This window comes from Pleurodeles waltl, chromosome 11 (genome assembly GCF_031143425.1).
Source record: "Pleurodeles waltl isolate 20211129_DDA chromosome 11, aPleWal1.hap1.20221129, whole genome shotgun sequence".
Lineage (NCBI taxonomy): Eukaryota > Metazoa > Chordata > Amphibia > Caudata > Salamandridae > Pleurodeles > Pleurodeles waltl.
In genome coordinates this window covers 617,017,799-617,306,156 of record NC_090450.1, presented here as the reverse complement: position 1 = coordinate 617,306,156, position 288,358 = coordinate 617,017,799, and the positions used below count along the sequence as shown (strand labels likewise).

At 45.8% G+C, this 288,358-nt stretch overlaps 1 protein-coding gene across 1 annotated transcript; it reads left to right on the top strand.

Moving 5' to 3' along the window:
- Positions 1 to 105,349: 105,349 nt before the first annotated feature.
- On the top strand, positions 105,350 to 254,706 carry LOC138265930 (guanylate-binding protein 1-like). Its single transcript, XM_069214126.1, has 11 exons — positions 105,350 to 105,468; positions 144,964 to 145,223; positions 158,120 to 158,247; positions 158,552 to 158,661; positions 172,018 to 172,223; positions 181,739 to 181,981; positions 195,867 to 196,147; positions 196,399 to 196,611; positions 234,401 to 234,503; positions 235,747 to 235,940; positions 253,925 to 254,706. The coding sequence occupies exons 2-11, from the start codon at positions 145,031 to 145,033 to the stop codon at positions 254,048 to 254,050; spliced, it is 1,797 nt and encodes a 598-aa protein (XP_069070227.1). The 5' UTR covers positions 105,350 to 105,468; positions 144,964 to 145,030; the 3' UTR covers positions 254,051 to 254,706.
- The last annotated feature ends 33,652 nt before the right edge of the window (positions 254,707 to 288,358 follow it).

Sequence of the window (288,358 nt, the reverse complement as noted above, 5' to 3'; positions counted from 1 at the left end):
GCCAGATATCTACCAATCCTAAATCTAACATAGCCTGCTTCACCTGTGACTGGGTTTTAGGCGAGTTAACAGTACCCGAGGGGTAGATTTATTTAGAACAGGATACAACAATATATTGAAATCGCCTCCTAACACCACCGGATGCCTAGCTAAATGTAGAATATTATATAATTCTTGAAACGGTGTCGGATCATCTAAATTAGGACCATAATATCCTGCCACTGTGATCCAGTACCCATACAGACACACTTCCACCACTACCCATCTACCCCTGGAATCTACTTGCACATTGCCCACCTTAATCCTTATAGACTTTTTAAACAGAATTGCCACTCCTTTAACTACACAAGATTGAGTAGAGCACGCACTATATACCACCCATTTCATTCGCTTAAGCCAGTTCTCCCACTCTTCTTGTTGCAAATGCGTTTCCTGCAGTATAATTATCTCCTCCTCAGCCAATCTTAAATACTCAAAAATCTTCCTCCTTCTTTGCATCACCCTTAAACCATTAACATTCCATGAGAGAATCTTCAACTGTGACCTTCTGTACTTAGCCATTTTCAAAAAAGAAAGTCTGAGCATTACCTTCCTCCCTCCTACCTAAACAAATTGTGAGGACCCTCTTATTTTTATCTTTTTGTACCCACATACCCCCACACCCAGTGCAAAACCCCCCGTTCACTCAACAATCAACCACCCAACCAAACCCCCACCCAAGGGGAACCCTCCCTACTTCTTTTAGGATAACCATCATGTTACCCCTATTTGAGCTCTCCGTCGGGCATAACTTCCCATTTCTTACTGAGACGCCTTAATCTGCTCTATAAAAAGTCCAAACCTCCCCCGGATCTCTCATATTGTACATTTTATTTCTCCACATAATACGTAAAGCAGCCGGAAACCTTAACTGTACTGTGGCCCCAAGAGATCGATGCTCTTGCATGAAGTTCCCCAGTTCCGACTGCCTATCCAACGTTGCTCTAGACACATCCGATCTTATACGAAGAGACCAGTCTCCTCTAGAGAAAGTTCCGACTTTAAGGGCTTCAGACATGATTTTCTCCTTGATTGTACATGTAGCAAAGTTTATCAAAATCCTCCTGGGGTTTTTACCTTCCGGGGTTCTTCCTAAATGGATCCCGATGAACTCTTTGGATATCCTCCTCCAAGTTCAAAAAAGCTAAACTCGGAATAGCCTCCCTGATCAGCTAAATCACATACCCTTTAATATCTTCCCCCTCCAAGCCCTCAGGAACTCCCAGCAGCCTAATATTGTTCCTCCTCATATTGTTCTCCAACAACTTCAATTTATCCTGCAACATTTTCTCTCCAAGTTTTAGCTGTGAGATATCCTTAGTATGCACCGACAGCCGCTCCTCCTGGTCCTCCACCCACAGCTTCCAGCTTGCCCAGCGTATCAGTCAACAAGTTAATTTTACTCTCCAATACTTCGCAAGCTTCCCGAATTTTGGCTTGATTATTTTCTGAGATCTCAAACTTCTCCCTAATCTCTTTAGTGAGAGAGATTAGCAATTCCTGCACACCTAGGCTATGAGTCGTAGGGACGACTAAAGGGGTAAACTCCGCTTCCGCCAAAGTTGGTATGGCAGAAGAGGCCTCCATTTGTCCTACAGAGTCCTCAATTGACTGGTCTAGCATATTACTATCAGGACCCGCTAGTTGTTGTGTTAACCCCAGACCACCTAAAGAAGATCGAATGTCAGTTGTGCCCTGCGGGGGAAGGGTCATATTCTGGAAGTATCTAGTAATCGGAAGCTCACTAATGCTTTTCCCCGCAGGACCAGCCCGACCCTCCTTTGAGGGAAATTGAGAAACCTCCAGGGGTAATTCTTTAGGTTCAGCCCTCCTCTCCTCACCTTTGCTACAAATCCCCACACCACTTTCTCCCCTGTTCTTATTTGTAGCCGTTGCTGGTAAAAAAGGAATAATGTTTGACCCCAGGGGGCCAGGCTTACCTCTCCTTATGCTCTCTATCTCACCAACCTCAGCCCGGGCACCCCTGGGGCGACACTTAACCGGCGACATGCACTGTGAGGCAGTTGTGCAGCCACCAACTCCTCTCCTGCAACTTCCACTTAACTTCTTCCTGAGAGGAAGCCCAGGACTTTCCAGTAGTGCTCCACGAAGAGAGCAGCGAGAGGTAAAGCGTCTCCCACACCCCTCACAGCCTCTGCCCATACACTGGAGTCTGACGCGCACTTCCAGCACCGCTCCTCAGCTGCCTTCACCGGAGCGCGCGTCTTCCCCAGCTCGTCCTTTTCACCGCTGTTATTTTTAATCGGCCCGTCCAGGGCCGAAAGATACGCGGCTTGGAACTCTGATGCCTCTGATCCGGGACGCTGACTTCCGACGCCGGCGCCTCAGCGTTACAACGCCTCACCTCGCGCCCGTTGGAGAGCTCACGTACCAGCTCTCTAACTGGCCGCCATGTTCGCCCCGATCATCAGAGCCTTCCCCCGTGATCACTTCTTTGGTGTAACTTTAAGAATGGAATGTCCTATGTAATGACATTCCGAGGATATAGTGTTGTGCATGGATGTTCCACCCACCAGCAGTTACTCGCTGACTGATGGCTGAAGCACCATGCTTGAGAGTTTGACTTGAAGTAATCTCTGGACCACATCATAAAGATCTTTTGGTGGCTTCTTTACAACATAATTTTGGTGACGAGCTGCCAGCTCAGCGAGGGGATTTGCTGGTTTTATTCTCAACATGTGGATACAGTGAACCTACTTATTCATGGAGTGAAGGACTGCAGTTAAGTAAAGGAAGAATTTTAGCCTGTGCTCGGGGGTGTGGCTAGTGTTGCTAGTGCTTCCAGGCTAGAGACACTATAGTTTATAGCTCAGTAGATGTGTGAATGTTGCTGCCATGCTCAGACACCTGTTGCACTGCCTTGGGACTCTAGGCCTGCTTTCCTGCTTTGGAACGTTACCTTGGGCTTCTCAGCGTGCAGGCTGTGGAATTCTAAGGAGCTAGTCAATTTATTAGGGCAGGACCTGCATGCTCCAGCAGCTGTTTCTGCAAGCTCCGATTGTTTTTTCTGTGTGCCACTAAAGGATGTGCTGCTAACTGTTGGGACTTGCACAGCATGAACATAATTTGCGTCATCTACTTTAGGAAAGAGCAAGTGGCATGAATTGACCAACTGGTTATATTAAACATGCCTCTTCACAAGGGTTAGAGGAAAGTTCCTCATGCTGTCTGTTGAATTCCAAGCTCTTGGACACACTCCATCATGAGAGTTAAAGAAAAAGTCCTTATGCTAATAAATTCCAAGTCCTTGTGTCCTGAAAAGCAGCACTTTCATTAACCGTATGCAACTAGAAATTAAAGTGTCTTCTATAACACCCACCACTCTAAACAGGCAATTCTTTTAAGTATTTGCCTCCAGCTGAGAAACATGAGGGACAACCAATAGAAGATGTGTAGTATGAAGCAAGACTAGAGCTAATATTTGCCAAAGGTTCGAATGGAGTTGAGGAGATTCTACACACAGTGACAGAAAACAGGTGAATCTGTGGATTACTTTGTTACAAGATAGCAGGAATTGTCAGTCTAATGTAAATTTGGTGCAATGTCAGATGCAATGATAAGAGATCAACTCATTTTTTAATGTAGAAGCAAAAATGCAAGAGAGATTGTGGGCCGCTAAAGATCTATCATTGAAAGCTACTATTGAAGTGGCTAAAGTAGTGGAAGAGTTGGAATACTGCATGCAGGAGATGTAACGAAGGGATTCTGAGAGGAGCAACAACATGCTGGCTGTGGATATATTAGAAGAGGAGGTGGCAACACCCTCTAAGTGGGGTACAAAAGTAGGGAAGGGGGTTTATAACAACAAATCCTCTAGTATGCAACAGATGTGGAAGTAGTTATCATACGTCAAATGCTAAGATTTTTTTGCTGTTGGAAAGGAAAGTGGGGGTTTAAGGGACACATTGCTAGAATGTGCCGGGACAATAGGATAGGCAAGGTGGCAGTATTATTGGAGGATGTACCTTTTCTGGCTGGGGGGTGCAAGGTCAGATAGAGTTTTATGAGGAGGGAGAGGTGAAGGATGTGTGGGAAGAATGAACAGATTGAAAGAGGAATTTATCATTAATAACAAGAAGGTGGTATTAATGGATGACTGTGGCTAATTTTATGCTTCTCTACCTAAGACTATGCTTTGGGTTGAATGGCCCCACGTACGATTACTGCCAAAGAACATCAACCCTAGTGGGCCTCAAGAAGAACAAATAGACATTATAGGTTACATATAGACTGATATCAAGTTTAGAGATAGACATAAAATGTAAGGTGTATGTAGCTGAGTCGGGACCACCTATTTTGGGTTGGTTTCACCAGTATGATCTTCACATTATCATCAATCCACGTGCCCCAAAGGAGAAGGGTGAGTTGAAAGGGTACGTAGATGAGATCAAATTGAAACAGGGAGCTATTCTACTACAGCATAAGATTAAAAAGATGCCTATTTTGGTGGGAGAAGAAGTTAAAAAATTGTCGGATGACATGTTGAAGAATTGGGTGATGGAGCCCACTGAAGCATCGAGTTGGATTTCTCAGGTAGTCATAACAGAGAAGGCTGATGGGAAATTTAGGGTCTATGTGGACCTGAGGAGCCTCGATCAGAACATAGTTACTGACAATTTTCCTCTGCTGAACATGGAGAGCTCATTTTTTGCTGAGGGGAGGAAAAATATTTTTGAAATTATATCTCAAGCATGCTATCATCAGATTTGTCTTCACAAGTGTTCCAAGTCCTTGTCAGCATTCATAACAATCAAAGGCACTTGCCAGAGAAACAGAAATGTGTATTTATGGAAAGTGAGGTTGAGTATTTGGGACACACTTTGTAAGCTCAGGGTATCAAACCAAAGAAGGATTTGCCTGCTGCTGTAAATTTGGCAGCCATAACCCAAGATAATGATCAACTGCAATCTTTTCTTGGGCTGATTGAGTACTGTTCTAAATGTGTCAGGAACTTTGCAAGCAATACTGAATGCTTAAAATTGTTAATGAGACAGGGTGCACATTTTTTGTGGGATGAGGACTAAGACAAATGTTTTAAAGATATTAAAAAGGAGATGTTGGGATCTTCGTTCCAAATGACTCTTAAAGGAAGACGATTGATACCGTTGAGGCAAGTGCCACTGGAATGGGGTACTGTTATCACAAATGTATGGTCACTCAGAGATACCTGTTGCTTTTGCCTCACGCTCTCTGACTATGACGATGCGTCATTATTCTGTAATTGGCAGGCAGGCACTTGCTGCAGCATGGAGATTGATATATTTAAGGACGTATTTAGGGGATGTCAAATTGTTCTCTGCAGCAATTACAAGCCCCTGATGAAAATCTTATCTCCAGCTGAAGCTGAGGAGGGTTCAGCAGGACTGGCCAGGTTGGCCTTCAGTTTACAAGAATACAATTACACTGTTAATTATATACCAGGGTGGCGAAATGTTAAAGCAGATTTCTTGTCTCATATGCCATTGGATTGGAAGTGTGTGGATGACGAAGGTGTGGTTTGGAGTGAAATTAAGGAATAGTGGTTATTGTGGGGGATGTCGTTTACTGGAAACATGGAACTGTTAGTGACTCAGAGTGGACACGTGCAATGAGTAATGATGAAATGTTGAGAGCAGTTTCGGAAATGATCAGGAAAGATTGGAGAGTAAGTTACGCAACACATGGAGGCCTTATGATAACGCTTCAGATGAATTATGTGTATTGGCTGGGAAGGTGATAATGAGTGGTGATAACATTCTACTGCTCAGCAATGTGCAGAAGAGATTGTTTGAAATAGGACATGAAGAGCATTTGGGGCAAACTGTTACTAAGAAAAGGCTGAGAATGGACTTTTGGTGGCTGGGACCTGGAATGAACGCTGATGTCATATCTTGGGTGCAACGTTGTGATGTGTGCAAGGAGAGTTGGTTCTCGGGCAGATTTAGCTGAGATTCATGACCAGGGCATGTTTGGCATAGTCTTGTATCGATTTTATTGGCCCTATGTCAGGCATTGATCGTGGAAGGAGATTTGCTATTGTTATAGTGGATGTCCATTCAAGGTGATTGGTAGTAAATTTTCTCTCTGAGATTTGTACATGAACTACCATAAATGCATTATGAGAGGTCTTTCAGCAGGATGGTTTCCCAGTTGTCCTCATAACTGATAATGGTACTCCAAGGACTTCCCAGGATATGAAGGAATTTCTGTTACTTGTGGTAGTAAACATTCATGTACATCATTGTATAATCCACAGCACAACGATATTGTTGAGAGAACAAATCACACGTTTAGGGGTGCCTTACAGTTGGTGATGGCCAATAGAATGGATGCTGAGAAAGTGTTTTCTGATTTTGCTTGGGCACATTGTACTAATGAGAATTCAGTCATGAGTTGTATCCCTTTTTGTGCAGAAGGAAACCCATTACCAAACTCATCCTTCTTGGATGAGAGATCTGATTGAATGGAGGAGAGTGTTGATTGATAATGAGCAACTGAGGAGCTATTCTCAGCTATCAGAGTGAGCTAGTGATTGGGTAAAGGTATGTGCTGGGTGTGTGATAAAGGAGTTGAGCAAGTTCTGTAGGCCTTTTGAGGTGAAGAAGTACATCATCACCGCTGAGCCATCCGTGACCACTGACCAACTAACATACCTCAATGATATCACTCTCCCCTACGTGACCAAGGACCAAAATGAGACTCTTGGTATCCATTCAGGGACCATGATGTCCAGGCTGCCATTTCCACCCTTAAACTTCATAAATCACCCAAACTGGATGGCTTCACAACCCCATTTTATAAGCCCTTCAGTTCTGAGTTGAATACACTGTTTAACCATATAGCCACCTCTCACAGGGCTACACATTCAATGAGTGAAGCTCTAATCTCTGTCTTGCCAAAGCCACCAGGGAAAGACCTGCCCTATTGTGCTTCCTATAGGCTCCTTTCTTTACTAAACTTGGGTGTTAAATTATACACTAACATTTTAACATCAAGACTTGAGGACATTATGTCAGATTTGATTTGATTTTGCTGCTAAAAAACATATTCCAGGAGTTTTACTGTCACTAGATCCTGAAAAAGCTTTCAACCAATTGGACTGGCTCTTCCTTTTTCACACTCTCCACAAATCCAGGCTAATTATGCAAATCCAATTTTGTGAGTATTGGTAAATTGGATGGGGTCTGACCTCTTCTAATTAGAGCTAGAAACTCGGGAAGGATGCCCCCTCCCTCAGCTATAATTCACCCTCAGCATAGAGCCCCTTGCTGCCAAGGTGAGAAAATAAAAAGGGATCGAGGGCCTATCCTTTGGATCCATCAACCATAAAATGTCACTATTTTCAGGAAATGTGATGCTGTCCCTGACTTCAGCTGCTACCTCCTTGGTGGCCTTACAAGAAGAATTAACACTTTTCAAGAAAGTAGCAGGCTACCGTATAAACCTTCATAAATCTTCCTCTTGAACTTGACTCTCCCTCCATCTGAGATGTAGATGCTAGCGAACAATACCCTCTTCCATTGTGTCAAAAAGGAGCTTACATACTTGGGGATTAAAATCACTCTTAAAATATCTGACCTCTATAAGCCAACTACACCCTACTTCTTCAGCAACTTATAACAGACCTTAAATGGTGGGCTCCCAAGTACCTATCCTGTCTTAGTCTATCCAAGCACTCAAAAAGACCATCTTACTGCATTTGCATACCTTTGCCAAGGCCTTCCAGTTGAAGTAGACTGAGGATTCTTCACAAAACTTTACTCTCTGGTGATTAATTTTGTTTTGCAAGGTCGTAGAGCCTGACTCCCATATCAACTGTTGTGCTTATCTAAGGAGAGGGGCAGACTGGCTCTACTGGACTTCCCCTCCTATTATAAGGTAACTCAACTGAGAGCGATCTCTGATTGATCCCAGAGGGAATCAGATAAATACTGGCTCCATATGGACCGGGCAATAGTGGGCCGCTATGTCTGGGACCTGCTATGGAAATCAAATTCAGACTGACTCCCTCATGCATACATTAGCACACCTACAAAATGTACCCTTAAAGCCAAGGAAGATGTGAACTGCTCCACAGCTTGGACCACATTTCCTTCCTCGTTTACCCCGTTTATTTTAATCCATCCTTTCCCTGGCACTTAAGCCAGGCCCTTTCGATCTTTGGAGGGAAGGAGGGTATCTCACCAATTCAGATTTGTTCCAAGGATGAGATATTCTTACCTTTGAAAACTGTCAAAGTGATTTTAACCTGCTAAGTTCAGAGAGGTATCATTACACACAAATGAAACACTGTGTGACATACCCAAATGTATAGGAGGCAGTCACAAGAGAACTCTCCTCAGTTGAAACAATTGTACGACAAGCGAAGGGAGCCAAGGGTACCATCTCCTTTCTCTATTCCCTTTTAATAGATACACCCCTAAAATTAGACCATGACACATGGACTTCTGGGCTACTGCCCTAGGGGACTTTATACCTGAAGAACAATGGCAGAAACTATGGTACAACATATCTATTTTCAACCACTCAATGGGGATGAGAGTTCAACTATAAATTGTTATATGATTGGTACTTGTACCTTACTAAACTCCAAAAAATCTTTTCAAACACAAAGGAATTTGCTGGAGAGGGTGCAGGCTCCTAGGAGATTTCTGACATATTTGTTGGGACTGTCCTATAAATACCTACATTCTGGTCTGAAATCCTAGCACAAATTAAAGACATACTGGGATATCTGATCCTTTCCACACCAGAATGTGCCTTATTGGGACTTTTAAATTAAATTCTTAAATACCAAACCTTAGGTGACAGCTTAATCCTATGGATTTGTCTGGCAGCCAACAAAGCACTATCAGCCTCGTGGAAACAAGCAGCATCTCCCTCAGCTACTCAGTGGCATGACCAATTGTGACAAGCCTTGCCGATGGAGCAAATGGCTTATATACTCCTGAACAACTTTAAGAATTTTGAATAAACCTGGGGTCCTTTGGTGTCCTTGTCCACTGGCTTCCCACTCACGCCCTGTCCCACTTAAACACGCTCCTTCCTCTTTTCCAACTCTAATATCATAAATGGACTGATGGAGACCCTGAGATTAACTGGTGCCCTGGGGAATGCCCCTGGGACCTGGCTCACCTACTCCCACTTCACAAGCCATGCCTTTGATAATCTCACTCATGGTTTTATAGTTTATAATGGGTTTGCTGGGGGGAGAGGGGATCATTGTTGGGGAAGACTTTTTTTCTGGAACAGACTAATCACAGTGTTATCGTTGGAGCTCTTAGCTATTGTTATGTGATGCTAGTACATATGGGAACCTGCTTGTCTCAGTAGCATACTATTGTACATTACTGATGATTCTGTTGTTGATTGCTGACACTGTCCACTGATCTGCCTTATGAAAACTCCATAAAGAAAATATGACTAAGAAGTACATCAGTAGCATGTAGTTTTGGTCAATGGTGAGTGGTGAAACCTGTGTAGGGTTGCAAAGTATGGCATGTTTGGGTGTGTGGAAGGAAGAAGATGTGTGGAAGGAAGATGTAGCATTGATGAAGGGTGTAGTGCTTTTATGTTGATGAAGAATGAAGTGGTAGTAAATGGAACAGGGCAGAGTATCAACCTACACAATACTGGTCCAGGTGGTGCAGTGCACGTGCGAATGGAAACCGGAGAAAGCGTGTGGAGATTGAGAATGGTGGTGGTGCTAATAGAGTGGAAAGAGCTCGTAGAGTAAAGAGACCTCCAGGTTATCAGCAATAGTTTGTAAGATGAGTTTCATTAACCTTTTTTCTTGTGTTCTTTTAAATTTGTTTTTATTGTTCATTGTTTTATTGTATAGGTTTCCCATTATTATTATTTGCAGCTTGTATTGATTCCTATTTAATGACATTCCAAGTTTATCGTGTTGAGCAAACCAGTCCTTCTTCTGAGACTTCCTGAGGTCCAGGAGTGTACTGAAGAGTTGAGTCTGAGGGTTCACTATTTGTCCTTCATGCCAGCTTTTCAAGTCTTATTCTCTGAGAGCAATACACAAAGACCAACTGACAGCTACACCTGGTACTGTGACCCAGGAAAAAACCTGCCGGCACCAAATGGTTGGGACGAGAAAATGCTAACTTTCTAAAAGTGGCCATTTTGGAATTGTGACTTAAAACTCAACTTTTCCATTGACAAGGGTTTTAAATTATAATTCTTTAGTTACCAAACTCTACATTCCTATTTTCTCCCAATTGAAAGTTAGCACTTATTAAATGTAATAAGGTAACCTCATGTTCTCCTGTGGCAGAGGTAGGCCTAGCAGTATTGCAAAACACATTTTTCACTACTAGGACATGTAAAACATAAAAGTACATGTCCAACTTTTTATATACCCTGCACTCTACCCTCTAAGGTGAATTATGTGTATTAAGAAGGAAGGTTTCTGCCTGGCAAAAATCTTATTTTTCCAGGCAGAAAGGGCAGTTTAAACTGCACACAGGCTGCAACGGCAGGCCTGACACATGTTTAGAGGACTGCTTAATAAGTACTGCAGGCCCACTAGTAGAATTTAATTTACAGGCCCTGGGTACTTGTAGTACCCCTTTACTAGGAACGTGCAAGTAAATTAAATGTGCCAATTGAGTGGAAGGCAGTTTTACCATCTTTTAGGGAGAGAGAATAAGCACTTTAGCACTGGTCAGCATTGATAAAGTGTACAGAGTCCTAAGGCCAGTAAAAATGAAGTAAAACAAAACAGGAGGATTGAAGGCAAAACATTGGGCTAAATCAACACCAAGGATGTCAGGCATTGAGTGAAACTCTTGTCAGCAAAGTGACACAATGCTTATAAACAGCACAGTGAAAAATGGGCATCTCAAATGGACTGGCAGTGCACCCGAAGAAAAACTTAAGACAGGCTGCAGAAAATATACAGGGTATGGCTTATCTGAGAATCTCAAATGAACTATGCCCCAAAACTAAAGAATACACAGCTGAACTAAACTTCATAGATCAATGTCATATTGACTCCAAATAACGGGAGTCACATCCCGATCATGTCTTAAGACTCAAAAGGAAACTATTGTTACGGAGAAAATAAAAAATGTCAGGTGCCTCTGCCTTCCATGCTGAGTTAGGTTCCTGCAGAGTGTTAGTGGTCAAACAAAAAACAGCCAGAGAGTCTGTCACCAGCAGGTGATATATATATATATTTATATACATATAGACCTGTCCCATGCTCTGAATCCAGAACACATTCAAACTAGTTGGTAGTTTACACTATTTAACTATTTACTGTACACTATTGGTTGGGACATCATGTGGTCTAGAATGAGTGTAATATATACACATCAGTACTTATTGCATAAAATGGGGCAAAAGTTAGTAGCCCCAATTATATGTCATCAGACATTACTTAACATATAACTAACAGCTTTATAGCATAGGGGTATTAGTCTCAAGAAATATGCCTTCAGGCGTCATATGGTTAGATAAAGCTTCCATGTCTACCTTATTGTGCTTTCAGTCCTGAAGTCGAAACTCAATGTTCCAGTGAGAGACCATAACTTGTCTGTGCCTTTATGCATTTGAGGAAGGGCAATGAAATGCACTCAATGACATATATAATAATGTGTGCTCAAATATATTCATGTAAACAAGGAGACCTGAAAAATCATAAACTGAAGTGCACTTAGAAGTAGAAATGTAGAATAACCATGTGCAAATCACATGTATTCAGTATTATTCAAATGTACTGCTATTATATTTTAGCTAAATTATATCATCATAGTTATATTTTTATTATAATTATAATTTATTGTACTTATGAGAAATGCATGTATAATCATGCATTTGAATGTGCATAGAATTCTATGTTATCTTGGCTAGAGTTAAATCCTGATATGTTCCTCTCTATTTAACCTTCAATGTGGAAGTTTGAGCTTACTGCATATTTCTTTATTTGCAGGTGGGTCTGTTCACACCTCTAGTAAATTAAAAGCGGGGAGTGTTAACGAGGAGTTTTGAAGAAGAATTCCCCTCCAGATTCCTGGATATGAGAGTGATCCAAGGTCGCCCTTATGGTGATGAGTGACTACTTAAGCTTCTGCAGAGATAATTGTGTTTTAATCAGTTAGAGATTCAGATTCCTTTTGTCCTTTGAGTAGAGAAGACTCTTAGAGACTTAGGGCCAGATATATCAAAGCTTTTTGCATTCGCAAACGGTGCAAATGCCCGTTTGCAAATGCAAAAAGCCCTTTCAGAATGTATCAAAGGCATTCTGAATGCAATTTTAAAGAATCTCTAAAATAGCGATTCCTTAAAATTGTGACCCTGTTTAGAGTGTTGCGACTCTCTAAATAAGAAACCGCAAATAAGGAATCCTTATTTGCGATTTCTAAAGCACATGTATGAAGCAATTCCTTAATGCGAATTGGGATTAAGGAATCGCTATTACCACCAAGTTGAACTTGGTGGTAACCATGTGCAAATTTTAAAAATTCATTTAAAATGCATTTTAAACATTTACATGTAAAGCACACATGGCCTTTTGGCATGTGTGCACCTTACATGTTGTTAAAAAATGTTTTGGGGTGCAGCAGAGGGGGCCTTAGGCCCCCAGCACCCTGGTCTTTGCATTTCCCAAAATTGAGAATTCCAGTTAGGAATTCGCAATTTGGGACATGCAAAATATTTGCAAATATGGGCCGACAGGCCCATAGATGCGAATGGGGGCCGGTATCGCAATTTGCGATTCGGTAATAGCATTTGCGATTTTTACGAAATCGCTATTACCGAATCGCAAATATGATACATTGCATTTTGCGAATCAGAAATAGCGATTTCTTAAAAATTGCTATTTCCGATTCGCAAAAGGCTTTTTTCATACATCTGGCCCTTAAAGAGGTGTAGACCTCTGTTACATTTGTTTTGGCTGATTTAGCTTCATGGTACACACATCTCTGTCTAAGAAAATTCTACTCAGGTTCTGTAGTGCTGACACTTCTGATTCTCAATTTTGTTAAAAAAAATTGTATTCTTGGTGTTTCCTAAAGCTTATTAGAGTAGTTAGACTTCTATAGATTCAGTGGTTAGGCAGGGAAATCAAAGCTTGGGACTCTGAGCATCAAATACAGTTTCTCATGTTTTGCATTGCTGCTACTTAGATTTTAGTATGTCTCATTTTAGTGTGCTTCAATTTGATTTGACGCTTTAACTCGCCTTTGGTAATTATGTACTTATCTAATATGTTTTTGAGGCTCATTTATATGTCTGGCTTTGAACTTGTAATAAACTTTTTAAACTTTGATTATGTCTCCGCAAGTCAATGTGTGGCCAAATGGGTTGCACTGTAAATTGATTAGATTTATTTGATGTGTCTCTCCTTACCCCTTGGGACTCTTAAAAGATTACTAAGATTTAGAATACTAGTCAGTGGGACAGATGCTAGATCATCAGCATCCCTTCAGCAACAAGTCCTTATGCCTAATCCCACCCCTACACCAGTAACTTATAAACCTTTATTGTACACGATGCTCAAGGACCGAGGATGGGGCAGTTCATGTCTGGCTCCTGTTTTTTACACAGGATAGTGAACAATACTTTTTATTCGAAATGCACGAGATGTACAGAACTTTAATGCAACTTTTCCCTACTCCCATCAATGTGGAGTTAAGCAAGATCCTCTCTCCCTGTAGCTATACTCCAGGTGACGGGTTGGAGATTTTCTTTCTCCTGCAATTCCACCAACACACTTTGTTATATACAGGACTTTAACATGAGATAGCATTCTTTCTAGGGTCTGTACGTTGACACACACACTTCTTGTATTAAATGCACCAGCAGTAGTCCTGACAATATTAGTTTACAACGAGACCTGTATTGAATGTGGCATTAAATGTACACATAGACTCGTTGCTACATGTCACCCGTCTCGTACGCAGATTGCCATAGTTGACAATCATTTACCTGTGTCATGTATTCATATTAGTACCTAAACAATATAATTTCGTCTCTTTCTAAATTACATATATATAGAAAATCCCTTTAGCTAGATTTTGGGGGTCATTACGATCTCAGTGGGGAAACCCGCTGAGATCGGCACTGGTGGTCAACAGAAGACCGCCAGTGCACAGAACCCTACGCCGGCCACATAATGTACATCCAGCTGGGCCGGCGGGCGAAAACAGTGTTTTTGCCCGCCACGGCAGCAATCAACAACAGCCAGGCGGAAGACAAAGTACCACCCACCATATTTTGACCCTGCAATCCACTAGGATTTCCGGGGCGGTACCAACACCATCAAAAGCCTGGAGGAAACACATCACAGAAGAGCAAATTCTCACCATCGGAGACACAGGGAAGAACAACGCCGCCATGGGACCGGAACTGCAAGTCTTCCCGATGCTCATCAACATCATGCTCCACCTGGAATGCCGACGGTGAGTATAGCTGCAGACAAAAAACAATGGCACATGAAACACAGCAGAATAATGCAAGGACAACAAGAACGCAGTAATGAGAATGTACTGATATAAACACCTACCAAATGAACCAATTGTATGAAAAACAGATATGTACAAATGTACACAAAGGGCCAATGCCCAGTCCAATGTACTAAAGGCCCACATGGCTACAGGGCACAGTCCGAGGTCAAACTCGAATCCTGACTTCATCCAGATAGAACTCTGCAGGGGCATCAGTTTGCAAGTGGGCAGGCACCTTGGGGAAATGAGGGGTGAGGGGCACCTCAGCCAAATACGGGAACAAGCCCACTGGTTCTGGAGGGGGCTCCATGCCCAATTCTCTCTGCTTGGGAGTGCAAGGACACAGTCTCTCAGGTGGGGAACATGCCCACTGGTTCTGGAGGGGGCTCCATGCCCAATTCTCTCTGCTTGGGAGTGCAAGGCCACAGTCTCTGGAGTGGGTGACTTTCCTACTGGCTCTGGAGGCGGCAGCCTCTGCTGGAGGTGAAGGATGCAGTTCCTCAGCTGGCGGTGAGGGCCCCATGACCACTGGTGGTGACGGTGGTGGTGTCACCCTGACAGCCTCTGCTGGATGTGAGGGCTGAACTGTGTTGGCAGGTGGAGGTGACTCCTGGGCAACCTCTGCTGGAGGTGAGGGATGCACCGTGTTGGCAGGTGGAGGTGCCTCCTGGGCAGCCTCTGCTGGAGGTGAGGGATGCACTGTGTTGGCAGGTGGAGGTGCCTCCTGGGCAGCCTCTGCTGGAGGAGAGGGATGCACTTCTCAGCGGTGAGGGCCCTGTGAACACTGGTGGTGTTGATGGTGATGTCACTCTGACAGCCTCCGTGGAGTCGAGGGCTTCTTCCCCTTCATGACAGGAGGCGTTGGTTCCTTACCCTTCCTGGCAGGGGTTGAGGGCTTCTTCCCCTTCATGGCAGGATGTGCGGGCTCCTTACACTTCCTGGCAGGAGTCAAGGGCTTCTTCTCCTTCATGACAGGAGGGGAGGGCTCCTTCCCCTTCATGGCAGGAGGTGTGGGATCTTTAACCTTCCTGGCTGGTGGAGTGGGATCCTTCACTGACTTGCCACCATGACTAGGTGGTGTCACCACTGTCTGCGTGGACTGTTTGGCTGAGGTGCTGGGCTGGGTCGTTGGGACCCTGCTCTTACGGGCAGGACGGGGGGAGGGAAGAGGTCAAGTTGGGCAAGGAAAAGTTTCTTAGGGACAGTGGGGCGGAATGAGGGAGGAGGAATGGGAGTGGAGTTTGAAGGAGTGGTTGTTGGAGGTGTATGTCTGCTGGACTTGGGTGCAGGTGCATGGGGAGTGTGCTGATGTGAGGTGGATGGCTGTTCGGTATGTGAGTGCTTGCGTTTGTGTCCTTTAGGAGGGGGGACAGACAGGGTGGGGGAGGACACAAGGGATGCGTACATGGATGTTGTGGAGGTGCCTGCTAGTGAGGTGTGTGTGCGGCTTGGTGTGGTGATGCTAGTGGTGGATGTTGATGCAGTGCATGCAGGTGTGAGTGTGGACGAGACTGTGAGGGAGGTGGAGGAGGAGGAGGGAGAGACAGTGGAACCAGGGTATGTGGTTATGTCTGCAACTGTCTGGTGTTTGCGTGAGTGCTTGTGGGATGAAGTGTGGTGCCTGTGCTTGACTGTGCCACTCTTGTGTGTTGTCTTGTGTGCATGCTCGTCTGTATGTGTGCATGAGATGGTTTGGGGTTGAGGAGACTGGGACTGAGAAGTGGTAGTTGGAGGCGGGACGGTAGGAACAGGGACAATGGCTGCCATCAGTGAGGAGGCCAGAGACTGAATCGATCTCTGTTGGGCCGCCAATCCACTGTGGATGCCCTCCAGGAATGCATTGCACTGCTGTATCTGGGATGCCTGCCCCTGGATGGCATTCACAATGGTTGACTGTCCTAAAGAGATGGATCTCAGGAGGTCCCTAGCCTCCTCATTCAGGACAGCCGGGCTCACTGGGGCAGGGCTTGAGGTGCCTGGGGCGAAGGAGATGCCCACCCTCCTGGGTGAGTGGGCACGGGCAACTCGCTGAGGGGCTACTGGGAGGGTGGTGCTGGCACAGTGGTGGCGACTGTACCTGCAGCTGGGGTGGTCACAGAGGTATCCCTACTAGGGAGCTTCCATTGGAGGAGGTATCTGAGTCTGAGTTGTGGCCTCCTGTCTCCACTGGTGTGCTCCCCTCGCCCTCTGTCCCACTGGTTCCCTCAGCGTCGGTGGACTCTGCCTCCAGCGTCCTGTGGGATGCAGCTCCCTCTGTTGCCGGTGCCCCTGCTCCTCTGCCAGATGATGCTAATGCACACATGGACAGGATGACAGAAGAAAAAAGGGGGGAGAGAGAGAATTGATACTGAGTCAGTTACTGCACCCACACCACAGTTGGCATACACAGCATCGTCACACACAGGGATCAGGCTTGAGCACGATTAATTGCACAGCCAGTGATTTGGCTAGATGCCACGGCAAGATGAGGGCCACAAACTGCCAACTGCACCACTCGTGGGACCCATAAAGCCATGACTGACATGGAATGCTAACAAGCTAGGTTACCTGCATTTGTCATACAACCATTACCCTTGAGCTGGATCAAGCTGCAATGTATGGCCTAGTCTTAGGGGAGCCCACTAACTCACACCCACCACCAGGATCCCATGCCACCTGCCAATAATTGTAGTAATGCCCCCTGTACTCACCCCCTTGTGTCTGCAGTGATGCCCTCAAGCACCATCCAGTTCTGGGTAGGCCACCAGCAGTATGCAGGCCATCAGGGGGGTCAGGTTTCAATGGCCCCCCTTCCTCGTTGGGAGACCATCCCCTGCTGGGCCTCTGTGATCTTCCGTGCCCAGCATTTCAGGTCCTCCCACAGTTTCTGACAGTGGGTGCTCCTCCTGCCATAGACTCCCAGGGTCCGCACGTCCTTGGCGATGGCACACCATAATCCCTTCTTTTGATGGGCGCTGCCCTGCAGAGGTAAAACAGACAGGAGGACAACATTACACATACAAACCAGCCTGTCACACATATGGCCCACCAATCCCGTTTCCGTCACCATTGGCACACACATCGGCTGGTGCACACCATGTACACCAACACAAGGCATTCCCCACCCCCGTTGACACGATGCTTGCACACACATCTCCATGCATCCTTCCCACATGCATCGTGCCCAGCAGTCCATAGTGGGGTAGGGCCCCATCCACCAAATGCTCCAACTCCTCTGAAGTTAAGGCAAGGCCCTTTTCCCCAGTCACACAGGCCATAGTGGGTTCCAGACACAGGTCACAGCAGCACACGCAGTGTAGGTGGTCTCCTGTTGAAGGTCAGGAAACAAGTGTGGAATCAGATAGAACATGGCGGTCACGTCCGCAGTGGTGTACACCGTCACTGCCGGCACAGATCCCCATTGACCACTGTACTCTATAGAGCGTCATATGATCCAATGAGGAATTGCACGGCGGTGCAAGACTGCCTTCTGCCACGATGCCCAAAGTCGGCGGAGTTACCTCACTTCCACCTGTCCCTACATACAGGACAGGGAGTCGACAGTTCATAGTGGCGGACAACGGTCAAATCAACCTTAACTGTGTCACAGCCTAGATTAACACATACCTCGCCATTCCCACTGTCCAATCACATAAATGCACTATGTACACTGAGGTTGGGGTTCCATTGTTCAAATTGTGACAGCCTACTCACTCTTGTGTCCCTTAGATACCTACTTCTATGAATAAATAGGAGGAGGAGACATACCCCTGTGTACAGACCCCTTGTGGACTTGGCTACACTGGGGGACAGGCACATTATACTCACCTATAGACTGGATGGGGCCACAATCACAGAGCTGTGTGCCCAATTGGAGCCTGACATAATATCTGTCATCAGACTGGGATCCCTCCTCTTGTGCAAATGCTATCAGTGCTCCATTTCCTGGCAACTGGTTCTTTTCAAGTGACAGAGGGCTTGGCCGCAGGAATGTCACAGCCAATGTTCTCAATCATGCTGGCAAGAGTTTTGTCTGCCCTGGTGAAACACATGTGCAGTAACATAGCTTTCCCCCAGGTTGAAGATCTGCCACTTTGAAGGCTGGATTCTATGCAATGGGACATATACCCAATGTTGTTGAGGCCGCTGACGGGACACATAGGCCCTCATTCTGACCTTGGCGGGCGGCGGAGGCCGCCCGCCAAAGTCCCGCCGTCAGGTTACCGTTCCGCGGTCGAAAGACCGCGGCGGTAATTCTGACTTTCCCGCTGGGCTGGCGGGCGGTCGCCTTCAGACCGCCAGCCAGCCCAGCGGGAAAGAGGCTTCCACGATGAAGCCGGCTCGGAATCGAGCCGGCGGAGTGGAAGCTGTGCGACGGGTGCAGTTGCACCCATCGCGTATTTCACTGTCTGCGCAGCAGACAGTGAAATACATGTAGGGGCCCTCTTACGGGGGCCCCTGCAATGCCCATGCCAGTGGCATGGGCACTGCAGGGGCCCCCAGGGGCCCCGCGACCCCCCTACCGCCATCCGGATCTCGGTGGTCCGACCGCCGGGATCTGGATGGCGGTAGGGGGGGTCGGAATCCCCGCGGCGGTGCAGCAAGCTGCGCCGCCGCGGAGGATTCAATGGGGCCGCAGTACACTGGTGGGACCCCGCCAGTGGTGCCGGTCCGACCGCGGCTTTACCGCCGCGGTCGGAATCCCCATTGGAGCACCGCCGGCCTGTCGGCGGTGCTCCCGCGGTCCTCCGCCCTGGCGGTCAAAGACCGCCAGGGTCAGAATGACCACCATATTGTGTTACTCACCCCCGCCAGAATGAAGAGGTGTTCCGGAATCTGAAGAGTTTACACTCACTGAATGTGCAAATGGTGTGCCTGGCGGACCAGTACATCTCCCAAGTCAATGCTAAGTATCCAGGGTCGTTGTGTGACACCTTTGTTCTGAGGAATAGCAGCATCCCAAACGTCATGGCCCAATTACAGAGGCACAGGGTGTGGCTAATAGGTGAGCCATGCTCCCCACCCACTGTATGTTAGTGTATGCCTTCAGGTGTCATCCCCAAATCATTGTGTGAGGCTAAATGTTGTCCCTCAATACTTGCAGGTGACTCTGGCTACCCAAACCTATTGTGGCTGTTGACCCCTGTGAGGAATGTCAGGACAGGGGCTGAGGAACATTATAATGAGGCACATGGATGAACAAGAAGGATCATCAAGAGGACCTTCGGGCCAGGTTTAGATGCCTCCATCTGACAGGTGGATCCCTGTGCTACTCACCTGGGAAAGTCTGCCAGATAGTAGTGGCATGCTGCATGTTACACAACCTGGCCCTCAGATGCCATGTACCTTTTCTGCAGGAGGAGGAGACTGGAGATACCCCTGTGGCAGCAGTGGACCCTGAGGACAGTGAGGATGAGGAGGCAGAGGAAGAGAATGAGGACAACAGAACATCAGTTATATGTCAATACTTCCAATGACACACAGGTGAGACAGTGCAACTGACCATTTCTCTGACTATTGATGTTTTCTGTGAGGCTGTAGCAAAATGGCATTACCTTCCATCGCATCTCAACTTACTGTCACCTATGGCTTGTCATTTTACAGATGTTGGTGAGATCACAACTGTGTACTGATGTGATGAGTACAGACAGCTACAGGTATTATTTGTATGCTTTCACAGTGTTCAGATCATTTTCACTAGATGTGACTGTTTCCATAAATGCACATTTCCAGCACATAAAATACTAGTAGTCAAGTTGTGTTCAAGGGTGTTTATTGAGTGCTATGAAATTGAGGGAAAAGTGCAATAGAATGTGGTGATGATGAAAGAAAGTCCAGGGTATTGTTCCAGTCTGTTTGTAGCACAGGTGCAATGTCGAAGGGGCCATAGGAAGGGGAGCAAAGGCAGTTCAAAGTGGACAAGGTGACATGTGGGACACAAGGGGGACAATCAGGAGAGTTTCATTTCCTTGCGGTGGTCTTGGCAAGTGTCTCTGGCTTCTGTCTGGGTTGCAGGGAACATTTGTGGGGTAGTTCACCTTCTGTAGGGGTATGGGTGCTGGTGGCCTGTGGGTCCAGTGGCGGGGCCTCCTGCCCACTAGCGGCAGCGGAAGTGGAGGACTGGTCAATGGACTGGCTAGTGGTAGGGGCCCGCTGCTGAACTGTTGCTTCCCTCATGATTTTGGCCATGTCTGCCAGCATCCCTGCTATGGAGATAATGGTGGTGTTGATGGCCTGTAAGTCCTCCCTGATCCCCTGATACTGTTCCTCCTACAGCCGCCTGTTCTCCTGCACGTTGTCTAGGATCTAGACCATCGTGTCCTGGGAATGTTGGTAGGCACCCAGGATCTCGGGGAGTGCCTCCTGGAGAGTCGGTTCCCTGGGCCTGTCCTCCCACTGGCACACAGCAGTCCTCCCAGTGTCCTTATTGGCCTGTGTCTCTGTCCCCTGAACGGTGTGCCCACTGCCACTGACCCCAGGTCCCTTATTATCTTGGGGGCGAGGTGTGGCTCGGGGTCCCTGTACAGGTGGGCACACTACTGACTGATGTGTCCTGGGGACAGAGGTGTGTGTATGCTGGGTAGGTGCTGAGGTGTTGGATACTGATGGGTGAGGCTCTGTGGTGGAACGTGAGTGGGCTTGGGTGACCGACTGTCCAGTGGTCCCTGATGGGCCAGGTTGTTGGTCCAGATCCTGAAGTCCAGAGTTACTGTCATCACTGGGGGCATCTTCTGTTGGAGGACTGGATAGTCATGGCACCTCCTCTCCACTGACATTGGCTGGGGCACCTGTGGGGATGTAAGTGATTTATTATGCTTCATGTCTGTGACATATTGTACATTCCTGGCTTCCCCTCTATCGTTGCTGTTGCCCTGCCACCTTTGTTTATGTATGGTGGTGTATTGTATGATTGTTAGTTTCCCTATGCTGTGCATGCTTTAGTGATTGGTGTCCATGCAGGGTTGGGAGGGCTGTCCACGCATTGGTATAGCGGGCAGGGCTAAGCATTGGGGTTAGTCATATGTGTAGGTGCAGTGTGTGGGATGGCATGCAGATATGGGAGATGATAAGTGGTAAATGTTGACTTACCAGTGTCCAGTCCTCCGGCTACTCCAGCGAGTCCCTCAGGATGCAGTAATGCCAAGACTTGATCCTCCCATGCTGTGAGCTGTGAGGGAGGAGGTGGGGGTCCACCGCCAGCCCTCTGGATGGCGAGCTGGTGCCTTGCTGCCATGGGACGTACCTTCCCCCGTAGGTCATTTCACCTCTTCCTGATGTCATCCTTTGTTCTTGGATGTTGTCCCACGGCGTTGACCCTGTCCATGATTCTCCACCATAGTTCCATCTTTGTGGCAATGGATATTTGCTGTACCTGTGCTCCAAACAGCTGTGGATCTACCATGACAATTTCCTCCACCATGACCCTTAACTCCTCATCAGTGAAACAGGGGTGCCTTTGTGGGGACATGGGTGTTGTGTGGTGTGTGTTGGTGAGAGTGTGTTGAGTAATGTGGTGGGGTGAGTGATGTGGGGCGCGTGAGGGATGTATGATTGTATGTGGTGTGTGTGTCTAGTTGTCTCTGTGCTGTTTGTGTCAATCTCCTGGCAGTAATTGTTGTTTGCAAATGGTTGTGGGTAATGTGGGTGTGTGTTTTATAGTGCTGTCGGTGGGTAGGTATGGTGTGTGTATGAGTGTCAGGTGTGTGTTTTTAGTATTGGCCAATGTAGTGTTGTTTTTTATGTGGGTGTCCATTCTGAGCGCAGCGGTATGTACCACCAATGGTTTACCGCCATTGAATATCCACTGTGGTGATTCATGGGTCATAATGTGGCGGGCGTTGTTCTGTTGGCTCAACGGTATGGGTGTTGGTACCACCACTTTGGCACTGACCTTTGGGCTGGCAGATTTGTGTATGTGGCTGTATTCTGTTGGATTGGTGTGTGTGTATGTCATAATACGGGGAACGGATATTCACCACCGCAGCGGTATCTTGGTGGCCGTCACCGTAGGGGTAAGCGGGATTTACCGCCAATGTCATAATGAGGGCCTATGTATTAACAGTCCGCAACACAGCTATCTTTCCTATCACTTGCTGACTTTATGCTTGACTTTCACTCTGTACAGCACTTGCCTACATACGTACATAAATACATACATACATACATGCATACATACATATGTATAAACATACATCAGTCTACGGCAGTGGAGACTGCCTTGTTAGAGCATTCTCATTCGGATTTTGCTTATACTCTATTATCTCAATGGCTACCACTTGTTGATCTGTGCCTGGAACAGGTTGCTGTTCATGTGGAGGGTGTTCTTAATCTGTACCGCAGCCTGCAGTGTCCCTAACACCAGCACTGGGACACATGGTAGGGCTTCACTTTCTCTTCTTTTTCTTTGCAGGTAATGGTGGTAAAGTTACCATTCTTGTCCCTTCATTTGCTGTTATGACTGGTGCAAGCTATCTGCAGTCAGGAGCAAATTATTTCTCTCCCAGCTTTTCAGCCACAAGTTTTCTGACCTTGGCTATTCACCCAATATCAGCAGACATTGGAGCTGCAGATGCTTTCAATTCACTCAAGCTTTACCAGTGAGCTGAAAATCCTGTATCAGATGAAGATGTGATTGTTCATGAGGATTCTCCCTTCTCAGTAGATCGGCATATACTTCTTTATGCTGAACAGTATTTCATAAGGTGTGCGGTTCAACAGTATTTTCTTGGCATTTTATTCAAAGATTTGAATGTGCTATGTTGGATACATAGCCAAGGTGCACCATTACTTAAGACTCTCACAGACAAGGTTTGTATAAGCTTACTGTTGGCTGTCTCTACCACCTTATTTGCAATTGGTCTATAGGGATGTGAGAATTGAAGGGACACTTCCACCTCAGGGTGTGCTTGCTAATATTTTAGAAGTGAAATCTGCCTCTTGATTTCAGTGATAGGTAAACACTCAACCCACAGCTATTAAGTACATTTTGCGACTGCACGAGCTATGTTCTGGCTCTGTAACCACACCCACATAAAGTGACCAGAGGAATATGTTATCAATATGTGTTTATGCTTGTGTAACAGACCAATGTGATCATGGTAAATAATTTGGAAGTGTTGCGTTGCTTTTTTTTGAGAGCCTTGTCAGATTTTGCATTGTGGTACATCCTGCTGCTTAGGTTTACATTAACAGTGACTAATACCATTCTTATATTATATATTCAGACAAAATAAGGCGTGCTCAGCCAACCCCTTTATGCTCTTATGTGATTAATGGACACATAATCGATGTATTAAGTATTTCTGGATCACCTACTGGGATTGTGCCTTTAGGGAACACACCTTGCACCCGGAAGTAGTTGTAAGTAATTAGAAAGTCTGAAGATGGTGATGTTTTCTTATGTGCTAAGCATATTGCTGAGTATATATACAGGTCAGTTCTAGTTTGCGGTCGGGTGATTGATGCTACTGCTACTGCAGCGTGATCAGTGGCAACATTGCCATTTGAGTGAATGCCGTCAGCTGGGCACGTAATCCAACAATTAAGTCAGCACTATCCTTGCCCAGAGCTACTTTGGTCTTATCGTATTCCCTTGTTAGTCCTTGATATAATTGGTTTCCCATGTTTTAATTCTTTAATACTTAGGCAATGAAGACAAAGAAAGACCCCTTCAAGATAGAAAAAAAAGATGTCACATATCTAGTACTATGTGTTACACCTGACATCCTCAGTATGGCATTCTCCTAAACTTTTTGCCTTCACTTTGCCTGTTTGCTGAATTTGTTTTTGTTGGCTTCAGGACTGTACACACTTTACCACTGCTAACTAGTGCTAAAGAGCTTGTCTCTTTCCCTAAAATATGGTAACATTGACTTAGACCTAATTGGCAAATTTAAATTCCTTGTAAATCTCTAGTAAACAGTGCTATATGTACCCAGGGCATGTAAATTAAATGCTGCTAGTGAGTCTGCAACACTCATTGTGCCACCCACTGCAGTATCCTTGTAAAACATGTGTTAGGCCTGCTACTGCGGCCTGTAGTGCTGTTTTCAACTGCCATTTTGACCTGGCAAAATACATTTTTTTGGCAGGCCTAAACCTTCCTTTTTCATACATATGTCACCCCTAAGGTAGCCCCTAAAGGCACATAGGGCAGGGTGCATTGTATTTAAAAGGCAGGACAGTTTTGTATGTCCTGCTAGTGAAAAACTCCTAAAGTCATTTTCACTACTGTATGGCCTGTCTCTCTCATTGACTAACATGGAGTTACCTTATTATATTTATTAGGTACTAACTTTTGATTGGGAGCAGATAGAGATATGTTGTGAAGACTCAAATACGTTTTAATTTAAAATCCTCTTTAATGGTAAAGTTGGATTTTAAATCACAATTCTGAAAATTCCCCTTTTATAAATTTGGCATTTTCTTATCCTAGCCATTTGTGCTTTTGCCAATATTCTGGGACACATGACTGTTAATGGCTCTGCTGTAGGGGTTTGTATTCCTGCCAGAGAGTGAGACAAAGTGGACTGGCTGGAGGCAGGATGGGCCATCCTGCCTGGATGGCTGGGGTGGAGCTGCACCCAGCCCTACTCCCCTTTCAAAGGGATTTGCCTCCGGCCCACACAAAGGAACTTGACACTAGTCTTTTGTCACCCCAGACTTCTTGGAGCCTTGAGAGGGGAAGGGAAGAACTTTGCAAAACCATATGTGTGGGTACTATAGGGAATACACCCACTTCAAAGTCTGGCACAAGGAATGAGTATAGGACCTCCAGAGCCACTCATCACTACACCCGTGGACCTGCGGACTTTAGAAGAGGAAGGACTGCCTTGTTCCCCAGAAGACTGCCCTGCTGCTTCAGGACTGCCTTGTTCCGTAATGGACTGCCCTGCCGCTTGAGGCCTGCTTTGTTCTTCAGTGGCCTGCCTTGCTTCTACCAGAGGACTGCCCTGCTGCTTGAGGCCTGTCTTGTTCTTTGAGAAGGAAGACTGGAACTGCCCCATTTACCCCAGGCTACCTGAGTGGCTCCAAGGGTCAGTTGGCTGAACTCTTGTTGTAAGCTACAGGGACACAACAAGCTCCAGAGTCCTCCCTGCAACTGCCTAGCTGACCTACTGCACCTGGATCTGAGTGATTCCCAGAACCCCAAGAGATGCCTCCCCAACTCCTGGACCCTTAGCTCCTATCCAAGTGCACTCCTCTTCAAGAAAGGGAGAAATCCTAAAGTTATGGGCTCTTTGCAATCGTGAATGGCCACATTTGCACCAAGACTCTGCATCAACTACGCCCAGTAACGTGAGATCTGCACTACAGCTATTACAGTCCACGGTGACCGCCAATGCAAAGATCTATCAATGGGCACTTATGATGCCTGAGTGGATCATTGCGCTACAGCGATGATGACCGCAATGCCAGGCTTGCTTTTTGAGCTGTAGTGATGACCAGCCGCAAAACTCTCCCTGTGGCTTCCTTCACGACCATTCACAAACGTAAATGACTTTGAGAAGGTGATTTTTTCAGCAGGACTAATCTGATCCATTTATCTGGTCTGCTGTTGGCCTGAATTTGTCACTTTCCCCTGGTCTAGCATGACTGTGAGTGGTGCTTTTTGCTTTTAGGCACTACATCTACCTAAAACTTTGAAATTGAATATCTCTGATTCTAGTGATTGTAGCTTTGTTGTTCTGGTATCACTTTATTTTTTTAAATTGACACCATTCTTCTAAATTGTTTTTTTGGGGGGATTTTGAGTTTTACTTTATTACTGTTTGTGTGCTGTAATAATTCTTTACAGTTTGCCTTTAAGTTTAGCCTGACTGCTTTGTACCAAGCTACCAGAGGGTTAAGCACAGGTTAATTTAGTAACTTTTGTTGTTCATCCTGAGAAGGATTGTGGTTGTTGCCTGAGTGGGGCGTTCCCCCCACTCAACCAATTACCTGATTTTTTACACAATGCATTATCACACTGTGGCAAATCAGGATCGAGGTCCCCTGCTCACCTCACGAATGTACCAGCAACTGCTGTGCCAAGCACCATTCTGTCCAAAACACCTGCAAAAACAGTGGAGAAAGAGTAAAACCAGGAGAGTTTTCCTGAACACCCACACTAAAAAAGGACCACCGTATTTTTGAAAAGGGAGTCAATCATAGGAGCCCGAAGGAGGCGAAAAGGATGCTGTCACCAGATGGAAGGGAGGCAAGGTAGATACATAGTCCGGAAAAAGGAGTAATCAGATATCCTGAAGGAGAATTACCCAACACAGCCGACACTGTTGAGGACGCCATGGACAAAGAGTGAACTCCAGAGACCTGGAGTGAGGAGTGGTGGACGCCCCTGGAGGAAGCTGTTGAGCCGCCATAATTCAAAAGAGTTTTGGTGTGGCGGGTGAGTACTGAGGGCAGGGAGAGGGAGGAGATTTGTTTTGTGAAGGGGAGGGAGCAGCAAGGGTAAGGGTGTTTTGATTACTGTGAAACTACGCATGGGCATATATGTGACAGTGCGATTGACCATGCGCTCGTACTGCCTAAAACACCACATGCATTCAAGCGTTTCTCCCTGTTAAGCTGTGGGATGATAGCCAAAAGCCATATACCATAAAACCACCATAAAAATAAAGGACACTGATTTGACTTTTAACCTCTCTGGTAGCCCCTCACAGTACACTGTAATAGTCACTGGTGATACCCAACTTCTGACCCTTAAAGAGTGCTCAAAGCATGGGCAAAGTCCCAGTGTAGATACTGGGTGCATTTTTCACTCACTCTAGGAAAGAAGACCTGCACAAAGAAAAGTGCACACCAGGATAAGGTGACCGTATACCGAAATGAACTATTCATCCATATACTTACTGCTATTTCTTTTTCTGTGATTCAGGGCCGGCATAATCACAGAGAAGATATCTGTAGAAAGGGTACAGAAGAAACACCTAGCAGATTGTGCCAGACCATGGACACACATCCCCAAATAAAATCAACATTGAGAAGAAAACCCAGCCTCCTCGTCTGTGTATCCGCCTGTCCCTCCTACACACACTTTGACCACTATAACTGTACCAAGAGTGTTTAATGGCTGAAAGGGACCTCTGCAAATGTGCAATAGGTATATATCTTGGATGAGGAGAATTGTTGCCCTTTAGATGAATGTACTGCCCAAGCTGCTCTATGTGTTTGAGCCCTTGTCCATAGACAGAGAAATGTAAGTCGTCAAGGTACTTCAGAGACAAATGATGGATCTTGGTGAACAAGGAAGGCACCCAAAATTATCACTGAAACATCTGAGAGGAGCAAAAGAAAGGGGAACATGGGTTTCCCAGACATATATAAACATTGTAGGACCATACATGTTTGCTTTTTGGTGAATGGTTACAAAGACAATGTAGAAGCACTGACTCCATATGGACAAAGCAGGTAGTGCCCTTTGGGAAATATTCTGCGTGCTAAAAGCTAACACACCCGTCTGGATGTACTACAGAGAAATTTGGGTGATAACAAAAGGACTTACAATGTACTATTTGCCATACAAAATTATACTCTTAAATCTTGCCTTTTCCCCAGAAAAAGAAGGTGATCTTACGTTAGGTTGATAACAGGAACGTGAGGCAGTATTGGGCTCACGTCACAAGAAGGGATCATAAGAACACTGGTGGGGGAACGCAGACAGTGACGATGAAGACACAAGGCAGGCTACGATCAGAGACACACATGCAGATTACTAGCGATGGTAGGCTGGAAGTGGTGGAGGACAGGGCAATGGAAGTTTGGAGTAAGAACTAGACCACTAACCAGCTTGTGTACTTCCAGTTTAGGTCAACCACTTCGAGATCCGTCTAGGCATCTGGAGTATTTAAGAGATTGCAATCAGGACCCAACATAAGATGACAGGAAACAGGAATATATTGCACTGAGGGTTTGGAACATACATGTGACACTTGGTCACCTAGCCTGCCACCTGCCCGTGGCTTCCAGTTCCTGCTTGTTTCAGACTGATCCAGTGACACCACAGCTGCCTCCGTTTTCCTGCTGGGGTTTTCCCGACTGGGTTTTCCCACTCACCATTCTTCCCACCCACAGAAGCCCTGCCCACCCTAAGACCTTCTTAATGGAGGCCTCAGTGCGACCAGGCAGCGGACACACCTCTGATGTGCTGCTGGCATGCCAACTGCAAGCCCCTCTGCATCCATCTGTGCCTGGACTGCACCCAGCACTATGACTTCTGTTCTTCCCCCCCTCTGAAGATTCACCATCGCCGAGCTCTATACCCTCACCTCCGGACTCCGCAACAAAAACTGCTACCACGCCAACCGACGCTCCACATTACAAGCTTTCACCTGCACCAACTGCCACTTCACCTGCCACATCACACACACCAGCCCACCGACCAGCCCCAACCTGAACACACCAAAGACACCACCTGAACAAAAACACCAAATCTCATAGACATAAGACAGATAATAGATCCCATATGCATGCAAGTGCACAGATAAACATTTAAAAAAATAAACATACATACATGGACACACCACTGCCACGTCTGAAGCAAACAAGACCATTACTTGTCTCTACTTTCAGTCCAGCCTCCACTGTTCTTTGCTATAGGACTGCTAACGCATGGTTATCACATACTTCCATTCTATCTCAGACTTTCTCATTTTCTACAGACTCCACTCTGGCTACTACTGCCTCTTCTTTTCTGGCCCACTTTTCAAAGCTACTGAATGATCATTAGAGTGGGGCTTTCAAAGTGGCCAATCTCCATTTTACTTTGCTAAACTGAGAATGGAGACAGGTCATCATGCTGCAGGTATCGCAGGCTGTGACAATGTATGTTTATGTGCAAGTGTGGGGCCATGGCATTAGTTTGGCTGGCAGTCACTGCAAGATATGTAGTGCAGCCCATTTTCAAACTGGCTAGATCCTCTGAATTGCATAATATACAGGGCTGCATTTCAGGGGCCTACTTCCACTTTACAGGCCAGCTACCAGCAGCTCCCACGCTGCTCATTGGAGGACCCTGGTATAGATAAATCATGTTAATTTGCCTTTTGTGAACAATTTATATTCGAACTGTGAAAGCATATTTAAACAAAGCTACATTCGAGCCACAGAAAATACACACAAATGGCCTTCTAACAGAAGTTAAGAAAGCACTGCCACAGTGTTAGAAGTTGGGTCTCAAGTTGGCAGAGGTGTACACCCTTGTCCAAGTAGGGACCACAGTCCTAGTGAGGGTAAGTCACAACACAATCCAAATTATCCTGTGCTCACAATGTGGTAGCTTGGCACACAGCAGGCAGACTTAACTTAGAAGGCAATGTATAAAGTATTTGTGCAATAACTCATACAGTAACATAGTGAAAAGACCGCAAAAATGCACCACACAGTTTAGAAAAATAGATAATATTGATCTGAATAAAATCAGATTAAAACAACAAAAATCCAATATGTACAAGTTGAGATATCACTTCTTAAAGGTTTAAAAGTCTCAATCCTTAAGAATCAGCATTTGTATCTTTGTAACTCACAGTACCTGGGATGCGTAAAAAATAACGACGCTCTGTGGCCGCAGTGGAGGAGATGCGTTTGATTTTCCAGCGCAGACAATGCGTTGTTTCTTCCCACCCTGCAAGGTGATGCTTCGATTTCCAGGAGCACAGCCTTGGTTCCTCACTGCGGTGTGGGGATATTTTGACGCCCAGGGTTGATGAGTTAAAAATCCTGGATGCAAGGATAGAAAGGAGCATGTGCTGTGTCAATCTATAAGGCATTGCAGTGATTTTTCAGCCGCGAGGCGAGCGCTGTACCAGATTTCCAGGTGTCGGTCAGGCTCTGCATTGTTCAGGTTGGCAGTGCAGCGATTTTCCAGCCACAATGCAGGTGCTGTACAAATTTCAGCAGGCATTGCATTGATTTTCCAATGCACAAGGATTTTCTGAAGGGGTGAAATCGTTGTTGGCCCTGAAACTTCAGTAACAAGAGGCAAGCTCAATCCACGCCTTGTAGGGCACTTTAGGAGGAAGGCAGAGACCTTCCAGCAGAGTCAGGAGCACCAAGCAGCAGGGCAACAAGCAGGAAAGCAGTCCTTCAGCAAAGCAGTCCAGATGAGTCCTGGGGGCAGCCAGGCAGTCTCTGACATTCTAGGTATAGGTCCGTGTAGCCGGGTGGCAAAAATCCCGGCTACATACTGTGCAAATTCACGGCCGGAGAAGTGCCCGGGGGGTCCCACAGGGAAGGACGCAGAGGAAGCCGGGAACCCGGATATACGGGTTCCCGAAAGCCTGAAAAGAAAAGACGGACAACGCGCGCGGCACGCACAGACAAGGGAAGACGTGGAAAAGAAAGACGCTGAGAGACCAGAGGAAAGCGAAAACGAGGAGGACGCAAACGAGACCAAGACAGACACCGAGGAGAGAGAACCAGTTAACCGAGGTCCATTGACCTCCAGAGACAACCCCACGGAGGGACAAGAAGGTCCCAGAAGGCAGGAACTCCGCCACGTCCCTGGAGGGGCGTGGCTACAGCAGGTACGGTCCTGCCTAAGGGATAGAATAAGGTCTGTAGTGGGAAGGGAGGAGGGTGGAGGAGGCGAGTAGAGGGAGGTTGGGAGGGGAGTTTGGGAAGGGAAAAAGTACCAGCACAAGGGGAAGCACTAACCACTGAACACAGAGCAAGAGTGGTTGTATTGTTGGAAAGAGGGTTTTGGAAATCCACGGAGGTGAAGGAACGGGACCCTATAACTCATACCAATCCTTTTCTATTTTTCTTTCCCTTTCCCTTGGATTGGAGTCTTACACCAAATCACCGCCACTCACTCCATCCATCTCTCTCTCTCTCTCTCTCTCTCTCTCTCTCTCTTTCTCGCTCTCTACCCCCTCTCCTCACATTAAATCATACAAACCAGTCACCCAGACATGCCACTTACCTACCTTTCGTTCCTTTTTTTCCGGTCTACCTGACGACACCACCGCTGGGGAACCACCATCAGCTACCGGGAACCCTGAGAAAGAAGAGAACAAAGGAGATCACCAAAACATAACAAGAAAAGACAGTGACTGTTACAAAGACATCAGTAATTTACAATAAAACCACTTATATTCAACCACCCACCTGAGTGTCTCATTGCTCCCTATCGCTATACCCATTGCCACAGTCCGGAAGTGTCTTTTTTGGTGGGGTCAGAGGCCAGTATATATACACCCAAAAGTGCCTTTGAAGTGGGGGAAACTTCAAAGAGTGGTTTTGAAGTGCACAAGTTCCTCTTTCAGTCCAGTCCTGTCTGCCAGTATCGCTTTTGGGGGTTATCAGTCTTTTGTGTGATGGCAGGCCTCTGGCCTTTGAAGTGTAAGAGAGAGACCCTCCACCCTTCCTGCCCAGGAAGACCCATTCAGTATGCAGATGAATGCAGGTGGGACTGATTGTCCTCGGTTTATGGCTGTCTGGGTGAATGCACAAGGGGAGCTGTCAACCAGCACAGAGCAGACGTCGATTGGAGACAGGCTGTAAGGTATAGATGGCAGTAAGTGCAGAGAAATGCCCATGTTCTAAAAGTTGCATTTCGAAAACTAATATTAAATCCAACTTCACCAGTAAGCAGGATTTTCTATTACCATTCTGCCCATACTAAACATGACAGGGCTGCTGTTTCCAGATCAGAATCTACCACTTCAAAGTAATGCTAGTCTATGAGAGGTACATGCCTCACAGTAGTGGAAAACAAATTTGTGAGTTTTTCACTACCAGGGCATTTACAATTTTAAACACATAAGTACATGTCCTGCCTTTTACTTACATAACACCCTACACTATGGGTTACCTAGGGCCTACCTTAGGAGTGACTTATATGTAGAAAAAGGGGAGTTTAAGGCTTGGCACATAGTTTTAAAAACCAAGTCGAAGTGGCAGTGAAACTGCACACAGAGGCCTGGTAATGTCAGGTATGATACATGGTTAAGGGGCTACTTATGTGGGTGGCACAATCAGTGCTACAGGCCCACTAGCAGCATTTCATTTACAGGCCCTGGGCACCTGTTGTGCACTTTACTAGGGACTTACAAGTAAATTAAATATGCCAATTGGGTATGAGCCCAATGTGACCATGTTTTAGGGAGAGAGCACATGCACTTTAGCACTGGTTAGCAGTGGTAAAGTGCCCAGAGTCCTAAAGCCAACAAAAATGAGGTCAGAAAAAGAGGAGGAGGAAGGCAAAAAGTTTGCAGTGACCCTTCAGAGAGGGCCATTTTCCAACACACATCTATTCCAAATATCTCTAGTACACTGCTTTAAGCATATCCTCAAGGAGTTACTTAAATGATTGTAGTCTTTGCTGCCCAATCACTTCCCACAAATCAGGGGTCAAAACCCTAACATGTGCAAAACAATGCCAAATGTTAGCTTTCTTTAAAAAAAACGACTCAAATGAATATTGCAAAGCCCAGGCAAGACAATCAAACTCTTTTGAGATACTCATGCAGGTTGAAGATTAGAATGATAATAAGTGAGACCATGGAATTTGGACAATTAATTAACCCTTTCATACATAATTCTGGGTATAAGTTTGGCCTCAACTTTTCCAACACATTCTGACTGTAAAGGACCTGAGACTGGAACTCCAATCCCGAGACAGCCACTTGCTGGTTCAGAAATAGGTTATGATTAAAAGAAGGTCCCCTAGAGCCCAGCTCTGCGCATAGTACAGATGGCTGCAGAATATGTCTGACATGGAGCTAGGTCCTTTACTTGTATACTCTGTGATCAAGAAAAGATTTTCAGTACTAATAGGGGCAAAACAGTTGATGTTTATTATATACAGCCCATTAAGGTCACCACCATTCACTCTACCCTCAACCTATGCAAGATTTTAGAGGCCAATTGCAAACAGGAAAGAACTTAGGGTTCAACCTCTCAGTTTCACAAAGCTCAGAACACCAGCAAAGTGTGCAAGCTACACACAAACCCTGATGGAGATCATCCCACACATTCTCCACCTGAATATTAGGATCCTGAGGCACATGCCAACAACACAGAGGACACAAAATGTGCCACCTGGAGATGTGGACCCAGCGATGACTCAAAAGCAATGCAGCAGTATCAGATCCAAGGGAATCTTTTAGAAAATTGCGGAGAAGCTTGTGTTGACCAGAGGTTACATACATTTTATGCCTTGATTTCAATTATGCTGGCTTTTGGTGCAGAGCTACGGATGGGGCTGGAGATGCTGATGGTCAGGGCAGGGTGTCATCTCTGTGGGGGAGCATTGTGTGCTCCCTCCATGGTGCTGCGGGTGGATCTTGCAGGGGCTTGTCTGTGTCTACAATCGGCAGCCTCTGCAGTAGTTAGATGATGTCTGGTTTCTCATACAGCAGTTAAGTGATGTCCAGTTTCTCACATTCAGGAATTATTGGGTCCTGTGGGCCTGATGATCCACAGTTATAACTGAGGTTGTTGGAATTCCAACTGGAGTTATTGTTCCATTGAAATGCTTTCACTTGTAATCAGGGCATTAACATGGTGCTGACATTTACTAGTACAACATGCAGCGATGGGATCATACAACAAGCACTGAAAACCCCCACGACAGGTAGTATATTAATAACTGTATGTGCTACCACAGACAGCACCCCTGCTGCAAAGAGGTGTGTTAATGGGAAATGCCCAAGAGCAAAACCACACAGAATATGATAAGCAAAGGTCCGGAGCACAAGACAATCACATTTGAGATAATTCAAATTTTACATTTACAAATCATACATTTCTTAACAAATGTCCTTATTTATTTATGAATTAACAATGTCAAAAATAAGGTACATTGTCCTTCTAAAAACTCAAGGTTAGGATTATTGTCTCCATGTGTTCCATAAATGATCAATATAATGTATGAGCAGCCGTGGGAATTACAGATTGTAATTGTTGTCTCTATATGTAAACGATTGATACGAAGTACAAACAGCCAACACGTTTTTCGCCTTGAAAAAAGACATCTACAGGGCTTAAACATCATATCGGAACAAATCAGTGTATAGTCATTGCCCAACAAAGATTTAAAAAAAAGAAAATTGGAACCAGCTTTGACTTGAAAAGGAAATCGCCTTGATTAATATTAAGGAAGTCCTACCAATTTAGGTTCTAGGCTACTGCTTTGTAGTGGCACTACCTCCGAATCATTTCAGATTGCTTTCTTTTGGTCTCCATTAAGCCATGGCAGACTTCACCATTTCACGTGAATTGAGAAAAAAAAGCAATACCAGAGCAGGCAGCCACGGGTTACCTTCAGAATGGGACTCTGGAAAGTGAAACTAGGAGTGTCTTGAGAAATTAAATGGGTATAAAGGTGGTCCACTTAGCTGCAGCCCAACCCAGCCTAATTGTTTCCCTGTAACATATGTAGAACAAGCTGTGGCAAAGCCAATAGGTCTCGCCTTTGGGACCTATTGGCTTTGACAATGGTTTTGAGTGATGCTATACACCATGGACACTCGCAAATATTTTTCTAGGGGTGGAAAAGTATGATCTGATGTGTGACCAAGGGCCACATTGAAGCTAGCAGGGTGGGGGTCAGGAGAGAGATGGATGTGAAATTAATGTAGGTGGAACAAAGCATGTACTTGGTATGGACTGAGTCACTGAGTTATTTCAAAGGTTTCATTCCATACTGTCCTCTAAATTATGCCACTAGTCTCTAGAAGAGAAACTGATATGAAAGCACTGTGTGGTGCTGTATCCTTCTACCATATCCTTAGGTAAAAGCATATTTTCTCCTTGCTAATGCTAGCTGTGGCGAGCCAAGCATATAGCAGTAGTAACTTGATTATTTAATTGTAACAAAATACAATCTTAGGCCTCACAATCACCTTATGTCTTTGGTCTCTTATCTGTAAACATTAAGAAAGCTTAAAAACAGGCTCTTTTAAGGTAGCAACTGCTTTAAAAATCTACGACACAGACGCTTGCTTTGTGGTCACTTTGTCCAGCCTTGCACTATAAACAGGTCCACTTTAATTATGCAGCCCTGAACAAAAGTTCAAGAAGTGTAAGGATAAATTACAAAATCAAATTTTTATTTTCGGTTTTTAAAGAGATTTGCTGTTCCTCCGGATAAGTCTTTGAGCATGGCAAACATTAGCCACTGCCTCTTTGCGATGTAACCGCCTGTACTGCGATGGCAATGTTTTAACTAACATTTACACCTAACTATGACCTTTGTTTTTTTCAGTGAATTTCTCAGGCCTTTTTTTTTAATGAAAAGCATTCCCAAACTCCTTCCAGCAAAAACAGTAAAGTCTTGTGTGGCTCAGTATTTCATCTATGACAGGAACTGACCAAACCAGGGACCCTGCGGAGACAACTGACTTCATATGGTCAATTGATATCCCTTTCTGGCGCAGGATTATTGGAGGCTTTCTAGCTATTACCTTTTCTTATTTTAATGAGGTGGAAGGCAAACACAACTTTAATGATAATACAAGTCCGCCATCATAATACCAGAGAATCATGGATGTTTTTTATGTAAGGACCTCTAAAACTAGGGCTTCTTGATCCCCCAAACACCTCAATAACATCCATGCTAACAAATGCAAGGTCTTATAATACAGCAAATGCAAAGATACAGAAGGGGTTCAAAGACTGACTTCTGAAGAGTATGTCGCATTATTGGAACAGTCGATGTCAATACACACAACAATACATTCATATGCAAGAACAAAATTGCATCACCACTATTAAATTCACCCCTCATGAACTCTCCATGAACCCAAAACAAAAGTATGTGGTGAGACTCTAAACGTTGTGGCGGGTTCGTCCTTAGGCATCGGGTTGGTCAGGCTTCATTTTCCTTTGAGGGGTGCATGGTGGAGTTCATGGTGATCTGCAGAACAAACACGTAAGCAGCAATCTCTTAGCCCTGGGTAACACACTTAAGGCATTTCCGCTAAATAGGAGTAAAAATTACTTATCTGATGGATTACTTGATGAGAATACATGAACTGTTGTTGCATGACGTAGGAAGTATATTGAACTTTGGAAAGACTTGTGGGTACAATTGTTTAAGGTTTAAGGATTATCAGAAAGAGAAAGACACACAATTATAGATACAATGTTATGATGAACTTATGAACATTGTTAACACAAGGAATTTATTATTGGCAGAAAATATATGAATATTATTTGGAACTGAGCCATGAACTATTTGTTAATTCTTATGCATTCCAGAAGGAACTGTTTTGCTTGAATTAGTATATAGAATTCACAGAACGCCAGATCATTACACCATATAGGTAGGTGCTACGAAGATTAAGACTATTTAGTCACATATATTACAATGTATATGTATTCTTCATTGAGGGTCCATAAGAATTAACAATTCTAAGTTTTGTCTTATAGCTCTAGTGAATACCAGACAAATGAAACCTCTCATTCAACTAAGGAGGAAGGGATGTTAAGTAATGTGGGAAGTGGTCAAATTATACTACTATTTCACTTTTAGAGATGTTCATCCCGGTGGTTCAGGCTTGACCATTTCTTTGTGATCTGCTTGACTTGTAGGGAAGTAGGGAACTACGTCATGCCCATTTCAGGTAGGACGCGCAGAAAGGGCGCTAAGGAGGAGGACACTGTTTGGCCCCAAGACGTTCCAGAAAAGAGATTCTTGATGGTAGCAAAACCACCAATGTACGAACATGTCCTCTCCTACTTCCATCTGTGGTCCCAGGGTGGCCCTTAGTGTATTTGGGGCTGTCTTTGTTAACAGCAAGTGCACCCTAGACATGGAGTTTCAGTGTAGGGCCATTCAGCTCGATGATGCAAAGAGGAATAAGTCTTGTAGGGGAAGGATGAATGACAGCATAGATATCCCATGTCAGGAAATCTGGGATACTGAGATAGGGAGGTATACATGGATAGAAGGGAAAGGGCAACCCCTAATTGTACAGAAACTCACACTGTATCCCTTATGTTTCAGAGGCAAAGGAACCATTCTACTGGGTATGAATGAAAACTGTAGCACAATTCTGCACATTCTGGACATGTAATGGTGCACCTCCATTCTGATGAAACTTACTGGCAATGCGGCGAGTTTGCCTACACTCAGCTCGACCCCGGGTGACTTGGCCTCTGCTACCTCATCACCATACACACCCTGACCCTGGCCATTGCCGGAGAAGATGTGTTCGAACTGTACCAACACCTGCTAAGGAAGAAGAAGGCACTGTTCCATCAGGCTCAAAAGAAAGTGCTGATTATTTTGGCTGGGCTCAGTACAAGTACATTCCAGAAGAATTCAGACTGTTCTCTGATGCAAAAATATCAGTAAGAGGGGGGTCCATACCCTTCTTCACTGGGCAGACAAAAATACATGCCCGCTAGTTACAAATAACCAGGTGAAAAATGCTCAAAATGATGAACAGCACTGAGTTGAGCCTTAATACGATGAAGGAAGTACTGGGAGCCATCCGCCTCATGGTGATGCAACATCGATATGTGTTGGACTTGATGACTGCAACGGAGGTGGGGTGTGTACAAAGAGTGGTGCATCTTGCTGTATGTTTATACCAGCAAGACATGGACAGTGGGACTCTGACTCGTGCCATCCAAGCATTGCATCAGCTACAAAAAGACAAGCGTGTTGAGGGAAGTGCCCCTGAGCATCAGTGGTTCATGGACTGGTTCACCAGGCTTCCCCGGTGGCTGACCAGTCTGTGTACATTATTGTTGCCCATTTTCATAATATTATTGTTTTTGTGTGGTTTACTGCAAGTGGGGGTTTCCTGATATAAAAATGCAGTCCTCAAATTTGGTAAAATGCAGGTAGCTAGGGAAGTAATAATAGAGACATAACAAGAAGCCCCCAATAATGTGACCGTCATGAAGTATGGGTCAGATGGTGCCATTGAAAATTCAACTAGAGCGGGGAATCTTAATAATGAAATAGTCGATGTCAATACACACAATACATTCATATGCAAGAACAAAATCGCATCACCACTGTCAAATTCACCCCACATGAACTCTCTATCAACCCCAGCACAAAAGTATGTGGTCAGGCAGGCACCTGAGACATAGGCTAGAGTTTACAGATGGACAGGTCAGAGGTGGGGTAGTATGTACCTGGCAGACAAATGCATGTACAGGAATCTTAGATCAATCCCACAGATAGGTGCAGGGACACCACAATGATCCGAGAAAACTGGCCCAAATAAAACACACATGACCACAGGGACACACACATTCCAAACACTCCATAAAATCAGATTCCACATGAAGTTAGGAACACTTAGCCAATCAGAACATAGCACGCAGAGCAACACACAGTGATCATGTGCCCCTCAGGCCAGAAATCTGGACATGTACTCGCTGGCCCACAATGTGTCCATGCAAAGTCGAGGCCCACCTGCATTTGTTATCAGGACCTTTTTTATGGCTCGAAGACAACTGCTCGCATTCTTTACCCAAAAAGGAATGTTGTAATTGTTTTATGGTACCCAGAGAAATGTATAAAACACTGCTCAGAACCATTGTACTTTGAGACAGTCCTCAGACCATGGTTCTGTAACTGTTCTCCCGGCCGTAATGCTTTATTAAACAAACTGTTCCTGTTTTGCCAAATGCTTCTTGTCTTTTGCTTTTTAAGGTAAATACACATTCGAGCAGCATATGCAAAATGAAGGTCACAGGAGAAAATCAAAGGATTACTACCAGACTAACCACAATGAACCCTTTCACCAGGCAGGAAAAAAGATGCGTTCTCTGCAAACCATCCCAACCAAGCAGAATATGCTCGTAGATGCCCACTACAAGTGGACCATAACTATTGGCAATCTTTTTAAAAATTCTTCCAACAAGTGGCACAGTATCATAAGGGAGTCATCACAGGACAATGGATGTAGGGCCCTATTTCAGTGCCATAATTGTTGTAAAAAAATGGCTGGTACTCTAGACATACTTACCTTTTGCAGAACCTAAACATTTAACCTCTAGGCCAGGAGTAGTCGGGAGACTCAAGTGGACTTGAGAATATATGAAGGATCCACTCGTCTCTGGTCACCATGTCTGCTTTGAATGGGAAGCATGTCTTCTAGACCCCGAATAGTCCCACCAAAAATACATCCATGCATCCCAACTAACTTCAACAGCACATTGTGAATCAAGGAAGAGGGAGACAATGTATAAATAATGTCCTTCAGCAATGAAACTGATAGGAAATCCACCCATCAATATCTGCAAATTTAGATATTTCCAGCAAAATTGTGGAAGGTGCGCAAATCCTATTAGTCTCGTCAAGAAAAATCACCTTCAAAATACATGTTTTTGGAGGATGAAAAACTTAGCCGAGTTGAACTTTTGCCATTTTCTCCATTATCCAAAAATAAATTGCTTTGAAGGATAAAAGGTTATTTTCTGTCCAACAGAGTTCACTAGCCAAAGACAACTTGTACTTGTATCCACCTTGCCAGAATGGGGGGGGGAGGGTTGTTCTTTCTCCCATTTGGTAGACCATCACCAGGATACTCTTCCACAGGTCCTTTGCCTAGCCTCAGGATTTGCTGCTTTCAAGAAACTACTAAAAATTGGTTGTTTTAATCCTGTTCTGCTCCTTCTGGGCCACTTCACTTTGCTCTATCACTGTTTTGCTTTTGGCCTGATCTACACAAGGATAGCCCTCTGGGAAGGAATAAGTGCACTGTAAACTCATATAACATAACATAACATAAAATACCATAACATAACAACATAACATAACTTAGCATTACATAACGTAACATAATCTACACCCTACTCACAACTGGTGTGTGCCTTTGCCAACCTATTGTCTGTGTGTAGGAGAACAACCTGACCCTACAGCCTGTGGTTAAATGGCAAAAGTGCATGTATTATCACCAGTTACATCCTATTTAAGGACTGGATTCGATCCATGGAGGACCAATTTCCATGGCAAGATAAAACAGCTGATGTCACTCCATACCCATGGCACTTATACCTTTTGTCACAACCTGTTTAGTTGGTGGGCCAGGGCATATGCCCTTCCAGGTTGGCTGAGGAAAGCTGCCGCTGATGCTGAGTTGAAACGGAAATCGCCTTGATTAATATTAAGGAAGTCCTACCAATTTAGGTTCTAGGCTACTGCTTTGTAGTGGCCAGAGTTCCTCTCAGATAAATGTATTTTTTTTCATCATATGTTATGTTTTGTCTGTATGGGCATTAAGTGGGATTTTTTTTACAATTCACTATCCAAGTCAGGCACTACAGGACTGCACAAACACAGTCTGTGTGTTACTTTGTCAGTGGTGTTGAGTGACACACTGAAAAGCATCAAATTATGGATGGATACAAAACACTTCTACATGAAAAAGACCCACCACAGGGGACAAGATCTTTGTGAACACCTTAAGAGGGGAACAAAGTATGTTCAACAGGAAAATGTCACCTGACACTGAACTGGAGAAGCCGTAGGCAATGTCGAAGTTGTGGTACAGTGAGTCAGGCCTCCTGCAGAGCCAAGTTTGTCAAGAAGACTTTTGATTGAATTGACTGGATTATTGCCTTCAGTGACCATCGTGAACCTGATATGTTTAACATATAGCATTGTCAGAAGCATACTGATGCTTTTTTTATCCATCAAAAAGAGTAGAATCATATCTATATTCAGGATAATAAGATCTATACTACACACCCAAAGTTTTTTCGTCTTGTAACAGTACAGTTTAAAAGACATGAGTGTCTTTTAAGAAGATGCCACTCATGGCACTGGACTACTGCACATGGGGTAGGTCACCATATTCATCTGTCAATTAATGCAGATGTGAAATAATCTTCCCATTGGGCATCTCTCCCACTCATTACTTCTAAACATAGGGTAACAAAGTGTTCTGTGCCCCTGGAAAGGATCCTTCTCTAGCTGAGAAGAAAGCTTGAATTTGGGACAACTGTTCTACAGCCCTACACATTCTGCTGGCTGCAAGCATCTCTATGGTGGCTGGCAAGTGGTCCCATATCAGGTGTAACACTTTCGGGAGTCATGGCTTTTTAGTCAACAGCATATTGCTTTCCTGGTCTTTAGTTTCACTTTCAACACTAAGGATGGAAGTAAAAATCCAGGGAAGGTATCATTAAGGCATGTGGCCATTTGCTCTTGATCTCCCAAATACAGCTGTTGTGGAAAAAAAACAATTTTGACATGTCGAGTTAATGTGTTGACAGATGGAGAACATCAGTGACCAGACTCCTCCTAACTCACCCAATATTTAGACAAACCGTGACAGTCAGAGGTCTTAGGGTTCCCTGTAAAATTAGGCCTGTACAAATACTGTTTTTTTTAGCTTTACAGATAAGCAACATAATTTAAGCAAGGCTTCCTGCAATTAGAACAGTTCCAGATCCCCAAGATAAATGCAAAGTAAAAGCAAGTAAAAAACCTTAATAGTTAAGCCTTGTACAGTGACTATGTAGACAATGTGCGGGCACAGCAAATGACTCAAAGCTAAAGCAGCTAGTTTACATTCTTTCAGGTATAACAGAGAATGAAAAGTGACCTGCACAGACATCTTTGGTGTTGCAGAAGCACTGGTCAGGAGATCATATGACACTAGTGTAGCTCTTCACACACAATTTGTTCCTATTTTGTTTCTCATCATGAGTACTGTTGTGTTTTTCATTTATCTTCCACACAGGAACTAGGTCCACTAGTCAATATGCTGAGTGCAAACATCAGTACAAAAACCAACCACATTGTCTTGTTTCTGAATCCTCTACACTATCCAATCATACCAGTATGAAAGAGCCTTGATATGGTTTTGCTCACCAAAACTTCAAATCTTACTCATCCCTAGTGAGACTCAAACACTTAGAAGTGGGTTTGACTTCCACTTGGCTGAATCTAACACCTAATGAGAATGGCTAAAGCCAAAATTCCAGATATGACTGTTCAGACATCTGTTATACACAAAACAGCTCTTGGCAAATTAAGATACTTCAATAAGCAGTCGCGCCACAGGGAGAAGTCACCTACTGCTCCTTGAGCTGAGAGGAGGGGTCATTCAGCACAGAGCTGGCCAATGCTCCACAATTTTGTGAAAATATAGATTACAAATTTTATCTGCACACCTGGTAATACTGTATGTTTCGTATAATATTAATTTGAGTGTCTATTTTATTGAATGTGTCATAATTTTATTGATGTCACTTTCTGTGATGTACTTAATGCCAAAGATGTTGTGACATCACAGCATTAACATTACACTTTGGCCCTCATTATGACATTGGCGGTAAATGCCGCTTACCGCCATGCTGACGGCCGCGGTGGCGGATACCCGTTCTCCATATTATGACACACACACCAATCCGACAGAATACTGCCACACACACAAATCCGCCAGCCCAAAGGTCAGTGGTAAAGTGTTGGTACCAACACCCATACCGTTACGCCAAACAAAACAACACACACAACATTATGACACACAAATCACCACAGCGGACATTCAATGGTGCTCATTATTGGCGGTACATACCGCAGCGCTCAGAATGGATACCCACATACAAAACAATACTACATTGGCCAATACTAAAAACACACACCTGACATTCATACACACACCACACCCACACACCCAACCCACTATAAAACACACACCCACATTACCCACAACCCTTTGCCAACACCAAAAGACTGCAAGAGCTAGCCATCAACATCACAGAGACAACTACACACACACCACTTACACCCATACATCCCTCATGCACCCCACATCACACACTCCACCACATTACTCAAAACACTCTCACCAACACACAACATACAACACCCATGGCCCCACAAAGGCACCCCCATTTCAATGAGGAGTTAAGGGTCATGGTGGAGGAAATTGTCAGGGTAGAGCCACAGCTGTTTGGAGCACAGGTACAGCAGATTTCCATTGCCCGGAAGATCGAGCTATGGCGGAGAATCGTGGACAGGGTGAAGGCCGTGGGACAGGACCCAAGAACAAGGGATGACATCAGGAAGAGGTGGAACGACCTACGGGGGAAGGTATGTTCCATAGCATAAAGGCACCAGCTCGCCACACAGAGGAATGGCGGTGGACCCCCATCTCCTCCCCCACAGCTCACAGCATGGGAGGAGCAAGTATTGGCATTACTGCATCCTGTAGGACTCACTGGAGTAGCCAGAGGACTGGACACTGGTAAGTCGACATTTACTACCTATCACCCCCCATACCTGCAGGCCATCTCACACCCTCACCTTCACTCCCATCACTCCACTCCATCCCACACACTGCACCTACACATATGACTAACCCCAATGCCAACCCCTGCATCCTATACCAATGCATGGACAGTCCTCCCCGCCCTGCATGGACACCCATCACCAAAGCATGCACTGCATAGGGAAACTAACAATCCCACAATACATCACCATACACAAACAAAAGGTGGTAGGGCAACAGCAACCATAGAGGGGAAGCCAGGGATATACAATATGTCATATACATGAAGCATAACACACCACTTACATCCCCACTGGTACCCCAGCCATTGTCAGTGGAGAGGAGGTGCCAAGACTATCCAGTCCCCCAACAGAAGTTGCCCCCAGTGATGACAGTAACTCTGGACGTCTGGATCTGGATGACCTACTTGGCCCATCAGGGGTCACTGGACAGCCTGTCACCCAAGCCCACTCATAGACCACCATGGAGCCTCCCCCATCAGGATCCAACACCACAGCACCCACCCAGCGTCCCCACACCTCTGTCCCCAGGACATGTCAATCAGCAGTGTGCCCACCTGTACAGGACCCACAGGCCACCAGCACCCCTCCCCCTACAGAAGGTGAACCACCCTGCAAACATTCCCTGCGACTCAGACCGAAGCCAGAGACACTTGCCAAGACCACCGCCAGGAAATGAGACTCTCCTGATTGTCCCCCTGGTGTCCCACACTGTCACCTTTTCCACTTTGAACTGCAGTTGCTCCCCTTCTTAAGGCCCCTTAGACACTGGACCTGTGCTACAAACAGACTGGAACAATACTCTGGATTTCCTCCATCATCACCCCATTCCATTGCACTTTCCCATCAATTTTTCTTAGCACTACAATACATATCCTTGGACACAACTCAACTACTTGTATGTCATGTGTTGAAAATGTGTATTCATGGAAACAGTTTTATCCATTGCAAATGTACTGTATATTGTGAGGCATAGAAATAATGACCTATAGCTGTCTGTAGTCAGCACATCAGTACACAGTAGTTATATCACCAACATCTGCACAATGATAAACCACAGGTGACAGTAGGTAGAGGTAAAAGGAAGTGAATCCCATCATGCCACAGCCACACAGAATACACCAATAGTCATAGAGATTTTAAGTTGCACTGTCTCACCTGTGTGTCATTGGAAGTACTGACGGATAACTGATGTTCTATTGTCCTCATCCTCAGCCTCTTCATCCTCACTGTTATCAGTGTCTGCATCTCCAGTCTCCTCCTCCTGCAGAAATGGTGCATGCCATCTGAGGGCCAGGTTGTGCAACATGCAGCATGCCACTACTATCTGGCAGACCTTCTCGGGGGAGCAGCACAGGGATCCACCTGTCATATGGAGGCACCTGAACCTGGCCTTCAGGAGGCCGAAGGTCCTCTCGATGATCCGTATGTTTCGCCCATGTGCCTCATTATAACGTTCTTCTGCCCTTGGCCTGGAGTTCCTCACAGGGGACAGCAGCCACACTAGGTTTGGGTAGCCAGAGTCACCTGCAAGTATTGGGGGACAACATTTAGCCACACACAATTCTATGGGGTTGACACTAAAGGCATACACTAACATACAGTGGGTAGGGACCAAGGCTCACCTATTAGCCACACCCTGTGCCTCTGTAGTTGCCCCATCACATTTGGGATGCTTCTATTTCTCAGAACAAAGGCATCATGCACCGACCCAGGATACTAGCATTGAGGTGGGAGATGTACTGGTCTGCTAGGCACACCATCTGCACATTCATTGAGTGGAAACTCTTACGATTCCTGTACACCTGTTCATTCTGGCGGGGGGGGGGGACAAACGCAGTATGTGTACCACCAATCGCCCCAATAATATTGGGGATATGTCCCATTACAAAGAATCTGGCCTTCACAGTGGCCAAATCTTCCACCTGGGAGAAAGCTATGTAGCTGCACATGTGTTTTACCAGGGCAGACAAAACTCTTGCCAGCACAATTGAACACATTGGCTGTGACATTCCTGCTGCCAAGCCCACTGTTACTTGGAAAGAACCAGTTGCCAGGAAACGGGGCACTGATAGCAATTGCACAAGAGGGGGGATCTGAGTCAGATGACGGATAACTGATATCAGATCAGGCTCCAACTTACGCACACAGCTCTGTGATTGTGGCCCTGTCCGGTCTATAGGTGAGTATTATGTGCCTGTCCTCCAGTGTAGCCAAGTCCACCAGAGGTCTGTACACCGGGCTATGTCTCCACCTCCTATTCATCCGCAGTGGTAGGTATCTAAGGGACACAAGAGTGAGTAGTGTGTTACACTGAAACAACAAAACCACAACTGCAGTCCACATCGTGCACTTATGTATTGGGACAGTGTAAATGGCAAAGTATGTGACAATCTAATCTATGACGCAGTAATTGTCGATAGGCCTGTCCCCCCCCTGAAATGGGGACCGCCTGTCCTGTGTGTAGGGACAGGTGGAAGTGAGGTTATTCTGCTGTCGTTGGCCGTCGTGGCAGAAGTCGGTCTTGCACCGCTATGCAATTCCTCATTGTATAATATGGGGCTCTATGGAGTACAGTGGCCAATGGGGATCTACGCCGGCGGTGACGGTGCACACCGCCGCAGACGTGGCCGCCATTTTCTATCTGATTCCTCACTTGTTTCCTGACCTTCAACAGGAGAACACCTACAGTGCTTGTGCTGCTGTGACCTGTGTCTGGAACCTACCATGGCCCGTGTGACTGGGTAAAGGGCCCCAGCCTTCACTTTGGAGGAGTTGGAGCGACTGGTGGATGGGTCCTACCCCAGTACAGACAGGTGTAAGGGCCTCCAGACCAACAGGTGAGTACATTGGGTTCCATGGCGGTGTTGTTCTTCCCTGTGTCTCCGATAGTGAGTCCATTCTCTTCTGTGCTCTGTTTCCGCCAGGCTTTTGATGGCTTTGTTAAAGGTGGCGGATTTGTGTGTCATGATATGGTGGGCGGTACTTTGTCTTCCGCCTGGCTGTTGATGGCTACCGCCGTGGTGAGTGTTATTTTTGCCCTGGCAGTTGGCGTGGTACATTAGCTGTCTATGGGAGTTATCACCGCCATGGTCATAATTTGGCGGTACTTATCGCCCGCCTGATCACTTTATCACTCACCACCAAGGTCGTAATGAGGGCCTTAGTTTTCACTCCTAAGGGTTTGGAACAATTGAGATTCTGGCCCTCATTATGACATTGGCGGTAAACCCCACTTACCGCCATGCCGACTGCTGCCAACATACCGCTGCAGCGGATATCCGCTACCCATATTATGACACACACACCAATCCGTCACTATTCAGCCATACACAAAAGTCCGCCAGACCAAAGGTCAGTGATAAACTGGCGCTACCAAACCCCACACCGTTACGCCAACAGAACTAGCCCTACAGCATTATGATCCATGAATCACCACGGCGGACATTCAATGGCGGTAAACCATTGGCGGTACATACCACCGTGCTCAAAATACACACACACATACAAAACAACAGCATATTAGACAATTCAAACTACACACACCTGACACCCATACACACACCACACCAACACACCCACACCACTATTAAAAACATACCCACATTACCCACAACCCCTTATGAACCATTGGCACAAGACTGACACCACGACCACACAAGACCACAGCCACACACCACCACCACCTATACACCACCCACGCACCCCACATCACACACCCCAACACATCACCCTACACACCCTCACCCACCCCACTCACACTACACTCATGACACCACAACAACACCCCAGGTTCTCTGAGGAGGAGCTAAGGGTCATGGTGGAGGAAATCATCCGGGTAGTCCCACAGCTATTTGGATCACATGTGTAGCAGATATCCATTGCTAGGAAAATGGAGCAATGGCAGAGGATCGTGGACAGGGTCAACGCCGTGGGACAGCACCCCAGAACAAGGGATGACATCAGGAAGAGGTGGAATGACCTACGGGGGAAGGTGCGTTCCATTGCAGCAAGACACCAACTCGCTGTATAGAGGACTGGTGGTGGACCCCCCCCACCTCCTCCGCCACAACTTACAACTTGGGAGGAACAAGTCTTGGCAATCATGCTTCCTGAGCGCCTGGCAGGAGTAGGAGGAGGACTGGACTCTGGTAAGTCACCTATTTACTACTTTCACCCCCCTACCTGCATGCCATCACATACCCCCACCCTTATCCTCATTCCCATCACTCCACCACTTCCCACACACCCTACCATCGCAACCCACTCATCTCAATGCCAAGCCCTGCATGCACCACCAATGCATGGACACCACTCACAGACCTGCATGGACACCCATCACTAAATCATGCACACTAGAGGGAAACAGCTAGTCCACCAAATAACAACTCACACAAGGCAAAGCTGCCGGGGCAATAACAACCGTAGAGGGCAACCCACCCATGCACAAGATGTCACACGCAGAAACAATAACACTGCATTTACATTCCCACAGGTGACCCAGCCAATGACACCGGTGAAGAGGTTCCACCCACCTCCATTGCCTCCCCAGAAGAGGCCCACAGTGATGACAGCATCTCTGGTCGCCTGGATCTGGATGACCAACCAGGCCCATCAGGGACCTCAGGACAGTCGGTTACCCAGGCACACTCTCGCACCCTCACAGAGCCTCCCCCCTCAGAAAACACCAGCACATCACCCACCCAGCTGGCCCATACCTCTGTTCCCAGGACACGTCAATCAGCAGTGTGTCCACCACTACAGGGACCCCAGGGCACACTACAAACCCAAGACAATCAGGGACCTGGGGTCAGTGGCAGTGGGCACACAGTTCAGGGGACATAGGCACAGGACAACAGGGAAGCTGGGAGGACTTCTGTGTGAGAGGGGGAGGACAGGCCCAGGGAACCAACCCTCCAGGAGGCACTCACCGTGATCCTGGGAGCATAACAACATTCCCAGGATACACTGGGCCAGATCATGGACAAGATGCAGGAGAACATGCGGCTGCAGGAGGGACAGTACGTGGGGATCAGGGAGGACTTGAAGGTCATTAACACCACCCTGGTCTTCATTGCAGGGGTGCTGGCAGACATAGCCAACAGTATGAGGGCGGAAGTGGCACAACAAGGGGCCCCTGACACTAGCCACACTACAGAACAGCCTTCTACCTCCGCTGCTGCTAGTGGACAGGAGGCCCCGCCACAGGAACAGCAGGCCTCCAGCACCCCTCCCACTGCAGAAGGAGAACCACCCTTCAGAAGCCAGAGACTATTGCCAAGACCCAGACAGGAAATAAGGCTCTCCTGAATGTCAAATTTGTGTCCCACTCTGTCACCCTATCCACCTTGAACTGACATTGCTCCCCTTCCTATGTCCCCTTGGACACTGCACCTGTGTTTCAAATAGACTGGACTCTATCTTGGACTTTCCTCCATCATCACCCCAGCCCATTGCACTACCCCCTCTTTTTCAGAGCACTGCAATAAACACACTTTGATAAAATACAAGCATGGTCTATGTCAAATGATTTCAAAATGTATTTGTTTAACAAGGTTCAATTGCAATTTAAACTGTACAGTAATGTTTACATAGGAAAGACCTGTAGTTGGCTGCACTGAACACACCAGGAGCTACAGTAGATCACCAACATCTGCAAAAAGAGATGCCAAAGGGTACAGTGAGTGGGCATAGAAGTGGGAATCCACAGCCTGACAGTGACAATGTTACACATCAAACTGTCTATGATATGCTAATTAACACTGTCTTACCTGTGTCTCATTGAAAGTATTGATGAATGACAGTACTTCTGTTGTCCTCATCCTCATCCTCTTCACTGTCCACAGGGTCTGCTGCTGCCACATGGCCATCTCCAGCCTCCTTCTCCTGCAGAAAAGGCACATGGCTGTGCAAGGCAAGGTTGTGCAACATACAGCATGCCACGATGATCTGGCAGACCTTCTTGGGTGAGTAGCACAGGGATTCACCAGTTAGATGGAGGCACCGAAACCTGGCCTTCAGGAAGCCGAAGGTCCTTTCTGTAATCCTTCTTGTTTGCCCATGTGCCTCATTGTAACATTCCTCAGCCCTTGTCCTGGCATTCCTCACAGGGTTCAGTAGCCATGAGAGGTTGGGGTAACCAGAGTCACCTGCAAATATCGAGGGACAACTGTTAGCCACACACACACCATTAGGGCCCACACCATACCCATGCACCAACATCCACTGGGTGGGAACCAGGGCTCACCTATTAGCCACACCCAGTGCCTCTGGAGTTGGGCCATCACATTTGGGATGCTGCTATTCCTCAGGATAAAGGCATTATGCACAGACCCAGGATACTTAGCATTGACATGGGAGATGTACTGGTCCGCCAGGCACACCATCTGGACATTCATAGAGTGAAAACTCTTTTGATTTCTGAACACCTGCTCATTTCCCTGTGGGGGGAAGGAACAAATGCAATATGTGTTCCATCTATTACCCCAGTGATGTTGGAGATATGTCCCATTGCATAGAAGCCAACTTTCACTGTGGCCAAATCCTCTACCTGGGGGAAAACAATGTAGTTGCACATGTGTTTAATCAGGGCAGACAGCACTCTGGCCAGCATTATTGAGAACATTTGCTGTGACATTCCTGTTGCCAAGCCCACTGTCACTTGGAAAGAACCAGTTGCCAAAAAATAGAGCACTGATAGCACTTGCACAAGAGGGGGGATCCCAGTTGGGTGACGGATAGCAGATATCAGGTCAGGCTCCAATTGGGCACACAGCTCTGTGATTGTGGCCCTGTCAAGCCTGTAGGTGAGGATAATGTGCTGTCCTCCATTGTTGCCAGGTCTACAAGGGGTCTGTACATGGGGGGATGTCTCCATCTCCTATTCATCCATAGCGGTTGCAATCCATGGGGCAAAAGAGTGTGCAGCTGGTCATTATCTGTACATTGTAACCACTACAGTGCAATACTTATTGTGATTGTTACAATATTGTGGTGGGATATGTCCATGATGTGAATTTGTTTATTGTGACGCAGTTAGGATCCATGGCCTCCCCCCACCCCCCGAAATGGCATCCGCCTGTCCTGTATGGAGGGACAGGTGGAAATGAGGTAATTCCGCTGACGTTGTGCGCCGTTGAGGGAGGCGGTCAAGAACCGTGTGCAACTCCTGATTGGTTATCATTGGGCCCTATGGAGTAAAGTGGCCAATGGTGATGTACGCCGGCGGTGCCATTTTCTATCTGTTCACTCACTTGCAACCTGACCTTCAACAGGAGAGGACCTAGACTGCATGTGCTGCTGTGACCTATGTCTGGACCCGACCATGGCTCGTGTGACTGGGGAAAGGGCCCCTGCCTTCACCTCGGCAGAGTTGGAGCGACTGGTGGATGAGGTCCTACCCCAGTGCCGACTGCTGTATGGGCCTCCAGGCCAACAGGTGAGTACACCGTGAGTACGATGCATTGGGCTTGAATGCATGGAGTGCTGTGTGTGAAGGCCTCATAAAGGGGCAGTGGGTTAATGGGCCCTGGGAAGCGTGCAGCATATATGTTGGGCCATGTCTGTGCTAATGGGGATGGTATGGGGCATGGTGGGCCATCAGTGTAACAGGCAGGACGGGCGGACTAATACCTTTCCCTGTGTGTATTTCCCTGCAGGTCAGCGCCCATCAAAAGAAGTGAAAATGGCGTGCCTTCACCAAGGACGTGCGGACCCTGGGAGTCTCCGGCAGGCAGAGCACCCACTGTTGGAAACAGTGGGAGGACCTGAAACGCTGGGCACAGAAGACGGCCGAGGCCCAGCTGGGGATGGCCTCCCAACGAGGAAGAGGTGCCCATCGAACCCTGACCCCCCTGATAGCCCACATACTGGCGGTGGCCTATCCGGAGCTGGATGGGTACTTGAGGGCATCACAGCAGCAACAAGGGGGTGAGTACAGTGCCCTTCATTACAACTTACGCCTGGTGGGGTGTTATCTTGGTGGGGGGTGTGGGACTTGTGGGTGCCCCTAGGCCAGGCCTGACATTGCAGAGTAGGTCCCATGTTGGGCAGGGTTCTTATGTGAAAGTCCTCCAACCAAGCTAATAGGTATCCACTACTGGGCATGGGTCAGTGGATATCAGGTATGCTTCAATTTGCGTTAGGTGTCCCTACCCATGGGCTGGTGACTAGCATAGTGACTGGTAGTGCATTGTCTAATGCGTAGGGCTGTTCCCTGTCTGTGAGGGTGGTGTGTACGCCAAAGGTGGGGTTGGTGCTGCCATTGACCAAGTGTATCCTTCGTCTCTATCCCCCCCCTTTTTGTTTTGTCACCCTGTCCTTCTGTGCATTAGCATAATCTGATGAAGGAGCAGAGGCACCGGTGAAAGAGGGAGCTGCATCCCACAAGACCCAAGAGGCCGAATCCACTGACGGTGAGGTCACCAGCGGGACGGAGGGTGAGGGGAGCATCGCGGCGGAGATTGTAGGGGACAGTTCAGACACGGATACCTCCTCCAATGGAAGCTCCCTGGTGCTGGCGGACACCTCTGTGACCACCCCAGCTACAGGTACAGCCGCCACACCCGGACAAGCACCGCCCTCCCAGCAGCCCCTAAGCGAGTGTCCCGTGCCTCCTCACCCAGGATGGTGGGCATCTCCTTCTCCCCAGGCACCTCAGGCCCTGCCCCAGTTAGCTCTGTTGCCCTGAATGAGGAGGCTATTGACCTCCTGCAATCCATCTCTGTTGGGCAGTCAACCATTGTGAATGCCATCCAGGGACTGGCAGGCCAGATGCAACAGACAGATGCATTGCTGGAGGGCATTCACACTGGCTTGGCAGCCCAACAGAGATCAATCCAGGATCTGGCCTCCTCTCTGCTGCCAGCCATTGTCCCTGTTTCCAGCCTCCCCCCTCCAACTTCCTCCACCCAATCCCATTCCTCTCAACCCCATCCTATCCCAAGTACACAGGCAGATGAGCAGGCACCCAGGACAACACACAAGAGTGGACATGGCAAACACAAGCACCACACTTCATGCCACCAGCACTCACACAAACACCATCCAGATGCAGACATATCAACATCCCCTGCCTCCACTGTGACCCCCTCCTCTCCCTCCACCTCCCTCCCAGTTGCGTCTCCACTCACATCTGCATGCACTACATCCTCATCCACTACCACCATCACCAGCACACCTATCAGAGCACACACCTCACTGGCAGTCACCACCCCCACATCCATTCACACGTTCCCTGTGTCCTCTCCCACTGTGTCTGTGCCCCCTCCTCCCAAAGTAGATAAACGCAAGCACTCAGACACCCAACAGCCATCCACCTCACAACAGCATCCAGCCAATGCACCTGCACTCAAACACAGCAGACAGACACCTCCTACAACCACTGCCTCTTCCTCAACTCCCAAACCTTCTCCTTCTTCCCGCCCCAATGTCCATAAGAAGCTTTTCCTCTCCACCATTGACCTCTTCCCTCCCCCTCCTCCCCCCATCCTTCACGTCTGGCCAGGGTGGGTAAAACCCAGGCAAGCACCTCCGCCAACCAGTCCACGAGCCCAGTAGTGTCCACAGCAACTCCTGGTGGGAAAGGATCCCGGGCACCAGGCAGCCACACGGAAAGGGTGCCTTCCCCAAGTGCTGCCAGGAAGGGAAAGGAGCCACCACAAGGTGCTGCAAGGAAGGGAAAGGTGCCACCCCCAGCTGCTGAAAGGAAGGGCAAAGGGCCTGCTCATGCAGGCAGAAAGGACAGAAGGCCTGGTGCTGGGACTTAATCGGAGCCCACACCACCAACCATGGTGGTGCAGCTGTCCGATGCTGCAGGGGATGGGCTGGAGCCTGCCAGCACCGCCACCGCCACTGCCACCAGCAAGAGCAGACCCGGTAGGCAGCCATCCGAGGCTGCAGGGGATGGGCTGGAGCCTCCCCCCTGCCACCCCCACCACCACCACCAGCTCCACCAGCAGCACCGCCACCAGCAGCAGCAGCCCCAGTGGGCAGCTGTCTGAGGCTGCAGGGGATGGGCTGGTGCCTTCCCCTACCACTGCCAGCACCGCCACCAGCAGCAGTAGCCCCAGTGGGCAGCCATCCGCGTCTGCAGGGGATGGGCTGGGGCCTCCCCCCACCACTGCCAGCACCTCCACCAGCAGCACCGCCACTACCACCGCCACCAGCAGCAGCAGCCCCAGTGAGCAGCCGTCTGGGCTGCAGGGGATGGGCTGGAGCCTCCCCCCTCCACTGCCAGCACCACCACCAGCAGCAGCAGCCCCAGTGGGCAGCTGTCTGAGGCTGCAGGGGATGGGCTGGAGCCTCCCCCAGCACTGCCAGCTCCACCAGCAGCACCACCACTGCCACCTCTGTGCAGCTGTCTCCGCCGGGGGACAGTGTGCAGTCCTGCGTCCATGGAATGTTGTGCGTCCTGGCCCCTGCAAATCCTGTGGGTATGACTCCCAGCTGAGAGACTGTGACCTTGCACTCCCAAGATCTGCATCACAGGGCACGATGCCCCTCCAGAACCAGTGGAGAAGCCTTCCACTCACCCCATCCTCCCCAGGATGAAGTTCACTTGGCACAATGCCCCCTCCAGAACCAGTGGAGAAGCCTTCCAATCACCCCATCCTCCCAATGACGAAGCTCACCGGGCATGATGCCCCCCCAGAACCAGTGGCGAAGCCTTCCACTTACCCCATCCTCCTCAGGATGAAGCTCACTGGGCATGATGCCCCCTCCAGAACCAGTGGAGAAGCCATCCACAGGGCATGTTGCCCCCTCCAGAGCACGTGGGCAAGTCCCCCACTTGAGAGACTGTGGCCTTGCACTCCCCAGGATCAAGCACAGGGCATGTTGCCCCCTCCAGAGCATGTGGGCAAGTCACCCACTTGAGATCCTTTGCCTTGCACTCCCCAGGACAGAGTAATGGGCATGTTGCCCCCTCCAGAGCAAGTGGGCAAGTCACCCACTTGAGAGACTGTGGCCTTGCACTCCCCAGGACCAAGCACAGGGCATTTTGCCCCCTCTAGAGCCAGTGGGGAAGTCACCCACTTGAGAGACTGTGGCCTTACACTCCCCAGCACAGCGCACAGGGCATGTTGCCACCTCGATGAACAGTGTTGTTGTACCATCATCCGGCTGAGGTGCCCCCCGTTCCCTGTCCCCCAACCCCCTGAGGTGCCTGGCTATGTTCGACCTGATGCCCCTGCAGTGTTCTCTCCATGTTGTTGTAGGAGTGATGTGGGGCCTTGGACTTTGTGATGTGGCCCACAGACATTGAGGACTGGGCAGTGTCCCTTGAATTGTAAATATGTATATACTTTTTGATTTGGATGCACGTCTTGCTACTACTTTATCTTATTACACTCTTTTTACTCTATAGTAGATGTCCTTGCATTATTCCTGAGGGGTATGGGGTGAATATGTTATGTTACTGTATCTGCTTATGTGTATGGTGTTGGGGGTGGGGGTGTTGCGGGTGTGTGTCACTCTCTTTTTTCTCCCCACATCCCCTGTGTGCTAGGCAGCAATACTCACCGTCGTCATCTTCTCCGTTGTTAGTGTTCATGGTGGAGTAGGACGTAAAACAACATTGGGAAGACATGCAACTCGGGCTCCATGGCGGCCTGGGTGTTTCCTGGGTCTCCACAGGTGAGTCATTTTCCTTCTGTGCAGTGTTTCTGCCAGGTGTTTGATGTCATTGGTACCGCCCCGAAAAAGGTGGCGGATTGGTGTATCATTATACAGTGGGAAGAACATTGTCTTCCGCCTGGCTGTTGGTGGTTACTGCTGTGGTGCCTGCTGATTCCGCCCTGGTGGTCAGTGTGTTAAAGTGGCTGTCTGTATGAGCTGTTTCTGCCTTGGTCATAATTCCACATGTATTACTGCCGGCCTGTTGGTGGTACTAACGCCACTTTATCACCGACCGCCGGGGTTATGAGGAGGGCCTCTGTGTTCACATTCACAAAACTGCCTTGTATAAGAGCATTCATGAATTAATGACTAGTAAGGTAATCCCAGTGGTTAATTTGTGCATTACTTGGTGACTCTGTGTCTGAAGCGATGTACCCTCCTACTACAAGATATCTTTTGAAGGCCATACAGCTGAAATCTTTCACTGCACGATGACCTGAAAAGAAGACTACAGACAAGTTATCTCATAGTGCAGTGGCTCCTAACCTTTTGACTTCTGTCTACCCCTACTTTCTCATTACTGGACCCCAGGGACTCCCCCCCACTAAGGGGGTCATTCCAACCCTGGCGGTCGGTGTTAAAGCGGCGGTCAAGCCGCCAACAGGCAGGCGGTAAAAAAAATTGAATTCTGACCCTGGCGGGAACCGCCAACACAGACCGCCACTTTAACACTCCGCCCGCCACGGCGGGACAAACAAACAGCGCGGCGGTCACCGCCAACAGACAGGCGGCAGACAATGTACCGCCCACCCTATCACAACTCACCAATCCGCCACCTTTTCCGGGGCAGGAGCCCCGCCGATAAAAACACGGCGGAAACAGACTACGAATGGGAAAACGCTCACCCTACACACTCCACAAGGAATCTGGACAGCATGGAACCAGAACTACACATCCTACCAGCAATTGTCTACCTGCTCCTCTACCAGGAGCACGAACGCCGGCGCAGAAGACAACGGTGAGTACTGCACCTACGACACAGGGGAGGGGGGAGGAGAAAAGAATACGGGCACACACATACGCGACACCCCCCCCCAACTACCTACACACCAATGCAGAGCAACAACTCAGAGTGACACCGCCCAAACCCCCCGGAAGAATGCAAAGACAAAATAATATGTTATTGGAATTCAAATATATTGTAAGGCTAAGTAAATAAGTAAGTCGAACATCCCATAACTATATACACATATGTAAATTGTCCCGTCAAAATTGGCTTTCTGTCATTGTACGTGGGCCAAAGGTCCTCAACACATGAGACCCCAATCCATTGGAGAGAACACTGCAGGGGCATCAGATAGGAAAACTACAGTCACCTCAGGGGGAAGGGAAGGGGGGGCACCTCAGCCACATGAGTCCACGAACCCAGATCCACGAGGGGCCTCCATGGCCACTGTTCAATCCTGGGGAGTGCAAAGCCACAGTCTCTCAAGTCCCTACAGTGGGTGGCCTGCCCACTGTGCCATCCTGGGGAGTGCAAAGCCACAGTCTCTCAAGTCCCTACAGTGGGTGGCTTTCCCACTGTGCCATCCTGGGGAGTGCAAAGCCACAGTCTCTCAAGTCCCTACAGTGGGTGGCTTGCCCACTGTGCCATCCTGGGGAGTGCAAAGCCACAGTCTCTCAAGTCCCTACAGTGGGTGGCTTGCCCACTGTGCCATCCTGGGGAGTGCAAAGCCACAGTCTCACAAGTGGATGACAGACTCCAGCTGTACTGGAGGAGTCTTGGTGCCCAGAGTGTATCGTGCAGCCCTATCCAACACTGATCCGGGCCTGCCCCTTCTGCCAATGTGTCAGCGTTGCTTGAGTTGAAGGGCCCAGCGGAGCGGTGCAGAGACGGCGGTGCCCAGCGGAGCGGTGCTTGGGAGGAAGTGCCCAGCGGAGCGGTGCTTGAGAGGAAGTGCCCAGCGGAGCGGTGCTTGAGTTGAAGGGCCCAGCGGAGCGGTGCGTGAGGTGAAGGGCCCAGTGGAGCGGTGCTTGAGAGGAAGGGCCCAGCGGAGCGGTGCTTGAGAGAAAGTGCCCAGTGGAGCGGTGCTTGAGTTGAAGGGCCCAGCGGAGCGGTGCAGAGACGGCGGTGCCCAGCGGAGCGGTGCTTGGGAGGAAGTGCCCAGCGGAGCGGTGCTTGAGAGGAAGTGCCCAGCGGAGCGGTGCTTGTGTTGAAGGGCCCAGCAGAGCGGTGCGTGAGTTGAAGGGCCCAGCGGAGCGGTGCTTGAGAGGAAGTGCCCAGCGGAGCGGTGCTTGAGAGGAAGTGCCCAGCGGAGCGGTGCTTGAGAGGAAGTGCCCAGCGGAGCGGTGCTTGAGTTGAAGGGCCCAGCGGAGCGGTGCAGAGACGGCGGTGCCCAGCGGAGCGGTGCTTGGGAGGAAGTGCCCAGCGGAGCGGTGCTTGGGAGGAAGTGGCCAGCGGAGCGGTGCTTGAGTTGAAGGGCCCAGCGGAGCGGTGCGTGAGTTGAAGGGCCCAGCGGAGCGGTGCTTGAGAGGAAGGGCCCAGCGGAGCGGTGCTTGAGAGGAAGTGCCCAGCGGAGCGGTGCTTGAGTTGAAGGGCCCAGCGGAGCGGTGCAGAGACGGCGGTGCCCAGCGGAGCGGTGCTTGGGAGGAAGTGCCCAGCGGAGCGGTGCTTGAGTTGAAGGGCCCAGCGGAGCGGTGCTTGAGTTGAAGGACCCAGCGGAGCGGTGCTTGTCTTGAAGGGCCCTGTTCAGCGGTTCCTCAGACGGCTGGGCCCTGTTCAGCGGTTCTTGTGATGGCGGTGCCCTGTTCAGCGGTTCTTGAGACGGCGGTGCCCTGTTCAGCGGTGCTTGTCTTGAAGGGCCCTGTTCAGCGGTTCTTGAGACGGCGGTGCCCTGTTCAGCGGTTCTTGAGACGGCGGGGCCCTGTTCAGCGGTTCTTGAGACGGCGGTGCCCTGTTCAGTGGTTCTTGAGACGGCGGTGCCCTGTTCAGCGGTGCTTCACATGTGTCTCCAGGGCACCAGATCTGGCCAATATCTGGTGTTCACTCGCCATCCGACTTCTCGCTTGCGGGGCCCTCCTGTGCTGGTGTCCCGTGCCCGTGGGTGTACTCCTTCACCCCCGGAATGGGTCTGGTGGGGCCCTCCTGGCCAGCTCGCCTCCTGCCGGACTTGTCGGCCATGCTGCCCTTGCCATCCTTGCCTGATCCTCTGTGTCGCTTGCCTCCCTTTGGAGATGTGCCAGGTGGCACCCCACTTCCTGACGGTGCCAGTGTGGTGCCTGTGGAGGCTGCCGTCGGCCCTTGCCTTTTACGTTTTTTTTCCCAGGGGGTGGGCTGGCTGTCCCTTTGCTACTGGCCGATGTAGCTGCCCTCGAAGGTGGTGGACTCCAATATCCCTGGACTATGGTCCTTGTAGGTCCAGGGCTTGTGGTGGCTGAGGTGCTGATTGGACTTTTACGAGATGGAGGGAGTGGGTCAGGTGATGGAAAAAGGTTAAGTTTGGAGAGGAAAAACTTTTTAGGAGCAATGGGAAGGGTAGGTGCAGTGGGTATGGGAGTGGAGGAAGAGGATGTGGTTGTAGGAGAGTCAAGTGTGCTGTTGTTGGGTGCAGGTGCTTGTGACGGAGGCTGTCGTGAGGTGGATGGCTGTTGGGTGGGTGGCTGCCTGCGTTTGTGTGGTTTGGAAGAGGGGGTGACAGACACACTGGGAGAGGACACAGGGGACGTGTAAATGGCAGTGGGGGTGGTGACTGCACGTGTGCGGAGTGTTCTGGTGGGTGTGCTGGTGATGGATGTAGTGGCTGATGAAGTGGTGCATGAAAGTGCGAGTGCAGACGTCACAGGGAGGGAAGAGGGAGACGAGGAGGAGGGGGACACAGAGGAGGCAGTGGCTGTTGGCATGTCTGCATGTGGATGTTGCTTGTGTGAATGCTTGTGGGATGTGTGGTGCTTATGTTTGGATGAGCTGACCTTGGGTGTTGAGGTGTGTGCAGGCTGGTCTGTAGGTGTGTCTGGGATAGGCAGAGGAACAGGGGAGTGGGACTGGGTGGAGGGAGTTGGAGGAGGGAGGCAGGAGACAGGGACAATGGCTGCCGTCAGTGCTGAGACCAGAGCGTTGAACGATCGCTGATGGGCAGCCTGACCCGAATGAATGCCCTCCAGGTATGCATTGCTCCGATGCACCTCCCTTTCCACCCCCTGGATGGCATTCAAAAGGGTAGACTGCCCAACAAATGAGCATCCGGAGGAGGTCAATGACCTCCTCACTGAGGGCAGCAGGGGTAACTGGGGCATGGGCTGAGGTGCCTGGGGCGAAGGAGATGCCCGCCTTGGTGTGCGAGCGGGCACGGGGCGAACGCTGAGGGGCTGCTTGGAGGGCGGAGATGGTGCGCTGGGTGGCGGCTGTACCTGTTGTTGCGGTGGGCACGGATGTTGTCGCCACCACAAGGGAGCTCCCTTCCGAGGACGTGTCGGTGTCGCTGATGTCTCCACGTGTCCCCGTGGTGGAGCCCCCCTCGCCCTCCATCTCACTGGTGAAATCAGAGTCCGTTGCATGGCTCTCCGGGGCCATGTGAGATGCAGCTCCCTCGTGCTCCAATGCCACTTCTCCTCCGCCAGATGATGCTAATGCACACATGAACAGGAAGAGCAGACAAGAAAAGGGGGGGAAGAGAAATAAAGACATGTTGAGTGCATGCATTGGCAACACAGTTGGCGGAGAGGACAGACACAGAAGCCCCCTGCACTACGCCGCACACTTGGGGTACACTACTCAATCAGTGAGACTTGGCCTACAAGCCAATGGACGACATCTGCACACATAGGTGACACAAGGCCATGGATAGGTGTACTTGGCACCCTACAGAGGTGGAGGGCGGGGGCACAGGGCCATGCCTTACGGAGGGGACTAGCCTACAGAAATTGCCCTAGCCTAGGGATACCCACATCCCTCCTCCCCCACCCAGACACCTCCACTGCACGCTAAGATCGCAGAATGTGCTTGTACTCACCCCTTTGTGTCTGCTGTGATGTCCTCACACGCCCATCCAAATCTGGGTAGGCCACCGCCAGGATCCGAGACATCAGGGGGGTCAATTGACGGGTGGCACCCCTCCTACGTTGGGAGGCCATCCCCAGCAGAGCCTCCGCGGTCTTTCTGCTCCCGCGGCGGATGTCCTCCCACCTCTTGCGGCAGTGGGTGCCCCGTCTGTTGTAGACCCCCAGGGTCCGGACGTCCTTGGCGATGGCACGCCAAATGTCGACTTTATGATGGGCGCTGACCTATGTGACACGTACAGGGAGAGAAAATAAAATATCAACATTTTCTGCATGCTCGATGTGAGTGTCCCCCCATCCCCACCCTTGCCATGTGGCACATGCTCTCATCTGTCGTTTGATGCATGCCTCATACGCTCCCCTCCGCACCTTCGTTCATTCACCCCACTCAACCCAGGCATTGCCCACAAAGCATGGTCCCAGTGTACTAACCTGTTGGTCTGGAGGACCGTAGAGTAGCGCATACTGGGGGAGGACCCCATCCACGAGTTTCTCCAATTCTTCAGAAGTGAAGGCAGGGGCCCTTTCCCCAGTCGCAGCAGCCATTGTCTCTTCCAGACCGAGGTCACAGCAGCACTTGTAGTATAGGTCCTCTCTTGTGGATGATCAGGTCATTAAGCTGATAGAAAATGGCGGTCACGCCCGTGGCGGTGCGTACCGCGGCGGTGCGTACCACGCCCGCCGGCGCACTTCGTCATTGGCTCCTGAAACCCATAGGGTTCAATGTTAACCAATGCGGCTTTGCACTGTGGTCTTCGACCGCCTACCGCCACGGTGTGCCACGCCTGCGCATTGACCAAACATCCCATTGTCACACTTCACAGGTCAGGCAGCCGCCATTTCAAGGGCCCACATGGCTTAATTTCTACTGCGTCACACAGGCCTAGGCCTTGCATTGCCACTCATACAAGCCATTCAATGCATAGCGAATCGTGTACTGTGCAAGCTGTGGGAACGTACCTGGGTTTGCTTGACTCTGTGCTCCATGTTGTCCTTCCTAGGCACCGTCCGCTGGGACTTGCGAGGAGATGGAGGAATGTTCCAGTGTACAGACCGCTGGTGGACTTGTCGACAATGGAAGAAAGACATTTCATACTGACATACAGACTTGACCGACCCACTATACATGAACTGTGTGCCCAGCTGGAGCCAGACCTGATGTCACCCATTCGCCAACCCACAGGTTGCAGCCCTCTGGTGCAGGTTCTGTCAGTACTCCATTTTTTTGCAAGTGGGTCATTTCAAACAACAGTGGCCATTTCATCAGGGATGTCTCAGCCTATGCGTTGTCTGCCCTGATGAAATACATGCGGACCTACATTGTTTTCCCTGAGGTGGGCGATTTGGCTACAGTGAAGGGTGATTTCTATGCCCTTGGACATATTCCCAACATCATTGGTGCTATTGATGGGACCCATGTGGTTTTGGTTCCCCCCAGTGAAAGTGAACAGGTGTACAGGAACAGAAAAAGTTAGCATTCTATGAATGTCCAGGTGGTCTGTTTGGCTGACCAGTACATCTCCCATGTAAATGCCAAGTTCCCTGGGTCAGTGCATGACGCGTACCTCATGCGAAATAGCAGCATCCCTTATGTGATGGAACAGCTACAGAGACACCGTGTGTGGCTAAATGGTGACTCTGGTTACCCCAACCTGTCGTGGCTACTGACCCCAGTGAGGAATCCCCGGACCAGGGCAGAGGAACGGTACAATGAGGCCCATGGGCGGACCAGGAGGGTGATCGAGCGGACCTTCGGCCTCCTGAAGGCCAGGTTTAGGTGCATGCATATCACAGGTGGATCCCTAATGTACTCACCGAAGAAGGTGTGCCAGATCATCGTGGCCTGCTGTATGCTTCACAACCTGGCTTTGCGACGCCAGGTGCCTTTCCTGCAGGAGGATGGTCCAGAGGGTGGTGTTGTGGCAGCTGTGGAGCCTGTGGAGAGTGAAGAGGAGGAAGACGACGGGGACGACACAGACAACAGGGACACAGTGATACAACAGTATTTTCAATAACACGCAGGTACGAATCAACACCGCCATTTTACATGTACTTACAGTCTCCTGCCTCTCTACTGTCTGAGTTTCCCCCCAGTTTATGTTAACTGAGTTGTGACTTTCCCGTCCGTTTTCAGAGATGTGGGCCCCACTGCGTGACCTCTGCTTTGTTTGCCCATGGACTACAGCTGTGTGACAGTGGTATGTTGTCATCACAATGTAACTGAACATTTTGGCACCGTTATGTCTAATACATTTGTTCAAAATACAAGCAGACTCCAGATAATTTTAGTGCAATAAGTGATTTTATTTAAGTGCTAAATTTAGGAACATGCTTGAAAATCGGTGATGGGTGATGGTGGAGTAATGTCCATGGCAGAGTCCAGATTTTCAGTCTCACAGGTGCATTGTCCATATGCCTGTGGAAGGATGGAGCAGGGGCAGTTCAAGGTTGGACAGGGTGACAATGTGGGACAGTGGGATGACATCAGGGGGTATCCTTTGCTGGCGGGGGTCTTGGCACCCTACTCTGTCTTCTTCCTAGATCTCAGGTACCGCTTGCGGGGTGGTTCTTCTTCTGCAGGAGGTGGGGTTCTGGTGGCCTGTTGTTGTGTGGGGGCCTCCTGTCCACTAGCGCCGGCGGAGGTGGTAGGCTGTTCCTGGTCCATGCTAGTGACAGGGGCCCTTTGTGGTGCCACATGGTCCCGCAATGTGGTGACAATCTGGGTAAGAGCCACGACGATGGTCCCCATTGCGGAACTAATGGCTCGGAGTTTTTCCCTGAACCCCATGTACTGTTCCTCCTGCAGTATCTGGATCTCCTGGAACCTGGCCAGTACCGTAGCCATCGTCTCCTGGGAGCGGTGGTATGCTCCCATGATGGAGGAGAGGGCCTCGTGGAGAGTCGGTTCCCTGGGCCTGTCCCCCCCCTGTCGCACAGCAGCCCTCCCAGTTCCCGTTTCCCTGGGCCTCTGTCCCCTGGACCGTGTGCCCACTACCACTGCCCCCAGGTCCCTGCTGTTGTTGGGGTGGTGGGTCAACCTGGGTGCCCTGTAGTGGTGGACACACCGCTGATTGACGTGTCCTGGAGACAGAGGCATGGGCCCGCTGGGTGGGAGCTGTGCTGGTGTTCCCAGAGGGGGGTAGGTCTGCTGTGGCCTGTGGCTGTGTGAGGGGAACCGACTGTCCCGAGGTCCCCGATGGGCCGGGCTGGTCATCTGGGTCCAGGGAGACAGAGCTGCTGTCATCACTGGGGGCCTCTTCTGGGGGTGGGATGGAAATTTCTGGACCCTCCAGGGCGGTGTGGTGGCGTTCGGGTCCTGCAGGGGTATAAGAGTATAGTTATTGCTTCTGTGTGTGCCATAGTGTGCAATGGGTGGGTGGCCGTGTACCCCAGTGCTGGCATTCCCTTGTGGGGGCTGTTGTGACGGTGGCTTGTGGGAGAGATGGGTATGTGCAGTGGGCATGCTTTGGTGATGGGTGTCCATGCTTTGTGGACGCATGCAGGGCTTGGTGTTGGGATGGGTGGGTTGTGATGGTGAGCCATTTGCAAGGAGTTGGTGTGATGGGGGTGGGGGTGAGGGTGGGGGATATGATTTGGCATGCAGGTGGGGTGGGGGGAATGAAGTAGTGAAGATTTGACTTAACAGAGTCCATTCCTCCAGCTACTCCTGCGAGGCCTTCAGGATGCAGGATGTGCAAAACTTGCTCCTCCCATGCTGTAAATTCTGGGGGAGTAGGTGGGGGTCCGCCGCCAGTCTTCTGCACCGCAATGTTGTGCCTTGATACCATGGAACGCACCTTCCCCCGTAGGTCGTTCCACCGCTTCCTGATGTCGTCCCGATTTCGTGGATGCTGTCCCACAGCGTTGACCCTGTCCACTATTCTTTGCCATAGCTCCATCTTCCTGGCAATGGTGGTGTGCTGCACCTGTGTCCCGAAGAGCTGGGGCTCTACCCGAACTATTTCCTCCACCATGACCCTGAGTTCTGCATCAGAAAACCTGGGGTGTCTTTGGGGTGCCATGGGGTGGTGTGGATGAGGTGTGGGGTGGTGTATGTGTTGTAGAGTGTGGTGAGTGTGGTGGTGTATGGTGTTTTGTGCGTGGATATTGTGTGGGTGATGTTGTGATTTGCCTATGTGTGATGGTGTACTCTCTTCTGTGGTGTCTCTCTCTGGCCTTCAGTCACAATTGTGGTTGTAAGGGGTTGTGGGTGATGTGGGTGTGTGTTTTATATTGTAATGGGTGTGTGGGAGTGGTGTGTGTATGTGTATCAGGTGTGTGTATTTTGAATTGTCCAATGTGGCTGTGTTTTGTAAAGGTGTGTGTATTTTGAGCGCGGCGGTGTGTACCGCCAATGGAATACCGCGGTTGAAAGACCGCTACGGGGATTTGTGGGTCAGAATAGCATGGGCGTATTTCTGTTGGCGTGATGGTGGAGGTTTGGTCATCGCCAGTTTTTCGCTGGCCGTTGGTGTGGCGGACTTTTGTTGTTGTCGGGTTTTTGGCGGTTTGCCAGTTGCGGGTCAGAATGACCGTGGCGGTTTACCGCGACCACGGCGGTGTTATGGCGGTCTTCTGACCGGCGGTAAGCGCCTTTTACCGCCGAGGTCAGAATGACCCCCTAAGTCATTACTGGAAGCCGGTGGCCCCAGCCTAAACATTGTTGAGTTGAAATGCAAAACAATACACAATAAATACAGAAACAAGAAATCACTTGCACAAATAGCACATTTTATTTCATTTTAATTTGCAACCCAATATAAATGTAAAAAAACATAAAAAAATGTAATAGGAAGATTAGAGCTTTTATAAAATTCAATTGAAGCCACACATTGTTCATACTTTAGTCTCTTTGATGCACTTGCACTGTGGATACTAATTTAATTTTTAGCCTCAAATTTCAAATTGCTTGAGGTTTAGAGTATGTTTAAAATTTTCATTTGTACATTTAGCCACTTTATTTATTTACACTTTATTAATCTGTTAATATTATTTAATTTTGTAAGCAGTTGCGGACAACCTGAGGAGGCTTTGCGGACCCCAGGGGTCCCAGGACCACAGGTTGGGAACCACTGCAATAGTCTTAATTTATGATTGGTTCTCTTTATGGGAACACACAGAATTCTCTTACCCTGTAGAAAGCAATTTTTTTAATTGTGCATTGCTTTCCTACTTGTTTACAAGTAGATACCCTTTGTCTGCTCTACAGCATTGTTACTAGCCTTTGCCCCTTATCATAGAGTTAACCTCTTGAGCAAATTCTTTCTCATTTACCCCATTGAACGTTCATTTGGTTCCACCTTCAAAGGCTTTTCACTTGCTGCTTAACTTCCCTCGGCCTCATTTGAATCTTTAGCTCAGTATTAGAGAATTTACCTTCAGAGAAAGCCGAATCTTACTCAATTGTCATATAGGAATCTTTAAAATACTTGCCTATGTAATTGCTGTTTTGACTGGTTTTGGATAATGCTGAAAAATGTTTCTGTAAGGTCACGATTGACTTATGAGTAACTTGAATGATTTTAATTTGTACCACTGCTAATTAAACTTCATGCTTTGCAAATCTACTACTATCTGTCACCTTTGTGGGGCCTAATGTCTTTCAATATATTTGAGATATTGTTCATATCTCTTTCCTTTTCAGCAGCCTTTTTTCACTCTCTCCAGGATGCCCTTCCACACGTCTCTACACTTTACCACCCCCAAACACACTACACACCAGGGGCGGCTCATCTGCTAAGATTGTGGGGAAAGGAAAAATAAAGCGATAATAATGCAATGTTATTATCATTTTATTTTTCCTGGAAATAAGGGGTGGGGGTGAGCTGGAGGGAGGGGGCCAGAGGAGTGCTGTAGGAGAGGTTTTGCAGCACAAAATGCGCATGTCTGTTTTTGTCGGTCGTGTTGGGCCGGCCAAACAGACATGCTCACTTTGCATGTCCTCTACCCAGCTGTATTGCACAGCCGAGTGGAAGCACAGGCTCCCAGTCCGAGAGGCGAAGCAGACCGCTCAGACCAATCACGACATTGCTGCCATGCTGCTGACAACGTCGTCTTTATTGGCTTGGAGCCTGTGTGCAGCCGGGAAGAGGACAGAGGGGAGACGAATACATCTACCCCGAAGTTAAGTGTTTTTTAAACTTTTTTTTTCAAACCCCCACCCGCCCCGCCAACGCCATTGAATGTCAGCTGCCACAGCTACACACTTGAGTGGGAAAGCCACTAAAAGCTCAAGCCAGGCTCAAGCCTGAAGCCTCACTCTGGCTCAGCTCCAAGTCCTGTTGGAACCTAAAGCCGATAAAGAGATAAGATTTCATGTGGCTTCTGCCTTCCTCCCGCCCTCTACCAAGGATGTGGCCTTACTGCCAGGGCTGCTGACTTTGGAAAAGGGAAACTAGATTTGAGTTTCAGGGTTGCCTCAACATCCTATGATTCTGGGGCAATCACTTAATCTCCCCATGCCTATAAACAATTAAAGTGACCTTGCATAATGTAACTGTTCATGCTTAAAAGTCACTTTTCTTAAGTACTTCGCAATGCAGGGCTATGATGTATTAATGTCAAAGCTTCGAAATGCCATCGAAATAGGCTTTTTTGAATTATGAAAAGAGGCATGCACAGAATCGAAAATGCAACTGAAATACATGATTATTGCTCTTAGCACTTTGCAGGGAGGTAAAGGATTGGTAGAAATCTGTTCTGAACACCTTTTTGACCCACTGAGAGGCACTGTGAGAAACTCTGACTGTCTTCAGCCTCAACTCCAGAGGTCTCATCGAAGCCCCTTGTAAACACCTGGAGACCACTCAGTTCAGTTTATGCAGTATTTAAGAGTAATATCCTACACAAAGAAAACAAACCGAAAACAAACCAAAACAGGACATCCTGCCAATACTCAGGGAATGCACAATTAGGACTGAGATTGAGTAAAACAGGAATTTCATACGGTGACTAAGAATGTACACATTTAATTTTGTCTTCTGCTGAAGTAGATGTCTTAATTAGAAATTATTAATGAATGTTTTCGTATTTTGAATAATGACTTATGTCGAAAAATGAATAAGGTAGAAAAATAATGTGCATGTTTGAAAATGTGACCTCGGAGAATAGCCACCATTGTTCACAAATTGTACTAAATAATTATTAATACACATGGAAATGCTGAAAATGTGTTAGGTTGATGTAGTAATATGTCATATTAAGGGTTATAAGGTATATTCTTGCTTATTAATTGTAGGCCTTAACTAGCAAATGTCTTGGCCTGGGTGCTGTATTTCTTAACATTTAATGAAAAATGCTGACAGAGTGAACTAACTGTGAAATGCTCATTGTTTTAATAAATGCTTAGCAGAAGCTTTCAATGGGAACCGACGGACAGGAGATGAGGTCTCTCGCAAAATAACAATTTGTGTGTAAAATGTGCAAAGAGTTCTTTCCCAGGACTTTAACAATGAAGACACTGACTAGAGAAGAAGATGCAACAAATTTGATACCTGACAAGCCGGATGATGAGAACATCATAAAGCAGACCAATCAATGACATGTGAACTGTGAAATATTAGAATTCATAGATTTGGTATATGGACACTATTGGACAGAGTAATAACGTACGATTAATTGACCAGTTGGAAATTGCGGGATAGTTTTGGGAACTTTGATATAACAACGTGACAGAGGAAAAATACTTCAGACCATATTCAGATTTACTGCTATATTGAGAAGAAGAGATTTGAGATTCTGTCATTGGGCTCATATTCTCTGACTGAGAGCCTGATGGTTTGCTGATCGATTGAGGACCTGAGGATGAAGACTGATTCTGCTTGCTGACCCATACCGTGGATAGGTAGATATGATAATGACTGAATTGCATTTTTATACCTCTTCTTTCTAGGTACCAACTGCGCTGTCTTAATACTTCTTTAGGTATATGTTTTTCCAAATTTGTGTTCTAAATTGTTTTGCATGAAGCCCCACATGCTGATGCTAATCTGGGTTAGTTGAGGTTATTCACATGACGACAGACAAATTACAGAGACAAATGGTTGATGGACTATTTTACTGAACTTTATGGACATCATAGCCTTGCTGAAATGGGTTTTAATATTGATTTGTGTTGAAGCTTTGGAATGACTTTTGATTCAAGCCTTGATTAGATCATGTTTCTTGCGACTTGTTGATTAACAAGCATCATTGATTTAGTTTGATTTGTGTTGGTGATTAAGATTCATGACTTTAGTATTGTTAATATTGTTAATATTGTTAATATAAACTTACTAAACTTATTCTAAAGGTGTGGTTATTCATGGCAGTAAATTCATGGTGTGTGAAAATTACTGACTCTATTGATTATTGACTTGACTAATGATTATTGATTACTGTGCGTCGATATTTGTCTCTGTACTGGAACTATGGTAAGAACACCTTAAACGAATCAAAAGGTTCATCGACCTATAAGCGTCCCCTTGTAAGTTTACTTATTAAGGACCAACGCGCTAACAGTTATGGTAGCAGACTGATGGTTTGTTTCTTTAAGGGCTTGTCATAGGTGTTTGGTACAGAGTGACAGGTGTTAACAATTGTGGTGGGGAGACCGATGGATAGTCTCTTTAAGAACTTGCCGTCTAGAACTGAGTGACAGGTATTAGCAGTTGCGATAGGAGACTCTTGAACTGGTGCCTCTAGTTATGTTAATAGTTTAAAGATTGATCAGTTTGAGAATTCAAAATGACATTTGTAGAGAAAATGATGTTCATTTAAGCCCAGAGATGACTTTCCTAGATCCTGGATCCTGCTAGTAGTGTTAGGTATGTTCCTGGCATCACAGTGATAGAGAGAGATAGGTTGCGCTTGCACAGCTTATGCAAATCGCAGGTGAAATGTGATGTATGAGAAGATTTAGAGAGTCTGCATATTCCAAATTAAGTTTTAGTAGGAGTGTGCGTACTCTGCATTATGAGAGTAGGGAAGTTGTCGAACTTCATATGTGTGTGGCGCCTTGTGCTAAAAAATTGACCACGTGGTTGTTGATGTACGGACCTGCGTGGTCTAAGACTCCAGAGTATATTGAAAAGTGTATGAAACACTTGGTTATATGTTGTAATCTGTCTGGTTTAGTATGTTGATCGGCCGAGGTCAACGAGTCAGTGTGTGAGTTAAGTGGGCGAGAGAAAATTTCAACTGAGATTTGGCGAGTCCTATGCACACCAGGACAGAACCATTGATCAGTTGAGAGTTAAATTTGCGGGTCGAAATTTGCTTGCAAATCTGGGAGACCGAGAAAGCGGAATAGCTGCATGAGCGAAAGGTCCATCAGTGAAAATCCGTAATGTTTCTGAAGCAATTGTGTTACCTTCCTGTAGTAAACCAGCAGGTTTGTTTTTTGTTTTTGATTAGTGCTCACAATAGTCTGCATTTAGTTTTGTGGGAATCAGAGTTTTGAAAGATGAGCCGTAAGAGTTTGTCAGCCGCAGTACGTGTGAGTGTGACATCATTGGAGCCGCGCTGGGATAGGTTGGTTAGTGAGAAGGGTCGCACAGGGATTGGCAGCCGTCCCTGAGAGGCAATTGGTTGAGAACGCGGGTGAAAGGAATCTTGGGAGTAAAAGTAATTTCCCGATCTGATTTTGAATAAACAAGAAACAGAAAAGATGAAGTTTTTCAAGGCATTGAAGAGTACCCTAAGGGGAGATACTCACATTAGAGCAAATGTAGGGGAGCCTACACTGCCAGAGAATACACCGGTTTACATTGTAATGGAGGAGTGAGGTGTCACGCCATGTCTTTGGTTAAAGCATTGGTGCAAATAGACTGAGAAAAATGGGAGCTTAACTATCCCTGAGAATGGGACGTTAAATTTGAGAATTTTGGAGCAATTGCGGATGGCGCTATATGAATCGAAGCCCCTTGCGAGACCAGCACAATTTGAGGGATTAGCAGTTTGGGAGCTGGTAGCTAGACAGCAACAGCAATTGAAATTCGAGAGGAGAGTAAGAAAGGTAGAAAAGTCTTTAGCAGAGGCTAAATGGGATTAGGAGCAGAAGAGGTGGAGAGCAGAGACACTGCAAGGAGTTAAGTTGTTTCCAGCAATTACGCAGGAAGATGAGACGGAAGGAAAGATAGCTACTAGGAAGTCTAATAAAGGTCCGTCTGAGAGTAAGGAAGTGAGAAAGTCTTCCATAGTGGAGGAGGACTCTGATGCTGAAGATCTTGTTACACGGATATTGAGAGATTGACCACCACTGTATGCGGTGCATGATGATAGTCCGAGTACTAGTGTCAACGCAACAGCCCCGGCACAGGCGATGGAAACAGTGAGCACAGTGCAGGTTAATACTAGCCAGATACAGGGTGTGGTGCAAGGACCTAGGGCCAGATGTACCAAAGGATTTTACCCATTCTGTGTCTATGGGAAAAAGCTTTCGTACATATGACCCCTAACGTGTTGACTGCTCCAGTAGTTCAGGCACAGACGCATCCACCACCCATACAAAGAATTTATCCTGATGTGCCTATTTTAGAGACAACTTCAAACTTAGTGGTGCCTACAAAGCAGGTGGTTCGGAGACCACTGTTGGTTCAGACTGAGCCGACTCCGATTTTGTTGCCCCAGGTACAGCCGCAGGGGATGCAGAGGTTCACAACATTGACAGGGACACAGTCAGACTTAACTCCGGTGATGAATCAGAGTATGGAAGTTACTCTCCCACAATGTTCAGGTTCCAGAGCAGCCCCAGATGCAATATCGCTACCGATTACTCTTGGTCCAGCGGTAGCATTATTTGCGCAGAAGAAACCAAGTGTGAGTGAACAAGGAGAGATGTCCCAGAGTCTAGTGAGGAGGGGAGCGAATTAACATATGCAGGTAGTCTCTTCTATGGGTCAGACCTTTGATGGGTCGAGATCATTGTTAGATCTCAGTCCACTCGTTGAACATCCAGATGCTGTGAATAGACCTAGTGTAGGTCAGAGCCTGAAGTTATTGCCACCGCAGACAACAAATGCAGTAGTACAACAGGTGCCACCGGTGAATGCAAGTAACATTCCGTTACAAGGATTGACAGCTCAGCAGTTGACTGAATGGTTAGACAAGCTGAATACCCTACAGAATGTCTCCACGGGTGAGGAGCAGATCAATTGTGTCAGATTGAGCGGGTGAACTAGTCGAGGGAACACTGGGGGTGAATAGATTAAGTCATACAAAGAAGAGTTGAGATGCTTATGCCCAAGGATTACAAGAGAGGTGGGCAAGGTACACCAGAGATTGGCAGATTTAGCAGTGAAGCATGGCTTAGAAACCGAGAAAACAAAGCATCTGAAGAGAAGTTACAGATTATATTTTGAAGCAAAGGACTTCGAACACATGAGGTTTGCCGGAATGAAGACACACCTTAAAGAATTATTGCAGAGTGCTCAGGTTTGGGGAGCATTAGAAAAATGGAAAGGTAGATGGGTAAAGAAAAGAGACAAAAAGAAACAAGATTCTCTAGAAGTGCCTGAAAGTGTGCAACAGGACAAGGATCCTGTAAAGATTTTACCAATGAGGGAAATCCCAGGGGGAAATTTTGTTCATATCCCTTGGAGTTGAAGTGATATTCTGTCATTTACAAACGATCATACAAAATTGAGAGAGAAGCCAGTGGAGTGGTATCAGCAGACAGACAGGTTCGTGAAGCTTGCGAAGTGTTTGTGGGAAGACTTCAACTTCTTGGAGATAGTGGTTCCAGCTGACTTATGGATCGAATGCAAGAGAGGTGTAGATTGGCCAACAAGTGAACCGGAGAGAAATAAAAGTACAGGTGCACCGTCCCCTGAGGTAATGAAATATTACTATAACGGTGATCAAGTTCCTGAAGACAAGGGTTTCGCCCAAGAATATTGATTGGCAGAGGATTGAGAAGACAGTGCAGGAAATAAAGGAGTCGATACGTGCGTATTATGAGAGATTGTTAGAGGCGTTCAAGGAGTATAGTGGGAAGGAAGCAATTGAGCCAAAGGACTTGCTGCATTTCTTGTTTAGATTCGTGGAAGGACTGAGCCCTGAAATAGGTCAGATAATTAAGAGTCATTTGATTTGCTGGAAAGCAAAGCCGATTGATGAGGTGTTGCAGTATGCAAAATATTGCAGTGGTGAGATTGAATTGAAACAGAAAAAGTTGAAAGAGAAGGCCATGGTGATGCAGATTAAGGCAGCTCAAACAGGAGTACAGGAAACTTTCGTACAACAGATGCCGCAACAGCAGGGAAATGTCATGTTTCAGCCTTAGATGAGAGGTAGAGGTCATGTAGGCAATATGAACCGTGGTCCGGATTTGAATACTGTAGTGGTTCAAGTTTCAAGTTCAAGTTTAAGTTTATTGACTCGGTTAATTAAAACCATTGCAATTCCAAAATGCATAATAATAACATAAATACTTTGCCTACTCATTATGTTAATAGAAACCCATAATAAAAACATAAAAGCTTATTTGAAACTAAAACATTTCATGGTAAAGAGTTGTGCATAGCTAAAATGTTCTCCACTTAATTCCAACCTTGGTCTAGGACTTAACTTTAGGACTTTCTTACTCCCTTACGAACACTATAATAGTAAATGACTGAAGCTGAGTGAGAATCCTAAGTAGTACCTAGGGCTGCTTCCTGGCTGGAATGAAACTTTCAGAGCTTTACTAATCATAAAATGATGGCCCTTGCACACTCGGCTTCAACTTTATTCACTAATTTTTCCTGAGCCTGTACCATGAATTTGGTCCCTCGACAGGAAAACGGGATTGAAAGTCTGCTAAACCAGCTTATAATGGCCAGTCTGCATGAGCGTATGTTCAGTGTCTTAAAAATGTTTTTTAGATATAATATCCTGAGGCCTAGCAAAGCCGGGCACGCATAAAAAATGTGTTCTAATGACTCTTGTCTGTACCCACACAGTCGACAGGAATGTGTCAGATCCTGCTGTCTCCATGAAGGGACCATATCCTTCATTTCCATCAAACCAAAGCGGAAAAGCATGAACGGATGTTTCAGCGACTGGTTGAAGGTTGCTGCAAGGTATTCCTGTGCCCGTAAAGTTTTGTATGATGTTATTATAGTCCAGGCGTGCTGTCTGCTTGCCAGTTTTTGTTTATCAGAATTTAAAGATTTCTTCTTAGTGACAGTGTTTGCCTTCCGAAAAAACTCATTTTTTTCCAGGTTCTGGTCCTAGGCTTCTAGCAAACCTAGTGCTTTAATGCAGTTACTTAAGTGATGACCCCAGGTGCTTTTATCATTCTGTCGCTGTTGCTCCTCAATTTCCATCCAACATAGGTTGTTTAGAGTACCAGTCTCAGCTGCACGCAACCTCCAGCATAGTTTAATGAAGGCACATCTACTCTGAAATTCATAGTTTTTCAGACCCAATTCTAAACGAACCTGAGCTTGAGATGCTGGTCGTGGTATCCGAAAAGCTGTTTTGTAGGCCTTCGTCTGGACTTGATTGAAAAAACCTGCCTCCTTCCCCAGCATCATTTCGGCGCCATAAGTGATGGTGGGCATTAGCCGCGCTGCCATGACAGAAAGCAGGTGGAAGTATGAAGGGCAGCTCAGTTTTTGTTTTAGAACTTTAAAACCATAGGTCAATGAGAGGGCTTTTGCTTGAGCGACAGCAAGCTGCGGCTTGAAAGTCAGGCGGCGGTCCATAGTGAATCCCAAGTACTTATATGTGGGTGCAACCTCCACCCGGGATCCGTTTATGAACCATGAAGCAGATTTAAACTTCCTGTCAACTAGGCGGACAACCTTAGTTTTACTCAAATTCAATTCTAGGCCTTGCATTGTTATGTATGTATAGAATGCATCGATGCTATGCTGTAGCCCAGCAGGTGTTTGGCTGAGTAGAACTATATCGTCTGCGTACTGTAGCCATGCAATTCCTTTCTTGGCCAATACTGGCGGGTGGCTATTTACGGGAGCTAGAGCCTCGGCTAGGTCTGCAAGATATAAGTTAAACAGCGTGGGAGCCAATACACACCCTTGTTTGAGTCCTTTTGCTGTCAATATTCTGTTGGTGAGGTGGCTGCCCTCTCCAATTTTTACTTGCGCCCAAGTACCTGTGTACAAGCCCATCATTGCGCCAAGGAGGCTGCATGGTAAGCCCCACCCTTTCAGTTTCTCCCATAGGCGAGTTCTTGGTTTGCAATCAAAAGCTGCCTTTCGATCAATAAAGCATGCAAGTAGCCTTTTTTTCTTAAGCCTGGCTTTGTTTCCCAGCAGGGCCAGGGTTGCCAGGTTGGTGGAAGCACCCATACCAGCTCTGAAACCTGTCTGGCATTGTGGAATTAACTGTCAGTCATGAATCCATTCTGCTAGTTGTTGCAGTAGGCAGGATGCGTAGAGTTTTGCTTCCACGTCTATCAATGCTATTAGCCTGTAGTTTGAAGGATTTGCAAGGTTACCTGCTTTGTACATAGGGTGAATAATGCTGCCTTTCCATGGATTTGGGAGACCCGTAGTGCCTTGGAGCTTGTTAAAAAGCAGCGCCAAATAATACGCCCAGAATGAAGGGTCTCCTCTAAACAAGGCGTTTGGAATACCGTTCTGACCAGCTGACCCTTCCATTTTTAGTTTCTTGATAAGGCTTGTCAGCATTTCCATGTCAATGGTCATTAGTGCCTGCTTTCCTTCATTTCCATTTAGAGTTAAGTCTGTTTGCGTTGTCACTCTGAAGCCAAAAAGCAATCTTACTTGAGTCATTGGCCATCTGTGAGGCCTCCTCCTTCGCATGGTGCTCTGGGAGTGAGAACATTGTCTGTACATGGGCTTCCCATGTGGCTGCATCGATACCTGCATTCGTGTGTCGATTTTGTCCCTTAGTTAGTCCGTTTATTAGTTCCCAGAACTTTTTGTTTTTTTCTGTTTGTTGGACATGAGCAGCTTGGTCCACAGATCCTCGTGATAACTCTGTTTTGCCATCCAGCAGTTTTTCTTATATTTGGCTCTTAATTCAGAAAGCCTTGTGTCATCAGATTTCCTCCCCCAGTGTGAGTCCTTCAGGACTTTTTTTTATTCTCTAGAGACTTGATTTTTCAAATTGCGCAATGTCCTGTTGAACCATGGGTTTTCTTCTTTGCGACTCTTGACTTTGTTTTTTGACTCTATGACCAAAATTGGGAGACATTTTTTGATGGAAAATGTATTTATTAAAGAATCACACAAGTGCATCTAAGCGATCACTCGTTCTCCTTGGTGGTGGTCTTCTAGTGCCTGCACTCTTAGTGATTCTTTGAGCTCTTTAGTTGCGCCTGCACTGTGGTACACTACTTCCATTACTTTGTCAAGGCCCGGACCCTTCCATTTCAGTTTTTTTGTATCATAAGTCACTGGGGCTGAAATGATGATATTAGCAGTGGGGAGCCGATTCCATTCATTCCGAATCATAATAAGTTGTGGAAAGTGATCGCTCTCTGTGCGTTGTTGAATCCAATATGCTGAAACCAGTGGCAATGCGGTTTTGTTTATTAATGTAAAGTCGATGTTGAATTTTTTTGTGCCACTTGAAAAGGTTACTTGTGCGGATTAGGCGTCCTCAGGGAGAGGCGTCAGGCAGCGCAATCCCAGGGTTTAAAATTTTATATATGTGTGTGTTCCGTTAGGGTGTTTTGTGCTGCCTTTTCTAAAATCAAGGTTGAAATCGCCAGATAAAATGAGGATTGCGTCCTTATTTTGTTTCTGCAGCATTTTTAGAATATTGGTCAATGTTTCAATGTTTCCACTGTTTTGGATCTTGTTAGGGTGTACGTATATGTTGATCACTAGTGAAGTTCTGTTGTTGCCTGATGGCGCCTGATGTTCCAATTTTATTGGTAGCAGCCAGTCAATTCCCAGGTCGATCTGTTTGATCACCCATTTGATTTTTGTGCAGCAATACATTGTGAGGCCCCCCTTGGGGTGTCCATGTTTTTGAGGTTGTTTTGCAGAGACGTCTATCCCAGAATAACCCGAAATTTGTATCGGCTCCATGCACCATGTTTCCTGCAACATGATGATTTCAAACTGCTGAAGGAAACTCAGAGCCACCCTGTCGGTAACCAGATTTTTCAATCCGTGAGTGTTCCAGGAGCAAATATGGATAAATTCTGGGTTTTCGTCAGGACTATTTGTAATTATTGTCATTTAAATGTTGTCTTCCAGCCTGTTTGACTGTTGAGGGAGTACCAATGAAGATCTGTTGGTGCATGCCAGGATGGGACGTGCTTTGGTGCTTTACAATTGTAATGTGGTCCCAACTGCTTAGGGAGGTTTCTACTCCCACAGCCCCTTTTAAGATTGAGCCGTCCTTCTTTTGTTGCAGTACTAAAAGGTTAGGGTATCTGGGCAGTTCTAGTTTTTGCAGGGCGATGCCCCATGCGCTAAATGTATCTTGATGTGCTAGAATTTGGTCAATAATGGCAGACGTGGCCCAGGATGTCAGCGTTGCCTCTTTATCTTTATTGTTTGGATGTGGAGTGAACTCCACAGTCATCAATTCTGTTGTTGAAATGTGAGCCAGGGGCAAAATCGCATTTATTAACTTCAGTATGGTGCCTCTATTTAGAATGTCAAAAGCCCCCTTCGAATTATAGCAAGGGATGAAAAGTAATTTATTTTCCTCTGGGGCTGTATTGCCCTGCGTTGTCTGGTGTCCTGGGATTCTTTTTTGTGCCACGCTGTTTGTGCAATCATCTGACCAAGGATGGTAACCATGATCTAATATCTGTTTGTTGTTGCCCTCGTGTTGATTTATTACGGTCATGTTGTGTGCGGAGCTTGTGCATTGAGGGTTATGTTCCCAGGGTTTGCCAGTTTCCAGCCTGTCAGTAGACCTCTGAGTTCCCTGTTCTGGGCACTGCCTGATGATAGTTCCATTTCCCTGGAATTCTCTTAAGGCCGTCTCTCCTTGTTACTGGAACAGGGTTTTTTCGGAGACTGTTGCTGTGATGTTGATTGATTAACAAAAGTGCTTGGTTCGCCCGTAGAATTGTCCTCGCTGACTGGCAGTTCTGCCCTGCTCTGTCTAGACTGGCAGATCTTGTTTCTGTTTTCAGTGCTTTCTGATTCCTTGGACTGCGTGCCATTTGATTTAGCAAACGATTTCCATATACAGCTTTGCTGGATCCCCTTTGTTTTTTTCCGTGCCTTCCTTTTTTGTTTCTTTTCCCATTTCGTAAGGGATGATTCCCCCACTATTGAATTGTTGGGAATTAAATCCTTCGATCCACCCTTGAGGGGTGCCATTTCTTGTGTGCTAAGGCATGATCTGCCCTCTGTGTTGCTCTGAGACATTCCCTGTTCGGATAAATGAATATCCTTGATATTATTGCTTTCCTCATGGGATATCTTTGCGTTTTGTGGGTTATCCTTCTTCGTTTGGTTTTTGGGGGTCTTCTCGCCACAACTACTAAGATGCTCTTAATTTCTAAGGGTCTGGATTTTTACCTCTTTCAAGATGTCATTTAGGATATCCAGGGATCTTTGTGAGTTATTGCCTGTGATGGAGCACTGACATGTCACCTGCTGAGTGTATGAGTGGGTTTGAGCCCTCTTTATCAGATCATTCAAGGATTGTAGCTTGCTGTCGATGCTCACAATGTGGATGGCCAGGATGTTGAGTAAATCTACCTGAGTGTCTTGCTTCTCTGCTTGAAATTGGATGGCTGCTGATATCGCGTCCATTGGTGCTAGCAAGGTCTTCTACGAGTCTCCAGATGTTGATGGTTCTACGTTTGCTTTAGTCCCCGTTGTGTGGTCTAGTGAGTCTTCAAGTTCCTCTAGTTGCTCTGGTTGCTCCATTGCCATGACAGCTGAGGATGCGTGTGTGTTAAATGTTGTTGTTGTAGTTGCTATATTACAAGATGAGAGATCTTTTCGTGGTGAGCTTGTACTACAGGTAGATCTCATTTTTGTTTTGTTGTTTGCAAACTGAGTGCTCTGAGGTGTATCTGAGCAAGTATCTGAAAGGTCTATCAGCTGAAATTCCTCAATTATGATACAGTCTGTGTCGTTCTCTACTTGCGAGGGTTGTTTGGAAAAAGGAGTGCAGCACAGACTCTCACCCCAGTTGTTCCAGTTACTGAGGTTTAAAGTGGAAAAAGTATCATCTAGGTAACATCTGTGAATTTCTGCGCTGATCGTTACGCCGGTTTTATTGGGCTGGGGAATTGGTATGTGGATTTTTCCCAGGTCAGCGCAGGTCCTATCGATGTCCTGCGCGGTCTTCACGTCAGCTTCACATGTTGTCTCGGAGTCGTCGGCAGGAGCTATATCCATTAAGGCGCTGGTGGGATTCGATTCCTTCTTCATGAGCAAGAAGTCTGTGATTTTGTATCCTGCTTTTTTTCCCTTGCTTGAAGATTTGCAGGGCGATTTCTTAGTTTGTACTGCGTTTGGGGGTATTTTCCTTTCGGTAGATTCATTTTTTTGCTCGTGCTGACCTTCCCCTGGTGAGCCTAGCCTTTGTCTCTTTGCTGCTTTTTTCCTTCCACGTGTTAATGTCATCCTTGCTGCCACACCTGGGTTGACAGACAATATCTGAGTGCTTTCGACTGGTGATTGATTTTAGATTATATGTTTGCTAATCGCGCAAAAGCCTCTCCTTCCCCACTTCAATCCAATCCTGGTTGCACGAATTTGCTTGGCAAGGAAGAGAGCCGAGTGGAGTCAGGCAACTCCTAACTAGCGGGAAAGTCCGGGGAAGAAAGGGACCTCGGGCAGCAGGTAGCTTGTGCAATTCTGCTCCTCGCTGGCAGCAGTTTGTGGATTTCTTGGGCTGCGCTTCGTGTCCCCCACAGAAGGATGCTGCGGAACCGACAGATCCCCGCGGCCCTGCCCCTCTGTGATCCTGTTCCACGATCGGTCCCCGGGTGCTGGAGGAAGAGGCAGGCTCGGCCGTCCACGCTCAGAGCACAATTCACGCAGAGGCACAGAGCAACACTGCTGACTCTCGCAGTGAGAAAGAGCCGCGTGCCTTGGGAAAGAAGCCCCAAACAGCCCAGCCTTTAGAATAGTCCCAGACACCCCTGGCTGGGGTGGGAGCAGGTTCTAACTCGCAGCGAAAGGCGGGGGCCAGTGGCGATCAGTTCCTTACCAGGAAGAGAGTACTTCGATTGCAGCCCCGGAGTCTGCGCGGCGCCGGCCGTGTGGGCCCCGGGCGTGAGAAAGGCAGCTGCGGGGAGCAGAGCCTAGTCCAGCAGCGGCTCCTCCAGCCCGGCGCCCCTCGGCTCTCGGCGCTTGGCTCTGGCGAGTCTTGAAGTCCGTGGTGCCCAGCCATTATGGGCTGCAGGTGCGGGTGCGTTGTCCCCTGACCGGGGTGCGGCGGGTGTCGTCGCTCCGAAACGCGCGGACAAGATGTCTGATTACTTGTTCAACTGATGGAATTGAGATCCAGACAAATAGTGATGACGAGGCAGACCCAGCACCAGAAACTGAGTGTGAAACTACAAATGAGGAATACCCATTAATTGAGTTTTTCCCAATGTTCACAGTGAGAGAACTTCATTCTGATTTGCAAGGCACAGTGCAAGAAAATGTGTGGGATCTGACAGGGAAAGAAGTGGGATTGATCAAAGAAGTGGAGCTGATTAAGGTTACTTTGAAACCGAATGCATTATTTCTGCAGCTTCCCCAGTGTAACATGACACAAGATGTCCTGATGAAAGTGGCTCAGATAATTGCAGATTTTGTGAAGCAAGGAGTTTTGAAGGAGGTGTTGAGCAGCCCATGTAATTCACCAATAATGGGTTTGAAGAAGCCATGTGGGGAGGTTCGAATTGTTCAAGATTTGAGAAAAATAAATGGCATTGTGGTTAAGTGTTGTCCCGTAGTGCCCAACCCAGCTGTAATAATGTTCCAGATTCCATGTGATGCAGAATGGTTCACAGTGGTTGATTTGTCGTTCTTTTCTGTGCCTCTTCATGAGGATAGTCAATTTTGTTTCAGTTTCAAATTCTTAGATAGAGTTTACTACTGGTGCAGACTTCCTCAAGGGTACACGGAGTCACCATCCTTGTTCAACCAGATTTTGGAAAATAATTTAGAGTCATTAGAATTGAATTTCCAGTCGACCCTGGTGCAGTACATTGATGACCTGTTAATTGCATCAAGGACAAGAGACGAGTGTAAGTATGACTCGATTGCCCTGTTGAGTCATTTGGGAAAGTTTGGTCATAGAGTGTCACCATTGACATTTGCAGTACTGCCAGAAGGTAGTGAAGTATTTGGGACATCAAATTGAGAAAGGGTCGAGGAAAATATCTAGAGAAAGGATTACAATGATATTGCAAATAAACCCCTGACTCCACAGAGAGATGTTAGAATGTTTCTGGGAATGGTGGGCTATTGTCCTCAATGGATCCCGAATTTTTCAGAGATTTCAAAACCATTGCAGAAGCTGACTCATAAGGATGTGACAGACCCCATAGTGCTAGATGAAGATCAGATGAAGGCGTTCACCGAGGTGAGAGAGAGTTTGTGCAGAACTCCAGCGTAGGGTATGCCTGACTACACAAAGCCTTTCACATTGTTTTGTCATGAGCGTGATGCATGGTCATTGTCTGCCTTGACTCAGGTCCATGGAGGTGCTTATCACCCTGTAGCATATTTTTCAGCTTCTTTGGACCCAGTTGCACCAGCCTTCCAAGGTTGTTTCTGTGCAGTTGCCGCAGTTGGTCAGAGTCTTTCATAGTATGAAGGAGTAGTGATACAATATCCCCTGACTGTAATGATCCCTCACTCGATTGAGATTTTACTAACAAGGACGAAAACCCAATACTTGACTGGTGCAAGGTTGACTAGGTATGAGATGAGCATCTTGGGTGCTCCAAATGTGACACTGAAAAGATGTACAGTGCTGAACCCGGTAACTTTACTTCCAAGTGATACTACTGAAATTGAGAAAGAGGAAGATGTTGAACATGATTGTCTCGAAGTAACTGACTTATGCACAAAAACGAGACCTGACATTAGAGATACCCGATTGGAAGAAAATTACCAAATTGTTTTTGTCGATGGTTCTTGTCTGAGAGACAGTACAGGAACATTGAGAGCAGGATATGCAGTGTGCACAATTACAGGTACCTTAGAAGCTTCCTGGCTTCGAGGAGTGTATTCTGCTCAGGTAGCGGAATTGGTTGCTCTTACTAGGGCGTGCCTTGTTTCCGCTCGATAGAGAGTCGCTATTTACACAGATAGCCAATACGGATTTAGAATAATTCATGATTTTGGCCAATTGTGGTCGCAGAGCGGTGGTGAGAGAATAAAGGAGCTGTTATAAGCGATACAACTCCCTGAAGAAATTGCAGTGGTGAAATGCAGTGCACATCTAAAGTCAAAGGATTACGTGTCACTAGGAAATGGATATGCAGATCAAGTCAAAAGGTTTTGCGCATTGAACTGTATATCATTCAAAGACAAGTGGGAATTGTCACCTGAAGAGGATGCAGCATGTACAAGTTTTGCATTAAAAGTAGTTGATACTTTAGAAGATTTAAAAACTTTGCAGAGTAATGTCGACAAGGAAGAAAAACGTTCCTGGAGCAAAATGAAATGTGTAAAAAGACAAAATGAGTTGTGGGTATCTGAGGAGGGTCAGATGGTTTTTCCAATTAGCCTGTTGTCTTAGATGGCGAGGTACTATCATGGTCAGGCACACATTGGGAGGGATGCCATGGTACGTTTGTTCAAAATTGATTGGTTTAACCCCAAGTTTAGACAAGCAGCTGAAGCAGTCTGCCATTGATGTGTCATTTGTCAGCAATTAAATGCGGGGAAAGGGACAGTAGTAAATTTGAGCCACATTGGAAGAGCAGGAGGTCCATTCAGCAGAATGCAATTGGATTTCATTGAGATGCCTGTGTGTGGAGGTTTGAGATATGTGTTGGTAATTGTGTGCATCTTTAGTCATTGTATCAAAGCGTACCCTACACGGAGAAATGATAGCCTCACAGTAGCGAAATCGTTGCTTAGGGAATTGATACCACATTTCGGATTTCCAAACTCTTTAGAATTAGAGAGGGGAACGCACTTCAATAACGAGGTGATTAAACTGTTGTGTGTAGCATTGAACATCGAGCAGAAGTTGCTTTGTAGTTACCACCCTGAAGCATCAGGACTAGTGGAGCAGATGAATGGTACCTTGAAGTCACAAATTGCAAAGATGTGTGCAGCTACGAGTCTGAAATGGCCTGATGCATTGCCTTTGGTGTTAATGTCAATGAGAAACACACCAGACAGGAAAACAGGATTGTCGCCCCATGAGATTCTCATGGGTAGAGCAATGAGGTTGCCAGCAGTTCCAACAAATGCACTTGTGAACATTACAGATTATATGGTGTTGGATTACTGCAAGGGTCTGGCTGATGTAGTACGCTCTTTCTCTCAGCAGGTGGAGGCCACCACACTGCCACTGATCCATGATCCAGGGCACAACCTGAGAGCTGGTGACTGGGTCGTTGTCCAGAAGCATGTGCGCAAGGTGTGTTTGGAGCCTCGCTGGAAGGGTCCTTATCAAGTGATTCTAACGACTACAACAGCTGTGAAGTGTGCTGGGATCCCAAACTGGATTCACACAAGTCACACAAAGAAAGTGACATGTCCACTGGATCATGAAGAAGCGTTGTTGAGAGTACCAACAACTGTGAGACAAATTACAGCACAGGAACAGGAGCAAAGAAGAACAGAAGCTGATCCTGAGCTCATTGAAGACGGTTCCATCACCCTTGTGAGAGACGAAGGTGAAGATCTCGAGGAGGGTGCTGAGGCACCTATTGTAACTGAACCAGCAGGAAAGCCTAGTACTGAGGGGGCCCTCACAGAAGCAGACAATTCCAAGAGACAGACAGAAAAAGTGCCAGACCAAGAAGGGGAAGGAGTTGAGGTGGATCAAAGTCAAGGTGATCTGACTCCTCCTGAACCTGTTGCAGGTCCGTCAAGAGAAAACACCACAGAGAAAGATAAGGATTCAAGTTCAGTTCAAGTGAAGGAGATCTGAATGGTGATCGAAAGTTGAAAACACAGAGAATAGCAAGTCCAAGATAAGGAGGTCCTGAATGGGCGTATGCAACTATGAACGAATAGCAACAAGAGTTTATGTCTTTTTGTTTTGATAGGGAAGTTCCAAGTCAATATTTTGAGGTGACCTGAAAAAAAACAAAGATCAATGAACTGAACCATTGAAACAATCTAAGAAATATTTTAGACAAAGAAACTGATGAAAGTAACCGGAGAAGACATTGATAACATGATTTGACTTTTTGAAACCTGATTTTGACAAAGCTGGCGAAAGAATTGTCTGTTTTTTATTTTTGCTGCATGTTTTCTACTACTACTACTTCTACTTTCTGATCCTTTACAGATCAGGGCTGATGTAGATAAGCAAACTAGGGATGTTAGGCGCTGTAAATATACGAGCAATGGTTTGGCAATCATGTGTGGGACTTTGTTTATAGTGTTGATTGTGGGTATGTCTGTTCTTGATACGAAAGAAGCCAACCATACTTCTGCTTTTGAGACCACTACATTAACGGCCTTAGAGAGATTTAAATCAGATGAGAAATATTTGCATGACTTTACTAATGCTCAAGGAGAACTGTCTTCTAATGTTTTCTATCGCTTGTTGAGTGAGTATGATGAGACGATGGATGCAAAGGATTGTCTTGTGTGTACGCAGATTCCTGTAGCTGTAGTCTGTTACTAACAAGGTTCTATAACCAGGAGTACATTCAGTATTTCTACTCTAATCATGACCTTGAGTTTTTGTTTGTTCCTATTTTTAGGTATTTGAGTAGAGTTGCTAGGGATAATGACATAGGCCTCCATTACAGTCCTGGTGGTCGGTGTTACAGCAGTGGTAATACCGCCAACATGCCAGCAGTAAAAGAAATTGAATCACGACCACGGCTGGAACCACCAACACAGACAGTCACTTTAACACTCCGACCGCCACGGCGGTAGCAACAAACACTGCCGCGGTAACCGCCAACAGACACGGTGAAGTCAATTTACCGCTCACCACATTACAACCCGCCCATCCGCCAGCTTTTCCGGGGCGGTACCAATGCCATCAAAAGCACGGCGGAAACAGTACACAGCAGGGAAACCACTCAACTCTCGACACCCAAGGAAGAACTAGGATGCCATTGAGCCCGAACTACAGATGTTACCCATGTTGGTGTATCTTCTCATCTACCAGGAGTATGAACGGCGGCGGCGACGACCACGGTGAGTACTGCACCTAGCACACAGGGGAGGGGAGGAGGAAAAAGAGAGTCACATACACACGCAACATGCTACACCCCCACCCCACACTCACCCCCAACACTATACACACAAACACATGCATCAACATTGCATATACACTCCGTAATCCTCTGGAAGAATGCAAGGACAAAAGGAATTGAGTCAAATGAGTGTCATATTAGAAATAGTCAGAAATACATTACAAATTTAAAAACTGTATTTACAATATATACAATATGTACATAAGGTGGTACATTGTCCACTCATAATGTCCGTGGGCAACGGGGCCATATCACATAGGCCAAGCCAACACTTGACTCCTGCCTCAATACGGCAAGATTACTTGAGAACACTGCAGGGGCATCAGGTCAAAAACACACAGGCACCTCAGGGGGACGGGGAAGGGGGTGCATCTCAGCCGGTAGATGGGACAACGCCACTGCTCCTGGAGGGGGCTCCATCCCCACAGCGATGTCCTGGGGAGTGCAAGGCCACAGTCTCTCAAGTCTCTCAAGTGGGTGGTTTGGCCACTGCCTGGTCCTGGGGAGTTCAAAGCCACATTCTCTCAAGTCTCTCAAGTGGGTGATTTGGCCACTGTCTGGACCTGGGGAGTTCAAAGCCACAGTCTCTCAAGACTCTCAAGTGGGTGGTTTGGCCACTGCCTGGACCTGGGGAGTTCAAAGCCACAGTCTCTCAAGTCTCTCAAGTCTCTCAAGTGGGTGGTTTGCCCACTGCCTAGTTCTGGGGAGTGCAAAGCCACAGTCTCTCAAGTGGATACCTTTCTCCACTGGTTCTGGAGGGGGCTTTGTGCCCAGTGTGCTTCATCTTGCCAAGGATAGGGTGAGTGGATGACTTTCTCCACTGGTTCTGGAGGGGGCTTTGTGCCCAATGTGCTTCATCCTGCCAAGGATAGGGTGAGTGGATGCCTTTCTCCACTGGTTCTGGAGGGGGCTTTATGCCCAGTGTGCTTCATCCTGCCCACAATAGGGTGAGTGGATGCCTTTCTCCGCTGGTTCTGGAGGGGGCTTTGTGCCCAGTGTGCTTCATCCTGCCAAGGACAGTGTGAGTGGATGCCTTTCTCCACTGGTTCTGGAGGGGGCTCTATGCCCAGTGATGCAACACTTGGGGTTTGGCAGTTTACAGACCCTCACCTGGGAGTCCGAGCCACGAGATTTGCAGTGACCAGGATGCATGATAGTCCATGGGGGCAGGGCTAGAGTCCATCCGGCGGCGGGTACGGCTGCACAGTGGTGGTAGCGCCGGTGCTGGTGAGGATGCTGCCAGTGGTGGAGAGAGGCTCCAGCCCCTCTCCTGCAGCCTCGGACGGCTGCCCACTGGGGCTGCTGCTGCTGCCAGTGGTGCTACTGTCAGCGAGCAGGTGGCGGTGCTTGCTGCGGGGCTTGCCGCAGTGTAGGTGCCGGTGCTGCCAGTGGTGGGGGGAGGCTCCAGCCCTTCTCCTGCAGCCTCGGACGGCTGCCCACTGGGGCTGCTGCTGCTGACAGTAGTGGTGCTTGCGGCGGTGCAGGTGGCAGTGCTTGCGGCGGTGCTAGCAGCGGGGCTGCTAGCGGTGCTGGCTGCGGTGCAGGTGGCAGTGCTGGCGGTTGTGCTGGTAGCCCCCAGGCATTCACCTGCAGCCCGGACAGCTGACGTGCCTTGCCTGGTGTTTTGTGCCCGTTCCTCACCTTGGCAGATGGTGGTGTCACCTTGGGTCTGGCAGCTGGAGTCTTTGAGGTGGCCTTGCTGGGTGGTTGTGGCTCCTTACTCTTGCTGGATGGTGTCCACTTCTTCACCTTGCCAGGTGGAGGAATGGTTTTTGCCTTGGCAGGGGATGGTGGCACACTGGCTGGGTTGACGTGTGCCCCCCTTTGAGCCTCTGACAGCTGCAGGAACCACAGTGGACGTGGACTTGGTGGCTGAGGTGCTGGCCTGGGTATTGGCCACCCTGGCCAGAGGGGAAGGGCGGAGGGGACAGGGTAGGGAAGAGGTCAATGTTTGCCAGGAAAAGCTTCTTAGGAACACTGGGGCGGGAAGAGAGAAGGTATGGGAGTGGAGGAAGAGGGAGTGGTTGTAGGAGGTGTCAGCTGAGTTTGGGTGCAGGTGCATGGGCTGGATGCTGTTGTGAGGTGGATGGCTGTTGGGTGGGTGGGTGCTTGTGTTTGTGTACTTTTGGAGGCAGGGTTACAGACACAGTGGGAGAGGACACAGGGGACGTGTGCATGGATGTGGGGGTGGTGACTGCCAGTGAGGGGTGTGTAGTGATAGGCGTTCTGGTGATGGAGGTAGTGGATGAGGATGTAGTGCATGCAGGTGTGAGTGGAGAAGCTACTGGGAGAGAGGTGGACGAGGAGGAGGGGGACACAGTGGAGGCAGTGGATGTTGGTGTGTACGCATGGGGATGGTGCTTGTGTGAGTGCCTGTGAGATGAAGTTTGGTGCTTGTGTTTGCCTGATCCACTTCTGTGTGTTGATTTGGGTGAATGCTGATCTGAAGGTGTGCTTAGGATAGGCTAAGGGTGAGGGGATTGGGACTGGGTAGAGGAAGTTGGAGGGGGGAGGCTGGATACAGGGACAATGGCTGCCATCAGTGCGGAGGCCAGAGCCTGAAATGCTCTCTGTTGGGCCGCCACGCCAGAGCGAATGCCCTCCAGGTATGTATTTGTTTCGTCACCCTGGATGGCATTCAGAATGGTTGACTGCCCAACAGTGAGGGATCTTAGGAGGTCAATGCCTCCTCACTAAGGGCGGCAGGGCTGACTGGGGCAGGGCCTAAGGTGCCTGGGGTGAAGGAAATGCCCACCCTCCTGGGTGAGTGGGCATGGGAAACACGCTGAGGAGCTGCTGGGAGGGCGGTGCTGGTAGGGGGGATGGTGGCTGTACTTGATGTTGGGATGGGCACAGAGGTGTCCGCCACCGCCAGGGAGCTTCCATCGGAGGAGGAGTCGCTGTCTGTGGTGTCCCCCCTGTCCCCGTCGTGGTGCTCCCCTCACCCTCCATCCCACTGGTGCCCTCACCGTCTGTGGATTTGGCCTCCAGGCCCCTGTGGGATGAAGCTCCCTCCGTCACCGGTGCCTCTGCTCCTCCGCTAATGCATACAAGGACAGGGTGACAAAACAAAAAGGTGGGGGAGAGACAGAGGATACACTTGGTCGATGCCAGCAACAACACTACCGTTGGCGTACACAACTCACAGGGAACAGCCATATGCACTATTCCATGCACTACCAATTACAATGCCAGTCACCAGCCCATGGGGAACAATGCCTAACGCCATCAGCTGCACACCTGAAACAAATAGGGCCCTGACCAGTAGAAGATGCCCACTAACACTATTGGGTTTGGAGTGCTTCAGAGCCTGCTCAACAAGGGACCTACCATGCCATGTTCGCCTTGGCCTAGGGGCACCCACAGTCCACATCCCCACCCAGATAAAACCTTAACGCGCGCAAAGTAATGAATCAGAATTTGTAATCACCCCCTTGTGGCTGCTGTGATGCCCTCAAGCGCCCATCCAACTCCGGATAGGCCACATCCAGGATGCAGAAAATCAGGGGGTTCAGGGTACAACGGGCACCCCTTCCTCATTGGGAGGCCAGCCCCAGCTGGGCCTCCACCGTCTTACTTGCCCAGTGGCGCAGGTCCTCCCACCGTTTGCAGCAGTGGGTGCTCCGCCTGGGTCCGCACCTCCTTGGCGATGGCACGCCATATACCTTTTTTCTGATGGGCGCTGGCCTGCAGGAAAAAGACAGCAGAAGAGGAATTAGTTAACCGTCCGGACCATCACACTCATGGCCCACCATATCCCTCCCATCCCCTGACGCACATACATTGACTACCATACATGCAGCATTCTGGCAAGGACGCCTTCCACCCCCTACATGTGGCTTACACACACAGCACTCCATACATTCATGGCCCATGCATCATGCTCACAGTGTACTCACCTGTTTGTCTGGAGGACAATAGAGTAATATGTACTGGGGTTGGACCCCCTCCACCAGTCTCACCAACTCCTCCGCAGTGAAGGCAGGGGCCCTTTCCCCAGACACATGAGCCATTGCTGCTTCGAGACACAGGTCACAGCAGCACTTGCAGTGCAGGTCCTCTCCTGTTGAAGGTCCGGTAGCAAGTGAGTGAATAGATAGAAAATGGCAGTCACGTCCGCGGCGGTTCGTATCGTCACCACCGGCGTACATCGCCATTGGCTTCTGGAACCCATAGGGCCCAATGATAACCAATGCAAAGTTGCGCGGCGGTCATCGACCGCCTACCGCAACGGCGCACAACATCAGTGGAATTACCTCATTTCCACTTGTCCCTCCTCACAGGTCAGGCAGCCGCCATTTCAGGGGGCCACAGGCCATGGCACCTAACTGCGTCATAGCAGACATTCGGATTCACATACTGGTTCTGTAAATGTAGAAATGCATCATTATTGCAATAGATTTGTGATTATGACCCTCTGCTCACTGTTTTCCTCACTGGGGCTGCTGCTGGCAGTGGTGCTACTGTCAGCGGTGCGGGTGGCGGTGCTTGCTGCGTGGCTTGCGGCAGTGCAGGTGCCGGTGCTGCCAGTGGTGGGGGGAGGCCTTGGGTTGTGTGCTGTGAGGTGCGTGGATGGTGTATGGGTGATGGTGTTCTGTGGCTCAGATTGAGTGGGTGCTCCTGGCTAGTGTCTCTCTCTGTTGGCAATCTATTTTTTTCGTTGAAAGGGTTGTGGGTAATGTGGGTGTGTGTTTTATATTGGATTGGGTGTGTGGGTGTGGTGTGTAGATGTGTGTTAGGTGTGTGTAGTTTGAATTGTCCAATGTGGTGGTGTTTTGTAAGTGTGTGTGTATTTTGAGCACAGCAGTATGTACCGCCAATGGTTTACCGCAGTTGAAAGACCACTGCGGTGATTCTTGGGTCCTGATACTGTGGACGTATTCCTGTTGGCGTAACAGTGTGGTTTTTGGTGCCAATTTATCACTGACCTTTGGGCTGGCGGACTTGTGTGGGTGTCTGTATAGTGGCGGATTTCTTTGTGTGGGTCATAATACCCGTAGCGGTATACCGCCGCGGTCACAGTATCTTGGCGGCAGTCAGCATTCCAGTAGGCGCCATTTACCATCAGGGTTGTAATGAGGGCCATAGTGTTAGTTACAGAATTCTTTGAACATACATTAACGTTTGTGACAGCTCATGCTCACAAAAATAATCTTACATGTTTGCTTACACCTTTAGAGAAAAGCTTCTTAGATCATACTGATGATAGGAGAAAGGCATGGAAGGAGAAAATAGAAACAAGCTTAGAGAAAAGGACTTACAAAAATAGTATGCTTATGGTGCATTTAAAACGCAAGGGAAATTAGCTTTAGATGCATTACACGTAGGGAAGCTTTGTATATATAGGCCAGAATTGCGCACTGACACTTTATTTGTGGGTACAAGTGAATGTAGGCATGTGTTTCTGTTTCAGAATAAATGGACATTTATGTTGAATGGGCAGGACCCTGCGATTCCAGGGATAAATTATATTTGTGGACTTAATGCTTATTACCATCTTCCAAGAGAATGGTATGGGACATGTTATTTGGGGATAGTATTCCCAAAGATTTACCAGATGGAGGATTTGAAAATGTTTCGGAAAATTACAGAATTACATCATAAGAGACAGGGCAGGGAGTCTTCTGCGATAGTGGGAGATATATTTGGTGCAGTGATTCATTTTAGTGGGAGCCATCCTAAATTCAATTAAGATTTGAAAGTTGTCTACTATTGTGGATAACATTCTGACAAATTTTTCAGGTGCTATACTCCTGATAGATACTGAATTGGCTGTGGATAGAGCTATGACTCTTCAAAATTGACTTGCTTTAGACATTCTATTAGCGAAAAATGGCAGAGTCTGTAAAATGATTAACTCTAGGCATGGTTGCTCTTACATTCCTAACAATAGTAATGAGATAAGAGACCGATTTACTAATCTGACTAACGCAAGTAATGATTTGAAGGAATTAAAAGAACCAGGTGTTTGGGAAAAGGTTGGTAAGGGGGTTTGCTTCAGTGGGAAATTGGCTTAGCAGTATTTGGAATGGGGTACTATTGAAAATCATACAGGGAATATTAATTGTTATGGGTTGCCTATTAGGAATATGGTGGTTATGTAAATTATGTAAAAGAATTAAATTGAAAAGGTCTAAAAATAATCAGAGGAGGGAAGAAAGAAATAGGGAAAGAATATATAGAGAAAACATGAGGAGAAGACAAAATGTAGAAGAAATAGCATTGTAAAATTGTGGGTGGTAAATTTGGTTTGATGACACATTTAGTCATCAGAGGAGGGATTGCTGAAGCAGATGTCTTAATTAGAAATTATTAATGAATGGTTTCATATTTTGAATAATGAGTTGTTTAGAAAAATGAATTACATAGAAAAATAATGTGCACGTTTGAAAATGTGACCTCGGAGAATAGCCATCATTGCTCACGAACTGTACTAAATAATTATTAATACTCATGGAAATGCTGAAAATGTATTCGGTTAATGTAGTAATATGTCATGTTAAGGGTTATAAGGTATGTTCTTGCTTATTAATTGTAGGCCTTAACTTAGCGAATGTCTTGGCCTGGGTGCCAGGCCTCATGCAGAACCTGTATTTCTTAGCTTTTAATGAAAAATGCTGACAAAGTGAACTAACTGTGAAATGCTCATTGTTTTAATAAATGCTTAGCAGAAGCTTTCTATGGGAACCGACGGACAGGAGATGAGGTCTCTCGGAAAGTAACAATTTGTGTGTAAAATGTGCAAAGGGTTCTTTCCCAGGACGCGAACAATGAAGACACTGACTGGAGATGAAGATGCAACAAATTTGATACCTGACGAGTCGGATGATGAAAACATCGTAAAGCAGACCAATCATCGACATGTGAACTGTGAAATATTAGAATTCATAGATTTTGTATATGGACACTATTGGACAGAGTAATAATGTACGATTATTGACCAATTGGAAATTGGGGGATAGTTTGGGGAACTTTGATATAACAACGTGACAGAGGAAAAATACTTCAGACCTTATTCCGACTTACTGCGTGTAGGAAAGTACCATCTTGCCTGGCATGTTACCTCAATATCTCACTGTATGTATGTTGTTTTAGCCCTTGTGTCACTGGGATCCTCCCAGGCAGGACCCCAGTGCTCATAGTATGTGCCCTTGATGTGTTCCCTGTGTGGTGCTTAACTGTATCACTGAGGCTCTGCTAACCACAACCTCAGTGTTTATGCTCTCTCTGCTTTCCAAATTTGTCACTGCAGGCTAGTGACTAACTTTACCAATTCTCATTGGCACACTGGTACACCCATATAATTCCCTTGTATATGGTACTTAGGTACCCAGGGTATTGGGGTTCCAGGAGATCCATATGAGCTGCAGCATTTATTTTGCCACCCATAGGGAGCTCAGACAGTTCTTACACAGGCCTGCCACTGCAGCCTGCGTGAAATAATGTCCACATTATTTCACAGTCATTTTCCACTGCACCTAAGTAACCTATAAGTCACCTATCTGTCTAACCTTCACCTGGGGAAGGTTGGGTGCCAAGTTACTTAGTGTGTGGGCACCCTGGCACTAGCCGAGGTGCCCCCACATCGTTCAGGGGACATTCCCCGGACTTCGTGAGTGCGGGGACATCATTACACACGTGCACTATACATAGGTCACTACCGATGTATAGCGTCACAATGGTAACTCCGAACATGGCCATGTAACATGTCTAAGATCATGGAATTGTCACCCCAATATCATTCTGGTATTGGGGGGACAATTTCATGATCCCCCGGGTCTCTAGCACAGAACCCGGGTACTGCCAAACTGCCTTTCCGGGGTTTCCACTGCAGCTGCTGCTGCTGCCAACCCCTCAGACAGGTTTCTGCCCTATTGGGGTCCAGGCAGCCCTGGCCCAGGAAGGCAGAACAAAGGATTTCCTCTGAGAGAGGGTGTTACACCCTCTCCCTTTGGAAATAGGTGTGAAGGGCTGGGGAGGAGTAGCCTCCCCCAGCCTCTGGAAATGCTTTGATGGGCACAGATGGTGCCCATCTCTGCATAAGCCAGTGTACACCGGTTCAGGGATCCCCCAGCCCTGCTCTGGCGTGAAACTGGACAAAGGAAAGGGGAGTGACCACTCCCCTGACCAGTACCTCCCAGAGGAGGTGCCCAGAGCGCCTCTAGTGTGTCCCAGACCTCTGCCATCTTGGAAACAGAGGTGTTGAGGGCACACTGGACTGCTCTGAGTGGTCAGTGCCAGCAGGTGACGTCAGAGGCTCCTTCTGATAGGCTCTTACCTCTCTTGGTAGCCCATCCTCCTTTCTTGGTAGCCAAACTTCCTTTTCTGGCTATTTAGGGTCTCTCCTCTGGGGAATTCTTCAGATAACGAATGCAAGAGCTCACCAGAGTTCTTCTGCATCTCCCTCTCCGACTTCTACCAAGGATCGACCGCTGACTGCTCCAGGACGCCTGCGAAACCGCAACAAAGTAGCAAGACGACTACCAGCAACATTGTAGGGCCTCATCCTGCTGGCTTTCTCGACGGTTTCCTGGTGGTGCATGCTCTGGGGGTCGCCTGCCTTCACCCTGCACTAGAAGCCAAGAAGAAATCTCCTGTGGGTCGACGGAATCTTCCCCCTGCTAACGCAAGCACCAAAAGACTGCATCACCGGTCCTCTTGGTCCCCTCTCATCCTGACGAGCATTTGTCCCTGGAACACAGGAACTCTATCCAAGTGACTCCCACAGTCCAGTGATCCTTCAGTCCAAGTTTGGTGGAGGTAAGTCCTTGCCTCCCCACGATAGACTGCAAACCTGTGTACTGCGTGATTTGCAGCTGCTCCGGCTTCTGTGCACTCTTCCAGGATTTCTTTTGTACACAGCTTAGCCTGGGTCCCCTGCACTCTGCCCTGCAGTGCTCAACCCGCTGAGTTGGCCTCCGGCGTCATGGGACCCTCTTTTGTAACTCTGCATGGACTCCGGTTCACCAATTTTCCAAGTGCCTGTTCAGATACTTCTGCGGGTGCTGCCTGCTTCTGTTAGGGCTCTCTGAGTTGCTGAGCGCCCCCTCTGTCTCCTCTTCCAATGGGCAACATTCTGGTCCTTCCTGGTCCTCGGCAGCATCCAAAAACTTCTACAGCTACCCTTGCAGCTAGCAAGGCTTGTTTGCAGTATTTCTGCGTGGGAACACTTCTGCAACCTTCATCGCAACGTGGGACATCTTCCATCCAAAGGAGAAGTTCCTAGTCCTCTTCGTTCTTGCAGAATTCCAAGCTTCTTCCATCCGGAGGCAGCTTCCTTGCACTGGGCTCCTGCCCCCCCCGGACACTGTCGCGACTATTGGACTTGGTCCCCTTGCTTTGCAGGTCCTCAGGTCTAGGAATCCATTTTCAGTGCACTGCTGTTGTTTGTTGTTCTTGCAGAATCCCCCTATCACGACTATTGTGCTCTTTTGGGGTAGTAGGTATACTTTACTCCTACTTCTCAGGGTCTTGGGGTGGGGTATCTTGGACACCCTGACTGTTTTCTTACAGACTCAGCGACCCTCTACAAGCTCCCATAGGTCTGGGGTCCATTCGTGATTCGCATTCCACTTCTGAGGTATATGGTTTGTGTTGCCCCTAGACCTATGTTTGCCTATTGCAACCTATTGTAATTCTACACTGTTTGCATTACTTTTCTGACTCTTATTTACCTATTTGTGGTTTGTGTACATATAACTTGTGTATATTACTTACCTTCGTACTGAGGGTACTCACTGAGATACTTGTGGCATATTGTCATAAAAATAAAGTACCTTTATTTTTAGTAACTCTGAGTATTATGTTTTCTTATGATATTGTGCATTTGATATAAGTGGTATAGTAGGAGCATTACATGTCTCCTAGTTCAGCCTAAGCTGCTTTGCCATAGCTACCTTCTATCAGCCTAAGCTGCTAGAAACACCTCTATTCTATTAATAAGGGATAACTGGACCTGGCACAAGGTGTAAGTACCTTTGGTACCCACTACAAGCCAGGCCAGCCTCCTACATTGGTGGTGCAGCGGTGGGATAAGTACTTGCAACTGCTTTACCACTTTGTCATTTTGTACTTTTCATAAGAGAATCATATACCAAACAGTTCAGTGTATGTACACTTAACCCAAAAAGTTTGCTTTTCTATCCTAATACTTTTTACAAAGTTCTGAAAAGTTTCTTAAAACTTCCAAAAGTTTTCTAAGTAAAAAAATAAAAATCTCTGTGCTTTCAAAAGTTCTAAAACATCTTCTCTCTTCTCACTATCCTAAAACCTTTTCTATCATGTCTATTGTAGATTCCACTCTCAAAACTGTTAATGCAACTTATGAGTGTTTGAACTACAAGAGTTTAAGGGGTCTCCGCCTGGATAGAGGTTTGTGTATAGGAAAGAACCCTACAAAAGAGTTTCTCTTTAATATGCTTATTGTAGATGACCAGAACCAGTCTGGACCATCAAATGAGAGATTGGAAAATGGAGAAGTTACCAAGTCTGACTCAGAGGAGTCCCCTGAAGAATCTGGGGAGGGTTCTGATAAGGGTCTGCCCCCTAGCAAGGCACCTAGGGATGCTGTTAGTGAGAAAGGTTCCCATCACAGTAGGGCATCCTTTTTCCCTAGAGGCCAGGTTACCAGGGTCCAGACAGTTAGGGACCGGTCCCCCTCTGAAGTTTCCAATTGGTCATCTGTGCCAAAGCATTCCCAACCCACCCACCCTGAGGATAACTTGTTAGAAGGGAACTCAAAAAGGTGAGGGTTGAAGAGACCAGACTGAAGCTTCAACAGCAACAGCTGGCCTTAGATAGGGAATCCCTAGACATTGAGAAGGAAAGACAGAGGTTGGGGTTAGTTCCCCATGGTGGCAGCAGCAGTATTCCTGATAGCAATCCTGTTAGAGAGCAAGATTCCAGGAATCTGCACAAGATAGTCCCCGCTTTCAAGGAGGGGGATGACATCAATAAGTGGTTTGCAGCACTTGAGAGGGCCTTTATGGTACAGTTGGTCCCTCAAAGGCAGTGGGCTGCTATTTTGGGGCTATATTTCACTGGAAAGGGTGGGGATAGGCTCCTTACTGTTAGAGAAAGTGAAGCTAACAACTACACAGTATTAAAAGATGCAGTCTTGGATGGATTTGGCTTAACCACTGAACAATACAGGATTAAATTCAGAGACACCAGAAACGTGTCTTCTCAAGACTGGACAGATTTTGTGGACTGTTCAGTGAAGGCCTTGGAAGGGTGGTTACATGGCAGTAAGGTATCTGACTATGAAAGCCTGTACACTCTTATTCTGAGAGAGCATATTCTGAACAACTGCGTGTCTGACTTGTTGCACCAATACCTAGTGGACTCGGATCTGACCTCTCCCCAAGAATTGGGAAAGAAGGCAGACAAGTGGGTCAGAACAAGGGTGAACAGAAAAGTTCATACAGGGGGTGACAAGGATGGCAAGAAGAAGGATGGTTAGTCTTCTGACAAGGGTGGGGACAAAAGTAAACATTCTGAGTCTTCATCAGGCCCACAAAAATCCTTTGGGGGTGGTGGGTCCAAATCCTCTTCCAATAATCATCCTAAAAAGCCTTGGTGTTATTTGTGTAAAGTCAAAGGCCATTGGGCAACTGATTCCAGTTGTCCAAAGAAAAACACCAAACCTCCCACCACCACAACCCCTGCTGCCAATTCTAGTGCTCCTAGTAATAGCAGTGGTGGTGGGAAATCTACTACTAATAGCCAATCCAATGGTGTAGCTGGGCTCACTATTGGCAATGTAGTTGGGGTTGGTCATGTTAGGGAGACCACAGAGGCTGTTTTAGTCTCTGAAGGTGCCATTGATTTGGCCACCTTGGTTGATTGTCCCCTTAATATGGAGAAGTACAAGCAACTTCCCCTAATACATGGTATTGAGGTTCAGGCCTACAGGGACACAGGAGCCAGTGTAACTATGGTGATAGAAAAACTGGTCCACCCTGAACAACACCTATTTGGTCAGCAGTACCAAGTGACAGACGCTCATTACAACACTCTTAGCCACCCCATGGCTGTTGTGAATCTCAGCTGGAGGGGGGGTTACTGGTCCAAAGAAAGTTATGGTTGGCTCAGATTTACCTGTAGACTGTCTACTAGGGAATGATTTAGAGACATAAGCTTGGCAGAAGTGGAGTTGGAGGCTCATGCAGCAATGCTGGGCATTCCTGTGCATATTTTTGCTTTAACCAGGGCTCAGGCCAAAAAGCAAAAAGGACAGGGTAACTTGGATCCTGGAACAATGGACCAAGTGCTCCCTAAAGCTAGGGGTAGCAAGGGTAAATCCGTACCCACTACCCCTCCCTCTACAGATGATTCCCCTTCTGAGGAAGAGGAATTTCTTCCTTGTGCAGAACCTACACCAGAGGAGCTGGCAGCAGACACTGCTGAGCTTTTGGGTGGAGGGGGGCCTGCCAGGGAAGATCTGAGTGTGGCACAGCAAACCTGTCCCACATTTAAGGGTCTCAGACAGCAAGCTGTCAAACAGCAAGATGGGGATGTCAGTGACAGCCATAGAGTATACTGGGAAGATAACCTCTTGTACACAGAGGCAAGGGACCCAAAACCTGGAGCAGCCAGGAGATTGGTCATTCCCCTGCAGTACAGAGAGTTTCTTCTCACTCTAGCACATGACATTCCTTTGGCTGGGCATTTGGGCCAGACAAAAACTTGGGAAAGACTTGTCTCCTTGTTTCACTGGCCTCGTATGTCAGAGGGCACCAAAGATTTTTGCAAGTCTTGTGTGACCTGCCAAGCCAGTGGCAAGACTGGTGGCACTCCAAAGGCCCCTCTAATTCTACTTCCAGTGGTTGGGGTGCCCTTTGAAAGGGTAGGGGTTGGCATAGTTGGCCCCCTTGACCCTCCTACTGCTTTAGGCAATAGATTTATATTGGTGGTTGTGGACCATGCCACAAGATATCCTGAAGCCATACCTTTAAGGGCCACTACAGCTCCTGCAATGGCAAAAGCCCTCCTGGGAATCTTTTTTTTCAGGGCGGGTTTTCCTAAAGAGGTAGTATCAGACAGAGGTAGCAACTTCATGTCTGCATACTTGAAAGCAATGTGGAAGGAGTGTGGTGTTACCTACAAGTTCACCACCCTTTACCATCCACAGACGAATGGACTGGTAGAGAGGTTTAATAAAACTCTCAAAGGTATGATAATGTGACTCCCTGAAAAACTCAGGAGGAGATGGGATGTCCTGTTGCCTTGCCTCTTTTTTGCTTATAGGGAGGTACCCCAGAAAGGAGTGGGCTTCAGCCCCTTTGAACTCCTCTTTGGGAACCCTGTAAGAGGTCCACTCACTCTTGTGAAGGAGGGTTGGGAACAACTTTAAAAGCTCCTAAACAGGACATAGTGGATTATGTACTTGGCCTAAGATCCAGAATGGCTGAGTACATGAAAAAGGCCAGTAAAAACCTTCAGGCCAGCCAGGAGCTGCAAAAGCAATGGCATGACCAGAAGGCTGTTCTGATCCAGTACCAACCAGGACAGAAGGTGTGGGTATTGGAGCCTGTGGCCCCAAGAGCACTCCAAGACAAATGGAGTGGACCCCATCTAATTGTTGAGAAAAAGGGTGAGGTTACCTATTAGGTAGACCTGGGCACTGCCAGGAGTCCCCTTAGGGTGATTCATGTCAACCGTCTGAAACCCTACTATGACAGGGCTGATCTCACCCTGCTTATGGCAACAGATGAGGGACAGGAAGAAGAGAGTGACCCGCTCCCTGATCTCTTCTCCACCACTGAAGCAGATGCCTTAGTGGAGGGAGTAGTTTTAGCAGATTGTCTGACTGCAGAACAGAAAGACAATTGCATCAATCTCCTAAGCAATTGTCAGGCCTCTTTTCACTTGCGACATTAACAACACAAAAGAATGATGGACGGAGTGCTGACAATGCAAACACTCTCCCCCAGTCACAGATCTGGGTTTAATCCATCGTTTTTTTGCTGCCCATGCCATTCCAGTTTGGACCCAGCCATATGCAAATCAGTCTCGACCCTGTTCCCCACGGGAACAGTCCAGCCCGAACTGCCAGGCCAGGTCTTCCCTGGACTGGAAACAAGCATCCTGGGACCGGTTTCGGGGTTTCACCCCTCATCAGCCAGGCTAGCTTGAATCCAGTGGCATGGGAAGCACGGGACCCACGTCTGGGCATACCCTTCCCACTTAGGGCGACATTAACAACACAAAAGAATGATGGACGGAGTGCTGACAATGCAAACACTCTCCCCCAGTCACAGATCTGGGTTTAATCCATCGTTTTTTTGCTGCCCATGCCATTCCAGTTTGGACCCAGCCATATGCAAATCAGTCTCGACCCTGTTCCCCACGGGAACAGTCCAGCCCGAACTGCCAGGCCAGGTCTTCCCTGGACTGGAAACAAGCATCCTGGGACCGGTTTCGGGGTTTCACCCCTCATCAGCCAGGCTAGCTTGAATCCAGTGGCATGGGAAGCACGGGACCCACGTCTGGGCATACCCTTCCCACTTAGGGCGACATTAACAACACAAAAGAATGATGGACGGAGTGCTGACAATGCAAACACTCTCCCCCAGTCACAGATCTGGGTTTAATCCATCGTTTTTTTGCTGCCCATGCCATTCCAGTTTGGACCCAGCCATATGCAAATCAGTCTCGACCCTGTTCCCCACGGGAACAGTCCAGCCCGAACTGCCAGGCCAGGTCTTCCCTGGACTGGAAACAAGCATCCTGGGACCGGTTTCGGGGTTTCACCCCTCATCAGCCAGGCTAGCTTGAATCCAGTGGCATGGGAAGCACGGGACCCACGTCTGGGCATACCCTTCCCACTTAGGGCGACATTAACAACACAAAAGAATGATGGACGGAGTGCTGACAATGCAAACACTCTCCCCCAGTCACAGATCTGGGTTTAATCCATCGTTTTTTTGCTGCCCATGCCATTCCAGTTTGGACCCAGCCATATGCAAATCAGTCTCGACCCTGTTCCCCACGGGAACAGTCCAGCCCGAACTGCCAGGCCAGGTCTTCCCTGGACTGGAAACAAGCATCCTGGGACCGGTTTCGGGGTTTCACCCCTCATCAGCCAGGCTAGCTTGAATCCAGTGGCATGGGAAGCACGGGACCCACGTCTGGGCATACCCTTCCCACTTAGGGCGACATTAACAACACAAAAGAATGATGGACGGAGTGCTGACAATGCAAACACTCTCCCCCAGTCACAGATCTGGGTTTAATCCATCGTTTTTTTGCTGCCCATGCCATTCCAGTTTGGACCCAGCCATATGCAAATCAGTCTCGACCCTGTTCCCCACGGGAACAGTCCAGCCCGAACTGCCAGGCCAGGTCTTCCCTGGACTGGAAACAAGCATCCTGGGACCGGTTTCGGGGTTTCACCCCTCATCAGCCAGGTACAATATCTTGGTGTGAACACACAACTGACACTGGAGACAGCCTGCCTGTCAAAAGTAAAATTTATAGGCAGCCTGACCATGTCAGAGACTGCATTAAACAGGAGGTGCAGAAAATGTTGGACTTGGGGGTGATTAAACCTTCTGAAAGCCCATGGGCTAGCCCAGTGGTGCTTGTACCAAAACCTCACACCAAAGATGGAAAGAGGGAGATGAGGTTTTGTGTAGATTACAGAGGGCTCAATCAGGTAACAAAAACTGATGCTTACCCTATACCTAGGGCAGATGAGCTCATTGATACACTGGCTTCTGCCAAGTATCTTAACACTTTTGATCTGACTGCAGGGTATTGGCAGATCAGATTGGCAGAAGATGCTAAACCAAAGACTGCATTTTCAACTATAGGAGGGAACTACCAATTTACAGTGATGCCCTTTGGTTTGAAAAATGCACCTGCCACTTTTCAGAGGTTGGTGAACACAGTCCTGCAAGGGTTGGAGGCTTTCAGTGCAGCATATCTTGATGATATTGCTTTCTTTAGCTCAACCTGGGATGAGCACCTGGTCCACCTTTGGAAAGTTTTGGAGGCCCTGCAAAAGGCAGGCCTCACTATCAAGGCCTCAAAGTGCCAGATAGAGCAGGGGAAAGTGGTTTATCTGGGCCACCTGGTAGGTGGAGAACAGATTGCACCACTACAGGGGAAAATCCAGACAATCATGGATTGGGTTCCCCCTACAACTCAGACCCAGGTGAGAGCCTTTTTAGGCCTCACAGGATACTACAGGAGATTCATTAAAACTTATGGCTCCATAGCAGCTCCTCTTAATGATCTCACAAGCAAGAAAATGCCTAAAAAGGTATTATGGACAGCTAGCTGTCAGAAAGCTTTTGAGGAGCTCAAACAGGCCATGTGCTCTGCACCTGTCCTAAAAGCCCATGTTACTCCAAGAAATTAATTGTTCAAACTGATGCATCTGAATTAGGGGTAGGGGCAGTCTTATCACAACTGAATTCTGAGGGCCAGGATCAACCAGTTGCTTTTTTTATCAGCAGAAGGTTGACCCCTAGAGAAAAGCGTTGGTCTGCCATCGAGAGGGAGGCCTTTGCTGTGGTATGGGCACTGAAAAAGTTGAGGCCATACCTGTTTGGCACTCACTTTATTGTTCAGGCAGACCACAAACCTCTACTTTGGCTAAAACAAATGAAAGGTGAAAACCCTAAATTGTTGAGGTGGTCCATATCTCTACAGGGAATGGACTATACAGTGGAACATAGACCTGGGAGTACTCACTCCAATGCAGATGGACTCTCCAGATATTTCCACTTAGACAATGAAGACTCATCAGGTCATGGCTAGTCTTATTGTCCTTCGTTTGGGGGGGATTATGTAGCATAAAAGTACCATCTTGCCTGGCATGTTACCCCCATATCTCACTGTATGTATGTTGTTTTAGCCCTTGTGTCACTGGGATCCTCCCAGGCAGGACCCCAGTGCTCATAGTATGTGCCCTTGATGTGTTCCCTGTGCAGTGCCTAACTGTATCACTGAGGCTCTGCTAACCAGAACCTCAGTGTTTATGCTCTCTCTGCTTTCCAAATTTGTCACTGCAGGCTAGTGACTAAATTTACCAATTCTCATTGGCACACTGGTACACCCATATAATTCCCTTGTATATGGTACTTAGGTACCCAGGGTATTGGGGTTCCAGGAGATCCCTATGGGCTGCAGCATTTCTTTTGCAACCCATAGGGAGCTCAGACAATTCTTACACAGGCTTGCCACTGCAGTCTGCGTGAAATAACGTCCACGTTATTTCACAGCCATTTTCCACTGCACATAAGTAACTTAGAAGTCACCTATATGTCTAACCTTCACCTGGTGAAGGTTGGGTGCCAAGTTACTTAGTGTGTGGTCACCCTGGCACTAGCCAAGGTGCCCCCACATCGTTCAGGGCAAATTCCCCAGACTTTGTGAGTGCGGGGACACCATTACACACGTGCACTATACCTAGGTCACTACCTATGTATAGCGTCACAATGGTAACTCCGAACATGGCCATGTAACATGTCTAAGATCATGGAATTGTCCCCCCAATACCATTCTGGTATTGGGGGGACAATTCCATGATCCCCCGGGTCTCTAGCACAGAACTGTACTGTACTGCCAAACTTCCTTTCCGGGGTTTCCACTGCAGCTGCTGCTGCTGCCAACCCCTCAGACAGGTTTCTGCCCTCCTGGGGTCCAGGCAGCCCTGGCCCAGGAAGGCAGAACAAAGGATTTCCTCTGAGAGAGGGTGTTACACCCTCTCCCTTTGGAAATAGGTGTGAGGGGCTGGGGAGGAGTAGCCTCCCCCAGCCTCTGGAAATGCTTTGATGGGCACAGGTGGTGCACATCTCTGCATAAGCCAGTCTACACCGGTCCAGGGATCCCCCAGCCCTGCTCTGGCGTGAAACTGGAAAAAGGAAAGGGGAGTGACCACTCCCCTGACCAGTACCTCCCAGGGGAGGTTCCCAGAGCTCCTCTAGTGTGTCCCAGACCTCTGCCATCTTGGAAACAGAGGTGTTGGGAGCACACTGGACTGCTCTGAGTGGCCAGTGCCAGCAGGTGACGTCAGAGACCCCCTCTGATAGGCTCTTACCTCTCTTGGTAGCCAATCCTCCTTTCTTGGTAGCCAAACTTCCTTTTCTGACTATTTAGGGTCTCTCCTCTGGGGAATTCTTCAGATAACGAATGCAAGAGCTCACCAGAGTTCCTCTGCATCTCCCTCTTCGACTTCTACCAAGGATCGACCGCTGACTGCTCCAGGACACCTGCAAAACCACAACAGAGTAGCAAGACGACTACCAGCAACATTGTAGCGCCTCATCCTGCCGGATTTCTCGACTGTTTCCTGGTGGTGCATGCTCTGGGGGTCGCCTGCCTTCACCCTGCACTAGTGCTAATGCAGGCACCAAAAGACTGCACCAAAAGGTCCTCTGGGTCCCATTGCATCCTGATGAGCATGGTCCCTGGAACACAGGAACTCTATCCAAGTGACTCCCACAGTGCAGTGATCCTTCAGTCCAAGTTTGGTGGAGGTAAGTCCTTGCCTCCCCACGATAGACTGCAAACCTGTGTATTGCGTGATTTGCAGCTGCTCCGGCTTCTGTGCACTCTTCCAGGATTTCTTTCGTGCACAGCCTAGCCTGGGTCCCCTGCACTCCGTCCTGCAGTGCTCAACCCGCTGAGTTGGCCTCCGACGTCGTGGGACCCTCTTTTGTAACTCTGCGTGGACTCCGGTTCACCAATTTTCCAAGTGCCTGTTCAGGTACTTCTACGGGTGCTGCCTGCTTCTGTGAGGGCTCTCTAAGTTGCTGAGCGCCCCCTCTGTCTCTTCTTCCAAGGGGCAACATCCTGGTCCTTCCTGGTCCTCAGCAGCACCCAAAAACCTCTACAGCTACCCTTGCAGCTAGCAAGGCTTGTTTGCAGTATTTCTGCGTGGGAACACTTCTGCAACCTTCATCGCAACGTGGGACATCTTCCATCCAAAGGAGAAGTTCCTAGTCCTCTTTGTTCTTGCAGAATTCCAAGCTTCTTCCATCCGGAGGCAGCTTCCTTGCACGTTCATCTGGGGTTTTCTGGGCTCCTGCCCCCCGGGACACTGTTGCGACTATTGGACTTGGTCCCCTTGCTTTGCAGGTCCTCAGGTCCAGAAATCCATTTTCAGTGCACTGCTGTTGTTTGTTGTTCTTGCAGAATCCCACTATCACGACTATTGTGCTCTTTTAGGGTAGTAGGTATCCTTTACTCCTACTTGTCAGGGTCTTGGGGTGGGGTATCTTGGACACCCTGACTGTTTTCTTACAGTCCCAGCGACCCTCTACAAGCTCCCATAGGTCTGGGGACCATTCGTGATTCGCATTCCACTTTTGGAGTATATGGTTTGTGTTGCCCCTAGATCTATGTTCACCTATTGCATCCTATTGTAATCCTACACTGTTTGCATTATTTTTCTGACTCTTACTTACCTATTTGTGGTTTGTGTACATATAACTTGTGTATATTACTTACCTTCTTACTGAGGGTACTCACTGAGATACTTGTGGCATATTGTCATAAAAATAAAGTACCATCATTTTTAGTAAGTCTGAGTATTATGTTTTCTTATAATATTGTGCATATGATATAAGTGGTATAGTAGGGGCTTTGCATGTCTCCTAGTTCAGCCTAAGCTGTTTTGCCATAGCTACCTTCTATCAGTCTAAACTGCTAGAAACACCTCTATTCTACTAATAGGGGAAAACTGGACCTGGCACAAGGTGTAAGTACCTTTGGCACCCACTACAAGCCAGGCCAGACTCCTACACTGCGATATTGAGAAGAAGAGATTTGAGATTCTGTCATTGGGCTCATGTTCTCTGATTGAGAGCCTGATGCTTTGCTGATCGATTGATGACCTGAGGACGAAGACTGATTCTACTTGCTGACCCACACCATGGATAGGTAGATATAATGACTGAATTGCATTGTATGCCTTTTCTTTCAAGGCACCAACTGTGCTATCTTAATACTTCTTTAAGTAGATGTTTTTCCAAATTTGTGTACTAAATTGTTTTGCATGAAGCCTCACGTGCTGATGCTAATCTGGGTTAGTTGAGGTTATTCACATGAGGATTGACAAATTGCAGAGACAAATGGTTGACAGACTATTTTGCTGAACTTTATGGACATCATAGCCTTGCTGAAATGGGTTTTAATAATGATTTGTGTTGATGTTTGGAATGTCTTTTGATTCAAACCTTTATCAGATCATGTTTCTTCCGACTTGTTGATTAACAAGCGTTATTGATTTAGTTTGATTTGAGTTGGTGATTAAGATTCATGACCTGGTTATTCATGGCTGTAAAGTCATAGGGGGTGATTATGACCTTGGCGGACGGCGGAGGCCGTCCGCCAAGGTACCGCCACCAAATGACCGCACCGCGGTCAAAAGACCGCGGCGGCCATTCAAACATTTCCTCTGGGCCGGCGGGCGCTCTCCAAAAGAGCGCCCGGTCAGAATGCTCGTGGGAGCACCGCCAGCCTGTTGGCGGTGCTCCCGTGGTCGGTTGCAGGGTCAGAATGACCCCCATAATGTGTGAAAATTACTATTGATTATTGATTTGACTAATAATTATTGATTACTGTGCGTTGATATTTGTATCTGTACTGGAACTATGGTAAGAACACCTTAAACGAATCAAAAGGTTAATCGACCTATACACTTCCCTACGCGTAACACTTCTGTCTGTTCCGGGAAACGGGTGAATTCCTGTCACATGACACAATGCACATTACAGAGCACTTTCCGTTTCGTTCTGAGTGGAGCTGGCGAACAAAGTGTATAAAAACGCCCAAGTAGCCGTCAGAGCTATTAGTCGAACTCACGAAGCCTTACAGTAAGTGTTTTTTCATTTGTATTTCCTAAAAGGTCTACGCACCGATCAGACACCCCTCATTGCCTCGTATTATTTAGTTTGTGATACTTTGTGTTCGGATTACTGCTGCGCTGGTGTTTCTAGGTATCCAAGAAATTAAAGCAATGCAACTTTAATTACATTCAGAAAACTTCTGTCCCACATGTACTCGGCGGGGTCTCCACTCAGTTCCCTGGTCTCGAGACCCAATAGTGACTGACGGAAATCCCAGAGCCTCCAGGCGTGCGGAAGACAATTCTGTGTTTCATGCGTGCCCAAAAAAACACAGCGTTCCCCCACGAAACCAGGAGAAGATACAGCGTCAAGATTCAGACAGTCCTATTTAGTAGGGAGGATCCGAAATTCTTTAAGCCAAAGTGGTTTTTAATTTGACAATTGTCCTCGCTAAAGAATTCTTCTTTTCAATGCAAGTTAATGTGTAATTAAATTTCCCTCTCTGATTTTCCCCACATCACTTTATCCCCTCCCAGTGCTCGCATGAGTGATTGTTTCATCCGAAACCATATACATAGAGACACCCTACCAGTGACCATTAAGGATGGAAAAGAACAGCCCCAGGCAGACTTCTGTCGGCGCAGGCGTGCAAACCTCTCTTAAATGATCATGCCAAAAGCACACCACCCTCTAGGACCGGTTAGCAGCGTAGTCCCCATACGGGGTTTGGTGCTCCCCAATTGGACCCATCACTAATACATTAAAATCAAGTTCAGTACTCAGGACTGAAACATTCGCAGTAAGAATGATAGACACAAGTTCTAATTGTGAAGGATTAAAAAAAGAATTAACAGTACAAAGAATGGTCCATCAGTAAGCCTTGCAGCAAAGCATTTATTTTATAGGTGTAAAGAATTTAGAAAAGTTCTATATGAAATACGGCATAGATTCTTCTTCTAAAGGTGGGGAATGGGGGTTCTGGGATAAAGAGTAAAGCACGTCCTTTTATGGGGCTTCAGAGGGTGGATTTCAGTCATTATTACACAAGTACATGGTTCAAGTAGTTTGCACCAATCAAGAGCAAGCGAGAGGAATTTTTTTTTTATATAGAATACATTTGAGGATTTTCTCAGTAGAATTGCATTGGATTTAGTTGTTCTCATAGTTTATTCAAGCAAGCTAGTTAATACATAGTACAAGTAAAAAATAGCCTGAGACAGTTGGGATGCCCTTGGTTAGAAACAGGGTAGTGGGACGTTTCTGAGAACACTCTTCGTTTATTAGTGTAAAGCCTGCAATAAAAAAAATTCTAGCATTTGCGTTAAGAATTTTTCTATTCTAGTAAGGACACGGAGGCGAGGATTATGCTTCTCTTTCTATGCTTTATTTTCCAACAGCAGCCAATCAAAATAAAGAACAGGAAAAAACTACAAGTCCCAAAAGTCCCATCAACATGTGATGACCATAGAGGAGGACCCCCTATAAAACGCTGCCTCACATAATTCCACTCCTCTTTCTTTGCTTAAACAGTGTTGCAACAGATAAAGTCAATGCAAGTCCAAGAACTTGAGTCCTCAGAACATCCTGAAGAGGAGAATAAAAACGACCAACTTGAAAAACCCGAGAATTTCCAATCATACGGAATTCAGCACAACGAGCTGGCCAAACTGTCCAATTATTTATCTTCTGTCCCTGAAAAGATGAAAAAATCAGGCCATGAAAACTGAAACACAATATATATACTTTATGCATATTCACAGGGAGGGTAAATCACTGAAACACAATAACATGTCAATGAAACTGTTTAACAGATAAAATATGACCAAAGAAAAATACATGGCAACAGTGCGGTGGGATAATCCTCCCCTCCGTGTCCTTAATAGAATTTAAAAATTCTTAACGCGAATGCTAGAAAATGTTTTATTCTATGTCAGGACCGGAGGCTCAGATTTATGCTTGTTTAACCCCTTCGCTGCCAGGCCTTTTCCCCCTCCTGTGCCAGGCCTTTTTTTGACTATTTGGGGCAGTTCGCGCTTAGGCCCTCATAACTTTTTGTCCAGATAAGCTAGCCAAGCCAAATTTGCGTCTTTTTTTTACCAACATCCTAGGAATTCTATAGGTACCCAGACTTTGTGGGTTCCCCTGAAGGAGGCCAAGAAATTAGCCAAAATACAGTGACATTTTTTCAAAACAATGGGAAAAAGTGGCTGCAGAAGAAGGCTTGTGGTGTTTTCCCTGAAAACGACATCAACAAAGGGTCTGCGGTGCTAAAATCACCAGCTTCCCAGCTTTCAGGACCAGGCAGACTTGAATCAGAAAACCCAATTTTTCAACACAAATTTGGCATTTTACTTTGACCTACCCCATTTTTACGATTTTTTGTGCTTTCAGCCTCCTTCCAGTCAGTGACAGAAATGGGTGTGAAACCAATGCTAGATCCCAGAAACCTAAACATTTCTGAAAAGTAGACAAAATTCTGAATTCAGCAAGGGGTAATTTGTGTAGATCCTACAAGGTTTTCCTACAGAAAATAACAAAAAGTATATATATATCGAAATTGAGGTGAAAAAAAACAGCAATTTGTCTCTACGTTTTACTCTGTAACTTTTTCCTGCAATGTCAGATTTTTGAAAGCCATATACCGTTACGTCTGCTGGACTCTTCTGGTTGCGGGGATATATAGGGCTTGTAGGTTCATCAAGAACCCTAGGTACGCAGAGCCAATAAATGAGCTGCTCCATGCAGTGGGTTTTCATTCTATACCGGGTATACAGCAATTCATTTGCTGAAATATAAAGAGTGAAAAATAGCTATCAAGAAAACCTTTGTATTTCCAAAATGTGCACAAGATAAGGTGTTGAGGAGCAGTGGTTATTTGCATATCTCTGAATGTGACCATACTAGCATGTGAATTACAGGGCATTTCTCAAATAGACATCTTTTTTACACACTCTCTTATATTTGGAAGGAAAAAATGTAGAGAAAGACAACGGGCAATAACACCTGTTTTGCTATTCTATGTTCCCCCAAGTCTCCCGAAAAAAATGATACCTCACTTGTGTGGGTAGGCCTAGCGCCAGCGACAGGAAATGCCCCAAAACACAACATGGACACATCACAATTTTTGACAGAAAACAGAGGTGTTTTTTGCAAAGTGCCTACCTGTAGATTTTGGCCGCTAGCTCAGCCGGCACCTTGGGAAACCTATCAAACCTGTGCATTTTTTTAAACTAGAGACCTAGGGGAATCCAAGATGGGGTGACTTGTGGGGCTCTGACCAGGTTCTGTTACCCAGAATCCTTTGCAAACCTCAAAATGTGGCTAAAAAAACACGTTTTACTCATATTTCGGTGACAGAAAGTTCTGGAATCTGAGAGGAGCCACAAATTTCCTTCCACCCAGCATTCCCCCAAGTCTCCCGATAAAAATTATACCTCACTTGTGTAGGTAGGCCTAGCGCCCGTGACATGAAATGCCCCAAAACACAATGTGGACACATCACAATTTTTGACAGAATACAGAGGTGTTTTTTGCAAAGTGTCTGCCTGTAGATTTTGGCCTCTACCTCAGCCGGCACCTACGGAAACCTACCAAACCTGTGCATTTTTGAAAACTAGAGACCTAGGGGAATCTAAGATGGGGTGACTTGTGGGGCTCTGACCAGGTTCTGTTACCCAGAATCCTTTACAAACCTCAAAATTTGGCTAAAAAAACACATTTTCCTCATATTTCGGTGACAGAAAGTTCTGGAATCTGGGAGGAGCCACAAATTTCCTTCCACCCAGCGTTCCCCAAGTTTCCCGATAAAAATGATATCTCACTTGTGTGGGTAGGCCTAGCGCCCGCGACAGGAAATGCCCCAAAACACAACGTGGACACATCACATTTTTTCACAGAAAACAGTGCCTACCTGTGGATTTTGGCCTCTAGCTCAGCCGGCACCTGGGGAAACCTAGCAAACCAGCGCATTTTTGAAAACTAGAAACCTAGGGGAATCTAAGATGGGGTGACTTGTGGGGCTCTGACCAGGTTCTGTTACCCAGAATCCTTTGCAAACCTCAAAATTTGGCCAAAAAAACACTTTTTCCTCTCATTTCGGTGACAGAAAGCTCTGGAATCTGAGAGGAGCCACAAATTTCCTTCCACCCAGCGTTCCCCCAAGTCTCCCAATAGAAGTGGTACCTCACTTGTGTGGGTAGGTGTAGTGCTTTCCTCTTATTTAGTTTCTAAGCACTAACATAACACAACAGAAATGCACTTGTGAGGTCAAAGAAGACTTTTATTGTTGTTAATTCTTCCCCAACCCCAATTTTTATGAATGACGAATTAGTAGCTTTCAAGTCCGCGTTAATCAAACAAAATATATCAGTTTGCAATATACACAGCAGGTTATATTTATAAGATATTGAATGCAAAGCAAAACAAATACTTCACCGTGTGGGAATTATCTACAGCTTCATCTTTCTAAGGCCTGCAAGCTGATGACCCCTGTCAGCCGCGAGAAAGAGAGATTCATCTACCCACACGGGATTGCTGGCAGCTGGCGCCAAGCTCCAGCACGAGGTCCGGCAGATTCGAATCTGACTCTCTGCAGCCTGTTACATTCGTTACAAAGGTGTGCCCCCTCCTCTCAGACCTGGGAAACTGAGCAAGCCTTTTGGAGACTGGCCAGGTCTCCAAGACTACTCCTGTTCCCAAGCTCAAGCGAAGAAAAAACAACACCCATGTACTCTCTCTTATCATGTCTAGTCTACTGTGAGAACAAAACATCTTGGTTCATCTTGTGCAAAAACACAGCTTGGAAAAATACAGCTTGGATTCTCAACTGCAAGATCTAACTCCACGTTAAAGGCAATAGGCAGCTAACCTAAGTATCAAATGCAATGTCATGTTAAAGGCAATAGGCAGCTAACCTAAATATCAAATGCAATGTCTAGTGTCATGTCAAAGCCAATAGGCAGCTGAGCTGAATACAAAATGCAATGTATAATATCATGTCAAAGCCAATAGGCAGCTGAGCTGAATATAAAATGCAATGTATAATACCATGTCAAAGCCAATAGGTAGCGGAGCTGAATACAAAATGCAATATATAATATCATGTCAAAGCCCATAGGCAGAATATCTAATAGCATGTCAAAGTCAATAGGCAGCTAAACTGAATACATCATGTCAAAGCCAATAGGAATGCAATGTCAAAGCCAATAGGCGGCTAGACTGGATACAGCATGTCAAAGCCAATAGGCAGAATACAGAATGTAATGGCTAATGCAATGTCAAAGCCCATAGGCGGCTCAACTGAATACAGAAAGTAATGGCTAATGCCATGTCAAAGCCAATAGGCAGAATACAGCAAAGCCCATAGGCGGCTAAACTGAATACAGAAAGTAATGGCTAATGCCATGTCAAAGCCCATAGGCGGCTCAACTGAACAAAACATACCATGTGCTACTGGTGAACATTGAGCAACTAATATGCGCAGTGGTGAAACACAAAGTCATTGGTCAAAACTAAATTTTATCAAATGGCAGTACATTCCGCCCTTTGACCAATGAATTTTTGTTTCACATATCTCTTGTTTCAAACAAACACAAAAAAACAAAAAACATCAGATTTGAATGATCAAAACAATCCCTGTAAAGCAATAGAAGTGGATTAACACATTGATCTCATAACTTTTCACATCAGATACATCTACATAGAAAAGACTGGGCAATTTTTATACTCTGAATGAGTCTCTAATTCAACAGTGTTAGCAATTTGATGTGGCATGAGTTCTGCTCATGTAAAGGTGCACGGTCCACCTGAAAGGTTTGCTGGAAGATAAGCAAAAGTCAGAGTTCCATACGAGAAGGGAAAAAAAAAAAAAACCTCAGCTTAGTTCCAGTAGAAGAATGCAATCAAACAAGTTGAACTTGAACTGAAGGCGCGGTTTGCGCAAAATGGATCCATGGTGCTGGCACTTTACTCAGCCAGGTTCAGGTTGGGGATTCGGTCCCTTCCCCGACCCCACACGCACACACCGGAAGGGGGACCACACAGCACACTCAGGGACAGTGGCGAAACGTGGTAGGATCTGCAAAAGAAACAAGTATGACTTTTCTTGCAAACAACATTTTTCATTTAAACTGCACCCTTCCTCTTTCTTTCCCTGTTTTATAATCAGCAGGACGTTTTTGGGGCCCTTTGTTATATTCACTGCAGGTTCTGGAGGGTCACTTAGGGCTTCAGCCCACACATCAGCACTGAGGTTTTTATCTGCTGCGCCACAGCTTCCCTTTTCTTGCACTGTCAGAAGGGCTGGGGCAGACTCCTTCTTTACCAAACCTCCATTCACTGCATTTTTGTCAAGTTGGGCCATTCTGTCTCCAATTTGTATGAATGAATCAGATTCTTTTCTAGGTATCAGCATAATTTCGATTTTTCCTTGGTAATCTGCAGCAATCACTCTCCCTAAAACCTGATCAATTTGCCATTTCTGTTCTGGTAACTTTCCTCTCCCCAACTGCTCTGTGACTGCTTGCATGACAGATTGCTTTTGTGCGTGCTGCACAGTTTTTATCAAATCTAGGGGAATGTGCATCTCTCTCATCTCTGCCCACCTGTAAGTGGCTTTTTCTCTCAGCTGTTCACATTTCTGGGGCACCCACTTAGCCATCCCCACTAAGGCAGAATTCTGGGTGTACACTTCTCTCTCTGAATTTTTCTCATTAACATCTGCAAGGTAATTGAACCAGTTAGGTACAAGCCATGTGGCTAAAACATTATCAAAGAACCAAAAATCAGCATAAAAATGACACATCTCACGTAGCTCTTGCTTTAAAATCTGACACACATTATACAACGCTGTTCCTTCTACTGTGCCAGAAAACAACATTTCAGTCAATGAATCATTAGTAAAACAAACATGCTTTTTATCTTCAGTGGACACGAATTCAAATGGTGCACACAACTTCATTGATAATTCTTTTACCTGTGGTACTCTAGCCCTGTCTTGCAAGTACCAGATCCATTGTATGATTCTAGCTAGGGGCACTATTTTCTTTCCTTGTTCTTGATTTAAATGTACATAAGTATTTCCTTCTTGCACTGCGCAGAAACCTAAAGTCTGCATTATTTCATTTGCCAAATCACAAGCGCGCAACTGCATATAATTTTTCACAGTGACCATATACAAAAGTGTTAGGATTTCACTCAAATGAGGGCTATTCTTAAATCAAACAAGCTAATGAAACTCGGGGTGTCTTGCTCTAAAATCCTTCGTTTTACTTGTGCATTTTGCAACGGTAACTCGTAAATCACATTCTGGTCTCTCTCCTCCGTGTTATCAGTTAAGGAATGCATTTTGTCTGCCAAAAACCCTGGCTCACACGAAAACTCAGTGCAGCTCGGAGCTGTCTTAACCCCCTCATTACTGGAATGGGACAAGAAAGATTCTTCAAAAACAGCCCTTTTATAACTTTCAGTCGGGCTAATTTGCTCACGTAAATTCCTATTTTCATGTTCCAACTGCCTACATTTCTCCTGCATTTCTCTGTAAGCAGATAAAGGTATCCAGACCTTTCTGTCATCATTACTTCCAAAACACACGTTTTCTACACATGCATTTTCTTCTGTAATTCCCCAAACAGAAAACAATTCACAGTTTTTCTTAGCACCATCAGGCAGTTTAACAACACATGACATGGTCTGCCGTGCTACTGTGATTCTCCAAACAACAAACAATTCACAGTTTTTCGTAGCACCATCAGGCAGTTTAACAACACATGACATGGTCTGCCGTGCTACTGTGATTCTCCAAACAACAAAAAACAATTTCTGTAACTCTCCAAACAACAAAAAAACAATTACACTTTTAAAGTGTGCACTTAGAAATCTACTAACTCGTCAAACCCCTTCTTAATCACCTCTTAATGACCGACCCCACGACTCCAGGTACCAATTGTAGTGCTTTCCTCTTATTTAGTTTCTAAGCACTAACATAACACAACAGAAATGCACTTGTGAGGTCAAAGAAGACTTTTATTGTTGTTAATTCTTCCCCAACCCCAATTTTTATGAATGACGAATTAGTAGCTTTCAAGTCCGCGTTAATCAAACAAAATATATCAGTTTGCAATATACACAGCAGGTTATATTTATAAGATATTGAATGCAAAGCAAAACAAATACTTCACCGTGTGGGAATTATCTACAGCTTCATCTTTCTAAGGCCTGCAAGCTGATGACCCCTGTCAGCCGCGAGAAAGAGAGATTCATCTACCCACACGGGATTGCTGGCAGCTGGCGCCAAGCTCCAGCACGAGGTCCGGCAGATTCGAATCTGACTCTCTGCAGCCTGTTACATTCGTTACAAAGGTGTGCCCCCTCCTCTCAGACCTGGGAAACTGAGCAAGCCTTTTGGAGACTGGCCAGGTCTCCAAGACTACTCCTGTTCCCAAGCTCAAGCGAAGAAAAAACAACACCCATGTACTCTCTCTTATCATGTCTAGTCTACTGTGAGAACAAAACATCTTGGTTCATCTTGTGCAAAAACACAGCTTGGAAAAATACAGCTTGGATTCTCAACTGCAAGATCTAACTCCACGTTAAAGGCAATAGGCAGCTAACCTAAGTATCAAATGAAATGTCATGTTAAAGGCAATAGGCAGCTAACCTAAATATCAAATGCAATGTCTAGTGTCATGTCAAAGCCAATAGGCAGCTGAGCTGAATACAAAATGCAATGTATAATATCATGTCAAAGCCAATAGGCAGCTGAGCTGAATATAAAATGCAATGTATAATACCATGTCAAAGCCAATAGGTAGCGGAGCTGAATACAAAATGCAATATATAATATCATGTCAAAGCCCATAGGCAGAATATCTAATAGCATGTCAAAGTCAATAGGCAGCTAAACTGAATACATCATGTCAAAGCCAATAGGAATGCAATGTCAAAGCCAATAGGCGGCTAGACTGGATACAGCATGTCAAAGCCAATAGGCAGAATACAGAATGTAATGGCTAATGCAATGTCAAAGCCCATAGGCGGCTCAACTGAATACAGAAAGTAATGGCTAATGCCATGTCAAAGCCAATAGGCAGAATACAGCAAAGCCCATAGGCGGCTAAACTGAATACAGAAAGTAATGGCTAATGCCATGTCAAAGCCCATAGGCGGCTCAACTGAACAAAACATACCATGTGCTACTGGTGAACATTGAGCAACTAATATGCGCAGTGGTGAAACACAAAGTCATTGGTCAAAACTAAATTTTATCAAATGGCAGTACATTAGGCCTAGCGCCCACGAAAGGAAATGCCCCAAAACACAACGTGGACACATCACATTTTTTCACAGAAAACAGAGGTGTTTTTTGCAAAGTGCCTACCTGTGGATTTTGGCCTCTAGCTCAGCCGGCCCCAGGGGGGGCAGAAATGGTCTAAATACAATTTGCCCCCCAGGGGAGCGACCCTTGCCTAATGGGTCACTACCCATCTCTAAAAAAAAAAAAAAAAAAAAAAAAAAAAACACAAAAAATGTGCCCTGGCGCCTAGAGGATTCTGCCCCCTCCGGGGGGGGGGCAGAAATGGCATAAAATAAATTTGACCCTGCACCCCGCCAATCCCCCCGGAGCGACCCTTGCCTACGGGGTCGCTTTCCTTGCGTGACATTGGCCCAAACAAAATATCCCCGTGCCTAGTGGTTTCTGCCCCCTTGGGGGCAGATTGACCTAAAATCGGCCAATCTGCCCCCAAGGGGGGCAGAAATTGTCTAAATACAATTTTCCCCCCAGGGGAGCCACCCTTGCCTAATGGGTGGCTCCCTATCTCTAAAAAAACAAACAAACAAACAAAAAAAAGACACACATTTTTTTTTGCCCTGGCGCCTAGAGGTTTCTGCCCCCCCTAGGGGCAGATCGTTCTAATAACAATAGGCCGATCTGCCCGCAGGAGGAGCAAAAATGGCCTAAAATAAATTTGCCCACCTACCCCCCCTCCCCCCAGGGAGCGACCCTTGCCTACGGGGTCACTCCCCCTGCGTGACCTTGGCGCAAAAAAAAAATCCCGGTGCCTAGTGGTCAGATTGGCCTAGCAAAAATCGGCCGATCCGCCCCCTAAGGGGGCAGAAATGGCCTAAATACAATTTTCCCCTCCAGGGAAACGACCCTTGCCCAAGGGGTCGCTCACCATCTGTTAAAAAAAAAAAAATCCCCGGTACCTAGTGGTTTCTGCCCCCCTAATCAAAATAGGCTGATCTGTCCCCAGGGGGGCAGAAATGGCCTAAAATAAATTTGCCCCCCAGGGGAGCGACCTTTGCCTAAGGGGTCGCTCCCCTTGCGTGAAATTCACGTTAAAAAAAAACTCCCTGGTGTTTAGTGGTTTTTGTCCCCCTTGGGGGCAGATTGGCCTCATAAAAATAGGCCAATCTGCAGAAATAGCCTAAATATAATTTCCCCCCTAGTCGCTCCCCACCTCCAAAAAAACAAAACATAAAAAAAATGATCCCTGGTGCCTAGAGGTTACGCCCCCCTGGGGGCAGATCGGCCTAATAATAGGCTGAAAAAGGCCTTCCAAAAAAATGCCCCCCCCCCCCCGGGAGCGACCCATGCCCAAGGGGTCGCTCCCTTATTGCCAATTTCTAAAAACAAACAAAATCCCTGGTGTCTAGTGAGTGTTTCAAAAGACGGATTGCTTTGCGATCCGGCTTTTGAAACACTCAGAGAGACTTCAAAGGGAAGGAAATTCCTTTCCTTCCCTTTAAAGCCTCTCTGGGCCTCCCCCACGTGATCGAAAGAGAAATGCTTCGCATTTCTCTTTCGATTGCGCTGGAAGCTGAGGTTCAATGGGAGGAGGCCCTCTGTGACTGTCAGCGCACGATGCGCGCTGACGTCAGGGGGGGTGAGGGGGTCGGGGTGGAAGGGGAAGGGCTTCCCCTTCTATCCACCACCGGGGGGGGGGGGGGGAGCCGGTGTCTTGGACGAGGTCACCACGTCCAAGGCACCGTAGGGGTTAAAGCTGATCCACCACAACAGATACAATATCAACAATAAGCTTACAGTAAAAGGATTTAAAAGTAGAAGACCAATCTGCAGCTCTTAAAATATCCTCTAGGCGAGAACCTAGAGCAAAAGATTTCGAAGCCATGGCACCTCGAGTAGAATGAGCACCAAATCCTGAAACATCAATTCATGCTTCATTCAAAAGCCAACAAATCCATCTGGCCAAAGTAGCCGAGGAAACAGGGTGGTAAGGTTTAACTAAGGAAATCAACAATTGACCACCCATATCAGAATGAAATCCTTCTATACTTACCTCATAAACCTTGAGACACTGTACAACACAAAGCTTAGGATCGTCCACAAAACTGGGATAAGAAACTGATCTCAAGTTACACTTGGTACGCCTTGAAATGGAAAAAGTAACTCCCTCAGGAGAAAAAACCCTCCCTGCTAAGTCCAGGGCCTGAACATCCGACACCCTTTTACAGGAGATTAAACATAATAACATAGTAAGCTTGGCTGAAAGCTGGTTCCTAGAAAGGAACCTATTAGCTGGCCAAGACTCCAAAAAACGAAGAACAACATTTATGTCCCAAAGGGTAGAATAACGAGGGTAAGGAGGATTAGATAACCTGATACCCCTCAACAGTTTGCACACAATGGGAAGCTCTCCCACTGGCCTACCCTCAATGGGCAAGTACCCCGCTGATATAGCTGACCGATAGTTATTAATCAATCTATAAGCCAAACCAGACGAAGCTAAAGAGGATATGAAATTTAGGACCAAACTGCAATCCGCTGAAGAAGGATCTGCGTTCCGTGCACTATACTAAGCACTCCATCAGTTCCAAGCGGAAGGATATCTGCTATGCGTACTGGTGGACCAAGAACCTGCAATGAAGGCAGAAGATTCCTGTGAAAGGCCTGGGAGATTTCATCTTTCCCTGAAAGACACCACGCCATCAAGGATAACTGACCCCAGAGGACAAGTGGATGAGGAAGATTCAACAGGTCTAGAAGAAGATTTCTCCTGAATGGGAGAAGAAGAGGATGATCGCAACTCAACTCCAAGGCCACTGGAAACCAGGCCTGTGACCTCCAAAGAGGGGTAACCAGAACAAGATCCGCCTGCTGACGCCGTACCTGAGCCAGCACCCTGGGAATTATCAAAAAGGGGGGGAAAGCATACCCCCTGGTCCTGAAGGAATGCATCCGTTGCTGATGCTTCCGGGTCCGGTCTCCAACTGACAAAACGCTTGATTTGACAGTTGAGCGGAGAAGCAAATAGATCTATCGAAAAGAGACCCCACCGAGCAGAGAGTGCATGAAAAACTTTGGGGACAAGCCTCCAAGCGCTGAAATCTCGAAGGTGACGAGAATGCCAATCCGCGACTGAGTTGCTGCTCCCTGGAAGGTACTCCGCTATCACCGGGATCCTGTGTTGCAGGCAGAAATGCCAAAAATCCTTGGCAATCTCTGCTAGAATGCGAGATCTGGTTCCCCCCAACTTGTTGACATATCTCACTGCAGAGATATTGTCCCTACGAAGAAGAATTCAACAGTTCGTTTTGAGCGGGGACAGACTCTTGATTGCAAAGGAACCCGCTAGAAGCTCCAGACAATTGATATCTAGGTTCAACTCTGACCTGGACCACCGGCCCCCAGTGGAGACTGATTCGCAGCGGGCTCCCCAACCCCACAGGCTGGCATCGGACTCTATCACGATCTCCGGGGAAGAGCTGAAAATAGCCCTGTCGTTCCACGCCTCCATGTGGTCTAACCAACATTTCATCTCTGAACGAGCCTCCTTCGAAAGGAGAACCTGGTCCGCGTACTTGAGACTCATCTGTAGATGGGAAATCTTTAACCTCTGGAGGGCTCTGTAATGTAGAGGACTTGGAAAAATCACCTGGATTGAGGAAGATAGGAGGCCCACCATGCGGGCAATCGCCCCCAATGATATAGTCTGTCTGGACAACAGCAATCTTAATTCCCTCTTGATTGAATAAATCTTCTGAGGGGGAAGAACTAGCTAAGACCGAATGGAGTCAATCTGAAAGCCCAGAAAATCCATCTGCTGAGCCGGAATTAGGACCGACCTCTGGACATTGATTATAAACCCCAGTCTTTGAAGCAGGGAAATGGTCCAATCTAGATGAGAGAAGAGGAGACGAGTGTCCTGAGCCATAATGAGAATGTCGTCTAGATAAATCATGAGACGTACACCTCGAGAACGAAGGTACTCTACCACTGGCCGCATTACCTTCTTGAAGCACCAAGGGGCTGACGAGAGACCAAATGGGAGAACCTTGTACTCGTAACAAAGGCCCTCCCACAGAAATTGAAGGAACCCTCGGTGGGGAGGGAACATAGGAATGGTTAGAAAAGCATTCTTTAGGTCTAAACGAACCATCCAGTCCCCCTCCTGGAGGATGTCTCTCAACAAGTGGATACCCTCCATCTTGAAGTGTCGATAAACTAAGAAACCGTTGAACTCTTTAAAGTTCAGAACCAGACGCAACCCCCCTCCTTTCTTGCTTACAAGAAACACAGGACTGAGAAAACCGGAAGGGTGCATTGAGGTCTTGACAATAGCGCCTCTTGCCAAAAGAGGCTTCGGCGGAAATGAAACTGCGCTCTTGTAGGGAAAAATACATTGGACAGGGAGGATCATACTGGACTGGGGACTCGTAAAATTTTAGCTTGAAACCCTGAATGGTCTGGAGGACCCAGGCATTGCAAGTAATTTTGCACCACTCTTGCAGAAAAAACCCTGTCCTGCCCCCCAAAACTACCTCTGAATTTAGTATCAAGCTCACCTGTAGATCCTGCCTCTTGGGAGAAGGATTAGTTGCCCCTGGACCTTCCTCTGCGGAATCTGGAGAAGCCCGTTCTTGGGTGGGAGGGACAGAAAGTAGAGCCGGAGGCGTCATACTCCTGGATCCGCCTCGACCCTGGTGGTAGTACCCACGTTGAGGGCCTTGATGGTTCAAGTGGCCGAAGGCACACCCTCTGTAGCGTCCGGCCCCTCGAAAATGTGGGCGAAGGACCCTCTTAATAGAACCTTGGGCCTTGTCCAGATTTGTATAAGTTGCGACAAATTTCGAAAGTTCCTTTAGAAAAGGGGAGCCAAACAATAATCCCTGAGCCATGGGACCTGATTCAGAAGTAGCGAGGTCCGCTAACTTGGGGTCCAGTTTAATCAAAATGGAGCGGCGACGCTCTGAGGAAATAGCACAATTTGCATTTCCCAGGAAACAAAGTGTTCTTTGGGCCCAACCCACCAAAACATCAGGGTTAATGGCCTCGCCTGACTCCTTGGCTTGAAACGCCATTTCTAAAATTTTCGTCACAGGACCTGAGACGTCTAACAGCTTATCCTGTCAACCCCGCCAGGCGCGATCAATGCCCTTCTTAGGGTCTTTAGAAGACTTCTTCAAGAATGTGATCAGGGTAGGATCCAACTCCGGAGTCTCCGTTACTTTAGAGGAGAAATCCGGTCTGGGGCATTCAGACCGCAATCTGGATCCAACTTCTTTATCTAATCCATGTCTAATGTGGGATTCCACATAATCTGCCACTTCAGAGGGGGACACCCATAAGGAAGAACGAGGATGGACAATGTCTTCTGGCTCAAAGGTCAAGACCTTAGGATTAGGCAGAGGATCCTCCTGGTGATGAGACTTCTTTTTGCGTTTACGGGGAGGGTCATCCCCTGTCTTGGGTGAATGGTCTGAGGAAAAAGAAACCAGATCTTCTATGGACTTAGCCTTTTCAGACAACGCATTATAGTCATGCTCTTTAGCCATGGCCGTAATAAGGCTTTCAAAATCCGCAGCATGTGGGTTGTGGCTCTGTTGGAGTGATTGGGAACCACCAGACAGGGAGGGTTCTATTATTGACTGGGTGCCTGAAGGGGCAACCCATCCCTGCTGCTCTGCAAAACCAATCAGGTGATGTTTAATGGGTCTGATCGCCTGTGCCAAGGCTTGATTAACAGTATGACACACTCCAGCGTCCAAAGCATAAACCAAATCTTGCTCAAAGGACCCATCAGAATCATCCAAGTAGTATTCATCATTAGCCTGGTCTTCATAGCCAGCTATGCTGTAAACAGCAGATAGGGCTCCAAAGGAGCAATAATTCTGAAAAAAGTAGGGCAGGACACCAACCCTCAATACAAGGGGTTCATAAAAAATGAATACAACCAGAAAATATATGTGGTGTCCTAAATAAAACTAAAGAATTAGGATGTGGAGGGAGCTGCCCTACATAGAAGAAAAAAGCCAGGCCCAGCCTGAATAATAATCTTTTTCAACCCCAGAATCTATTTCTGGGGTGTAACACGGGGAGCAATGCAGGCTGAGAGACGATCGCACGCGTCTCGTCGTGTAGGAGACAAAACGCTCGGCTACGCGATCGTGTGAAAATTACCTTTCAGAAGCCTGGAAATAGAAAGATGACTGCTCGGCAAGCCGCACATCCTCGCCCCCCTGCTCCCACTCCACAGACTACAGGGGGTGGACCGAGAGGCCGCCCCGGGAGGGAATAAGCACTCCCAAAATAGAAACACCTCAAATGAGCGTAAACAAAGCAGCACTGGAAGCGCAAGCATACACATGGATAATCAATTGAAGTAAAGGAAGAAATACACTTAACTGGCTGCGAAGCAGCAACGAAAGAGGAGTGGAATTATGTGAGGCAGCGTTTTATAGGGGGTCCTCCTCTATGGTCATCACGTGTTAATGAAACTTTTGGGATTTGTAGTTTTTTCCTGTTCTTTATTTTGATTGGCTGCTGCTGTAAAATAAAGCATAGAAAGAGAAGCATAATCTGAGCCTCCGTTCCTGACATAGAATTCTATTTTTAGAATGAAAGACAAGAATGCTAGTCATCAAGCAGGGTATTACTACAGTGATTTAAAATGGAAGACAGTGTAAACTCAAATCGTTAGCATAAGCTCAGTTTCTGATGTGTTTAAAGTGAAAAAGAGAAACGGCTCTCACACTTCCACCTATGACAAAGGGAAACAGTTGCATATCCCTAGAGTGTTGTATAGTTGTTTTGAGTAGTAACTTGTACACAGTGTGGTGGTTTAGTGCCCTAGGATGCAGTGTAGTAAAGTAGTGGTTATAGTGCCAAACGAAGCAGTGTAGTAGTGGTTATAGTGTCAAATGATGCAGCGCCAATTAGAGGAGGTAAGACTGTTTAGTGTTCCCATTATGAAACATATGGTGTATTGTGGAGCATGTTAGTGGGTTAATGTCCCTGAGGTGTAGTGATGAGTGTTGTGTTATATCTCCTAGGATGAAGGGAGCTGGATTATGACAAATAGTTTAACTGAAACAATGGCGTTTTACTAATACACATTAATTAATTCATGCATTAATTTAGAATCCATTGCATTGTGTTTGGTTTACTTTCCTTACGGTATACTGCAGTGTAGTGGTGCCTACAGTGAGGATGCCGAGGGGTAGGTTAGTGTTCTTAGAATGCAGTGCCTTGTGGTGGTGTTTTACTGCCACTTGGAAAACAATCCAGTGTGGAGTGTAGTGCCTTGTGTCCATTTAATGCAGTGCGCTGTAGTGAGCTAGTTTCTACATAATCCAGTTTTGTGGGGGTCTGTATCAAGGGTGAAGTGCATTATGCTGGATTAACATCTTTTGGATACCATGCTACTGACTCAAATGAGGATAGACTCTTTCACCACCTCCACTGCTACTTCCACATCATTCAAACTACTGAAATTCTGTAGGATTTACTTTCATACGGTCCAGCATGTGACTAGCAAACTAGTCGTGAGCAAACCTGAATAATAGGTCTTGTGGTTGGAGAGCTGGAAGAGACAACAATGTAAATTGCTTTGACCTGCCTTGAAGACATAGATGAGGAATTAAAACGATGGCAGGCAAAGCTCACACGGTTAACTAAGCACCAAAAGCAAGTTAATTATTTTTTTTCAAGTAGGGCAAAAGTGCTAACGGAGGCTCTCCAGAATGATGCATCAACCACCAGCATTTCACTGCATTTACCTGATTTTAAAGGCTCTTCTATCTCCGAGCTACATTGTTACTGACCTAAGTCCAGGTCTAGCCACTACAAGCACTCCTGAAGTCGAGCCAGATCCTCCCTTCCTCCTGCTTTCAAGTGTTTACCAAGTCTCAAGGGCTACAGCTGCTGAAATCCTCTCCCTTACCTTCAGCATCACTGTTCCATAGGCACTTTAGGAAAGTGTATCTATTTTTTGCACGTAAAAATACTGATGGACCATTTAATAACATGTAAACTATTTCTTGCAGAAGTGCTATATTCAGAAAACATGTAAAACACATTTACAGAACCTTCAAATTTCACAGGTTCATGCGTGAATATCTCATTAATGCAGCAAGAGTTAAATCTCGCAACTATACATTTTTTTCTTTTTATCTTGGTTTTAAAGTTGCTATAAATATACATTTATGATTTTAAAGGATGAGTACTATACTTGTAATAAGCTTGACTTGAATTATCTCTTCATTCAGATATACATAAACATCAGTCAGAAATCTAGGACAACTCTCTGATAAGGACTTTATTATTTTCCATAGAAACACTTTCATTTTACATGCATTTCTCATGTCTTGAGTGACATTATAGTGATCCTAGGGTTTAGACTTTATCCTTTGCACTCTGGTATTCGTAGTCCTGTGTATGTGATTTATAAAACAGGACTATTAGCACCAGAATGAAAAAAACTTGCCTTGATGAACTGCTCCTACAGAGGCCTAGGAAAGTTGACAATTCTGTATGCTCAAAAACTCTGTCGCCCTTCCGTACAACATGACGTCATCTACTCCTGGCACTGCTTTTGCGACGCCTGGACTCAGAGGAACAAAATTAAGTGCCAGGAAGGGGGGGGGGTCTCCACTTTCCTTGTTTTCAGCCAACCTTTTATTACTCTAATAGCGAAAAATATTTTATTATTCACTATTAGTGTTATAAAGAATGAATTGTGGTTTACTAGAATATGACCCTCCTCAGCAGCCTAAGTAAAAAAAAAGAAAGAGTTTAAATCATTTTAAATGTATGTTAGGTGTATGCTTGTTGGTGAGTGTGTTTAAGTGACAGGAACTGTGTGTATGTGTAAATAAATGTGTGTAAGTGAAAGCATGTTTGTGTGAGTGAAAGTAAAGGTTAAATGGCGTGTGACATAACCTCTGCTACCCCATGTGTTTGGATAAATTGACGTTCATGCCATACAGTCTCTTTTCTCTGAGCTGAGGAAAGTGCACACACTACAGCTGGCAGTTTGGGATTCAGTGATCAGCTGGCAAGTAGTCCCACCTTAGCTTTCTAACCAACATCAAGTTGTATTCGGCCATCATACCAGTAACTTGTACAGCGGTGGCCGCTTCATAAATCAAGGGGAGGGACAGAGAGTTGGGACGAAGACGAGGTAAAAATAAAAAAAGCACTTACCTTGCCTCCGTCCTTGCCGCCTCCTGCTGCCTCACGATCCTCTTCTTCTGGTGTCCCTGCATTCACTGCTGGGACACCAGCACAGGCTCCCAACAATCCTGGTGCTGCTTTTATGCAAAAACTTGCATTAAAGCAGGTCCAGGATTGATCTGAGTGACAGTGACTGCCACTCAGACACAGCCCTGGGGTCTGTGCAGTTTCTCTAGCCGGGCTGTTAAATACAGCCGGGCTGGAGAAACCTACGTGTGCATGTTTGTTTGGCTCGCCTCAGAAGGCCGGCCAAACACACATGCGCACGTAGGTGCACTCTCCCCTACTCCCCGTACCAGCTCCTTAGCCCCAGCCCGCCCCTCCCTGCACTGCTGACTGTCCCAGAAGAAGAAAAATAAAACAATAGTAAACTATTGTTTTATGTTTCTGCTTCTCGCACAGCCACGGGAAGTAGCCACCCCTGAACTTGTAACGAATTGTGTAATGGGGGTTAGTCCCAATTATGTGTCGGGCTGCAGCACTGCAAAAAGACTGAAACCACACACCAGCTACTTCATGGGTGTGACTTCCTGGTGGGAAGTTCAAACTATTTACTCTGTCCTGACGTCATGGTCTGGGCCAGCAGGATTCCACTGAGCAGCGATCATTCCCACTGTAACATGTAGCTATGGAATGAGTCAGGTGTGACAACATAACATCATGTCGTTCGCAAAGTTGCACTGTACAAGTGCATTGATTCATTCATAATTACTAACTTTGGAGAGTTCTTGTGCGCTAATGCAGAACCATTTATGGGGTTCATTTCTAGACATGTGAAAAAAGGGCTATTTTATCTTTAACTTTGGAGGAATTTCAAGGACTGCGTAAACAGTAACATATTTTACCATTTGGAAGACTGCTGATAATGGGAAAGGGATGAAGTCCTGACGAACTGCGTGTAAATCACTTTCAGTTTAGATATGAGTCTAATCAGTTGAAACACAACTGCAGTGTACTGAGCGAACTCTGTGTGTGTATGTGGGTGTGTGTGTATTTACTGAAAAAAGATTGAAGTGGAGTTATACGAAGGTCTTCTAATAATAAAAAAAACTACTGTTTTTAAACACCCCCCACTGAAATTCACCAGTGATATGGAACTGACATAAGTATCAAGTGCACCCTAGGAGATTTCAGACATTATCAGTGATGTAATATGTGCAGTCATAAGCAGTGCATCATTGCGGTGCAACTAATATTTATGTTGTTTACTTTTAAGTTTTCTGCAACAGTGGCTGCAACTTTTTCTTTCATGTTGCAGCCTACTGGACCACTAGGTCCCTCAGGGCAAACTGGCCGACAGTAAAAAAAAAAAAAAAAAAAATCCCCTACGACCAGTCAAAAGGCTGTATTTTTAAAAATTTGCATTCTCTTATTACATGGGTCAAAAACCATCCTTGGACTGCCTTTTTTCTTAACCCCTGCTTGACAGATAAGCCCAAACTTTCCAGGAACGAGCTGAGGTGGGTGAACGGATTAAACTTTTTTTTTTTGCTCTTCCTATAGAAACTCTGAATGATATAAATATAAATTCACGTAAAAAAACAAATGTTAAAGTAAAATTATAGTTAGCTGAGAATTTCAGTGACAAAGGTCCCCCGCAATGCACAGTTTTTTCATCAATAATTTCATTGTAAATGTTTCAGTGATATTATCAGCGATGTCATTGTTGATGTCATGAATGATGTAATATGTGGGGTAATTAGCAGTGCATGGCGAGGGCGCAAGTTATAGTTACCTCAGGGTTTGAGTTAGAGTTACATGAAATAACTATAACTGTTGAATTTCAGTTGTTTTGTATGTTTAAAACTTTACGCTGTCTCTGAAATTCTCACCCAACTAGAGCATTACGTTAACCTTTGTTTCTATCAGAGAACTTCTAGGATTGGTTACCATACATAAAGCCAACACCCCAATGCGCACAGCAGGGGGTTGGCTGTAACGTCCAACACCCCACAGGCAGACAACCCCATACCAAGCATGGTTCAAATAAAGCACTGGTACAGGGGAGGTAAGCATGTGTCTCCCCTCCTGGCGACAACAGTGGCTCCTGGGACCCCACCCCCATTACTTAGATATAGGGGAGGGTGAGCATGACCCCCCTCCCAGAGCCTTAATAGGCCCAGAGGATTTCAACCCCTGGGGCCGAATGTCATAAAGCGTAGGGATGCCGAACAGCAGTTATCCCTGAGCCTTAATAGGCACTAGGTACCCCATTCCCTGGGGTCCTTATTTCTTTTAGGTGGGTGCCCTGATGTCCACCCAGGTCACCCACCAAACAGCAAGTTTCTGCAGGAGCCATCATTGCCTGATGAGAGCAGCTGTGTTTTCTTTGCTCCCTCCAGGTGGGAGCAATATGTGTTTTTCTGTCCATACAAACACTGGCAGGGAAACAGAGGTCTGTTCCTACCCAGTGTGAGCATTGTTAAGACTCACGCTGAATGAGAGCGGATATGCCTACTTATGCCCCTCCAGGCAGGGAATGCATGTCTGCTCCTACCTGGCAGGAGATTTAAAAATGCTGCCCCACAGGGTTGGAACAAGCATGTATTTCTCTGCCTGTGCTGCTACGGGTAGGGAAACTACTGTGTCCCGGGGTGGGTTCCCCAGCACACAATTCCATCAGCCAGTCCCGGGGGGTGTGATCCTCGGGCTTTAAGAAGCTCAGGGAAGGAGACAGTGTGATCCCCCTTCATTTTAAGATCAGTTCAGGAAAGGGGATGGGGACCACAGGTCCTTGAAAGGGTCACAGAAGGGGGCTGCATGGCCCTCTTTTCCTTTTTATTTATAGAATTTGGCCCTGGGGGACATCCCTAGGGCCTAATAAGGCTCAGGATGGGGGGCAGGTGTCACACAGTCCCACTCCTCTCATTTACACATCAGCTTCAGGTCTCTAACTAGGGCCTTTCAGAGGCTCAGTGAGGGGGCCACGCACCCCCTCCCCATATGAAATATCTTGCACCACCCCCGGTCCCTGGCAATTTAACAAAACTATAGTTTTACATGGTGATGACAAGTCATTATGTGATTGGAAAATGTCTTTCTTTATAAAAGGTACAGTAGGCAATGTTGCTTTGAGGCCACTATCCTTGTGTTCTGGGTTGGGGGCTTAGATATATGTAAGTATTCAGTTTTTCCTTAACTTATTACTTCCTAATTTAAAGTGGTAACAGGTAAGGAAAACTGATATGCAGTATCTCTATTTTTTTTTTTAAATATCAGAGTACAGAAGAAATACCACAGTGCATAAAAAAGTTAAACAAATAAAATATGTGAAAAAACATGTAAAGAAACCATGTGACACTATATTTCACAAATATAGTATACTACAGTGCATTTCAAACGTTTTGCACATGTAATTCTTTATAGAAAAGTGTATAGAGTACTGCAGAAAATACAGAGAAATTTGAACCCAACATAAAAAGAATTGTAGAAGGAGCTAAAGTTCTTTAAAAAATTCTACTTCCTAGGTACTACCTCAGTAATCCATCACTTTTTAAAAATGATATACAAATGAATAAATGTCCCTACTAACATTTTAATAAAGTGGTGATAGTTAGGGAACAATAATAAAAAGTACCACTTACCTATATTTAAGGCCTTAACCCAGAACAGAGCAAAAGTGTAGTAAAAAATATCCCTAATCTTGTAAAGGCAGCCATTAGTCAATTATGTACTGCGGTATACCATGGCATAATATATTACAAAGGAATAGATTTACAATAGTATTGTGTTACCTTTGCATCATGCCACCATGCGTCACCCTGCATTGCTTGGTCAATCTGGAGAAACGCAGGCAGCACAAGGCACTGCCTTGCGTTAATCTGCACACTGTGTTCCACATTACTGCTCCCTGCTTGCTGAAGCATTTCATCTCTGCCCCCTGCACACGTGCAGGGGACAGCAATGAAACTTCAGGTTTTGGTAACGCGACCCGTAAAGCATGTCCCGTTGTCACTGAAGTGTTTTCTGTGGTTTGGCTGCAGCTGCAGAACTGGAGCCAAGCCACAGCAAACAGCTATATCCCGGGGGTGGGCACCTTGGTACACAGCAGGAGCTGTCCCTGGAGGGTGGCGGTCCCCAGGGCCATCACAGGCTCCTCAAGGGGGGTTGCATGTCCCCCCACCAATGACAACATAGCTCCAGAGGGTGGGGGTCCTTGGGTTGCTGGGGTCCCAAAGGGACCCTCTTTCTTTTTTGAAATATTTGTCCTGGGTAGGTGGTAGTCTCCCGGGCAGTGGGAGGGTCGCACTGCCCCCACAAATCAACAACAATTCATAACGGAGTGATGGTGGTTCCCAGGGCAGCAGATAGGCACAAGGCCCCGCATATTAATTACTAGCCCCGGGGAGGTGGCGGTCCGCAGGGCAGCAGGAGGGGGCCAGTAGGCCACCTCCCGCATATTAAAACTCAGATCTTGTTTATGGCTAAGGGGTCAGGGTGACTCTACCCTGCCCCCTTTCTTTGTTTTTGGCTTTTTTTCTGTGACTTGGCTAAATCCAAGTCCCAAGATGCCTACCAACACTTCCTTGTTGAAGTGTTGGCAGCTAATCAGATATCAGCACAGGGACAGTTGGATCCGCGGAGGATCTGCGTCCCTCTATATCTATATTTTTTGCCCTTCAATTACTCTGAAACTACTGAACATATTTACACCAAATCACAAAAAGTGGGATCTGTGCAACGGAATGTACCTATTTGTCAAATTTGGTGAAATTCTGTTCAGTGGTTCGGGCTGTAGGCGTGTTTAGAGGACCTATGGAAAAATGAATGGGGAAACGTTTTTGGGACCCCCCCTTTTTCTCGGCCCCCGCTTGTCAGATCACCCCAAAACTTTTAAGACAGCAGCTGAACTTAGTAAAGTATAAGTTTTGAAAATTTCATGAAGATTCATCAAACGGCGCCAAAGTTGTTAGCAAACCGAAAAAACCAGTTTTTCTATAGAAACTAGGTCCTAACTATAACTACCAAATGGCAACCACCACTAGGTAATATATATATATATATAAAAACCAAAGGTTACAGAGACATTATAGTTAGGAAATAGAATAAAAAACAGAGAAATAAAAAAATAAAAAAATGTTACAGGGACATTATAGTTAATCTCACATTTTAAGTGTACTAAACTACCAAACCACACGCGCCACACCTTCCCAGGCTGATCTCGACCCCATCTCTCGGGCCTGGCCATGTGATCTGGGTGACCCAGTCGCGAATCCCTGGTAGCATTTTTAAGAAAATGCTTTTTAGCCCTGGGGTGTTGTTCCTTTGGGACCCCAGCACCAGAGCAAAAGGGTCAGGGTGTTCGTACCCTGGCTCCTTTTGTATTTTTTATTCTTTTTTTCTGGGACTCGGCTAGAGCCGCATCCCAACATGGCTGTCAACACTTCCTTGTTGAAGTTGGCAGCCAATCAGAACTCAGCACAAGGTCAGAGGGATCGTGAATCTTTTGCATCCCTAAATATACAAATTTGGATTTCCTTAAATTTCTCAAAAACTACTGAATGGATTTACATCAAATAACAATAAGCATTTGCAATGCAGTAGGTCTCTCATTTGCTTGAGTTAGAGCTTTTGCGTTGTAAATTCCTAACTGGACTTTTCTTGCAACATAAACTGAAAATGAAAAGTAAAACAGTAGACATAAGCGAGCAGACTCAAATCACCATGGCCTCCATGAGCTTGAGCACGAAGGAGAGACACAAAAGGAAAAATAAGTTCTCTCACAGTCAAACATATTGGCAATCATGCAATTATCCATGGAAGGAGGTAACACCACCTCCACAAGGAGGGACAAGGGGGGACACATGTAAACCATGTACCAGTGATAACAGAGGAATTTTCAAAGACAAGCCCATGAACGAGTGAAAGTGTGGGCATGAGGTGGGTGTGGTTAAAATCCCACAATCCTAACGACAGGTGAAAGCGCTTGCACACTCACCCTAAAAAGGGGGTTTTTCTATGAGTGCTGCTATTTAGCACGTAATCTAAGTGTAAGTTACTCATCTCCCTCATCGGAAGTGGCACTCCTTTTTTAACAGAATCATATTCAATAAAAGGGTACTTCATGGCTGTTTACAGCCTGGTTATGCAGGTTACGTTAGGGGACACGCCCAGTGCAATTTGCCATCATAGGCAAAGTGACCTTGAACTGACCTTCGGTCTACTTTAGCCATCACCTCCATGCCTTAACCCCACCCCTCTCCCACACTAACAGGATAAGTCATAGAGAAATACGTTTAGTGTGTTGTGTGTCATGGGAGTGGCCAAGCATATAGAAATAATTTTGTTTGCTGCAACGGTGACCCCAGCTGGCTTGCGCCCTGTGCCATTCCCCATGCCAATATATGGTGAACTGGTTCTGCATGCCCTTTCTCTCAGAGATATCTTCGTGCCCTAATTATGAGTTAATAGCCGTTACTTTGGGGAGGGAAAGGCTGTTGGTGGAGAGGTGACCCTTCCACATTGGTTATCCACCAGGAGCCTCTGTATAACGATGGCTTTGAAAAGTAAGAGACACTCCTTTGTGCTCGGTCAGTATGATGCTCTGCGAGATGTCTTAGATGTGGCTTCACACCGACTCTTAGGGATGGCATGCTGATATACTACAAAAGATGCCATCTCATGCCCCCGAAACAGTAGGCAGACAGTTCCATAAGTACGATGCCAACGTGACACTTTTTTATCTGCGCAATATTGAAGTTGATGGGGGAAGTTTTTGTTACATACATTATGAGATGAAGGAATCAAAAAAAAAATTGGAACAGGTTAGACGTTAATGGGGCAACGTTTTTGCTCATGAACGAAAGGTGTTTTTTTTTTTTGCACCAACAGTTGACATAAGCGAGTCGATTCAAATCATCATGGCCGCCATGAGCGCGAAGGAGGGACACAAAAGAAAAAATACGTTCATTCACAGTCAAACTTATTGGCAATAGTGCAATTATCTATGTAAAAGGGTCAGTCAGCAAGGCGATAACACCACCTATCCAAGGCGGGACAAATGTAAACCATTTACCAATGGTAACAGAGGATTTTTGAAAGGCAAGCCTACGAACAAGTGAAAGTGATGGGCGTGAGAAGGGCCTTGTTAAAAGCCCACCATCCTTACAACAGGCCAAAGCACTTGCGAGCTCGACCTAAAAAGTAGAACGACTTACATGGCAAGACTCTTAAGAAATTCAGAAAGGTTACAAAGATTAAACAAAAGTCAGGAAAAAAATCCAGCAATATAGATTTGGAAGAAAGACACCCCTACAAGAATTCATTGTGAGTGGGAGATTTTTCTTGCACAAAAGTTTTTTGCAGGAAAATTCTTCGCACTATTTGAAGTTTTTCAAGGACATTAATTTCACGACATTCTGAATCTGCAACATTTGTCACCTTCACAAATCTTCACCAGGGGAACTATTTCTTCACACAGCTGCAGAAGTTAATAAGATATTTATCATGGTTTTCAATTGTTGGTCTGTGACAACCAATTTCAAGAAAAACTGAACTCTAAAAGGTTGAGCTGTCAATACTGATAGCAAGTGGGCATGTACAGGCCTGGGAAAGTTATAGTGAGCAAGGGTAGTAAGGAAAACAAGGCGCCGAATGCCGTGACAGGATATTTACTAATGTATTTTATTGGTTTTCAGCAAAAAGCAATAACATTAAAATGACATCACAAGAAGGATAAAAGGTAGTCCAGCTAGACATATTTTCTGATTATACACGAAATATCATCGAGAAAGGGCTATAAACGAATAGCTGGAATTTTCAGTTGGTATTTAAAACTCACAATATTTACGATGCATTTCACATCTTTCTGTTTGCAAGATCAGTCATACTGTGTCAAGTTGGCAGAATAATTATATAGGGATGCTATACAAAAAGTGCAAATCCAGTTTTGCAAACGTTTTGTGCTTGTCTTTTCATGTCATAATATAAAAATATCAAAAGCACCAGAACAGAATGCTGTCACTTTTGCTAACCACAGAGTTCATTCTTCCTGGAGAGAAACTGCCTTTCATGCACACAATCTTTACTGTGGCTGCCAACACGTTTAAAAGGCCCATGGCCGTCCAAGTTGTAAGATGGTTGGAGCACCGCACAGAGAATCCCCGCCACCATTCGTCCTACGTAAGGCTTAATGTGGTGCCTGTGTGCAAGCAATGTCCTCAAAAATAGCTTTGTTGCTAGGGAAAAAAGAGCACCTAAATTGCAACATGTAATTTTCCCTGAGCCTCCCAGAATCTTCGCACCAGGGTTCCCATCAGTGACTGCAATCCTTCCTATAGTGGGTTGGGCCTGTCACTGAGAGTTCTTAGAGTTGTGGTCAAGGCCATTGTTACACAACTTTGCAAGAAACTGGGTAGGTGAACCAGTCTCTATCCTAACAGAATGTGCCTGGTCCAAGGGTGGGGGATGCACTACATGTAACAATGAACTTAGACCTTCTTTGTGTAAAGGGCAGCACAGTTTGTTTAGCATTGTCCTTGATATCAGGGTAGGTATAGAACCCTGGGCATCCGGGACAATGCAAACACGGACGGGGCCAGGTAAGAGGTTCAACAAGAGTAAAAGGGACTTTTATAAACTAGCATGCAAAATCAGGACTTTTCAGGCATTGAATTGTCAACAGGCTGGGACAATGGAACAGTGTAGTTCTTCCACAGTGGTATATCCATTTCTTTGTTGATTTAGGTTGCTAGCCACTTATTGTTGGATCTGCTGGATAACTTGATTATTTTAACAAACTTTTTTCTATCTGAAACATCAAAAGTTAGTAACAGACACATGCCACATAGTGTGCAAGGCAAGGATAGACACTCTGCAAAGCAAGGCTGGATTAACCTTTAAGCACAATAAGCATGTGCTTAGGGCCTCAAGATAAGGGGGCACCACAGATATTTTCCATTGCCGGATTTACCATGGACTATATGGTGAAAAACTGCAAATGATGCAGCTGACTCAGGTTTCGCAAAAAGGGGCCCCCAAAATAAATGAAAAATACATACATATATATACAATAATAAAAATAATAAAATAGTAATAATAGAGGTTAATATTATACAACAAAATTAAAATCAGGTAACTGCCACCTGTACAGTAAGACTGGCAGTGCAAATAATATTTAGTCATGCTGAACTTTATAAAATAATTGTAGAAGAGAACATTGAGTATGCCTTTCCAAATATAGGCATTTGCTTTTGTATATTTGGAACATGAATGGTGACAAATTGCTCAGCTGAGCGTTTATTTTCTCAGTTAAAGTATACTAAAAATCACAACAGAACAACTATGCAACAAGGCAGGCTGGATGCCTTATCTACTAAGTATAAAGGAGATGTGTTATGTAAGATTAGGTTTGAGGATCTGATCGAAAACGTAATTATAAAAAGTCATTTCAAATATAAATAAAGTGGGAGTATAACAAAAATAAACATTATAAATTTTTTAAGTGCTTAGGGCCTCTAAAGGTCTTGATCCGGCTCTGCTGCAACAGTTAACTGGTCATCTTTCAATCATAGCTGCATTGAAATATTAAGGTGCTAATTTGGTGAGACTTTCATTCAAGCAGTGTTAATGGCCCAATTGATGTGCATGTGAAAAATTTGTGCCCAGAGCATGACAAAATTCCTGAAAATGTGAATGTAAATCAGGGTGGTTAGAGTGTTTTCTGTTGTGTGACATCAGTTATACTGCCAAGGCAGCAGTTTTTCTACAGGGCAAAAATAGACCAACCAAGAGGTTTACTTTGGCTTTAGAATCTGATGTCTTGAATCTTCCAGTGCCGTTTCCGAATAAGGTCCACATATTTTACTTCTGTACTCAACAACATGTTCTGCACATCTGCTCTTTAACTTAATTAAAGAGGTCCTGCTGCCCAGTAGCAGTTCTAAAACCCAAGGGAACTCGCAGAATAAAAGTAGCACACCTTTTATTACAAAAAGTGTGCATGTGTAAATTTGCTTTCTGCTAAGTGCAGCACTTTACATTTTATACCAACTTCTTTACTCTGGGACTAAAAAAGGAACACTGTTAAGTGGTGGGGTATAATACAAGTCTCAATTGAAGAGAATGATCCCTACCATCTAAGATCTGTGAAGGGATGAGGCTGTCCCCTTGAACACATTTAGAAACAAGCATTTGAAATGCAATTGGTCTTGCATATTTCGAGCAAGGTAATTGTCAACTTTTGACAACAACGCCCACGAGCAAAAACTAAAAAATACATGAGTGTAAACTGAGAAAAATCATCTTAACAAAATAAAACAAAACTTTGCAATTTTGTTAGCCCTGCTGGGCACGTGTTTGCCAGTCACAAGCCTTCTGTTTGCGAGGCACTGGAAGTTAGAACAAAATAGTACCTTGATCACTTCGGGAGCTGTGGAGAGGCTCTAATTAAGTTGCAATCAATTAGTTCTTGATCCCTGATCCACAAAGAGGAGTGGAAATGATGCCAGATGTGCCTTGACGAATTACAAGGCTGAAAAGAAGAGTGCTATTCAAACCAACTAATGGTGAGCGACAGGTGGCTCTAAGTCCTTTACTGACCGAAACAGTGTCTCACTTGTGAGACACATGCACAGGCGCATGATCTTGCAGCCTCAACCCTGAAAAGGGCTCTTTTTATGTAGGCCCAGGGGTACCTTTCGGCCAAATTTGATGTAATTCCACCCAGTGGTTTTTCCGTTCTTGCTGTTCAATTTTTCCTATGGGAATTGCTCTCAATTTCACCCCTCCTTCATCTCAGCCCCCGCTTGACGGATCACCCCAAAAACTTTCCAGATAGTAGCTCATGTGACTGTCAAATGTTTTGGAAAATTTTGTGAAGATTTGTCAAGCGGCGCCTAAGATACAGGCAAGCAAAAACAACTTTTTCCCTGGAACTAGGCCTTAACTATAACTACCTAGCGACTGCCACTAGGTAATATATAAAACCAAAGGTTAAAGTGACATTATAGTTATGTCAGAATGTTACTTTAAACATAACATTTCACACTGAAAAACACTGAAATTCACCAGTTATAGTTATTTCAGGTAACTATAACTCAAGCTCCCGCCATGCACAGTCTTTTGTCAATTATGTTATTTGAGATGTGATATAGATGTTATCAATAATGTGCTAAAGTATATCATGAGTGATGTAAAATGTGAAGTCATAAGCAGTGCTGGGAAAGGGTTGCAGCCAGGCATGGTGCTCAACCCGCACATAGCCAACCTAAGGTCCAGGGGTGAGGGTACCCCTACCTTGCCCTCTTCTGCCTTATTTATTTATTTTTTTAATTTTCAGGACTTTCTTTGCATGTGGTGTCCAGCCAATCACAGCAAAAGCTTGCTTGTGATTTGCAGGAGTGAAATAGCAGATGGGAAATTGAAAACTACTAAACGGATTTACACCATATCACAAAAAGCATGCTTTCTGGGTACAAATCTAGCTTTCTGACGAATTTAGTGTAATTCTGTTCAGCTGTTTGAGCTGTAGCGCTGTTCAAAAATCCCTATCAAAATTGTCTGGGGAAACTTCATTTTGGGATTCCCCCCTTTTTTCTTGCTTCCCAGTTGATGGAACATCCTCACAATTTCAAGGAAGGAGCTGAAAGTGATGAACTTATTTTTGGAAAGTTTTGTGAAGATTTGTCAAATGGTTCCAAAGTTATTAGCAAACCAAAAGTGCTCTTCCTAGGGTAACAAGGTCCTAACTATAACTACCCAGTCGCTATATCACTGTGTAATATATATATGACATACAGTACATTTCTTTATGGTTTGTACATAAATATCTGTACATACAGACCAAGTGGCTGTCACTGTTTCAGTTTATTTAGTCTGTGTGCATAGTCATCAAGTTTCCCAGCGCCACTTTAGGCTACCTGCTCCAGTCAAGGATTTTACTCTGCATTTTAGGACTTGTAGGCCAGGTGCTCTAGGACAACATTTTTCTTTTCATTTCGGTACTAGTAGTCCTGGTTTTACAGTGATATAAAGCCCTAGAATGCAAAGAAAGAACCAGGACCGGTGCAGTTAGTCAGGCACATACCTGGTAACCTGGCAGGGTTCATGTGGTCATTGGATTGTCATCCACCTTGCTCTGAGTACTGTGCAGACCCAGGGAATCAACAAAACCATGGCTAGGCAATTGTAATTAAATTCTGCAAAGTATAGTCCTGCTGTCACCTGTGTTCAGGAGGGTCTTCACTTGAGTGTGATTTGATGGAACAGGGACCTACCACTGACCAAGCAGTAAAATTCAGTGCCAAACCTATCATACAGTAGGGGGAGAAACAGGTCCCAATTACGAGTGCCACAGAGGGGTAGATGCTGTTTATCACACTTGTTAAGCTACAACTCCTTGGGTTTCAGATTTTATCTGTGTGGTAAACTGCACCTATCTAGAGTGAGTTTTGGGGCAGTAACACGTGGACTCTGGTGCCAAAATGCCAATGTCACAGTGAATACCATACTTTTTTCCCTTTTTAAGTTCTGACAGGTTTGACTTGCCGAAATGTAACAAAGGGTGCACACTATATCACACCCAATATTTACAAGGTCTGGTAAACTCTGAAAAACTGGAGATTGATTCAGGGGCTCGAAAAGCTCCAGCCCACTCATCAGTGGCATAACATTAGCCCCTGCAGCCCCAACAGTGCAGGGGAGGCCTTAGCTCCAGGGGGCCCCCTCAGCACAGCCAGCACTGTGCACATGTGGTGGGCCCTTGCCTGAGAGCTCCTGAGTGGGTGTGAGGGTGATCCCTCTATGTACTTTGCAAGGGGGGGGCCTCAAGAATCATTACGCCACTCCCACTCATAGTCAGGGCCAACGTACCTCACTGTAACATCTGTGGCCAACATAGGGTGACCTGATGCCCTGCATTTCCCCAGACAGTCCTGGTTTTCAGAGGACTGTCCCAGTGTCCCGAAGCATTTGTTAAATTTAAATGCATGTCCCAGTTTTTGGGACAAAAGTCAGGCCATCTTGAGAACCAATATGAAAAGGTGTGCAGCCCTTTCACAGGCAGCTCTGAACTCTGTAATAATGTAATCAGTGTATCTGTTTCTGCCAGGCAGCACAAGTGGAGAGACAGAGTAGGGAGGCATGGGGAGGGGGTGCAGGGTAGATGTCCTGCCATAGATAAGGTTATGTAAACGTAGTCTTGACCAATTTATATCGTGTTCAAAGCTTCCATAGGAATTAACATAGGAAATGCATGTTTTTGACCCATTTTCTCTTGGCCCCTGCTTGATGGATCACCGTGAAACTTTTCATGCGCAACAAGCATCTCTGGGGCACCATATATATATATATATATATATATATACACTCACACACACAGGCCAAGCCCTGCAACTAACCCTCTATAACCACCAAACTCCTATGAGCGCGTCTTGCCTTATTTGATCTTTTATACATTTTTGATAAGGGGATGCATTAGAGGTTCGATGGACCTTTTGTCTGCGCTTAGAGTGATTCCACCATAAACACAATCTTTACTCATAAACTAACCAGCAACAATACAACATCTTCAACAAATCAGTTAGCAAAACTTTGAGTCAGTAAATCTTCACACACCATGACCAATGTGGCCATGAATAACCACACCTTTTAGGAAAGTTAGAAAGTTTATTTCCCTAAATTAACAATACTAATATCATGTAAATTCATCTCAAAACCAAATGATAAGCATATACAAACAACAGAGGTTAACCAAAATGACAAAAGAATCTCAATCTAACTAAAACATTACTGTCAAACATTCAAGAGTTACAGTGCAGATTAACAACATCAAAAACTGAACAATGGAGACAGCATACATTTATTTACATTTGTTAACACATGTCATGATAACTAACCCTCCAATTAGAAGGGCATGTTTGGACTTCATGCAAAAGTGCATGTTTGGACTTTATGCAAAAATATTTAGTCAAAAGTTAATTTGAAAAACATCTAGCTAGGGCTCTATAAAAATAGAGGTTGGCACTTAAAAGGAAAAAAACAAAATGGATAACAGAAACATTATCATTTTGATATACCTCTCCTTAATAGATTCAGCAAACTGGGATTTCTTCATCAGTTGGACATCCATCTGGTCAGCATTCGCAGTGGGGGACAGTGAAAGGGACTGGCTCAGCCACGGTTGGTCTCTAATTTAGCTGAACCAATAAAAGGACATTAAACTAAGGAAACAGCATCTAAGTCTCTCTCTCTCGATCAAACCTAACTAAAGAACTAACTAACTCACTCTTTAACACACACTAACTCACTAACACTTCTACCACAACTAACTACTCCTGTCAAGTGGAGTTGATGATAAACTAAAAGTACACAATTATGTCTCACGTTGCCATTGGTCAGAATATTGTACGTTCACCCTAGAACCAATAAATTCAGATGACTAAATCAGTTATATAATTAGAGTCGTTTACACATCGATGATTGGCTCCTCTTCTCTTGTTCCTGTCACCAGTTTTCTTCGAGTAACTTTTGTTGCACTTCACAACTCTCATCAGTACGATCATTGTTAGCTCCTGGGAACCTTTGCTTCTCACACACCATAATTACAATGTATCAACATCTAGTACAGGACATTTCAGCAAGCAGTTCTCATGAGAAAGTTAGGACATCAGCTAGCTTAACATTGCAACATTACAACCGGTTTGGTCTGGAACAGGGAACATCTCTCCTTGCTTCAAAAAACAATTTCGAACATTTAATATCTTGAAACTTAGCACGAGTCTTAGTCGACTAGGCCCAAACATCGAAGTTATTCAATGCTCATATATTCTAAGTAAATACGTATTATTAATACATTATTATGATCCCCTAATACATTTTATTCTACATGTGCACATTATTTAAACTATGTGTGAATTATTTATTAATTGTTGTACACGTTATGGTGGCTACCTAAGTGGGCACTTTTTCCAAGACACTATTTTTCACTATGTTAGCCTAATCCATGTAAAACCTTAACCATTAATCAATGTAATGCAGTTTTCACACTCCAAGTCCCCCCCGCGACCAACCCCCGTGCATGGCCCAAGGCTGTGCAAGGGGCAGGAATGGGTGGTTATAATGGCGTTGGCCACAGGCCCTTCAGCCAACCCCCGTCACGCACGGCTGAAAGTGGTGCACGGTTGTGTGGTTATAGGGGATTGGCCACAGGGGCTGGCCTGTGGCCAAGCACTGTGGCCAACCCCTGTCGCACACGGAAGAAGACCATGTGCTCCAGCAGGTTGGATGGTTATAGTGGGTTGGCCCTATTGCCAACCCCCTCTGCACACGCCAAAGGCTGTGCACAGCAGTGATTGGATTAACATATAGTAATTAAAATTACTTTGCTTTAAAAAAAAAAAATATAGAAATTCACTGAAAAAATAAAGGTTACAGGGAAGTTATAGTTGGTAAATAGAATAAAAACAAACATAGAAATTCACTTAAAAAAACAAAGGTTACAGGAACGTTATAGTTAGTTTCTGAAGTTATTTGTACAAAACCTTCAAAGTTCAGCAGTTAGACTTATCGCAAGTAACTATAACTTGTGCAATAAGATAGCTATACCTTGCGTCCTCACCATGCTCTGTTAATTACCCCAGATATTAAAGCACTCATGACAACTTTGATAACATCATTAAAAATATCAATGAAGCTTTAGCTGTCAAATTAGTAAAGAAAAACTGTGCATGATGGGGGCAAATTATACTTATCTTAGTGCACGAGTTATAGTTACTTGAAATAACTCTAACTATGACTGCTGAATTGTACGAGTAATTTCAGAACCTAAATATAACATCCCTGTTCTACCTCAGGCACGGTCCCCACAAAGTACCTCTGACCTGAGATACCTTGTGGGACACGTGCCTGAGGAAGAAAGAATATAAGGATCATTGTCTGAAAAGACAAAAAAAAATTCTTTTTTTTGGAAGAGAAAATATGGAGATGTATAATCATTCTGACAAAAATGTAATGTAAATAGGTGGTAATGGTAAAAAATTTATAACTTTTACACTATTATTATGAAAGCTAGAAAAGTACCACATGAATAGCCGGCACTTGTGTGTAAATTAAATGATGTTTGAAGTATGTGTAATTAATAATGCTGAAAAGAAACCCATTTCAAAATGATGTATGGAATGTATAATGTGAAATGAAGTATCAAAGTTTTCCATCTCTCTTCATGGAGTGTTTAACCCCCCTAGGTGCCCGGTACGAGCTGGTCGCCATGTGCCGTGGATGAGGCCAGCTCGTCCTGCACCTGGCTCATAGGGGGAACGCTAGCTAGATGTCTGATGACGTGCGCTGACCTCATCAGAGGTCACCTCTGCTTCCAGCGTGATCCAGAAGAAAAATTCTAAGCATTTCTCTTCCGACAGGGATGTGGGGGCGGGAGAGGCATCTCTCTCTGAGCATTTCGCGATTGAGCAGCAGAAATGCCCACTAGACTCCAGGGAGTTTATTTTTTTTTATATTTGTGAATAATGGGAGCGGCCCCTTGGGCAAGGGTCGCTCCCTAGGCGGGCAATTTTTTTTAAGGCCTTTTCAGATCGGCCTATTGTAATTAGGCCGATCTTCTCCAGGGGGGGGGGCTAAAACATTAGACGCCAGGGATTTTTTACTTTGCATTTCTTTTTGCAGGAGGGGAGCGATCCCTTAGGCAAGGGTCACTCCCCTGGGGGGCAAATTTATTTTAGGTCATTTCTGCCCCCTTTGGGGGCTGATCAGCCTATTCTAATTTGACTGATCTGCCCCCAAGGGGGAGCAGAAACCACACGGCACCAGAGATGTCTTTTTTTTTTACAGATGGGGAGCGACTCCTTAGGCAAGGGTCACTCCCCTGGGGGGCAAATTTATTTTAGGTCACTCCTGCCCCCCTTGGGGCAGATCGGCCTGTTTCTATTAGGCCGATCTTCCCCCAGAGAGGGCAGAAACCACTTAGGCATCAGGAATTGGTGTGTGTGTGTGTGTGTGTTGTTTGGGGGTGCAGCCCCTTGGGCAAGGTTGCTCGCCATGGGGGCGCATTACTGTTGGCTATTTCTGCCCCCCTTGGGGGCAGATTGGCCTATTTGTGGAAGGCCTATCTGTCCCAAGGGGGGCAGAAAGCCCAGCACAGATCAGGGAAGGATTTTTTTTGTGGGGGTATGGCCATATCCTCACCTCAAATAAATGGGGACAAAGTTGTTCTGCCCACCGGTGGGCAGATGGTGCAATACCCCCGATTCACTTCCCGGGGTGGCAGAAAACCTACTAGATGCCAGGTAATTCAAAAAAATATATAGTGGGGTGGTGGCTACCAACCAGTATGGGCATGATTATGCCCCCACCCCAACTGAAGGGGGTAACTGTCTTTCAGCTCTTCCCCCACACACTAAAACATCTTATCCCACGGCAAGCAGGAGGATATTTGATTATTTTAGGTTTTGGTTTTGCATTTGGGCCATGAGAGCTTGGTTAACTCTCAAAATCGTCCCACTTGGAATGGTGAGGGCTGCACTTTTTGGACTTTGGGACGCTGCCACGTAGAAAAATCTACATCCCATGGGGAACAGGGTGAAGACTGATTTGCATATGGCTGGGTCCAAACTGGGGTGGCATGGTGAGCAAAGGAACGATGAATTAAACCCAGATCTGTGACTGGGGGTGAGGGTTTGAAAAGTTTCAACACTCCATCCATCATTCTTTTGTGTTGCTAAAGTTGCCCTGAGTGGGAAGGGTATACTTAAACGTGGGTCCCTTGCTCACTGTGCCACTAGATTCAAGCTAGTCTGGCTGATGAAGGGTGATACCCTGAAACCGGTCCTAGGATGCTTGCTTCCGGTCAAGGGAGGGACTGGCCTGGCATTTCGGGCTGGACTGTTCTAATGGGGAACAGTGTCAAGACTGATTTGCATGTGGCTGGGTCCAAACTGGGGTGGCATGGTGAGCAAAAGAATGATGGATTAAACCCAGATCTGTGACTGGGGTTGAGTATTTGAAAAGTTTCAACACTCCGTCCATCATCCTTTTGTGTTGCGAAAAATCTACAACACCTAGACACATCTGAAAATTAAACATCTGGGTGATACATACATCTGAAAACTAAATATCTGGGTGTGTCCAGCGCGGTGTGCTTCACATGCACCCACACCATTTTCTTACCCACAATGCCCTGCAAACCTCCAACTTTGCTGGACATCACACATTTTTCCCACATTTTTGTGATGGAACCTCCTGGAATCTGCAGGAATCCACAAAATTCCTACCACCCAACATTATCGCATCTATACCGATAAACATTCTGCCCCACTTGTCAGCCTAAAAACGTTTTTTTTTTCAAACTGCCCTTTTGGACGCGCTTTGGCTTACCCTCATTTTTGACATGTTTTTGGCTCTTCCCTGTCACAGGCACTTGGCCCACCTACACAGGTGAGGTGTCATTTTTAGTGGGAGACTGAGGGGAACGTTGGGTGGTAGGAAATTTGAGCCGGTGTGGTGATCTCACACAGAAATGTGAGAAAATGTTTATTTTTCAACTGAATTTGAGGTTTGCTGAGGATTCTGGGTAAGAAAACACTGGGGGATCCACGCAAGTCACACCTCCCTGGACTCCCTCAGGGGTCCAGTTTTCAGAAATGTCTGGGTTTGGCAGGTTTCCATATATGGCTGCTGAGCCCAGGACCAAAAACACAGGTGCCCCTACCACCCTAAAAAAAACAGGTAGTTTTGTATTTGATAATTTTGATGTGTCCACATAGTGTTTTGTGGCATTTCCTTTCGCGGGCACTAGGCCTTCCCACACAAGTGAGGTACCATTTTTAACGGGAGACTTGGGGAACACTGGGTAGAAGGAAATTTGTGGCTCCTCTCAGATTCCAGAACTTTCTGTCACCGAAATGAGTGGAAAAAGTGTTTTGGGGCCAAATTTTGAGGTTTGCAAAGGATTCTGGGTAACAGAACCTGGTGAGAGCCCCACATGTCACCCCATCTTTGATTCCCCTAGGTGTCTAGTGTTTAACAATGCACAGGTTTGGTAGGTTTTCCTAGATGCCGGCTAAGCTAGAGGCCAAAATCCACAGCTAGGCACTTTGCAAAAACAGGTCTCTTTTCTGTGGGAAAATGTGATGTGTCCATGTTGCGTTTCCTGTCGCGGGCATTGGGCCTACCCATGCAAGTTAGGTACCATTTTTTATCAGGAGACTTAGGGAAACACAGAATAGCAGAACTAGTGTTACTGTCCCTTGTCTTTCTCTACATTCTTTCCTTCCAAATGTAAGACAGTGTGTAAAAAAAGACGTATATTTGAGAAATGCCCTGTAATTCACATGCTAGTGTGGGCACCTCGGAATTCATAGATGTGCAAATAACCACTACTTTTCAACACCTTATCCTGTGCCCATTTTGGAAATACAAAGGTTTCCTTGATACCTATTTTTCACTCTTTATATTTCACCAAATGAATTGCTGTATACCAGGTATACAATGAAATCCCATTGCAAGGTGCAGCTCCTTTATTGGCTCTGGGTACCTAGGGTTCTTGATGAACCTAGAAGCCCAACATATCCTGACAACCTGAGGAGTCCAGCAGACATTTTGGTATATTACTTTTGAAAATCTGACATCGCAGGAAAAAGTTACAGAGTAAAACACAGTAAAAATTTGCTTTTTTACTTCAATTTCAATATTTGTTTTATTCCAGCTCTTATTTTCTGTAGGAAAACCTTGTAGGATCTACACAAGTGACCCCTTGGTGAATTCAGAATTTTGCCTACTTTTCAGAAATGTTTAGCTTTTCAGGATCCAGCATTAGTTTCAGACCCATTTCTGTCACTAACTGGAAGGAGGCTAAAAGCACAAGAAATAGTAAAAATGGGGTATGTCCAGTAAAATGCCAAAATTGTGTTGAAAAATGTGGTTTTCTGATTCAAGTCTGCCTGTTCCTGAAGGCTAGGAAGATAGTGATTTTAGCACTGCAAACGCTTTGTTGTTGCCATGTTCAGGGGAAAAAAAACACAAGCCTTCTTCTGCAGCCCTTTTTTCCCATTTTATTTAAAAAAACGAAATTTTTGCTGTATTTTGGCTAATTTCTTGGTCTCATCCAGGGGAACCCACAAACTTTGGGTATTTCTAGAATCCCTAGGATGTTGGAAAAAAAGGACGCAAATTTGTCATGGGTAGCTTATGTGGACAAAAAGTTATGAGGGCCTAAGCGCGAACTGCCCCAAATAGCCAAAAAAAGGCCTGCCACCTGAGGAGGAAAAGGCCTGGCAGTGAAGGGGTTAAGAGAAATAAACAGTAATAAATATGTAGCCCATTAGTGGTGAACAAGGTTGCGAGGAGGAAACCGAAACGCGTTGGCCATCGCTCAAAAATAAAAAGAAAACTTTTTGGGATCCACGAGGAGTGTCCACGAGGAGTGCTACTGCTCTAGTTTTTGAGAAATGTGAGGCAAGATTGTCCAAAGAGGTGCGTACGCAGACTCCCCGCTTAGCAACACCACTGGCAATCAAGCAGCACTCCAGTATCTGCATTTGGAAGAAGTATATAGAAATGAATAAATAAACAAATATATATGTATATACATTATTTTATATACACATTTACATAAAAAACGGTGCAGGCCTGATATAGAAATAAGACTAAAGCTTTTAGTTGTACTGCTATGTCTGAGATGTCCCGGTTTTTGCTTCACAAAATCTGTTCACTTTAGATCATCTGAAACTGTAAAGACAGAGCCACCGACCAACTGATAAATAGAGAAATGCGGTTTCCTTTGGTGAGTGAAAAAGTAGTGACCCCACACATTGGCCTGATAAAGCAAATGTTTGACACAAAGCCACACTTCTGATCTGAAGGAGAAATGCATGGAATTCTTCTTTGCGGGGGAAACGTGGGTTGGTAGGTTTCAGTAGTAGGATGTATACAAAGTCGCGGGTTAGCAGCCCTAGGATGCAGTGCAGCCTGTGGGTTAATATACTCAAAGAAACCTTTAACTTCCTGTATTTTTACACATGCATACTCTTAGCCAACTCACAGTGTTGCTTGTTCAGTCACAGTATTGCTGATTATAATATTGCTTCCTTTCTTGACAGGTCCCAAAACAGTGTCCTGCATCATCATCATCATCTGGCACATTCAGCACCTTCTCTGTAAGAAATAATGGCTTCCGAGGTCAGAATGCCAGAACCTGTGTGTCTTATCGAGAACACAGCAGAGGGAGAACTTGTAGTGAAACAAGACGCCATAGAGATTTTATACAAGATCACTCAACCTGTGGTAGTTGTGGCCATAGTGGGGCTCTACCGAACTGGAAAGTCCTACCTGATGAACAAGCTGGCAGGCAAGAACAAAGGTGAGTATTTTCTTGTTCCATTCAGTCTGAGTTAGGATCATGTGTGAATGCTTACTAGTCGTCATGGAATTTACAAATGTGGTAGCTGTTCGTTGCACTCCTATGTGATCATCAGGGGGATAGGAAAATATGAAACCAGGAAGCAGTTTATTGGGTATTTGCATCCTCAACATGGTGTTATGGCAAGTTACTATCATTCGTCCGTATGTAATGGTTTCTGTGTGAGGCCACCTACCCAGTTTTCTTTAGCCTGTTAAGTGAAGGACTGACCTTTTCGGGAGCTTTAATTATCATTCTGATAAATGTTCTTGTTTTGTTCCTATCAGTCAGTCGTTGATTGATTTATATTCTGATACCCTTGTTTTTTTCCTAAACGTTATTTGGTGGGAGAATTTGGAGAATGTGTCTTTCATCACAAAACATTCAGGGGTTGACCACAGAATATCCTTGTTTGGTTGATATAAATGATATGAAAATATCATATATACAACTCAAAATGCCTCACCTGTCATGCTTCTGTTTTCATGTTTTTCTAGCTCCAAACAGAAGATAAAAATGATCAGAGCTCCTGGGTTGGCTGTAGCTGCACTTTGTTACTCAGTGCCAGTCATAGCAGCACTTCTTCAGTCCATGCACAACCTATCCATGAAACCATAACTATTGTGGCCGTTCTGTAAATGGGCTAGAGTTTCTCCACCTCTGAGTTACCAATAGCAGGGGTACTGGTAACTCTGGGGTTGCGGAAAATCCACCCCATTATAAGTTGGACCCTAAGGATCCACTGCGAAATATCTATTCTCACATACCCCTCAGTCTTGGCCAGTATGATGTCTCAGTGAGTTCAACATTTATCACCATTGTTCTGCATGTTATTCATTCAAATAGCTGTTCATCCTTCCGAGAGAAGTGTATTGAATTCCGGTAGAACTGGGTAATAGTGACAGTTATTATTTTGAATCCTTGGAAACAGCAGAGTGAAACTCTACATAAAAGAACAAGTTACATTAATGGGAGCCACACGTAAGCCTCAGAGGAAACTGTCTCAGATTGGAAACATTGACACTTTTATAATTAAGAGCGCTCATCATGAATGTAGTACAGATTTCATTTTAATTCTTCTTCTGAGCGCTTCTTAAAAGAAGGTCTATCCTGATGCAATCATACTCAACCACTATGTTCCTTCTCCGACGAAATTGAAGAGTTTCAAGGTCATGGTCGACCCAAATCTTGCCTTAATGCAACATCATCCTCGAATGGATTTGCAACAACAAATATACATTTTAAACTCTTTTTCAGAACAATAGCCCCATGGACGTCATTTAGGGTTCGACCCGGGCATTGCCTTTGCTACCCCGGGCCTCAGAGGTGGCAAACTGAGCATCAGAATCAGAAGGGTAGCTCCGTTTCCTTGTTTTTAGGGTCGAACACAATGCTCTCTGTCCCTGTTGTGATCTCTCTACGGGCTTGTAACCATGCCCATCGGTTTGGTTGGTTTGTGGGCTCGCCTTTTAAAATTCGCTTGATTTCATTAGTGAGAGGCATGCACACGTCATGCCTTTTCTGGTGATTAGCCCTCCCTGAACGCAGCGGGCAACTACTGAAAACATACGAGGTTCCATGTTTTCCGTATGGTTTCTGGACTACTTTTTCTCTTTATTTCATAGGCAGCGCAATCTCGCTGGGCAATAGTTGAGCGCTTTGTATGACACTGACCCTGTTATATGGATAATTGCACTTTTGCCGGTTACATGGATAATTGCACTTTCGCCAATACGTTTCACTGCAAGCGAACTTCTGTTTCCTTTTGTGTGTTTGCTTTGCGCGAATAGCGGCCGTCAGCTCACATATGTGAATCTGTTTTACTTTTCAGTTTATGGGGCAAGAAAAGACCTGTTAGGAGTTTACAACGCTAATAGCTTTAACTCGAGTAAACGTGAGACCCATTACATTGCAAATGCTTGTGGTTTGTTGTCGCTGGATGAAGACGTCTTGCAGTATTGCCGCGTTGTTTGAGTTTGTGGCATTGTTTTAATTAAAGTTGAGGAGGAAGGTAATGTTGTACAAATGTACGGGTGAGTGGTGTTCCCTATAACTCCCCCACCGACGTGGAGGTAATGGTTTGTGCTACGCGTCATAAAATGGTTGTGACGTAGTGGCGCTGCGGTTACACACAACACCCGAACACTGCAATATGCCTCCGTCTTTAATACACAGGTTTTATACCGTGCTTGGAGGCCGCATAGCCCCGCACTACATGCGGCCAAGTTTCTGGCATACTGCTCAGGCCCTGATGGTTGTCATGTTTCTCCTATTATGCTTGGGCGTGATTGGAGGTTGATCATGCTTTTGCACCCTGCACCCAACTAACATCCACCCCCCTGCCCCACTACCGTCGCCCCCCTCCTCATGAAACATGCCCATGTTTCTAGCATGCAGCTTTTACTCCGATTGAAGTTGCTCGTGTTTCTGGTACTGTGCTCCCACTCTGATATCAGCCGCTTACGTTCATGACCACTGGTCTACGTGGTATGTTTATTTCCCCATGAAGCTGCTCTCTCCGGGCCATCTTCGTACTGGCAGGAGCTCAGGGAACCAGCTGTAGATACTATTGGGAGGCAGCAGTGACACACAGATGCATAATATTCCTTAGGCATTGGCCGGAAAATCCCTTCTCATCCCTGGTTCTGAAAGACGAATTCAGGTCCAGCTCTAAAACACGACTTCTGTTAGCATCTTTTCATCCCGAGCCCTCAGACACCATTGGAAGCAGTTTCTAACGACACAGAAACACTGCCTTCTTTTTCAGCCCCGCCCCCTAGAAAAATACTACTGTTGTTTTGCATATATCCCCGATCAAATTCCCTTTTAGGCTTTCACATGTTGCAAAGAGCACTGTAGAGAAAGTATTAAAACCAGTTGCATTCACATCATCTTCTCGGAAAACAGTAATATATATATATTTTTTTACTGTAGTTACGTAGAACGATTTGTCTTGTATCTATGCACTGATTCTGAGTTAATTATTATCCGCTTTAAGTCCTAATTTCCATTTGAGCAGGAAAAATGAATAATACTGGGCCCAGTGTTACTCATTATGCCCGTTATCGCTACTCAGGCGCCAAACAATAGGTGTCCAAGGTCTTAAATGGGGAATGACACACTAGATTTATAATCATCAATTCACTTATTGCATGTTTACCCCCTAATTCATTCACTTTTCTGCTTTCATTGTCTATCTGCTTTTAGCAGGCCATCAGAAAACGCACAGAAAGCTTTCCTAATGCTTTTTAAATTTAAAAAGGCCACCCTCCGCTCTTATTTATTGAGACTGGCCGCTCATTTTATGGTTTCATGTATTATCGCTGCATTCTCTGAGGCATCGATTTTCCCTAAAGACTGAGAAGATCGATTGCTGCCATTTCCTCTGTAGCAATGTAATATGAAATACAGTGCAAAGTGCACTGCTTGTGCTTTCCCTGCTAAAAGATAGTGATTTTTTTAGGGAGTGTATAGCAGCCTCAAACGAGTGATGCAATACCTGCTCCATGCCTTGTTCCAGCGCACCTGGACTGGATTATTGCTACATTGAGGGTGTCAAGGCATACTATCATAACCTAAGGATCACATTAAATGAAACAGCGCTACTTTTGTTACCTGTCATTTGGGAAGAAGACAATATTGCCCTCCTTCACCTCCTTTATTTTTTATTGTTCACAAACGTTTTTAAGGGTCGAGTGCACAAGCACTCTGGCCCCTTTTTCAATTTCTCTGTGGATCTTTAACCACGCCCATGTCACGCACATCAGTTTGATTGGTTCGTGGGCCTGCATTTAAAAATTAGCTTGATTTCATTAGTGAAAGGCATGCATATTTCATGCCTTTTCCGGTGTTTAGCCCTCCTTGAGAGCACCAGTAAACTACTGAATACATGAAAGGCTCTGTGTTTTTCGCATGGCTTATGGACTACTTTTTATTTTTATTTCCCATGAAGCGCGATCTTGCTGGGCAGTAGTCAAGCGTTTTACATGACATTGGTTGTGTTACATGGATAATTGCACTTTTGTTGGTTACATGGATAATCGCACTTTTGTCGATATGTTTCACTGCGAGCGAACTTCTGTTTCCTTTTGTGTGTCTCCTTCACACTCATGGTGGCTGTCTGCTCGCTTATCTGAAACTTTTTTACTTTTCATTTTCAGTTTATGTGGCTAGAAAAGTCCGGTTGAGAGTTTACAATGCTAATAGCTATAACTCAAGCAAAAACAAGACCCATTGCATTGCAAATGTTTGTTGTTTTTTTGTTCTCAATTCTTTATTACACTAATCGGGAATAATTCACGATTAATGTAGAAAAGAATGAGTTTCAATTTGCTGGAATATGACCCTCCCGGGCAGCTGAGATAAGTAAAAAATGATTTAAAATGTTTGAGCGAGTGTGTGTATTTGTAAATGTATGTGTAAGCATTCATGCGAGTGAAAATAAAGGTAGATGGTGTGTGATGTCAACTTTGCTACCTCTGGCATTTTGGTGAATTGATGTTCATGTGTAGCCCGAGTACTTCTCACCTCCAAATAGAATTATCACAATTGTACCCGAGAGCGCTAACTCAACTAGAAGGACTCCACAACTCCTGTGACTAGAGTCATCTCCAAAATAGGCCACCTTACCTTGCCAACATTGCTCTGTGTTTCTGAACGACCTGTCTACAGCGCATGTAATTCTTGACACTCAGCAAGATAACGTCATATACTCCTCTCCGGCAGTGTCGTGCCGCTTCTCAATGTCTGGCTCCCTTCCATATAAACAATGTGGTGGCTCTCTCTAAAGCTCTAAACCAAGAGCGTGGGATCGGGAAGGGGAAATTTTGAAATACATATAGAAGTCTAGGTAAGACCAGCATCTTGTACAGGGCCACACGGCCCATCACATTTTAGGGCAATGCCTGCCACCTCTGAAAATCCGTCTTTACGCGAACCAAGAGCGGGTTCATATTTTTGGCCCTCGTCAGCTAGGGCAGAAGGGTCACCCAAATACCTAGATATTTAAAGCTGAGCCTGCATAAGGGTATAATATCCTGCCAATCAAAGCAGTCACGCCTATGAACCAGGGGGACCAACACCGACTTGGTAGGGTTCATTTTGAGGCCTGACACCTGTCCGTAGCGTCGTAGTAGGTGGAGACTTCTTAGACCCGATACGCTGGGCTCTGCCATGTACAGCAGTACATCGTTGGCATACAAAGCTATCCTGTCTTCCCAGGAGGGCCCCCATTTCCAGCTGCGATATATTGGATCAGTCCTGACCATCTGAGCCAGTGGCTCAATCACTAGAGTAAATAGAAGGGGGGACTGGGGGCAGCCCTGCCGCGTGCCCCGATGAACTTCAAACACTAAGGACAGAGCCTCATTGACCAGCACATGGGCTGAGGGAATAGTATACAGTGCTCCAACCAGACAGCAAAACCTCGGTCCGAAACCCACCCTCCGGAGCACTGAAAACAGAAACCCCCAGTCCACCGAATCAAATGCTTTTTCAGAATCTATAAACAGAAGGGCAAGGTCTCAGGGCAATCGATGGCGCTCGGCCAAAGCCACATGCAGTCGGCGGATACAGTGCCGAGTGCTACGAGCTGCCATAAATCCACATTGGTCGGAGTGTACTACCTGCGGCAAAACGTTCTTAAGACGAGCCACGAGAATCGTAGCGTAGATCTTAATCTCACTATTAATCAGTGATATCGGCCTGTAGTCTGCACATTGGGGCGAAGGGGGTTGGGTTTTTGGAAGCACCACAATAGTGGCAACGTCCAGCTCCTCGGGAAGGACCCTCGCTGCTCCACATCCTTAAAAAGTGTAGGAGGTGCGGCACCAAATCTTCTCTAAACGTTTTGTAGTACTACGTGGGGAACCAATCAGGACCTGGCATTTTCCCCATTCCCAGTGCAGAAATAGCCACCCCGATTTCCTCCGCATTAATTGGTTCATCCAGGATCTGCACCTCTGCCACGGGCAACCGTGGAAGGGGAACGTCTTCTAGCAGCTGGCTAACCTCGCCCGGCTCAATCAGCGTCGACGCCCGATACAATGTCTGGTAGTACCGAGTGAAGGCGTCTGCTATTTCTACATGACTTGCGACGCGGCTCCCCCATCCATCATCAATTTCGGGGATGATCCTAGAGGACCGGTGGTGAGAAACCAACCAATATAGCAGTTTCCTAGTTTTATCCCCCCAGCCATAGATCCTTGCAGTAGTTGCCCTCCACAGGTGCTTTGCGGCCTCTAAAGACTGAGCTCGGATTTCCTCGCGTACTAATAGGAGTTGCCGAGCCACCCCTTCTTTGGGGCTCACGTTATATTCTTGCTCTAATCCCATTGCCCGCAATTCCAGCCATTCAATACTACGTGCTTGCGAACGTTCCCGCTCACGTACCAGACTTCTGGCCGCACCTCGCAGCACTGCCTTGCTTGCCGCCCACAAAGTTCCTGAGGAAGCCACAGATCCTTCGTTCAGTGTAAAGTATTCATGTTGTGCCTGCCTTAGCTGCTCAACATAGGTCCGGTCCTGCAGATACCACGCATTCAGCCGCCACATAGGGCGGGTCATCGACCAGGCATGGCCTACAATGAACTGAAGGGGGGCGTGGTCGGAAATCCCTCGAGCTAGGATTTCGATATGAAAGAGGCAGGTGCAGTTCGTACTCGGCAACAGCACCAAGTCAATTCTAGATTGCGAACCGTGGGCGGCCGAGGTATGGGTAAACTGCTGCCGTCTTGGATGCCACCCGCCACGCATCGCAAAGCCCCGGCGCTGAAAGCCATCGCATGATTCCCGCCGCCATTGTATGCCTATAAGCGGAGAGCGGACCAGCCACATCCACGGCTGGGTCTGGGGCTGCATTAAAGTCCCCCCCAGCATAGTAAGTCCCGGAGGTAATTCCAGGAGCAATTTAGTCAGGTCCCTGAGGGTCCTCCACACCATTGCAGGGGGGGCGTAAGCACTGACCACATTAATTGTGACACCCTCCACCATCCCCTTGATGGCCACATAGCTTCCCTGCCGGTCTTTTCAAACCTGTATTTTTGTTATGGGAAATGAACGGTGCAGTAGTATTGCCACTCCCCGTGATCAACATGTGAACCCCGCGTGGTATACTCTGTCAAACCCTTACGGGCGAAAAAGGGGCAATGATCACCCAAGAGGTGCGTCTCTTGCAGCAGGAGCACATCAGGCGGTATTGGTGCACAAAGGCGAACACCAAGGTGCGCTTAATTTTGTGTAAAAGACCAGTAACGTTCTATGATATAACCTGTGTCGGACTCATGGAAATAGCTGATACCAGGTGCTATAGGGCGGTTACCGGAACGTGACGTTTCTTGGTCTGAAGCCCCCTCCCTGTGTTGCTCTCTGTGCTGCAGATTGAACGCCCTTACTCTGTCAATTGGTTCACTGTCTCCCCTGTCCTGTGCACTTGCTAACACACACAAACATACTAATGTAGAAAAAAAACAGTAACACATACCTTAGAATAACTTCCCCCCAACTCCCATCCCACCCCATACTTCCCGAACATAGTGAGGTATGCCATTAACTGATTGAGCAGTGATGGACCCCTCCATATCTTTGAAAGGAAAACACAATAAGTGGCAATTAGTCATAAGCAATGTTATCTCTTATTCAAGCAATTAGCACCCTCCCATGTTCAGCTGTCTGTTGATATAGTTACAGCACCGGACTGCAGGACAAATCGGCATCACACAGCGACCCTGTCTGGGCCCACATCGTTCCCGATGGCTCTGGGCTCCCCCGGACTTCCCCTGAAGCCACCAGTGACCTTTGTTTCTCCATTGCCATGCGTGGGGCTTCTAGGGGGGACCCCAAGCGGGATCTCCGACGCTCCTTGCGCCGCCTCGAGCATGTGCGCCGGCCAGACGGCTGTTTCTGCAGTTGGTTCAACTGCACTTCATGTCTCTTTGGTCTTGGTTCTCCGCTGCGTAGCCCAAGAGGGACTTCTTCTGTCAGCCAAGTCCACGCCGCCGCCGGCAGCTCAAAGAAGTAAGTTTTGTTACCATAAACTACACGGAGTTTCGCTGGGAACAGGAGACTATATGATATGTCCAATGCCCTCAGTTTCTGCTTTACTTCAGTGAATGAGCAGTGTAATTATTGCACATCCCTAGTATAGTCCCAGAAGAGGAGGACCTTCACCCCATTGCAAGTGAGTTCTCCTTTGGAGCGCGCTTCTTGGAGCACGCCGTCTCAGTGATTGTAGTTGAAGAGACGGAGTATCACCAGTCTCGGGGGGGAGCCCGATGGAGGCCTCGACTGCAAAGCCCTATGGGCCTGTCCAATTGCGAACCACGGTGTAAGACGGCCTGCCGGCATCCAAGAGCGGACCCATTCCTCTAAAAAGGCGACCAGAGACGGGGCCGCCGTGGTCTCCGGAAGACCCACCATACAGAGGTTGTTGCGCCGGGATCTATTTTCGGTGTCTTCGGCTCTTCAATAAAGCTCCAATGTATGAGATGTCAATGCGGAGACCTGCACCTTGAGAGCAGTCACATCATCTTCCACCGTGGATATCCTCGACTCCGCCTCCGTTAGCCGGGCTGTGGCATTGCAGAGGTCCTGACGGACCAAGGCCACATCCACCCTAACCTCCCCAATCTTAGACTCCACCGCTGCTTGGGACACTTGGATTGCTTGGAAAATCTGTTCCAAGTCACCGGACTTCTCTGGTGGATCTCCTCCTCCACCCTCAGCACGATCTCCCACCTGAGTCCCATTCGCACTCGTGGTGAATTGGTCTATGCGCATTTGCGCAACCGCCTGTCGCGCCATTTTGTCCTTGCCCATGGTGGGTTCCCCAGCCGTGCCACAATAAAGAGGTTCGCGACAGATCAGTCAGTGGGAGACAGGTACGTCACTACACACGGGTCCAGGGCCGGTACCGCTTATCTCCAGGACCCAGTGACCCCTGCGCAGTCCCACACTCTGCTGATCCGCAAGCTGGTCTCAAAGTTCCCCCAGGAGTCCCACCAACACCCCTGGCTGTATCTCTCCAGTATCACCAAGTTCCAATGGAGCGGAGAGAGGGGTGGAAGAGGGCAGACAAGAAGGAGAGGGACCCTCCAGTGAGTTGCGTTCCACGTGCCTCTGAGGCGCTGCTCCTTGCACAGCTACCTGAGGAGGACCGGGGGGGGCAGCAGTCCATCAATGGAGGGGGACAGAAGGGGAGCCTCTCCCCCTGGACTCCAACGCTGCCCCCCTTGTCCCTCACCCCGCCTCGTCCCCTCTGCTCACCGGATTCCTGGACCTCATCTCACCACCGCTCCTGATGTTTAGGCGCCTCGACCCTGCCAGCCGCAGCACGTGCCCACACAGGTCTCAGGCTCCACGCCACCTTCACCGCATTCCGTGTCCTGGCGGTCACTCGCCGTCCACCCCTTTGACCACAGACGGCCTCGAGGTATCGGCGTCTCCCAGCCGAATCAATCGGCTGGACCAGCTGTCGCCACCTGCCGCTGCGGTCCAATGAGGTTGGGGGAAGCAGACAGAAGCAAACAGCGAGGGCCCTCTTCCCTGTCACCAGCTGGGCCCCACTCCTACTCACCCTGACCTCGCTCTGCCACTCAACAAAGCGCGCGGGGCGTGCTCCACCGCAGCACTGCAGCTCTAGGGCCCCAACTCTGCTCCCAGGTGGCTCTGGCCGTCACAGGCCCTCTGGCCGTGCCGCCCGCAATTCCTGTCCAGCGGCCACGGCTCAGCGTGCCGACGAGTCCCGGGGGGCCCCCCGTCACAGTCCTCCATTTATTTCTCCCAATGCCGCCCGCCATCTTGTCCGCACAATCGGGCCAAAGAGCCGGGCCGGTTCCACCGCTCGCCCCGGGGAGCAGCAGGCCCCCCCAGGCAAGAAGGTGCTGCAGATGAGAGCGGATTTCAGTGGTAGCTAGAGACGGATGACGGAGGGGTCTGGAGCACTACAAAAGTGCTGCCGCCATCTTGACGCCTTAGCCACGCCCCCCAAAGTGTGTTAGAATTTTAATGGACCTTTTACAAACCTACACATTTGGAATATTAATAATAGTTTTATTTGAAAGATTGCATCGTCGATTCATTGGTACCTTTGTAAAACATATAGGCCCTCATTATGACCTTAAGCTGCCCGCCAAGATCTGACCGCCGGGCTGCCGCCAATGCGGCCACACTCCCGCCGCAGTCATTTTGAGATACCCAGAGGGCTGGCGGGCGGAATCCTGGTTTCCGCCCGCCGGCCCAGCGGGGATCTCGGCCACGACACAGAAGCCGGCTCCAAATGGAGCCGGCGGTGTTGCGGCCGTGCGACAGGTGAAGTTGCACCCATCGTGCTTTTCACAGTCTGCAGCTGCATGGGGCCCTGTCATGGGGCCCCTGCACTGCCTATGCCAGTGGCATGGGCAGTGCAGGGGCCCCTAGCGGCCCCGCGACTCCCCGTACTGCCAGGCTTTTCCTGGTGGTAAGGCTGGCGGTCGGGGACTTGTAATCCCCTGGGCAGATTATCACCGCCGGGGCAAATGTGGCGGGAGATCGCCGGCCCCAGCGGTGCGACCGCGGCGCTTCCGCTGCGGTCAAAATACACAAGATTGCACCGCCAGCCTATTGGCGGTGCAATCGCCAAAAAAGCCCTAGCAGTCTTTGACCGCAAGGGTTGTAATGACCCCCATAGTTACCAAGGGGTGTCTGAAAAAGGGCCCTTGCTACAAAAAAAACAGGGAGTAACAGCTCTACTCCGAAGGGGTAAGGGTTTCAAATGATGAAAAAAGAGTACTACTCTGTATCCTTGGATCAGTGACAGAATATCAGAAACACAAATATCGTGCAGACAGAATATTGTGTCAGAAATATTGAGGTCAAGAATATTGCCAAGGTAAGTGCAAATAGGTAAGTATACATTTACTACTCTTAACTCCAGACCTAGGTACCCTGAAGCTAAATCTAAAGGGTCAGAATTAATTTCTGTCTGGCAAAGTACTGTAAATGGGCTGACACATCTGGGTCGTTTCAAAAGTATGGTTGGAGAAGTGTGCTCTTCAAAAAAAGTTAAGTTATCACCTCTCCATTGTGGTGAGAATTAAAGTATACCTACAGTTATTACCAAGACTTTGGATTTTGCAATACAACCAAGTGCTTAAGGGATGACCTTATGTTCTTGACAAAGGAAGGATGGCCACCAATACTGATCGAACATAGAGGATGCCAGACAAAGGACAATTACCATAGGAACTTCTGCAACTGGGATGTATTAAGAGACTTTTGAATCTGCTTGTGAAGAACACAGGTCACAAGGACATCTTTGCCTATAACATGGTGAAAATAAACATTATGGCCCTGATTTGGAGTTGGAAAGTAAAATGAAATGTGCTAACTAGTGAGGAAAGTGGAAATTTGAGATCATCCACTGTCATGAAACCTCTAGCGAATTGCCTCCACCATAGGGAGAGTATCAGAGAGGATATTCTGTTAGATTGCTCCCTGGTGGATTGACCACTTCAAAAATCTGGAGATTTTCTGTTGCCACTTAACTCTGAATCAACTATTGTGTTAAGGAATGTAGTTGGTTGTTGGTGGGTGAACAGAGGGATCAACGAAAAGGAGAGTCCATTATCCACTAAATGATTGTACTCTTGTCTTGTGAAGTAGTGTGTAAAAACATGTTCACGGGTCATAGATCAAGAGAGTAAAGATAAATGACAAAATATAATGGCAAACGCTGAATATGAAATTTCAGGACATTTTATCAACAACTAGTTGATGAAGACACAAAAGGTTCCTTTATCGTAAATGCTTAGGGTATAGTTTATCAAGACTGCAACAGCTACTCAGTTATCACCTGGGGAGTTAGGAACACCCCATCTCCCTTTAGTAAGTCAGTCAAATAGGATGTCTTGTCTCATTAATAAGGCATACAGGATATTCCTCACATTTGTGACAGAGTAACCCTTTGCCAAACTATAAATCAGGCCCTAAGATTGTATACAGTTTGGTGGATAGTTATGCTGTTCAATAGCAGGAAACTCATATGTTTCATGAATTAGATGAATATGCGTCCAACTGGTTTTGGGCAAATATAGGGCCAGATGTAGCAAGGGTTTAGCGAGTCGCAAACGGCGAAAATCGCCGTTTGTGAGTCGCTAAAGCCACTTTGCTATGTAGAAATGCATTTTGCGAGTCGGAACCGACTTGCAAAATGCATTTCCGACTCGCAAATCGGAAGGGGTGTTCCCTTCCTATTTGCGACTCCCAATGCTATGCATTTTCATTTGCGACCGCGATTGCGGTCGCAAATGAAAGCGCAGTTACCATCCACTTGAAGTGGATGGTAACCCAGGCGCAAACGGGAAGGGGTCCCCATGGGACCCCTTTCCCTTTGTGTCTGGCAAAAAAAAGAATTTTTCAGGGCAGGCAGTGGTCCAATGGACCACTACCTGCCCTGAAAAATACCGAAACTAAAGGTTTCGTTTTTTTTTTTCAAAGTGCAGCTCGTTTTCCTTTAAGGAAAATGGGTTGCACTTTGAAAAAAAAAGACTGCTTTATTTAAAAGCAGTCACAGACATGGTGGTCTGCTGTTCCCAGCAGGCCACCATCCCCGTGAGTGCCCTGAATCACTATGGGGTCGCAAATTGCGACCCACCTCATTAATATTAATGAGGTGGGTCTTTGCGACCCCATAGCGACTCGCAGAAGGTGTCTGAGACACCTTTCTGCATTCCAAATTGCGAGTTTCAATTTGTGAGTCGCTGGGACTCGCAAATTGCAACTCGCAATTTGGAACCTTGCTACATCTGGCCCATAATTACAGTAAGTACACATGAAATGGAAATAGTAGCATTGTCATTTTAATTCGTTTTTTTTCCCTACAGGCTTTTCCCTGGGATCGACCATTCAGTCTCACACTAAGGGGATTTGGATGTGGTGTGTCCCACACCCTCAAAAACCAAACAATACCCTTGTGCTGCTGGACACTGAGGGCCTTGGTGATGTTGAGAAGGTGAGACGCCAGAGATGACTATGTCTTTAGACAGCTTACCACTGTTTTTAGCTTGGAAATCATTTATGGTTATCTGTTAAATGTCAGTGACCAGCTTTACTTGGCCTTTGGCACTAGCATTATAAAGTATAATTGTAAATATAAATCACTAGAAATACAGTTCCACTTACTAATCTCTATATTAAATATTTTGCAAAGTTTGTACAGCAACAACCACCTACAATTATTCCTGAAATCACTCATGGAGATCTGGCAGTTAAAAAATCCAATTGTTATTTTATTGTGTATTTTGTATCTTTTCCAGGGAGATTCCAATAACGATAACTGGATATTTTCTCTGGCAATACTACTGAGCAGTGCCTTTGTGTATAACAGCATGGGCACCATTGACCAACGAGCACTTGAGCAACTACAGTATCCTTTAGAAAACTCAGCAGTGTCATGCATGTATATTCATATGTGACACCATGGTTTAAGTCTATGGGCCTCAGGTCTCGAAAAATCATAAAAATTATACTAGACCTGCAGGTTTAGTGACTTAAATAATCTATGCGCCCTAACTGTAATGGCACATAAACTAGTTTCAAATTATGTAATCCGGGCAAATATTGTAATTCATGGAGCCGCTACTTTCTTCATTATCACATATGATAGCACTTCTAAATATTTTAGTGCAGCATGTCTGCTGTACACAAAAACTCCTGTTTAATAGACTTAGGCCTTCATTACAACTTTGCCGCCCCCCAAGTTGTAACCGCTGCGCAGCCGCCAATGCGCAGTGGGGAGGTCGGCCGCAACACCGGAGCCTGCTCCAAATGGAGCATGCGGCGGGTGCAGTTGCACCCATTGCGCTTTTCACTGCATGGGGCCGTGGCAGGTGGGCCCATGCACTGCCCATGGCAAAAGCATGGGCAGTGCAGGGGCCCCCAGGGGCCCTGCGACTCCCCTTTCCGCTAGCCTTTTCATGGCGGTTCCTATGACCATGAAAAGGCTGGTGGGAGGGGGACTCGTAATCCCCTGGGCAGCGCTGCTGGGGGATTACAACCACTGGGACCAACGTGGTGGTAAACTGCCGGTCGCGGCGGTGCGACCGCGGCGACCGCCAGCCTGTTGGTGGTGCAATCCGACAAAACAACCCTGGTGGTCTTTGACCGCAAGGGTTGTAATGAGGGCCTAAATGTTTGTTTCATATGTAATACAAATGTAGCCACATATAGGATACACATGACTCCTGCCTTGCCTCTTAGTCAGGGCCACTGGAACTATGCGATTCTGTGGCTGCGGCGATTTTCGCATAATTATAGATTTGCTGCATTTGCCACATAATCCATTATCTGCTGCATAATCTCAAGATTTTAACCAAAAAACTTTTGAGGGTTTTACCGGTTCAAACATTACTTAATATGTTACAACATGTCTTGCTGCACTGTGAAGGGCCCGTTGCAAAGCTGGACTGGTCACTTTTCTGTTGCTTATCGCTATATTTGGGTGTTAAATTGGTACTGATGAGGGGCACGTAACGCCCAGTTGTGTTACCAAGTTTAAAAATTACAAAATAATGAAGTAATATTATTGGGAAATGTGGCATATTGTGCAGCAAAATTTCCCTTTTCTTGCCACATTATTTACTCACCTCTGCCACATAATTTGGACCTCTACTGTGACATAATTACAGTGGCCCTGCTCTGTTCTTTAACAGCATTGTCTTCGGCGCAGGGCAAGACTGTTTCTGTAATCATGGTTCAAAACTATTACTTTAATGAATATGTCAGTAAAGAGTGAAGTGGTCGTGTACTGTCATATCCAGTCACCATATTTCACATTGAAATAGCCACAACATTTCCAAGTGACATGGTTTTACTCATAAAACTGTATAGACAAACAGTAATGTTTGGAAATTGAACGTCTGCAAATATGTCATTTAGACATCACCAAGTAAAGTGTTTTGTTTTGTTTTGCTGCTGTTTACATCTTTGCATCACACTTATGAATTGTAAAAAAGTGCATTTGTAATTCCCAATATATTTTGAAATATTTGCACTATTTATTTATTTCTTATTTGTTGTGTGTTATAAAAAAACTGACATCCAAAAGCCGTTTGTTTCACAATGATTGTCAGAACGCTCAGTTTACAAAATCGTCTAACTGTATTAAGAGAAAAAAAGGAAACACCATTTTTCAGGATAAGACAAGCAGCATTTAGTAAAAAGCCAAACTGACCTCTGTCCTTCAACAGATAAGAAATGTGTCAAGATAAAACAAGATTTAAAGGCATCTTTATTGCTCATTCATTTCTGAATGAACAGAACACCTGTTCTTTTCCACCCAGTTCTCTCCCCAGAAATGACTAGTAGGTCCTAAAAATAGCTCAATGTGATAAAATCTCACTCGCCATAGCGAATGATCAAGTAGATTTTTTGAGCCCTGGGCCTGATGGTCGCACCACCAAGCCACATCGGGGGCAGTCCCGAGAAGACCGCCAAGTCAACAGTCTTCCACCCACCTTATCTAAATGTTACAGACCTGCAGGCGATGTACTGGCTGCGGTTTGCTTACGGAGGCAGGACATCTCGGGACACAATTGACAGTGGACTATGCCAGTGGCTACAGAACAGAGGTAAGTCACACACGCTACCTTTACCACATGTATCACCCTGCATTCCCCATTCATCACACATGACACAAAACACCACAACACATCCATATAATTGCCATTCCACCACAACATGACATGGACATGCAACAGACACACATTGACGAACATCTATGACACAACATACACACAACATTAACACTGCACCCACACATGACACAACAATAACAACCAACACAACAGCACATTCATCTACACAAACACACACGCACACAAGCACAGCTACACACATCGCAACAAGAACTCCACACAACACCACTCACTTGAATGTTGCACACAACAACACAACACACATCAGACCCATATGCAAGTGGCACACATCTTGACACAACCACATCACCCACTCCAGCTCCATCCACCTCACCCAGCCAATTGCATTGAATACACATACTGACTCACACACAACTCACACCACAACATGACAGGTACAGGTCCCCTGGCAATGTGCATACATGAACACAGTTGACAGGTGTGATTGTACCATCATTGTGGTTGCCAATCAATACTGGTACCATAATGACAATTGAGTATGTGTGCAATATGTGTTGTGTAGCATGTCTGACCCACTTGTGTCCCCACCAAATGCATGTCACAGTGACTTTAAAAAATTACTGTGACATCTATATGTCTGCAGTGTTCCTGTGTACATGTACAGTGACCCCCCCTCAATGCACACAGCCAATGCGGGTCCCCTACCTTTGTGTCCTGCGATTCATGTTTCCTTCGTGATCCCTATTCAGCAGCGACAGAGAGTCCAGTCCATTCATATCCATTTGAGAACCAGAGTGGAATGGGGGGAAAAGGTGGGTTTTCACCCCTTCCCCAGCCCAATCTGCCAAGTCAGACTTTGAGGTCGGCCTGCCACTTTTTCTTTGGTGGAACGTCAGATCCAAATCTGCTCAGTGGTAAGTGTAGCTGGCATCCCACCGTCAGCCACTCTTTCCTATGGCCCCGTCAGGGCAGATAGGATTCCTTGGCGGAGTCAGCGGGACTTGGATGGGCTTTCATCTATGGGAACGCCAACATCTAAATCTGGTGGGTGGACAGCCAAGGTGGCGGGCAGTTTTTCAGTTGGAAAACCGACAGCGGGGCCATTACTGGCAACATCTAAATCAGGCCCTAAGTTCTTTTCCTGAAACAGCCTACTTCCTTCTCTGTATCCTTCCTTAGTACTATGCATTTTTGTTTGCCCTGAGCACAGAATACGCAGTTTAGTGTTTGTGCTTGGTGCTTTTTTTCAGAATGCATGTTCTCCCAATAACTGTGTTGATGTCAGGCAGTGTGTAAATGTTACTGGTGAAGCCCATATTGCCACATGTGACCTTCCTATTAATGTGAAATAGAAATTAAATTTTAAATGTAACACAATTTAACACAGTAAGAACTGTTAAACCTCTCAAAATGTGGTGAAAGCACCAAAAGCATTTTCTTTAGAAAAAAACAAAGTTGCAGTGTTAGGTTATGACTTCCCTCATGCTATGGCTTTCTTTTTTTTCTTATTGCTATGACACAGTGCACACAGTACATTGACGTCACATCAATCAAATTGAAAGCAAAGCACACAAAAGTGGGGCACTATTTTAATCAAGAAAAGTGTGGCATTGCCATGTTCTAAGAATTGTGAGCATTCCTACAGAAATGTAAGGAAAATGTATGATTTTAGCCAATGTCCTGGGTAAGTAAACTTAGTGGGAACCTTGCAGGCCACACTCCCTCTTACTCCCCTATGTGTCTAGGTATCCTCAGAAATATTTTGATTTACTAGTTTCCCAGGGTGGCAGTTGAGCCCTTGTCAAAATACCACAGCTACTGACATCTGCAAAGTGGATACATTTTGATGGCAAACATTTGATGGCTCCATGTTGTGTCTTGTGACCTTTTCTGTTGCAGGTGCTAGACCCAGCCACACAAGTACCAATTAATTTGGAGAAGTGTAGGTATGGTGGCTGGTAGGAATTTTGTGAATCCCTACAGCTTTCAGGACATTTTGTAACAGGGATGTGAGGAAAATGCATGAGTTTTGCCAATGATTTAGAGTTGCACGGCATTGTAGCTAAGATAAATTAGTGGGATCCACACGTCATACCATGCTGGACTGCCCTCAGAATCTAGCTTTCAGAAATGTCTGGGTTTGCTATGTTTCCCTTGGTGGAGAATGAGCTTGGCCCACATTTTTCAGTTACCCAAAAAGGGTATTTTTTATGAGAAAAACATGATGTCTCCACACTGTGTCACAGGTGTCAAGCCCAGCTACCCAAGTGGACACCGTTTTATCACTAAAGGTGTGGGTACAACGAGCAGTATGAAGTTTGGGGATCCATGCAGCTTTTGGAACTGTTCCCCGCAGAAATGTGAGGCAAGTGAGCTATTGTAGCCAAAGTTTGAGGTTTGCGGGCATTGTGGGCTTCTGCTGCAATAAATATATATTCTGTGTAAGCATCTGCTGCTTGTTGGTGCTCGGTGTTTCTGGCATATATTTAATCTAACACTTAAAACCCTTTATATACTTTTTCATCCAGGGCTGGGTTCCTATGACCCCATCACCACCTCTCCACCTCTAAGAATCGGATGAGAAATACTAACTTGTGGTGTACATGAGTGAATGAGTGGGTAATAGGAAGCAGAAGAGGGGAAGGCAGAGGGTCCTGCAGCTAGATTCTCAAGAAAGCAACCTGACTTGATTGATGCAGCCAGTAAGAGGGAATTTGATACCGCAATCCTTGCAAAAGTAAATGCACCTCCTCATCTGCATATGTATTTAGTGATTAATTTGGGTTTGCAGACATTTATAAATCAAAATAGTGTCAGCTTTATGTAAATGCAGATTTTTCAATCTGATGACTTGTTTGCTTGTTTTGTAGTTTAACATTAGCAGAACATGTGAGGAATTAAATAGTCACAATGCCTACTGCTCTGAAAAGTTTACATAACAAAAGGGAAGGGGCATCATTTATCTTTGATGCCCCTTGAACTGCCTTTGCTACCTGTGGTTTCAGGGGCCATAAATTAGATGTTTAGAAATATAAATTACCATGGCATATACCATACCATAGCATACAATTACAGGCTTATAAAAACAGGTAATCAAGAGGCAAATCCACAATCAGAACAGCTAACATCCACAGCTACAAGGCATGCAGACAACGTTAATGCTACAGTGGATATGGGGGATAAAGCATTAAGAAACTCCATAATGTAACACTGACGCTCTATGAGTTTCTCAACTAAAATTGCTGTTGAAAAAACAGACTGCAAAATATCCACATGTAGGACATCCATGCATGGCCAGTGAAGCTGATAACTTCTGTGATGTTATAAAAAGTAACATAAAGACAATGCTCACAGTGAATGAGAAACACCACTTAGGTACCCAGCTGTACCCATATATCTTTGTGATTTCATAGAAAAATATGCAGGGTGGCAGAACCAAGGAAGGAGAGCTTAATAAAAATCCATTATGGACAAGGAGATGATTTGAATATTTAACAGAAAAGACGGGAAAACACAAGTAACATCCTGACAGAAAGCAAGCAAATATATCCCACTAGGGAAAGGAAACTAAAATAGCTGGTATAGGAAGGCAGCAAACTGTGAGTTAGGAAAACAAGAAAAAGAAGCCAATCATTGCAAAAGAATAATCCCTAACAGCAGTGATAGAAATATGGATGTGCTGAAATAATGTTAGCTCTGGAAACCAAAACAATTTTCAACAATGCTAGCCCTGTAAACAAGGACCCTGCAAAAACAGTGCTAGCAAAGAAACAATGATAAAACGGTAAATGCAAGACTCTACAATATGAAGTTTTGAGATCCTGTTTTTTGTATATGGTGCGAGTATGCCTCAGCACTGCGGTTTGTGGTGCTTTTGCAAGCTAAGTCACTGGGACAAAGGCTAGTGTTTCCTTGGTAGGAGCTTTGGTAAGTGGATGGGCTGCAGGGACTCACTACACCTGAGGGTGGTATAGCAGGAAGCTGCTCTGACATTTTTCATGCACACTCATAAACGGTCCATGATTGCATACCAAATCAGGACAGGGGGTTGTTTTCATCATGAGAGAACAGCAAAACTGGTGTTTCAGTCAGGACAGATCTTTCGAGGCATACTCTTAGGAGGATCGCAACTACATTTGTTCCTGACTCTGCGATGAGTCGTATGGGGCCACACGGGACGCAGATTGATCTGATGGGCCTAGCTAATTTGAAGGAAAGTGTTTCCAAAAAACACCCATTACTTTCTTTGAAATTGTGGAAGAACTTTAGGCATGCCTAAGAGGTTGAATGTCATATTGCATTGGAGTGAGTTCTGCCTGTGGAAAAACATCCGGGCAGTGACTGCCATGCTGTTTGCATTTTAAATTCCCGACCAATATGTCTAGTATGGGCCATCCCTGGGCCTTTTAAAATTTGCAAAGTAGTTGTGACGTTACCTGCTGAGATATTCTTCTTGTGATTGCATGCTTCCAGAACATGATCTGGCATACAAGAATGTTATGAAAAATGCCCCAGTCCTAAAACCTCAGTTGCTAACCATCAAAGGCAGAGTGAGTGAGTGTCGCTCTCATTCCTGATATTGTAAAGGAAAGCATGTTCTTCATGGAATCAAGACTGCAGTTGCTTTCATCACTGAGAGGAAATATTTTAGGACAAAGAGCTCAGGATTATTATATGTACTTGTGAGCCTTATTGCCTCACATGGAGCTTATGTGATATCTCAACAGTGTTCCCTGCTATGATCCACTGATATTATTGTGGAGTAGTAAAAAGGAGGTACTCTTAAACTTTTTTGAGGTTGACACAATCAGTGTAATTTTTTGGAAAGAGCCTAATGGATACAAAACCATTTTTTCATTTCCATTTTCCTATAGCAGTGTTCTCATAGTAAAGATGGGTGGACATCATTCTGATGAGGACATGCAGAACTGAAATTGTACATAAAGGTTGGTGCACAGTTAACCTCTGAAAACAAGAAGCTGTTATTTCTGGTGAGTAGAATGTTGCTGAATGACTTTTGTACTGTCTTTTGGAGGAAAGGCCTGGGCAGGATTGCCTGCACAAGTTGGATAATTTTGAGGGTCAGTGGGTGCAAACTGAGGAGGTTTACAGAAAGCTCCTGTTTGAACATTATCCACACGATTACAGCCAGACTGTAGGAATAAAGAAAGCCATCCCCTAACTGGAAGCGCTCATGAGACACTTTTTCAGCTAGAGATTGAAATGGGCTTTCTGTCCCTTGTGCAAAGCTGCAACTTGAGCCAAATTTTGACGAATATAGAAAAGGCTATGTTAAGGATGAAGAGGAGTATATCAGACTGATGGTGGTGCTCCCCTGATCAATCCTCGGCTTCAGGCAGTTTTGATTGCCATATTGACATACATTTATACTTCATAAAAATGTGTACTAAGTGTGTCTTAATGAAGTTTTCTCTACGTCGTGGACAAAATAAATGCCAAAAGAGTTGCCATTCCAGTATTTCTATGAGTCCTGTGTGCATATTGGAAAAAGTGTTTGGTGCAGGAGGACTCGCACACCCCAGAATCAATGGATTAATATGCATCTTCAGATCCACTGAATACAGCCAATCATTTGTTTATACTGCTTCCCAGACCTGAGGTAGAAGTATGGGTTTAGTTTGTACAAATCGACTGGATGTGTCTCCTCTTTTCTTGCTCACCTGGAGGTAGCAATAAATAGAAGCCATTTGCTTTCTAGTTGCATTTGCAGCCCATAAAATAAATGAAAAGCCAGCTCCTGAAGAAACATCTGTGGGCCTACCAGGCACGGCCCGTCCTTTTGCCCCTCATGAAGAGTGTCTGTCAGGCTGACCTTTGTTCAGCCTGACAGACACTCCTCATTTTCAGCTCAGACAGCCAGGAGGGAGACATGTGCGATTTGCGCAGACTCCTGGCTGCCTGAGCTGAACTTTGCTGGGCTGAGGAGGTCACAGCTCCTATGGGAGTGACCTCCTCGGCTCAGCAAAGGTGCCTCAAGGCCCTCCCCTGGGTGACGAGGAAAGCGTCACCCATTGACTTCGACCTGGGTGCTTCAGGTTTAAGCTCTGAAGCGCCCAGGGGGAGTGTCAATTAGTGACACTTCGTCACAGAGTGGGGTGGGGTCAGCAGTCTCCCTGACCCCATCCCACTCTGTGACGAGACTGGGACTGCTTCCTTCCTAAGGTCAGCCAATGAGGGAAGGAAGCAGTCCCAATCCTCCTGGGACCTCGAGGCTGAAGGTAAGTGTGTGTGTGTGTGTGATGCTTTAAAATGAATGTTTGGTGCGTGCGTGCATGTTTGAATGTTATGAGTGTTGTTAATGGTTGTTAATGGTTGTGCATGCGTGTGTGTGTGATCTTTTAAAATTAATGTTTGGTGCATGCATGTTTGAATGTTATGAGTGTTATTGGATGTGCGTGCATGTGTGAAAGAATGAGTGTGTGTGAGATGTTTTAAAATGAATGTTTGGTGCGTGCATGCATGTTTGAATATTATGAGTGTTGTTAATGGATGTGCGTCTGTGAAAGAATGAGTGTGTGTGAACTTTTAAAATGAATGTTTGGTGCGTACGTGCATGTTTGAATGTTATGAGTGTTAATGGACGTGCATGCGTGTCTGTGTGAAAGAATGAGTGTGGGTGTGTGTGTGTGTTTTAAAACGAATGTTTGGTGCGCGCGTGCATGTTTGAATGTTATGAGTGTTGTTAATGGATGTGCGTGCGTGTCTGTGTGTGAAAGAATGAGTGTGTGTGTGTGTGTGTGTGTGTGTGTGTGTGTTTCCCACCCGTCCCCCTCCCTCCTGAAGCTGCCAGCCGCCACTGAGGCCTACTAGTCTAGATGTTGAAAAAGCAACATATATTGGGCACAGCCATTGGGGACCCCTGGCAGTATCTAAGACCCTCCTGTTTTTTTGGAACATTGGTGTGCAATGAGCCAATACTGGCCCAAGCCCCACACCTTTCTGTTATATTTACCACGGGATGGCAGATATGGAGTTCGTTCACCAAAGAAAAATGTACTACGAGGTCATGGCCAAGCCAGAAGTCAAAACGTGGGCTTAAAGTTTCTCCTGAAGTGCAATGTTTGATTTTTCAAAAGTTGAATCGACGAGGCCAGCTACAGTTTTGAATTTAGAAGATGTGCTGGCTTCGATGACTGAATGCCCATGAAAATTGTAAAAAGGAAACGCCGGCAGACTTTGCAGCCTCGGTTTCTGTATTGTTGTAAGACTGCCTTTGATAAGAGAACAAAACGATTTTTGGCATTAAGCATTACATAAGTTACATTTTCTTTTCTCTAGTTTCAGGCCCAATGATCTATTAAAGGCTAGTGTTCCTTCCATCACCTTTGTGAGTTTGCTGCCAATGCGTGGAAACAGTCATTCTCATGGTGCAAGTGGCAGTCTTATTCATGCTTATTGGTGATATAAACTTTTGTTCTACTACATATTTGTTCAAATTAATTATCCACTAATTTTCTTCCAGAAAGTACTTAGCAGAAGGAGGGTATAAAATCAAACCTATGCCACAAATCTAACCCCAAAACTGTAATTTATTGGATTAGAACTGCCCCTTGTAAGTAACTAGGACCTTCAATAGATGATTCTTTCATGTAGTGGGTGTCAGACCACTAAAATGGTACTGTAGCCTCCTTTTCACGTTGAGCCGAGGCACTGAGAGCCGCCCCCAGACTCTACAATCCTACCTCTGATAGTGACTGGTAGTTGCTCTCCCCAAGAGGTCCTCAGTGACACCATAACCTCCTTGCAAATCCTTCTCAAGGAAAAAGCTGAGCCTTTCTCCTCTAAGGACAAAGGGTATAGTCATGAATTTCCAGGTCCTGAGTCACTGCTAAGAATAATTCCTTCTGAATGAATGGTTGTCAGTAGCCAATGATCTTAAGGTTACAACAGCTGCACACTCCAGAGGCTGACACCAGAGGACACAAAGAGGATTTATAATCTCAATTAACATATAACACAAGCAGTATGCTTAGTCGGCAGTGGCCTGCACTTCAAGGCTAAACAGTGAGTCCTTTAAACATCAGGTTGATCAAAGAGAACCAACGAATGTGCATAAACATCGTCCTAAGGCTAGAAGAAAGACATTTTCCTTGCATGCACTCCTGTACTATTTGCAAGGAGGAGAACCCAGAAGGGCTGGGAAAGAACAGTGAAGATAAGGCAGGGTAACATTGTAAACAGGCACCATTCCTGTGGGAGAGGGAAAGATTAGGGGAGTAGATGGTTCTTTGAACCTTCTGATTCAGACAAGGCCCGCTTCTGTATGGCAGAGCAAGGGATAGACTTCAAAAGCACAATGCAGAGCTGACAGGAAGGGGAGGAATAAGGTGTACTTTATTTCTGCAGCAGTGAGGCAGACTTTACAAATTATAAAGCTGGAGACTATTTGTAGTTCAATGTGTACTATAGAGAAGTAAAAAATGTGATAATGGATTATTCTGTCATATATAATACAATGATACATAAAATATGATATAAAATCAATACAAAAACCTGCAAATACTACAGAGGGCTGTTCTAGATATTGGAATGAATACACTGTATCTGTGCCCCAGGTGCATTGCTAGTATCATAATTGAGTTGTTGGCTTCCAGCTTGATATAAAAGGAGGAGCCCTATCAAATACTATTTTCTTGCAGGATTTAGGAGGTGATTGGCAAAGGTGTAGCAGAAACTAAGGCCTTCACAGACTGTTCTTGAGGAAGAAGTGACTGGAAGGAAATAGACTAACTACATTTTGCTTGCAGTTAAACTTTTATGTTGTTCATGAGAAGAAGTGATGTCTATCTTTCTTTTTGTATTTTTTGGAAACCAAGAATGATATGGTCATTTCCAGTTGGAAAGAGGATAGATAGATGACCATGCCTGCTTGTACCTTTTGTTCTTGTGGTTCAAGATCTTAGTTTAAATAGAACTATAACTGTACCATCATTCGGAGTGCTTAATAGGAAACAGGGACACAGTAGGAATGGACCCCAAGTATCTACCCAGGGGAAAATCAATCTAGTCTGGGTTACCAGAGATCTAGAATTCGATACAGATAGGGAAAGAAAGACCGGGATCCCGAACAAAATGTGATTCATGAAAAGGGAGAGGTATGTTCAATCCAATGATGGAATGGAGACAATTCTTCTGGCACTGCAGAAAAATGATATTTTCACCTATTGCTTGGCTTGTCTATGGGGTGCTGTACTGTGCGCGAGTTGAGCTGGTAACCTTTACACATGGAGAATGATGGCCCGTGTTTGTGTGCCTCTTGTGCTACTCTGAGTTTTGTAAAACTCTGTATTTCACCCAGTGTATGAACTCTTCAATTTCGTCTGCTGCAGAATAACGTGCATTATATCCCAATGGATTAAAACAGCTATGCTATGTAAAAAAAATAGTTGATTCTTGAGCGATCTGGATGATATCCTACTTCGTAAGGAATATGGGGGTCATTCTGACCCCGGCGGTAAGAGACCGCCGGGGCCAGGGTCGGCGAGAGCACCGCCGACAGACCGGCGGTGCCCCGCAGGGCATTCTGACCGCGGCGGTTCGGCCGCGGTCAGATGCGGGAAACCGGCGGTCTCCCGCCAGTTTCCCGCTGCCCTGCAGAATCCTCCATGGCAGCGGAGCGCGCTCCGCCGCCATGGGGATTCTGACACCCCCTACCGCCATAACAGGATGGCGGTAGGGGGTGCCGCAGGGGCCCCCGTAAGAGGGCCCCACAAAGTATTTCAGTGTCTGCTATGCAGACACTGAAATACGCGACGGGTGCCACTGCACCCATCGCACCTTCCCACTACGCCGGCTCAATTCTGAGCCGGCGTCCTCGTGGGAAGGTTGATTTGCCCTGGGTTGGCGGGCGGCCTTTTGGCGGCCACCCGCCAGCCCAGGGCAAATCCCAAAATACCCTCAGCGGTCTTTCGACCGCGGATCGGTATTTTGGTGGGGGAACTTTGGCGGGCGGCCTCCGCCGCCCGCCGAAGTTAGAATCAGCCCCTATGTGTGTTACTACAGGTGAAGTAAGTTTCAATCCATGTAGATCATGGAAATGGAATGGATGTGCAGCCATACAAAGGGAGAGAAGAAACAACCAAATTTGCCGCATTATCTATTAGGAGGCATGCTTTGCAGAGCTTTGATTTTCCATTTTCAATGCAGGAAATCCCAGTTTCTATCAGTTGGAAAGCGCTAGAAGAATTTTCAAATATCAATTTTAAAATGTGCTCTTAAATGCTTTACTTTGTTTCCTACAGCCGTAAACTGCAAACTTAGCATGTTGAGCGCTGAGTAAAACGAATTATCTGAAAATGATGTACTGCTGATATTTCTTCCCAATCTATATGTTCTTTCAAAAACAAGATCAGACTGTGCACATACGTAGCTGACCATGGAGAAATTATAGAAAATGTACAGCAGCCCATCGACATAAAAACAGGAATATGGAATATTGTTTGCAATGTTACAGCACGCCAAAACCTTCTTCTGTGATACCCTTGATTGAAATTTAAACAAAGGTTTGCACAGTTTCCCCATTTTCTCTTAAATATATGAAATGTTAACCATTGTGCATAAGGACAATATTTCTAAAGGGCTTCGATTGGTTATATTTCACAAAGTGTTGACTAACACTAACATTTAGCCTAGTTGATTATTTTCTCACAATAAACATGAACTTAGAAACACTGAGCATGATAAACATTTTTAAAGGGTTATGACAAATGTATTCCCCATACCGTTATCCATAACTACACATTTACTTACAATAAATCATGTACATGTCAATGATTTTCATTTGTGCCTCTAGAGGAAATTCTGTAAAGGACTTAAGCAAAGGCAGTGAGACAAGACCAAGGCATCCTAAGACTTTGTTTTTGCCTAACCCTTACACACGATCCTCCAAACTCAGACATCAGTATGTGTCTTCCAGAGTGATGTCCTCCTCACAGTGTGTAGGCCATTAAATTGTGGTCTTATTCTTCCCATGAAAAGAATAGGACACAGGATGGAATACTGCAAAATAAAAGGTTTATCAAATGTGACTCTTGTCCGGAATAATTTCTGAGACACACAGCAAATCTTTATGTTGAAGCCTTTTTTTCCTTAATTGTAATCACCAGTTATGTGACAGAGTTGTCAAAACATATCAAAGTGAAGTCCCCTGGGCACAATGACCATACGAGCAAAGTGGCTGACACCGCAGACTTCATGTGTTTCTTTCCTACTTTCATCTGGGCAGTCCGTGACTTCACCCTAGAACTGGAAATAAATGATGAACCAATCACAGCAGATGAGTACCTGGAGAACGCTCTTCAGCTGATCAAAGGTATGTGCAAGTATCTTAGCACAATAAAGTTCTTCATGGGTTGTGGCACAACTTCTTAATTCCTTCTCCGCTAGCTGGTGGCCACTGAAGGCACAGTAAATGGACATTGTTTGCCACTAGTTGTTTACCAGGATAAGACGTCTCTTGAGGTGACTGGGCTTCTTCACAAGACATACTCATGATTCTGGGGATGTAAATATTTTGCTATCTTGAGTAACAAAAATAAATATCCACTTGATGAGATACAAATGATCTAAATCTCTCCACATGATTTATTTAATGCAGACAACTGAGGTTTGCAATAGTGTCAAAATATTTTTTAATCGAAAGTGATGATAAAAGACAAAGGTGAACTACTATAGGTGAGAACGCACTATTCAGTTTACAGGTGTACTGTACAAGCTGAAAAAACGCAAAGGCCCAATTCACAAAGGTAAACTTAGACCCAAAGTCTAAGTTTAGACCAAAAGTGTAAGTTTAGACCTACAGTCTAACTTTACTTGTAGTAAATTTGGACATTTGGTCTAAGTTTAGACCAAAAGTCTAAACTTAAACCAAAAGTCTAATTTCACTCATAATAAAGTTAGACTTTAGTTTTAGGTTTAGGCTTTTGGTCTAAGTTTACCTTTGTGAATCAGGCTCATAGTCAATAAGTGAATGGAGCCAACACATTTTTAGAATGTATACTGATAACATAGAGGTGTGGCTTCCTCAAAGGCAAAAGTTTCAACCCATTGCTGGAGATGCAACATTGTAGACTACTTGACAAAGGCAAATTATGTCACTGTACAAAAACCTGATAACACAGGGCAAGGGTGACTGTGGGCTAGCCGGCTATAGCAGAGTTAGTGGAATATGAATGGAGCTAAGTGTAAGAGGAACAGCAGTGAAATACCACAATGCCAGTGGGTATCTGTACTCGTTAAATCATATCCTGAGCAGCTGAAACTCTTGAGACACAAATTTATTTGATTTTTCTGTAACTTGATTAGTGTTGAAAAACATTCAAGGTACTGTGACCTCATGATTAAGAGCCTGATTTATTTTTGGGTGGATAGCCCACCGTTCGGCCATAGGGACGGAATAATTTACTCCGTACACATGGTGGAGACAGTGCCCGTCACTTTAAGAATGACCGCCAAGCAGGTGCTCATTTAAAAAAACTTTGCCAGGAATTGCCGTCAAAGTGGTTTCTGGCAATGCATATTAGTATGTGCTACAAAGCTGCATGAACTGAATGCAACCCTGTAGCATACAGTAATTGTTTTTTCTTTACAAAAAGAAAATCCTAAAAAAGGATTTTTTTGTAAAGAGAAAATAATAAAGCTCCTTCCACCAATGGAGTCTTTTCCCATGGGGATAGAAGCATTATAACGGTTTATGTGTTCCATACCATGAGGTTTTACCTAGCGGTAAGAAACAATAAACAAAATTAGCACATGTTCGTCCATCTTAACCCCTTCGCTGCCAGGCCTTTTCCCCTCACGTGCCAGGCCTTTTTCTTGGCTATTGGGGGCAATTCGCGCTTAGGCCCTTATAACTTTTTGTCCACATAAGCTACCCACACCCAATTTGCATCCTTTTTTCCAACATTCAAGGGATTATAGAGGTGCACAGACTTTGTGGGTTCCCCTGAAGGAGACCAAGAAATTAGCCAAAATAAAGTGAAAATTTTGTTTTTTAAAACAAATGGGAAAAAAGGGCTGCAGAAGAAGGCTTGTGTTTGATTTTGTTTCCCTGAAAATTGCATCAACAAAGGGTTTATGGTGCTAAAATCACCAGCTTCCCAGCTTTCAGGAACAGGCAGAGTTGAATCAGAAAACCCAATTTTTCAACACTATTTTGGCATTTTACTGGGACATACCCCATTTTTACTATTTTTGGTGCTTTCAGCCTCCTTCCAGTTAGTGACAGAAATGGGTGTGAAACCAATGCTAGATCCCAGAAAGCTAAACATTTCTGGAAAGTAGACAAAACTCTGAATTCAGCAAGGGGTAGATCCTACAAGGTTTTCCTACAGAAAATAACAGCTGAAATAAAAATAAATTGAAATTGAGGTGCAAAAAACCAGCCATTGTTCTCAATGTTTACTCTGTAACTTTTTCGTGCAATGTCAGTTTTTTTAAAGCAATATACTGTTACGTCTGCTGGACTCTTCTGATTGTGAGGATATATAGGGCTTGTAGGTTCATCAAGAACCCTAGGTATCCAGAGCCAATAAATGAGCTGCACCTTGCAATGGGTTTTCATACATACCGGGTATACAGCAATTAATTTGCTGACCTATAAAGAGTGAAAAATAGGTATCAAGAAAACCTTTGTGTTTGCAAAATGGGCAAAAGATAAGGTGTTGAGAGGCAGTGGTTATTTGCACATCTCTGAATTCCGGGGTGCCCATACTAGCATGTGAATACAGGGCATTTCTCAAATAGACTTCTTTTTTACACAATGTCTTACATTTGGAAGGCAAAAATGTAGAGAAAGACAAGGGGCAATAACACTTGTTTTGCTATTCTATGTTCCCCCAAGTCTTCTGATACAAATGGTACCTCACTTGCGTGGGTAGGCCTAATGCATTTCAATACATTGAAATCTGACGTGTTTTTTGCAAACGGCCTAGCTGTAGATTTTGGCCTCTAGCTCAGCCAGCATTTAGGGAAACCTACCAAACCTGCGCATTTTTTTAAACTAGGCACCTAGGGGAATCCAAGATGGGGTGACTTGTGGGGCTGTCACCAGGTTCTGTTACCCAGAATCCTTTGCAAACCTCAAAATGTGGCTAAAAAAAACACGTTTTCCTCACATTTCGGTGACACAAAGTTCCCGAATCTGAGAGGAGCCACAAATTTCCTTCCACCCAGCGTTCCCCCAAGTCTCCTGATAAAAATGGTACCTCACTTGTGTGGGTACGCCTAGGGCCCGCAAAAGGAAATGCCCCAAAACAACAATGTGGACACATCACATTCTCCCAGAGAAAACAGACCTGTTTTTTGCTAAGTGCCTAGCTGTTGATTTTGGCCTCTAGCTCAGCTGGCACCGGCACCTAGGAAAACCTACCAAACCTGCACATTTTTGAAAACTAGACACCTAGGGGATCTAAGATGGGGTAACTTGTGGGGATCTCACCAGGTTCTGTTACCCAGAATCCTTTGCAAACCTCAAAATTTGGCTAAAAAAATACTTTTTCCTTATATTTCGGTGACACAAAGTTCTGGAATCTGAGAGAAGCCACTAATTTCCTTCCACCCAGCACTCTCCCAAGTTTCCCGATAAAAATGGTACCTCACTTGTGTGGGTAGGCCTAACGGCCGCGAAAGGAAATGCCCCAAAACACTATCTTGGCAGATCAAAAATATCAAATACAAAACTACCTGTTTTTGCAGGAGGGGGGCACCTGCGTTTTTTGTCCTGGACTCAGCAGCCATCTAGGGGAACCTACCAAACCCAGACATTTCCAAAAACTAGACACCCGGGGGAGTCCAGGGAGGTGTGACTTGCGTGAATCCTCCAATGTTTTCTTACCCAGAATCCTCAGCAAACCTCAAATTTAACTAAAAAATCTAATTTTTCCCGCATTTCCGTGTAGGATCACTGCACCGGGACAAATTTCCTACCACCCAACGTTCCCCTCAGTCTCCCGGTAAAAATGATACCTCACTTGTGTAGGTGGGCTAAGCGCCTGTGACAGGGAAGAGCCAAAAACATGTTGAAATTGAGGGGGAACCAAATCGGGTCCAAAAGGGCAGTTTAAAAAAGAAACATTTTTATGCTGACAAGTGCAGCAGAATTTTTATTTAACAACAATCTGGTGTCATCCTCTTAGGATGACAGTAAATTCAAAAGACTGTATGACAGAAGCCAGAGAAGTCATGTATACATTAAATATTGTAGGGCTCGGAGAAAAATCCAGGAGGGTGTCACAGAGCATATCCATATAACTAGATGCATAAGAAGATAGATGAATCACCTGTGACCTGCCTGAGAGAAAGGTTATCCAAGCAAGGGGAGAACTCTGAATACCAATAGTAGAAAGATGTCAGGTTAGGAAACCATGTCTAATGCTGCATTTAGATCAAACAGGACAAAATGTACTTTCCTCCTGGATCCATTAAAACCGCAAGATCATCCATTATTCTTAACAGAACTATGTGTTTTCTATGCTGGAAGCAGGAGCCAGCTTGCATATGGGTCGAGAAGGAAATTAGATTTGATAAAGGATGTTATAAATAAATCAATAAAATGTAGAAGCCATAAAATTACAACACTAGGATCATCTTTAGGCTTTTCAAGCAGGTGGCAAAAATGGCTTTTTTGTCAGTAAAGGTTGTAAAGGAAAGATTGCAGAAGACAAGCATGGAGGATGCATCAGTCAGGGACAGATGATGACTGATTTAAAATGATATTTTATAGTACATCACTGCAGAGATTGACAATGGCTGAAGATGTGTACATGGCAGTACATCTGAGGAAGACGTTGCTGGGTAATTAGAAGTCTCGCAAACCTGGTCTGTCTTCTTGTGGAAGAAATTAGATTGAGCATTACATAGGGAGGTTGAGGTAGCAAATAGGGCGCTCAGAGGTTTAGCCTTAGTGACACTTAAGGTTGTACCCCAAGCTCCATTTTCACCAAGCCAGGAGACGCAATGAGTCATACTAGCACAATGGGTCAGTGGGTCCAGTTAGTTCATACAGAGCCAACCTGATCTCAAACTCTGCAGATCGTCATGCTCTTAATGGATATATTAATATGTGCATCATTAGAGAGCAATGAAAAAATAGAAAGGGAAATGGACCAGAATCTTGCAGAAAGATTAGTGTAGGAGGGACACATTGAGCACAGTTTATGGGCAGAGTAACTGGTATTTTATAATGGCGAGTCCAGATAGAATCGGACTGTTGACCTTAAGGCTCCGAAAAGAGGCTAAAATGGTGTCCAGCATGTAACTGGACTGCGAGTATCCCTACTTTATAATTCACATAATCCAAGAGTCGAAGGAGGGTCATGTAAGGTAGAAGCATCAGTCGGCTGGGGCCATCGATCCAAGCATGTAAATCACTCAGGATTGTAAAATTACCATATCTCCGGGCAGAGTAGTAATCAGTAACAGAAGCCCAAAATCACAAGCGGGATCGTAGGAAGGAGGGGATACATTAAAGCACCTGCACAAGACAAAAAAGCAGAAAAGTCTGTTTAAAATAATAACATTTCGGCAAATGAATCAGATTTTACAAGGTTCCTAGCAACAATCTGCAATAATTGAAAGGTAATGGCTGACCTTCTTATGAGTTAGTCTATCAAGGCGAGGGCAAATTTTCTTATAGCACTGAGATATGGCTTCTGTGATGTTTAACCCTTAGGAATCACTAAGTCATGTTTCTGTGATAAACAGTTTCTAAATTTATATTGCTGATCAGTTCTGCAGTCTCTACTTTGCATTGAGGTTGAAAGTGAACATTTAAAATCAAACAATTAATGTTTATGTCAAATCAGCCACGTTAGAGGCAGAGGGCTCATAAACTCACTCTAGAGTAGTGAGGATAACTCAGTGGCAATTTAAAAATGTTTTATTTTGGAGGGCTGTAGATCTGCGGAGCAGCCGCAGCACTCAGTGAGTCCCCCATGTAATTCCACAGTGGAACCACCAGGCCCTGCGCTGAGCCCCCACTCCGGCTTTGCCCGCATATGGGGAGCAAGACACAGTCCCGCCCTTCACCCACCCCCACGATGAGCATCGCCAAAGGCTATGCACAAGGTTGGTATAATAATGTATGGTAAACAAAAGCAACTTCATAGAAATTCACCTGTTAAAGTTAACTATAATTTGCACCATGAAGTAATTATAACTAGCTCCCTTGCCATGCGCTGCTTATATCCCCATATTTTCATCACTTGTGACATGTTCAGTGATAGCATTGATAACATCACTGATGACATCTGAAATTACATCATTTATGACAACACTGTGAATGGCAGGGAGCAAGTTATAGTTACATCACAACCTTAGTTATAGGTACTGCAGTCAACTATTACTGGTGAATTTCAGTAGTTTTCTTAATTTAAAATGTTATGTTGTGACTGATATTTTCACCTAAGTATACGGTCACTCCAACATTTGTTTTTTTCAGTGAATATATATATACATATATATATATATATATAGATATATATATATATATATACTTATATACATATGTATACTTATATATATATATAAATAAATGGGGAGATCTATCTATCTCTATAGATCTATATATATACATGCATATATATATATGGAAAGAGAGCTATCTATCTCTATAGATCAATATATATCTATATTTATATATATATGTGTATAAATAGAGAGAGGTAGATATGTATATTTAAAAAAATATTTCCAATATATTTCCAATAAAAAATCCCAAAATAATATTAAAAGTAGAAACAATTAACAACATATTTAAACTAAATATAAAAATGAATTAAAGTTTTATAAAAACACAAACCCTAAACAATAGAAATAATTAAACAATATAAATTGCAAAAATAAAGAAATAATATAAATTCAGGTTAACAAACAATAATTAAGATATTTAATTTTCCAAAAATATTCCATTTTGTCAAACAAAAATATGAGTGGCACTACGCCGCATTTGTGATTCCCACTCCAATTTAAGCAAGGGGCAGTGAAAGTGTTGAATTCCCAAAGTATTAGATTTACTGTTCCCGCTCCAAATCTACACAATTGTAGGGAAATAGTTGGACCCTAGAGGGGCTAGGTTTACTATTCACATTCCACTGTAACCAACTGTACACACATTTTAGTACTTCATAGGGACTACCAAAACAAATCTACCTCTAATCATTTTCTACAACATAAGCAAATAACTAAAATCAAATACAAATTAAATTCATATTATATATGAAAAACACCAAATGTATACTGCTACAAAAATTTAGTAATATGAAAACTAAATACATGAATCAAAATACAATTTACTTCTATACTACAAAAAACAGGACAAACCAAAACAATAACATACATAACAAATATGCCACATTTTTTAAAACAATGTTTAACAAATATATCAAGATTAATAAATGCATTGAAAAAGACATTATTATTAGACACTTAACACTAAATTATTAAATGAAACAAATATTGTACATAATATTTAAAACAATAAGAAAATCATAAAAAGATTTTAAATTAATCTATCAAATATTATTGAGTAATTTTACATATTCTGTAACTCCAATACCTTTCCAATCTATTCCCTCCAAACGCCACAGCCCATTACTGAAATATATTTTAGTAACACAAATTTAGACATTTAAATATAATGCAAAATTATTAAAAAATTAATAGAACAATCACAAAATAAAACTATTTACATAATTATTACATAATTAACAATTAAAGATTAATTACCATTATAATTCAATTATTATACTTCAATTAACTTCCCACCCTATTAAAAAAAAAATCAAAAGTAAATTGTAAACTGTATTACAAAAAAATAACTTATACTAACAATACTAACACTTAAAACTAATTTTACGACTGATGTATATTAAATTGCACAAAAAACTGTACATATATATTTAGGTGAACAATATTAAATGAAATCGTATTATTTGAAACAATATTATATACCAAAAAAACAATATTCCTGACAAAGATATACTGTGACAAGGTATATCCATATTAGCAATATTTTTGATTCAATATATTTATATTAAAAACGTAATATATTGTTCTAACACCCTTGATGGTGATCTAGGGAAGATCCTCTTGCCTGTAGGTACCCCTAGTCAGGAACTGCAACACAGTAGGCCCAAATGGGGCTGCACTGGCCAGAGTGTAGAAGTCTTGGACAGGGCCTGCATCTATCAGAGAATTGATGGCTACATCTACCAGATCTCCATAGGTCTAGTGGGATTTATCTGCCCAACCACCGTAGGCCTGGATGTAGGCTGCATTGATATTGACCTGAACATGGAATGTATCTATCTGACTACCCTGGGCCCAGAGGGGCATACACCTACTTTCAGTCTAGCCATGGCCGCAGTCGATCCATACTGCTGACTGACTGATTTGTGGGTGTATCTACTCAAAGGAGGCTACATCAGTGATCCGCCAAAGTCAATGCTGATCTGATTGAGGCTTGGTGTTGCAACCTCTGCCAGAAGGGCTTTGCAAGTGTTTTGCATAATGCAACCTGCACCCGGCTCCAGTTTGTGTACCTTGCGGATCACACCAATGTTCATGGTAGGGCTGTGTGGGCACAAAACAGCAACACAAGAGCTTCTTAAGTATATTGCGTACCCAAGTGGGGGATATGGAATCATAAAAGACTGAGAACAGTTGAGCTGTCTGCTTTTACTGATTGTGCTTGACCTTAATTCACACCACTCTGATTGCCAGCAAGACTGGGAACCCAAAGCTAGAGGGACTATCCAAGTGCAGGAATAGAGGGAGCGGGGTGGGTGTATAGACCAAATGGGAGTGCTCTCAGGATTGCTGAACTGTATGTTTCCTGATGTGTGTAGCATTTATACCAACTGTGATCAAAGTACTTTCATTCTTGTAAAGACAAGCACTGGGTTAAACATTACTATCATAGTGTTTTTGGTTGATTGTTGTGTGCAGAGCTGGATCAGCCCCACAGTACCTCCCCAAAAAGCCTGTGAATGCTTGCCCTCACAGCCCTCAGGGACAAATGCGTTATATGTTGCACTTGGCCTAGCTTGCAGAGCCCAGGGACAGCAGTGGTAAACAACCTCAACTCCTCAACTCTTGAGGCCCGGTAGCCCTTGCCTGCCCATGGTACCTGAGTAGGGTCTGGCACAGCTTAAGTAAGCTGTAGGGCTTCAGAACATACATCATTAAGCAGGAAGAGAAAGTCATCTCTTCTGTAACCTGTAATTTACTCTGCTATGTATAGAGGCAAACCCAAGTTTGAAATCCTTGGCCCTGATTTATACCTTTTTTGTGTGGCATTTGCGTCATTTTTTGATGCAAAAACGGCACAAACTTCCAAAATACAATTTTGTATTTTGTAAGTTTACACTGCTGTTACGTAAAAAAAAATTGATGCAAATGCGGCACAAAAAAAGTATAAATCAGGGCCCTTGTGTCTCAATACATCTACGGTCTATCCACTGACTTATGGCTACCTTCTTATAGATATTACACAAGCTGTGGTGTGTGGTCTTGTGTTTATTAAGCGGGTTCTTCAGTAAATGGGGAGAAGCTCAGTCAGTGAAGTCTTTCTGTCAGTATCAGTATTCAGAAGAAAGTTCTAGCAGTTTAGGGGCACTTATCAAGAATGATCTTGTTGTATTAAGCCCATTTATTTATTTAGTTTTTCTTGCTGCTTTAAAGAAACCTTTCAAATGTTTGTCTTTGGGGTCTTTTCTGTCAATCAATGTTCGGTTTTATCAAGGTTCTCCTTCCTGCTTTGTCCAAAACATATCTTGCCATCCTGTAAGTTTGATATATCTGACTTGCTATTAATTTTTCATTATACAGGCAATAGTTCAAAAGTATCAAAATTAAACCTTCCACGAGAGTGCATCAGATTTTACTTTCCTGGCAGGAAATGCTTTGTTTTTGATCGGCCTACAAATAAGAAAAATCTGAAGAGACTGGAGGAGCTCAGTGAGAATGACCTAGAACCCGAATTCATTACACAGACAAAAGAGTTCTGCCTATTTATCTTTCGGGAATGTCGAACTAAAACTATTGAAGGCGGACATCCAGTGACTGGGAAACGTAAGTTTCATGATGCGATCTCTCCTCAGTTTTTGGGACCTTTAAAATGAGTTATAACCTTAAAGAGTATGCATGTAACTTCTCCTTTAACCTTACAGGCCGCATGAGGTTCTGACATGCTGCCATGAATTTTCAAAGTCATTGTTACTTAGCACCACAAGAAGACCACAAGGTGGCTTTATAGTGTATAACAAAAACCCTTAATAAATACTCTAGGAAAATTGGTATCATACTATTTAATGGCGCAGATACTTTCTGAGCATTTATGATCTGAAGACTGTAGGGCTAGCTCTCTTCAGTCTTGTAGAGTGGTGTGTAGTCATTGCAAGGCTGATTCAGTAGGTAGAATATTTTTCATTTTACATACTGAATGCAAACGCATTAGCAACCAAACTCTTGTTTTGCCCCAGAGGCCTCAGCACAAAAATTTCACGGATGCCTCCTGTTAGGCGTGGAATGTTTCCTGAATTGCGCACAGTCAAGGTCCCCTGTTGTGAGTGCCTGACCTTTAGTTTCTGACCCTAGTATCACGCCATTATAGCATGTGCATGTGTGCCTAGGGCTACCCCTGGACAGGAGTAAAGTCCTGAATTGGTGAGGAGACCGGGAGGGGCAAGCCAAGTGTACCATCATTGACTGGCCCCGGACTACTGTCCATATCCTGGTTTTAGTATACAGAGTGGTTGTGGCAGTATACTGTGATTTGTGAACTCATTGTGGCCAGACCTTTTCATCTTTATCATTAGAGTGGAGCCCTGCTGCCCCACACATGTAAAGTTCTGCTTCCATACATTTACCCAGCTCATAAGGCTGACATCTTAATGGTTTGTTGAGTGTATTTGTGTGTATGTAGCCTACTGTAAGTTATCCAGAGTAACAGCAATCTGTGGGAAATATTTTGGATATCATATGCCTGGCTTTGCACAATATGGAGGTGAGGTTGTATTCCCAGGCAGTGCAGGTTTATTGTTGTCATTTCTGAAACTGGGAGGGGATGGACCCATTGTAGGACATGGTCAGAACTCATGGAGTTTCACTCCGCAGACTTCTATGAAGTTTCACAAAAACTCAGCAAGATTCTGCAGAGTTCCACAAGTCAGCAAAATCAGTGCACCTGCTTCCTGTGCTGATTTTTAGCACTGGGAGCTTGTTCCACGTTGAGAAATCAGCACAAACGGTACCACAGAGCATGTCAGAGAGCACTGCTGTTCAAATTAATTTTGCTGCTGCGTAAGTAGATTTTTTACCCAATCGGCAGCTTTTCCAATGCGAACAATCATGATCTTGTGCGACCAATCTGCGCAAATGTTGCAGAGTGCCCTTCAAGCGCCCAAATATCGCGCACCGGGACACCAATTTTTGTTTGCACTCACCAACTTACCATTGATGAGCCGCGTGTCAGAAAAAACTCCGCCACACAGCGGAGAGCAGAATGTGGACAGAACTCAAGTTTTTTACCACCCCTAACCTGTACAACAAAGTGAGAGGAGTGGAGAGATAGCTGCTTTAGACAAGTAGACCTTTTGCTTTGCAGGGAACTGCTGATTAGTTCTCCTTAACACTGCCATCTAGTAGAAGGTAAGTGGTGACTGCCAGATGCATAAACCTCACCCCTTTTTGTGCCACTATCTTGCATGCTCCAGGCTAGAGACTAACCTGCTGTGAGAAGCATCACTCTACGCAAGGGATGTGTCTAGAGAGCTGCCTGCAAAGAGAACAACCACAAACCCTTTCTAAAGATACGGAATGTTGATGTACAGCTGTTGTTTGATTTTGTTGTCTAAAAGTAGCACCTGACACCACCACTTTTTGTTGTAATTCTTACATCTCTGTTCAGTTTGTATGCCAATACAACTGAATGAGAGAAGATCGGAAATGCGGATGAAAAGGACACCGTTTGGGATCCTATGCTACAGACAGTACAATTTAAATTACAGAGTTTTAATAACTAAGATAATAACATACCTGTCAGTAGTTATGTGTTGGGTGTTATTTGGTAAAATTCAACAGTGTAGGAGGACAACCACGGCAACGGCTTCTAAAAATCCAGCTATGAAATAATGTTTTATACACTGTAAGAAATTGGGTTGCTATTTGGGGTGGGTAACTACCTACTACAAGGAATAATTACAATCCTTTTCAGGATGAATCCTCAAAGTTACTAACTTAACCTGTGCTAATATCACCCCCTACCCATATGATAAATAGGGCACAGAGCATATAGGCCTAATTTATGGCAATCTGCAGCACCAAAACAGTATTAACCCCTTCACTGCCAGGCCTTTTCCCCCTAAGGTGCTAGGCCTTTTTTTGGCAATTTGGGGCAGTCTGAGCTTAGGCCCTCATACATTTTTGTCCACATAAGCTACCCATGCCAAATTTGCGTCCTATTTTTCCAACATCTTAGGGATTCTAGAGGTACCCATGGTTTGTGGGTTCCCCTGGAGGGGACCAAGAAATTAGTCAAAGTACAGCAAACATTTAGTTTTTTTTTTAATGGGAAAAAAGGGCTGCAGAAGAAGGATTGTGGCTTTTTCCCTGAAAAAGGCATCAACAAAGGATTTGCAGTGATAAAATCACCATCTTCTCCACTTTTAGGAACAGGCAGACTTAAATCAGAAAAACAAATTTTTCAACACAACTTTGGCATTTTGGACATACCACATTTTTACAATTTTTGGTGCTTTTAGCCTCCTTCCACTTAGTGACAGAAATGGGTGTAAAACCAATGCTAGAAACCGGACACCTAAACATTTCTAAAAAGTAGACAAAACTCTGAATTCAGCAAGGTGTCATTTGTGTAGACCCTTCAAGGTTTTCCTACAGAAAGTAACAGCTAAAATTAAAATATAATGAAATTGAGGTGAAAAAAATAGACCATTTTTGTCCACGTTTTCTTCTATAAATGTTTCCAGCTATGGCAGATTTTTTAAAGCAATATACCGTTACATCTGCTGGACTCTTCTGGTTGTGGGGATATATAGGGCTTGTAGGTTCATCAAGAAACCTAGGTATGCAGAGCCATAAAGGAGCTGCACCTTGCCATTGCTTTCATTGTATACCGGGTATACAGCAATTCATTTGGTGAAATATAAAGAGTGAAAAATAGGTATCAAGGAAACCTTTGTATTTCCAAAATGGGCACAAGATAAGGTGTTGAGAAGCAGTGGTTATTTGCACATCTCTGAATTCCAGGGTCTCCATACTAGCATGTGAATTACAGGGCATTTCTCAAATAGGCGTCTTTTTTACACACTGTCTTAGATTTGGAAGAAAAAAAATGGGGCAATAACACTTGTTCATTTATTCTGTGTTCCCCCAAGTCTCCCGACAAAAATGGTACCTGACTTGCGTGGGTAGGCATAATGCCCGCGACAGGAAATGCAACATGGACAAATCAAATTTTTGGGAAAGTACCTAGCTGTAGATTTTGGTCTCTAGCTCAGCCGGCAGCAAGGGAAACCTACCAGACCTGTGCATATTGGAAAACTAGACACCTAGGGGAATCCAGGATGGGGTGACTTGTGGAACTCTCCCCAGTGCCCGCGACAGCAAACACCCCAAAACACAACATGGACACATCACATTTTCACTGTGGATTTTGGCCTCTAGCTCACCTGGCACCTAGAAAAACCTAGCAAACCTGTATACTTCTGAAAACTAGACACCTACTGTTACCCAGGATGGGGTTACTTGTGGCGTCTCATCAGGTTCTGTTACCCAGAATCCTTAGCAAACCTCAAAATTTGGCAAAAAACACTTTTTCCTCACATTTCGGTGCTGCCAAGTTCTGAAATCTGAGGGGAGCCACGAACTTCCTTCAACCCAGCGTTCCCCAGATCTCCCAATAAAAATTATACCTCACTTGTGTGGGTAGACCTAGTGCCCGCGACAGGAAATGCCCCAAAACACTATGTGGACACATCAAAATGATCAAATACAAAACTACCTGTTTTTGCGGAGGGCACCTGTGTTTTTGCTCCTGGGCTCAGCAGCCATCTTTGGAAACTTACCAAACCCAAACATTTCTGAAAACCAGACTACCGAGTCCAGGATGGTGTGACTTGCGTGGATCCCCCAGTGTTTTCCTACCCAGAATCCTCAGCAAACCTCAAATTCAGCTAAACATCACATTTTCCCCACATTTCTGTTTGGGATCACTACACCAGCACAGATTTCTCATCACCCAACGTTCCCCTCAGCTTCCCAGTAAAAATTATACCTCATTTGTGCAGGTGGGCCAAGTGACTGTGACAGGGAAGAGACAAAAATATGTCAAAAATGAGGGGGAACTAAAGCGGGTCCAAAAGGTCAGTTTGAAAAAAAAAATTTTTAGGCTGACAAGTGGGGCAGAATTTGTATTGGTATAAATATGACAATGCTGGGTGGTAGGAATTTTGTGGATTCCTGCAGATTCCGGGAAGTTCCATCACAAAAATGTGGGAAAATGTGTGATTTCAAGTTGGAGGTTTGCAGGACATTGTTGGTAAGAAAATGGTGCAGGGGGCATGTGAAGCACACCAGCCTGGACTCATCCAGATGTTTGGTTTTCAGATGTGTCTAGGTCTCATAGACTTTTCTACATGGCAGCGTCCCAAAGTCCAAAAAGTGCAACCCTCACCATTCCAAATGGGACTCTCATGGCCCAAATGTGAAATCAAAACCCAAAATAATCAAATGTCCTCTTGCTTGCCGTTTGGATAAGATCTTTTAGTGTGCGGGGGGAGAGTTGAAAGACTGTTACCCCCTTCAGTTGGGTTGTAGGCATAACCATACCCATACTGGTTGGTAGCCACCACCCCACTATTTTTTATTTGTAATTCACTGGCATCTAGTAGGCTTTCTGCCCTCCCCGCAGAGTGGATCGTGGTATTTGCCCCATCTGCCCACTGTTGGGCAGAACAACTTTATCCCCATTTATTTGTGGTGGGGGTAGGGCCATACCCCCACCCTCTTTTTTTTTTTTTTTAAATAGAATTCTTCCCTGGTGTCTGTTGGGCTTTGATGGACCTTAGAAAAATAGGCTGATCTGTGCCCAAGAGGGGCCGAAATGGCCAACAGTAATGTGCCTACATGGGGAGTGACCCTTGCCCAAGGGGCTGATCCCCCAAACAAAACACACACATCTTTCCCTGGTGCCTAAGTGGTTTCTGGCCCCCCTCCGGGCAGATTGGACTATTAAAAATCAGCAGATCTTCCACCAAGGGGAGCAGAAATAGCCTAAAATAAATGTGCCCCTCCAGGGGTTGCTGCCCATCTGTAAAAAATAAAAAACTCCCTGCTGCCTAGTGGTTTCTGCCCCCCTTGGGGGCAGATTGGCCTAATTAAAATAGGCCGATCTGCCCCCCCAGGGAGGCAGAAACGGCCTAAAATAAATTTGCCCCCGAGGGGAGCGACCCTTGCTGATGTCATCAGACGTCACTGGGGAAGGGAGGCGGGGTGGTGAAAGGGGAAGCGATTCCCCTTCCATTCCTGCCCTATGCTCATGGGGGAGCGCTAGCGCTCCCCCCATGAGCTGGGTGCAGGACGTAACGGTCAGTCCTGGGCACCCGAGCTGTGCTGCCCAGGACGTAACTGTTTCGTCCAAGGCACCCAAGGGGTTAAAGTCATAATGTAAAACAATACAAATCCCATACAGAATGAGATAAGAGTACGGTTCAATAAACAAAATAACACCACAATGTTGACCCAATCCATATGGAGAACTGGAGATATGAATTTTTAAAGTTTTAAGTAGACATAACACGAAAAGCACAAAGCACAAATGACAGTCATTGGTCGCGGTAGGCCGGGACCTAGGCATAATTTGAGGCTGACTGTAAAGCGCAGGTTGGGTATGATAACCAGGTTCACCCTGGTCAAAGAATTTACCTTCTGACGTATGGTCTGATTTAGAAATTGACAGACAAGTTACTCCATCACAACGGTGACGGATGTCCCAACCACTGAAAATGAAATCCTGTAGCATTTATGGAATTTGATTTCAGCGTGTGGGATATCCATCACCACTGTGAAGGAGTAACTTGTCCTCCATGATCTCAATCAGGCCCTTAGTCTTTTACATCAACCAAAGGAACAAACTTCTAAGGCCCCCCCAAGACCACCAGGGAGGCACTTGGTGACCTCAGGGTGTCAGGCAGAGGCCAACAGCAAGGTCGATTCCAGGCCCAGTTGCCACTGGTCAGCTGGGTGCTTCCAGAAGAAGGCAACTTGCAGCTTGTTGTTTCCTTATAGCCACACAGGAGATCATCCAACTGACCCTTGGAGTACACTTGTATGTCCTGGGTACAAGAGGGAGCAGGTCCAGTCCTTCAGGGCTCCTCTCAAGTCATGCAGGAGGTCCGGAGCTATTCTGATAATTTGCAGGTCCAAGAAGTGTTTTCAAGTGGGTGTCTCCAGGTGTCACATTTATGCCTGGCACTACCTAGTAGGTTTGTGTGACTCCTGGCTCCTCCCTAACCATTGGAGTAAAGGTTCCGCGGCCCAACCCTACTCCCTTTTTCAGTAACTCCTGTTTGTCTTATTGCAAATAGGTTTCAAATGCCATGTGTCTGCGCATTTTCAAGATTTTGAAAATCTTCAGCCACACTAAACTTGGGCTTTGAGTGTCTAAGTGGATAAAGCAATGGGCAGTGCAGAGGCACACCTGTGGCCCCCTACACTGGCTTTCCACCAGCCTTTTCATTGCGGGGTCTCCACCATGAAAAGGTTGGTGAAAAGTTGAGTTGTAATCAGCATGGCAGTGCAGAGTGCAGCGCCGCCAAGGCTGCACTAACTACTCAGACTGCTGTCAGCCCGTCTGGAACCATGTTTTTGGTGGGGACGGCGGCACCCTGGTGGTCTGACCGCCAGTGTCTTAATGTGGCAGTCAGACCGCCTGAATGAGAATATCCAACTGTCACCGTGAGGCTAGTCTCATGACCTCCAGGCTCGTAATGAGTCCCTAAGTTTGATATTCACAAAGGAACTTACAAGTAGTATCTTTATGCCTGCAGAGGTTTCACACTTGGGATGGAGTTTACACCCCAAGTGCAGAACTTTCATAGGTGTAAAGATAGTACTCATAAGTCCCTTTGTGAGTACCACACTTAGACTTCAGGTCTAAACTTTGACTTCAGGTATAAGTTTGTCTATGTTATTTGGGCCCTTAGTATTTAATATTGTTTCCCAGTGTTTCTGTATGGGCAAGCCAGCCTTCCTATAATGAAAATAGATTTTGAGTGTTCTTACAATAAAAATAGCTTTGGAATGTTAATAACTGTAAGAATGTGTTGACATTACATTTTGACATGTCCTATTTCTAAATGCCATGCACCCTGACTTCTCGGCTACAAGGCCTTCAGAGGGTTGACTTATACTAGTTAAAAGGAAGGCTTTTACCTATCAAAAGGATATATTTTGACAGATCGATTTGCAGCTTTACACTCCTACAGTCAGGCTGCACAGGGTAGGCCTGACGCCATGTTTGCACTGCTAGTGTAGTGGATGCGACAATTGGTGCTGCAATCCACTAGTGTCATTTAACATGCAGACCATGGGTACACTTTCTATGCCATATATTAGGGACTTATAGCCAAGTTAAAGTTTCCAGTTCAGAATAAAACTATTTAACCATCTTTAAAAGGGGGAGCACAAGCACTTTACTACCAGTTAGCAGGGTGAAGTGTACAAAGTTCTAAAGCCATCAAAAATATAGGGTCAGCTAAAGGTGAAAAATCCTGGGTGACCACGCAGACGAGGTGGAGTTCATACATACATGATTTACACTAGCAACATGTATGAAAATAATTAGTTTGATGGCATGTGTAGCTGTAGATACGCATTCTCTGCATATTTCTGCCATCTATTGTTGGGTCCGGAAGCTTTCAAGTTGTTATGGTCGAAAAGTCTTTAGAGTCACAGGACATAGTTACTCCTCCTCCTGCTTGCAATGTGCATGATCCTCAACTCCATGTTCAGATTGTTTTCTTCTGCTCTTGGGTCCGGTTGTGTTCTCTCGGAGCTCCAGTCTGAGACTTTCATAGGACTCTTTGGTTTGGGAGAACCTCTCCAAACACATCAGTATTGTTTTTCATAGTGACATTCTTTGTTGCATTCCGGGCTCAAAGGAACACTATATAAGTGACTTTTTCTATCGAGGCCTTTGGGGGCCGCGCCCGTAGGGTAGCCATTTTTCTCCATTCATCATACTGGAGAATGAAAAACTGATGGCACGGACACCATTCAGTTTCTGTCCGAAACGTCACTTCATATTCTCTCGGACCCATCAGGTCTGTAACTTCGGTCTGTTGCCGGAACACAGAGAAGAAGACTGTGAGGCCTACCAGTCAAAGAAAACTCTGCGAGACTGAAGAGCTCGTCAATGCAAAATGCAGAGGCAAGAATTGGAGGAAACACCCAATATTTTTGGGATTCAAGACATCATGTCAGACACAGAGCAGAAGATTCAAGAGACATCAGCCACTGAAGAAGAGGCGTTTTCGATCCAAGATTTAGATTCAGAGGCCAAAAATGACTCTGGGAATGAAGGAGATCCCTCCGGGTCAACATGCAGTGAGTAAACATGCCCCTGCTCCACCCAAAAGACCAACTTCAGAAACGGAAACAATCAGGCTGCCACTGCTTTCTGGCCATGGCAGGCATCAAAGTTGGTTTGGATGCCCCGCCCTCAGACTCAGCACCAAAACATAAATAAAAAAAACACAGCTTCCGTACCTAGCCATGCGTGGTGCCTCTGGAGCCTTAAACATCAACACATTTGGTGTCCACTGCTTTGGTGCCAAAAGACTGCCTGCACCAGCACTAACATCTTCGGCATTGAAAAGCAAACCTGCTTTACAGTAAAAACAAAAAAACTCAATCTGAAATCCCTTTCAGTCCCGAAAAATCCGCCAGAACCAATTCTTCACAAGATGAAGCAACAGCTCCAAGCCAAACAGCCTCAATTACACATTCAGCCTCCTACTGGCTTTCGCTCTCTGCAGTGGTAGAACAAAACCAATCTTTCCAAAGGGCAGCCATTTTTACACCCTGTTACCTGTCATTCTGACAAGAGACGCTTCTCAGATGAGATGGAGTGCTCATCTCCATAACCTTACAATACATGGTCTTTGGGATCATGTGTACAAACATTTCCACATCAACAATCTGGAGATGCTGGCAGTTCATCTAGGACCCAAAGCCTTTGTCACACATCTAAAAAAAAAAAGTAGTCATTATGTGCACTGATAACATGACACCCATGTTTTATCTGCAGAAACGGGGGCACATTCATTACAGCTGTCTTGCATTACACAGACAATTTGGCACTGAGCCATTTGTCACAACATTTGCCTGTTAGCAGAACACCTACCAGGGTCACACAACACTTTTGCTGACCTCCTCAGCAGGACGCCGCAACAAGTCCACAAATAGGAAATCTACCTCAGAGACCTCCAACCCTATTTCTAAAAATGGGGTGTTCCAGACAGATCTATTTGCAAGAAAATAAAACACAAAATGCCCAGACTTCGCCTCCAGTTTTCCTCACCCACAGCCAGAGGGCAATGCTGTATGGATGAACTGGTCAGGTATATTTTACTACACTTTTCCACCTCTCCCTGTTCTTCCATATGTGATTCGGAAACTCAGACAAATCTCTCTCAGTGATACTGGTGGCACCCACATGGGCAAGACAACCATGGTTCACCACGCTACCAGATCTGTCAGTGGTACCACACGAGAAGCTTCCTCTACACCTGGACCTTCTCACTCAAAACAAAGGCCAAATCAGACATGCAAACCCCAAGGACTTGAATCTTGCAATTTGGCTCCTGAAGTCATAGAATTTGGGTATTTACATTTACCTCAAGAATGTATAGACATTCTTAAAGAAGCATGCAAAACATCCACTAGAGCTTGTTATGCAGCTAAGTGCAAGTGTTTTGTTCACTGCTGGTATTTCTCAAAACTGTAACCCTTTGCAAATGTCTACACAAAATATTATTTTGTACCTTCTTCATTTGCAAAAAGCTAATTTAGCATATACCTCTATAAGGTTACATTTAGCAGCCATAGCTGCTTATCTACAGAACAGCCAATGTTCTTCTCTTTTTTTTCCTCCTGTCGTAAAGGCGTTTATGGAAGAACTAAAAAGGGTAATACCACCAAGACTACCTCCAGTTCCTTCTTGGAATCTAAATGTAGTACTCATCAGACTTATGGGACCACCCTTTGAACCAACGCACTCATTTCTTTTACAGTTTCTATTGCGGAAGGTAGCCTTATTAGTTGCATCCACTTCCCTGAGACGTGTGAGTGAGATTCAGACATCAGCATTGCAAGAACCATTTCTTTTTCAGGTACATAAAGGTAAGGTGGTTCTTCATACTAACCTAACATTTCTACTTAAGGTTGTGTCTCAATTTCATGTAAATCAAACTACTGAATTGCCATTTTTTTCTCAAAACTTGATTCAATTGCTGAGAGCCCTACACATGTTAGATGTGAAAAGAGCGCTTATGTTCTATATTGATAGAACTACAAATTTTACGAAGACAAAACAACTTTTTGAGCTTTTTCTCCACCACATAAAGGTAACCCTATTACTAAATCTACTATAGCAAGATGGATTGTTAAATGTATTCATACTCCTAGAGCACATTCAGCACATACAAAATGAGCATTTGTGGCATTTCTGGCTAACATACCTATAGCTGATATTTGTAAGGCAGCTACATGGTCAACACCACACACTTTCACTAAACATTATTCTGTGGATGTTTTAGCATGCCAGCAAGCCAATGTAGGACAGGCAGTTCTACGTACCCACAGGTTAGCCACTGCTTTTATGGCAACACAGCTTTTCAGTCTATGCAGAGCATGTGTATCTGCAGCTACACATGCCATCAAACAGAAAATGTTACTTACTCAGTAAGCATCTGTTTGTGGCATGTATTAATGTAGATTCACATGTGCTCACTCGCCTTCCCATTCACCTATGGTTGTTACAGTACAGAAATACACATTGTCACACATGATCATTTAGTTTATCTACTTTTGTATTACACCCCATTCATTACCGCCAGCGGGAAAACAATATGAACATGGAGTCAAGGATCATGCGCATTGCAAGCAAGAGGAGTAGTCACTATGCCCCATGACTCGAAAGACTTTTCAAACAAAAACAACTTGCAGCCTACCGGACCCCACACCAGATGGCGGAAGTATGCAGAGCATGTGAATCTGCAGCACTACATGCCACAAACAGTTGCTGACTGGGTAACATTTTCCTTATTCATGCTTCAGAACACAATACCCTTTCTTAAGAGTAAGAAACATATTCAAAAGAAAGATATAACCATATCTTATGACAGGGAGAGCATGAAGGGAGACCAGATAGTGTGATATCTGTGACAGATCAGCTAAGTGATATATTATTTTCTCAAGCAATGCTGCCTTGGCGCCTGTTAGTGTTGGTCGGAGGCAGACGTTGTCTCCACTTCCCCAGGATAAGCATTTTTTGCCACAGCTAAAACTGTCTAGATTTTTCAAATTAACTCTTTTTTAGAACCAGCTCTGCCAGGCTCCTGGAAAGGTAAGGGCATTCGAAAAGCTCAAAAGCGTTTTCCGCAACAAGAAACATGGCAATATAGTTATCATAATTATCCTTGATTTGCTAGGACAAATGAAAAAGGATTCTCATATGATGGCTTGAGGAACAATCCATGACAAAACCAACCTGGTTCCTATTAATTAGGACGGGTGTCAGTTTCACCTGCTGATGGACTATGCTAAAATCTAATCATCATAATTAATAAACGAGATAGGCCTGCAGCTACGATGTGGATTTTTGTCGGGTTTAAGGAGCAGGATGATCCTCGCTCTGTTGAATTCTGGGAACATGCGTTGGTCTCATCTGCATTTTTAAGTACCTTGCACAGCAATGGGCCTAGACGATCTCCAGTCAGCTTCTGAGAATTCAGCTGGCAAGCTGCCCTCTTCTGGCTTCACAATGATGTTGATTTAATTACCTCAATAATTGAATCTTCAGTAATGTCTGATTGTAGCAGATCAACCACTTTGCTACCCAATTGTGGTAGAGTAAGGCCCATAAAAAAGTTGTTCTCAAATGTCTGGCACACATTGTGAATGTCAGTCGTATATAGAGACTTGTAGAATTTTCCATATTCTCCCAGGATTTGAGTGAGTTTTTTTCTCGAGCTTGGAGTGGCAGTAAATTTCGGGGCAACTCTATTTGTTTTAAATGCAGAACTAGAAGTCTGCTGGCTTTCTTACATTGCTCATATTGTTTGTTTAATATTGGAGAGGAACGTATCTACTCCAGTGGAGAACAGCGTGTTTAAGTCTATTTTCCACAAATTATGTTTTTCAGCGTGTTCTCTGAGGCATAGTCTCTGCATTACACATTTGTGTAAGCTTACAATTATTGGCTATTCACAAGGGTATTGTACTAGTACAACTGCGGAGTTTCTGCACAGAAACAGATTTTATTGTCCTCTCATGTTTGTGACATCAGAGGCAAACGATGTAAAGCTCCACGGTTGTGACCCAGTAGCGTCTGTTTACTCACTGTGCCCTCAACCCCACCCCCGTCCTCCTCCCACTCCAAATATGGTCTGATAACTCCTACAAAAGATTCTATAAAATGTCATGGAGCACCATCTGAAACCCAAGATCTTTGTGTCTAGGACAATTTTCAGACCCCCTGATTCAATTGTATATGATGACACCTGCAATAAAATGAACATCATTTTCAGTGAAGACGCTAGGAAACATAAGTAATATTCTTGCCTTTATCAGATTTCAAGGTTTTAAAATATAACTAGCAATACAGTATTGCATTTCAAAATCTTTGGTATTGTTAGATAGAGTCCAACCTTCCTTCTCCCCACTTCGAGGAAATAATGGCTAAAGTATCTACTCTTGGAATTCAGTGAAGTGTATATTGGACATGTAAAGAGAAAGTGCATTTCATTCTTAATAAAATAAAAAAAAGTGTAGCGCATAGCAGAATTATCAGAGGCCAATCTCACCATAAAAGGCCAGGGACAAAGAGTTCTTAAATAGAACCCTGTATATAATTTTCATGTATGAGCCACTGACATCTAGCCAAGATCCCTCCTGTTTGATCAGAGATAATTAATACCCACATTGGTTTTACAAAAACTATGTAATCCTTTTTTTCTTCATTTTATCTTAGAACCTTCCTTTGATGAGAGGCAAAGTAGACCTGGTGATACTACCATGGTCACTTTGAACAGAGTTGACACCCATCATAGCTCATTCTAATGTACATGATCATCCCAGGGTAGCTAAATAGCATTGTCGCCAAGAAACAGTTGACATGGTTGCTGAAACTCTGGGACACAGTGGCATATGCAATATAGAGACAATTGTTTGGCAATTTGTGTACCTCTTACATATTGGTTAGTGAAAAGTAGAGCTTTGATGTATCTCCCAAGATTCAGTTCCTTTCGTCAATTAGACTAAAGGTCTCTTGTGTTGGTACTTGGCACAGCTGCGGTTCCCATACGTAAGTGTGTGTGTTGTTTTGGATTGTGATATTCTTTCTTCCTCCAGTTGATTTCTAGGAAAGGTTGAGGAAGTAGTTGATCTATTGGGTGATATAGGGTAGTTGGGGTAGTTAAGGATGGGGCTTACACATTTGAAAGTTCATCTTTTATTACGATGGCTGGGCCATGGTTTATTACAGTTGTGCAGTGTTAATGCTGGCCCTTGTAAAACCGAATGAAGAGTTGTTAAAAAGTTGTGATTATTTAAGCCCCAACTTTCAATTGTATGATGCGGTATAATATGTGGGATCAAAATAATTGGCCATCGGTTTTCAAGGTATCTATGATTTGATGTTATGGGTTTCTTTCAGTTTTGGCAAACTTGGCACTAACTTACGTGGATGCCATTCGCAGCGGGACAGTGCCTTGCATAGAGAACACCGTCCTTGCTTTGGCAAAGATTGAGAACTCTGCAGCAGTCCAGGAGGCTTTAGCTCACTACGAGAAGGAGATGAGGCAGCGAGTAAAATTCCCAACAGCAACAGTGAAAGTGTTTCTAGACGTGCACGCTGAATGTGAGAAGGAGGCCATCAAAATCTTCATGGAGCGCTCCTTCAAGGATGAACATCAGGAGTTTCAGAAGCAACTGGGGGTAATTTCACCAATCAGCCATTACTTTTTTAGTTCTTTATCATCTCTTATTTTCAGCAGATCTGAAGAGTCCTCGTCAATCCTATTTAAGTAGCATATTTTTGCTCCTCCTCTCCCCTGATAACTATGCACGCCACATTAAGCATGTGACCGAATTATTTATATACTCCAAGGCTTTAAAAAAACATAGCAAACCCCTGCACCTGCTGTGCATCACACCTCCGTTAATTATTACATTTGTTGTTCATGTAGGAGCTGGTAAAAGACAGAACTGAAAAATTGTGTGCAGAGAATGAGCAGCGGTCCACTGATGTCTGCAGAGATCTGCTCAAGCAGCTTTCAATGGCCATGGAGGGAAAGATATTAGACGGGGTTTACGCGAAGCCAGGAGGATACTTACGCTTTGTCGAGGATCAAAGGGAAATAACAGAAAAATACAAACAGACACCTGGGAAAGGGATAAAGGTATGTATGATACCATATTCAAGGATCACATGATGCCTATATAATTATTTAGCCCTCTCGGTGTATTTAAAACACAGCTCTAGGAAAGGAATGACGTGTTCCCTCGGTGAATGATGAGCTCTGCACTCGTATGTACTGCAATATCACATTCCAAGCAGAAATGCTTCACTTTAATTTGAGAACCTGTTGGAAAGGGATACATTTAATATGGTAATATAAATGTACGTTTACTTTCCTAGCTAATATTTAAATGGCAGAGCTTTTAGGAAAAGGATTTTAGTCTATGCTAATGTGCTGTATCTCTAAAGTGAGATATTGGGTTGTACTGAGCTACTGAGTAGTCATGTAACTCTAACACAGCATATTCTTTTTTTTATTAAGCTTTTTATTTTCAGTTTTGAAACACCTTTAATGGGACCGGAATAAATAAATTAAACAAACAAAGCACCTGTCACATTTCTTTACAATAATATACACATTTGATGATGGTGCATACAACCTATAGTTTTCTCCAGTTACATTTGTACAGCTCAGTAGGCAAGACCGAGGAAAGGCAGATTGTACAAACCAGAATTCTCCATGATATGAGCACCCCTACACCTCCTGGTATCCATGGCCGATATACCATAATGTACAATATGTGGGTGAAGACTAATCTAGTCACCCATGCAGCGTGTAGATGATTCACTGTGGCCAAGTCATTCAGCACAAACCCCAAACCGAGTATGTCCTTTGCTGCTTCGAGACACCTCCTTGCTGTTTTTTTCAGACGCACCTGCAATGCCCGTGCCCACTCCGATATCTTGCATCCATTTTCCACCTGATGAGCCTGAGCGTACCGCCGCAACAGTGTATGGCATTGTGGCAATTAGCTAATACTAACTCAAAACATACACAATTAAGCTGTTTTCCTCTATTTTCTCATTTGGGAACTATACACGGTAAACATTGTTTAGGTGTACACTGTAGTAGGGGCAGGGATGTACCATCACGCAAACTCTGCAGAATACACTCCCAGTAAGCTGAGACTACTTTGGTATATTCTGGGGAGTTTTACTGGGTCCAGGTAAAGTACGGTGAAGCACATCGAAATGTATTAGTTTAAATTGATAATTACTCGATAATTTGGAACAAGCTTTTGCCTAAGGTGCATCTGAAATAGGTTTTGCAGATCCTTTTCCCAGGACTGTTTTATCATCAAGGATTTTTTTCTTACTTATTTTTTATGTTTTCCCAGCAGTGATCCAGCCCTCGCCTATTGATAACATAGTTTTGAGGGGTAGGGAAGGTTTAGGAGCACGTAGAAAGTCCGTCCAAATCTTTCTCCAACTTGTTACTGAATCACAAATTGGAATTGCGACTACATACCGATTCAGTATTAGGAAGGGGTATGTCAAGGGCGTCCTTTCCTAATACCGAATCGCAGAAGTATGCAGGAATTTTTTGTGACCAGAATGCAGTCGCGAAACATTGCATTTTACCACCTACTTCAAGTAGGTGGTAACCCATTTGCAAATGGGAAGGGGTCCACAAGGGACCTCTTCCCCTTTGTGAATGCATGCAAAAACATTTTTAGAACAGGCAATGGTCCCATGGACCACTGCCTGCTCTTAAAAAATGAAAAGAAAACTTTTCATTTTTCTTTTTTAAATGCATCCTGTTGTCCTTCAAGGAAAACGGGATGCATTTAAAAAAAAATATTACTTTATTTAAAAGCAATCACAGACATGGTGGTTTGCTAAGCCCAGCAGGCCACCATCCCTTTTAACGATTCCCAATGGGTCGCAAATTGCGTCCAACCTCATGAATATTAAGGAGGTAGGTCGCTTTGCGACCATTAGGAAATGCAAAATGAAACTTCATGATTTTCATACATTAGAATAGCGATGACTTAATTGTGATTCACAGATAATTGCAATTAGATAATCGTAATTTAATAAAATGATACATCTCGCCCATAGAGCTTTAGGTCACATATAGGCATCAGGTAAGAACACCATTTTGTCAAGTGCAAAAAGAACAAGTGATGGACAGAATGCTGAACAATTTCAAACAGTCACCCCCAGTACAGAGATCTGGGCCTAAATCCATCATTTTTGGCCACCAATGCCATTCCAATTTGGATCCAGCCATATGCAAATGACTCTTGATCTTATTCCCCATGGGAAAAGTCCAGCCCGAACTGCCAGGCCAGGTCCTCCCTAAACTGGAAACAAGCATCCTGGGACCGATTCCAGGGTATCACTCGACTCATCAGTCAGGCTAGCTTGACTCCAGTGGCATGGGGAGCACGGGACTCACGTCTGGGCATACCCGTCCCACTTAGGGTGACTAAAAGAAAAGTGATGGACGGAATGATGAACAATGTCAAACATTAATTCCCAGTACAGAGAGCTGGGCCGAAATCCATAATTTGTCCAACATCTGTTCTTTTTGCCTTTTTTCACCCTAAGTGGGGAAGGGTATGCCCAGACGTTGGCCCCATGGTAACTGTGCCACTGGATTCAAGCCAACCTGGCTAATGAGGGGCCAAGGTACTATAGGGTTGAGCATAGGTTAATTTTGGATTTGCTTGTGTTTCACTGTGACAGGAATTGTGGTTACTGCTTGAGTAAGGTTCCACTTACCTCAACCAGTAACCCAATTTCCTACAAGTAAGTCCTCATATGTTTGAGCACAGCAGTAGTGCCATACTGAGTTAGTAATATCGTCACCTAAGTCCTTTTCCAATCTTGGCCTTACTCTCATCTTTTCTTGCATTGAACATAAGCTGGAACATTTTTGTAATAACACCTTGTGAAGTGCCATAATCATGATACGACTGAGCGCCATCAGCTGGAATGCCTTTTTTGGAAAATCAGGGTAGATGGCCTTGACAGCAGTCTGAAGTATAAGAATATATCCAGAAGTGAGATCAATCACCCTTCCTTTGACTTGTTAAAGTGTCCAGAATACTCCATCTTCATATAGCCCTCCTATTCTCGTCAACCCTGGCTGCTGCCATTGTTCATTTGCTTTTGGTTCTAGGGTGGCCGTCAGTGTTAGGCTGTCAAGCAAGAGGATGTGGGGTGAGTACAGTTTGTCTTGTCCTGCCATTTGCACTAATTTATGCCATGCATAAGTATTTTCTAATCTACTGCCACTTGCACAGAGTCTGTCTACATGATAGAAACCATGGGCATAGTGGGACTAGGCCACCAAATAATATAATTCAGGATTCAAGGCTGCAAGGCCTCCTGTAGAGTAAGGATGTGTCAATGTGTCTGAACTAATTATTGGTTGTTTATCTGCACTCATTTCAAAAGGAGAGTTCTAAAGGTCATGAAGAATTATCTAGACACTGGGAAGGTTATGTTAAGAAAATGATACAGTCATTGAGGCAAGAATACAATTTTTATGACTGCTATTCTCCCAGCTGTTGACATAGGGAGGGATTGCTGTCCGGCTAATTTCTCTTGCATTATGACTGGGGACGATCTGTAATTCTCTTGCATTACTGTTATCGGGTGTTAGAAATGGGACTCTCTAGTTAGCAGTGGCTTGCGTCCTGCCCAAATAGGGACCCTTCCTTCTAGTCAGGATAAGGGAGCTACACACCTAAAATAATCCCTGCTCACCCCCTCAGTAACTTGGCATAAGATGGCATGCTTCTCTAAGAGGCAATGTGTAAAGTGTTTGCACATTACACACAGTAATCCAGTGAAACACTACAAATTGACACCACACCCATTTTAGAAAAAAAGGCAACATTTATCTGGGTAAAACAAGACCAAAACAATAAAAATCCAACATACAGTAATGAAGATGCAAATTTGGTAAGAATCAGCTTAAAATACAGTTCCTTGAAATTGATAGCTCTGTCTGGGGCTATCATGGTGTTGTGAACAACAAATCCAACAGTTCAGGCCGACCGCGAGGTCGCAAGCCAGCAACGGTGGCGGGAAAACCCGCAAACACTACCTTGGAAATGCAGGGTTTCGTGGGCCTTGCAATGAGATCTGAAGTTGCGGCGGCATCGCAGATGTCAGTTCCGGAGGTCCGTGCAGTTGTCATCTGCCCTTGAAGTCAAAGCATTGAAAATTGAACTCCGTGAGGGTGTAGTCAGGAGCGCTGGTGTCGGGGCTGCAAAGTGCGGTGCCCACAGGTCACGATGTAGGCAGCGGCTCAGTGATGGCGTCGTGGGTGAAACCAGGGCTGCGATGTGAAGCAGGGTGATGCGATGAGTGGTGTCTACAGGTCACGGTTTAGGCAGCGTCATCATTGTTCCTGAAGCTCTGTTGTCGGTTGACCCAAGGTTGTGATGCGAAGTGGGACAGTGCTTTGTGCAGTGTCCACAGGTCACAGTGCAAGCAGCAGCGTCTGTTGACGAGGCTGGAGTCAATGCCACTGACTTTGGTGGACCAGGGCTGCGGTGTGGGACAGGGCGATGCTTCATGTACCTCACAAATGGAATCCACAGGCCACGGTGCAGGCAGCAGTGTCTATGTCAGCATGGAGCGATGTCGTTGGTGATACCAGGTCTGCGTTGTGAAGAGAGGCAATGTGACCCGCGGTACCTGTAGGTCACAGTGGAAGCAGCAGCTCGGTGACGGCATCCAGCATTATCGTCGGTGAGACCAGGGTTGTGATGTGAAGTGGGGAATGACCCAGGTGGTGCCATTGGGTCGTGGTGCAGGCAACGGTGTCAGTGACAGCATCACAGTTGCTTTTCTTCTGTTGCAGCATGAGAACGCAGTTCCCAGTGCTGTTGCAAGATGAACTTGAAGTTCTTGATGTTCTTGAGGCTTCCAGTAGGAGGCAAGTTCTACTTCAAGCCTTGGAGAAACTCTGGAAATAAGTTGAAGAAACAATAGTCAGGTCATTTCACTGCCCAAGACAGAAGCAGCAGGCCAACACAGCAAAGCATGCAGTAAAGTGGAAGTCTCCCCTGACAGCTTCTCAAGCTCTTCTTCTTGGCAGGTTCCTTAGTCCAAAAGAGTTCTAAAGTTCTGGGATCAGGGCCCCACTACTTATACTAGTTCTGACCTTTGAAGTAGGCAAACGTTAAAGGCAAGTCGTTCCTCCTCACATTTCTTTCCTGCTGTGTCCCAGACACTCTCCAAGACTTCTTTGTGCAGGACAAGTCCAGACTTGTTGAGGTGCAAGTGTCAGCTCCTCCCATCACCCTATCCCAGGAAGATCCATCAGGATATGCAAGGCACTATTAAGCTCCTTTTGTGTGACTATCTAGAGTGTATGCAGGAGGCCCCAGCTGTCAGCTACATAGATGTGGATTAAACAAGCATGCACAGAATAGTTGAGCAAGAAAATGGCAATATCACAAAACAAAATGATGGACGGAGTGTTGAAACGTTTCAAACATTCACCCCAGTCACAGATCTGGATTTAATGCATTGTTATTTTGCTTGCCACATCACCCCAGTTCGGACCCAGTCAAATGCAAATCAGTCTTGACCCCGCTCCCACTGGGAGCAGTCCAGCCCCAACTGCCAAGCCAGGTCCTCCTTTGACAGGATTCATGCATCCTAGGACCGATTTCAGGGTATCAGACTTTATCAGCCAGCCTAGCTTGAATCCAGTGGCGCAGCAAGCAAGGGACCCATATCTGGGCATACCCTATCCACTTAGGGCGCACAAAGCAATATCACAAAACAAAATGATGGAGGGAGTGTTGAAACTTTTTAAACACTCACCCACAGGCATAGATCTGGGTTCAATCCATTGTTTTTTTTTGCTTGCCACGTCAACACAGTTCAGACCCAGCCATATGCAAATCAGTCTTGACCCTGCTCCCAATGGGAGCAGTCCAGCCTGAACTGCCAAGACAGGTCCTCCCTGGACAGGATTCATGCATCCTAGGACCTGTTTCAGGGTATCACCCTTCATCAGCCAGGCTAGCTTGAATCCAGTGGCGCAGCAAGCAAGGGACCATGTCTGGGCATACCCTAGCCACTTAGGTCGCACAAGGCAATATCACAAAATAAAATGATGGATGAAGTGTTGAAACTTTTCAAACACTTACCCCCAGTCACAGATTTGGGTTTAATCCATTGTTATTTATCTTGCTACGTCACCCCAGTTTGGACCCAGCCATTTGCAAATCAGTCTTGACCTTGCTCCCAATGGGAGCAGTCCAACCCGAACTGCCAAGCCAGGTCCTCTTTGGACAGGATTCTAGCATCCTAGGACCGGTTTCAGGGTATCATCCTTCATCAGCCAGTCTATGGGGAACAGGGTGAAGACTGATTTGCATATGGCTGGATCCATACTGGGGTGGCATGGTGAGCAAAAGAACGATGGATCAAACCCAGATTTGTGACTGGGGGTAAGTGGTTGAAAAGTATCAGCACTCCTTCCATCATCCTTTTGTGTTGCTAAAGTTGCCCTGAGTGGGATGGGTATGCCCAGACGTAGGTCCCTTGCTCACTGTGCCACTGGGTTCAAGTTAGCCTGGCTAATAAAGGGTGGTAGCTTGAAACCAGTCCCAGGATGCTTGTTTCTGTTCCAGAGAGGACCTGGCCTTGCAGTTCAGGTTGGACTGATCCCAGGTGAAACAAGGTCAAGACTGATTTGTATATGGCTGGGTCCAAACTGGGGTGGCATGGTGAGCAAAGGAACAGTGGATTAAACCAAATCTGTGACTGGGGGTGAGTGGTTGAAAAGTTTAAGTACTCCGTTCATCATCCTTTTGTGTAGCTAAGCCAGAAAATGCCTACTTTCTAACGTGGCATTCTCAAACCTGCAATTTAAACACCATCTTCATTAAAAGATGTATTTTAAAATTGTGAGTTCAGAGAGCCCAAACTCCGACTTCCTGTCATCTTCCCATGGGAATCTGCACTTGAAAGGTGTTTCAAGGCAGACCTATGGAAGAGATAACCTTTTCAGTATTGAAAAACGACAGGATGTAACTTTCAGGACATGCGAAAACACATCACTACATGTCTTACCTTCTAAATTCACTGCACCCTGCCCATAGGGCATCCTGGGCCCTCCTTGGGGGTGATGTACATGCAGTAAAAGGGAAGGGTTAGGTCTGGCAAGTGGGTGCACTTGCCAGGTCGATATGGCAGTTAAAAACTGTTCACACAAACACTGCAATGGCAGATCGAGACATGGTTGTATGGCTACTACTGCGCGTGGCACAATCAGTGCTGCAGGCAAACTAGTAGCATTTGATTTACAGGCCCCAGGCACACATGGTGCACTATACTAGGCACTTACTAGTAAGTCAAATATGCCAATCATGGATAACCAATTATAATCATAATTTAAACAAGGGGCACTTGCACTTTATCACTGATCAGCAGTGGTAAAGTGCACAGAGACTAGAAACTAGCAAAAGGAAGTCCAGCATACCAGAATAACAGGAGATCAGAAAGCAAAAAGACATGGGAAACACACCCAAAAGATGTCAGGTCTAACAAATGCTCTTTGTGAATTTTACACCCTTGTACTGCGGTGAGTCCTCAGACCATAAGAATGGTAACTTGAAGTCTGGTTTAGCAGTGTTATTTGTTAACTGTATTACTATAGAATTAGTTCAGGTTACCTGGAGTCCAGCGACTCTCCTGAAGCCAAGAAATTCTCTGAGAGCAAAATATTTTATTTGGGTTGTTTGACATGTAGTACAATGTTGCCTGCATATTAGGAGATGACCTAACTTCTCCCATAGATTAATATACTGCTGTAAGTATATTTCTCTATTCTCAGGGTAAAATTTAGTGAACTGCCGGAGAATATCTTGGGGTAGTGAGTCTGTATTATGCCTATATTATTAACGATCTCCAAAATCTCACCTGTTGCTCCTCTGCGACTTTACAGTGGAGCCAAAGTTTAACTTGTCTTGCACTTCTTTCTTTTATGTCATGCCACTTCATGTTTCACCAAAAATCTAACCTTTGTCAGTTTCCTCGTGGAATGTGATTAAAGTGATATATATCTGTTCACGCAGTCCCTCGTGATGCATATTGAACTGACGTTCCTCAGCTGGATCCGCTACTCACTTGGCCTACAAGCAAGGAATATAGCATTGGGAAGCTCATGCATGTACTAGAGACTGCATGTATGTGTGCCTCTTGGAGTATTTACTACGGAGGCCCATGGATTCCATTTTGGGAAGCACAGAGCCTAGAAAACTCTAAAAAGTTTTAAGATAGAAGTGTGGACTGCAGACTTATAGAGAAGATGTGGATTGCTTGCATTCCTGGGGCTGGGTATAAAGGCTGCACGGGTAAGGAGACAGTATCGCCTGTGAGCATCAAAGGAATATTATGATTCAGGAAAGGTGATGGGCAGGGAGGCTAGTGCACAGTGTTTATGGTGGGACTCATAAGGTACTACAGGAACACAGAATTATAAAATATGAGGGGGGCTTATCCCTCTGAACTGTTGAGACATATGTCACTGGAAGCTGGCACCCAGGTGTAATACTTTGCTACATCCAAGACCTCAGCTGTGGGTCCATCAGTTCTGGTGCCACCCCTGCCGGGGCAGGCAGGCCCAATTAGTAGGCAATTTAAGGTGCCTGACACCCACAACATGAATTTCATAAGGCCAGACATTAAATCATACTTGTGTCTGGAGAGGTTATATAAAAGTAGAACCTGTGAAGGTGAAGCAGAAAATCCACTTGTAGTGAGCTGCGACAAGATCCCCACAACTTGAGGTATTGCAGCCAAGACCAGGGATCGAGGTCTTCTGCTCTTCCAGCTAGACAAGTGGACACTGTCCAAGACTCCAAGAACACTTGCCCTGAGCCTGAAGCCTGAAGTACTGACCAGCCTGCCTGCCAAACCCAGTGTGCTTTGTGAGGAGAAGGAGATCCTGGAGGGAGCAAGGAACAGCAGGGATCATGAGACATGGTGAGCCGGGTGTGAGGCCAAAGGTTCATACAGATGGACTTTGCTGTGGGACTGCCGCAGTGCACTGAGGGCTGTTTGCTTGTCCATTATAGACTGTCACCCAGGGAAATCATTGACACTCCTCCATCAAAGATGGGGAACAGCGTACCTCCCAAAGTTGGAAACAGCCAGTGATGAGAATGATCCACTATTCTACTGGGAGGCCTGCACTTCTTTATGGTTCTCCCTTCCTATCAAAACGCTGACAGGAATTTCCTGCAATACGATTGTCACTGATGTCATAGTCTGAGCTTCAAAGAGTACATCTGAATCTGAGTATATCTGAGGATCAAGGTGATAAACCCAAGCACTTGGTCACGTCCATGACAGTTCTGTAGTCTCTGTGTGCATGAAATGAGAACCTACCAACGTTTCTGGGCTCAGCTCCCTATGATGCGCTGAGGACCTCAAGTTGTTCTGCTGGGCACGGCCCAGTGTGCCATCCTCTCTGACTACCACTTTCAAATTCTGTCTTGAGGATCCATTGTCTTGTTCAACCTCTAGCCCGCAGTCCAGTTAGGTAGCGCCACCTGGGTGCTCCAGGCACTGACTCGACAAGGCTACCTCCGTGGTCTGATTAACGTTTCCAGTCAGTCCCAAACGTCAGGAGAAATTAAGAAATGAGAGCTGCCCTCATGTATGAAACACAGTTTCACCCAAAACAGCAAGATATATTAAACATTCATAACCCATAGCGTTTGTCTTATGATCTGAAAAAACTTTCTGAGTTTTGTGACCTTTCGCATGTCATCAGGGAGCAATCTGACTGTCTTATCCCCAAACCTTATATCTCCAACTCTCCTGATATGCTGAAGTATAAGGTCTTAGCAGCATTCATCACTCGGGTGGCTCCCAAAGGCCTCCACGACTTGGCAGGGAGGGATACAGCATAAGCTATGATCCATCTCAGCAGCAGGTGGGGTTATCCCACCCTCCGAAGGTGAGCAAGGCACAGGCTGCTCCAGTCCAGTTCCTCCTATCGCAGTGGTCACAAGCCTAAGCACAAACCCTGTAGCAGGCCCCCACCATAAGGATCAGCAGGTTCAGCCACACACATTAGACATCCTCAGGGCTCAGCAGTTCCGGGGACAAGGAGCTCTGCATCAGTTGCAGCCAGTTTGCTGAGTATGGTGCAAATCCCCATAGGGAGGCACTTTATGCCACTTGCACTCCAGGCTCAGCAGCAGATACTGTTGTCTCCAGCCTCCGAGGGAGTGCAAGGCACTGTCTCCTCCAATGAAACTCCTCTTCTGGGTTCAGCAACACCAGGGGTGCAACGCTCTGCACCAGACTACACCAGTCTAAGTACAGCACACCATATTCAGGCACAGCACAGGTCTTGTGTCATCTGTCAGGGTATAACCTTCGGGCAGGCCTCGCTGGGGTGAACAATTTGATCCTCCTCTCCAATCTGAGCCTTGCCAGTTCCTGGTACACCATTACTTCTGGTAGAACCTATTACTGTGTAATTTCCTCAAACAAGAACCGGGTGAGGTAGGATTATGATGGACCGCATCTGGAGCACCGACTCAGTGCATCTTGCCGGTCATGATGTTAGGTAATGACCAGACACAGCTTTTTAAACTTTAATGTGATACAGTTACTGAGTAGATTACCTGGCATGATACCAAAGATTAACTTTTAATTGAACTCCTATATAACCATACATAATCATACAAATGCACAACTCTCTTGCATTCTTAACTGCTGAGCATCTGCTGTGAGACTTGCAGATCAAAGATTCAAATCATAGCAGTGATTGATAAAAGACACTTAATGAGAAACGCCATGTTTACGTCTTTATTAACGTTCCCTTATGAGTAGTGTGCACCTGACTTTAGGAAACAGAAGAGAACAGTATGCATTCTTTGAGTGAGCCAGATTTGGAGCACAGTGCTGAAGCAGTTCGTAAGTTATAAAGGTCCCAAAACTTTTGGCTTTTGTAGATATAACCTGAGATTTCCGAAAGAAATGTTTTTCTGTGTGCTAACTCTGAAACTGCAGAGGCTTTTGCTTCTTTCAATGTCGTTTCTAGGTTTGGGCAATTCTTGTCCAGCCTTTGTGGAACTATTAGCAAAAAGTAATTGCCTGAGACTCATCCTTCAACTGTTAATATATCTGTGTGAGAAATTGGGGTACTAGTTGAGGGGGTTGAGAAACCCACCTCAAATAATCCCCAAAATCCTTACCAGGGTGAATTTTTAAAGTCACTATATTAACTTGAGTTGAAACCCCTTGTAGCTATAGGACAGAGCAGACAGACTTAATTTAGAGGCAGTGTGTAAAATATTTTTGCTGTTCTCCAACAGCAATAAAGTCAAAATACAACCCAAGAAAAGTAACAAACTAATTTAGAGAAATAGAGTAAACTGTAGTGAACAAAACAACACCAGAAAAAGAATCAATTCGTAGAAGCAGAGTTATGAAGTTTTAAAATTTGAATTTAAAAATAGCACCAAAACGCATTAAGTACCAAACTACGGTCATCTGGTTACCCTTAATCTGGACTAGGGTAATTTTTAAGGCTGACTGCAATGGAACACAGGTCGGATAGAAAGATTGAGTTTGTTCTGGTGTAAAAGTTACCTCCCAATGTCGACGGCCTTCCTCAGGAGCACACAGTGAAGAAAAGGGTTGTGGTCAACTAACCCAGGCCTCTAGAAGGAGACTTCAGAGAAGTGCTGAGTTTTGGTCGGAAAAGCTCCAGGTGAAGAATTTCAACTTTCCTGCTCAAGAAGCCATTGTTGTTGATCAGGTTTTTAAGACAGTGGAATCAAGGGAACTTCTGGATGGAGAATGTAGGAGGAGCTTCAGCTGAGTCAGACGTTGCGGCTATGTACCCTCATGATATCCACTGGGCAGGATGATCCCGGTTCTCCTGATGGTTGTACCTGGCAAAGTTGAAAGAAAGTTTATAAGTCCCATGTTTTCAGGAGGACTATATGACACAAGCTAGGGTTCCAAGACCTCGGGGACAGCAATTATAGTTCAGGACACACTCCAGCTGTGGCCAGTAGCAAGGTCCAGGCATGAATGTAATTTAGGGTTCATCATGGCTCGCAGTTGCGACCCCTGGCCTCAGAGGTGGGAAAATGTGTGCCTGGAAAACAGAGGCAGCTCGTCCTCATTGACGACGGTGAGGGCCTTCTTTCCTGGTTTTCTGTCAAATATTTACCATCCAAATAGTGGATAATATTAATCACTATTAGTGTAACACAAAACAAATGAAATACAATTAGCTGAAATATGACCCATTCTGGCATGTAAGGTAAGTAAAAAATGATTTTAAATGTATTTTGTGTGCATGCTTGCGGGTGAGTGTGTGTTTATGTGAAAGAGTGTATTTGTATGTGTATGTGTAAGCAAGTGTATGTGTGAGTCAAAGTAAAGGTCAAATGGTGTGGCGTGTGATGTCACTTCCGCTACCCCTGGCATTGTGGTGACTTGACACCTATGGCTCCAGGCCAGGTTCAGTTGGAACTAGTCAGCAGGGAATGCAGGGGAGAGGCTTCTTCAAGCTTGTCATGTCCCTGTAGCTCAAACAGGAGGTCATCGTTATGGCCCTTGAAGTCACTTGTGGGGTCCTGGGTACAGGGGAAGCAGGTCCATTGTTATCAAGTCTTTAGACAGTATGGCATTCCTTTGATTAATCTCCCTCAAGTCCATTGGTGTTCTGAGGAGGGTACTGTGGGTGGCATATTTATGCCCAGTTTCTGTTATACCCGGAACTGGTGCCTCAGGTTATAGTGCTGTGAATGCTGTCAGGAGTATGGCGGCATACTCCATTAGAGTGTTACATACAGTACCTACGAGGAAGAACCAGTACCTCCATCTGTATCAATCTCTTGCTGATTGTTGGAAGCAACGCTGCTATAATGTGAACGGGAGTCAAGTCGTCGTCAGTGGGGGCAAGCTATAAACCCCATGAGCATTAGCAAGCCTCTGCTTCCTCGCTTTGAGGTAAGGATGCCATGAACTGGAACTGCCTAAAAAGCACTTAAGACCCAATCACAGAGCAGATTATTCCATTTAATCTGGAGCTGGGAGGAGAAACCTTGTTGGAGAACATCAGTACCAGAGTGGTAAAGATGTACATGCACCATCTCCCTTCAGTTGGAGGCACTCCTTGTTCACACAGTTTATTTGCATTTTTCTTGACTTTAGTTGGTGTTCCTTGGCTGGAGGGGTTTATCAGGCCATGGGGTTTAACCACTGTCAGTTCTTCTGCTGGAGCAGGAAGAACTACATGGTTAGCCCTGGTAGTGGGCTGCATAGTTTTCTTGGTGCAATGCTGGTTGCAGGGTAATTTACCTTGGGACGTTGAGGCGAAGAGTTCTCTTCATTCTGGGCAATACTGTTGAGACTTTCTACTATTGCTTGATGTTCCATGGTGCAGCACTCTGTGACAGTAACAGGGTATTGGCTCAATTCAAGTATTGATGATATATATGTGCGATGGCATGTGTAGCTGCAAATACACATGCTATGCATACCGTCTGCCATCTATTGTTGGGCTCATAGTGTTACAAGTTATTTTTCTTCGAAGAAGTGTTTTCGAGTCACAGGATCGAGTGACTCTTCCTCTTCGGCTCCATTGCTCATGGTCATCGACTCCATGTTAGATTGTTTTCTTTCCGCCATCGGGTTCGGACGTGTTTTCTTTCGCTCCGATAGTTCGAGTTTGAAAAGTTTAAAAACTCTCTAATTCTCGTCGGTATTGTTTCGGTCACGTTCCATCTCCTATCGACACTTCGGTACCGTCGGGTCAAACATCTTTATTCGCCCTTCGGGGCGCCCGCGCCCAACTCAGGCCTGGTCGGGCCAACCTCATGGTAGCCTCATGGACCGGACCCCATTCTGCTTTTGTCCTCGGTGCCACGCTAAATTTCCCTACACAGACCAGCATCTTGTCTGTAATCTCTGACTTTCCCCAGACCATCAGGAAGAAAATTGCGAGGCCTGCAGATCCTTCCGCTTCAAGAAAAGGCACTGAGGCAGAAGAGCACAGAGATTCAAGATGGCATCCAAGAGCACCTAACGTCTCGACATCTAAGAGGAGGAGATCATGCAGACGGCTGTCTCAGTTCGAGGATCCAACTCCGAGCAGGAGTCTGAGGAGGACAGACCGGTCACGGCAGGACAGCATGTGAGGTCGCCTGCCCCTGTCCCAGCCAAGCCCAAACATAAGGCCTTGGGAATGCCACTGCCAGAAGGCCATGGCTCGACCCGAAAAAGGTCCTTCGGTGACCAACCCACAACTTCAGCACTGAAAAAGGCCACGCCACCCAAGCCATCAGACTAGAGCCGAGGCTCTGTCTTCGAGCCCATCAAACATCGATCCTTCGAGTCGAAACCTCGAGAATCATTTTCGGAGCCGAGGCCATCCTTGACCCTGACTTTTTCGATACCGAAAAAACACAGTTTTGGAGCCGAAAAAGCCAGTTTACACGGAGGAACATGGACTTTCACAAGCTCTCAAAGAAAGCCATAAACTTACTGAGGAACACCCACAAATGGAGGCAATGGATGAAAGGCAAGCCAGGATTCACATCCATAAAGAGACTGGCAGAATTTTAACAGCACCTCCTCTAAAACCAAAGAGGAAATTAGCCTTTTAGAAAGAATTGGACACTGCTCAGCCTCCAGCTAAAGTGCCAAGAACCAAAGAGAAACCTCCACCTCCTCAATTTTGTCCATTTCAGTCACCTCCTCACTCTCCTCATTTACTTATCTCACCCCCTATTAGTCCTACACCTATGCAATCACCAGAACACTCATTCGATTCGCAGCAGGACAATGTGAATCCATGGGATCTTTATGATCCAGACCCTATTCCAAACAACCCAGATTGCTATCCCTCTAAGCCATCACCACCAGAGGACAGTACAGACTACACTCAGGTCATAGCTAGGGCGTCATCCTATCACAATGTCGCCATGCATACTGAGCCGTTAGAGGATGACGTCCTTTTTAATACACTTTCCTCTACACATGCAACTTATCAGTCGCTTCTGATGCTCCCCGGCATGTTAAAGCATGCTGACCAAATATTCAAGGAGCCAGTTAAAACTAGAATATTTACTCCTAGGGTGGAACAAAATATAAGCCACCTCCCTCTGATCCTGTCTTTATCACACAACAGTTGCCTCCAGACTCCGTAGTGGTAAGCGCAGCCAGGAAAAGAGCAAACTTGCAGTCATCAGGGGAAGCACCCCCACCAGTCAAGGAGAGTAGGAAGTTTGATGCTGCGGGGAAAAGGTGGCATCTCAAGCAGCCCACTGGGATGAGATGAAAGACATAATACAATATCTCCCCAAGAAACAACAGAAGAGGGCACAACAAATAGTAGAGGTACGGCGAGCCATCACCAATAACCTAGACTCTGCTGATCCAGCAGCTAGAACCATAAACACTGCTGTAACTATAAGAAGACACGCATGGCTTAGGTCTTCAGGATTTAAGCCTGAAATACAACTGGCTGTCCTCAATATGCCGTTTAACCAAAAACAACTTTTTGGCCCAGAGGTAGATACAGCGATTGAAAAAATGAAAAAAGATTCTGACACAGCAAAAGCCATGGGTGCTTTGTATACTACGCAATACAGGGGATCCTTTTGTAAGCCCCAATACAGAGGTGGAAAGTGGCCTTCCTAATCGCAATTACTTCATTGCGAAGAGTTAGTGAAATTCAAGCTTTCACAATTCAAGAACCGTTCATACAAGTACACAAACATAAAGTCGTACTACGAACTAACCCTAAAGTTCTTCCAAAAGTTGTATCACCTTTTCATATCAATCAAAAAGTGGAACTACCAGTCTTCTTCCCACAGCCAGATTCTGTGGCAGAAAGAGCCCTGCATACATTAGATATTGAAAGAGCCCTAATGTATTTCATAGATAGAACTAAATCATTTAGAAAGACTAAACAGGTATTTGTGGCTTTCCAAAAACCACATACTGGTAACCCCATTTCAAAACAAGGTTTAGCAAGGTGGATAGTAAAATACATCCAAACATGTTACCTTAAAGCTAAAAGGCAGCTCTTAGTTGCACCTAAAGCACATTCCACAAGGAAAAAAGGAGCTACAATGGCTTTCTTAGGAAATATACCAATGGCTGAAATTTGTAAAGCAGCTACTTGGTCAACACCACATACATTTACCAAACATTACTGTGTAGATGTGTTAGCTACGCAGCAAGCCACAGTAGGACAAGCTGTACTAAGAACATTATTTCAAACAACTTCAACTCCTACAGGCTAACCACCGCTTTTATGGGAGGAAAGAACTGCTTGGTAGTCTATGCATAGCATGTATATCTGCAGCTACACATGCTATTGAATGGAATATGTCACTTAACCAGTGTACATCTGTTCGTGGCATGTTCCACTGCAGATTCACATGCACCCCCCACCTCCCTGGGAGCCTGTAGCAGTTTAAGTTCAACATTTACTTGTACATATGTATATATATATATTCCATTTGCATGGACATCTCTTTTCTTTATACTCTATCACTCCTACCTTACCCTCTGCGGGAAAACAATCTAACATGGAGTCAATGCCCAAGCGCAATGGAGCCGAAGAGGAGGAGTCACTCGATCCCATGACTCGAAAACACTTCTTTGAAGAAAAACAACTTGTAACACTCCGAGCCCAACACTAGATGGCAGACAGTATGCATAGCATGTGAATCTGCAGCGGAACATGCCACGAACAGATGTACACTGGGTAAGTGACATTTTCCATATATATTTTCTGATGAATACACTTTTTTCGCAAATCAGTAATTATAACTGAGTGATAGCCAGTAAAAGTATATCTTGCAAATGCTGAATTGGGAAACAGAGAACACTTACCATGAAGTGCTATGTTTAGAATAAGTGCATCAAACCTGGAAACCTTGAATAATATATGTTCTTGTTTTGCAAATTAACAGGGGTTCATTGAGGTTCATCAGACTGATTGTTCTCCTGTGATGTATGGCGCTCCCCTTTTGCTGGTGGATACTGTTGAACGCTTGTTCTTATTTGCACATCAGGAAATAGTGGTACATAAGTAAAGGATGTGCTGCAACATTCTCCCCCCCTATTAGTATCACAGCAAGACGTTCTATGGAACAGTAGAAACCTTGAATGAATTATGCATACTACCCCACAGGTTCCAAAGTCAGAGTTCTTGGTGTTACAGATGAACATATTATCCTATGTATTAGGATTTAAATGAGGACCGGTATTATTGTGACCCAGGGAATCTTACTGTCTGTATTTTCGCTTCCCTACCTTCCCTCACTAGATATCCTCAAACCTCTGTGCTTTCACAACTGTCAGAGTTTAGGTTATTGAAGGGTGGACCCTATTGACCATTAAACCAATCCTGAGGATTCAAGGTAAATATACTGACAGTTTAAGTCTATGGGTGGGGGCAGCCTCTGGCCACTCCATAACCAATAGGGTAAAACCTCCTATGGGTGACCCTACCTTTTTTGCAGCACTTCCTGTGTGATTTACTGAAACCCATCCCACCACAGCACTCTTCCCTCGCCTAAAACCAATACGGAAGAGCATTTTGTTCTCTGTGTAGAGCTCCTGTGCCCAACTCGGAGGTATGGCTAGGAAATGAGCAACCTCTCCTCTGTGGTCACTCCAAACCAGTTCTGGAGGCAGCTCCTTTCCCACAGCACCTAGTGCCTGACTGGCTGTGGAGACAAAGGGGGAGGCAGCCCCATGTGTTAGCTACGCCTTCTTGTAACAGGTTAGGCCCCTTTAAATTTAATTAAGTTCATGAGCACAGCCCTGATGCTCAGCCTGCCAGATAAACAGAACGACCCTCCCCCGCCATACTCAAGGCCTTTGTCTCAACTCTAGGAGCAAGTTTGTACTCAAGGAAGCTCCTGGGTGACAGTTGGAAGCTCATGCAAATGGACTTCTAGAGACTTTAGCCAGGCAGCAGGTAACTTTTCTAAAGGTACCTATTCTAAAATATTTATTACAAAGCCACCTTTGCCAATGACTTTGGAATGTAATAATTAAAAAAAAACAAAAATATATCTCTTTCATTACCTGAAAAAGGAAAATTAAATGTGATACTGCATCTCAGTGTTATCCTATGGAACAGCTAAAGTCAAAATAGCTTGAGTTTTTTTTTTTTACTGTTTTGACATATTTAACCATAAACCAACACATGTCCTACATTTAAATACCATGAACCCTGACTTATGTGCTTTTAAAGCCAACTTAGGTGAGACATATTAATATTTCAAGTTTAGGCCTGTCAAAACGGGTTACTTTGGCAGGTCGAATTTGCATTTTAACCTTTCTCAGCCAGTCTGCTGGTGGCCGGCCTGCAGTCATGTTTACATTGTCACTGTAGAAGAGGGCACAATGAGTGCTGCATTATACTTGTGATCTTTAACCCCTTCGCTGCCAGGCCTTTTCCCCCTCAGGTGCCAAGCCTTTTTTTGGCTATTTGGGGCAGTTCGTGCCTAGGCCCCCATAACGTTTTCTCCACATAAGCTACCCATGCCAAATTTGCGTCCTTTTTGTCCAACATCCTAGGGATTCTAGAGGTACCCAGACTTTGTGGGTTCCCCTGAAGGAGGCCAAGAAATTAGCCAAAATACAGTGAAAATTTCGTTTTTTTAAACAAAATGGGAAAAGGCTGCAGAAGAAGGCTTGTGTTTTTTTTCCCTGAAAATGGCATCAACAAAGGGTTTGCGGTGCTAAAATCACCAGCCTCCCAGCATTCAGGAACAGGCAGACTTGAATCAGAAAACCCAATTTTTCAACACAATTTTTACATTTTACTGGGACATACCCCATTTTTACGATTTTTTTGTGCTTTCAGCCTCCTTCCAGTCAGTGACAGAAATGGGCATGAAACCAATGCTGAATCCCAGAAACCCAAACATTTCTGAACAGTAGACAAAATTCTGAATTCAGCAGGGGGTAATTTGTGTAGATCCTACAAGGCTTTCCTACAGAAAATAACAACTGAGATAAAACAAATATTGAAATTGAGGTGAAACAAACTGCAAATTTTCTCTACGTTTTACTCTGTAACTTTTGCCTGCAACATCAGATTTTTGAAAGCAATATACTGTTACGTCTGCTGGACTCTTCTGGCTGCGGGGATATATAGGACTTGTAGGTACATCAAGAACCCTTGGTAACCATAGTCAATAAATGAGCTGCACCCTGCAGTGGGTTTTCATTCTTTACTGGGTATACAGCAATTAATTTGCTGAAATATAAAGAGTGAAAAATAGGTATCAAGAAAACCTTTGTATTTCCAAAATGGGCACAAGATAAGGTGTTGAGGAGCAGTGGTTATTTGCACATCTCTGAACTCCGGTGTGCATACTAGCATGTGAATTACAGGGCATTTCTCAAATAGACATCTTTTTTACACACTCTCTTATATTTGGAAGGACAAAATGTAGAGAAAGACAATGGGCAATAACACTTGTTTTGCTATTCTATGTTCCCCCGCGTCTCCCGATAAAAATGGTACCTCACTTGTGTGGGTAGGCCTAGCGCCTTCGACAGGAAATGCCCCAAAACCCAACATGGACACATCACATTTTTCCACAGAAAACAGAGGTGTTTTTTGCAAAGTGCCTACCTGTGGATTTTGGTCTCTAGCTCAGCCGGCACCTAGGGAAACCTACCAAACCTGTGCATTTTTGATAACTAGAGACCTAGGGGAATCCAAGATGGGGTGACTTGTGGGGCTCTCACCAGGTTCTGTTACCCAGAATCTTTTGCAAATCTCAAAATGTGGCTAAAAAACACTTTTTCCTCACATTTCGGTGACCGAAAGTTCTGGAAACTGAGAGGAGCCACAAATTGCCTTTCACCCAGCATTCCCCCAAGTCTCCCAATAAAAATTATACCACACTTGTGTGGGTAAGCCTAGTGCCCGCAACAGGAAATGCCCCAAAACACAATGTGGACATATCACATTTTTCCACAGAAAACAGAGGTGTTTTTTGCAAAGTGCCTACCTGTAGATTTTGGCCTCTAGATCAGCCGGCATCTAGGGAAACCTACCAAACCTGTGCATTTTTGAAAACTAGAGACCTAGGGGAATCCAAGATGGGGTGACTTGTGGGGCCCACACCAGGTTCTGTTACCCAGAATCCTTTGCAAACCTCAAAATTTGGCTTAAAAAACACTTTTTCCTCACATTTCGGTGACAGAAAGTTCTGGAATCTGAGAGGAGCCACAAATTTCCTTCCACCCAGTGTTCCCCCAAGTCTCCCAATAAAAATGATACCTCACTTGTGTGGGTAGGCCTAGTGCCCGCGACAGGAAATGCCCCAAAACACAACGTGGACACATCACATTTTTCTACAGAAAACAGAGGTGTTTTTTGCAAAGTGCCTACCTGTAGATTCTGGCGTCTAGCTTAGCCGGCACCTAAGGAAACCTACCAAACCTGGGCATTTTTGAAAACTAGAGACCGAGGGGAATCCAAGATGGGGTGGCTTGTGGGGCTCTCACCAGGTTCTGTTACCCAGAATCCTTTGCAAACCTCAAAATGTGGCTAAAAAAACACTTTTTCCTCACATTTCGGTGACAGAAAGTTCTGGAATCTGAGAGGAGCCACAAATTTCCTTCCACCCAGCGTTCCCCCAAGTCTCCTGATAAAAATTATACCTCACTTGTGTGGGTGGGCCAGGTGCCTGCAACAGAAAAAGGCCACAAACTTGTAGAGATTGAGAGGATAGCACAGCGAGGTGATAAGCATATATTCTTCTTTCATACATCTTTAGGCTGACTCTGCTTTGGGGACCCACACAAGTGAAGTGTCATTTTACTTGGGAGACTGAGGGGAACGCTGGGGAATAGGATTCTTCTGCTGGAGCGGTGATCGTACAAAGAAAAGTCAGGAAAGTATGCTTTTTCAAGCAAATTTTGCAGTTTGCAGAGAAGTCTGGGTAAGAAAATGTTGGGGGATCCACACAAGCCACACCTCCCTGGACTCCTTGGGGTGTCTAGTTCTAAAAAATGTCTGGGTTTGGTAGGTTTCCCTAGATTAAGGCTACACCCAGGACCAAAAACATAGGTGCCTCCTCCCCCCCAAACAAAGGTAGTTTTGTAATATATCATTTTGATGTGTCCATATATGTCTGTGATGTGCCAAACACTAACATTGTGAAAAGAAACGCACTTAGGTTATGTGAAAAAGACCCCTCACCCACCAACCAAGTTGGTGGCATGCTTCATCATTGGGGTCCCACCTGAGACACCTAGCGTGTCACAAGTGTGCTGCGACGCCTGATTACAGCGGAGCAGGTTTTTTATATTTTACCACACATACTGATTGGATTTGGTACGAGGGTGAGTGATGCTTCAGTAGATCAAATTTTATTAAGAAGAGATTTCACAAAAGTGATATGCACTGTTAATAACTGAAATGCCAAAACACTGAACCAATGACTCACAGCTCGTGAGCTGTAAAGCCACGGCAAGGCACCAACCGCTTTACAGTCCATTCACACACCTTTCATACATGACATGCACAAGACCATTCACGCCGCCAGCCACGGGCCCAGCACATTACAACACTCGCATCGACAGACAGCGCCACTCAAGGGCCCATCACTTTCATACGACCACATGCCTGATACAGCAATCACACCAGCTGATGAGTGTGTGGACTGGCGTTTGGCTGGCACCGCCAGCCAAGCGCCACCCCATGCACACCACCAGCCAAGCACCACCCCACGCACACCGCCAGCCAAGCACCACCACAAGCACACCACCAGCCAAGTGCCACCCCATGGACACCGCCAGCCAAGTGCCACCCCAAGCACACCGCCAGCCAAGCGCCACCCCATGCATACCACCAGCCAAGCACCACCCCACCCATACCGCCAGCCAAGCGCCACCCCAAGCACACCGCCAGCCGAGCGCCACCCCACGCACACCGCCAGCCTATCGCCACCCCACCCATACTGCCAGCCAAGCGCCACCCCATGCACACCGCCATCACTGTTTTTCTTTTTATAAACAACAAAGAAACCACTAACTAATTATAAAATAAGTACAAAACTACAAACACAAAAGCTCTAACTAAATACATGACAGTAATGCCAACCGTGAAACTGAACATATGAAAATATAAAATAGGCAGTTTACGCTCACAGTATTTCCCAAAAATGTATCTTGGTGTGGTAACTTCTAAAACAGCCGGCCACACACAGCCCAGGCTTTGAAGGGCAATCGGGGCAGTACATCCGGCTCTCCCTCTGGATACCTCTTTGGGCACATACTCTACATTTCTTTGTGGGCAAGTGTTTTTTGGGAGTGGGAGGAATGTGATCTGGAAAGTGCCGATCTTTCAATCTAGCCACATCCTCCACCACTGCTACTCTAGAAACTCTTGCCTGTTCCACCACAATAAGGCTCTCTATCACTACTCCTGAAATTTAACAAATTTCATCCTTGACTCAGGGAAACAATCCTTGAACACAATAAAAGCATTAAAAGTTGCCAAATGAAAGAAATGTAGGGCCAACTTTTTATACCACATGTAAGACTTTCGAAGAGCAGTGTAAGGTTCTAACCTCTGATCTACTCTATCAACACCACCCATGTGCCTATTGTAGTCCAAAATGCACGCAGGTTTGTACACTTCTGCAACCTGACCCCAAACAGTCACATGGGAAGTACTCTCATCATGGATTGTAGATAGCATGTACACATCCCTCCTGTCTGAAAATTTCAGAGCTAGCAGCTCATTATTCTGCAAGGCACTGCACTGTCCCCTCTCAAGTTTTTTACAGACAAGCTCCCTTGGATAGCCTTTCCGGTTAGAACGGATTGTGCCACAAGCAACAGTGTCCACTCTAAACAACTCCTTGAACAACTGCACTCCAGTGTAGAAATTATCTACGTACAAATGGTGACCTTTATTAAACAGTAGTCTACCAAGTTACCACACTTTTTTGCTAACTCCAAAAGTGGCCGGACAACCAGGAGGGTCAATACTGGAATCCCTACCAGTGTAGACCCAAAAATTATACACGTATCCAGTACTGCTTACTGACAGCATATACAATTTAATCCCATACCATGCCCTCTTACTAGGAATGTACTGCTTAAAAACTAAACGCCCCTTGAAAAGGACCAAAGACTCGTCCACACTTATCTCTTTACCTGGAACATAGACCTCTGAAAACTGATCTACAAAATGATCAAGGACAGGCCTAATCTTAAAAAGACGGTCACAATCAGGATGATCTTGTGGCAAGGCTAAAGCATTGTCTACAAAATGCAGCATACGAAGAAGAAACAAATAGCGATTACGTGCCATAGTTGCAGGAAATATAGCCGTTGCCATCAAGGGACTAGTAGACCAATAAGAAGCCAGTGACAGCTTCCTGATCAACCCCATCAAAAAAGTCAAACCTAAAAACTTTTTCATCTCTTCCAGATATGTGGGAACCCACTGAGTAGCTCTAGACTGAGGCCTAAGTCTGGCAGCGTTGTCCCTCAAAATTGCTCTGCATACAAATTAGTTTGCTCCACAATCTCTTCCACAAATACATTGTCCATAAAGAAGTGAAAGAAATGGACAGGCCAAAAGTTTTCCGTATTGACTCTACACCCTGGGAGACCAGTAAATGCAGGTAACTGTGGCTGCTCCATGTTTGGGGCAATCCAGGTGTCAGGTCTTCTAATGGGAAACCCTTCAGCCCGAGGCTGCTGCACGCTTGGCACATCAATGTCCTCCTCTAAAACAGGCCCTTCATTTGCACTGAGAGTGGCTTCCTCATCAGAAGAATCCTCTGAAACAGAAATTTCACTGCCAGAATATCTCACTTCCTCCTCTGCCTCAGATGTAGAGGCAGTCTCGTAATCATGGTCTGAAGACAATTCAAAGAGCATGCCAACAACCTGCTGAGCTGAACTCTGCGGCTAGCTATGATCCTCACTAACAACAAATGGATTGCCAATAAAAACTAGCACTAAAATAAGTAATAAACAAAGTGTAGCTTTATCACAAAGAGTTATGTACTAAAAAACTATACCACTCACTTGCCTGAAAAAGCTACTCAACAGCAACTACTCTGCACAGACACAGCAATCACCAATGAAAGCAAATTAGACATATGACAACACAAATATCAATGTGCTCAAATCTAAGGACAATTTCACACACAATATTGCATTTAGTACACCACCTACAAACATGCCATTCATGCATGTCAACAATACTCCTTTAGACTAAATTGCTTTCACTTACCTAAAACATGCAACTATGCAAACTGCAGGACAACTACTGCCAAAACCGCAAGGATCCACAGCAAAGGAAGCAAAAGCTTTGAACTAGAACAAAAAGAAGAAACAAACTGTTATAATCACAAATACAAATACTTTGCCAGTTGACAAACACCCCGCCACCAAGAACTTAGACATTGTCCCTGGTGCCTCAGTGGCTTCTGCCCCCCTAGGGGGCAGATGGGCCTAAAAAGAAATAGGCCGATGGGGGCAGAAATGGCCAACAGCTTTGAACCCTGTTTGGGGGTGGCGACCCTTCCCAAAGGGGGCAAATGGGGGTGCCCCCAGCACACAAAAAGACAAAGGGAACCAAAAAAAAAAAAATCTCTGACATCTTGGTGCCTTCTGCCCCCCTTGGGGGCAGATGAGCCTAAAAACAAATAGCCGATCTGCCTCCAAGGTGGGCAGAAATGGCCATCAGTAACGTGCCCCCTTTGGGGAGCGACCCTTGCCAAAGGTGCCGCCCCCCAACAAAACACACACACACACACATACAGGATTACTGGTGCCTAAGTGGATTCTGTCCCCCTTGGGGGCAGATGGGCGCAAATAAAATTGGCTGATCTGCCCCCAAGTGGGGCAGAAATGGCCTACAGCTCGGTGCACCCCCAGCACAAAACAAAAAAAGGGGGGGGGGAAACTGGCATATTGGTGGTTTCTGCCTTCCTTGGGGGCAGATGGGCCTACAAAAATAGGCCCATCTGCCCCCAAGGGAGGCAGAAATGGGCAATATGAAATTTCCCCCCTTCGGGGGGGCGACCCTTGCCCAAGGGGTGCTCCCAAACACACAAAACACACACCACACAAACCCTGGCACCTAGTGGGTTTCGACCCCCCCGGGGGCCAGATCGGATAAAAACATGGCAGATCTAGCCCCAGGGGGGGCCGTAACATATAAAAAATTATTGCCCCCGGGGCAGTGACCCTTGCCTATGGGGTCGCTGCCCAAAAACATAAGGAAAGTAAAATCCCTGGTGGCCTAGTGGTTTTCGACCCCCCCCCCCCCCCCCGGGGGCAGATCGGCCAAAAAAACGGCCGATCTGCCCCCAGGGGGGGGGGGGGGGGGGGGGGCAAAATAGGATTATTTTATGGCCCCTAGGGGAGCGACCCTTGCCCACAGGGTCGCTCCCAAAAAACATAAGGAAAATGAAATCCCTGGTGGTCTAGTGGTTTCCACTGAAAACAGGTACGGGGGAAAGGAAAAACCCGTTCCATTTCCCACGTGTCTGTTTTCCCCCCAAGAAAGGGAAGGACTCACCTCGTTGTGGTCCTTTCCCTCGACGCGTTGAAAGCAAATGGCTTCCAGCGTGCTGTGAGTGCGCTGACGTCATCAGATTGCTGAGGGGGGGGGGGTCGGGGGTGGAAGGGGAAAAGATTCCCCTTCCATCCCCTACCGGGGTGTGTGGGTGAGGGGCCCACGGGGGGCACTAGCACTCCCCCCGTGGGCCAGGTGCAGGACGAGGTGGTCTCATCCCATCCACACGGGAACCGTGTGCTGGGACAAGATCACCTCATCCAAGGCACCGAGGGGGTTAAATTAGATGCTCTTTGTACTCTTAAGTACAAATACACTAGAGACTTATAGATAAGTTAAAGATTCCAATGAGGGTATGACAATTTCATCATATCGAAAGGGGGAGCGGAAACATGTTATCCCATTTAGCTGTGGCAAAGTGTACAGAGCTACAGCAGGCAAAATACTTGAGGCAAAAATCCAGTGAGCACCAACGAAAGATGGTAATTTCCACCATTCTGTAATTCTTTTTGATAACCTGGAAAGTACTGTGAATCCTTAGTGTAAAATGGAAAATTCTAAAACTGTGCATGTGCCTCTTGGATTCAAGCACACTAGCATTCACATGCTCCAACAATCCCAATGTTTGTGAACAGTGGAAGGAATACAAATATAAAAACAGAGCAGCACAATCGGAAAGCCAATACTGTATGATGCATAAGTGGGCAGTTTGGGAAAAGTAACGAGGATGAAGATGGGGTTTTACTGCTGGCAGCAGTCCCTTGTTCACAAATGCACTGAGGGCAATGAGACTGTTAGCTGCACTGAGCGTCTTAATGTACTTCTCTTGGGCAAGGTGTGTGGATGCAGTACAACAGACATCGTTGAGTAAGGTTTGAGGCCTAACATTGATCCCCTTCCCCCCTTTGGACAAAGTGGAGTCAAATTACACCTCCTACCCGCTGGCTAGGTGGTATTGTTTGTCAAAAACTTAACCCACCAACTTCTAGAAAGTCGGGTAGTCTAAAGTTTCCTTTTGGCCCCTCACTACTGAACAATAACAAGGGGTATAGTCTAAACCCCTCTATTACGAGCCGGCAGCAATGTTGATGTGACATTTCCGCTGGGCCAGCGGATGGTAACACTGTTACCGTCCGCTGGCCCAGCGGAAATGTCATAATTGGGAGCCAGGAATACCACCGGCAATGGCGGTATTGTGTCTCCCCCAGCCTCGGCTGTCTTCTTGCAAGTCTGCCTAGGTTGTAATGACCCCCCAAAATGTCCCAATCTTAAAGGCTGTGATGGTATTAGACCAAACATGAGTAACACAAGGTGCGGTGTACCCCCTGAATATCGAAACCACAAAATCAATTCATTATAAAGTAGAGGACAGAATATCGAGATCAAAAAGGTAAATAATTCTAGATTTAGTATACCTAGCTCCATATATATGTAGCTAGACTGTACATATATCTTCAAGTTACATTGATATGGAGTTAGGAATAGTAAATCTATACTTTTCTATATGCATTTACCTTTCAATACTTTGTCCCTAGATATTCTGTCCTCAATATTCTTGTCCCGCAATATTGTTGGTGTCCATATTTAGTAATACAACCAAGCGAGACACAGTTCTCAGTAAGGATGAAGTCTACTTGAAAAGTTTGTATCTACTGGTATATCGCTAAGACTAAATCAGGGCAATGTTAGTGACTGCTTATAGAAATGAATCATCCCCTGTACTTGTTAAAAGTAATGGACTTTTAGTCCAAAGTTAAGGAGCGCCAACATGTTTCAAATTCATGAGGCCCATCTGAAAAGCAGCGCTTGGGAGGGTGTCTCCCATGTGTACCTATACCCAATAATATGCATTCATAATTGGTAACCAAAATATATAGGTGAACATGTAATGAAATGGGTTCTCGTAGTGTGCCCTTCTCCTCCAGTTGTTGCAGTGACACCAGGGTTCGAGTACTAAGTCCTAAACCCCGTTTCTCTGCCTTGCACAAATGCAAGGATGATGTCAGAACTCATAGAATTCCAAAAGTGCAGTTCTTTAGTATGCGTGATTGTGGAGGTAGCATGAACCCAAAAATCCTAGTGGTGACCGAGCCGTTACTGACTACCAGAGTTAAAGGCAAGCTGACAATCCCAGGGGAAGGGGATCGGCCATAGGATCAAACTAAAATAAACATGGCAAGATAACACAGAAAAGGTCGCTCGCTCACCATCTGTGGGGAAAGGTAGACGCTCACCATCTGTTGGAAAAGATGAAGCAATATCACTGGACAGGTTGCCTAAGGTCTCTTATGAGACACACCTACACAATTAGCACTTTGTACAGCAAGCAAAGAACTGACTCATGTGAAGTTGTTTGTACAATAAGCAAAGCCTGGTCTCATGTCAAGGTGATTGTTCTCATTCAAACCATACAAACCTGTACACAAAGCATGTCTCAACACCTAAAATGCTGACTGAGACTGTTTAGTTCTTGCCCCTTTAAAATGTCAAGGAAGAAAGTGTGCAACCCGAGCACAAGAATGTGCAAGCAGGTGTGCAGGCCACACCCAAGACAGTTCTGAGGCGCAAAGGTCTAATGTGGTACATCATACAGAGGTTATGGATTGTGGTGCCAAAGACATCAGTATTGAAGGTGCGCATACTAAACAATATGTTTCAGCAGTCAAATTTGAGATCCGTGTGTTCATAATATGGATAATGGCCAGTGATGCCTAAATCCTTAGAGACACTTGTTCAAAAGGAACAAATCTTCCAGTAGAGTCATACTAGGTTTCACAATGTTATTTAAAGGGAAGAGGGTGTGGCTAAGGAAGTTTGCCAGTACAGACGTGACCTCCCCATATGGGTGTGCACCAGAGAAGCTACCAACTCGGTCAGTTGACTCACTTAATCAATCAACTGACGGGTTGTAGACAAGGTCAGGAAAACCGTGCTTGTCTGTAGTTCATTTCAGCTCCTAACATTGCAGAGGCCGTCCTCTGAAGTGAGATTCTTAATGGAGAGCGCCTCCCTGTGACTGTGTGTAGTGTTTACAGGAGGCAGCAATGATGGCTGCTGGGATGTAGGACTCTGGTTGGATGCTTACAAGTGCTATTATCACAGTTACCGCATTTGAAAAATCTTAAAACACTCACTTTCTGTGGGGAAATGATAAAGGAAGCATCAAAAATAAAAAACAAAAAATGGAAGTCATAAGGAAAATAAATTACAGAAAAACAACACATACACCAGATACTAGAGTCACATTACAAAAGACAGCAGGGAAAATAGACAAAGAGAATTTTACTTCAGATGTCACATGCAGATACTGTGAAGCGCTCTTCAGATATACTAGGAATGACCACAGAAGTGAAATGTGATATAAATCTAGCATAGTGGCCCACTTGATCAGGATATGCAATAATGACAGATCCTTTGCATATAAGAACACACAGCTCCTGCACTGCCCATGGTAAAACATTTTCCTTATTTCCATCCTTTGTTTGTGAATGCTGGAGTGATATTAAACAAATGGAGAAGTGTCTTTACTATAACCTTCCTCCTTCTTAGACCAAAGGAGGGGGCAGAACCATGGGAGCTTTTAAACCCTTGCCCAAGGACCATGTGGTACAGTATTGACAAACCACCCATCCTTGCCCAAAGCATAACATTTAAGGGGGCCCTTAGCTTCCTTTTGCGTATTTGTAAATAGGGCAGCATGGTGGCTCTGAAGTTGAATGGCCCTGCTTCATCCGCAGTAAAACGAGGGTGAAGATAGGCTGGGACAGCTTATTGCTGTCCAGCTGCCCAGTACACAATATGCCCAATGGCGAAGGGAGACTGTGACAGCCTATTTGCAAATGCACATTGGGAAGCGAGACAGCTGTCAGCTTCTGGTCGCACCCTATACAATTAGTTCCTTTGCCCTTGAACATGTGATGATGGAAAACATACATCCCTCTGTTGGATGTGGAAGGGAGGCAGTGGGGTGACAAAACCACATATCCACCTTTTTCAAGGTGGTGGTAGTGCAACAATTGCCTCCACCCGGTCTGGTGCAAGGCAGGGGAGGCTTTCATTTAGCCTACTAGCCTTTGGGTAGGGAGCTGGTGTTGGAGGTTGCTGTCATGAATTTGGCACTGCAAGGGGCATATGAATGACTGACAAGCACCCCACCCTTTGGAAATATTGGTAGTTTGGGCTCTAATGTGGCAAAGTGGCAAAGAAATACCTCCACACATGCTTGGCAAAGATGGATAATTAGATGGGTAGGAACCCGTCCCCCCACCCTTGGAGAAGCTGGGAGTGCATGAGCAGTCTCCCATCAAATAGCAACCCACACCCTTCACAGAAGTGGGGGTAAAGAATATCCCTACATCACTTGTGCAATGTTGTAGCAGTTACCCTGCATTTGGTCAGTATACCGGGAGGGGGGATGATAAAAAACCACTGTCGCTTGGACAGTATGGTAGCTATAACTTGCACCCAGGCTTTACATTCAGCCATTGCTCGCTGCTCTGTAAGGCTGTGGTGTTAGAGCTTATCCCCTTCTGAGCTTGACAATCTCCGAGGCTGCCAAACACAGTGTGGTGATGTCACTGAAGGAGCATGGAACACAGTGACATCAAAAAGTTGTAGGGGTGTTCCAGGCCCTTCCGTGACAGTTATTTTTGTGCTGTAATACATTGCGATGTTACATGTTTGTACTCAACTCCACCTCAGGCTTGCAGTTTGGAAGAGCCAGGTGAGGATTCCAGCAGAGAGTCAGTTGATGCAGGAATCTAAATCAGAAATCAGCTGGTCACTGCTCATCGTGGGCGTGACTGTAGGCTTTAATAAACCTACTTTTGAACAACTTCATCTTGTAAGTCTACTTACTACATTTGGTGATGATCTTAGCTCTTGCCCACCAACACTATTTCGGCACCTTTGCCGAATTTTGACTGTATTCCTGTTTCTGACATCACTGTCCAGCAGCTGCGGTGTCAGCACAGGACCAACGTTGTTACCCTGAGGTCCATTCTGCACCATCAGCCAGCTATTGAGCGGGGCTGAATGCCGACGCACAGGAGATTTGGTAATCACCCCACCCACACCTACTCACTCCAGCAGCTCTGGCATTACTAGGATATGGCGCCTAACATGATCCTGTAAGCTCTGCTGCAAGGGCCGATTGTTGCTAGGATATGGCTTCCTAGCACACCTCCTCCCTGCATCTCATCTCTGTTGCCTCACATCGTGATGCTGATGTGTGTGACGTCACACACAGTGACCCTTTTGGATTCAGGCAAATTATATCCTTTCAATGCTGCTTATGCCGGTGAGCTTGCGCTGTGTTTAGCTCCTCAGCAATAAGCCAGTGGTCCTCCAGACTGCTTAAATGCCTCATCTTTGGTACATGTTTTAAGCTTTTTGGGCAGTTTTCTGGCGTATTTCTTTGCTGTCAAGCTTTTGCAGGTCAGTCTGCTGGCGCCTTCCAGCACAGTGAGGTGTGTAGTACTTTGACATACTTTGGAGGTTTTCCTTATTTACCTACATGGTTTCTGCTTTGTGTGATTCCTTCATTGTTGGTTTTGAAATTTTCCTCTGACTATCATGGCTTCAGTGCAATAGAACAACCAACTTCTTTTCTAGTGCACTCTGGAAAACCAACCATTAAGTGGTCACAGTGGTTGCATCTTTTAGAGAACCATCTTGTGGCCATCAGTGAAGGCAAATATAGCCCTGAACACAAAATTGCATTCTTTTTAAGCAGTTTGGGTCAGACAGATCAACTCATTTTTATAATTTACCACCCATTTCAGCTCCCCGAGGTCAGTTTGGTGATGACTAATGGAAAATATACTTGGATGAAATTTAATGGTTACGTAAACAATTCTCAAATGATCCCAGCATCAAGCTGGAGAGACACATCTTTTTCAAATGCAAGCAGCTCAAATTGAAAGGAGTGGAGGAATACGTGTCTGCTCTCAGGATTTTCGCTGCTAAATTTGGTTGAAATTTTTATATGTACATTTGTGACCTGTTTGTGTTCAATTGTGCCTCCAAGAAAATTCAGGAGCGATTGAAACCCTACTCTCACTGAGGTTTTAGACTTAGCAAAAAGCATGGAACAGTCACTAGTTTTGTTAAAGGTCCTAAATGCTGAAACATCAGTCAATACCATTTTAGAGAGGACTCCGGACCAAGTTGCAGACTCCATGTGTGCAGTTCATACCAGAAGGAAAGTACAAAAAGGAAACACAAAAAGAGATTCAGCGGGCTATTACAGATATGTTTCCAAGAACCACCTTAGCAACTTTGTGGGATGCCCCGCTGTTAGCTAGCGTTGCCTGTTATATAAGAAAAGGGGACTATTTCAGGTGGTGTGCAAGAGTGGCAAAAATCCTGTATGAATCTGTAATGTCAATGTGGAAATCAACTTGTGTGCAGATTCCATTAGAAATGTTGTACTTACCATAGAATCTAATGCTGTTGGCACTGCAGTTAAAGGTCCCACTTGTGATGCATACATTGATAACATTATTTTACAGGTCATGGCGGACTCTGGTTAGTCGATCACCATTCTTAGGGACATCAGTTTTTACGACAAGTGGGGCAGAAACAGACCACTCACTCCACCATATGTGTGCCCCAAAGCTTTTGTTGAAAAAGATATTGAAATGTTAGGCTACTTTTTGGTCAAGGTAAATTGTTTGGGCAGGGAAATTTAGACCAAAGTGTATGTTGCCATCAAGCGCAAGGATGTTATTGGTTGGCAGATCTTACAAAAATGGGATTGTATCTTATACCTGGCTAAAAGAATCCTGTGGCTGTGGATGATATGCCAGTGGGTCTTGTCTGGAGGAACCAGTTGAAGCCATCTTGTCCAAGTTCAAGGAACTATTTCGCGAACAGATGGGTACAGATAAAGGCTTCATACATCATATCAGAGTTAAACCTAAAACGCAACCATTTGGTCACAAGGTTCGAGAGGTTCTGTTGAGTGTCAGGGAAGAACTAAAGCAAATGTTAAAAGATCTACGTGCTCAAGGTATCATAGAAACTGTCAAGACCTCTCAGTTCATAGCTCCAATTTGAATCACTTGTAAGAAATCAGGCAAGATTAGATTGTGTGCTGATTTACGCACGTTTATTGCTAACATTTCGGTAGACTGCCATCCTCTACCTAAAATACAGGAGATGTTCGCAGATTTGGGTGGAGCGAGGTGGTTTTCCATAATCAATTTGAGGTCCGCTGACCAGCAGGTTGCATTGGACAAAGAGTCACAGGAGCTGACAACTTTTGTTACACCGTTTGGGGCTTACAAATACATGAGGCTACTGTTCAGTTTAGCACCAGCTGCCAGTGTGTTCCAGAAGCTTATGGATGATCTGTTTGCTGATCTCAAAGGGGTACAAGCTTACCAGGACATACTGGTGTCTGCTGAGTCTCTAGAGGAACACAGTTACAAGTTAGAGAAAGTTTTATCTGTGTTATTGCACAGAGGGATGAAACTCAGGTGAGACAAATGTAAATTTGCCACCAATTACCTGGTATCCCTAGGACATGCCATATCTCCATTGGGTATAATACCCACATTTTCTTTGATAAAGGCCATTAAGGAGGCAAGTAGACCTGCTGTTACAGAAGCTTTGTGCCTCTTTTCAGGGCTTGCAGAGTACTATGCAGTTTTTGTCCGAGTATGCTCTGGCAGCTGAGCCCTTGAGGACTTGTCTAAGAAAGGGGCAGAGGAGAAGCAGTCTGCTTTTGACAAAGTGAAAGGTTTAATAGTAAACGCACCAGCTCTTTGCATGTATCGAGAAAATTGCTCTTCTGTAATTATGGTAGACGCCAGTTTCCAAGGTCTTCGGGTGGTCCTAGGTCAAATAGCGGGAGGCAAAGACCATGCTGTTGTTTTTGACTCCAGGTTGTTGAGACAATTTGAAAGGCAGTACAGTACAATTGAAAATGAAGCTCTAGCTTTCAAATGGGCAATCCAAAAAGTCAAAAAACTCTAAATGTATGTTTGGGGTTGAATGTTCGAGCTGCATACTGATTATAAGTCCTTGGTCTAAAGATTTACAGGGGGCATTCACAAAAATGTTCCAGCAAGATTGATCAGGTTGATATCCAAATTGCATGAATACACTTGTGTCTTATGACGTGTGGCAGGCAGGAAACATTTCCGGGTAGATTGTCTTTCCCGCATGAGATTACCAGATATGGATGAAGAAATTGGCATGGATGATATTGAGTGCATTGCTTCAGTGGATGTCGTGCATGCGTGTGATGCTTTGTTGATTACGGACGAGTGGTTAGATGCCTGTGAACATGATGATGTCGTGAAGAAAGTCAGCAAACATATTGTGCAAGGTTGGCCTGAGGTCAGGTGTTTGGAGGTGATTTGGAAACATCTGCCCAGGTTGCAGGCAAACTATCAGTAGGTAATGGTCTGGTATAAAGAGGTGATTTACATGTTCCTCCAGCTAACATGTGCAATCTAATCATTTCCAAGGCACACTGGGGTCACGTGGGTACAACTAAGACATGCATGCGCACAAAACAGCACTATTGGTGGCCCCCTCTCAATGCACATGTGAAACTAATAATTGATAGGTGTCCTTAGTGCTTGCTGTCTCAGTCATTGGAACATGAACACAACACCCCTACATCCTGTTCCATGTCCTGATGCAGCTTGGTAGAATTTAGGCCTTGCCTTTTCTGGACCATATGTCTCCCTACCAGAGGATACGATGTATGCCAATCTCCTGGTTGACTATTTTTCAAAATGCCTGTATTTTTCCTTCGACGATTCACCCTCTACAATTGTTGTGACAAAGTTTTTGGAGCAAGTGCTCTTTATAGAAGGGCTGCCCAGGTGTTTGGTTACAGACAACAGCACACATTTTGTATCAGAGCAAATGTGTGAATTCTTTGTCAGACAGGATGACAAGCACTTGTGTGTTGCTCTGTACTCGCTATTTTCAAATGGCCTATAAGAGGTAACAAAATAATTAAAGAGGGGATACAGACTGCTCTCACATCAGGTATGGACGTAAAATAATTTCTCAAACTTAAGGTGTGGGATTACAACACCATGCCACATTGCAGCACTGGGGTCATGCCATTTCAGTTATTGCGAGGCAGAAAGGACCATTCTGCTTTTCTCACTTGTTTAAAGGAAGAACATGCCATGGAAAATGAAGTTTGTGTGATACAACAGTCTAAAAAGATGTCGCTTCAATAGTGGTCATAAAACAAGCCAAAATGAAACACAAATTTGACAGAGGTCATACTGGTCATTCTGAGATATTGGTTGGTGATTAGGCCCTGATCAAAAGACCTATTAAGGGTGAGTTCGTTTTTTCATCTCCAATAAAGGTTTGCAGAATTGGCAAAGGTGCAGCTTTGTTAGAAAACAAAAGCTGGTGGACTAAGAGGCACTTAGTGAAACTGACACAGCAATTGACCAGCATCAGAGGCAAGAAGGGTGCTGGCGTTGACCTAGATTGGGCACAGTGAGTACAACCTGTAGGTAATTCTCTGGCAAGAGTTAGTAGTGATGACTCAGTGTCTGATGGAGGTACTAGTGTTGGCAGCCATTGAGCAAGTCGCTTAGCATCAGCAGGATGTGTGAGGCCACGAGAGGTGAAAATACCTTAGAAATTAAAAGATTTTGTTATGCATTAATGTTCACTTTTCTTTCAGATTCTAGATGCTATTTGTGGGGTTTCCACTGCATGCAGGCTTTTCTTAAAATATGCACAGTTTGCACATGAGTACTTTTCCGCTTTCAGCTCCACATCATTGTAATTTGTTTCTTTGATTTCTTTGATTTCTTTATTTTTTTGTTTATTGTTGGGAGAAGGGTGATGTGATATATTGAGATGCTGTAGGTTTGTAATCAAATGCGCCTCGTGCTTGCAGTATGGAACAGCCAGGTCAGAATTTCAGCAGACACACTCAGTTGATGCAGGAACGCAAGCCGACTGGTCGCTGCTCGTTGTGGTCATCATTGCAAACTTTAATATACCTACTTTTGAACAGCTGTGCCTTGAAAGCCCACTTATTACATGTGCCCCTTTTGTACCAGTACTCTTTATACTTGTGCAATAAACAACGTTTTCAGCATCCTGCAGCGTATGAGCGGTCTTTACAAAGTTGACGATGAGGAGGAAAAAGTATTATTTACTGCTTTAGCATCAAGGAAACCACCAGCCAGGCCACCAGCATCTGAAGCTTTCTCTCCATCTCTATTAGAGCTAAACACAACCAGCTGAAATTCCATAAGGCCATGAACTTGGCTGTTTAATTAGGTGTGTCAGGTCCTTCAACAAGGCAACCTGACACTGACCTTTCCCACTTTGTAAAAAAAAAAAAAAAAAAAGCATCAAGAGAATGAGAATACATAATCAACTACTACCCAATTCTGCATAATGGCCTCACCCTTCAAGGGCCTTCACCTTCAGAGAATCATAAGTTTAGTCGGTCATGGTACTGGCACTAGCATTTTGAACATACAGCCTTTTGCAACTTTAAACGTGTTTGGAAATATTTTTGCCTGGTTCCTATCAGCTCCCGTGGAAAATGAGAAAACTTGAAGTTGCATGATCCCTGAAAAGCTCAACCATTCTTATTCAACAAAAAGAAGCTTCACATTATTTTTTTATTTTTTATATTTACTATTCTCATTGTTTACACCCCCCATCGCTGTTACTGAAGAGGTACTCCATAACTTGTCTGTAGGTAGAGCCATTCTTGTTATCTCATGAAGTAACAGTTCACTTTTGCTTTTAGGACTGGGTTGCTTTTTCAATCTCGTGTTGATTATGCTTTGCCTTGGACCCTTACATCTAGTTCAGGTTTTTACATTGACTGCTTCTCCCAACCGCTTGTCCTACTGAAGTCCCTTTTGATACGTAATTCTGGTTAACATGTTACCTTTATAAGATGAGTGATTTGCTTAGTCATATTGCTGTCAACTTTGGGCAGAGCTTAATTTGTTAAACTAAAATATTAAGTGCGTGAGGCAATAATTTTCCAGCTTTCCTGCTGTTTAAGATGGGAAATGCTGTGACGGCTGAATAACGAGTCTGCCCAGTCTTGAATACACCTAATGTTCCTTCCTTCCACTCCTCTACACTTCCTGTGTATCTTCTTTTGTATCATGATTTCTTCCATTCCCTATACCTTGCATTATTGTTCCTTTGTCTTCTATTATCTTTTTTGCTCCGAGTCAAGACTAAAGACAAAATATAAGCTTTGTTCCCCAATAATGAGTGCCGGTGACCACCACTCACAACCAATAGCACACATTTAGAACTGACTTTTGGTCTCTTCTGTAGCAGGGAATGCATCCCTAAAGGACTTAATTTATGTTTTGGCAGACAGGGTTAACTCTGTCAGGGCAACAGAGTAACCTATTCCATCACCCAGAGGGAGTGTTCGCCTGTCAAATTTACAAATGTCCATTGGCCCAGTTGGCATTACTAGCACTGTCAAGAACCATCGTCACTGCAGTAACTGTCAATGCATTGTAAGTTTGATGGATTTCTGTCAATATGATGGAGTCATATGGCAGACTCACAACTTTCTATTTTCAAAAAGAAAATCTCAAAGCATGATTGTCTTTTTGGAAACAAAAATAACCATGCTCACCATGGGAGTTTCGCCCCATGGTGAGTGGGGCACTGAGCACTTTTTAATGCCCCTTACTGCAAAGCTTTTCTTGGCAGTGAAAGACATTGAACAATAAGTGTATGTCCGTGCCATCAGAAGAGTTTGACCTCAGTGGAGATGAGTAGTCTCTGACGTTGCCAAACTATGGTTTGCTTGTATCAAAATTGGGCAGACAATTTAAAAGTTTGGTGTGGTGGGAACTCCGTCATCTTTGTTATGGAGTTCCCTCTCCGACAAAATTTAAATTATGCCCAATGTCTATTATGATGAGCATGCTCTCCATCAACTAGAGACTACAAGAGTCAAGAGATACTATTATTCTAGCCATGCTTGTGGTCACTGTATTACTCCTAGAGCTAGGCTGTATTCTCTTATAACATTTACATTCCAGTCCCTTAAATCGTCTACTCTTATCATGATTACTTATCAAAACAGGGACTGGAAGGGATGCACAATTGTGCATTTGTTCTTGCCTGTGCTTCCAGTGTTCATAGTTTACATCTTATACAACTTTATTTACGGTTTTGAGAAGCTGCTTGCGGTCCCACTGAGAGGCGGCTGGATACACTTACATTCTCCATAGGAGAGAGCCTAGGACTGTCATGATCATATAGGTAGCTTTATCGTTTTTTACTGATACCATTGTGTCTACTTTTTAAACTGCAGGACTCTGGTTGACATGAATTGTGTATTCTTTCCTAGGCAGAAGAAGTTCTCCAGGAGTTTGTTCAGACACAAGAATCTGTAGCAATGTCCATTCTGCAGATGGATCAGACCCTGTCGCAGAAGGAGAAGGAAATTGCTGGTAGGTGGTGATCATATTGAACCTATGAACTGCAATGAATACTGCAGAACAAACATTGTGCATTAGAATCTGTTCAAGTACTAGTTCAGTCCATACAGTACAAACCAATGAAATCAAGTGTGAGCTTGAGGAATTCCGCCTGGTGCACACAAACCTGATTCCTAGGATCATTTTTAAGCCCTTTTCTTAGCAGATTCTTTACCCAAGCAAAGTAAGTACCAAATTATTTAAACACAATAGTTGCTAAACAATCAATGCACTATAGTTGAGAGACTGATATATATGCATTCTCAAGTAGTGCGCTATACATATCAAAATCTTGCCTATGACTCCCATCTAGCAAAGCACATACTCCAATAACAGTCCTAGCAGCAGGTTCCAGAACTGTCTTCCTCTGTGTATCATTGCACCAGACAGCCACAGCCAGGACTGCTTAGGGGAATAATATGTAAAGACCTCCTACAATTGACATAAAGTACATATGCTGTTCAATATCCATCCCCATCCATTACATTACGCCTAATAGCAACAATATAATTAATAAATCATCAAGATTGCGATCAGCTTGACTCCAATTCATCATCACACACTCAAACCAAACAAATATTGAAGAAACTTTGATTAACCAGCACACATTCCCACCAGTCCCCATGTACCCAGAACACCAAATAGCTTGTTAGTACCATGGAAACCACTTTTATAGTGGCTCTCTGGAAATACTAATTATAAGGGTGTGAAAGCAATCACTCAAAAACCAACCCTACTAATCAAACTTTAGGCAAAACACAACCTGACGGCTGACTTCAATGCAGGCTTGGAATATAATCTGCACTCAGCCTACAACGACTCATCATGTCAAGCACCACATACTTGCCTTTTGATCACCTCATGGACTGCTATGCATGAAATGTAAGGTCATATATCTTTACATTATCCACTCATCCTGAACCCCCGCCCCCCGTAGACATCTAAATTAACATCCTCTGTGCTAGCTGTTTGAATCCACCTACAGTATTACAGGATGAAATGCTCACAGTTGAAAAATCGCAAATAGAAATACAGGTCAGAAGTATTAAGTACCACTTGCTTTAAGAACTATGTTCTCGGGTTCTCTGAAGTTAGATTAGCAGGAAGATTCAGCAACTTTGCACGTTTCCTATTATCACAGCCTTTGGTTCGCAAGGTGCGTTTCTTCCTAGTAGGAGATCTAAAGTAACCCCTATTTTGCTTATTTTTTCATCAGAGGAGCAAGCAAAGGTACAAGCTGCAGAGCGGGAGATGAAGCTGAAGGAAGAGATGCATGCAGCAGCCCAGCAAAAGTTGGAGGCCCAGCAGAAAAGCCATGAGGAACATATCAAGCAGCTGACACAGAAGATGGAGGAGGACAGGTTGAAAATGATTGAGGACAACGAGAGGGTAATGAGTCAAAAGCTCAAGGTAAATCCCAAACCAGTTTTATTTATCACTTAACATTTTTATTGTGCAATATGTAACATCTTTATATTGTAACATAAATATTTTACTGACTAACTGGAATGAAATGGAAATGTCACTTGTAATCCTAGTTCTCCTTCATGAGTACTTTTATTATATGCACAAATATCAGAGTAATATTTGATTACTGCTTCTTGAATAGAATATGCCCCTTACCGGATAATACATCTGTCACGATTGTCTGGTTGGGGAGTCAGCTGCCCTATATAGGGTTTCCTGTCAACATATTTCCTTCTGGTGTCATTTTAGATGAGAGTGGAGAGCTGAAGAGAAAAGGGATAGTTTCTATTGCCAGTGCCCTTACCTCTGACTATAAAGGTCTTTGAGGCATTTCTACAGAGCTGTCATACCTAGATGTACACTGTGTACAATGCAATCACAAGAAACAATGGACTTTCGAAGAAAATTAATCTGTATGGCAGAAGGAGAGCACCTGCCTCAGGAAAAAAAACTTCTGATGGATAAATACAACTCTACTTCTGAAGCATGTTCTTTTGCAATTTTTGGTGAACTGGTCCCAGATACTGAATCCTCAGAAATGGGGATAAGTGTTGAAGGGTGAAAATATTATCCAGAAATGTATAGCTATATAGAATACATTCTCATTCACGTGTTGTTGTTTTTTTTGCAAAGGGTGGAATGTCAGTGTCAGAATGCCTTGTTGGAGAACCTGACACACCAAATCAAATACCCAAGTACAACACCTTATGGAAATTCAGCTAGTTGGAATTGGGATGGGGCGAAGTTTCAGACCTGTTGAGATGTTTATGGAGCTTTGCATGCTGCAGGATCTTAGAGATGCCTTGAACATATTCCCTTGCCATCTGTCATGAACTGGCATTCAGAAGGGTCTCATGTTCAAATTATGCCCTGAAACCAGTGCTTAATCTGTGTAAAAAAAGAAAAAAATAAAGAAAAGGATAAGTGCCTTGTCAGGAGGCCACTGCAGTTTCCTCTGACCAGTGCCACTGCCAGCGCTGCCAGTGACAGTACCAACACAACTACCAGCAACCACACTCTTACAAGTGTGACAATCTAAACTCTTCTAGGCCCCCAAATCATAAGAATGGCTGGAGTGGCAGGTATGACTAACTTTTAATAAATGATTGTTAAAGAACTCATCTCGGAATTAGACAGACAGTGCCACTATTTGGCAGACTGACATAAGTGCCGGTGTTGACAATTAAGTGTTGGTGCTGAGCACCAGAAACCACTGGCTCAAATTATGCTCTGCCTGCAAGCATGTAGCCTCCACATTATTGAACAATATAATCAAGATATAAAGAATTGCACAATATAATCAATGTAAGCATTCCTTAGAAAGGATAGATTTTCTATTTAACGCCACTTCAAATTATATTGATGATAATTATAACTTTGGAGTTGATATAGATACTTTGAGTTGATACTTTGGTAGCACATTTTTTAGAAACTAGTCACAGAAGTATGGTACATGAAAAATATGTGTTTGTGGCATGTGTGGCTGTAGATACACATGCTGTGCATACTCCTGCCATCAAGTGTTGGGTCCAGATGTGTGCAAGATTTGTTTCTTCAAAGAACTCTTTTGAATCACCCAGTACTGTGGCTCCCCCTTCGGCTGGTAATGTGCATGTTCACTGAATTCATTGTTGGACTGTTTTCTTTCCTCCGTCTGGTTCAGACGGGTGCCACTGTACTCTGGTTTGACACTGTGCAGTGCTCTGTTCGGTCTCTATTTGTTGGTATTGTTATCAAACATGTTTTCCATTTTTCTCTATCATGTTGGGTGGATGGCTTAAGTTTTGCCGGGCCGACTTTCAGGTCGACTTCAGCCCACGTGGGCCTTCACCCTTTTGGGCCTCCTTCTGTGTCCTGCCTGCATCTTTCAACCGTGTCTCAATGGTGATGGAACAGACTCCTTTAAGTTATTGTCCTTACTGCCACGCGAAGTACCCTTAGAAAGACATCCAGCAAGTTTATTCTTTGTCTGTCTTCGGAACACAACAAGATTGCCAGGGAGTCCTACCGCGCCTTCCGATCCAAGAAGAACCTTTGTGGCCTTTGGTGTTCACATCTCAAGATGTCCTGTAGGAGCAAAGACAGCACACCGGACCTCCACAGATCCAAAGACATTAAAGGGGAACATCGCCCGCAACCTTGGCCAGGAGATGATGTAACCTTCTTCCCTGCTTACAGCTCTGGCTCTGACCTGGAGATCGAGGACTTCCCTCCTGCGCAGCCTGTTTGGAGTACAGACTTCCCTCCCCCTTGCCACAGATAGCACATCAAGCAAATCCAACATAATAATTGTCCTGCCCCTCTGGAGTCTCAGAGACCGGCTGCTGTGCCACCACTGTCTCTGAGCCCTGGTCGGCACCTCAGGGGTCCTCTCACTCATATACGAGGGCCAGGAGGGAGAGGATATGTTCAACACTCCACATCAGGGTAATCCCTGGGACAGCTGTGATGCTAACCCACTGGGGCACAGAGACCCCCAAACTGTACCCTGCCCGTCCCTCCCCTACTGATGACTCCACCTCCTAACTTGAACTGATTGGTAGGGCTGCCTCAAAGTGGATCTCCATGCTGAGTCTTTGGAACAGTAACTCCTCTTGAGATCCTCTCTGCCACACACTGGTCCGCTCAGTACCTCCCCATGCTCAAAGCTGTGCTCATTACACCCCACCCATCTTTCATGACCCCATCCACACCAAGGTCATCACACCTAGGGTGGACAAAAAATGCAAGGCTACCCCGATACATTTGTGGTAATTTCCCTTCCTGACTCTCTAGTGGTCACCACTGCACATAAGAGGGCTAACTCTCAAGTTAGTGGTGATACCCCGCCACCTGATAAAGACAGTAAACATATAGCTGCTGCAGATAAGAAAGTAGCTGCATTCCATTGGGCTGCCCTCTAGTTATGACTGTGCCCACTGGGGTGAGATGGAGGAACTCCTCCAACATCTACCAGAGGAGCACAAGAAAAGGGACTATGAGATCATCCCTGAGGGAATGCAGATCTCCAACACCACCATTCATTGTGCGCTAGATGCTGCGGACAGTGCTGATGGGAGGGGTCAACTCCACTGTCCTTCTGCGCAGGCATGCCTAGCACCGTATCTTCGGCTTCAAGCTGGAAGACCAGCAAAACTTGCTCAACCTGCCCTTTGATGGCCAACATCTGTTCGGACCACTGGTTGACCAAATTTTGGTAAAAATAAAGAAAGATATGGAGACGGCGAAAGTGATGGAAGGCCTATAGACCCCTACTCTTCATGGACCCTTTTACTGCACACCCTACCGCGGAGGGTCAAATACCACCTCCGCTTAGGCCTCCACCTCATGCCAACATCAACAGGCCCAACAGTCCACTCCCAGAAGCTACTTTGGAGGGTCCTTTTGAGGCAACAACTCAAAAGGCAGGGGCAAGGGCGGCTCTCCTAAGGGATCTGCCACCACCACTAAGCCCTGACTTGTCTCTCCTTCCTCTGATCATACAACATCTGTCTGGGATGCCTCCAAAGGTTCTTTGCCATTTGCCGGAACATCATCTAAGACCTGTGGGCACTGGATATTATCTAGCATGGTCATTGTCTGGAACTAACTTCCATACTGCCCACCAGTCCACCTCGCAAACACAAACTCCCCAAAACATCAAAAGCTACTCAGAGCTCCTCCCCAAAGGGGCCATAGAAATCATCCCCCACCATCAGCGAGGCTGGGTGTGTACTCTCCGTAAAGTCCCAAAAAGACAGTTCCCTTTGTCCATTCTGGACCTCATGTTCCTAAAAAAATACATTCTTTCAGAGCACTTACACATGATTGCTCTTCAGGATGTCATCCAGCTGCTACAAAAAGGTGACTTCATGGCTGCTTTTGGTATGAAGGCCACTTTTTACCCCATAGTATTCCACCCGGCACATTGCTGGCATCTCAGGTTTGTAGTCAGCAGAAAGCATTCCCAGTTCAAGGTGCTCCCCTTTGGAGTCACCACTGCACCCAGTCTTCACCAAGTGACTTGTGGTAGTGGCTGCACATCTGCGCAGACAAAGCATCTATGTCTTCCCCTATCTGGACGACTGGCTCATCAAGAGAGCCACCCATCAAAACTGCTGCGAACACACTCTGCTCACAATAAAACTCCATCAACTAGGGTTTACCATCAATGCTACAAAATCCCACCTCCAACCCTTCCAGATACCACCCTATCTGGGAGCATTCCCCAAATCAGAAGTTGGCAAGGCTTATCTAAATGTTGGCAGGATACTGTCCTTCAAGGCACTAATCTTTATCTTTCAACCTGCCCAGCAAGTCACAGTCATGACTGTTGTGCATCTCCTTGGCATGATGACCTCCTGTATTGCTATAGTGCCCCATGCTAGGTTACACATGCATCCGTGACAGGAGTACTTAGCGCACCAGTAGTTCCTAGTCCCAAGCGGAGGATCATTGGGATGACCTAGTGTTGATCAGCCACACTTGTCGCTCTCTGCAGTGCTTGAACACCAACAACCTGTTTCAGGAGCGCCCTTTTCTCGACCCAGTTTTACAGAGGACCATTACAACCAACACCACCCTCATGGGATGGGGTGCACACTTACAAGATCTGACTGTGCAAGGCCTGTGGGAATCCAGAAGCTAGGGTCTTCACATCAGATACCTGGAGCTAATAGCTGTTTACCTTACATTGAAAACTTTCCTCCCCCACTCGATTGGCAAGGTAGGACTCATCAACATGAACAGCATGACAGCCACGTATAATCTTCAAAATCAAGAGGCACCAGATCTCCCCAGCTGTCTCCTGCCTCTGGCTGTAATGTGGTTGCACAGATGGTCCAGCTGTTTTTGAGAATGCCTAAACAGGGGAGTGCACAAATGTTCATGCTGACCAGTGGGTTGATCTTCTTGTGCATACTAACAGATAGGTTTTTAGTGCAACAGGGTAGCCTGAAGGTTCTTGATGCGATAGCCTTGAGGAGCCATTATGAAAGTAGCCAGCCTATGAATGGGTCATGACAAAACATGCCCAACACTACAATGTTATAGTAGCAGCAAATGAAAGGCACATACCTCTGACTCAAATTTATCCTGGGATTCAAGGAACAATTCACTCAAGAGCAAGATCTACCCTCACCTGTATAATCGTATGAAAGTATGGTAGAGCTGGCAGAGACATTTTAAATGTCTCACTGCCCAGGATAGAGGGTTTCACATAAGCATGCCCTGGTAGAAAGATAAGAGCCTTTTACAAGTTCAAGCATTGAACTGCCTTATTGCAGCAATGGTAGAAAAATTACCTCAGTTTTCCTCCTCCTTTTACAGTCCTTCCAGCATTTATCTTAGGAGCCTTGGAGAAAGATTTGTAGTGTGCCATCCATTTGACTTAAAGATAAAGCTTAATACTGAGAGAGGGCTCTCAACACAAGCAGAGTAGAACCCTAGGATGTGTGTTAAAACATTTTATTAAGAGAATATTAGTGAAGGAACGAGTTTTGAACAGGTTCATGAATGCACAGCAATTTCACAGTCACTCTCCAGGCAAAGTATGTGTTCACATTCAGCCTTGGGTAGTCTTTATTTCTCTGCACCGACTCAATAATACAAACTACGGGTATTTCCCTCATACCCTTTTATCACAGGTTCAGTTCGTACTCTGGGAGCAGTCCAGAGTAAACTCTGGTCAAGACAATTTCTAGGTTACAGATTTGCATCTTCCTTGTCCACTTGCAGGGTTCTCTCCAGTAGGGTATAGGTCCTTCTAAAGAAGATGTGTGTCCCTGTTGGGAAGATGTCATGGGGTAGGTAGGAGATACTGGGCCTCAACTATGGTGGTTAAAATAGTTAGCCACTGATATTATTGAGGTTCTCCTACTATGGCTCTGCAAAGTGGGCCAAATACAACTTTTCACTGTAGTTGACTCTGAAGGTATCAGGGGCAAAAATTCACAAGCTTCCCAAGGAGATTGTCTAAGGTGCTCGAGCTCAGTGCTCAGCATTCATCCAAAACAGAAAATAACTTCAATGTTCAGCCTAGTGCTTGTCTTTTCAGTGAAAGTAAGTACATTTAATCATGTAGATATGCTAACGTTTGTTATACCAGGTAGTATCTCAGGGTGTGATTCTACTTTGAGGTGTTATACTCCAGGATTCCCTTGTGGCCCTCTATCTTGTGGCCATCTTTTTAAAATCAGGTAAAGCATGAATTCTAGCACAGTGTGCTAGCTCTTTTGCAGTCAAATGTGCACTAACTTAAAGATTGTTCACCAAGTCTTACGCTTCTCATTAAATTGGGTGGGCAATTATTTGAGTCCACGGCCTCCTTTGGCAGCTCAGGGGCCATTTTGCATATCTGCTGTGGAGACTGTGGCAACCAGAAAGTTCACAACGCTGCTGGGTACAGCCGGCAGCTCACTACCTGCCCCGTGTTACTGGCCCTAGTGGGCCATTAATGGTCATTGCCTTTGCTACCCTGAATGAGCCGAGGTAGATGCAGCTCCGAGTGGTTCTAAAATGATCACAGCAGTTGCAGGCGTGTTTGGGTTAATAATGATCACAGCAGCGGGTGGAGCTTGCCAGGCCTATAGATGGCCTCCATCTAGGTAAGCTTTTGCGGCTGTAAATTCATCCTTCAACATCCTAGTGCCAAGAATAGGTGGGGTACTGCTAAAGTCACCTGTTTACAACCTGCAGTAAATTGTGCACATCACATGAGAGAGAGTGGATCGGCTAATCTAGGGTGCCTGTGCTGATCCTAGGCCAGGAGGCCATTTGATTACACAGGAGGCACGCGGCCCACTGCTGGAGGAGGTGAAAGGTAGCCCAGCGTGGAGGAATCGCTGCCTCGGCTACTGCAACTCGGCCTAGTGCTCACTGGGAAGTTGTGACTGGAGCCAGTGTTGATGCAGAGGTAAGAGATTTGCACGCTGGCCTGACACGGCCTAATTTGGAGAGTGGTCTGTGCGGGTGGGTGCGACCCTGTCTGGCTCAAGGGGCTGAATAGTGCCACGCTGGCCTGGATCTGACATCAGGGGCGTGGCGGGAGCCCTAAGAGTACTTCATTACCCTCCCCCACCCCTCGGGGGCACTGGATTGGGCGGTGAGCCTGGGGGGAGTTCTGACCCCTGCAACATCGAAGCCCACACGCACAGAGGGCCCAGAGGCCAAGCTGGCCCTCAGATAAAATGCACAAGGGTTCCAATATCCTGGGGGCGTACAATTGACTCTAGCTGGACTAGAGCTCCACGCTATCAGGGGTATCCTGTGACTCACCCTGCTGCAGATAACGGCCTGTGAACCACCCCTGAAGAGGGGAGGACCACTGGAGTGTTTTAATTGATGCCTGCATTCATCAACTAGGCTATGAAGCAGGCCCTGCCCCTCACAACATTCCAGACTCTGTCCGTCCTAGTATGAGGTTGGTATATAGGAGGAGGATGTAGGAGACTGAGTTGGGAACGTGTGCCTCCTAAACACCAATATCGGCTGCACAGAATGTGGGCCAAAGAGTTGATGGAGAATTGTATTGTGGAGGTCTATGTCTACCCTTGTGCCCTGTGAGACTGTGCATTAGTTCAGTTTGGTAGCAGCCTAGTAGACATTTATAAGAGAGCACTGTGAGGTGTCTCCCCTGGACATCATGAATATAGGAAGTGCTCTAGTGGAGTACTCTACGGTGGTGGGGTATGCACTGATCTTACAACCATTAACTATAAAGAGGAGAATGGCGCACTGCAGAAGAGACTGGGGAACTGACTGCATGCCTCTCCATCCAATCATGCAGTTGCGGCCTATCCATAAGGAGTGGTAGACCTAGTCCTGTGACATTGGGAGACTGAAGATGACTGGACTCTGGACACATTGAGTCCTTGATGCTACTGGAGTTAGCTGCACCCCGCTGCCTGCCTTACCAGCCGACCCCTTATTACAGTGCAGAATGCTTTTGGAGGCGTGCTATGGAACCTACTGGACGCATCCTGCAGTGTGGGCAAAACTGACAAATCCCAATCTAAGCTGCAGTTCAATACTCAAAAGACGCCCATGCTATGCGAGGATGGTAGCGCAGCGGACTCAGGACAGGAGGAGGTGTACCCAGAGGTGGGCAGTGAACTACGACAAATCCTGGTAGCAAGGCAGCACAGTCACACTAAAATAGATGGTAAGCTAGACGCCCTGTCCTTTTGGATGGACCACATGTTGGAGCACCTTAACAAGCACACTGAGCGCTTAGACATGGTTAAACTACGCATTGTGGTGGATGAGCAGGTCACTGTGTTGGCAGTGCAGAAGTGACTAGACTAGGTGGAACTTACATTGCAGTCAAAGACAGTGGTCTTAGAGGCCAGATCATGGGGTAACAACCTCCGGTTCATTGGGCTGCCAGAGTCCACGGACATTGACAATATGGAAAGGTTTGTGGAGAGGCTTCTCCTAGAAATTTTAAGGCAAGAGACTTTTTCACACATCATCGTGGTTGAACAAGCCCATAGGTCACTGGCACCACAGCAGGTGTCTGGGGCAAAGCCTTGTCTCATCATAGCACGCCTCATCAACTATATGGTCCACGAAGCAGCACTTTGCAAGGCAAGAGAACTCAAAGGGCTGCGCTGTGAGGGCATGTAACTGGCTCTTCATCCAGGCTTTCCTCAGCAGACCCAGGTGACTTGTAAACAATTCATCCCAGCCAAACGCAAACTCCAAGAACTTCAGTTAGAATATAGCATGCCTTATCCGGCACATCTGCAGGTGATGGTTGATGGGAAGGCAATTATTTTTGGAGACCCAAAACAACTGCATCAATTCATCAAGTGACACAGCTCTGTGACAATGAGGTAACAGTCTCTCAGATCAGAGGATTTAGATGCTGCAGCTTCCCAGAAGCTGGAGGATTGAAGTAATTTGTGGCATTATGGTCAGAAGTGGGATACACCCATTGTGGTATCCAGTCGGACATTCCATCAGGCTGGACATCATTTACAGTACTGGTAATCATCGGAGGACTCCTGCTCTGCTACTGCCCATTGTTGAAGATGCTTGGGTGCATGGTTGGGGATGGGCTGCAACGACTAAAGACAGCGAACGATTGGCAATATTCATTCAGTCTTCAACTGAGCAGATTTAAATGTTATGCTGTGTGTCTCATTATCATTATATTGTCTCCTTATAATATTGGGAGGAAGAGGCAGCCTGGTTGCTGTGGCTAGTATGAGTGGCAGAGGTGGTCCATACAATGCAACCGTCAAGTTATGACACAAATTATGTTTTTACTGTGCATGTTATGGGGTCTCACAGTGTGTGTGGGGGGGGTTGTTCAGTACAGTTGAATATTATGCAATGGTAAATGCTGCAGACTGTTAACATTACACTTGTTGCTGTGGAGACATTGGCTGAGATGCGTGGCAATGGTGGCTGACATGAATGGCGCATAGCGTGGCATAATGACCCCTTTGTTGCTCAGCCTGCTCACATGGAATGTCTGGGGGCTCAACGATTGTTGTAAAATATGTATGGTTGTGGCATATTTGCAAAGACATAAAATACAGGTGGCTCAACATAATTTCCTATGCAAACAACACCCAACTCATCCTCTCACTCACCAATGACCCCTCCACCACCAGACCAAACTTCCACAGGTGCATGACAAGCGTCGCTGACTGGATGAAAGACAACTGCCCTCATCAGAACACAGACAAGATGAAAGAATAGATCTTTGGCAATAGCAGCAACACATAGAACTACTCCCGGTGGCTATCAGACCTAGGTCCTATACCCATTCTCTCCGACCATGCCAGAAACCACGGAATCATCATTGACAACAAGCTCACCATAAAATCACAGATTAACACTGTCTCCTTCGCCTGCTTCCTCACTTTGTGCATGCTACATAAGGTCTTCCCCTACACGAGACACACCGTGACACAGGCCCTTATCACCAGCCGACTGGACTACTGCAATTACCTCTATGTAGGAGTCGCCACACATCTCCTACAGAGACTTTAGACCATACAGAACGCTGAAACTAGACTCATCTTAGGCCTTCCCCGATGAACCCACATCACACATCACTTCAGGAGACTCCACTGGCCCCCCATACAGAAGAGATGCCAATTCAAGCTGCTGACCGACGCACACAAGGCTCTCCACAACCAACAATCCACGTATATTAACCACCACCTGAACTTCCACCAACCGCAGTGAAGACTATGATCTTCCTCACTTTCACTTGTCATACTCCTTGCATCTACCAAAGCAGAAGTGGAGGACGCTCCTTCTCTCACATCGCAACAAAAACCTGTAACAGCCTCCCTACACACCTCCGAACCATCACCTCACTTCCAAAATTCCGAACGCCCCTCAAGACCTGATATTTGAATAATCCTTCGGGACCTGCAAGCGTCTGGATACTCTATTGGGTGATTAGACGCACTTTATAAATCCTGATTGATTGATTGATAAATACTATACACATTGCCTCTAAGTTAAGCTTGACTGCTGTTGTGGAAAGGTACCAGAGGGTTAAGCACGGTTTAATTTAATGACTTTTGTGTTTCACCGTGACCAGGATTGCGGATGTTGCTTGAGAAGGGTTCAGACCCCACTTGACTAGCAACCCAAGTTCTCAGAGCATGTATGTAGTATATATCTTTTTCCCTGCTGGAGCATTTTAATCCATTGCAGGAATCAATGCTTACCGAGGTCAATGGATCTTTGGACCCTGCACAGGATGTAGTAGAACTATACAACCAAATTCCAGTACAAACCAATTAAGTTACATAGTATGACCAATGTGGCCATACAAGGAAAACTCCAGTAAGGAAGAAAGTTAAGGGATTTATTACAAACATAAGCTCAGAGCCACGTAGACAATTCACAAGACAATGTTATAAAGATACAGAACCATCAAGGGATGTCCAAAATGACAAAATAAGTTCAAGCGAACAAACATTAGAAGAACTAGGCACTCAACAAAGATGATGCAAAACATCAACAAGATGAATTGATATACAGAAATACACATTGTTCAGTTTTAAAAAGCATTGACAGTTCAAATCATCAAAGTTCAATTTCACTAGGCACATGGAAACCCTACAGTTTAGCGAATCAGGGGAAAACGTGTGAGGCGGAATACATGCGGGCAAAAGACAAAAAGATTAAAATTATTTTGAAAAAGGTAATCTATGGCAATAAGTTCCTAACTAAGGTGGGCAAGACGTAGGTAAAAAGAAAAAGCGTCAGCATGTCATAAGCTCGGTCAAGAGTCTTCTTTAAGGGCTAGGAAAAAAATCTCTAAATCTCAGCAAGGTGTTTAAAAGGGGCAACGGAAGAGAGGAAGGTACCTCTCCAAGAGGCTCAGTATTCAGGATACTGGGCAAAAAGGATTCTTCTTGTAGCTACGGGGAATCTCATCTGACCAAATGACCTGCTTGGCATTGACATATTAAACTTCATACAACAATCTGAGTCATCAGGGCAACAGTTAATTTGATGTTGAAGGGGCATCATCTATTGGAAATTGATCATACAACCCCCAATTGGAAACAACTCCATACTTTCCCAAGTCTTTCATGAGAATAGCTTCCATCCATGTATTGCTCCACATAAGAGTGAAACAAATGTTTAAATTGCTAGTTCACAGTCCAGGATGTTCTGCATACAAGGTCAGATTCTTACAACTCTCTGTATAAAACAATAGGCGTCTATTAGCAAACTAGTCTTCTCATGAGGACTGAGTCTGAAAGACTGGTACAAGTTAGCAAGATGACTTGATATTTTCTGCCTAGCAGGCCTCACTGCAAGTGCAAGTGAGCTAATACAGCACATTAATACATTCAAACAAAACACATTGAATTCTGCATTAACAATTCTCCATTAGCAGTCAATGACTCTGTTAATACATTTCAGTCAGTATAATATAAAACTGCATTTCTCTAATTTTACACACATATTTAAAACATGAATTATTAGAAATCCAATATCATTTCACTACAAACTATTAAAGTCTAAACTATAACATGTCAGTTTAACCCTTCAAGCATTTAATTAATCTTCAATACCACCTGTGTCTGTCATCATTCTAAACGAAGGCATACTAAAAATGGCTTCTCAGTGCATCACTCTACAGCCAACCTATTAGTACTTTGATTAACATAATTCATGGATTGTCACGTTTAAATGATCACTGTGACATGAGGGACAATACTAAAGTTTCTGCTACATCATCCCTTTGACACTGAGGCCCGTATTTATACTCCGTTTGCGCCGAATTTGCGTCGTTTTTTTCGACGCAAATTCGGCGCAAAACTAACGCCATATTTATACTTTGGCGTTAGACGCGTCTAGCGCCAAAGTATGGGCAAATAGCGTCATTTTTTTGCGTGAACGCCTTCCTTGCGTTAATGAGATGCAAGGAAGGCGTTCCGGTCTAAAAAAATGACGGCGACGCAAATGCGTCGTATTTATACTCCCGGGCAAAAATCACGCCCGGGAGGTGGCGGGTCAAAAAACCCCGCATTTGCGCCACTTTTTAACGCCTGGGTCAGGGTAGGCGTTAAGGGGCCTGTGGGCTCAAAATGAGCCCACAGGTGCCCTCCCCTGCCCCCAGGGACCCCCCTGCCACCCCTGCCCACCCCAGGAGGACACCCAAGGATGGAGGGACCCACCCCAGGGACATTCAGGTAAGTTCAGGTAAGTATAATTTTTTATATTTTTTTATTTTTTTTGGGTGGCATAGGGGGGCCTTATTTGTGCCCCCCTACATGCCACTATGCCCAATGACCATGCCCAGGGGACACAAGTCCCCTGGGCATGGCCATTGGGCAAGGGGGCATGACTCCTGTCTTTACTAAGACAGGAGTCATGAAATGGCGTCTGGGCGTCGTAAAAAAATGGCGCAAATCGGGTTGAGGCGATTTTTTTGCCTCAACCTGACTTGCCCCATTTTAAGACGCCCTAACGTCATTTTTTCCCAACGCCGGCGCTGCCTGGTCTACGTGGTTTTTTTCCACGCACACCAGGCAGCGCCGGTCTGCTTGCGCCGGCTAACGCCATTCCATAAATACGGTGCCCGCATGGCGCTTCAGAATGGCGTTAGACGGCGCTAAATTTTTTGACGCTAAACTGCGTTAGCGCAGTTTAGCGTCAAAAAGTATAAATATGGGCCTGAATGTATTAGGGAAAATCCTACTGATGTAACGTGGATGCAGGTGGTGGTTCCTGCTGTGGTACGAGCATTTCTGGGGGTAGAGGGCGCTCACCATTCCTTGCACGGACTCCCTAGGGATTTTGTTACGCCACCACCGGCAACAATGTCAGGTGGCTTTATACGCCCACCAGTCCCAAATCCCTTGGGTGCGGAAGTAACACTGCATTGTTGGCTGACAACACTTTTGTTCTGTGACTGCAGCCAACAGCAGCAGCTGCGGCCATCTCTGCATAGCACTCTGCTGCTATAAGCGGCCACTTCTGAGCTCTCCTTCACCCAAAACACTTTGATGCATGGATTTATACAGCAAATACTATTCCTACCAGGAGATTGACAGCACTTGGAGAATGTTTGAAGGCGAGCAGCCTCGTGTAGCAGCTGAGCATCTGGCTTCATCTAGTGTGCACAAGCTCTATCTTAGAACAGCAGGGCTCATAAAAGAAAATAACAATGGGGGGGTTTGCTCAAGGAATCTTGCCATAGAACCTGGGATTGGTCCCGTATTCTTGAGAAAGAACACAAGACTGCACTGGCCAATATGCATTGGGAAAAATATTAAGGGGGAGATTTATACTTTTTCACGCAAAACTGCGTTAGCGCAGTTTTGTGTGAAAAAGTACAGCGCTGGCTAGCACCATTCCAAGACACCGGGCGGGTGTCATATTTATGGAATGGCACTAGCCAGCGCTAATGCCCTGTTAGCGTCCTTGGAAAGGGCTGGGGAGGCGTAGGGGGAACCAGGGCTTGTGTGCCAAATTATGCCTCTAAGCTGCGTAGCGCCATTTTCTGGCTCACAACCCCCATGGACATGGTTCCTGCCTTAGTAAAGACAGGAGACATGCCCACCACCCCAATGACCATGCCCAGGCCATGCCCAGGGGACCAGTGTTCCCTGGGCATGGCCATTGGCGCCAGCGCCGTGCAGGGGGCCACAAGTCAGGGCCCTCAATCGGTGTTGGGGGAAAAGAAATACTTACCCGGACTTACCTGGGATGGGTCCCCCATCCTTAGCTGTCCTCCTGGTGTGGGTGGGGGTGGGTGGGGTGTCCCTTGTGCCAGGGAAGGGCACCGTTGGGCAATTTCCATGGAACTATGCCTACAGGTCCCCTTATGCCTGCCCAGACCCAGCAAGCTTAGCGCCATTATTTAAGGCCCCCATCCCTCGTGCTGGATTTTAGCATGGGGGGATAAATATGGCGCAAAGGCCATATCGTCCTTTTCTGGACGGGGACGCCTACCTTGCATCTGATTGACAAAAGGTAGGTTTTCCCCTCCAGAAAATGACGTCAACTCCATAAAGTATAAGTATGGAGTTAGGTTTGCACTGAATTAGCTTAAAATAAAATGACGCTAATTCAGCGCAAACCGAGTATAAATATGGGCCCAAGTATGGCAGTGAAATCCACAGCCCACTTTTTATGTAATAGTATACAAATCTCAATTTCCCTTGCTAAAGAGGATTAGCCCTCTGTTGAAAATGACCCTTTTTGCAGGGTTATCCCCAAACTTTTTGCCTTCTTCCTCCTATTTTTTCAGGTCTGTTTTTGCTGGTTTATTGTCTCTGTGCACTTTACCACTGCTAATCAGTGCTAAAGTGCAACTGCTCCCTATAGAAATTGTACTGTTGATTGATTTATCCATGATTGGCATATTTGATTTACTGGTAAGTCCCTAGTAAAGTGCACTAGAGGTGCCCAGGGCCTGTAAATCAAATGCTACTAATGGGCCTGCAGCACTGGTTGTGCCACCCACATAAGTAGCTCTGTAATCATGTCTCAGACCTGCCACTGCAGTGTCTGTGTGTGCAGTTTTGACTGTAACTCCGACTTGGCAAGTGTACCCACTTCCCAGGTCTAAACCTTCCCTTTTCTTACATGTAAGGCACCCCTAAGGTATGCCCCAGGTAGCCCCAAGGGCAGGGTGCAGTGTATGGTTAAGGTAGGACATATAGTAATGTGTTTTATATGTCCTGACAGTGAAATATTGCTAAATTCGTTTTTCACTGTTGCAAGGCCTGTCCCTCTCATAGGTTAACATGGGGGCTACCTTTAAATCTGATTAAAGTGTAGATTCCCTTTGGGAGCGAACGTACATGTGGAGTTTGGGGTCTCTGAGCTCACAACTTAAAAATACATCTTTTAGTAAAGTTGATTTTAAGATTGTGCGTTTGAAAATGCCCCTTTTAGAAAGTAGGCATTTTCTTGCTTAATCCATTCTGTGACTCTGCCTGTTTGTGGATTCCCTGTCTGGGTCAGTTTGACAGTTGGGCTGTTCACACCTCTCCTCTAGACAGTGACACAAAGGGGGCTGGGGTGTAGCCTGCATATCTTGATTAGCCATGTGTGCTGGAGGGGAGGGGAGGGGAGAGGAGGAGTGGTCACTCACACCTGAAATGACTGTGCCTGCCCTCACACAATGTCATCTCCGACCCCCTGGTGAGTGTCTGGGGCCTGGCCTGGACAAGGAAGGATCTTGCAAACACTTGAGACTTTGCTTTGAAGTTTGCAAACTTCAAAGGCAGAACTGGGTATAAGAAGCAGACCCAAACACCCAAACTTTTAGAATCTTTCTGGAATCAAGAGGAACCTCTGCAAGGAGAAAAGCTGGAGAGCTGGAGGAGGAGTACTGTCCCTTTGCGGTGTTGCTTTGCTTGACTGGCCTGCGGTTGCTGCTTCTGCCTGAAAAGAGTGCAAAGGGTGAACTTTGCTGTGTGTCCTGGTTAAGAAAGTTCTCCAAGGGCTTGAAGTAGAGCTTCCCTCCTGTTGGAAGTCTCAGGGACACCAAAGACTTCAGTTTCCTCAACCTGCAGCACTGGGAACTGTGTGTTTTGTGCTGTTCAAGAGGAGAAACTACTTCAACGCCACCAACGACCCCGCTGGCCTGCACCGTGACCTGCTGACACCACACGGAGCCACATTGCCCCGCTTCACACTGCGACCCTGGTCTCACCGATGCCATCATCGGACGACTTCACCGAGCCGCTGCTCGCACCGTGACCTGTGGGCCCCACACTCTGGCATTGTCTGCTCACACAGCAGCCTGGGCATCCCCAACGACGAAGCTCCTGCTGACACCAGCGCCGCTGCCTGCACCGTGGCCTGTGGACACCACTCGTGAGGTACACGAAGCACCGTCCCGTCCTGCACCGCAGCCCCGGTCCACTGAAGCCAGCATCATCGACTCTGGTGTCGCCACCAGGCATCCTGTCTGCATCGTGACCTGTGGACACCGCATGTCGCAATGCCCCGCTTCACACTGCAGCCCTGGTCTCACTGACGCCGCTGGATGCCGTCACCGAGCCGCTGCCTGCGCTGTGACCTGTGGGCACCGCACATCGCATTGTCCTGCTTCGCACCGCAGCCCCAATGCTGGCGCACCTGACTTCATCAGCCCGGAGTTCGATCCGCAACACGTGTGACTTCAAGGGGCCGACGACTCCCTGCACCGACTCCGGAACCGACACCAGCGACGCTGTTCTCCGGAGCTCAACGCAGGGATCACAACGCCCTACAAATCCAAGGTACTGTTTGCGGGTCTTCCCGACACCGTAGCTGGCCCGCGACGGCACAGCCAGCCTGAACTGTTGGTTTTGTTGATCACGATGCCGTGATAGCCCCAGGTGGAGCTATCGACTTCAAGGAACTGTATTTTTGAGTAAATCTTGCATAATTCATATTTTTCTTACTGTATGTTGGATTATTATCGTATTTGGTCTTGTTTTATATATATAAATATTGGCTACCTTTCTAAAACTGGTGTGGTGTCCTTTTGTAGTGTTTTCACTTATTACTGTGTGTTATGAGCAAATGGTTTACACATTGCTTCTGAGATAAGCCTGACTGCTCGTGCCAAGCTACCAAGGGGGTGAGCAGGGTTTATCTGAGCAGGTATCTCCCTTATCCTGATTAGAGTGAGGGTCCCTACTTGGACAGGGTGCAAACTGACTGCCAACTAGAAACCCCATTTCTAACAGCCCCGTAATGAACCATCTTTGATGCTGTTTCCTCGCAGCCTACAGAACCTCTGGGAGAGGTGCAGTGTCTGCAGATGGACTCCTTTGCCTCTCCTCTTGCTAATGTGGAGTGGAAAGTAGTGAGGCAGCCGTCTTCTAGGAACATGATTAGCATTTCAGTTTTTCTGTGGCCGTAAAGTGGACTGGTCCAAAGGGTGACTGACACTGTCCGAAATTCTAATGGCTGAAGGGGTGACCTTTTCCCCTGCTTTGTATGTAGCCTTTCAGGATGAACAAAACCTTGGAGTGAGCAGTGGCTGAAGGAGGCTGACCCAAAGTACCTTTATGTTACGTATCATGTCTTGTTATCCTTTTTACAAAAGACTAGGAAACTGCTAAATCTTCTAAGCCGTAAAATGAGGAGAAAATAGTTTAGTAAAATCTGACTCTCTCTGTGTCTAGATTGTGGCTTTGCCAAAGTATTAACCATAGAAACTGTAGTATCTACAATATCAGCCTTTCCTTTTTGAGAGATTTATTCAGCGCCGTACTTTGGACGTAATACCGGTATATGTGTGTGCCATTTTATAAAAAGAAGTATAAGCAACCATGGACCTGTATTCTAGGATTAGATATTATTTAAATGTTTATGCACTTTGAAAAGGTAAGATCTTGGTGAATGGCTGTGTTTCAGGTGTCTCATGCCTTTTTGTGGATGTGACTACCAAGGTATCTGCTGGAGTATCGTCAAGAAGCTGCCGCTGTCTCATGTTGATCTCATTTATTCCACAGGAACAAGCTTTGCTGATTCAGCAGGGAGCAGAGAGGCAGCATAAGCAAATGCAGGAACAGATCCAAAGACTCCAGCATCAGATGGCTGAGGCTTCTAAACCCAAGAGTCGCTGTGTTATAGCCTAAACATAGATTGAGATGCATGTACCAAAAGGTAGAGGTTTCTGGATGTAGATGTGTTGTATAGTAAAAAAAGAGAATGCATGGAGACCTGGGCTGCATATTTCAAACCACAAAGGAACTGTCAATATCTGGAAATGGAACGTAATTACTGATTTCTTCTGCGTCCCCACTTAATGAAGTTCTTTACTGTACAGGCCCTCCTTGATGAAGCTCAAGGTTTCTTTTGTTTGAGACAAGAATCAACAATCAATAACCAAGATATTTAATTGATGGCACCCAAGGAAGATGTCCAAGCACAATCACCGTTCCATGGCAGATTCCTTGCATGGGCTCCACACAGCCTTCAGTTGTGGGTTCTTCGTAAACGGTTTTTTCAGAAAGTATCCGTTTAAAAACTCGGGTAACCCATGTGAGTAACCATAAAGCAGCAGGAGCTTTCACATCAAGCTGAAGGAGCAATGATTTATTTATAAGTCTCGGTTAAGTGAGGTTGGAATTCTTGGCAGGTTCTGTCAAAAACCGTGTGTCCTTCTTGTTAATTTCCAGCGCACCTAGAACTTCCTGAACTCTTGAGTGTTTCTCAGATGTAGATAACAGGAGACTGTGCCAACATGGTTTTGTGAATGTCAATAAAGCACTGTAAATTACCTAATTATTAATCCATTATCTTGTTTTAATGATTAGCTGTGGATGGTTTAATCGTTAGCAAAATATCCCTGGTGTCCTACCCCAAGAAAATACAGCATTTACATGTTTGAAAACTCCCAGGCAAACAACTGTGACTTGACACATCTGAGAGACTTAGCCCTTCTCTGCTGCATGAAGCTTGTGAATGATACAGTCAAGTTAATGAGGAAATGAGCAGTAATTTCTTGATAAAGTAAAATTACATGTAGCCTCATTACAGCGACAAACTGCCACAATTCAAAGTTTAAGTGGAACTACCACAGTAAGTTTTTCAATTGCACTCCGTCCCACAAAAAATCCAAGAATATTGTACTTTTGTATTTTCACCCTGGGAGAGGAAACAGGCCTTGGTTATTTTGGGCAAATGAGATGGAATCCTTGGCATTTGGACCACCTGCAGCCGCTCTTCCTCCTGGGGTAGGAGTAAGTCCTTCCGTTTTTAGTACTGTCCATCAGCCTCCCAAATCAAACTAATCATAACCGAGGGGTGAAATGATTCATCACTGTTGTAACCTTAAAGCCTCTTGCATTCTTTTAACCCTCAATATAGAGGAACAATGCCAATATCCACATTTTGTTGTAGGAATACCACCATTCCACCAACATGATATGTGCAGCCTCCAATACTTATACAACACCTAACCACAAATTCATACATTTTCCATCATCCCAGAGATTTAAAAACCTAAGCAGTCCATCTCTCATTCACTTTACTTCATCAAAGTGCAATGACAAAAAATATGATAAAAACACAACTCTGGTCTTCAAACATAACAAGAAAACACTGCTGACGTAATCTACATGAGACACATACTCTTTTTCCACACAAGGTATTCCACTGTGAAGTATGGTACCCCACTGTAGATGGACTCTGGTATCTCATCAAAGGAATGAAATACTAAATACATTGCACTTCACTACAGTAGAAATTTACGAAAATACTTGAGGATGCTCAGAATGCCACAGAATGCCACATTGCCACATTGGAAAAATTGGAGGATCCAAAATGGCAAAACGCATAGAGGGTCAGTCCATGAACCCTGATTAGGAACCTGCATGGAAACTTATTATTGAAGGGTGCAGGTAACTGCTTTGGGATGCAATGAGTGAGGAGTGTAGTGGAATGTGGGCTCAGGTCAACAGTAATGACATGTTGACATGAGGAGAAGAGTCTGGGATAGTTTATGTAAAGGTAAAATGAAGAAACAGTGACGCATAGAGCTAAGCACCATCTGCAGCGTCACAGGTTCTTTGCAGAGAAATCTAATGGTCGATGACGTGTGGTTGTAGATACACATGCTCTGCATGCTCCTGCCATCCAGTGTTGGGTTTGGAGTGTTGCAAGAATTGTTTCTTTGAAGAAGCAATTTTGAGTCACAGGATCGAGTGGCTCCTCCTCCTCAGCGACACTGCACATGGGCATCGACTCCTTTGTTAGACTGTTTTCTCTTTGCCGTCAGGTTCGGACGGTTGTGTCTTCGCTCTGTCTTTTGACTCACTCTGTTTTGAAATCTTTGCTTCCGTCGTCTCTTTATCAACAGTATTGTTTCTCAATCATGTATTTCCATCTTCGCATTTGTTTCCACTTGTTGGTCCATGCACCGACAGCGCACCCTCCAGGGCAACTTAACCTGTTTCAGGCCTACCTCACCAACTGGCACCCAAGAATATGCTGAGCTGATGGAATGGATGCTGTGTCTTTCCGGTTCTCAGTGACACCCGAAATTCCCCCACACCAACCAACATCTGGTGTGTAATTTGTGCCACTCCCAGATCACCTGGAAGCTACCTGCAACACCTGCAAATCCTTCTGGTCCAACTACCCTTCGAGACTGAAGAGCTCATCAGTTGGAGATGGCGCCCAAGCCTCCGGACGATAGCCCAGACATCTTTGTGGAGGACCATGCCCAGGAGATGCTGTAACAAGAGAAGGCCTTCTCCATCCAGAACTCTGACTCCAATGTCCAGTCGGATATTGAAAGCCATGAGGTGACAGCGCAACTCCTAAGTACCATGACCCTAAGACTGCTAAAAAAAAGCCCCTTACAGATGTGGCTGGACCACCACTTCCAACAGCCCATGGCTGGCTCTGAAAAGATGTTTTGGCTGCCCCACCCTCCGGCTCAGCTCCGAAAATAGCCAAGACCACAAAACTGTCTTTGGCATTGACCTCCAGCTCTTCTGTCCGAGACCTCTTGATCCAGACTTTGGCACCAAATACTTTGGCTTCAAGCTGACCACCTCCCACCTCTGCTTGGGTGCTGACCAAATCTGTTGGTGCCGAAAGCAAGGGAGCCAACACCTTGGGAGAACAAAGACTCCAGACAGTCTTCAGCTATGCCTTCACCGGTTGAGACTATTTTGGAGACTATAGACTCTCAGCAGCAAGGTCTCCATATCCAGGAGGGTACAGGGCACATTATTGCTTCCCCCTGTCACGCTCAAGAGGAAACTTCTCTCAAGCCTTTTCCTCTTCCCCCTGCTGATCCACCATCTCCACCACCTTCACTCTCTGCTTCTCCTTCACTCTCTTCCCCTGCTTATTCACCGGCCTCTCTTTATGCAGGAGACCTGCCACCTCATGGTCCCCCTTTATTTATCAGGGAAGATTTGGGTGAGACACAGCAGGACCCAGATCCATGAGAAACATATGACCCCAATCCCATGACAGTACAGACCCAGATTTGTGCCCTGCAATACCCTCCCCCTCAGTGGATACTAGAGTCCCGCAACAGGCAGTAGCTCGGGCAGCCACCTTCCATAATGTTAGCTGCACATGGACCCCAGTGAGCAGGATTTCCTTTTCGATAGCCTGAAGTCCACACATAGGGATATCCAGTTACTCCACATGTTCCCTGGCATGGTTTGTCACACAGACAACATCTTCAAAGAACCAGTCTGCTCTAGGGTTATCACCCTTGGAGTAGACAAAAAGTATAAACCTGCTCCCTCTGATCCCTTATATATCAGATCCCAGGTCCTGCCAGACTTCATAGTGGCCACCACTGCACAAAAAACAGCAAACTGTCAGGCCAAAGGGGACTCTTCTCCCCCAGAAAAGGAGAGTACAAAGCTGGATGCTGCTAGAAAAAAGGGTGGCTGCACAGGCAGCCTATCATTAGCGCACCACCAATGCACATGCCTTGCTAGTAAGATACGATTGGGCTGACTGGGATGAAATGGAGGAGCTCCTCTAATGTCTCCCAAACCAGCATTGCAAAAGAGGACAACAGATTGTTGCAGAGGGGCAAACAATCACTTATAATTTCATCTGTTGTGCCCTGGCTGCCGCAGACACTGCTGCATGTGGTATAAACACCAGTATCCTAGTAAGAAGACATGCCTGGCTCGATGCTGTGGCTTCGAACCAGAGGTCCAGCAAGCGATGCTCGATATCCCCTTCGACAAGGAGCATATTTTCAGCCCTCAAGTAGACTCCACCCTTGAGAAGTTGAAAAACAGATATGGACACTGCCAAAGCCATGGGTGCCCTTCAGACCCCCTCACAAAGAGGCACTTTTCGTCACCCCACATTTAGAGGTGGTTACAAATCAATAACCTCAGGTGCCCCTTCTCTCCAGTCCGGATAGCCTTCAACCTCTTACTCTTGAGGTTTCTTCAGGGGAGCCTATAGAGGAAATAACAGCCGAGGCAGAGGTCAGAGCACCACCACCTGCAGCTCTACCTCCACATCAAGACAGTGACTACCTATGTCTGCCCACCCCTCAGTCAACACCCCTGTCGGGGGCCGAATTCATAATTTTCATACAGAATGGCTCAACATCACTGCGGACCAATGAGTCCTTTACATTATCCAACATGGTTATTGTCTGAAGCTCTTTACCACCCCTTCAAACATTTACCTTCACTTTCACAGGCTATCCCACAATCACCTCACCCTTCTCAAACAAGAGGTACAATTCCCTTCTTCTCAAAGGGGCCATAGAGCCTGTTCCATTACAACACCAGGGAACAAGAGTATACTCCCTATACTTCCTCAGCCCTAAAAGGGATGGCTCTCTCAAGGCCTATTCTGGATCTCAGTCCCTCAAACCACTACATTCTTTCAGAACACTTTCACAGAGTCACTCTTCAAAACGTCATCCCCCTCCTACAATAGGGCAATGCTTGTGACGGACCTAGATCTAAAGGACACCTACTTCAATATCCACGTCCACCCTGCACAAGATTGGTAATTGCAGGCACACACTACCAGTTCAAGGTCCTCCCTTTTGGAGTCACCTCAGCTCCCAGGGTCTTCTCAAAGTGGTTAGCAGTAGTGGCCACACGTCTCACAACTTACACATCTTTCCTTACCTAGTCGACTGCCTCATCAAATCCAGCACATTACCACAATGCCAACTTCACACTCATATGACAGAGGACCTTTTGCACAAGTTGGGATTCACACTCAACTTTCTCAAATCCCACCTCCAACCTCTTCAAATACAACCCTATCTAGGAGCCATTCTCAATGCGATTTAAAGATAGCATATCCCAACCTGGCTCGGGTTCACAATTTTCTGTCTCTTCTTCCCCAGTTTCAAGAGAGTTATACATATACAGTCAGGACTGTTAGGGATAATGGCCTCCTGCACTGCCATCGTTCCCCATGCCAGACTCCACATGCATCCCCTACAGCAGTGTCTGTCTCATCTGTGGTCTCAGTCACAGGGTCTCCTGGAAGATCTAGTGTTGTGAGACTGCCATACTCACTTCTCTCTCCAATGGTTTAACACCACCAACCTCTTGAAAGGGTGGCCTTTTCTGGACCCTTTGCCTCAGGTCATTATGGCCACAGATGCATCACTGGCAAGTTGGTGTACTCACCTTCAAGACCTCACAGTATAGGGCCTTTGAGATCTCAGTCACCAATCCTACTTATCAGTTACCTCAAGCTTCAGGTAGTATTTCTAGCCCTGAAAGCATTTTTTCATCACCCCTCTCACAAGGTTCTCTTGGTCCACATGGACAACATGACAGCCATGTATTATTTACAGAAACAAGAGGGGGACACAGTCATCCCAATTGTCACAACTCACTCAGAGTAGGCTCTCCACCACCACATTCACCTGGTGCCAGAGTATTTACCAGGAATCGGCAATGACACAGAAGGATACAGCAGCAAGTCCACGAATAGGAACTCCACACACAAGGACTTCAAAAATACTTCCCAAAGTGGGAAACTCCTCAGATAGACCTTTTTGCCACAGCAATAATCGTAAAATGCCCAACCTTCGACTCCAGGTACCCACACCCTCTATCCAAGGGCAACACTTTATAGATGTACTTGTCAGGGATATTTGCTTATGGTTTTCCACCTCTCCCTCTTATTCCATTTCTGGTTTGGAGGATCACAGAGATCCATCACCATGATCCTTGTAGCTCCCTTTGGCCGTGTTAGCCATGGTTCTGAACTTCTCAGTAGTTTCTCACGAGAAGCTACCAAACAGGCTGGACCTTCTCACCCAAACTCTAGGACAGATCAGACATCTAGACCCACTAGTCACTCAGCCTTGCGATATGGCTCCTTACGTCATAGAGTTTGGCCACTTAGGATTGCCTGCGAAACGTATGAACATTCTCAGAGAAGCTTGTAAACCCACAACTAGATCATGTTATGCTGCAAAATGGAAACATTTTGAATGCTACTGCCAACCGAAACATATTAATCCCATTAAAGCTACTGTCCAGGACATTGTTTGTTATTTGTTCCACTTACTGAAAGCAAATTTAGCTTACACCTCCATGGGTTGACATCTCTCAGCTATAGCTGCATATTTAGAAGACAGACTACACACTTCCTTGTTCAGAATCTTAGTCATCAAAGCTTTCATAGGAGGCCTTATAAGGTTTATTCCACCCAGATGGCCGCCTGTACCATCCTGGAACCTCAATAGTGTGCTTACCAGATTCATGGGCGCTCCTTTCAAACCTCTTCATTCATGCCCTCTTCTGTGTCTTTCTTGGGAAGTGACATTCTTATTCGCAATTACATCACTCAGATGTGTTAGTGAGCTCCAGGCCCTAACCTTGGAAGAACCTTCCTTTCAAACTCATAGATACAAGGTGGTCCTTTGCACAAACCCAAAGTTCCTTCCTAAAGTGGTTTCCCAATTTCATATCAACCAATCCATTGAACTACAAGCCTTCCTTCTGCAGCCTGACTCAATTGCAGAAAGAGCCATCCACAATTTAGAAATTAATGTGCATTGATGTTTTACACTAACAAAACTAAAGACTTTAGGGAAACTAAGCAGCTCTTTGTAGCCTTTTCATTACCTCCCAAAGGCAATCCAATATCCAGAAACAGCATAGCTAGATGGATAGTAAAATGTATACAAACTTGTTATGCCAAAGCAAAGAGAAACCTTCCTATCACTCCCAGTGCGCACTCTACTAGAATGGAGCCACTATGTCTTTTCTTGAAAACATTCACATAACTGACATTTGTAAGGCAGCTACATGGTCTACACCAATTGCAAGTGCAAAGCATAATTGTGTGGATATACTTGCACACCAGTAAGCCAATGTAGGCCAAGGAGTATTAATAACACTTTTCCAGTCAACTGTAACTCCCACAAGCTAGCCATCACTTTAATGGAGGGACTGCTTTACAGTCTATGCAGAGCATGTGTATCTACAGCCACACATGGATCAAACGGAAAATGTTACTTTGCCCAATGAGCACCTATTTGTGGCATGTAGTGCTGTAGATTCAAATGCGCCCGCCCTCCTCCCCAGGCACCTGTGGCCATTCAAGTCACTTTTATGTTTGTATATAGTTGTACATATATTATTACATTTGAATAGATATCTCTTTCTCTACACTCCTTTTTCTCCTTTTTCCACAAGAAAATAATCTGACAAAGGAGTTGATGCCCATGTGCAGTATCACAGAGCAGTTTCTTGCGACTCAAAAATACTTCTTCGAACACAAACAACTTGCAACACTCTGAACCCAACACTAGATGGCAGGATTATGCAGGGCATCTGAATATACAGAACTATATGCCACTAACAGATGCCTACTGGGTAAGTAACATTTTCCTTTCTCACTGTGCATACACACTGGAGTGGAGGGATGTCCACACATTTATCCTGATCAGCAGCACAGATCGAAATTTGCCATGTAACCAGAAAACCGGAAGGCAACAAAACATTCTATTAGGACCCTGGATAGAGTAGAAATAGTAAAGACATTAAACAATGTGCTGGAGTGTGACAGCCTTGATAGGCATTCCGCCAAGGTCTCCCCTCCCTATCCCTATCCTGCACAGAGTGTGCGGTCTTTTGTCCTATACATTGCTTCAGTTATTCAAGGTGTAGAGTAAAAACTGTTCTATCAGTAACCACAGAAAGAACTTTAGAAGATATTTCTGCTGGCCTTTGTGGACATCTCATCGTAACTTTGGAATGAAGGAAGGGCGTGTTGTTTAAATTACTTTGTCCTTATGGAAGAAAACTCAATATGGATCCAAAGACAGAAATGAATGAAACTCACGTTTGGGTTGAGGCGGTAATCACTGAAAATGCCACCTTCACAAAGTTGTTTGGCCTGTGCAACCAAAATAGTTTTCAATTGCCCTTGAGATGGATTTTGGCCACATGCATCAAGCTATGAAATGACTAGTAATTGTTTCACAGGGTATGGAAAGCAGTTTAAGTCGGGGTCTAAACATGCATAGAGTTTGTCTAGTTTACTGCTTACATATACATGGTAAACTGTAAAATCTGTTGCATAAACGACGATCATCAACAAGAGAGGGGAGAACATAGTATTTTTATTCACTGTCATGTCTAGAGCATTTAATTTTCCACTTATAATAGAACTGATAGAATCTTTAGTGCCTGTTTGAACCCTAGATTGCCACTCACTGAACTCAGAGGGTTATTAGCTAGAGTTTCAAGAGAAATTTCCACTTTTTGAGTAGAAGGTCCAAGTTTCATTCATGACTATGACTGGAAGTCAGAGGTATGGTTAAGAAAGAACATAAATGTAAAATGAGAAAGTGCCTAAACGACTTGAAGACAATGAAGATGATCCCACAAGCTTGGTTTTCTAACTTGCAGAAGATTCTGGAAATCACAAGTAAGTAAAAAAATGTAAATGTATTTCGATACGTCTATTCCAGGAAGAAGGCTTCACCACGAATCTAACAGCATTGCTTACCCAAGATGTGTTTGAGTACACTTTGAGTTGTGCATTTTGGCCATGAAATAAACCTGTTGGAATGCATTCAGAAGTTTGAATTCCAGACTATAGCGTTCAACTCTCATTCGTAAGCTTGTCATCAAAAACGCTATATACTCCAAATTAAAGTCTGTAAAGGTTTGCAGACAAAATAAACAATCTTTGGCAAAGCCTGTCACTTTGGTCTTTCACATAGCTACATGTACTCCAAGCAACTTCAGGATGACCTTTCTAAGTCAGGAAAACTGTGTGAAGTATTTTACAAGTCTGCAGCCCTTCAGAACTTTACTAGATGTACCTGTCAAGTTAGAAGCAAGTGCTTAACAAGTCTGTCACAATGCTTCAATAATTGACCTTGATGCTAAATGTCCCTCTTCAGTAAGATGCAACTGCTTAAAATGTCCTTCACAAAGCAGAGGGGGTATTGCTTCATAACAATGTATGTATCAACGTTTGCTGCTTTAGTAAAGCTTTAATATTCTTTCATGAAGGTGCTGTTCAACAAGTCGTTAGTAGATATCCCTTACAAATCAAATGCGAAAGTATTCAACTTCGTACGTGAAGCTACAGTTCTACTAGTCATTACGAGGTGTCCTCCCTATATAGCCAGATGCAGAAGCTTTGAACTTCTTGAATGAACCTGCATTTTCACTAGTGGTTACTAGGTGTCCCTGACAAATCAAATGTTAAAGCATTGAAAAGATTACACAAACCTGCAGTTCCAATGGTTCCTACAAGGTGTCCCTCAAGTCAAATGCATTGATATTCTTTCATGAAGGTGCAGTTCCAAAAGTTGTTACTAGGTGTCTCTCGCATGTCAAATGCAAAATCATTGTAATTCTTACATCAACCCACAGCTCCACTAGTCTTCACTAGGTTGCCCCTCAAAAGTGGAATGGAAATGCACGGAAATCCTTCCCTGTAGCTACACCTCTACTAGTGGTTGGTAGGTGTCCCCCCCTAGTCAAATGCAAAAGCACTGAACTAGTTTCATAAAGCAATACCACAAAATAAAATGATGGATGGAGTGTTGAAACTTTTCACTCACTGCGTCACCCCAATTTGGACCCAGCCATTTGGGTGGCAAGGGTATGCTCAGAGGTGAGTCTCTTGCTCACTGAGCCACTGGATTCAAGCTAGCGTGGCTGATTTGTGGTGATACCCTGAACCCAGTCCCAGGATGCTTGTTTCTGGTCCAGGGAGAACCTGGCCTGGCAGTTCGGGCTGGACTGTTCCCATGGGGAACAGGGTCTAGACTGATTTGCATATGGCTGGGTCCAAACTGGGGTGGCATGGTGAGCAAAAGAACAGTGCTTTTAACCAGATCTATGACTGGGGATGAGTGTTTCAAAAATGTCAGCACACTGTCCATGTTAGAAACGGGGTCTCTGGGTAGCAGGCAGTTAGCACTCTGTCCAAGCAGGGACCATCACTCTAGTTAGGGAAAGGGAGATACTTACCTAGGATAATTCCTGCTCACCCCCTTCGTAGCTTGGTGCAAGCACTCAGGCTTACCTCAGAGGCAGTGTGTTAAGTATTTGTACAAACACACAGAACAACACAGTGAAAACACCACAAAAGCACTGAACATCCATTTAGACATATAGCCAATAATTATCCGAATAAAACAAGACCAAAATGACAAAATTCCAACATACACAAGCAAAGTTATGAATTTTCAAAAATTAAACTTCAATATAGCGCGTAAAAACACAAATGCTTTAACTTTGTGCTATCACAGCATAGTAACAAAGTTGTTCCTAACAATCCGACACCAATGGCGCCAGCCACAGAGCCACACTGACCCCCATGTACAATACCTTTGGTAATGAGTAAACAAGCTGGTAAATCAATCAAAGGCATTTGTATAGCGCACTGCTCACCCGGAGGGTCTCAAGGCGCTGGGGGGGGGGGGGGAACGCTACTGCTCGAACAGCCAGGTCTTGAGTTGCTTCCTGAAGGCGAGATGGTCTTGCGTTGTCCGGAGGTGGATGGGGAGGGAGTTCCATGTCTTGGCTGCCAGGTAGGAGAAGGATCTTCCTCCGGCGGTGGCTCTGCGGATGCGGGGGATGGTGGCGAGAGCGAGGCTGGCGGAGCGGAGCTGGCGGGTGGGCTTGTGGAAGGTCAGGCGGCTGTTGAGGAACTTGGGGCCCAGGTCGTGGAGGGCCTTGTGTGCGTGGGTGAGGAGTCGGAACGTGATTCTTTTGTTGACGGGGAGCCAGTGCAGGTCTCTCAGGTGTTCGGAGATGTGGCTGTGTCGGGGGATGTCCAGGATGAGTCGTGCTGAGGCGTTCTGGATCCGTTGGAGTTTCTTCTGGAGTTTGGCGGCGGTGCCGGCATAGAGGGCGTTCCCGTAGTCCAGCCGACTGGTGATGAGGGCCTGGGTGACCGTCTTCCTGGTCTCGGTGGGGATCCACCGGAAGATCTTTCGAAGCATGCTCAGGGTGTTGAAGCATGAAGATGAGACAGCGTTGACTTGTCTGGTCATCGAGAGGGAGGAGTCCAGGATGAAGCCTAGGTTGCGAGCGTGGTCCGTTGGCTTGGGGGTGGCTCCCAGGGCGGGGGGCCACCAGGAGTCGTCCCAGGCGGATGGTGATGATCCCAGGATGAGGACCTCCGTCTTGTCTGAGTTCAGTTTCAGGCGGCTGTTCTTCATCCATTCGGCGACGTCTTTCATCCCTTCGTGTAGGCTGGCTCTGGCGGCGTCCGGGTCGCTGGTGAGGGAGAGGATCAGCTGGGTGTCGTCGGCATAGGTGATGATCTTGAGGTTGTGTTGACGTGCGATGGTTGCGAGGGGGCTCATATAGACGTTGAAGAGGGTGGGGCTGAGCGATGACCCTTGTGGAACTCCGCAGATGACTTCGGTGGCCGCTGACCGGAACGGGGGGAGGCGGACTCTCTGGGTTCTTCCGGCGAGGAATGAGGTGATCCACTCCAGGGCCTTCTCCTGGATGCCGGTGTTGTTCAGGCGCTGTACCAGGGTGCGGTGGCAGACAGTGTCGAACGCTGCGGAGAGGTCCAGGAGGATGAGGGCCGCAGTTTCCCCATTGTCCATTAGGGATCTGATGTCGTCTGTGGCTGCGATGAGGGCGGTCTCCGTGCTGTGGTTGGCTCGGAAGCCGGATTGCGAGTGGTCGAGGGATCCGTTGGTCTCGAGGAAAGCAGCTAGCTGTCTGTTGACGGTCTTCTCGATGACTTTGGCAGGAAACGGGAGGAGCGAGATGAGGCGGTAGTTCTTGAGGTCGGAGGGGTCTGCAGTTGGTTTCTTCAGCAGGGCACTGATCTCGGCGTGTTTCCAGCACTCCGGGAAGGTGGCGGTGTTGAAGGAGGCGTTGACGATGTCACGGAGGTGGGGTGCGATGATGTGGTCGGCCGTGTTGAAGATGTGGTGTGGGCAGGGGTCCGTAGGGGATCCGGAGTGGATGGTGTTCATTGTGCGTGTTGTGTCTTCGGTGCTGACTGGGGTCCAGGTGCGGAGGGTGGCGGTGGGGGGCATCGGTTCGGTGGTGGGGTTTGTGGTTGGTGGGCCGAAGCTGTTGTGAATGTTGGCGATCTTGTCGTGGAAGAAGGCTGCGAGGGAGTCGCAGAGGTCTTGCGAGGGAGTGATGTCATTGTTTCCGGCGTCGAGGTTGGAGAGCTCTTTGACGATGCTGAAGAGTTCCTTGCTGTTGTGGGTGTTGTTGTCCAGTCGTTCCTTGAAGGCTGTCTTCTTTGTGGCGCGGATCAGTTGGTGGTGTTTGCGGGTGGCGTGTTTGAGGGCCGTCATGTTGTCTGTGGTCTGGTTGGTGCGCCAGGTGTTCTCCAGGGAGCGGCAGTTCTTCTTGGAGGTGATGAGCTCGTTGGTGAACCAGGAGGCTTTCTTGCTGCTGCGTCTGCTGGGGGGGTTCTTCTTCAGTGGTGCGAGGGCGTCTGCGCAGTTGGTGATCCACTGTGTGAGGTTGTTGGCGGCTTCGTTGGGGTCCGTTGAGCTGGTGGGGGGGTTCTGGCTGAGGAAGGTGGTGAGCTGGTCGCAGGTGATCTGGTTCCAGCTCCTGCGGGGGGTTTGTTGAGGGTGGTGGTGGGTCGTCGTTTTACTGAAGCTGAAGTGGACGCAGCTGTGGTCAGTCCACTGGAGATTGGTGGAGTGGCTGAAGGTGACATATTTGCTGGATGAGAAGACTGGGTCAAGCGTGTGGCCGGCGTAGTGGGTAGGGGTGGTTACCAGTTGCTTGAGTCCGAGGTTGGCCAGGTTGTCCAGTAGAGCAGTGGTGTTGCGGTCCTTGTCGTCCTCCAGGTGGAAGTTGAGGTCCCCCAGGAGGATGTAGTCGGTGGAATTGATGGCGTGGGGGCTGACGAAGTCTGTGATGTCTTCGCTGAACTGTGTGCGTGGTCCCGGTGGTCTGTAGATGAGGGTGCCTCTGAGCGTGGTCTTGGGGTTGGTGTGTATCTGGAAGTGGAGGTGTTCGGCGGAGGTGAAGGTGTCATCGGAGTTGGTCGTGATGCGGATGGTGTTCTTGTGGATGATGGCGATGCCTCCTCCTGTCTGGTTGACGCGGTCCCTCCTGGTGATTTTGTAGCCTTCTGGGACGGCGATGGCGACGTCGGGTGCTGAGGAGGCGTTCATCCAGGTTTCCGTCAGGAAGGCGATGTCTGGTGCTGTCGAGTCGAGGAGGTTCCAGAGTTCGACGGCATGCCTGTGAACGGAGCGGGTGTTGAGCAGGATGCACATCAGGTGTTTGTTGCTGGGGCTCGGTTTAGTAGGTGCAGTGTTGGGTCGTAGGCTGGTGAAGCGGCAGGTCAGGCAGGTGAAGGGTCCGTGGGTGCGTCTCGGGGTGGCTCGGTAGCAGGCGGTGTTTCGGCCGGCATTGAGTGCGTGGAGGGTTTTGGCATCGTAGCTGTGCAGGGTGTGCTGGCGAGGGCGAGGACCAGGGGGTCTGGCGCTGGGCGCGGTCCAGGCGCGGACGGGCGCAGACGGGCGCAGACGGGCTTACCTTTGGCGCACCTTCGGCGCTCAGTCGGTGCTCCCGCTGCGCGGTCGCTCTGGGGGCGTCATAAGTAAGAAGCCGGGAGGGAGGAGCAGCTGGGTGGCGGGAGCGGTCCGGCGAATGGAATCACAGGGGGGCGGGGCCGCAGGGAGGCAGCGGCGGGAAATCCCAGGAGCAGCGAGCGAAGGAATCTGCAGGCAGGAGGCGGCAAAGGCAGGCAGGAGCGGCAGCAGTGAGTGGGGCGACCAAGCCCTGTGGAGGGCTGAGCGGTCACACTCTGTGGTCCCCTACGGTCCCCTTAAGTAAGGAGCCGGGAGGGAGGAGCAGCTGGGTGGCGGGAGCGGTCCGGCGAATGGAATCACAGGGGGGCGGGCCGCAGGGAGGCAGCAGCGGGAAATCCCAGGAGCAGCGAGCGAAGGAATCTGCAGGCAGGAGGCGGCAAAGGCAGGCAGGAGCGGCAGCAGTGAGTGGGGCGACCAAGCCCTGTGGAGGGCTGAGCGGTCACACTCTGTGGTCCCCTTAAGTAAGGAGCCGGGAGGGAGGAGCAGCTGGGTGGCGGGAGCGGTCCGGCGAATGGAATCACAGGGGGGCGGGGCCGCAGGGAGGCAGCGGCGGGAAATCCCAGGAGCAGCGAGCGAAGGAATCTGCAGGCAGGAGGCGGCAAAGGCAGGCAGGAGCGGCAGCAGTGAGTGGGGCGACCAAGCCGTGTGGAGTGGGGGAGGTGAGGAGTCGCTAGATCAGGTACAGCATTTGGGGGAAGCGTCAGTTCCTTATGCTCCGGTGGTGTTGATGTATCTGGTGGGTCAAGACACAGTCGGGCGGCTCTCCGAGTTGTGGTCACACCACCGGGCTGCAGGTGCCCTGGTAGAGTCAGGTGTCATGAATGTCGGTGATACAGCATTTGGGACTCACAAAGTCGCGGGACGTCAGTAGGGCTGCAGTGGCGTTGGTCTTGCGGAGTCGGTCGCGGTCATTAGCAGTCCAGTGGGGACAACGGCTTCGGGTGTAGGTGACGTCACGGAGTCAGGCAGCTGCATCGGTCCAGGTGTTGTCTGGAGTCATTGCACCTGGTTTTTCTTGTTTTAGGCCAGCTTTCACTCCCAAGGGCCCAGAAACTGGAATGGGCACCAACTGGCGATTTAGGGTCCACAGCAAGTCAACCAAGAGGCTGGTAGGTGAAGTCTTTGCTGTTCCTGAGACTTCTTAACAGGGGGCAAGCTCAGTCTAAGTCATTGAAGAAACTTCACAAGCAGGATACACAGCAAAGTCCAGTCTTTGTCCTCTCTAAGGCAGAAGCAGCAACTGAAGGTCAACCAGCAAACCACACACAGCAAAGGGGCAGTACTCCTCCCCCACCTCTTGAGCTCTTCCCCTTGGCAGAGGTTCCTCTCGATCCAAAAGTGTTCTAAAAGCCTTGGGTTAGACCCATTTCTGCCTTTGAAGTAGGTGAACTTTAAAGGAAAGTCTCTGTTGTTTACAAGATCCTGCCTGGCCCCAGACACACTTCAGGGGGTTGGAGATTGCATTGTGTGAGTGTTAGCGCTTCAGAGCCTTGACAAGTAAACTTACAAGGAGACACGTTTAGGTCGACAAACCTTTGGACCACGTATGGGAACTTCCCAGTACGAAATATTGTCTTGACATCACCAATCAAAAGATCAATAAACAATCAATAATAACAATCACTAGTTGATAAACATTTAATAAGAATGAATTATCGAACACACCATGACTTCTCAGTCACGAATAACCACACCAATTTAGTCAAAAGTTAAGATATTTATTTCCCTATTGGTTACAATCTAATATCAAGTCTGTTAATCATTAACAATAAACCACGGCAAAACAATCCAATCAGTAATCCAAACGCAACAATTACAATTTGCATCGGATAGTTACCAATCCGACAGATCAGCAAACAGCGTCAGTCTTCGTCCTCAGGACATCAGTCGATTCACCATCAGCAGAGATAGGACGGGGCAAAGTATCAAAATAGCATAGCTACGGAACGGATTACTTCCCTCTGATGGAGGCGAAGTTAGCAACAGACAAGAATGGGGTAGAGGATGGTTTAGAGTGACAGGACAATTAAACTAATATGTGGCAACTAGCAAAAGTTCTCTAGCAAAAGTCTCATAGCAAAGAGAATGGCAAAATGGCAAGGGTAAGAGTCCCTGTTAAAGTGGAAGAAGAAGTGTGAGTCTGTTTCCTTGGGTTACGCCATTAAATCAAAACTGTCTAACTATTCCCTAATTCCTCATTGGATGAAGTTTGATGCATTATTATCTCAATCCAATAATTCGGTAAGTACCTTACTAGAATTTTCCACAATTTACAGTTCCCATGTCGTGGATTGGTCCATGTTATTGACGTCTTCAACGGTTGGAATGTCAGGTAGAGAATGTTACACTTTGCGCTCCAGTCAGTGTCTTCCTTGTCTTCTCCTAGTACGGTTAACCTTGCACTTGTTACAAATTACACTGTTGCATCTAGCAAGAACATTGCCTTGAGCAAGCCGGTTCTCATGAGAAAGAATTTACTACGGCTACACACACACATAACTCCTGGAAAAATACAGCTTTGTGTCCTTCAGGGAAAACAGCACATTACATGTTGGAAAATACAATTCAATATAAGGCCAGGCAGCTAGGCCCAAACCCTCGCTAAGCTAAGGCCCTCTGGTTTAATAAGAACAACTCTTAACACAAAACTCTAATTATGATATACTAATATAAATTCAAACATTATTGCATAATAATTCAGAATTAATAAGCCTTTTCATTAGTCTTCGTATACTCTGGTAGCCACTCCCCGTGGGCACAATTCAACGCATGCATTATTTTCTATGTTAACACATTTTCTATGCAGCTTCATCACACAATATATTGCAAGCTTTTCGTATTAATATTGCTTTTAAAAGACACACTCCAACAATCCCTCCTCTGATAACACTTGTCATCACACAAAACCTTCCCCACTAATTTTACATCGGTCAAAACTCTTTCATTTCAATCTCTTCACTTATTGGTTTCCCCTTTAATTTTTCCCTAAACAACCTTTCCCTTTCTTTTTCTTCCCTCCTCTCATTATTTTTCGCCTTATTCAATTTTACCCTTTTGCTAATTTTACATGCCACCCATAATCCAAATAGGCAAGCTATAACAATCAATATCCCCTGTATTATTCTATCCCATGCCAAATGTTGCTAAGCCAAATCCCCACTGAAGCAAAACCCTTCCAACCTTTTCCCAAACACCAAGTTCTTTCAGTTCTTTCAAATCTGTACTATCCCATGTAAAGTTAGTAAGCATACTTCTAATCGCATTGCTATTATCTGGTATATATGCACAACAATGACGCTCATTAAGCATCCTACAAACTCTGCCATTTTTCGCTAAAAGAATATCTAAAGCAAGCCTGTTTTGAAGAGTCATCGCCCTTTCCGCAGCAAGTTCAGTATCCATTAGGAGTGTAGCTCCCAAAAAATTTGTCAGCATGTTATCCACAATAGTAGACACCTTTCAAATCTTTATTGAATTCAAGATAACTCCCACTGAAGGAATTATCGCCCCAAATATGTCTCCCACTAAGCCAGCAGCGGTTTCTCTCTTCTGTCTAGTACGATGTAATTGAGACAATTTTGGAAACCTTTTCAAATCATCAAGCTGGTATATCTTTGGGAAAACTATCCCCAAGTAACATGTCCCATACCATCCCTTTGGAAGACGGTAATAAGCATTAAGCCCACATATGTAATAGATCCCTGGGATCCTTTAACTAACTTTATACTATAGTATCTAGCTACACCACTCAAGTCCTCTATTATAGGTACATACGAAAACACTAAGGGGGTCATTACAACCCTGGCGGATGGTGTTAAAGGTGCAGTAATACCGCAAACAGGCCGGCGGACAAAAAAAGGGAATTATGACCGTGGTGGAAACCGCCAACATAGACAGCCACTTTAACACACCGCCCGCCACGGCGATACAGACAAGCAGCGCGGCGGTCACCGCCAATAGACAGGTGGGAGACAATGTACCGCCCACAGTATCACAACCCGCCAATCCGCCACCTTTTCCGGGGCGGATTCACGTGGATAAAAACACGGCGGAAACAGCTTTTGCAATGGGAAAACGCTCACCTCGACATACTCCACGTGGAAGGAGGACACCATGGAGCCGGAATTACAAATACTCCCTGCCCTTGTCTTCCTGCTCATCTACGAACTCCAGCAACGGCGCCGCCGAAGACAAGTACTGCACCTACGACATAGGGGAGGCAAAAGTCAGGGGGACACACACGCAACACCCCCACCCCACCCCCACCCTCACACATTACAACACCCACACCAATGCATTTCCAAACATCACAGTAACAACCCACAACCCCCCCCGGAAGAATGCAAAGACAAAACGAAATCAGTTCAAACATTGTAATGTATCAATATACAGTTACCAAATATATACAGATATATATACACATTCAATATTATATACACATTACGAGAAGTAGTGCAGGTATGCACATATCAATGTCCGTGCACCACTGGTCTAAAAAAGCATGGGCGAGGCCCACACTAGATACCTGTCCACAAACGGAGAGAACAGTGCAGGGGCATCAGATAGAAATACAACAGGCACCTTAGGGGGAAGAGAAGGGGGGCACCTCAGCCGGATTACAGCACCACGCCAGATCCACGACGGGGCTCCATGCCCATTGATGTATCCTGGGAAGTGCAAAGCCACAGTCTCTCAAGTCTCTACAGTGGGTGGGTTGCCCACTGGACCATCCTGGGGAGTGCAAAGCCACAGTCTCTCAAGTCTCTCCAGTGTGTGGGTTGCCCACTGGACCATCCTGGGGAGTGCAAAGCCACAGTCTCTCAAGTCTCTACAGTGGGTGGGTTGCCCACTGTACCATCCTGGGGAGTGCAAAGCCACAGTCTCTCAAGTCTCTACAGTGGGTGGGTTGCCCACTGTACCATCCTGGGGAGTGCAAAGCCACAGTCTCTCAAGTCTCTACAGTGGGTGGGTTGCCCACTGTACCATTCTGGGGAGTGCAAAGCTATAGTCTCTCAAGTCTCTACAGTGGGTGGGTTGCCCACTGTAACATCCTGGGGAATGCAAAGCCACAGTCTCTCAAGTGGATAACAGTCTCCACTGGTTCTGGAGGGGGACTGGTGCCCAGACTGCATCAGGCTCCCCGTGACAGTTCCTGTTCCGTCACTGTCCCAGCTGCACATGGGCTAACAATGATTTGGTGGTCTGTGCCCTATTCAGCGGTGCTTGACTTTGCAGTTTCTGACCTGATCAGTGGTGCTATGCCCTGTTCAGCGGTCTTCACCATGGCGGTCTTTTCCCTGTTCAGTGGTGCTTTGCCATGGCGGTCTGTGCCCTGTTCAGCGGTGCTTGACTTTGCAGTTTCTGACCTGTTCAGTGGTGCTTTGCCCTGTTCAGCGGCCTTCACCACGGCGGTCTTTTCCCTGTTCAGAGGTGCTTTGCCATGGCGGTCTGTGCCCTGTTCAGCGGTGCTTGACTTTGCAGTTTCTGACCTGTTCAGCGGTGCTTTGCCCTGTTCAGCGGGCTTCACCATGGCGGTCTTTTCCCTGTTCAGCGGTCTTCACCATGACGGTGTTTTCCTTGTGCAGCGGTGCTTTGCCATGGCGGGCTCTGACCTGTGCATTGGTGTGTGGCATGACAGTCCGTCATTGCCCAGCGGGGCTGTGGCTGCCGGGGCCCTCCTGGGCACTGACTCCGGCGGTGGTCTCCTGACCAGTGACGATACTGCTGCCCTCTTGGGCACTGACTCCGGCGGTGGTCTCCTGACCAGTGACGATACTGCTGCCCTCTTGGGCACTGACTCCGGCGGTGGTCTCCTGACCTGTGACGATACTGCTGCCCTCTTGGGCACTGACTCCGGCGGTGGTCTCCTGACCAGTGACGATACTGCTGCCCTCTTGGGCACTGACTCCGGCGGTGGTCTCCTGACCAGTGACGATACTGCTGCCCTCTTGGGCACTGACTCCGGCGGTGGTCTCCTGACCTGTGACGATACTGCTGCCCTCTTGGGCACTGACTCCGGCGGTGGTCTCCTGACCAGTGACGATACTGCTGCCCTCTTGGGCACTGACTCCGGCGGTGGTCTCCTGACCTGTGACGATACTGCTGCCCTCCTGGGTACTGACTCCGGCGGTGGTCTCCTGACCTGTGTCGATACTGCTGCCTTCCTGGGCACTAACTCCGGCGGTGGTCTCCTGACCTGTGACGACAGTGCTGGCGGTGGCGTCCCGGCCGCCGGGGAGGATGGCGCCCTTGTCCGCCTTGCTGCTCTTCCCAGACTGTGCAGACTTCTTCTAGCCCCTCACCACCCTTGGAGGAGTCACAGCTGACTCTGCAATCCCCCTGGGACCCTTGTGAGCAGCTTTTCCGCCAGGAGTCTTCACCCTGTCCCGTCGGCCACTTTCCAACTTTAGGTGCTTCACAGGGGGTGGACTGGTAGTGCTTTGGCTCCGTGTCACACTGGCTGCCCTGGTGGCCGGTGCACTCCACACACCTTGAACACGCACCACAGGTCCTGGAGTTTTTTGGGCTGAGGTGCTACTACAGGACTTATGAATTGGAGGGGTGGGGGTGGGGGCAAAGAGGTCAACGTTGCTGAGGAAAAGTTGCTGACAAAGACTGGGATGGGTAGCTGGAGGGGGTCTGGGAGTGGAGGAAGAGGAGGTGGTTGTAGGAGGTGTAACTTTAGGTGATTTGAGTGCAGGTGCAGGTACTGGAGGCTGTCGTGAGGTGGATGGATGTTGGGTGTGTGGGTGCCCACGTTTGTGAACTTTGGGAGGGGGCGTCACAGACAGACTGGGAGTGGACACAGGGGACGTGTAAATGGTAGTGGGGGTGGTGAGTGCAGGTGAGCGGGGTGTGGTGCTGGGTGTTCTGGTGCGAGTCCTAGTGCCTGCAGGTGAGAGTGTAGACGACACTGGGAGGGAGGAGGCAGACTATGAGGAGGGGGACACAGTGGAGGCAGTGGATGTTGCTGTGTCTGTATGTGTGTGATGCTTGCGTGAGTACCTGTGGGTTGTGTGGTGCCTATGTTTGCCTGAGCTACTTGTGTGTGTTGAGGTGTGTGAATGCTTGTTTGATGGTGTGCTTGGGATAGGCTGGGGTACAGTGGATTGGGTCTGGGTGGAGGAAGTTGGAGGGGGGAGGCTAGAGACAGGGACAATGGCTGCCATCAGTGCTGAGGCCAGAGATTGCAGGGTTCAATGATGGGCAGCCTGACCAGAATGAATGCCCCCTTAGGAATGCATTAGTGTGTTGCAACTGCCTTTCTACACCCTGGATGGCATTCACAATGGTAGACTGCTCAACAGTGAGTGACCTGAGGAGGTCAATGGCCTCCTCACTGAGGGCAGCAGGGGTGACAGAGGCAGGGCTGAGGTGCCTGGGGCGAAGGTGATGCCCACCCTCCTGGGTGAGCGGGCACGGGGCGAACACTGAGGGGCTGCTGGGAGGGCAGTGCTGGTAGGGGAGGTGGCGGCTGTACCTGTAGAAGTGGGGGGCACAGATGGTGCCGCCACCATAAGGGAGCTCCCATCGGCGGACGAGTCCGTGTCACTGGTTGATGATCCGGTGACCGACGTGAAACTCCCCTCGCCCTCCGTCCCACTGGTGTATTCGGAGTCCGTGGTGTGGCCCTCCATGGCCATGTGGGATGCAGCTCCCTCGTGCTCCGGTGCCACTGTACCTCCGCCTGATGATGCTGATGCACAAAAGAACAGGGAGAGCACAAAAAGGGGGGGGGGCGACAGAAGAAAGACAGGTTGAGTGCATGGCTTACCGCTACCGTTGGCGGACAATACAGACACAGCAGCCCCCTGCCTGTGCTCTTGGCCTCTACAGATGCAATTCCTGGGATCTGGCCTACATGGCTATGGTGGACATCTGCACACATGGATGCCACAGGGGCATGTATACCTGTACTTGGCCCTCTACTGAGGTGGGGTGGAGTGGCACATGGCCTGCATTACGGAGGGGCCTAGCCTACGTAAGTCGCCCTGGCCTAGGGAAACCCACATCCCTCCTCCCCCACCCAGACACCTTCACTGCGCGCAAAGTCCCCAGAATGAGAGTGTACTCACCCCCTTGTGTCTGCTGTGATGCCCTCAATGCCCCTCCAACTCCGGGTAGGCCACTGCCAGGATCCTGAACATCAGGGGGGTCATGGTGCGACGGACACCCCTCCCACATTGGGAGGCCATCCCCAGCTAAGCCGCCGCCGTCTTCTTGCTCCAGCGGCGAATGTCCTCCCATCTTTTCCGGCAGTGGGTGCCCAATCTAGGGTGGACCCCCAGGGTCCGGACGTCCTTGGCGATGGCATGCCAAATGTCCTTCTTCTGGTGGGCGCTGACCTACATGAAATGCACAGGGGAAGAAGAAAAGTCATTACCAACTGCACCGTCGATGTGAGTGGCCCCCATCCCTACCCTTGCCATGTGGCACATGCATTCACGGTCCCTCATGTTCCCTGAACTCTGCCCCCTTCCTTCTTACAACCAGCCCTCTCCACCCAGGCATAGCCCATACAACGTGCTCCCTGTGTACTTACCTGTTGGTCTGGAGGACCGTAGAGTAGCGTGTACTGGGGGAGGACCCCGTCCACGAGCTTCTCCAACTCCTGAGCAGTGAAGGCAGGGGCCCTTTCCCCAGACCCACGAGCCATTGTCTCTTCCAGACCGAAGTCACAGCAGCACTTGCAGTGTAGGTCCTCTCCTGTCGAAGATCAGGTATCGAGTGATTGACCAGATAGAAAATGGTGGTCACATCTGCGGCGGTGACGTACGCGGTGGTGCCTGCGCACTTCATCATTGGCTCCTGGGACCCATAGGGTCCAATGTTAACCAATGCAGCCTTGCGCCACGGTCTACGACCGCCTACCGCGACGGTGTACAACGCCAGCGCACATGCCTCACATCCCATTGTCCCAGTTTAGAGGTCAGGCAGCCGCCATTTCAGGGGCCCACATGGCTTCATTTACTACTGCGTCACACATACCTAGGCCTACACTCAACACACATACAGGAAGAGTTTTGTGTTTGGTGTCGTGTTCTGTGTATCTGTGGGTACATACCTGGAAATTTGTTGACTCTGTGGTCACTGTTGTACATCCTAGGCACCGTCAGCTTGGACATTTGAGAAGATGCCGGAATCCTCCGGTGTACCGACCGCTGGTGGACCTGTTGACAATGGAGGAGCGACATTTAATCATCACCTACAGCTTTGACCGTGCCACTATCCAGGAACTATGTACCCAGTTGGAGCCAGACCTGATGTCACCAATCCGCCATCCCACAGAAATCCCCCCTGACGTGCAGGTGCTGTCAGTGCTCCATTTCCTTGCAAGTGGGTCTTTTCAGACAACAGTGGCCATGGCATCAGGGATGTCCCAGCCTATGTTTTCCAACGTGTTGTCCAGAGTGTTGTCCGCCCTGCCCTGCTGAAACACGTAAGGAGCTACATCGTTTTCCATCAGGTGGAGGATCTGGCTACAGTTAAAGGGGACTTCTAGGTCCTTGGAGATATCCCCAACATCATAGGTGCTATTGATGGGACCCATGTAGCTCTGGTCCCCCCCCCCACAGGAGTGAACAGGTGTACAGGAACCGGAAGAGTTATCATTCCATGAATGTACAGATGGTATGTTTGGCAGACCAGTACATCCCCCAGGTAAATGCTATGTTCCCTGGCTCAGTGCATGACGCCTACATCCTGCGGAATAGCAGCATCCCTTATGTGATGGGTCAACTCCAGAGGCACCGTGTGTGGCTACTAGGGGACTCTGGTTACCCGACCTGTCCTGGCTATTGACCCCAGTGAGATATCCCAGGACCAGGGCAGAGGAACGCTACAATGAGGCCCATGGGCGGACTAGGAGGGTGATCAAACGCACCTTTGGCCTCCTGAAGGCCAGGTTCAGGTGCCTCCATATGACAGGTGGATCCCTATTCTGCTCACCGAAGAAGGTGTGCCAGATCATCATCGCCTGCTCGATGCTTCACAATCTTGCTTTGCGACACCAGGTGCCTTTTCTGCAGGAGGATGGTCCAGATGACGGTGTTGTGGCAGCTGTGGGGCCTGTGGAGCCTGTGGACAGTGATGAGGAGGAAGCTGAGGAAGAAGACATAGACAACAGGGAGTCAGTCATACAACAATATTTCCAGTGACAGACAGGTGAGAACATTTCTTTTTTACCATTACATTCACTTTCACACTTCTACCTCTATCATATCTGTCATTCCATAGCACTATTTGGTCACTGAGTTGTACCTTTCCATTACAGTTTCACAGGTGTGGTTACCAACGTGTGTCATCTGCTTGCATCCTTCATGGACTTGTGATGTGTGACATAGGTATATTGGATTTACAATTGAAAACGCATTTTGACACTGTCATTGATAATACATATTTACCAAATCACAGACTGACTCAAGATTGTTTTGTGGTTCAAGGGTGTTTATTTAAGTGCTCAAAAATGGAGGGGGGTTGTAACATTGTGATGGGGGACGGTGGAGGAATGTCCATGACAGAGTCCAGTCCATTAGTCTCACAGGTGCACTGCCCATCTGGGCATAGGAAGTGGAGCTGGGGCAGTTAAAGTATGGACAGGGTAACAAAGTGGGACAGTGGGAGGACAATCAGGGTGGTCTCATTTCCTGGCGGGGGGTGTTGCCATCTTGCTCTGTCCTGTTCCTGGATCTCAGGGACCGCTTGCGGGGTGGTTGTCCGTCTGCAGGGGGTGGGGTGCTGGTGTGGTGGTCCTGTGGCGGGCGTCCTGTCCACTAGCGCCGGCGGAGGTGGTGGGCAGTTCATCGTCCATGCTAGTGTCAGGGGCCCCTTGGAGTGCCACAGTGTCCCTCATGGTCTTTTATATGTCCTTCAGCACCCCTACGATGGTGCCCAGGGCGGAGCTGATGGTTCTGAGCTCCTCCCTGAACCCCAAATACTGGTCCTCCTGCATGCGCTGGGTCTCCTGAAACTTGGCCAGGACCGTCGCCATCGTCTCTTGGGAGTGGTGGTATGCTCCCATGATGGAGGAGAGGGCCTCGTGGAGAGTGGGTTCCCTTGGCCTGTCCGCCCCCTGTCGCACAGCAGCCCTCCCAGTTCCCCTGTGTTCCTGTGCCTCCGTCCCCTGGACCGTGTGCCCACTACCACTGCCCCCAGGTCCCTGTTGTTGTTGGGGTGGTGGGTTATCCTGGGTTCCCTGTAGTGGTGGACACACAACTGATTGACGTGTTCTGGGTACGGAGGTATGGGCCCGCTGGGTGGGTGCTGTGCTGGTGTTACCAGAGCGTGGAAGGTCAGTGTTGGGCTGTGCCTGTGCAAGGGGAAACGACTGTCCCGAGGCCCACGATGGTCCGGGCTGGTCATCAGGATCCAGTAGGGCAGAGCTGCTGTCGTCACTGTGGGCCTCTTCTGTGGGTGGAGTGGAGATGTCTAGACCCTCCGGTGTGATGACGTTCCTTAGTGGTCCTGCAGGGATATAAGAGCATGATTATTGCATGTGTGTGTGTAATGGTGTGCAATGGGTGGGTGTGCGTGTACCCTAGTGCAAGCATTCCTGTGTGTGGGTTTGTGTGATGATGGTTATGGGGTTGTTCTGGGTATGTGCAGTGAGAATGCTTTGGTGAGGTGTGACCATGCTTAGTTGTGTCATGCAGGGCTTGGTGTTGGGATGAGTGGTTTGTGTTATTAGTACATTAGTGAGGAGTTGGAGTGATAGGGGAGGGGGTGAGGGTGGGGGTGTGTGATAGCATGCAGGTAGGGTGGGGGATCTTATAGTTAAGATTTTACTTACCAGTGTCTATTCCTCCGCCGACTCCTTCCAGGCCCTCTGGATGCATGATGATCAAGACCTGCTCCTCCCATGTTGTTAGTTGTGGGGGAAGAGGTGGGGGTCCGCCGCCAGTCCGCTGTACCGCAATGTTGTGCCTGGAGACCACAGAATGCACCTTCCCCCGTAGGTCGTTCCACCTCTTCCTGATGTCCTCCCGATTTCTTGGATGCTGTCCCACAGGGTTGACCCTGTCCACGATTCTGTGCCATAACTCCATCTTCCTGGCTATGGAGCTGTGCTGCACCTGTGATCCAAATAGCTGTGGCTCTACCTGTAGGATTTCCTCCACCATGACCCTGAGCTCCTCCTCGGAAAACCGGGGGTGTCTTTAGAGTGACATGGGGTGATGTGGGTGATGTGTGGGGTGGTGTAAGTGTTGATGTGTGTGGTGATGTGTAGTGGTGTGTGGTGTTTTGTGCGTGGATGTTGTAAGGGTGATGGTGTTGTGTGCCTCTGTGTGGTGCGGTTCTCAATTGCTGTGCTCTCTGTCTCTCTGGTCTTCGTTCATGAATTATGGTTGTAGGGGTTTGTGGGTGATGTGGGTGTGTGTTATATATTGTGTTGGGTGTGTGGGAGTGGTGTTTGTATGTGTATCAGGTGTGTGTATTTTGAATTGTCCAATGTGGCAGTGTTTTGGAGATGTGTGTGTATTTTGAGCGCGGCGGTGTGTACCGCCAATGGAATACTGCGGTTGAAAGACCGCCGCGTGGATTCATGGGTCGTGATAGCATGGGTGTGTTTCTGTTGGTGTGAGGGTGGAGGAATTGTTTTTGCCAGTTTAACACTGACCTTTGGTGTGGCGGAGTTGTGTGGGTGTCTGAATTTCGGCGGATTCCGAGATGTGGGTCATAATAGCTGTGGTGGAATTCTGCGGCTGCGGCGGTATGCTGGCAGCCTTCTGCACGGCGGTAAGCGGCTTTTACCGCCAATGTTGTAATGACCGCCTCTGTCTTTGGGCTCATACTCTCTGACTGAGAGCCTGATATTTCGCTGATCGATTGATGACCTGAAGACGAAGACTGATTCTGCTTGCTGACCCATACCATTGATAGATATGACAATGTGACTGAATTGCATTTTTCTGCCTTTTCTTTCTAGGTACCAACTGCGCTGTTTTAATAGTTTTTTTAGCTAGATGTTTTCCTAAATTACGTGTTCTAAATTGTTTTGCATGAAGCCCCACATGCTAATGCTAATCTGGGTTAGTTGAGGCTATTCACATGACGACTTTCAAATTGCAGGGACAAATGTTTGACGAGCTATCTTGCTGAATTCGATGTACAGTATGTGATTACTTCATCGCAACTGAATTTGTTATTAATCTGTATTGTTGCTTTAGAATGTATTGTGATTCAAGCCTTGATTAGATTGCGTTTCTTCCACCGCTTTGGTCATCCAGTAATTTTTTATATGTGTTTCATTTGATTTTGAGATCAATCTACATGACTTTAGCATTGTTAATATAAGGGAAATAAACTTACAAAAGTTTTACTAAAGGTGTAGTTATTCATGGCTGAAAGGTCATGGTGTGTGATAATTACTGACTCCATTGATTATTGATTTGACTAATGATTATTAATGATTGCGCATTGATTATTGTTTCTGTTCAGGAACTATGTTAAGAACATCTTGAACGAATCAAAAGGTTCATCAACATATACGCGTTCCCTTTTAAGTTTACTTATTAAGGTCTGACACGTTAACACTGTCAGGCAGAGAAGTGGGCCCACAAGATGTAATCCAGTGTGTACATGAACAGAAGACAGGCTGACACACACTGATTGCTCAGCGGAGTACATGCTTCATGGGGCCCAGGTCAGCAGCAACATATAAACAGAGCGATTCCCCTGGCCATAGACGAGACACCTGCTCCGAGATTGTAGCAGTCAGTTAGTAGTTTTTATCCCAAGGCTCACAATATGAAAAAAATAGCGACTCGAGACACCTTCTGGACACCTTCTGTACACCTTGCTATCTTCTCCGGCAATCTCCAATGGTCATCAGTGCTGCAGTGAGATTAACGACTTTGCCCCAACACATTCTACAGGAAGCAAGATGCGCTAATCCTGGTGTGAGGGAACATCATAAACTTTACTGTGGCACACTTACTGGAGGTTACCAGCCTGGCATACAGGTAAGGACCTCTCTGCATATACTTGAGATCGACGGCCAGGCAGAGGCGGCAGAAGGAGCATAGTGCGAGGGAGCATGTGCCTCTCAAATGATCTTTCTGTGAGAGTCTGTCCGGTGTGCACCTCTGTAATCACTATGAGTGAATAGAGTTCTCTCTTTTCCCAGTTCCCAAGATGGTGCATAGGCCTCAATCAACAGTTCCACACATTACTCGTCTATGCACTTTATACCACTGCCACAGCAGGAGGGGGAACCAGGCCTCTGAGCAGAGCAAAGAGAAGAAACGGGAGAAGCATAAATGTATGCAGACAGCTGGAAAAGGCTATTTTGTAAGGTATCAGAAGAATCTGAGTGTAGCATGTGGGTGGGAAGAGAATGGGTAGCCGAAGTGCGTATGTGGGGCCTCTGGAAAGCAGGAGTGTAAGGGACCCAGGTGTCAGAAGTGTGTGGTTGATGGAAATGTGCGTGGCAAGAGTGTGTTCTCATGACACATGAGTGGCAGAGGCAGGAGCATGGTCCTTAGGAAGAAGGAGCGCAAGGGAAAAAGTTATCTGAAGTGTTTGTGTGTGCAAGTGGCATATGTGTGCTATGAGTGTGTTTTCTCAGCACACTGGCATGTGCAGGACACTTGATGCCTACAATTTGGTGCAGGTTCCAAAGGCAGAATAAGGGCTTGTATATAGCACATGTGGGATATATTAAAGGGATGGGAACCTACTGTATTGCCTGTGCGCACCTTCTTTCGCCATCCCTTCAGATTCTTGTGTAGGTGCCCTTAATATTCCTGCTTTCCTGCGATCCCTGTTTGGGTTTCCGTGCCCCTGTTGCTATATCCTGAGATCCTGAATGTTTGGTTGGCTTCTCAATCCCTGGTCTCTCTTGTTACCTCTGTGTGGATGTCTGTATTGGCTTCATTTTCTACTTTTCCAACTATTTACTGTTTTTTTACAGCTTGGTTATCATGTTGCCAAGTACCTGTTGCATGGCTATGTACCATGTAATTGTACTGTATTTTAAATTTATATTGCACATACTAAGCTTGACGAGGCCTTAAAGTGAATTTGTTTCTAATGCATTGAGAGCATGCAGCTGCCAATATAATATGACAAGACGCATGTATTGCAGATAAGACCCAATGAAAGTGCCCCTAACATAAGTGCAATTTCAAAATCATCTTATTTTGCCCCTTTTCCCCACTCCACACCCGAGAATCCATTCTTCGTTGCTGGTCTGAAAACACGTGACCAGTTGCCACCTCCTTTCATCAGCATGTAAAAATACAATTAAAGCTTAGTGGTAGCCTGCAGTGGAGAGGGAAGCTGCCAAGTCTTCGCTCCAGTTCTCTGTTTGTGGGACAGAAAACGGTCCAGGAAAAGGAATATTTCTTCATTTTTTTATATTTACAGAACACTCTAGATAAATGGGAACTTTCCAAAATAGAAAAACAATATGAGCAAGTTTCCCTATCCTTCGATGATTGCTGGACGGGAAGCCCCAGTGGTTTTATTAAGCATATTTGGATAGCTCTCGGAACCCACCCCCTAGATGGTAAGTAAGGTATATGACATCTAGTGCTTTCTATGTATTGAATGGTTCTTACTGCTGAACATGTAATTCTTGACATCTAAATAAAGGCAATTATGGTCTAAAAACAAATGGCTGTTGCTAGCCAGCTTGCTGGGAGAATGTACACACCTTTCCAGCTTGGGAATTGGTCGAACTACAATAGATATTGGCACATCGCTTCTTTAGCTTAGCTATAGCTATCTATGGAATTGTAAAAGAGGTTCTCATAATGGTTTTAAAATAATCACATGCAGCCTTTGAGCAAGTGTGAGGTAGGTACATTGCAGCTGTTCTATTAGTCATCCTAGAATTCCACCAAATAGGTTTTATGCCTGGTTTAATTTTAAGGCTTGCCTTTAACTCTTTCTTGACACTTGTGCAGTAAGTTCCCCAATTTGGATCCCTTTTTTTCAAAAGATTTTTTGGTAAATGTTTGCAAAAAAACTGCCATGTGAGTTTATTTTTCACACTTTTCTTGTGCAAGAGAATCCCCACGCACTCTTCTTTTTAATGTTCAGCTTGCTCTCTGCACTCGCAAATTGTACTCAGGTACACAACTTATGCCCCACCACTTTACAAATTCACAGGCCACCACTGCAAACAGGAGGCTGGCCTGACAGCTAAAGCTACTTCTTGGACCAGACGTAAAAACAGAGGTCTCTGAATTAGAGAGCAAAATGGACAGAATTTTCCCCAGCACTAGCGAGTGAAGGAAGCTCTCAGCAAAGCGTTACAACACAAATTAATCAACTTTTGTTCATATTTTTCTTTATAAGAACATGTGACTGATTATTGGACTAAGACATTTTATAGATGAACAAGCTAGTTTTTATGCCACGTGAAGCAAAAGGTGGGAACAGCTCAATATTCAGGACAAGCTCTTCTTCAGGGTAAGGTTAGCATAAAAAAAACACATGGCTGATGCAAGTTAAAATAACACGAAAGCGAGTGAATATAGTTTACTGCTTTACACTCCTTTGTCTTGCACTATTAATAGCACAATTAAGATGCTGGCGCACTCATTGATATCTTCACCTTTCATTCAGCGTTCCTTTCTCAGTTTACTAGGACACTATAAACAATTCTCCAAACATCATAATCATCATGTTCTGTTAAACGGTAGGGTAGGGAAGTACCTTTGTCTCTGGTAAGACTTGAAACTGAGGCAATACAGACTCAGATATGTATGTATGTCAGCAAGACAGTGACAAAAATTACCAAAACAATTTCAAGGATCTCCATTTCACATCCTCGAGAAACGGTTTTCATCTAGGACCAAAGTTTAAATCTGTCTAAGACAATTCCATTGTCTATCGTTTGGGGCATTTTGACAGTTTAGCTTCTATTTACTCATGTATAGCCATAGAAACGTTTGGGAAGAAAGTATACCATTGAATATCAATGATCAAACAAACTCCTCCCCTAGGAGCCAAAGTAAAGACCCATACGCTCTAAAATCACTTGTTGAGCTTCCAGTAAGTTGGAAATCAAATCTAGAGCTATGATAGTAGAGTTTACTAATTCTTCTAAATCTTGGCAATGTGACATATTTCGTTGACAGTCCCATACCATAAATAGGGAACAGCATGGCAAAGAATGGCAAATACTTGAGGGTTTCTGAATTTTTTCTGGGTGGTGTCTTTTGTAAGGTAGAGTTGTGCTGAAAAAGGTCTGACTGGGGGCACACTATAAGCAGGTTAACAGGATCCTTGCCAGTTCTTAAGTGGCCAGACATAAGCTTGGTTCTGCATACATGTCAAGTCCTAGATTAACCCTGTGGGCCACTGCCAGTGAGCAGTGCTTATGAAAGAAGTCCAGCTCCAGGGAAGAAGGCAATAGCTTTAGTGTTCTTGGAAATGGATATCTTGCATTGACTGTGTTCAACAAAGATGCTACTGTTTCCAATCTCACAGACTCACAGAAAATGTGTTCGTACATATGGCCCTTAGTTAGTGATCTGCAGTTCGAGATTATCATTTTCCAAATTAGTTTTGTTATTTTTATGCTTTTTGTATTGTGTCCGCATTTGTTTCTCTCCACGCATGTATTTCCTTGATATGATTAGCTATAGGGTTGACCTGCACCCAGCTGAAGATTATTGACTCTGCTAAATTGGAAATGACCAATGGTTGTTACCTCTGAGCAATGTAGTAGCTCAGTGACTCAGATATTCTTGTTGATGTTATGCATTATCCTTCTTGAATGGTTAGTTTAATTAATGTTAGTTTGCCTAAATCTGTTTTGACGCATTGGGAACCCTTGATGGCTATGTACCTTTACCCTTTGGTTTTGAGCATTGTTTACATGACTTTGAGCTTGTGTTTGTAATACATTTTTAACTTTATTCCCTGATTGGAGTTTTCCTTCCTTTGCCACATTGGTCATGATGTTTTAATTGATTGGAGTAGTATTGGAATGCTGTTGATGGTTCTACCACACTACTTACTGGGCCCAAAGATTCATCCACCTCGTTGAGCACTGATTCTTCAGAAGGATGAAAATACTACAGCACTTCTGGTAGCAGAGTTATCGATTTGTCACATAAGGAGGAAGAATCATTTTTGTTTAGTGTTAGGGAGATAGGATTATCTCCATGCAATTGCCAAATCTAAAGATTGATTACCCCAAATGTTGTCTCATGGTTTATTCTGAAGATTGATAAAGATCCAGCATTGTGTCTACAAGTGATGTGTTTTGTGAATATAAATGGGGTGGTTTTGCACTTGCAACGCTCTTTGCTTATAGTTTGTAGTGAAGTATGATGTTGTGAAGTATTTTGCTGAGTTGTCGTACTTGAAGTGATTGAGGCGTTTTTTGCTAAAAAAATGTCCGCGGTTGTTGTTGATGGGTCCATTATGTCCTAAGATTCCAAGATAATGCACAAGTGTAGAAGACACTTGATTAATTTATTGTCTGCAGTAAAACTTGTCATGAGATTTCACTGACGGTGGCAATAGTTTTCCTATAATGAGTGTGAGTTGTTGGTTGTTACCTAGTGAATCCTGAGTGCACATGGTCAGATCTATATCAACCGGAGTAAGAATTGCTGATCAAATTTCACTCATTGTGTGTCTGTGAAAGCTATAATCAGAGAAGTGTAAGCCTGAACAGCTTTGAAGTATTTGAATTCCTACCCTTCATGTGCAGATAGGTTGTTGGTTTTTGCTCGTAATATTTTTCATTAGGTGTGAGTGACCGATTGTGTGAGACACAATTGTGACGCGATTGCAGCTGTTGAACAAAGTGAGTGTGATGTCACATTGTGCTGCGCTGGTATAGGTCAGTTAGTGCGAAGCTGCGCTGGTATTGGTGGACAGTGCTGCATTGCTATTGGTTGAGAACCGTGAGAGCAAAGGCTTGTGGGATTGAAATTACTTCCTGATTCAATCGCAAGTTATGGAGTTAATTGAATTTGACTGAAAATGAACATTTTCAAGACATTAAAGAGTACTTTAAGTGAGTTGTGTTTATTCCAGTTAGAGATGGTATTGAACTACCACCAGAAGGAATTCCAGCTTACATTATGTCATCCGCTAAAGGGTTATATTCATGTACTTGGCTTGAACAATGATGCTAAATTACGTGCATCATTGCATTACTTGAAGAAGGTGCTTTTGCTTTTCCCCGATATGGAACATTTAATTTGAGAATGGTATTTTAGAAAACTTGAGGCAAATAATGTATGAAATGAAAGCACCTCCAAGACAGTACAGTTTGAAGCACTCCATATTTGGGAGATTGTTGCCAGTGAAAGAATGTCAGGTAAATATTTGAATGGAACGCAGAAAGCAATTAAGCCACTTTCAGAAACTAGATGGGATGCAGAGCAGAAGATATGGAGAGCAGATATATTAAATGGAGTCAGAATGTTTCCAGCTATTTCAGAGGAAGGTGATGGGAGTGTAAAACCCAAGACTCAAAAGAAACAAGCAGGGAAAGCAGAACTGACAGCAGAAGCCAAGCGTAAAAAGACAGTAACATATGACGGTGATTTAAATGATGAGTTCATAAATCAGTAATGAATCGTTCACCACTGTATCATTCAGTTGAGACAGGAAAGAGAAGTGAAGCAGTACAGAATATAGTCCCGAATGTGTCAACTACTCCAGTTGCATGGATCACAAATAAAATTGTTTCAGTTACCTGTAAATGCAGAGACACAAGTGCCCATGGCTGATCATCCAATTGCCACAGTTAACAGTTCAGCCCATTTCAAGTCCAGTCATAAATCAAATTGTTCCAGATCCTAATGTGAATCAGACAGTATTGTCACCTATCATGACTACACCTGTGCACAATTTTAATCAGAATCAACCTATGCCTATATTTACGCCAGTACAATGTTGAATATTACTTTGACTCAAACAGTACACACTTTCAATAATATTTTAACTGGACAGAGTGCAGAAATGTACATTCCTCAGAATAGGACACATTTTATAGGTCCTGATGCACTGACAGTTCCTAATTCTATAGGCCCAGTTGTTCCTGTGTATGCTTTGGGTAATACTGGAAGTAATGCTCATTTAATAAATGTCCTGACTGCCATTGAAACACCAGTTATATCTGCTGGGATATCACCAATTGGTATGCAGAGATCAGTATTTGCAAACAATTTGGAGATGGAGCGAACAGCTTCTCTTGTTCCACTTTTGACCCCTATATGAATTTCAGAACCTAAGCAGATGTTAAATCAGGCAAGACCAGTTCTTGATGCAAGGTTTCCTTTAGGAGACCCACCAAATTCCATACTTGGACCCAATCAGATTTTGAATGTACATTGCAGCACCCTGCAAGTTGTATCTCAGAATAATAATATTAGTTTACAAGGTTTCACAGCATAGCAATGGACAGATGTGTTAATTAATTTGAGTCCAA

What these genes read in the sequence shown, in the direction of transcription:
- LOC138265930 (XM_069214126.1), top strand. Translation starts at nt 145,031, where the DNA reads ATGGCTTCCGAGGTCAGAATGCCAGAACCTGTGTGTCTTATCGAGAAC. An exon ending in GCCTTGGTGATGTTGAGAAG is followed by an intron (nt 158,248 to 158,551) that starts GTGAGACGCCAG and finishes TATCTTTTCCAG; the next exon opens with GGAGATTCCAATAACGATAA. An exon ending in GAAGGAGAAGGAAATTGCTG is followed by an intron (nt 234,504 to 235,746) that starts GTAGGTGGTGAT and finishes TTTTTTCATCAG; the next exon opens with AGGAGCAAGCAAAGGTACAA.